The sequence below is a fragment of the Lagenorhynchus albirostris genome, chromosome 14, assembly GCF_949774975.1.
Source record: "Lagenorhynchus albirostris chromosome 14, mLagAlb1.1, whole genome shotgun sequence".
In the NCBI taxonomy this organism is placed as follows: Eukaryota; Metazoa; Chordata; class Mammalia; order Artiodactyla; family Delphinidae; genus Lagenorhynchus; species Lagenorhynchus albirostris.
Genome location: NC_083108.1, coordinates 10,733,315 through 11,021,672, shown reverse-complemented (window position 1 = coordinate 11,021,672; position 288,358 = coordinate 10,733,315). Strand labels below are relative to the sequence as shown.

The following is a 288,358-nucleotide window of genomic DNA, read 5'->3' as shown; positions in this document are numbered from 1 at the left end:
TTTGCACAGAGGAATTTAATTTGCTTTGAGATATAGTTGGTGCAAAAATGAGTCTGAAAAGAAGCGACAAGGTATGTTACAGTTTTGCCAAACTTCGAACTCAAGCAATGAAACAAAAACTAATTACATAGGAGTGAGTAAACTGATAGGGGTTGAGTATAGTTTTTGTTTTCTTTTGAATATTCTTGTTGTTGCTTTAGTGTTCCATTTTCTGGATGTACTAGGAGGCCTCTTTCTTTTTAAGCTACCTATAACCCAAAACAATTTAGTGAATTATTATTTTGTAAGCTAAAATAAAACATTTTAAAATGATTATCTTATGCTCTGTCTGACCCTCCCATCCCAGAATTTGAAAGTCTTATGAAAAAATTTTACTTTTCATGGCAATATAGTTACTTGCATAGATTCAGTAAGAAATTGTTCCCTTATTTATGAGGATGTAATTGGAAAAATTTATTTTGCAATCAAGGACTTGCTTGGAATGTCATATTTAAGAATGATGCTCATTTAGTCAGATATGACCAGAGACTTTTAAGTCAACTGAAGTTGAATTTACAGAGCAGTGCTCACAAAGCCCTATAGGAAAGCTGGACTGGTACCTGGCTTACAGGAATTCCAGCCTTAGAGGTCAGTAAGGAAGTTCACTTCCTGACAGACTTAGGAAACTTAGGATATTTTGGGGACTGAGAATTCAACTAAATGTATAGGTACCACAGGTAAAACCTGGTGGAGAGAGTTCTTGGCTTGGATTCTAGCCTCAGTACAGCTTAGTAAGATGATTTTAAAATCTTTATCTGAGATTCCTTATGAAACTTACAGCAAAACAAACTAAAAAAGGGCCATGTGGTAAATTTACATTCTTCCTGTAGCTGGGTAAATAGTCAGTACAGATCTAATGAGAAGAGCCTTCATTTGTGATTCAGAATAATCTTTCTTTGAAATTATCATAGAATGAGGGGGAAAAAATGTGTTTCCAAAAAGCACTGCATTTTCTGGATCATACAAGGCCATCCATGTCTGAGCTATTTTACCACTACTGTTTACGTACAACACATTTTTGGGTTATTCAATTCTAGAACTCTTCATGGTTTTTGAGCTGTTTTACAACTCAGTAATTTTATGTCTATTCTTTGAATTCTCTTTTGAACTATTTATAATGTTTTCCTACTTCCTTCACGGAATGAGTTAAATAACATCATTTAACAAATGTTCATTTTTATTTATTTATGTATTTATTTTTATTTTTGCGGTGCGCGGGCCTCTTACTGTTGCAGCCTCTCCCGTTACGGAGCACAGGCTCCGGACGCGCAGGCTCAGCAGCCATGGCTCACGGGCCCAGCCGCTCCGCGGCGTGTGGGATCTTCCCGGACCGGGGCGTGAACCCGTGTCCCCTGCATCGGCAGGCGGACTCTCAACCACTGCGCCACCAGGGAAGCCCACAAATGTTCATTTCTATATCTGAGGACAGTCATTTCAGCTTTTTTTGAAAGTTACCTTTAAATATGAATCTTTCTCTAATATTGTGTTATGGTTTTATATTTTCTTCCAGAATTAATAACATGTATATTATTGAATACTGATCTTTTTGTTTTCTTGTTGCTTATTTTCTATGTTTATTTATATTTTGTTTCCTAAATATATGTAAGTCATTTATTGAATAGTCTATGCTCCATATTTCATTATTTCCAAATACCTATACATAGAGTAATCTCTTTCTGGACCTTTTCTTCTGTAGAATTCTATTTCTGTAAATGTGCCCACCACCAGACTGTTTTACTGTGTTTGTGTTACTTTATTTTTTATTCCTATAACTTCAGAGTAGTGTTTATTTCTCTTTCTTAGAATCTTCTTATCTCTACCCATGCAATTGCTCTGCAGATGATCTTTAGAATCTGTTAGTGAAGGCTCATTTAAAAAACTCTATTGAATTTTTACAATGACTGATAAGGAAAGAAACTAAGAGACATTAAAGCTCTTTTGTAGCAGTCTTCAATGAAAAGCTCTAAACAGACAAATTGTATCAAGAAAACAGTAACTTAGATGTTAGGTAAATTAAAACATATATTTTTGAAATTTTAATTGTAATTTATTGTACTGTACGGAATTGAAACGCTTACTATATTGATTATCAATGTGGCAGATCTCATGCTATTTTTTTATATACTTATATGTTCATTATTCTTTAATGCACTCAGTTCAATATAAGGCAAAACTCATTTTTAGAAATTAAGTTTAAATATTTTTGTTTATTATAACAAAATAATAAAAATATTATTATACCCTAAAATGAGATCTGAGGTCACAAAGTGGTACCTTAGTTACCTCACACAGACATGTTCTTGTTATTGTTTGTTTCTAATTTTTGGCCACCAAAAGATTAAAGAAAAGTGACAACTTTTAAAAATAGAGAGCTGTGAGACTTCCCCGGGGGTCCAGTGGTTAAGACTCCATGCTTACAATGCAGGAGGCGCAGGTTCAATCCCTGGTCAGGGAACTAAGATCCTATGTGACCTGCAGCACAGCCTAAATAGATAGATAGATAGATAAATAAATAAATAAAAATAGAGAGCTGTAATATAAAAATATACATTTTAGACTTCTTATTAAAAATGAAAGTATCTTGGGCTTCCCTGGTGGCGCAGTGGTTGAGAGTCCGCCTGCCGATGCAGGGGACACGGGTTCGTGCCCGGGTCCGGGAGGATCCCACATGCCGCGGAGCGGCTGGGCCCGTGAGCCATGGCCGCTGAGCCTGCGTGTCCGGAGCCTGTGCTCCGCAACGGGAGAGGCCACAGCAGTGAGAGGCCCGCGTACCGCAAAAAAAAAAAAAAAAAAAAAAAGTATCTGGCAACACTGGGCCAGCCATACCAACATAAATGTTCAAATAAAAAGTAACAATCACATCTTAGCTAATAAAACTTTATTGGGATTAAACACCTCACGATATAAAGCACTTACTCTTCACTATTCCATTACCTTAGTGCACTAATACAATATGATTGTATTTCCTACTCATATCGAAGAAAAAAGTGGGGCAGGCAGCTGTTGGAGATGCCGATCATTGGAAAGTAATCAATTCCTCATTGAAGTGAGAGGAAGCCTCTGACTCACAAGGCTTCCATCTCTTCAGCTGTGTGGCATGTTAAGGAGTGAATTTGTCATATTTCTTTGCTCCGCCCCATGCTTGCTCTTGAACATTTAGAATTACATGTATTGTAAATAAGAATGGAGCTTTTGTTTCCTGTGTAGATTGCCAGCCACACAGGTAAAATTTTACCCTAAGTTTACTCTTTATAGTTCTAATAGAAGCTAAGAGTCGTATGAACTTTGACCAATCTGCTGTGTTAGAACTGTCAAGTTTTGATATTGTGTAGCTTATTATTCATTTGAACATATATGTGGAACGAAGTAGGTAGAAATTCAAAAACTATAACTCAGACATGCAAAAGAGATTGCTCCCAGCTTCCCTGTGGCAACAACCTCCAAGCAGAGCATACCTGGGGCCTTCCCTCTTTTCACTGTAAAGCTTTCTCACTCCCCTAACTTTGAGTCTCTGCCAAAGGCAAGGGACGATGGCTGACTTTCTTGCTAGAGCAAGGAAATTTCCTCTTGTCTGTTCTCTTTTGGGTCATCTTTGCAGATTTCTATAATACCTCATAGATTTCACTAGTGTGCCTGTGTCATGCAGGGGAGTCCCCTCAGAGCTCCAAACTGAAAATAAGGATCTAGCTCCTTCTGCTTTCCCCTCAATCTGTTTGAAATTCTTAGCATCTCTTACTCCATGACACTGAGTTTCATCTTAAGAACCAGTCAGTACCATAACCTGGATCTTACCTCTCCTGGGTCTCCCCACCTCCTGGTTAAACATTGTTTTCATAGGAGAATTGAAGGAAGGCTGCTTTGATTCATCCTGTGTCCCGCCACCACCTGATTGATTGTGTACATGTGACAGCACTTTATTTTAAGGTTGCTGCAGGAAGCAAGACTTCTAATAAATTTAATTCAAACATTTCCTTCAGCTGGAAAGTTTTTATAGAAAAAAAGAAGGTGACCTGATAATATTTTTCTGATGAAGTATAAGAAAGGAAATGTCCGGTTAAAGGTAATTAGGCTCTTCACAAGACTGCAAGTTAGCTTTCTGGGCAAATCCAACTCAACATAAGGGAACTTGATCCCATGGATTCTTTTAGAAATTGCTCAAACGTTTTCCTTAAAAAAGGTGGTTAGTTCTATCAAATAACTAAGCCTATACTAGGCTTGGTCTATAACTAGCAAGTATAGCCTCTTGGTCTATACTTGCTAGTACAGCAAAAAAACTGTAACAGGGGGTTGTGTGTAGGGATGGAGGAGGTAATGGCACCAAAGTCTGGTCAGGGGGAGTCACAGGTCTAGAGCCTGGGAGGGCTGTGCTGTGGTCTGGACTCCACATCTATAGGCTGGAGGCTGGGCTCTGCAATCACCTCTTCACGTGAGGCCCCAGACTGTACTTCCTAGCTGGATGGTGTAGCAGGTTTGACCCTGCATTAGGCAGGGCCACAGACAAGGCTACACTTTTGTACCAGCCTCCGGCTGCACTTTGTGATTAGTCAGGGCTCCAGATGTGGTCCCACGTTGGGCGGGGCTGCAGGCTTGGCCCCATGCAGTCCTCTGCCTGTGGTCTGCTGTCGGAAGAGGTTGCTGGCTAGTTCCCTTGGTCAGGTGAGGCCACATGCTAAGCTCCACAAATGGGTGAGGTCACTGGCCAGGTCCTTCGCCTGAGAAGGGATGCAGAATGTGAACAGAAATCGGGCGGGGCTGAAGGCTGGTCTCCGCAACCAGGCAGTACCATAGGGTGGGCTGTGAGGCTGCCTGGGTGACTATTCAGTCTCCCCGCTCAAGTCGGGCCAGAAGTTATACTCTACGGTTGGGCAAGGCTACTGGCTAGACTCTGCCTTCTAGGGGCTGTAGGATGCGCTCCAGGGCTGCCCAGGGTCTCTGGCCAGGCTTCCTGGTCAGCTGGGGCTGGAGGTTGTGCTCAGCGGTTGGGTTATCCCTGTCCGGGTGGAAGTGCAGACTGGGCTCCGTGGCAGGTACGGCCCTTTGGCTGGGTGTGCAAAGCTGGCAAAACTGCCAACCCAGCTCCCCGGCCAGATGCGGCCACTGGCTTGGCTCTGCAAATGAGCAGAGTCACCTGCTGGGACCTGTGCTCGCTGCCAGCAGCGTAGGAACAGGATCCACGGGGATTCCTGCACCTGCGGCTGAAAGCCGCGCCCCTCCCCCCATCTCCCCGCTGTTCCGGTCCTGCTTTTTCCGCCAGTGGTCCCCAGAAGGTGAGACCCTAGCGGGTCTCCTGGGAAGCGTCCAGAAACGCTGAGGAAGCTGGGGAGTCACCTTGGATTCTGTTTTGCACCGGAGACCAGGTAGGCAGGGGCACCCTCTAAGGGCAGCGCCGGACCGGCCTCTGGGAGGGGCAATGGCGTCAACCGCTCCTTTCACGCTTCTAACAGTGTTTCTTTTTTTCTTTTTCTTTTTTTTGCGGTACGCGGGCCTCTCACTGTTGTGGCCTCTCCCGTTGCGGAGCACAGGCTCCGGACGCGCAGGCCCAGCGGCCATGGCTCACGGGCCCAGCCGCTCCGCGGCATGTGGGATCTTCCCAGACCGGGGCACAAACCCGTGTCCCCTGCATCGGCAGACGGACTCTCAACCACTGCGCCACCAGGGAAGCCCCCTAACAATGTTTCTTGGTGTTTGTGGTACAAAGAGATGCTTCAGCCTCACCCCCAGGTTCTGGGCATTTCCGAGGGCACCTCCTTTGTGGCTAATTGCTGTCTGGCCTTTCTATGAGGAGGGCTTATGTCGGGAACCACCTATGCTGCCATCTTGCTGAGGTCACGAGCTCAGGTGGCTTTTCCAAAGGTCCTCCCACCATGTTTAATAACTTTTTATAGGAAAAGTATCTTTTTATAGGAAAAAATCTTGAATTTTAACATTTTTAATAATGAGATACTTTCTTCAGAAATTTCATGGCCAAGAGATAATTTGGTCTAGATATCCTTTCTCTCAGTGCAGTATAAGTTAATGACAGTAGTTTCCACAATTCCCCGCTGGTTTATTTTATTCAAATTCAGAAACATATTCTCCAGTGTTTGTTGGTTTTCTTCCTGGAAATGAGCCTCTTGCTCCTAACCGTTTCATTCACTAGGGGTTTACATATTATGTCTGTTTGAAAAACCTCTAGGGTAAGGTTCTTGAACAGGTGAATCTCGAACAGAGTTTGAGACATTACCAAACCTGCTTCTATGACAGTTTGATTTGATTTTCATGAGAGTCTGCAATTGATAATTCAGATTTTTTTTTCAGTCGGCAGACAGGGAAAGGAGGAGTAGTTATATTTAACTAATAGATGTAGTGATACTGATGACTCAGGTAAGGTCAATAAAATATTGAAGAAAGCAGTTGATTTTCTGCAGTTGCAATGCTTTTTGAAAGCTATTTACAAATATTGTGGAATGAATTCAAGCCAACCTACTTCCCATTTTACGTTGTGTCTCACTGCCTGAGCCGTTCACCATCTGTGCCTTGATTTCTCAATTACATGCTCTAGAATTCTATTTTTTACATGTTTCCGTACGAATAAAAAAGGCATTTTTACATCAATAAAAAGGGAGAATTTCTAATTTTCTGGTTAGTTTTATTTAGCAGAATTGGAGAAATAAGTATTCAAAGCAACAATATATGGCCCTTACACATTTATCACAAGTATAAATAGTTAAGTCAATTTCATGATTCACACTGACCCAAACTTATCAGACTCCAAAATCCCTGGAGCTAACTGAAGCAGCCCTCTTCTTAAAGCATGAAACCCATTACAATAATCACAATAAATGGTCACATCCATGAGGATATACATTGCAGTTTTTAATAGTTCTGCTTGTTAGAATTATTCTACTTTGATAATGAGTTGAGTTTTTCCCTCTCAGGAACCCTTCCATACCCTTGATATGTACTGTGCCCACAATTTTGCAAGATAAGTTTTATTACTCTGTTTGCAAATGAGATGCTAAAATTCAGAAATATTGATTTTCTTTTTCAAGCTCACAGAGCTAGTAAACAGCAGAGCTAAAATTCCCCTCCCACTCTGCTTCACTCCATATTTTCTTCACTTTCTTGGTTCTCTGATTGTATTTCCCTGGGTGAATTTCTATGCCTTGAGCTAAGAGTGGCACAAGAGAAATACAGAAGGCACTTATTGGGAAGACAATACCAAGTACGTATTCATAGCTTACCCGTGTAGGGCCTAGTTTGAATAGAGTTATTTCTAGAATTGGCATATGCAGTTCCCTAATATATCTCTCCTGACGACCACTAATAAATCAAAAATTAACCTTGGAGTTTTTCTTCAGATTGGACTGATGAGACAATTAGAATAGAAAGCTGAATGGTTGTTACCTAATGCATATTTCCAGATAATAGAAGCAAAACACAAGTTAAATTACTAGGTGATTTAAAAGGTTATTTTATAGTGTATGGACTTAGCCTTTGATTCATTTTCTGAAGTACAAAGGATGAGATATGATCTTATCTGTTTATCAAACATTTATCAACTTTCATTCGTTACTGCTACCATTCTTAACTGAGTATAAAAGAATAAACTACTGAGGTATGTTAAGTAAATGAGGCTGCCAAATAGATGTCAATAAATAATCTCGATAAGACTTGCAATTTTTAATTAGTTCAATCAGCACTCATGGAGAATATAATTATCACAAAATACTTTCTTCTGAAGAATGTCCCATGTTTAAACATATTTCTGAAAAATACCTTATAGGCCATTTTTATTTAAATGTAGACTTTTCTCCCTCTTAAGAACAATTTCTAAAGCAAAAAAATGTGCATAATATAAATACTTTGAAATGAAGTAAAACTATTCTAACATTCAGTGCACTTTTAAAAACATGTCCTTCAAGGAAAGTTTCTGCCAGACATTACCAAGAGTGTTTTATAAGTTTAGATAATCGTTTCAGTTACAGAGGTAAAATACCTCATAAGTCTCTAATTATATAGTATTTTTCCTATAGCACACATGAGTTGCTAAAGCTTTCATTTGGTGGGTCATGTTGCATACTTCAAAAGTTAAGCAGTCTTTATAATGCCTCCCATACACAGACCAGCTGGGGATGCTATACCCAGAAAACTCTCAAAAGTCAATATGAAACAGTGATTAGATTATCAGCCATCTAATTTAAACTCATAAAATAGGATAATTTCTTCAACTGTTTGTGTATTATAATAACGTCCAATGAGACATTTGTTGACTATTTTCTATGCAGGAGTCATTTCCCCTTTATTGCTATTTAATGTAACAGTCTTCTGAGGTAGGCATTATGATTAGCTCAGTTTTATAGATGAGGGAACTGGCAAACAGAAAGGTTGCCTGACTTAACTATAGTCTCAATGTTACAAAGTAGTGGAACTGAACTTCACAGCCAGGCTGTACTGCTACAGAGCCTGAACAATTACCCACAACATAGACAGCCTGTTGGTTGATTGCCTACATGTCTATTTAACTCATTAAGTGCATACCCTGAATGTTGATCACCTTGTTATATCATCATTTAAGCAGATACCGAATGGTAAATCTCACTATTCTAAATGGGGAAATGCTAATATTGCCAGTAATTGAGTTTTACTCACTTATTAATAGTAATGTTCATAGTAAGACTACAAGTGATTTCAATTACAACTAATGCTAAAATGTCTCTTAGTATTTATTATTTTGTGTCATGAAGATCTTTCAGTACACAACAGATATGATCTTAAAATTGTACCTTTGAAGAAAAATCTATAGCAATATTATTGTCATTGTAAAATTACTAGAATTATGTTGAATTACTTAAGAGCTCACTTCATGGAAGAATACTGATGGCATGGTTATGCATTATTCATGAAGAATTCATATTCCCATAAACTAAATTCCTCATTCTGTGAACTGTATGTATCTTGCCATTTCAGTAATATCATAAAACATACAAGCATAAAAAATTCTCCATCCTTCCCATCCCCATTCAGTGCAAGCGAACTTAGAAATATGGAGAAAATTTAAATCACTCATAAAATTTGCCCATATTTTCTTTACAGGTATGTTTAAAACTTTACGTCTATTTTAGGGAAAAATGTCCCTAAGTTTGGAATCAGATATCCTAGAGATAAAGCTATGTTTTACAACTAAAATCTGAGTAGTTTCACAGGAATTTCCTGACACCTTCAGATAATGAAATAATCTTTTAGATATTTAATAAGAATTAAGGAAAATACTGTGAATGGCAATAGCACTGGTCAGTAGTAGACATATAAGAAGTATGTTCTGAAAGAAAACATAATTTTAATTAGGTATAATCATACTATAGAAATAGAAAATATTCTAGTATAAAGCTTCATGTTTTTACTCATTTGTATAAAACTTTCCTCAATACTTTGATATTGAAAGGTATCATGACAGGCATAGAGGATATCATGACAGGCATAGAGGATATAATTATAAATAATTAGTTGTATTATGAGCACATTTTGGATAAGTATTTGATCTACACGTTTATAAAATCAGTAATATTAATATTCTTAAAAAGGAAAAATATCAAAAAAGCTTAAAGAATGGAGAATAATATAATGGAGACCATTCATATAACCATAATAAAATCTAAATATAAAATTTCTTATTAACACTTGGAATGTTCTTTTCTCTTTGAAAATTATCAATGCATAACATATTATCTTTTCCACTATTTAGTTTATAGATTATTTATAATTTAATAACATGCCTTTTTTTACTTTACATGACAGCTTAAGCATTTTCCATGTCATTGAAGATTCTTCAGAAACATGATTCTTAATGGTAGTTTAAATATAGGAATAAATGAATAGAAAGCAATACTGTGGATTGGAAGACTCAGCATAGTAAATATGTCAGTTTTCCCCTAATAGATATGCTGATTTAATGTAATTTCTATCAAAGTCTTAGCAAGATGTTTTTTTAATATAGACAAAATTATTCTAAAACAGTGTGGAAAGACAGAAGAACTGTAATAGTTTAAGCAGTTTTAAAAAAGAATAATAACATGGACAGAATCAGTCTACTCAGTTTCAAGATTTATTACATAGCTACCATAGTCAAGACGTGGTTTTGGCACAGGTGTAGACACAAAAATCAATAATAAAAAGTAGAATAGAAAATCCAGAAATAGACCTACGCAGATATGCTCAATTGATTTTTGACAAAGGTGCAAAAGCAGTTCAACTGAATAAGACTTTTCAGCAAATGGTGCTGGAACAACTGGACATCCATAGGCAGAAAAAAAGAAGCAGGATGTAAGTCTCACACTTTATACAAAAAGAAATTTAAAATAAATTATGGATTTAAATGTTACCATAAACTATTAAACTTTTAGGAAAAAAAACTTAAGAAAATCCTCCGAATTTAGGGGTAGGCCAAAAATTATTTAGGTTTGACACCAAAAACTATCTTTAGAGGGAAAACTAGGTAAATTAGACTTCACCAAAGTTAAAAAGTTTGCTTTAAAAAATATTCCATGAGGAGATTGAAATGACAAGCTACAGACTAGAAGGGAATTATTCACAAATTACATATCTGACAAGGAACTAGAATCTAGAATATATGGAAAAGTCTCAAAACTTAACAGTAAAGACACAATCTAATTAGGACATGAGCCAAATATATGAAGAGATATTTTACCAGATATGCATATGGCAAATAAGCACATGAAAACACATTCAACACCATTAGCCATTTGGGAAGTGCAAATTAAAAGCACAATGAGATGTCACCACACACTTAACAAAACGGCAAAAAAAAATTGTGACATCAGTTGCCAGTGAAGATGCAGGGAAACTTGGCCATTCATACATTGCTAGTGGGAATGCAATAGAGTATTTATAATTAATAACATGCCTTTTTTACTTAACATGACGCCTCCACCCTGAAAAATAATTTGACAGTTAAAAAAAATAACTAAACGTGTAACTACTACCATATGACCTGGCAGTCCCCTCCTGGACATTTATTCCAAGAACTGAAGGTTTATGTTCACAAAAAAATACCTGTAAATGAATATTTAGAGCAGCTTTATTCATAATAGCCAAAAACTGAAAACAATCCAGTTGTCCTTCAACAGGTAACGTGATTACACAAACTGTGGTACATCCATACAATGGAATACTGCCCTGCAATAAAAATGAATGAATTGTTGGTACACATAAAAAAGTGGATGAATCTCCAGAGAACCACGCTGAGTGAAAAAAAAGACCAATGCCAAAAGGTTACCCACTGTGTGATTCCATTCATATAACGTTCTTGAAGTGACAAAAATTATAAAGATGGAGAAGAGATTAGTGGTTGTCATGTTTGAAAATGGCTGGCAGGAAAGAAGTAGATGTGGCTATCAAAGTTCAGCACTTTTATAGGGACCCCTGTGATCACAGAAATGTTCTATATTTTGACTATCAGTGTTCGTGTCATGGTTGTGATATTGTACTATTGTTTTTCAAGAAGTTACCATTGGGAGACACTGGGTAAATGGTACGGAGGATCTCACTCTTTTTTTCTTACAACTGCATGTGTCTCTACAATTATCTCAAACTAAAATGCTTAATTTAAAAATACTTTTCTATCCTATGGGACTTCGTTGGTGGTCCAGTGGGTAAGACTCTGCGCTCCCAATTCAGGGAGCCTGGGTTCCATTCCTGGTCTGGGAGCTATATCCCACATGCATACTGCAACTAAGAGTTTGCATGCCGCAGCTAAGAAGTCCGCGTGCCACAACTAAACATACCACAATGAAGATCCCACGTGCCGAAACTAATAGCGCAGCCAAAATAAATAAAAAATTAAAAAATAAAAATATTTTTCTATTCTAAGCTGTTTATTTTTGATGAACTTTAGGTTTTGGGGGTTTTGATTAGTATTTTATTTCATTAAGCCTATAAATTAATTTGGGAAGGTTTCCTTTCTTTACAATAATGAGTCCTCCTTTCACAGGTTTTACATATTTCTTCTTCAAGTTATTGTTGGTGACTATTTAATGAGACATTATTTGTAATTAGAATGGTGCCTGGATCATAGTTAACCATCAATAAATTATCAGTTATTATCTCACGTAAAATAAGCACATGGTAATAAATCTGATATAAAAATGTAACAGACTAATAATATAGGATTTTCCTACCAAATAGAAAACATTGAAAAAAAAAACAGCTTTACTGAGCTATGATTGATATGCCGAAAACAGTAGAAGCCTTTGACAGTGACTGGGATGGGCAGAGCTGCGCTTTGGTTTTCACAGCTGCATTTGTTCTTGGTTGCTGGTTCTAAGATAGCATGACTGACGTAGTAGATGACTCATTCACAGGGTAGCTGTGAGTTGAGAAATTTTAATGACAAGAATGCTTGAATGGAAGCGTCTGGTTTGTAGTCTATCATTGCCATTTATTTAGCTGTGTGTCCTTAGACAAATTATTTGGACTTGCTTTATTGTGGTTCCTGATTTGTAAAACAAAAAGTTGGGGTGAATTGATCTTTTGAAATGCCTTGGGTTTTGAAAGACTATAATCCCACGAGAATTGACTTTATGGTTATTTTGCATCCCCAGTGCATTCATCGCCTCGGGTTTATAAACATTCCAGTTTAGCAGTCTCCTTAGCATTACTTGGTTCCCAGTGCAAATCACTGGACTGTAAGACGTTTTCCAAGGATCAATACTTCCAGCAGTCACCTGGGAGGCAGTGTGAGATAGTTTACATGTTCCTTGAGCACAGATTATCTGTCTTGCTCATTCTTTTTTTTTTTTTTTAATTTATTTATTTATTTATTTTGCGGTACATGGGCCTCTCACTGTTGTGGCCTCTCCCATCGCGGAGCACAGGCTCCGGACGCGCAGGATCAGCGGCCATGGCTCACGGGCTCAGCCGCTCCATGACATGTGGGATCTTCCCGGACCGGGGCATGAACCTGTGTCCCCTGCATCGGCAGGTGGACTCTCAACCACTGCACCACCAGGGAAGCCCTGTCTTGCTTATTCTTATGTGTTATAAAGATTTGGTTCTTAATCTCAGAGGCAGAAGAGGGCATTGGCTTTTAGTTTGGCATGAATTTCCCACAACTACCTCATAAATTTATCTTTATTGCAGACTTGAGAAACAAATCTTGGTCTGCCTACTGGAGTGAGCCATACATGTAATTATCAACTAGCAGGTGTGTTGAAATAGACAAAAATATTTTGAGCCACTGCCTAAAGTAGATAATGCAGTATCATTTAGAGACTAGATAATCAAAATGTTATTGAATCAAAGTAAACTACTGCCTTTATATTAAACTTGGTAATTCTCAATATAATTTCATTTGTCCAAAGATTTGCTTTAGTTATAGAATAGAGCTTACTGGAGCATGTTTTTCCTTTCACAGTATTGACTGGAATTAAAAACAAAACTATAAAAATAAAGGATGTCTTTCAGCCTCGTTACTGAAATATATAGGCTACTCACAGTCCATAGTATAATGTAAAGATGTGACGACAAGAGATTCCATATTTTCTGTGATATTTGCTAAGAGCATTCTCACATATTATTTATACCTAATATGTATGACTAATCAATTATTGAGAAATTATTAAACAAGATCCCAACCCATCATTTACTATAGTAACTGCAGCGAACATATTCTTCTCCATTACTCATACTGATTTCTTCTAGAGATGCTGACAAGGGCACCATTTTGTCAAGAATGAATATTATAAAAAATTTTAAAAGCTGAAAGTTCACAACAGTTGATCAAAGAATAGTACAGAACAAAATACTTTTCTACTCAAAAAATATTTAAAAAGCCTTATTGATGCCATTTAAGGTTTCTTAGAATAAAGAAAAACTAGTTTTAAAATTGACTGCCAAATTGCAGAACTTTTAAATAACCAAAAATCTATTCACAGTATTCCTAGTGTGTTTAAACACTGCTTGATACAGTTTAGTGCAGCATGATGTGGGCCGGCTGAAACCAATCCCCAGGGGACATACCTTAGTAGGCTATTTTACCTAGAGCATATCTTCACGACAAAGACTGGAAGACAAAGATTGAGAAAATCGTGCATGTAGTGACGATGTGATAACAAAAAGTAGTGTGTGCTCAATGATTTGAGTTTTATTTTGCAGACAACATTTCAATGTTGTGGTTTGGTCGATTTTTTTTTTTAACCTGGTCTTTTTCTCTCTACCCTACCCTAACCATGGATATATATACCTATTCTCTTTTTGTATTTGAACTATATAGTGACAGTTCTTACACTGAGTCATTAAATCATTGGGAATTTTTGCGGGGAATTGTGTGAAATGGAGATCAAATTTATTTGTTTCCAATTGTTTTAACACCATTTACAGAATAGTCTGTTTTCATCTTTTGTTTTTCAATGCTGTTAAGGCTTATTTGGTATGCTTGGAGGCCCCAAAGCAGTAACTATCAACCATGTCTTCCCCTTAGACTCAGCTGAGAAGCTTTTGAGCTTCATCTCTAAAAAGTCCAAGTTGATTGGTCTGGGGCAAGGCCCCGGTGTTGACGTTTTAATCACCCAGATTATCCAAAGCGTTAGCAGGTGGAGCCCTGCTAGAGGATTAAACTGCTGGAGTCTGAAGCAGGTTCTGTCTTATGCTAATTGTGACATTGGGAGTTACTTCATATCTCTGTGCCTCAGTTTCTTCACCCAGAAAATCAGAGTATTAATAGTTCCTAACACAGAGAGATACTTTAAGAATTGCATGATAAAATGCAGAAGTGATTAGACATAATGAGGAAGGTGGTTGTGAAGAAAAGGATGTAGACGTCCCAGAGGAAGTGACACAGGAGAAAATTTCCCATTAAAATAATTCAGAGATATTTCATGACACTGAAAATGCAGAGAATAAAATGTCGGAAGTTGATCCAAACTTAGAGGAGATTTGCCTCACTTCATATCCTAAGTTACATAATCAGAAGGCTAGCACTGTTCAAACTACTCTTAATAAGTTTTTTACAAGGACATAAAACACTTTAATTCTCAATGTTTCTAATGTTTTTCTTTAAGGTGTACTAAATATATATTATTTTTGTTAATTTCCCTGTACACTGATAACCAACAATAAGAGTATGTTTAATGTTTTCACAAAACATTTCATTGATTATGGGACCAATCATAACTTTTTTCCCCTTAACAATTAAGATCACTTTGTATTTTGAGTATACTATTGGAAATCATTAAAAATATATTTATTCAAATCTTTTTTGAAATTATTCTTCAAATGTGAATAGAAAGAAAGGAAGGAATGAAAGATCATCTTATTTTTTGCAATTATGTCATCTTGTACTGATAATGGTAGCCCTTCTAATTATGAATTAATTTAGAATATTATATAGTACTAGAAATCTTTCTAAGCATTTCTGTTTATATCTAAAAATGCCATTTGGATTTGTTTGTGTGTGTGTGTTTGTATTTAAGATTATATAATCTGACCTACATTCTATTTTTCTTACTGTCACAGAGGGTTTTTTTTTTTTGAGTGATAATTTTTTATCCAGCAACAATTTTTATTGCTTTATTTTAAGCAATAAATATTCTAATATGCCAAACATTTCTCTAAGAGATCTGCTTGTATTATCTAATTGAATCTACATAACAATTCTCTAAAATAGATATAGTTTAGATCCTCCTTTAAAAACAGAGAAAGTCAGCCGTAGAACAGTTAAATAATTTCCCCAAGTTCACACAGCTAGAAAATAGTGGAGCCAGAATTTGAAACAAAATAGTATAATTCCAGAGTCAATATCTTCTTAGTCTAGCTGCCTTCCAAACTTATTATAAATACTAAATATTGAATGCTAAACTCAATTCAGGCAACCTAGTCTATAAATCAACATTTATATTCAACAAAGGTTTTTAATAATGATCAAAGTTATTATTATTATTCTTATTGTAAAAATTCTAAGTCACATGATTTATTTTCCTATAGCTGTCTCTTTGTATTAAAAAACTCATAGTATTCTGATTTCTTTATAGTGTACCATGATTTAGGGTAAACCATTTCTTGATAATTTAGCTAATAGGTAGATGTTGGAGCTGAAAAATGGTCAGAGTTACAGAAATTCTGTTTCTGTTAGTTTCAGCTTCACAACAAAATGAATCAGTTATATATATACATATATTCCCATATCTCTTCCCACTTGCGTCTCCCTCCCTCCCACCCTCCCTATCCCACCCCTCCAGGTGGTCACAAAGCACCGAACTGATCTCCCTGTGCTATGCGGCTGCTTCCCACTAGCTATCTACCTTACGTTTGGTAGTGTATGTATGTCCATGCCTCTTTATCGCTTTGTCACCGTTTACCCTTCCCCCTCCCCATAGCCTCAAGTCCATTCTCTAGTAAGTCTGTGTCTTTATTCCTGTTTCACCCCTAGGTTTTTCATGACATTTTTTTTTTAATTCCATATATATGTGTTAGCATACGGTATTTGTCTCTCTCTTTCATGAAAACTTTTAATTTGCCCAAGTCATGATGCCCTACATAGTAAAAAGAAGCAAATTAGGACACATTATAAAAATAAATTTAAAAAAACACAAAGAGAGAGAGAGAGAGAGGATTCAGTTGAGCTGTAAAAAATACTATGCTTAAAGTACACAGGCCCATTGTATATATGATGATAATCATTATAGCTCAAGGTTATTAAATATTTACCTCCATGATGCTTACATATCTATTCAAAATGTGCAACCCCCAAAGTGAGTTTCTTGCTCCACTTTGTCATAACTGTCCATGAAAAAATATTGCATTTAAGTTTTAAAAATTTTATCTCTATAGAATGTTTAAGCATGCCTTCTGTTCAAGAATGTCTACTAATTTTGACCAGAATATGCATTAGTACTATCGTTAATTATTATCATGTATTTGAATATAGATCAATCAAATAAAATCAAAACCTAAAGTTTTCTATCAAGTTTTTATAGTGAATTAGAATTTACAACATGATTTGAAGCAAAAAAATTAGCAAGATTCTGTAAATAATACCTAAAATGTCATGAGATTTGTGTGACTCTAAAACATTGCAAGACTGGTATTTTATTAATTAATTTATTTATTTTTGCTGTGTTGGGTCTTCGTTTCTGTGCAAGGGCTTTCTCTAGTTGTGGCAAGTGGGGGCCACTCTTCATCGCGGTGTGCGGGCCTCTCACTATCGTGGCCTCTTTTGTTACGGAGCACAGGCTCCAGACGCGCAGGCTCAGTAGTTGTGGCTCACGGGGCTAGTTGCTCCGCGGCATGTGGGATCCTCACAGACCAGGGCTCGAACCCGTGTCCCCTGCATTAGCAGGCAGATTCTCAACCACTGCGCCACCAGGCAAGCCCCAAGACTGGTATTTTAATTTATTTTCGGGTTTCAAGGAAAAGAAAAATAAACCTTTAAATTTAAATGGGGGGGCGGGGCTTTTTTCAGCCATGATAGAATAATAGGAATCAATTTATATTCCTATCTAAAACCACTAAAAATAACACCAAAAAGTCAATGATTTTCATACATTAGGCATCAGACAAGGCAGAAAAGTGGTCCCTGAGAGAAAAGAGACAAATGACTTGTGCCTTATGATTGCCCAGGGCTGCTGCCCACATAGAGGGATGAGGTTGACATGCAGGAAGGGAGCACTGGGGCCAAGTCTGGCAGCCTTCCTGAGTTGAGGAGAGGTACCTTAGAATCTAGTGGGGTCGGAAGGCTGTAATCCACAGAGTAGAATACTAAAGGGAACAGAGAAGCATGGAAAGAAACTTCTTGAAAAGGGCAGAGGGTCCACCTCTAGTTTTCAGCTGACTACTGATCAACAAAGGAGTATATGAGAACTCTTGAGACCAGAAAAGAAAAAACTGAAAGAAGCAGAGGAAACAATTCCAGGAAAAGTTCAAGCCCCCACTGGCCAAAGTGGAAAATCTTATAATCCATAGGGTTTCACAGAGAGTTCTTAGAAAGGTATTGCCTCTATAGGGAATCAAAATAGCCCTGGACTAAAAGTTGCTGTGTTCCCACATGCAAAGCCTAAAAACAAACTGTTTCCAAGCAAATTAGTTTTGCCCCAGCACAAATTCAAGAACATTTATAGGAATATAAAATTATGCAACACTCAAAAAGGCAAAATTTGCAATCTTTAGCATCTAATAAAAAATTTCCTAGCATAGAAGAGAGGCAGAAATATGATATATATAAGCAGAAAAATCAATGATTTAGAAATCACTGAGAAATTACATAGATGATAGAAATAGTAAACAAGGCTTTGAAAACATTTATTATAACTATCATATATGTTCAGGAAGGTACAGAAAAGATAGAGCATGTTAAGTAGAGGTATGAAATATATTTTAAAAGAAAAAAATTAAACCTCTAGAGGTGAAAAATACAAAGTCTAAGATAAAAAAATACACTAAATAAGATTAAGTAGACACTACCAAAAGGTGAAAAAAAATTACTAAACTTGCAAAGAGCATATCCAAATTAAAACACAGAAAAAAACCACATAAATAAAAAGATATAAAACATCAATAAGCTATAGGAAAACTTCAGGAGGGCTACTTATATGTAATTGGAGTCTCTGAAAAGTGGGGTGCAAAATAAAGGAATACTGGATGAAATTTTTCTAAGTCAGGTTAGAGCTACAAGCTGTTGGGAAAGGCAGACATGTGCAGGTTGCTCAGCCCTAGCTTGGCTGCATGAGAGTGTGCCTTGGGCCTGAAATATCTTCTAACATGGAAGTCAGGAGCCCTCATAGCCTGCGCTGGGCATATTGCCTTGTTTGGGAATATCTTTCCCTGTTCCAGGTTTGACATAAACTTCTTTGTTTCGCTTAAATAATGTGTCGTATGGCACCTGGCCAACCCTGCTGCTTTATCTGCTCCTGGTGGGGAAGGAATGGCATCCTTTGCCTACAGCACAAGAGGGGTGCATGCAGACCATCTCCTTGCCTTGGCTGTGGGGCAACACCTGTTGGATGTGGGGGACCAACACTCACTATAGAAGCTGATGTTGCTCTGTCTCTTCTCTATGTGAGTGAGGTGTTGTTGCATCCAGTGCCTGTATGATTTGTGTCTTTCATGGTGAGTCTGCTCCCTGCAAACCAAGCAGTGGGTAGATATCCTGGCACTGCTGCTCCTGGTGGTAGGCAGCAGGAGTTACTTGCTTGACATAACCCAATAGATCTAAGATGCCCAGTAAGCAAAAGGAAGGAAGGAAGGGAGAGAGGAAGGGAGAGAGAAAGAGATGAAGGAGAGAGAAGAAAGGAAGGAAGGGAGAAAGGGAAAGAGAAATAAAGAGAGAAAAAAAAAAGGAAAGTAAGTTACATAATCAACTTAAAATCAGTGATAAAGAGAATATCTTGAAAGTAACTGGATAGAGGTGGGGTGGGGTGGATATTATGTACAGGAGAACAAAAATAAAAGGGACAGCAGACTTCCTGATGGACACAATGTAAGCAAGAAAACAGAGGAGCAACATTAATGTACTGAAAGAGCACATCTTTCAACATAAAAGGTATACCAAGCAAACTTATCTTTTTAAAAAAAGGTAAAATAAAGACTTTATCATATATTAAAAAGCTGAAAAAGTCAGAATTAGTGACATGCTCCACAACAAATGTTAAAGGTGGACCTTTAGGTGTAAGGAAATGTTACCAGAGGTAAAATGCAGTTTGTAAATATATAGAAGTAAGATATATATCACAGTGCAAAAGACTGGGAGAGGGGAAATGGAGGTATACTGTTGTAAGGTTTTATACTATGTGTGATGTGGTATAATATTACTTGAAGGTAGACAACAATAAATTAGAAATATATACTATAAATACCAAAGCAATTGCTCAAAAAAGTATGGAGTAATAGATAATTAGCCAACAGCGGATACAATAAAATCATGAATTACTCAATCAAAAAGAAGGAAGAAAAGAGAACTAAGACAAGTAAATAAATGGAAAATAAATAGCAAGATGGTGAATTTAGACCCATCCCTATCAATAATCATATTAAATGTAAATGGTCAAAATGTATCAATTAAAAATGAGAGATAATAAGATCACACGAAAAACCAAGATCCAACTATATGCTGCCTTGAACACCAACAACAAAAGCCAACAAACAAAAAACCTCAAAAGACTTTAACTGTAAGGATGTGTATAGGTTAAATATAAATATAAAATAACATATTGGGTTAAATAACCCAATATGTTAAGTAACACTAATCAAATGAAATTGGAGTCACTCCATTAGTATCTGTGGTTGACAAACCTTTGAGTTGCCCTGTGATCCTCACCCCCTGATGTTTGCATCCTGTATAATTTCCTCCCCATGAGTGTAGGCAGGACCTGTAACTTGCCTTGGCAAACAGAAAATGTCAGACATGAAGGAATTTTGCAGATGTAAGTAATCATTATGACTTTGAGGTAAGTGAAAGGATGACCTTCCTGGGTGGGTCTGCCTCATCAGTGGAAGTACAAAGCCCTACCTGCAGAGAGAGACTCCCCATGAAGGCTTGATGAAATGAGTGGCCATGCGGGAGAAGTTTGCATGACAAGAAACCGTTGGCAGCCTCCTGGACACAAAGATAGCCTCTAGCTTACACTAAGCAAAATGCCAGAAACTACAGTCATACTGTTGCAGGGAAATAAATTCTGCCAACAACCTGAATGACCTTGGGAGCGGATTCTCTCCTAGTTAAGCCTCCAGATGGAGCCCATTCTAGCCAACACCTTGGACTCTGAACAAAGCAGCCACATAAGCTGTGCCTGGACTGCTGACACAAGGAGACTGAAATAATAAGTGGATGTTGTATTAAGTCACTAAAATTGTGGTCAATTGTTGTGCATGATTAGAAAACTAATACAATATCAGGCAAAGTATATTTCAGAACAAAGATATTATCAGAGACAAAGAAGTTTATTTCATAATAATTAAGTGGTCAATTCAGCAAGAACACATAAAAATCCTAACCATTTAACATCTTAATAACAGAGCTTCAAAATACATTAGGCAAAAACTGATAGAACTGCAAGGAAAAATTAAAAACACATGATTATTGTTAGAGATTTTACCCAAAAGAAATGAAGCATATGTCCATACAAAGACTTGTACGTAAATATTCATAGCAACTTTATTTGTAATAACCAAAAACTGGTAACAATTCCAATGGCCATAAACACATGAATGCATCAGGAAACTGTGGTGTATCTCTACGATGGAATTCCACTCAGTAATAAAGGGGAAGAAACTATCAATTCATGCAGCAACATGGATGATCACAAAGTAATTATCCTGAATGAAAATAAAAGCAGAAAAGTGTATAGTATAGTTCCGTTTTAAAAAAAAAGGACATCTAAAATTCTAGAAAATGCAAAATAATTTGTAGTTACAGAAAGTAGATCAGTAGTTGGTTGGCATGAACTGGAAGTGTGAGGGAGAATGGGAGGGAGAGGCCAAAAAGAGTCATGAGGAACTCTGGGAGGTGATGAGTATGTTCATTACCATAGTTTTGTTGGTAGCTTCATGGGTATATACCTGTTCAGAGCTTATCAAATCATATACTTTAAATATGTGTGGTTTATTTCATATCAGTTACACCTCCATTAATCTATAAAAGCTTAAATTGGGATAAGTTTCATTGTAAAATCAGAGTGTACTTGTAAAGAATTGATTTATACCTTTCTAATAAAATTACTGTAATGTACTTATAACTTGTCCACTATATTGTAGTTTGGGGAAGAAAATTGAAAATAGGAAAAATAAAACCAAAATAAACAATCTAAATAAATTAAATAACAGATAGAATTTTCTGTACAATTAATAGTTCAATAGAGTCCTTTTCTTTTTAACATCTTTATTGGAGTATAACTGCTTTACAATGGTGTGTTAGTTTCTGCTTTATAACAAAGTGATATACATATACATATATCCCCATATCTATTCCATCTTGGGTCTCCCTCCCACCCTCCCTATCCCACCCCTCTAGGTGGTCACAAAGCACCAAGCTGATCTCCCTGCGCTATGCGGCTGCTTCCCACTAGCTATCTATTTTACATTTGGTAGTGTATATATGTCCATGCCACTCTTTCCCTTTGTCCCGTCTTCCCCTTCCCCTTCCCTGTATCCTCAAGTCCATTCTCTAGTAGGTCTGCGTCTTTATTCCCGTCTTGCCCCTAGGTTCTTCATGACCATTTTTTTGGTTTGTTTTTTAGATTCCATATGTATGTGTTAGCATACGGTATTTGTTTTTCTCTTTCTGACTTACTTCACTCTGTATGACAGACTCTAGGTCCATCCACCTCACTACAAATAATTTCATTTCTTTTTATGGCTGAGTAATATTCCATTGTATATATGTGCCACATCTTCTTTATCCATTCATCTGTCGATGGACACTTAGGTTGCTTCCATGTCCTGGCTATTGTAAATAGAGCTGCAATGAACATTGTGGTACATGACTCTTTTTGAATTATGGTTTTCTCAGGGTATATGCCCAGTGGCAGGATTGCTGGGTCATATGGTAGTTCTATTTTTAGTTTTTTGAGGAACCTCCATACTGTTCTCCACAGTGGCTGTATCAATTTACATTCCCACCAACAGTGCAAGAGGATTCCCTTTTCTCCACACCCTCTCCAGCATTTATTGTTTCTAGATTTTTTGATGATGGCCGTTCTGACTGGTGTGAGATGATATCGCATTGTAGTTTTGATTTGCATTTCTCTAATGATTAATGGTGTTGAGCATTCTTTCATGTGTTTGTTGGCAATCTGTATATCTTCTTTGGAGAAATGTCTATCTAGGTCTGATCCTTTTTATTCTACTCTATTTTATGTATTTTATAGCACTTATTACCTTCTTTTATATTACATTATACATTTACTCATTTACCATGTTTATTGCTGTTTTTTTCTCTCTCTCCATATGTCTTGTTCACTGATGTCACTCAACCCCCACAAGCACAAACCAGCCCTTTCATTAAAATTTGTCATATTGAATTGACTCAGCTGTATTATCAGGAGAAACATAGAGCAAATCCTTCCCTGGTTATCAACCATCCTTCTAGGAGAGAGTTTTATATAACACCAAGTGGGACAAAGAACCCTGCATAGAATTTACGAGACAATCTTACACTCTATCTTGTAACTTTGAATCCTTGAACAACTAATAAAATTAAATGAACCTTAGTTTTCTTAAACAGTAAAATGGCTAAGTGAGGTAAAATATGTGAAATAGTTAAAAAGCTAAATTAGATAGAAGTATGTGTAATGCTCACCATAGCCCCTAGAAATGCACTGATAATTAATTAAAATATAGTTTTCTTTCATCCTTTCTATTTTCTTTCAGGTTTTCAATTTCCTTGCCCTGGCTTTAAAGAACAAGTTTTGTTTTTGTTTATTTTTAATGTATATTTATTGCACACTTTGTTGTACCGGTTAGTATTCTGTTATAATGTCATGTATTTAGTGCCTGCAATGATCCTGAACTTTTAGCAGTAGTCTGTTAAGAATAATATATACACCTCAAGAAGCAAATTGGTATTGGTCCAAATGTCATTCATTCTCTCTTACACTTTAGGAGGCAAATTGAACTTTTTCTCTGCTAGAAGACTATGATTGTCATTAATAAGAAAAGATAACTTTAAAAAAATTAATGTAAAGATCTCCAAGTAATCTACATCAGTAAAAACAAACTTGATTTTAGAAATGATTGCTTTTGATAGACAGGCATAATTTGTTTCAATTTATGGATGAAGAAATCAAGGTTACAGGAGCTATCTAGGTACAAAACTCAGTCAATCAATCAATCTGTCAATCAACATGAAAGTCATTCATGTTATTCTTCCCACTTAGTTCACTTTTCTAATACTCAGCAGATGCTAGCCCAAGCCTTGTAATATAACACTGTTATCAAATATTCACGGGAGGACTCTATCTCTCTGCCTTAAACAGAGTGTCTAATATCTTTGACTTCAGTTAACCTATCCATAAGGACTGCTAAAAGTGTTTTCATGTAGAATGCATTGAGATTCAGATGTATGGGAAACATTTAACTTTTATATATATATATATATATATATATATATATATATATATATAAAAACTATTTGAAGCATTTGTGGAAAGGTATCCCACTTGGCTATATAACAAGCTCTTCCTTCTACTCTTTGAAAGTGTAAAATAGAGTAAAGGAATCCATCTTAAAGAGAAGTATGATTGATGACTCTCTCCACCCCTTTTCCATCCAATCTTACCACGAACACTTTAAATAATAGAAGATGAAAGTGTGCGCCATATGAGTTAAAGATGTTTCATATGAGAGAAAAAGGTTATCTTCGATAACTCAGAAATATTCACACGTATTTCTGTCTATATTTCCCAGATCACAAAACTCAGTATTTCTTTTCTGTAATGTTTTCCACTTTGCAATAATTTTTTTTTTCAAAACAAGATAAACCAAGCAAACATCAAAACAAATAGAAAAAAATTTAAAAGGAAATGCATTCAGGATAATATAGCATATATTCTTAAGGATTACTGCTACACTTAACTTAAAACTGAGAAAGAGTAGTATTGTCTCCAAGTACCAGAGAGCAAAACGATGATAATGTGAAGTGGCAAGTGATCAACCTGTGACCCATAAGTAAATTAAAGAATGAGTATGAATTATTTAGTTCCTATTAGGTCCCACCTGAGAGTTCTTTTCTATATCAGTAAATGAAAGAGAAAAGTAAAGATGGAGAGAAAAAAGAAAAGAACATTTTTTAGCACTTACCAAAGGCCAGGCAGTTGGCTATGAGGTTTTATATAATATTTTATTGGATTTAATTTTCTCAGATGGCCCTGGGGGGTATAATTGGATCTATTTTTCTGATGCTTAAATATGAGGCTTGGCTCAGTTGAGTCTTTTTAGACTTTGTCAGGTCTTGACCTTGTTGACATAGCTCGTAAGTGGCAACACATCAATGGATGAGCCGAGAGAAAGATATCTGGTGAATACTATGCAATGGGAGGAAAATGAGGTTATAGTCAGGGATGCCTGATTTATTAACAGCATTCAAAATATGGTTGGTAAGTTGGCTGAAATTTTATATAAGACCTACAATGCTTATTTATGGTGAAAGTCTTTAAAACCCTAAGAGGACAAGTTTTTGCCATAGAGTAATGATTTGAACATTAGCCAAGTCAAGATATATTGGATTTTCAGTTATTAAGGATTTTTGTTTGTTTCCCCATTCAGATTTAGATAAAATTATCTGACACAAAGTTTGGGAAAAGGAAAAATAGGTGATAACAGCTTAGATTCTACCAAAAATGCTGATTGGTACAAGCGGTCTAACAAGATGGGTGTCAAAAGTGCTTGGGGACCAATAAACCCTGCATGGTTGCTTCCCTTAGACAGGTGGCTGCAGAATTCTTACATTATAAATTAAGGAAACAGTTGGAACTCACCTTTAAACGTCAGCGTTCCTGTCAGAGCCCTGACAAGGTGATCTGTGGCCCTGACTGTTTCAGCAACTGTTCAAAGGAACATTTTTAGTATCAGATGCTTAGTTTAAACAAAATACGTTCCACCACCACTGAGTTGAAGCCTGGATTCTATTTCTTCTCTTGTGCCTGGCTTTACAAGTTGAGCATTTGTTTTGACAGAGAGGTTATGTTTTAGTGTAACATATAACTTGTGATTCAAGGCCAAACAATTAAAGGACTAATAACAGTGTAGAAGATACTGTGATTTGAGCCACGATCATTCAAATAGAAGTGCGATTCCTCCTAAGTGTTTCATCTTTGCTTTCATTTTATTAAGGAAATGAAACTTGCTATTACTTTACACATTCGTACATATTTTGTACTTATACATGCCATGAACTTGCCTAGTGGGTAAACAAATCTAGATACAAGTATACTGGATATTTTTGGTAGATCAAGCTCTCTTGGGTTTGACTTTTCATGTGTCTTTAGAAGTTAAAAAAAAAAAGAAAAGCATATTTTAAACTGGCTCTACCCTGGAGAGGCTGTATAACTTTGAAACTTTATTTCCTCATCTGTAAAGTGATGATAACACCTAATGTGTTAAACTAGATTGACATGTGAACCTCACATGTATGGGTATGTATTGAATCCTACTAACTAAATTGCACATCTAGTATAAACATTACCAACTAAAGGGAACAGTGCCTGAGAAGTACATAGCACACTGTCTGGCATCTAGAGGGTACTCAGTATGGCAGCAGTGATGATGATGATGATGATGATAAAGGTGATGGTGATTATTTTTATGATTACGTCAGCAGGCATTTTACTATCTGCTCAGATCAGCACAGGATTGATCTTAGAATCTCATAAAGGTTGTTTAATATAGTTTTAGCTTGATTTTTAACTGAATTGGTTAAATTAGTGGCACGACCTTAAATGAGTTGGACGCTGGGTAGCAGTGACTTAGGAAGTCAGTGGTGAAATGTTTAATGAGTGAACTGTAGCACTAACTGAAACTTGCAACTGGGTACCTGGAGGGAGGGATTGGAGAGCAGTGAGCTCTGAGAGCCAAGCTGGAGAATCAGTCAGGTGAGAAAGGAAAATTACTTCCTTCTGATTAGAAAGAGAGCCATGGGGATTTGTTTTGCTGATGAGCAGACACGTAACATAATAATGGAGATGTCTTTCTTTCTGCTTCTGCCTGGAGAGAGAGAAACAGAGAAAGTCATATAACAAAGAGTGAGGGGAAATAGAGCAGGGACTTTCTAGATGATTAGGAAACCCAGGAAAGCAAAAAGGAGGACCATCTCCCTAATAGACCTAGGAGACTGAAAAAAAGGAAAACTACCAGCAGAAAACTCACTCATAAATTGTTTTACACCCACTTGCCCTGGAATCCCCAAGTTGCTGTTACATAAGTGACCCAAAAGATTGTTTTGGTCTAAAGTTATCTCCCAGATGCAGCTTGGAAGCATGGGAAAAGAAATGGCTTTGGATTCAGGTGGACCTGGGTTTCTGCTGTGGCCAGGTCCTATATTGATAACTTTGTGCAAATTGCTTAACCTCTCTGAAGTCCAGCTTCTTCTTTAGTAAAAGATAGATAGTAATAACATCCTGAAAGTGGTAAGAACAAATAAAAGTACAATTTATGTAAATAGTTTCTTGCAGAAAATACTCAGAAAATGCTAATTATAATCCACCGTCTAAGACCATTTCCTCTTTGTCTCTTCTACTGATGCATCTCTCTCCTTCCTTCCCGCAGGATTCTCTCTTCCTGCTTTGTTCTTAAAAAGCAATGTTTGTCATTCCTAGTCAATATTGGCTTATCTTTCATCTCAGTAATCGAATATATAATGCTGCTTGGCTTCAGAGATTGTTTCCTAAACACCAGATCTACATTAAAAATACTAATGAAATTGCTATCTCTACTTGTATGTCCTGCAGACATAATGGACTGAACATATCCCAAAGTGACAGCATCAGATCACCTCTTAACCTCTTCCTTCTCTTCCAATAATCACTAGCTCTCTTCATGGTTTTATAGCACTATTTATTTTCAAAGCTGTAACCCAGAGGTTGGCTCCTGTATTTATCACTTCCAACTCGGTAAAAAATCGTGTTCTTTCTAATATTTGGAAGCTAGACCTATTGCGAATCCCTTTGTTTAAGTCTGTGTCATCATCACCGAGACTAATCTCTTAAAGAGTCACTTTTCCTCTAAACTCTTCCCTCTCCAACAAGTCACCAAACTTTGTCCTGGGTTTTGTGAAAGTCAAACATTTTATAACCAGGCACAATTAAGCTATACAAAAAAGAAAAAAGAAAACTTAGCAAAAGAATCTGATCAATTAGAGCTAGAAAGATATGGTACATGATTACACTAGGTTGCATTACAACTGGTACTAGGTATTGGTTTTAAGTTCTCATACCTAATCAAGTAAGAAGTATAATGATCTGTAAAGCATTTGTACATAGTGGAATAAATAAAAAACATCAAAATCTTCACTGGAGGCTTCACTCTCAGCTGATGACATTAACTTGTACTTTCCTGGAAAGATTGCTGTCAGGCAATATGAACTCACTCATCTTCCCTAGTTTCTATAATAAACTACTTCGTATATTGACTCAACATCTTTCTCTCTTTTTTTATGCATGAAGTAGTTTCTCCTGTTATTGCTAAAACAAATATGTGGCCTGAGTCATATTGTGGGAAAAGCATGCTCACATATATCAGTGATCCACAATGTGCAAATTATAAATTCAGGTTCTGCCATCCAGGTTATTCCTCTATAAATTATTTCCTTCCACTGGTAAACCTTCAACCTTTTGAATAAACTGCCCCATTTGTAATCCAAAGCATAAATACATAATATATTCTTCCCTAAATGAAAATAAACACAATATAACAAACAAAAACAACAACAAGAAAAGTTCTACTCCTCCCTCATACAACCTCTTTCCCATCGATGTTGAATGTCCTGAAGGAGCGGTCAGCCTGTGGAGCTTGCACTTCCTCAATACTCTCTCCTTTCAGTCTGGCATATATTTCCACAATTTGTTGGAAAACAACTCTTTACAAAACACTATTTGTAATGTCATGACTGGTTTTAATTCCTTAAATCCACTTAGCTTGTATCCATCTTCATCCTACTTAGCTTTTGAGTAGCATTGGGCATTTTAGAGCATTTCTTAAAAATGTTGTAGAGAATCAAACTTCTGCCTTGTGTTTCAAGTTACTCTTTAAGAGTAACATTTATTTTACTTGTAAAATGACTTTTTCACAATGTGGAATGCTAATAGATATGTATATATTATTCTAAGAGAATCTTCAGTATTCATACTTGATTGTTAATTAGAAGTGGATCAGTGAGGTCATAGTGGATTGAGTAATGCACAGCTGGTGAGTAAATTCCTATTTCTGTGATAACCATAGTTTACAGCCTTAACTGAGTCACTGATAGTCTAACAAATGTGGTTTCCTCAAATAACATCCATAGTCTAATGTTATAAGACAAATGTCCTCTATCATACTAAGTGAAGTAAGTCAGACAGAGAAAGACAAATATCATATGATATCTTTTATATGTGGAATCTAAAAAAATCAACTTATTTACAAAACAGAAATAGAGTCACAGATGTAGAAAATAAATTTATGGTTACCAGGGGGGCAAAGGGAGAGGGACTAATTGGGAGATTGGGATTAATACATACACACTGCCATATGTAACAGATAACTAATAAGGACCTACTGTGTAGCACAGGGAACTCTACTCAACACTCTGTAATGACCTATATGGGAAAAGAATCTAAAATAGAGTGGGTATATCTATATGTATAACTGATTCACTTTGCTGTACAGCAGAAACTAACACAACATTGTAAATCAGCTATACTCCAATAAAAAATTTTTTTAGAAAAAGACAAATGTCCTCAAAACTATTAAAATGTTCTTTATTATAAGAAAACTATGTGCCCCTTTAGTAAACAGACTTAGACTGAAATTTGATTTATGATCATAGGTATAAAAGAATCCATAAGGCAATCCCCAAATGGGCAAACTCCCAAATGCTCATTTTAGAGGCAAACATGGAGGGAATGGAGGAAGACCGACAAAGTATTAGTTTATTCCAAAGAAAGAATTTAGGACCATGGAAGACAATGAAAAGGGACACCAACAGAACTTCTTGTTGCCATATTGGATTAGCCTCTGACAAGCCAGATGCCTTCAATGCTTATCTAACAGGATGGCATTTGTGTTATAGACCACGTGGTTTCCTCTTCAATTTCTTTATAAAATGCAGGGTTAAATTATAGTTATTCAGTTCCTTTACTACCTTTATAAACTGAGTATGTATATTCTGTTTAGTGTGTTGGACAAATCTAAATCTAATTTAAACCAATACATATTTTGCTGGTGACTACTTTTGTCATAAGGGAGACACGTGACTAAGTTGACTTAGACTGAAGAGAAGGGTTTTATCATGGGTAGGAGAAATGTTCTTTATCTTAGGCAGGGAGTAAACAGGGAAGTGTTTTGGCCTGGCTTTTGCAGACAGTTATCCGAAGACCACCAAGAGAAAGTAGTCTTAGAATGAGGCTAATGTTGTGGACAGAATAAGAGAGAGAACGATTTTGAGTTCTAGATGACACTATTGAAATGCTCAACCTACCAACCCTGTGTGCTGTTATGTGAGATGATGGACTTAGGTATTTTGAAGACTGAGACATGGTTTCTGCTACTTATAACAGATGATATCTTAATTCAGACATTATTTTAAATCAGCTCCTTATATTCCCTCTTCTGCCCAATAGCTTTATTAAAGCCACTTCATTTCTTTTCATTTTATCTTCTTCCCCAGTAGCCAGGCCTAGAAGTCTTGGAGTAAATCTTGACCAGTTCCCTTCCTGCATCCTGCATATCCTGCTATACAAGGCAACCAAGTGTTGCTTCCCCTTAAACGTCCCTAAAATGATTCCATTCCAAACTACCGACTGTCACTTCGTATTTGATCTTCTGCTCAAGTAGAGATTACAGAAAACCTCCTAGACATGCAACGTATTTTAGGTCTGTCCATCCTTACTGGCATAATATAATGCTGCTCATGTAATACTGCCAGTCTGATCTTTTAATATAATCCCCTATTTACAGGTTCTATTTATTTCCAACCACTCAACTAGGGCAGCGTTAGTGGAAATAGAGCTAATGATGTAATGTTGGAAGTGAGTTAGATGACAGAACTCAAGTTCCATCAGACAAAACAGTTCCTCCTATGGTTGTGACTCTTCCTGAACACTTTTCTCTATTTGTGGCAAATAATGAAGATATTTCAATACTTGTTTTGTGACTACTTGCCTTTCTGGCTATATTGTGGGATTTCTTGAAGGTTTAAACCATGTTCTACCTTTTTCTTTTTTTGCACTACTTATAACAATGGTGACCACATTACATATCAATGGAACAATCTGAATATTGAATAATAATGACAACTAGAAAAAGGCATATGTATCCTTTTTCTATTGCTGAGTAACAAATTGCCACAAATTTAGTAACTTAAACACTGTTTTTATCATTCCATATTTCCTGTTTGTTAAAAGTCTAGCCGATCTGTCTGAATTCTCTGCTAAGGATCTCACTTGGTTAAATCAAAACTTCAGCCAAGGCTGTTGTTCTCATCTGGAGGTCTGGATCCTCTTCTGAGTACAGTGGTTTTTGATAGACTGTGTTTATTTCTCATGCTTTCCATGTGAAGCCCTCCTTCTTCAAGCACATCAAATCTTTCTCTTGCTTCAAATCTCTTCAACTTTCCCTCCTGCTCTAAAGGGCTCATGTGATTACATTGGGCCTACCAGAATATCTGGGATAACCTTCTTATCTTAAATTCAACTGATTAATAACTGTAATTATATTTGTAGAGTCCTTTTTTCAAGTGACATAACATTTTCATAGACACAACACCAGGGAACAAAGTTCATGTGGGCCAAGATTCTGCCAGTCACAGCATGCATAAGGCATATGTTAGTTGAACACAGCAGAGTATAAAATGTATTACGTTATGATTACAGATGTGTAAAAAAATATGGGTAGGCAGAATCAGAAAATTATAAAATATTAAGATTTATATAAATAAATTTTTTCTATGTATAAAATATTCTTTAATCTTTTATAATTTATAGAATAACATAGAAAAAATATAAACACCAACATAAAGTTTAAAGGATTAAAAATGCATCTAAATATTTATTAGTAGCAAGGTTTAAATTTCTGAGTTTATTACATAAGGTTGAAATTTTTCCTTGATTTAGAAAAGCTTATGGGGTTATTTTTCATTTTGTTAGACAACGATAAATAATCTGTCCTGTCACAATTACCCAATAAATCAAATATCTAATTTGTGTAGCTGAGGCAGAAAAAAAAAAAAAGGCGTTATTACAGTGCTAATGGAAGAAATGCAGTCGTATATTAACTCAGCATATGTACCCTGGAAAGAGAATGGGTGATACTGTGATGTGTTCAAAGATGTCTGTGGGTAAGAACAGTTGACTTTCATTCTAATCTTAAGATTATGAAGCAAATGTTTTAATTGATCAAGTACTCACATTAGGGTGAAAGGTATGTTTAACAACTATTGTGTATTAATAGAAATGTTAATTTATTTTTATCAGCCTTTAACTCTAAATTCTTTAACATTTTAATCTTGTTAGCTATTAATATCTAATAGAAGGTATTATGCAAATCCAGAGAATTATCTGAGAGTCTTCAAAATGAAACATATCTTTACAGATGGTGTGAAGTACTGAATTGTTTTCAATGTAGTATAGATTAACAACTGTCTAAACAGAAGCACACTTGAAGGACTGCTTTCATTTTCACTGGTAAATCATGAATTATTTTGAGACATATTAATTTAAATTGGATTACACTCAATAAAAACAGAGCTGTTTCCACATCGTAAATAAATTTTGAAAATACACATGAATAAGCAAACAGCCTTTGGGATGTGTGTGACAGTAGGTGTGTGAACATATTTTTAAAATAACTTATTTTTTTAAATAAATTTAAAGATTTTCTACATTTTTCCTCCCACCTCTCAACATCCAAATACACTTGTGGTTTTGTGTAAAAAAAATGCACACTCCTTCCCGGTGGCTAAGGATGAAAAGACTGCATTGGATCATGATAGATGGGCTTTATTCCCCAAGCTGTTTAGAGCTGTGAAGTGGTTGTGGGAGTTGACAGGGTTGATACTTTGTGATGTAACTGGAGATAATCAAGAGATGTTTTTATACATTATTTACACATGGCTTCTATCAATTCAATGGCACTCAAAAGAGCCTATCCATTTTATAGCAATCTAGTTCTCTGACTCTGCAAGTAAGGTTAAGACAAATGTATTTCTATATAATATAGAAGAAATTGTTTGAAATTTGTATTTTCATTTTTAATATATCATGATTTTAAATATTGTAGAACACTATTTTTATTTTTAATTGTAAAAATAGCATTCCTAGGTGAATCATTTCCTGTTCTAAATAAAATAATTTCTTGCTTTTATTTATTAAATGTTCTTTATCCTTATGCTATTTTACTATAAAATTGATAAAAGAGATAAAAATCATAAAAAAGAAATGTCAACTTTGTATAATTCAGTATTCTTTTTTTAAAAACTGTAAAATTATCTTTACTCAGTTTCTGTCTCTCAACTAAATCTTTTCTTATTTGAAAACTCCAACTGGAAGGTTGGCAACAGGAAAAGCCAACACTCATGCTAAGAAGGTGCTGTTGAGAGCTCATTTGAAGAAACTGTGAGAAAATAAGAGGAAAGCATATGTAGAGTAAAAAAAAATACATGACTACTTTCTTAGGCAGCAATGTGGTTAAATATTGGAATGATCATCTATAATTAAGCAAAATTAAAATCAGGTAATTAGATAAAACAGAAAATAATAATGCAGTGTGTAGATGGGTTAAGTAAACATTTTTACCAAGTAACAGTTATAATTGCCTTTGTCTACACTCTATATGACTATAGCTCTTCTTCAGTTCTTGATCTCTCTCTCCCTTGATATATATGTAGTTTATAAGAGGAGAATAGTTTACTCATTCTTATGAACTTTTTACTTTTCTTTTTCATCTTTATAGATGGATAGATACATAAGTAGATAGATAAATATACACTAAAACCTCCCATCTGCTAGGCGCTGGGAACAGGGAGATCTAAAATCTACTGGCCAAGTTGGAAGAGGGAGTCAAACAAATAAATAAACAATTACATAAATATGAGAAGAGGTGTGAAGTGTAGAGAGTGAAGGAAATACACTAGAAAGCTCGCAGGAAGCACCTAACTGCTTGGAATGGTCTGGGGGTATCAGTGATAAATGTGTTCACTAATATGACCAAGTACATGGATAGGTCAGCAAAATATCAGAAATAAAACATGTGCTTCACTTGGGGAGAGTATGATTTGAAATATCCACAAAAGGCCGTGAGAACGATCTATCAGGTCAAGGGAATACACAGCTTGTTATTAATATTTTTCCTCACAAATAAATATGAGCTGCCCTGTCTTGACCCAGACCATCATTTAGGGTAGTTTAAGTGGTGAAGTAAAATGACCAAAGAAAAAGTGTGTCACCCTCCCAGTTTCCTTGCCCAAATACGTAGATTAAACATAGTTGTATCCTGATGGAAGGCTTGAATCCCACCCCCTTCCCAAATTAGATTGTTAGATTAAGATGGGATTGTATATTTAAATGTCCTTGATTCAAGGAAAACTAGTAATATTCACAAGCTTCAATATATTTATAGGGTTTCAGTTTACACATTAAAATATGAAATCTAAAAATAGATTGTTCGTAAATCCTAGCGTAAATGAAAGACAAGGTCTCTCTGGGCTCTTTTATAATACTCTGGAAATACTAAGTTTACAAGAGCACAGCTAAGAAGCAGGCAGAAGGAGATAAGAATGGTGAAGGCTGCTTATATCCATCGGGGGCCAGGAAGCTACAATAAATAATAAACCGAGGCTTTAATAGTGGAAGTGGACAATTAAACACCAAGTAAATGTAAGCGTAGAGTGATAAGTTCTGGCAAAACGCATGTCAGGTGTCTTGCAACTATATTTCTGGACTGTGACAAGACAATTAATGAGGGTGGCAGGAAAGTCAGCAAATAATGCACTATGATTATCCATCAAGAAGTGCAATGAATATATTGATCAAAGTCTAAATATCTCCTGCGTTAAGGAGGGGCATAATGGAACTATAATTACCAGTATCGGTGGAATCCCAGAACAATTTCTTCAAGGTCAATCATAATATTGAAATGTGAAAATGTTGGGCAAATAGCCCAATTAGAAACATAAGTTTGAGATAAAGGAAGCTGAAAGACAGCTGAGTCAGTAAAAGATAAGAATTTTCCATGCTTAGTACTTGCTAGGGTTCTGATTAGCCAATGTTTTAAACTGAGATTAAAACATAACTAAAGGGGAAAAAAGGTAATGGAATCCTCTCGTTTTTTACAGTGAAGCTGTATATTGTGAGTGTGTGTGTGTTGAGGAGTATACAAAATTACATGTTAAGTCATTTATCCCTCAAACGGGAACAACAACAAAATGATTTACTTGCTCCAACTGAAGACAACATGAAACTACATAAATATTACTTTAAATTTTACTTATCAGGATTTTAAAAAGGAAAAATTGTGATACATGATAAAAATCCACATTATTCCTTGTTTTAAGAATCGCTTTGTACGTCTCTTTGGTGTGTCAGTATTATTGATTAAATTAGATTTGGTGTACTTCAGGATGCCTCAAACCAATTTAGTTTGCTAGCCTTAAGTGTTCTAGCTGACAGATCACTCTTCCTCGCGTCAGTTAAAGGGAATTGCAATGATTTTTTTGAACTCCATAAAAAATGTCATTAAGGATTTCCTCTATGCCAGGCGTGACTATTGCCTTCAACCCTGCTTTGACATTTCATTTATTCAAGGGTGTCCTTGTTGCCTTTCCCTCCTCTAAACTCAGTAATTATGCTGCCATACTATTTAGCCTTAGAGAAAGATTTCCAGAACAATTCAAGATAGTTCAAAACTCAGCAAGCTGTCAATCCATTTGCTCCAACAGCGATAAAGCCATTTATATTGTAGAAGGATTCTACAGCTTTATGCGGCAGTATGAACTCCAAATGATATTTGAACCCAAAATTTAAAATATCCTCTTCTCCGTTTGCAAAAAGTTCTACCTAAGCTGCTTTCAGTGATGTTATCTCTTTAAGTATTCCTGTTAGTATTTATTATAATACCAATTTAAAATGGGCTATATGAATGAGACTTTTAATTCTGCATCAATACTGACAAACTGAACAATAATCAGAAGTATTAAATATGATTTGACATAACCTCAAATATTTCTCTTGCATCTCCAAATACTTTTTTTAAGTTCGTGACCTTAGATAGTACCATTGGCTACTTTCATTCGTTATGTTTAGCTACCAATCAACTCCTTAGCTCCCCTCATTTACTGAATGACTGAATTTCCCTCCACCATTTCTGAATTCCCTCCGGTCATTCCTGATAACTTCAGCATCACAAGTAGCACAGGTCTTTGTGCCGGTTGTTTTACTCTTTTATCCATTCAACACGTTGTTTAGACCCTTTTCCTCCTAACCTCTAACATACATTTTCTCTACCTCCTTCAACTACCTATTCCTGTAGGTTTGGCTTAAATCTTTATATTACCAGGTAGCTTCTTCCTCAAATTGAACATATCACCCCATTTTCCTAACTCATGAACTCAATTATTCCCATGTCAACACTCCAGCACTCCAGAAAAATTTTCTAACCCACTGATACTTCCGTTTTTCCAGAGGAGTTTCAACTGAATGCATCAAATTTTTTTTAAAAAGAAAACATATATAAAAGGAGGGGAACATTAAAAAGCATAGTCTAACATACACAAAAAGATTTTAAAAACTAGTGCACAATAATTCATTTACTAAGGTTAATGATATGTGAAGGACTGGAGAGAAACATGTTTGGGGAGGAAAATGCAAATGAGTCATGTTCTGGCATCCTAGGTTTTATCCAAATGAAGATATCAAGTAACCACTGCATTATATTGCAAATATATGTGTGTGTATAATCTTAATATTATAAAAATGTTTCTCATTTTTAGATTTCACTTCCATTCCATTTCTTCATTCTCCTTCATAGCAACACCCCTCTCAAGCTGCCTGTGTTTGCTGACTCTGCTTCCTTTCTTCCTTAGTCTTTTCAGTCCCCTGTAGGCTGGAGGAGTCTCCATGAGTTCACAGTGACGAGTCTTGTCTAGACAATTTGTAAGCTGCCTGTTCCCAGATCCTGTCTCCATGTCCTGGGGAGTCAAGCCTGTAACAGCACTCCTCCCTGATAACTCTCCTTCTTCCGGGACACACTGTCCTCTCTTGGTTTCTGTACGATGCCCTCTCATGATTTTCCTCCTACCTTAGTTACTGCCCCTTCTAGGTCTGCACGCTAGATGCTTTATTCTTTGTCTCCTAAAGCTGGAATAGTCCAGGGCTCAGATTTTGGCCTCATGCACTGTCTACACACTCTCTCTAGGGGAGATCTCCAAGGGAGATCTTATTTAATCCCCAAACGTTATACACCATCTAAAGGTCATTCACTGTTAAATCAATAGCTTGATCACTGAAATTTCCTGGAATCCAAATGCGTATAGTGCAATAGTTACTTGATAGCTTTATTGAATGTTCTATAAGCAGCCGCAACCTAGCATGCCAAACCATGACTCTCATTTTTTCTCCAGATATTTTTCTATTCAGTCTTTCTCATATTAGTAATCTTAATAAATGTGCTATCTATCTTTCTCTACTTTTATTTCATTAAAATTTCCTAAAATTTTATGTAAACATACACAATATTTCAAAATTTATGTAATTAAATTTTATTAAAATTTATAAAAAATATTATTACCAACAACAGTAACGAAACTGAGACAATCTTGATGCACATCTCTTTTCCTTACACTCAACAGCAAGGTCTGCCAACTTTGTCTCTGAAATATACGTGAACTTTTCCTATTTTTCTGCATCTCCACAGTCACTACCCTAGTCCTATCATTCTACTTGCATGGTTCCCATATAACGTTCCCAGAATGGCCTTCTAATGTACATTAGATCATGTAACTTTACTGTATAAAAGTCTGCATGATCCCTTAGGCATTCAGAATTAAATCCAGTATCTTTAGCATGACTTACAAGCCTTTCATGACTTAGTCTTTGCTTATTACAACTCTCCCTCTCCCCCAGATACAATCCAGCCACCTTGGTCTTTCTGTTCCTTGTTCTAGCCATAGGTTGGATCACTCTGCCTATAGAGATTTCCATGACCAAATATTTCTCAGTACTCCAATGTTAGTGCAGATGCCAATGAAATCAGGTAAATGTTTAGAAAGTGAGTCAAGAGCTACATATGTTAAGGTGATCAGAGGCTACCTCTGTACCACTTCTTAGTTTCATTCGTTTCATAGAACTTGTCACTGCTTGAAATTATCTTACTTAGTAGTTTGATTTTTTTCCCGTCTCTTTCTGCCAACTAGAATTTATGCTTCAGGAGAAGAAAGCCATTGTCAATATCGCTGATTGTTGAAGCCTCATCACCTGGAACATCTCGTCTCAGGATAAGCTCCGTAAGTATTTAACGAATAAACCAAATAAATGAACATAATTGTGAATATTTTCTCATTATAGAATCAAGTTAAAGTTTGGTTCTAGGCCTTTAACATCAATTTATCTTTTTAATGTGTTTTTAATTTGATAAGCCCAATTAGGATTAAATGTATAGATCCAATGATTCCTATCATTTTCTAAAGTCAACAAGGAAATGAGGAAATAAAAAACTGTAGGTGCTAAGTCCAACAAATAGGCCCTTCTCATTCAGCTTTCAGATATGACTCACATTTCCTGAATCTCCTAACAGTTATGTACATTTGTTTTCTGAGAAATGCCCTAAGGCATTCAGTCTCAGCTTCTATTGAAGGCAGTGGCTTTCTACAATTGCTGTCCTCAGCAGCTCTTATTCAAACTTCTGACTCTGCTTGCCTTACCAAAACACCTCTCATTAGCAGCTCTTGGCATCAATCACTCTTAGAGTGCCGAGACAATTCTGTGGCTACTTTATCTTCTTTGTACTCACACTAGTGTCAGGTTCTCATCCTTAGCGTCACAGCCCTTTGGGGTGGACTATTAACCTGCTGTGAGAGCCTTTCCTTTGTATGGTAGGATGTTTTGCAGCATCCCTGGCCTCTTCCCACTAGATGCCAGTAGCTCCCTCCCCAGCTGTGACCACCGAAAATGTTTCCAGATAATGACGAATTTCCTTAGGACCCCAACTGACCCACTCACCCACCATGTTGAGAACCACTGCTCTAGTGGACAACTCACAGAAGGAGACTTTCTAGAAAATAGCTCTTCCCTTGACTTCCATGGACCGATCTCTCTTATTCTCCACCTACCTGTCTGTCTACTTCTTTGTTTTCTAAGAGAAATGATATCCTACAGTTCCTCAAGGTTCAATCCTTTGTTTTTCTCTTTTCATTTTACATGTATCCTAGGAAATCTGGTCACCCATAACTTCAATATTAACTTAAAATCTGTCTTCTCCAGAAAGATCCCAAAAGTCCCAGTATAGGACATATGTCTTTGTTCACACTCTTTTAAGCCTGTTGCTTTCTTTCACAGCACTAATCTCAGATTGTAAGTCTTATGTAATACATTTATAATTATGATACTGTTTTTATTAATGTCTGTCTCCTACATAAGACTATAAGCTCCCTGAGAGCTAGATCAGTTATATATTTTGTATGCCGTGTATGCCAATAAGACTCAAAAACACTAAACCGAGTTCTAGGAACAACTTGGATTTCCCCAGGCTAGACATGAAACCTACTCTTTGAATAGCCATCTTAACTAAGATTATTTCTGACAATTACTGCTTAGTTAGTTTCAGTAAACTCAGTACGTTCCAATTCTGTAGATTCAGTCTTCTCTCACTTGCAAGATTTATCTTGACAGAAAGCATTCAGTACTATCAATAACTTCACTCAGGAAAATGTAGCTACTGTCTGTTAGGTTTAGCCAGGACGTATGAACAATTACTCATTTGTTTCATTTTTGTTCCACAGGATACAGCCCTTTTTATGTACTCTCTCTTTGGGTTTATTATTTTTATTTTAGATTTTCTTCTTGTCTCTATTTTCAGAAACTGGCTTAATTTGGGGTAGTTTCCTTCTTTGGTACCTGAAGCCTTTGTCTGTGCTCTGTTGCCTGTGGACAACACTTCTGGTAGGCTAATGGCCTGGATCATGAGTATGGCTCATACCCTGACAACACACTCGCCTATTGGAAAACATTTCTCTTCTTATGGTTCATGCTTCATGACTTGAACTTTTTACCTTATCTTAGCATAAACTGAAATCAGCACCCCTTGTGAACTTATAAGGTGTAAGCAGTTCTAAAGGTTAGTCCTGAACCTTCCCTAATGCCTTACTACAAAGAAACAGATACCCCCTCAAATATAAGTACAAAATATGACAGTCATTTTTACATATATATTGTCAGAGGTATACCATTACCAAAAAACAGAGATAACAATGGAAATGCAACTTAACTAAGCATCAAAATTATTTTATCCATTCAACAAATGTTAAACGAGTGCTGATGCTTTGGCATTCTTGTAGGCTTTGCAATATATCAATGCACAAAACACACACACAAAAATAAAATTTAAATTAAAAATTCTTGCTCTGAAGGATTGTCTCCATGAGTAACACACAGTGAGGATGTAGTTGAGTGATTTTTTTTCTTTCTGATCTTCAGTATTCTCACTTGTAAAGTGGAGATTAGTTATATCAAATTTGCATGGTTCTTGGAAAGACTAAATTGGACAGGGAGGAAACTGGTGTAGTGCTTGGAATAAGAGGATATCAGTAAATGGTGGTTTTTCATTTATTTATTTATTTTTAGATTATTCCTAAGTTCTCTTCCAAATTTAACACATGAGAATCTGAGCTATGCATTAAACATGGGGAAATCTCATGACCCTAACTCTCTATGTACTATTACCATAAATAAACTTAGGTCAAAATTATGAGAGCCTCCTCAGAATATTTGATATATTTATGATTTATTCAAACCTGACAAAACTGACTACAGTAATAATTGTTTTACAACTACAGGTTTTTAAAGTTTTTGTTTGTGCTTTTGTTTTAAACAGAAAGAATTAAAATTCAGTTGTAGGGATGGCTGCACTTCTGGTACAGTGTAGTAAACGCCTAAAAATGGTCCTCTCACAGTTATGTACGGGTGCCTCCCTGTTAAGTGCCCTCCTAAGGGGACGCTCACCATCAGGATGTTGAAGTACAGGGTCTGCACTTTGAGAGCAGGGGATGCATCCTTACATTTTGCAGCCTCAGGTGCCTTGCCTACCTCACCCACTCTTAATGTTCCTATTCAACGTGGTCACAAGTTTTGGAGAGGAAGAGTAAAACTTTTATTTGCAGATGATTAATTGTGCCTGTAAAAATTCCTAAGAAATTATTAGGAATAATAAATGAATTAGGTAAGGTTGCAGATTGCAAGGGCAAGAAAATAGTAGATTAATTGTACAATAAGCGAATGGAAAAATGTCATAAATACTTACATTGGCCTCACAAAGTATATAATGTGTGATAAAGGTGTGTGGTAGATACACTGAAGACTAAGAGATATCGCTGAAAATTAGTGAAGACAAATAAATGGAAAATATGTCACCTTCATGACTGGATGACCTAATGTTGTCAGGTTAGCAATACTCCCTAAATTCATCTTTAGTTTCAATGAAGCTCAAATCAGAATTGCAGAAGCATATTCAAAAGTTAATAGGGAAATGAAAAGGACCTAGATAGTCAAAACAATTTTTAAAAAGATGAGCAAACTTGTAGAAATTACTACCTGATTTCAAAACTTTCTCAAAAGCTACAAAAATTGGGAGACTGTGTAAGAATAGACAGACCAGTCAATTGTGATTTATAACTTAAAAAAAAAAGAAAACAGAAAAGCAATTAAAAATAGAGAAAAAAACTGTAAGGGCAAATACAAATTAAAAATAAGAGGCTTAATTCTTCCTGTTGAAAATAAGGGAAGAAATTCTTCCTCACTCTCTTTTTTTTAGAGCATGTACTTTAGAAAACTTGTAATTATAACTTCTTTCTCAGTCTCTTTGAAATGTATGTAAATCTTTTCAAAAGCTATATAAGCCTCTCACCTGCTTAGCAACACAGGAATATCTTTCTCAAAGACCTGGGAACCATCTCTTTGAAATGTCATCATCAAAGAAGTTAACACCCCAGTTTCTGGGGGGATGGGGGGAGGGGTGGTAGGAGTCTAACTTGGGGTCTTGCTCCAAAACTGTATCCTGTCATAAAGATAGGAGAAGTGAAAGAATGAAACACGTAAACTACACTTAAAATACTTTCATTAGGTTAGGAATTATGTCTCATACTCAAGTATAAACTGCAAAGTACTGAGTTCTCCTAAGTGTACAACTGAAGAATTTAAACTTCCTTTCAAATCCCACCTGTCTTAACCTCCATCCTTTCAGAAGTAAATTAATTATTGAGTAGAGTATGTGAGGGTCTTTCAGGTGAGAGTGTAAAACCAAGGTCTTTTCTGCCATGTGTGGATATGAAACATCCCCTGGCACTCTTTTACAAAGATAGAGTTAATCCTGGTGTGACCTTGACCAACCTTCTTTTTTCTCTTTCATTGTAGCTGGCTCCAACAGCAGCTCATTGAATTCTGTATCATGCCACCGTCCCTTTCAGAGAGGTAATCATAAGCCTTAAAAAAGATCTAGATATCAATCACAATTAGAAAAATGCATACCCTATACTGGTTTCTTATGCAGCGTTTAATAAAGTGCTACAATGTTATATGTATGGGGCATGCATACATTTAGATTTATATATTACCTATACTGTATGTAATAGATAGATAGATAGATAGATTTTCATTTGAGATGACTAGAGAGGTGAGTAACGCATCAAATACCTGCTTAACCATAAGTCAGATTTATATCTCCCCATACATGGAAATGGTTTCGTAGTTTTATATTTAAGAAAATTAATAATTAGCTATGCAGACTTGATTTCTTCCAATATATAAGATTAATACTTATGATCTAATAGAACGATATCCATATATTGAAGAAATGTTAAGCCCAACCCCATAGAGTAATTGGATATCTTTTGGGAGGGGGGTAGGAAGCTATATCATCTTGATTAGTAAATGATCTATGATCAGCAAATCTGTGATTTTAGACACTAGCCAAATTTAATTTTTTCAAATTAAGAAAAAATATAGGTAGAGCCTATATGCTTAAAACAGAAAAAAATAAATCTCAAAGAGTATGACTGTGGTCCCTGAAAGATGATAATCTAACAAGCTATATGTTGTTTAATGGCCAGTGAATCATAAAGTTTTCAGGAGTTCATCCATTTATTTGTCAAATCATATTAAATTTTTACTTAATTTTATAGACATGGTACTGTGAATAATTACTAATTCTGTCCATGAAAGAGAGAAAATATAACTTTGAAATAAATAACATCATGGAACAATGGTTGTTAGTTAATTTTTATTTGAAACTATCACTAGAAATTGGAAGTTTGCAAATACCTGATTAAGAATAATAAGACTTTTCCATGAAGTTTATCCTTATCAATGTTCATTCTACAATGTTTATTACATGCCTTTTTGGATTACCAAGTTGTTAATTTGGTTATGAAATGTGAGCATCCTCATGACTAATTCCTCCAATATAGATGATAAATTATGGGTTCAGAAGAATTTACCTTTTCTTATTTGAAATATTATTATTCATCACTCTTAATTCCCTTATAATATCCTTATTCTCACTACAATTCTTAAAAGGTGCTCGAAAAAGGCATATAGATGAGCTATAGATTTCCACTGGCAACTTTACAAGAAGTGCACTCAAACTTTATTCTGTTACAATCTCTGTAATTTACATTAAAGAGCAAATCGAAACTATTTTGTGTTAAATAAGTTGTATAATAAATGACATTTGGTCAAAGGCAAGAAACCTCTTGTCTAACCTTTTATGATACGCTGAAGTGTCATATAATTTAGTCTTACACTTTGGGATTAGGTAGAAGAAAGAAAAGTGAGTCGTGGCTATTTGCTTCCTATCCCCTGATGCAGTCGGATAGCTCAGCAAGTTTTCAGGACCTAAATCTATGTTCCAGGCCTATTTTATAAAGAGATCTTATTTGTGCTTCACTAACTAACCTGCTTTACACCAAATTTTTGATATATATTATTGTAAATTTCAGCATGGCTAGAAAGGAATGACTGCACAGCATAATTGCTTGGTGATCCGTTTCAGAAAAGAAAGTCTGGGTGATAAAATCGAAAGCTTATAACCTTGGAACTAACCAATTCTTCTGCCCCAAATATTCTTCCCCCAGATACCCGTGAAGCCTGTTTCCACCGTAAGCTTGTCTTTCCTCAACTGTACAATCTCTGTAAGGCTTTTTCTGACATTTTAATTTAATTTAGACCACATCCCTCATCTTCCTCATAATCTTCTCCCTCCCTGCTTTTCTCTCTAAGCCATTTATCACCTTCTAATTAGCTATACTGCGTCACATTCCCCTCCCCAACAAATGTTTGTACACTTGACCCTGGAGCCACTCCGCCCGTCACACAGTTGAAAATCGGAATACTGCTATCTCTGCCTCAAAACAAAAGAAATGACTCACCCAGGGCACTGTTTGCATAGAATCGGACCAAATTCTAGTTTTATTTTATTCCACATATTGTGATCTCTAGTCAAACACAAACTTTTCCCCACATTTAGTTAATGATCTGTAAAATAAAACTACTGAACAATATGCACATATAAGTGGGCCTGTGAAGTTCAAACCCATGTTGTTCAAGGACCAACTGTAATTTTGGGTGAAAGAGGTAAGTAACAAAAGGCCTCTGTGGCCCCCTTGCCTCTGTGTAGCACACACAATAAATATTTTCCATAGACTTGTCTGATAATATTAATTCTAATAATTTGAATATAAAACGTTTTTTCTTCCGTACATGTAATTTAGAAACGTCATCTCACTACCAAGTTAAGCTAAATAACCATATGAATTTGCCAGGGAACTTGCAGACTACATGCATCCACGTAGGTTGGCTGTCATGAACCACTATGTGCCACGAAGCACGATGGCACAGACGCCAAAGCACTGAGCGTCTCCCATCCTTAAGGTAAGCCCTGGGCCCACACGCACTGTGAAATCACATTTTGAAATGCAATTTGACAAACATCTACTGGGAACCCATAGTTTTACTCTGAAAGATTTGTCTATCTTTTTATGTAATAATTTAGTTGTTACTGTGAAATATTACAAATATTTCTAGATGGGCAAACAAGATCTGATACTGCATTACTAGTTCCATTAAACTACCCCTTCTCCATCCTCTTAAGAGCCACACTAACATAGACATTGACAGATGCATATTTTTACTCTACAATATGTGTTTGCATATTCTCATGCACTGTTTCATATGCTGTAAAGTAAATCTTTACTAGGATATTTATTTTGTAAAATGATGCATTGCAAAAATTAGAAGGTGAAAACTGACTAAGAGATTGGTATATTATTCTTTCCAAAAGTATATTGAAAAAATCATCTCAAAATATCAGGAATAAAGTGTTGCTGAAATGGCAGTTTTGTCTAATTAAGATAATCACTTTTTACTTAATTAGAAATAACCAAGTGCTAATTTGGTTTTCTCTTCATTTACTGAATTATACAAAGCTTTAATTTTCATTTTGTTCACCAACATGTTCAGTGCTACAAGAAATTTCAAACCAAACAATTTTCCAAGTGCTAAATTTATTTTTTCCATTTGTAACTCCCTTAATCTGATTTGGAAGTATGCAGTTTAAAATGTTAAGACTGCAAAACACATACTTCATTTGTTCTTTGGAGCAAGATTGCCAGCTGAAAATGACCACAGACTGAGAAAAGTCTTTTTTTTTTTTGCATACTAATAAGAGTTTATGGTTTCTATTTCTGCAGATGGTAGTCTGTCTTATTTCATAACCATTTTAGAGGTAAAAGAAATCTTTCCAGGTTTCTCTCTAGCACATATTTGTTAGACCTAAAAAAAAACTTAGCTCTATTTCTTACTTATTCACTCTTCACCTCTCTGGTATAAGTGGAACATCTTCCTTGGGTGCCAAAAATGAAATTAATAACTCTACCTCTTACTCTCATAGAAGACAAAAGCTTTATTAAAGCTTCAGAGAAAGAAAACAGTATTAAATATTTCAGTGATTTCATAATTTTCTAGTTAGTGTTTCCAAATGCCTCTTATCAGGAGACTGTTCTGCAAGAGAATCAGGAAGGACTCAAAGGGACAGGGAGTCTGACTGCTGGGATGCTGGGCCACCTTCCCTAACAGAGAACGTGCGATTTCTCTATATGCTTCAGTTTTTATCATTTGGATGAGTTACAGAATTTTGTAGGTCATTATTGGCTGTAAACCATGTCAGAGTGGAAAAGGAATCTATTGGCAGCCTCACAACCTCAGGCAGCTTGGAAAGAGAAAGCTCAACAATATAAAAATGCAATTTAAGAGCAAATAGCTCTCTGACTGCGGAGCCCCACTGGGAAGACTCAAGAGAACAAGAAGGGCACCCATATGTGTTCTTAGTACATGTGGATGTTTTGTTATACAAGTGTTAAGAAGATTTATAATTTGACTCAACTATAAATGCATGTTTTCTAACTAGGGCAGAGATGTTAATAGGTATTTGGGCTCTAGATTAATATCCTGCCATCAAATGGCAAGGTATTTAGGATTGTTGAATTGTATGGGGCCCAAGGTATTTATTGATGTGAAAGCGACAGCTCTTTCTTTCAAATGACCTTTTAAAAATATTGTTTTCTATCATAATGAACTGGAAGAGTTAATAATAAGTGAAAGCGTACGGCAGAATATTACCTGACATACTGATGTACACTTCTCTGAGTGGTCCTACACAGCTTACTAGGGTATTGAGGTCCAGGCCAGCAATTTGCTACCTATGGAGAGTCTTCAGAAAAGCCAAGGCCCCATCCATCAGAGAGCTTCCTGTGGAGCAGGACAGTTTGATGGGTGGCTGGCTGCAGCAGGTGGCCCTGGAGGTCAGGCTGCCCACTACAGGCTGCCACTCTGTTTGCCCCAGAGTAATGTTGCCCCTGAATCTCTTGAGTAGAGCTTAATAGAAACTGATCACAAGGGACAGCAGCCTGGCTACTTTTTGTGAAATGTTTACTCTTGGAACAAGCTTTGAAGTTTCTTGGTGTTTTTTTTTTTTCCTTTTTTTTTTTATGGTGTGTTAGTTTCTGCTTTATAACAAAGTGAATCTGTTATACATATACATATGTTCCCATATCTCTTCCCTCTTGTGTCTCCCTCCCTCCCACCCTCCCTATCCCACCCCTCTAGGTGGTCACAAAGCACCGAGCTGGTCTCCCTGTGCTATGCAGCTGCTTCCCACTAGCTATCTATTTTACGTTTGGTAGTGTATATATGTCCATGCCACTCTCTCACTTCGTCCCAGCCTCCCCTTCCCCCTCCCCGTGTCCTCAAGTCCATGCTCTAGTAGGTCTGTGTCTTTATTCCCGTCTTACCCCTAGGTTCTTCATGACCTTTTTTTTTTTTCTCCTTAGATTCCATATATATGTGTTAGCATACGGTATTCGTTTTTCTCTTTCTAAGTTACTTCACTCTGTATGACAGTCTCTAGGTCCATCCACCTCACTACAAATAACTCAATTTCATATCTTTTTATGGCTGAGTAATACTCCATTGTATATATGTGCCACATCTTCTTTATCCATTCATCTGTTGACAGACACTTAGGTTGCTTCCATGTCCTGGCTGTTGTAAATAGTGCTGCAATGAACATTTTGGTACATGACTCTTTTTGAATTATGGTTTTCTCAGAGTATATGCCCAGTAGTGGGATTAGCATTGAAGTTTTAAGGTAAGATTGAACACCTTGACAAAGACAGAGTGAAACAACATCCAAGTAATACCCTAGGAATGAGAAGAGAGCACGTTCTTCTGTTCTTTTGCTCAAATTCCTAACAAGTTGTTTGGGAAGCATATATTCCTTGTGGCCTATCGTCTTCTAACATCTGAGGAAAAAGTAACTTCTATATATACAACTTGTACAATGTGGGGGGATATAACCATACTGCCAGGTACAGAGTGACAGGGCATAAATAATTCAGAACCTAGTTTCTTTCTTTAGTCTCCTCATAAAGTGCTTTTGGCATGTGATTAATAGATATTGTGTTAAATCTAAGTGGCCAAGTTCCAGGTAAAAACTTAGATGTTAACTCTTATCTTTTTCTTCATATCTAAAACATACACACAGAAAGAAGCAAATGAAGCCTCAAGGCCGTACTGCTCCGGCGTTCAAAAGGACAGAACTCAATGTCCTATAGGGTGCATATGCCCGAATCCCAATTCAGTCATATTCATTACGTTAAGGGCCAGAAGGAGGTAAAACGCTTCTTTCATCTGTAAGTTGTGCTAAGGCCTAGGTAAAATCATGTGTTAAAGCCAAAGTCCCGGCTTTGAATTTAAAAATTTTAAGTACATTTGTATTTCATCTGTGAACATTTTTATTTCGTTTAATTGGAGTCTGATTGCAGTTGCTAAGATTAGACATACTACATCGTTTGTATTCACTGGCATATTACATGAACTGTCAAGTGGTCTCCACATGTGTATTACTTACAGATCTCCACCTTAATCTTTTTTAAGCCCTCTGTCTTACACAAAATCACATACAAGATGTGTTCAGTAAACAATATCAATTTATAATTTAATTGCTCGTCTAGAATTAAAATATTATCCTTATCTATATATTCTGCTTTAGTAGATACCATTGCCGTAAGAAGTAGGAAAGTATAACCTGATAGGGACTATATGTGCTATTTTTTATTCTTTAACATGTCTAAGGACTGAGAGCAGAGATGATGTCCTGCAGATAATTGGTTTTAATTATTATTACATACGTTTCATATTATTATTTTGCATACTGTATTGCATGAAATAGCTGTTATCAAAACTGTTGAACATTCTCTTCAATTAATGGCTGAACTACTACTTTAGGAAGGATGTGAAATATACAAATGATGGGTACTGCTGGGTATTAGTACGAATGCAGACAAATTAAGTTACTAACTTTTTTTTACCTTGGTCCTTTACCATACGTAAGCATGCCTACATAGCTACATAGCTATGTAGGTAGCCTTTCCACTCATTTAGCTTTCTACAATAAATTTTTTTTTTTTTTTTTTGCGGTACACGGGCCTCTCACTGTTGTGGCCTCTCCCGTTGCGGAGCACAGGCTCCGGACGCGCAGGCTCAGCGGCCATGGCTCACGGGCCCAGCCGCTCCGCAGCATGTGGGATCCTCCCGGACCGGGGCACGAACCCGCGTCCCCTGCATTGGCAGGCGGACTCTCAACCACTGCGCCACCAGAGAAGCCCTACAATAAATTTTTTAATCCAAGAGAATCCTTTCTTTGCTTATGACTGTCCTTCTGCTCGCCTCTATTTCTCATACTGAAGTTGCCTTCCGATCTTTGATGATCATTTGGTATTTAATTAATGACTAATAATTAGCTACACAATGTATGTAAATATTACAAACAAAATCTTAATTTATATAAAAACTTCATAAATGGGCACATAGGGGTTCCAGCTTCTGCATGTCGTAGTCAGTGCATTTGCTTTGCTTTCTAGCTGAAGCAGCCCTTGCAAAGGTTTGCTCTGTCACCAGTGTCTTTGGGACAGTACTCTGGCTCCTCTGTTACTGCTACACACCCACACTTCACCTCCCTCTGGGGGGTTTCTGTGTCTTCTGAGGCCCTAGATTGTTGCTGTCCTCACTTGGTGAACTTACCCCAGGGGAAGCAAGAAATGTAGGAGCAACTCTTCTGCCTCCTAAACACCAACACGATTCGGAGCCCGCAACACTGGTACATTCTTAGGAATCCAGAACTTTGAAGCACTCTTGAGCATCTTCTCTGAGATAGAAGGTGAAATATTGCTCCTCGCCTCCCCTCCCCGACAAAGACTGCAGCATTTGGGACTCCTTGATTTCAGAAGTAGCATGGAAATACTGCCTAATCTATTTATTAAGTCACTTGGCAGATGTGATGATTAATTTTATGTGTCAACTTCACTCTCACAAGTGCCCAGATTAAACATTATTTCTGGGTGTGTCTGTGAGGGTGTTTCCAGATGAGTTTAACATTTGAATCAATGGACTCAGTAAAGTAAACCCACCCATGTGGGTGGAGATCCAGTCCATTAAGGGCCTGAACAGAACAAAAGGCAGAGGAAGGAGGAATTCACCCCTTTCTTTCCTGCTTGTATGCTTGAGTTGGGACATCTTATCACATCTTTTCAGCCATCAGACTGGGATTAGCACCACAGGCTCCCCTGGTTCTCAGGCCTTTGGATTCAGACTGAATCGCACCGTCAACCTTTCCTGGACCTCCAGCTTGCAGATGGCAAATCATTGGACGTCTTAGCCTTCATAATCATGTGATCCTTCTCCACATAATAAATTCCCCACATATATGGTTCTGTTTCTCTGAAGAACCTTGACTGATATAGAAGGCAAATCATTTTGAATGTGACCTAGAGAAACAAGGGCCATATAACCAAATCCAAATAATGCTAGAGATACTCTCATTGTTAAGGATGCCGTGTGTCTTTGACAAGCCCCTATAAGAAAATGGCAGAGCAGACAGGTAAGGTTGTGAAGCATGGCCATGTCATTCTGTGTCAAAGAACTGTTCCCCCTTTAACACACATATACCTCTTAGGCTATTGGGCTTTCATAAAAGCTGAGTGCCTGACCATGGGACTCCAGGCAATTATCCATTATGAGCTGTGCATTATCATATTATTAGATCCACCAAGCATAATATCAGGCAAACACACCAGTATTCCATTGTCAAATAGAAATGGTTTATTGAAATGGACCAGGAAAAATTGAGAAAACACATGTAAATTGCATGAGCGGGTGGCTCATGTACCTATCACGCCACGCCCATCATTAGATCTGCTGTACTGATGCTTCTCCCTCAACTCACACCTATGGCCAACTGACAGAAAAGGAAAGAACTTGGATCTGTTTCTCAGGGTGGTTGGTGTGATATGTTGGTGGTGGTCAGCATTGGACCCCTATCCACTTTCATCCTTCTAGGAAGCAGCTAACACTGTGGAGAGAAATCCTCCCAATGGGAAGAGCTGCAAGTAGTACACAGGTTTTTCATTTGATACCAGTGAAGAAATGAATGCACATTGACTCCTGGGCGGTAGCAAATGGGTTGGCCAGTGTTTGGGCGGCAAGAAGAAGCAAGACTGGAAGATGGAGAACAAAGTAGTCTGGGGAAGAACCCTGTGGATGTCCCTATGGAGATGGACGCAAAGTGTATAGAGTTTATGTTAATGACCACCGAAGAGCACCCAACCAAGAGGAGGCTCTCAACTAGCAGGTGGACAAGATGACTTGACCTTGGATGTTAGCCAGTCTCATTCCTTGGCGGTTGACTGCTTGACCCCTGGCCCATAAGGGGTGGCCATGGTGGCAACTCTGCGTGGGTCCAATGACATGGCTTTCACTTCATCAAAGCTGATACAGCTATTGGTAGTCCTGGATGCCTACCTTGGCAGCAGCAGAGAACAAAGCTGATTCCTCAATATGGCATTATTTCTTCATGTGACCATCAGTTATCTGGTGGAAGTCCCATTACATTGAACCCCTGGCCCCTGGAGGAGGCAGCTATTTTTCATTACTAGAATCAGTGTTTGCTCTGGATAGAGATTTGCTTCTCTGTTCAGAGTGCTGGCTCTATGGACTTAATAGTTCTACACATATTGCCCAGACCAAGAAACCTTTTTGTAGCGGATGACAGTGGGACAATGGGACGGGTCTTACATGCATTATTAGCCACACATAGCCAATTTGGAAGCTCAGCTAAAAGTGCCAACTCAAGAAAAATAATTTGTGGATTTGGGACACTATCCTCCATCATGAGGTATATGCACTGACCCAGTGGCTGATATAAAGTACTATATCCCCAATATCTGCAATGTATAGGTACAGGAACCAAAGAGTCAAAGCAGACCTGGCTTCTATCACCAGCACGTTCAGGGATTTCATTGTGGAATTTAAGCTTTTCAGTCCACAATCTTAAACTCTGCCAGTTAGAAGTTGTGGTTCCCAAGGGCAGAAAGCTTCTGTCAGGTTCCACTGAACTGAGAGCTCTGACTGCCATCTGATCACTTCAGTATCCTTTTGCCAAAGTACCAGAAGGCAAGTGAAGGAGTTACAAGACTGGAAGGGATAATCAACTCTGATTATCATAAGCTTCCAGGGAAGCTGCCACACAGGAGTAAAGAGGAGGAAGTCTGGAAACAATTGCACTCACTGGGATGTATTGCGGTGCCCAGTGACGGCTCTAAATAGTTCATTTCAGCAGCTATGCCCCAACAAGGGTAAGCTGCCTAAGGACACAAACCCCTTAGGGGTTCAGATTTGGATCATACAACCAGACAAGCAAACCAGACCAGCTGAAGTGCTGTCCAGGGTGAAGGAAATGGAGTGTTGGTGGTAGAAGAGGGACATGCTGGTTATAGTGATGGACTCAGGAGCAGCTATGTAGCACCTCTTAGTTCTTTTTAAGAGATGGCAACTTGCTAGCACCTGATGGAGTCTACTCTCCGCCTTCATATCCCACCCCAGGAAAAAAGTCATTTTTGATTCCGGGAAAAATCTAGTTATTACAAGATGGTGCAAACCGGTGTGAGTGGCCCACAGAGTGGACAGTGTCAAATTTACAGATTTGTGAAATTCCCTTGATTTGGGTTTGGGGATTTCCTAGAAGGAGTGTGTACTATGTCCGTTCTTCCATTGCCACCACTGCTGCTACGGAAAGCCAGGGGTTACTGGGGCTTGAAACCAGTGGGCAGCTGCTGCTGGTCCCTCAGGGGGCTCACAGGCATGTGCCAGTAAGACCTCAAGTCCTGCCATGCTGTGCAACCCTTGATGGATAAATTCTCTGTCTCCCGCTGCAGATGTTGTTCAGTGATGCAGTAGCTTTAGAGAGCCTCAGTGAAGAGAGCCAGTGAGCCTGAGCAACAGCTCCTTCACATATCCCTCCTCTGCTTTGGGAGTGCACTCCACAACAGTTTTAACACCTGAACTTCTGCCCCAGGTCCTGATTTCTAAGAGCCTTTGGCCATGAAAGTCATTTTCCTCATTCTCACCCTCCTCTCCAAATTTGTTCAAAGACATGCTATATCATCTCCTTTTTGAGATTCTGTACTTGAGATTTTGGATATATTGAAGCAAAGAGGAAGTTTATTTTGAAATACTTGTGTTAGCTCATGAGTTTCCCTGTAAATACAGATGATGGGAATGAAACAGGAAAACACCTTTTCTAGTTTCATTATCCTCAAAATTGTCAATTAATTTTCAGATGTGTCTCTTGCAAATATTGTTCCCCAGTGTGTAGCTTGTTTTCCCCTTCTTCTGTTATTGCTTTTAGTTTTAATGACATCTTCTTTATCAATTATTTCTTTCATGGATGGTATCTTTGATGCTGTGTCTAAAAAGTCATTGCCATACCCAAGATGCCAAACCCATCTAGGTTTTCTCCTATGTTATCTTCTAGAAGTTTTATAGTTTTGCATTTTATTTAGGTCTGTGATCCATTTAGAGTTAATGAAGGGTATAAGGTCTGTGTCTAGATTCATCTTTTCGCATGTGGATGTCCAATTGTTCTAGCGCCACTTTATGAAGAGACTGTTTGCTCCACTGTACTGTCTTTTTTCCTTTTTCAAAGGTCAGTCGACATATTTATGACATATTAGTTGACTGTACTTATGAGGGTCTTTTCCTGGTTCTCTATTCTGTTTCATTGATTTATTTGTCCACTCTCCCATCAACACCACACTGTCTTCATTACTTTAGCTTTATTAGAAGTCTTTAAGTTGAGCAGTGTCAGTCCTCCAATTTGTGTTGCCTATTCCAAAACTTTTGCCTCTTCATATAAACTTTAGAGTCAATTGTCAATATTCACACAATAGTTTTCCAGGATTTTGATTGGCACTGCATTGAATCTATAGATCAAGTTGGGAAGAACTGACATCTTAACAATTTTGAGTCTTCCCTTTTATGAACATGGAATATCTCTTTATTTATTTAGTTTTTCTTTGATTTTGTTCCTCAGAATTTTGTAGTTTTCCTCATATAGATACTGTATGTATTTTGATAGATTTATACCTAATTTTATTTTATGTATTTATTTTTTGAATCAACCATTTTATTTTATGTTTTCTTTTTTAGTTTCTGCTGTACAACAAAGTGAATCAGCTATATGCATATATTTATCCCCATATCCCCTCCCTCTTGAGGCTCCCTCCCACCCTCCCAATCCCACCCCTCTAGGTTGTCACAAAGCATCTGCCGGTACTATGAAGCAGCTTCCCACTAGCTTTCTATTTTACATTTGGTAGTGTATATATGTCAATGCTACTCTCACTTTGTCCCAGCTCCCCCTTCCCCCATGTCCCCAGGTCCGTTCTCTACATCTGCGTCTTTATTCCTGCCCTGCCACTACGTTCATCAGTACCATTTTTTTAGATTCCACATATATGTGTTAGCATACGATATTTGTTTTTCTCTTTCTGACTTACTTCACTCTGCATGACAGTCTCTAAGTCCATCCACCTCGCTACAAATAACTCAATTTCATTCATTTTTATGGCTGAGTAATATTCCATTGTATATATGTGCCACATCTTCTTTATCCATTCATCTATCGTTGGACATGTAGGTTGTTTCCATGTCCTGACTACTGTAAATAGTTCTGCAATGAACATTGTGGTACATGTCTCTTTTTGAATTATGGTTCTCTCAGGGTATATGCCCAGCAGTGGGATTGCTGTATCACATGGTAGTTCTATTTTTAGTTTTTTAAGGAACTTCCATACTGTTCTGCATAGTGGCTGTATCAATTTACATTCCCACCAACAGTGCAGGAGGGTTCCCTTTTCTCCACACCCTCTCCAGCATTTATTGTTTATTTTTTGACCATGGCCATTCTGACCAGTGTGAGGTAATACTTCACTGTGGTTTTGATTTGCATTTCTCTGATGATTAGTGATGTTGAGCATCTTTTCATGTGTTTGTTGGTAATCTGGATGTCTTCTTTGGAGAAATGTCTATTTAGGTCTTCTGCCCATTTTTGGATTGGGTTGTTTGTATTTTTTGATATTGAGCTGCATGAGCTGCTTGTATGTTTTGGAGGTTAATCCTTTGTCAGTTGCTTCATTTGCGAATATTTTCTCCCATTCTGAGGACTGTCTTTTCTTCTTGATTATGGTTTCCTTTGCTGTGCAAAAGCTTTGAAGTTTCATTAGGTCCCATTTGCTTATTTTTGTTTTACTTCGATTTCTCTAGGAGGTGGGTCAAAAAGGATCTTGCTGTGATTTATGTCAAAGAGTGTTCTGCCTATGTTTTCCTCTAAGAGTTTTATAGTGCCTGGCCTGATATTTATGTCTTTAATCCATTTGGAGTTTATTTTTGTATATGGTGTTAAGGAGTGTTTTAATTTCATTCTTTTACATGCAGCTGTCCAGTTTTCCCAGCACCACTTATTGAAGAGGCTGTCTTTTCTCCATTGTATAGTCTTGCCTCCTTTGTCAAAGGTAAAGTTACCATATGTGTGTGGGTTTATCTCTGGGCTTTCTGTCCTGTTCCATTGATCTATATTTCTGTTTCTGTGCCAGTACCATGCTGTCTTGATTAGTGTAGCTTTGTAGTGTACTCTGAAGTCAGGGAGCCTCATTCCTCCAGCTCTGTTTTTCTTTCTCAAGATTGCTTTGGCTATTCGGGGTCTTTTGTGTTTCCATACATATTGTAAAATTTTTTGTTCTAGTTCTGTGAAAAATGCCATTGGTAATTTGATAGGGATTGCATTGAATCTGTAGATTGCTTTGGGTAGTATAGTCATTTTCACAATATTGATTCTTGCAATCCAAGAACATGGTATATCTCTCCATCTGTTTGTATCGTCATTGATATCTTTCATCAGTGTCTTATAGTTTTCTGCATACAGGTCTTTTGCTCCTTAGGTAGGATTATTCCTAGGTATTTTATTCTTTTTGTTGCAGTAATAAATGGGAGTGTTTCCTTAGTTTCTGTTTCTGATTTTTCATTGTTAGTGTATAGGAATGCCAGAGATTTATGTGCATTAACTTTGTATCCTGCTACTTTACCAAATTCATTGATTAGCTCTAGTAGTTTTCTGGTGGTATCTTTAGGATTCTGTATGTATAGTATCATGTCATCTGCAGACAGTGACAGTTTTACTTCTTTTCCAATTTGGATTCCTTTTATTTCTTTTTCTTCTCTGATTGCCATGGCTAAAACTTCCAAAATTGTGTTGAATAGTAGTGGTGACAGTGGGCACCCTGTCTTGTTCCTGATCTTAGGGGAAATGCTTTCAGTTTTTCACCATTGAGAATGATGTTGGCTGTGGGTTTGTCATATATGGCTTTTCTTATGTTGACGTAGTTTCCCTCTATGCCCACTTTCTGGAGAGTTTTTGTGATATATGGGTGTTGAATTTTGTTGAAAGCTTTTTCTGCATCTATTGAGATAATCATATGGTTTTTATCCTTCAATTTGTTAATATGGTGTATCACATTGATTGATTTGCATATATTGAAGAATCCTTGCATTCCTGGGATAAACCCCACTTGATCATGGTGTATGATCCTTTTAATGTGCTGTCAGATTCTTTTTGCTAGTATTTTTTTGAGGATTTTTGCATCTATGTTCATCAGTGATATTGGCCTGTAGTTTTCTTTTTTTGTGACATTTGTCTGGTTTTGGTATTAGGGTGATGGTAGCCTCATGGAATGGTTTTGGGAGTCTTCCTCCCTCTGCTTTATTTTGGAAGAGTTTGAGAAGGATAGGTGTTAGCTCTTCTCTAAATGTTTGATAGAATTCACTTGTGAAGCCATCTGGCCCTGGGTTTTTTTGTTTGTTGGAAGATTTTTTTTTTTTTTTGCAGTATGTGGGCCTCTCACTGTTGTGGCCTCTCCCATTGCGGAGCACAGGCTCCGGACGCGCAGGCTCAGCGGCCATGGCTCACGGGCCCAGCTGCTCCACGGCATGTGGGATCTTCCCAGACCGGGGCACGAACCTGTGTCCCCTGCATTGACAGGCAGACTCTCAAACACTTCGCCACCAGGGAAGTTCTGTTGGAAGATTTTTAATCACAGTTTCAACTTCAGTGCTTGTGATTGTTCTGTTCATATTTTCTATTTCTTCCTGGTTCAGTCTTGGAAGGTTGTACTTTTCTAAGAATTTGTCCATTTCTTCCAGGTTGTCCATTCTATTGGCGTAGAGTTGCTTGTAGTAGTCTCTCAGGGTCCTTTGTATTTCTGTGGTGTCAGTTGTTACTTCTCTTTTTTCATTTCTAACTGATTTGAGTCTTTTCCCTGATGAGTCTGGCTAATGGTTTATCAATTTTGTTTATCTTTTCAAAGAACCAGCTTTTAGTTTTACTGATATTGCTATTGTTTCCTTTATTTCTTTTTCATTTATTTCTGATCTGATCTTTATGATTTCTTTCCTTCTGCTAACTTTGGGGTTTTTTGTTGCTCTTCTTCTTCTTTCTCTAATTGCTTTAGGTGTGAGGTTAGGTTGTTTATTTGAGATGTTTCTTGTTTCTTGAGGTAGGATTGTATTGCTATAAACTTCCCTCTTAGAACTTCTTTTGCTGCATCTCATAGGTTTTGGTTTGTTTTGTTTTCAGTGCCATTTGTTTTGATATTTTTTGATTTGCTCTTGATTTCTTCAGTGATCTCTTGGTTATTTAGTAGCGTATTGTTTAGCCTCCATGTGTTTATATTTTTTTACAGTTTTTTTCCTGTAATTGATATCTAGTCTCATAGTGCTGTTGCCAGAAAAGATGCTTGATAAAATTTCAATTTTCTTAAATTTACCAAGGCTTGATTTGTGACCCAAGATGTGATCTCTCCTGGAGAATGGTCTGTGTGCACTTGAGAAGAAAGTGTATTCTGTTGTTTTTGGATGGAATGTCCTATAAATATCAATTAAGTCCATCTTGTCTAATGTATCATTTAAAGCTTGTGTTTCCTTATTTCTTTTCATTTTGGATGATCTATCCATTGGCGTAAGTGGGGTGTTAAAGTCCCCTACTATTATTGTGTTACTGTCAATTTCCCCTTTTATGGCTTACCTAACTAATTTTAGGGGGTGCTAATGTAAGTGATATTGTGTTTTTAATTTCAAATTCCACTTCTCTGTTGCTAGTATATAAGAAAGTGTTCGACCTCTCTTTTTCGGAAGCGTTTATCTTAGAATGCCTGTAATTATAAACTCTTTCTCCACCCATTTGGCATGTATAACTTTTAAAAGCCTCTTTCCAGTTTCACACCGCAGGGATGTATTTGTCAAGGGCCTGGGAACCATCCCTTTGAAAGGTAACTAATGAGGAAGATAGTGTAGGCGTCTCACTTAAGTGGATACCTTGCTCCAAGGTGTAAAAATACCTCCTGTCATGAAGATGTGGAGTTTACTTTTCCTTTGTGGGTAAAGCCAATTAGTAAACACAGATGGTCTAAGGTCTCTGCTCCCTTACCCCAGCTCTTAAAAGCCCTGTTCCTTCTGTTTTCCTCAAGTCGAGGTCAGACTTATTTGTGGCCTTTGTCCCCTATCTCAGTATCCTTACCTGCTTAGCTTTGTCCAGTGCAATTTTTTGCCTTGAAAGAGATCATACTGTTTGGGGTGAAGGAATCAGGAAAATCTTTCCTGAGAAGGTGACGTATGATCAGAGACATGGATAATGTGAAGGACTGACTGTTATAAAATATCAGGAAACATATTCTGGATGGAAGGGGAAGCAGATATTCTCTGGGGCAGAAATGGACTTGGTATGTTTTAGGAGCAGGATGAATTCAGTGTAGCTAAAACAGACAGAGAGAAGAATAGCAAGTGAGATGCAAAAGATTCATCTTGGTTGTAGAGGCACTCGTGGGTCATTTAAAACATTTAACACCTTGTCTTTATGAGATGAGAAGTCATTTTTACTAAGGGAGTTGCATGCTCTGATCTGTTTGTAAAAGATTATTCTGGATTCTAAGTGGAGAACAGACTCAATGAAAGTCAAGAATGTAAGCATACAGACCATTTAGGAAGTGGTCCAGGCAAGTATCAGATAGTGGAGGCTTGTGCCAGAATACTAGCAGTGGATGTGGAGACGTGGAGTTAGATTCGGCTATAGTTCAAAGGTAATGTAAGAAGACTTGATGAAAGGCAATGTTGGATGAGAAGATGAAAAAAGAACCTAAAATAATGCTTAGTCTTCTAACTCAGGAAGTGGATAAATCATGGGACCAGAGATTTGGGACACAAAGCAGCCTTTTCTGGAGGGAGTAGGGGATCAAGAGGATTGTTGTGAACATAATGGATCTGAGATGCCTGCTCGATATTCACATGGGATGTCTAGTAAAAGGTCTCATCTATGTATCTGTGATCAATTAGCACTCATGACTGGTACGTGAACTTGGTGTCATTGACTCCACGGCTTCCCAACAGTCAGAGGAGGGGCAGGGAGAAAAAGGAGGAGCAGTGAGGTGTGGTTCAAAGAGTTACAGGTAACAAGGGAGACAAATCATGCAAAGAGATTATCTAGATAAAATTATAGGAGTATGTGGTTAATATAGTCACTTTTTTATATGAGTAAGAAGCAGTCAACTCTAACTTCTTTTCTAGAACTCAAATATTTTAAGAGAAAGAAGAAATGTAAAACGTGTTTAAAAAATTTTTTTTTAACTGGAAAGAAAAATAAATGAACTAGTATTAAAAGTCTAACAGTCTGTAGTATTATTTTCACAAAATTAGATGTTGGTGTATTAAAAATTATATAGTAAATAGGGCTTCCCTGGTGGCGCAGTGGTTGAGAGTCCGCCTGCCGATGCAAGGGACATGGGTTCGTGCCCCGGCCCGGGAAGATCCCACGTGCCGCGGAACGGCTGGGCCCGTGAGCCATGGCCGCTGAGCCTGTGCGTCTGGAGCCTGTGCTCCGCAACGGGAGAGGCCACAACAGTGAGAGGCCCGCGTACCGCAAAAAAAAAAAAAAAAAAAAAAAAAATTATGTAGTAAATATTGTATGATAGAATTCACCTCTCCTCTAAGCCAAATGTTTATTTTCTAATCAAGTTTGAGCTTTTATTCCTTAAATGTCCTCATAAACAGAATTGCAGATTTGGGCAATAATAGCTTCTTGAGTCAGTCCACTTAAATTATTTTTAGTATGTGAAGAAAAAGGCTAAATCTTTTCCAGTCAATCAGAAACAGGGTATTTTCTTAATAGATGTCATGTCTCCAATTACTTAACCAGCTTGAAATCTGTACATTCACAATTACATACTCCTGTCAAACAAGACAGATAATTTTGGATTGATCATATTAAGATATATACCTGAGACAATAGTTTGTTCTCTCTTTAGCATATTAATTAACACTACTAATATGTTTGAATATAATGATTTAAAATATTCATTCAAAAAATCTTTATTTTTGAAAACTATTCACCTAAAATATAATCTCCAAGGATGGTGCATTTTGACTATCTTGATTAGCAGTCTTCCTAAGTGTATTATTCCCCACCAGATTCCATTAGGAGAAATAAAGTATGAGAAGTTAAAGATTTCTATGACATTTTAAACACTATTTATACTAATTAAACTGCTGCAGTAAATCTGCTAGCAGAGTGGATCTTAAAAGTACTCATCACAAGAAAAGCATTTTGTAACCGGTGACAGGTGTTAATTAGACATTTCAGTGATCATTTTGCAATACATACAAATACTGAATCATCATTGTACACCTGAAAACTAATATAATGTTATATGTCAGTTAGAGCTCTATAAAAAAATCCCTCAGAAACAATGGGTACTTGCTGCATAGTGTATAATGCACTCCCGCACGTAAGCGTCCTGCCCTGGCCCACCTACTTGACAGAAATCCCGAGCTTTACAGCGTCAGTGCGCTGTCAATATCTTGTCAGGAAAGCCGTAAATACATGTGACAGCTGATAGTGATTATTAACCTGGCATGGAACCAGTAATTAAGCACCGCAGCCTGAGTGGAGGGCGTGCACTGCAAGCTTGCCTCCTCCTGCTTGGTGATCCTTCTGATTCTAGTTCCTTAATCTGGCATTATTTAAGCTCATTATTATTTCCTGTCAGAGCTTAAGATCGAAATCATCACATAGGACACCTCTTTTTACTCTATATACCTACTTTATTCCCAAGCAGATTTGTTGTATTCTTCAGCTCTAATAAAATAAAAAGTAAAACAAAACAAAAAGCACACTTATTCAGGTCTCAACTACCTTTATTACAGTGGTTTGACTAATTCCCTAAATGGATTGGAAACGTAAAGAAAATATGTTCTTCGCTTTTGAGGTCTTCCATGAATTTTAGAGGCTTCCTATTTTCACAGTCAGTGTATATATTTTCTCTTGGCTACTCTGAGATATGTATACAAGGAGGCGATCAGGAGGGACTGAAGGGAGATTCATTAAATGCCTTTTAAGTGCAATGTGTTCTCCCTATTACTTTATTCTCATTGGCCCTTTTAATCCTCACAGCAGTCCTACTTTTACTGTCATTTTAATTTTTAAAAAAAACAAAAAAAACCTGAGGCTCAAAGCATTTATGTTGCTTTGTCAAAATTACAAAGTTTTCCATTTTACAATTCTGTCTCTCAAAGGACTTTTAAAAAAGTTTTCTTTCTCTAGTGGACAGTGAGTGATAAAGCCAGGATTTGCTGGATGAAGAGAAACTGGACACAAATTACTTCACTATAAAGAGTTGATATCAGCTCATCAAAAAGGAAAACTGCCTAAAAGTACAGTAAATGAGTCTTTCTAAATGATCATGATTTATTAACTAATAAATATTGTACTCCTGATTTGTATAACTTATCTATTCTGAAAAGCTATAAAAATTATCACTCATCGACCCAAAAAATATTGATGGAGTGTCTTCTACAGGCCCGACCTGACCTAGGCACTGGGGAAATTGTGAGGTCCCTCCCAGGTGGAGTTGCCACATTTAACACATAAATATACAGGATGCCCAGTTAAATCTGAATTCCAGATAAAGAACATATAATATTTTAGCGTAAGTATGTCTCTTGAAATATTTGGAATATTCTTATACTAAAAAGAAATTATGCATTCTTTATCTGAAGTTCATATTTAACTGGGCATCTTACATTTTATCTGGCAACCCTATCCAAGGACCTAAGGTGCAATTAGGAAAAATAGGAAATAATGGAATAAATGTAAAATCCAAAAGATGAGTTAGAGTTCAGTGTACAAAAGAGGAAGGGAGGGGCTTTCAGGAGGCGATAGGAACAGTGGTACTGCGGCAGGAGGCCCAGAGGCTAGAAGGCACCGAGAGAGTCAGGCAGGTGTGGAGAGAGTGAGAGGGCAGGTTTTAAGAAGGACCTGCTAAGCGGAGCTGGGCTCTGACTGTGAAGGTCAGTGGCAGGCCTGTGGTAGGCAGCCTCTAGAGGGAGCCCAGCGATTCTGGGGGCCTGGTGTTCAAGCCCTTGAGTTATTTCGATTGCTTATAAGGAATCGAATATGCAAAAGTGACAGCGCATCACTTCTGAGGTTAGGTTCAAAACACTGTGACTTCTCTCTCACTGGTTCTTTCTCCCCCTCCTCTCCTCTTCCCTCTGTTCTCTCCTCTCTTCCCCTTTCTTCTTTGCCTAGGAGAGCCAGCCAGTCTGACACTTGAGTTCATTTAGCCCTTGTTACCTGCATACCAGCTCTCTTCTCAGGGAGCTCTGCTCCTGGCTGCTGGGCCCACCACAGAGGTGAGGACATTCCCAGAGCACATCTAATTAGTTTGGAGACACATCACAGTCTTACAACTTACTTCCTATAGATTTGACCTCCCAGTTAGAGGACTGCTTGAACTAATAAAATTAGCTTGCATATACCACCTAAGAGTGTGAAGTAGGCTCTGAGAAGATGCAAACATAATCTATTAGAGAATTTGTATTTTACCACAAATGAGCCATAGAAGTGTTTCTCAACTGTTTTTTTCTTACTACCACTCCTCTTCGTAGTCTTCTGAGATACACCTTTTTCTCTAATGGCCTTACCTCATGAAATTTGGTACCACAATATACTGTACATCTGTTTAGGTAGTGTGCTTTGGGGTCCACACACTATTGTCATATCTAAGTTTTTCACTCCCACAAGAACTGGTTTTTATCCCACTGGAAACATCACTACCACTGAGACTGTATAATATACAGAATGGTAACTCAATCAAAACAAACAGATGAAAAGCAGGAGTCTTTCAGTAAATTACACACTCCTTATGACAGAAAAGCTTCCATTGTATTATACATGTACTTTAAAAATCATTTTGGTGATGTCAAAAGTGAAGTTATAGTTCTTTCAATACTGCTTTAAACTTTCTGATTGTTTTTCCATGATAGGAACCCATGGCTGTGGCCAGGGGACTATCATGATGTGATCGGTGGCTTTGGTCTGCCCAATAGAACCATTTGCTGGGTAAGAAGAGTGAGATTATATTATATGTTTTATGTCAGTTAGGCCCTTACTTGCAGTGAAGGGAAGGGTCAGTCTCACCCGAACTATAAGATTGCTGTAAAGATAGAGGGATGAAATGGGCTTTAGAAACCAAACAACAGTGCCTGATGCAGCAATGTATTCATTATTAATATTTAAGCACGGCAATGGTATATTTACTGTTTCTTTTCACCATTGCCCTGTAGATGCTGCTGAGAAATGAGTGTCTCCTTTGGGTCATACTCTCCTTCCAGAGTCTTTGAGTTTGTTGATCAATGGATTAACCAAGGACATGATACCACAGACCTTCTGCCCTGGGTCATATCCTCACAAAGCCCTCTTGCTGCCTGAGGCCTGAGTCAGCCACCAGCTCAGCTGGTGTCACAGGCAAGCTCTATGGGGAGTAGAAAATCACAATCAGAAATTAACAATGAAAAATTAAAACCTTCTGCCTAGAAGGTGATTTCATACCAGAAAATTGAATCCTTAAATCTGCTAGAAAACTCAAGTTCAGAACAAGCTTATGTACGTTTAAAGCAAACTGCCTGTTCGGAGAAACTCTAGATTATTACCAGGTCACCTCCTTTAAGATAGACACTGCCTATTTTGTATACATTTATTCATTCAACAAATATTTACTGTGTGACTTCTGATTACTAAGAACGCTGTTGAGCACAAAGGATACAAAAAAGGGAATAAACATTGGTCTCTATCAGCTTGCTGACTAAAGGAAGTACAGAGAAGCAAACATCATTTGTGGAACTGTTACACAGAGGAGCAGCTCAGTATCAAGGAGTAGCATCTGTGCCCGGATATCAGGCAAGACGTAACATAGGACGTAACAGTAAAGCTAAGAAATGAAGCCTAACAAAAGTAAACAAGTGGGGCTACATCAAACTAAAAAGCTTCTGCGCAGTAAAAGAAACAGTCAACAAAATGTAAAGACAGGGGCTTCTCTGGTGGCGCAGTGGTTGAGTGTCCGCCTGCCGATGCAGGGGACACGGGTTCGTGCCCCGGTCCGGGAAGATCCCACATGCCGCGGAACGGCTGGGCCCTTGAGCCATGGCAGCTGAGCCTGCGCGTCCGGAGCCTGTGCTCCGCAACGGGAGAGGCCACAACGGTAAGAGGCCCGTGTACCACAAAAAAAAAAAAGTAAAGACAGCCTACAGAATGGAAAAAATATTTGAGAACCACATATCAGATAAAAGGTCAATATCCAAATATACAAGGAACTCACACAACTCAATAGCAAAATAACAAATAACCCAGTTTAAAAATGGGCAAAGGTCCTGAATAAACATTTTTTCAAAGAAGACATACAGATGGCCAACAGTTATATGAAAAGGTGCTCATCACTAATCATCAGGAAATGCAAATCAGGGAATTCCCTGGCGGTCCAGGGTTTAGGACTCACACTTTCACTGCCAAGGGCATGGGTTCAATCCCTGGTCGGAACTAAGATCCCGCAAGCTACACAGAGGGGTCAAAAAAAAAAAAAAAAAGGAAATGCAAATCAAAACCACAAAGGGATATCACTTCACACCTGCTAGGATGGCTATCAACAAAAAGACAAGAGATAAATGCTGGCAAAGATGTGGAGAAAGGGAACCCTGTGTACTATTGGTGAGAATGTAAACTGGTGCAGCCACTATGGAAAACAGCAGGGAGGCGCCTCAAAACAAACAAACAAACAAACACTGCCATATGACCCAGCAATCCCAATTCTGGGTATGTATCCGAAAGGGACAAAATCAGGACTTCAAAGAGATGCCTACTCCTATGTTCACTGCAGCGTTATTCTCAGTAACTGCGTATGGGAACAACTTAAGTGTCCATTTGTGGATGGACGGATAAAGAAAATGTGGGATTCATCCTTAAAAAAAAAGGAAATCCTTCAATTTGCAACAACATGAATGAATTTGGCGAGCATTTTTAAAGTAAAATATGCCAGATAGAATACTGCAAGGTGTAACTTTATGTGGAATCTGTAAAAAACAAAAAATGTTGAACTTACAGGAACAAAGAGTAGAGCTTTGGTTGCAAGGGCCTGGGGGTAGTGGAAATGTGGAGAGGTTGGTAAAAGGGTACAAACTTTCAGTTATAAGATGAATAAGGCCTGAGATCAAATGGTGACTTTAGTTGAAAATACTGTTTTGTATAACTGAAATTTGCTAAGAGAGTAGAACTTCACCTTTCTCAACAAAGCAAAACAAAACACAAAAGTTAATATGTGAGGTAATGGATGTGTTAACTTGATCACGGGAATCTTTTCACAATGTGTGTGTGTGTATATATATATATAATCATCATGTTGTACACTTTAAATATATTACAATTTTATATGTCCATTATATCTTAATAAAGTAAAAGAAAAAAAAAAAAGAAAGTCTGAGTCCACTGGAAAAAGTCATATATGTCCCAAAATATCTCCCATAGAGGTTAGAATCCTCAAATTATCCATTCCTTTAAAGATCTACTCATTTAAATATTGTATGGCATTGAAATACTATCTCAGAAATTAGAAATAAGTGGTTATTACCGTGATTTAAATGAATTGATCACATTAGTTATTCAGTGACATTACAGAGCCCAGGAAAAATAAGGAACAAAGTAACCTAGCAGAGATATCTGGAAAGCAACTGGTCTTGGAAGTTACCCAGAATAAGAGGCCAAGGTAGTCACCAAAATTGGCAACCCAGTGCATCACAGCTGTAGGGAGAACTTAAAGAGACTTTAGACTATTGTAAACACTGCTTCTTTCATTATTTTTCCTTTAACTTCTTCTGATTTTCTGTTCTGTTTAACAGGAAAAAAAGAACTCAGTACTTTGTCTTCTTTGCTAAGAATGCCTTCTACTGCTTTGCTACACTTCTCTCAATTTCCTCTCCCACCAAGCCAGGCTGATGTATGCCTACTTATCTTTTAAGCTCTAAATTAATTTTCTCCCTGCTGTGTAGTCTTCCAACACTCCTAGATATAGGTGCACACAGTTCTTCATTCTCCCACTGTAACATATGAGGTCTTCTATGATAGCACTTTACTTTCATGTTCATTCGTTGAATTCACAAATACTTAGTGACGGTTACTTACTGCAGTAAACATTTTCATGCTGGGCCAGGAGCCTAAGGGAGTGAATAAGACAAAAACTTGATTCCTGTTGTCATGGAACTTACATTTTTAAATGAAACATAGTTTTTCTCTGTTTTCCCTAAGAGCTTGTGAGTTCCATATGAGAAAAAGCCATGAATTATTCAATTTAGTATCTCATAATTTTACTGTAGAGAATAAATTTAAAATATTTTCAGTGATACACAATGAAAAATAGTTTTGTTTGTTTTTTGCATGTTTGCTTGTTTCTTTTAAAAGATAGGCACATTGTCGTCCACAACACAATGTACATTCTGTTACCGAGGAAGGCAATTTATGTCTAAAAAGTATTATTATTTATTTTTTAATATTATTAAATTGAGTACTCAGGGGTGTTAAGTAATTTTTCCAAGGCCACAGAGACCAGAAATTGCGCTGCCAATATTCAAACCCAAACCTATCAGACTCTAAAGCCCAAGTGATTTGACTTCCGCCGCCCACCTCACCCTTAATTATGGGTTCTAACATTTTTATTTATTAAACAAGTTTTTTCGAAATATATATACAGGAAAGTACACAAAACAATAAATTTTAAAAAAGAAAGCAAAGAATGTAATGAGCACTTACATCATGAAATAGAATATGATTTGTGCCTCAGAAACCCCAACTCATAACCTCTCCCAGTAAGTAAGCCACACGTGAAAATAACCATTATCTTGAGTTCTAACCTATAGAATTTTTGCTTGTCTTTCGGATTTTTTTTAATAAATTGAATAATTCGGTATATATGTGTCTTCATCCATTCAACATTGTGAGATTCAAACTTGATGTGAGTATAGCAACTGTTCATTCCTTCTTAGTGCTGTATGGTATTTTGTTGTAATGTAGTATATCCTTCTCTATTCTAATGGTGAACATTTGGTTGAAGTTTTTATTATTATTATTGTTGTTATGAATAGCAGTGTTTGATAAACTATGGAAACAATTCTGATGGGTATTTACCTAGTAAGGGAAATTGCTGCATCAGAGTACAGGACAAAGCATTTTTTAAAGTGATATGAGCGAGAGTAAAACACTGCTGTTTGAGCTTTTCAATTGCTCTTCATTCACATTCCTTCGATCTTGATAGTCAGCCTTCGTCCTTTTGCTGCTGTAGTGGTTATCACATTAGTGGGATCATGTTGTGGTTTTGATTTGTATTTTTTAATGACTTAAAAGTCTGAACAGATCTTTATATATTTATTAACAATATGTATGTTCTATTTTGTAAAGTGGGTACTCAAGATTTTTGCCTATTTTTAAAACTTGGAATTTCTTTGCTGTTCTTATTCATTTGTAGAAGTTCTTTTTGTATTTCAGATACAGGTTCTTTGTCAGATATAAATATTGTAAATCTCCTCCTCCACTCTGTCGCTTCTTCTTCATAATTGTAATGGTATGTCTTTTAATGAACAGAAATTCTTAGTTTCAGTGTAGCCCAATTGATCTATGTTTTCCTTTATTTTACATCAGTTTTTTAAAAAAAATCTTTGCCTGTTCCAAGGTTAAAAAATGTTTGCAATTTTATTTTCTTGAAAAAGTTAATATTTATTGGCCATAGTTGCTTATAATATCATCTTTTGAACTTCTTAAAATCCATAGACTCTTTGCTATTGTCTCTTTTTTATTCCTGCTACTTTTGTTTCTTTTTTCTTGATTAATCTTGCAATAATCTATAAATTTTAGTTCTTTCCCCATAAAAATATTTGGTTTGGCTGATTCTCTTCATTGTGTATTTATTATCTCTTTCATTGATTTCTGTTTTTATCATTATCTGGTTTTATCAGTATGCTTTTCTTTTACTTTCTCTGAGTTTGATGTTCTGTTCTTTTTCGAAGTTCTTGGGACAAATACATAAATCTTTGCTATTCAACTATTCCTTTTGTATGCATTGAACTCTGAATTTCAATACGTGTATTCCTCCATCGTTTTCATTAAAGAAATTTAATCTTCTTTCTTACTGTTGCTCCTTTTAAGAATATACCCTTATTATCTGACTTCTTTTAAGATACTATTTTTGTTGTCAGATTTTGTTTCATTATGATATGAAAATCTAGGGTGGTTTCCTTTTTATGTACCCTATTGGTGTTCAAAGAGTTTCCTGAAGAAACAGAGAGATGTTTCTCATTGGTTTTAGAAAATTATTAACTGTTATCTTTTCAAATATTTATCTGCTTCATTTTTTCTCTCCTACTTTCCTGGGACTCCTGTTATACAACTGTTAGGCTTTTTCACCATTTCATATATTTTTCTGTACTTTCTATATTTTCATTCCTTTGACATTCCATTATTCAGACTGAATATTTTCTACCAGTCTTTCTAATGGTTTACTAATTTTCTCTTCAGTTGATTCCAATGTGCTGTTCAAATTATTTATCTGAATCATAATTTTTTCCATATATATTTTTTTAATTTCTAGACTTTCATCTTAACCTTTTCATAAATTTTAATTAGCTGAAAAAAGTTTCCAAAATCTTATATATTTTCTTGAAGATATGTTTCGTAGTTATTGTGGTAATTGTAATAACCGTCATTTGTTGCTCTGAATCCACTGTTGATTTTCTCTACGTCTGTCTCTTAAAATTCCTGGTAATGTATAATTGAATGCTGATGTATTTATTTCCTATGGCTACTATAAAAAAGTACCACAAAGCGGATGGCCAAAAATAATAAAAATTAATTTTCTCACAGTTCTGAGAGCCAGGAGTCTGAAATCAAGGTGTCTGCCGGGGTATGTCCTCTCTGAAGGCTCTAGGGAAGAATCATTCCTGGTGTCTTCCAGCTTCTGGTGGCTACTGGTGATCCTTGGCATTCCTTGGCTTTTAGCTACTTTACTCCAATCTCTGACTCCATCATCACATTGTTTTCTCCTATGTGTGTGTTTTTCCGTGTGTCCTTTTCTCTTCTTATAAGGACACTCGTCATTGGATATAGGTCCCAATCGAATCTAGTGTGATGTCATTGCAGCTTGATTTCATCTGCAAAGACCGTATTTCCAAAGAAGGTCACGTTCACAGGTACCAGAGTTAGGACTTGATCATTTTAATTTGGGGGTACACAATTCAACCCACTGTAGCTGGATACTACTTATGGAATGTTTTTGAGAATTTGATAATGTTATTTTTCTCTAGAGTGAGTTTAGTCTATTATTTTTTGAGTAGAGCAGAAACTAAGCTCATTTAAGCTTGAGTACAGTTTTTGTAAGATTGTCCTTCTGATTTATCCCACATCTACAGTTTAGAGAACAGAGGTTCCCCACTGAGAGCTGGCATATTCTAGATTCTTTCCATTTTGGCAGATCCTATTTCCAACTTTTGTCTTCCTAGCACTGTAAGACTGATAAAAAACTTTGCTTTTTAGAGGCTTTGAACTTACCTTTTTTATTTCTTGGCCCTATGCAGCTTAAGAAATTGGCATATGCATCCAGCGGAAAACTGGAATGTCAGATTCATTTCTCTATATCTCCATTCTCTCTGGGATTGAACCCTCGAATTTGGGGTTCCTTGTCCTTCCCAAACTCAAAAATTTGTCTCTACAACATTGTGAGTTTGCCAGAAACTCTGATGGCTTGTCTATTCCGATGACTGTAACGTTCTTGATGTGTCTTCAACACTTGACAGTGTTTATTGTTATTATCACAAAGCTAGGTCTCTTCTTTCCCCACTATTGAGAGTGATGTGGGTTCAGCCTTAAATCTCACCTTGTCCTTGGTTTGAGAAAGAGTGTGTTACAAGGAGAGATTCCAGGAAATAGATATGTTTATTCATAACAAAGGTTTTTAGACTGCTCCTCTTTCCTTTTTAATTCTGTTTTTGCTTGTGAAAGTTGTATCCGTCTTTGTGGAAGGTCAGAAATGCTATCAATATACATTTCTTGCATAAATGATGAACTGAAAAATAAACAGGTATTCAAAATAGATTGTCTACCTATGTGAACTCAATTATTTTCCATAATAATGAGGACGATAGTCAACAACAGTACTGCCTTTAGCAAACTTCATCTTGTTAGATTTTGTCTGTGATTTTGGTCCTAAATTCATTGGCTGAGTTCCCATAATATGTTCCTGTACACACCAAATGTCACCTGAGTGACTGTCTACTTGGATATAAGCAAGTAGACCATAAATGATGACATTTGGTCTGTACTCAGAGGAATGATTAATAACTTAGAATATTCAATAAGGAAGAAGAAAATAGAAAAATAGTAACTAATTGTTTTTAATTGTCTTTGGAAATACATTTGGGCACACAGTCAATGCCTGCTGAACTTCTGGTTTAATATTCTACCTGTGCCAGAAGTCCAGTTAGAGCAGTCTGTAATGTTTTCAATTATTATCTTTTGCTTGTGAAATTTGCAATTATTTCCTGAAAATAAAGCATGTAGAAGAAAGCCAAGATAAAAAGTACAAAGCCCATACTTTAATTGTAGACCTAAAAAAGTTTGCAGTTCAGATTTCCAATTTTATTTCAATTTTTTCAGTTATTTGATGCCTAATACTTTAATATATTAATTAATTAGAGATATTGTTACTTTCTCCAAAACAATATGATTTCTAAAGTGTTTACTTAACCTCATTTACATTTCCATTGTATATAATGAATTTTTCTGGCTGGTACTTGGGGAGACCAGAAAAGCTCTGGAATATGAGTTGAGGGTAACTAGAGAGTGGGATGCCCTTGCAGTTACTGATAATGACACGGTGTAAGCTATGATTTGAGGTTGAAGATCATGGAAGGGGAGGAGGTTAGATGTTTGAGAGGTCCCAAGATATTGGAAGGATCATATATGAATTTTTTTACATCACCAAGAATTACCACAGGAGGAGTGCTGTATTAAGGTGGTAAATTTCAGCTATCTCAGTTCACTGAAATTCATTTTCAGTGGAAGATATGGGATTTATCATTATTTTATATTTAAGATGAATAGCATTGCATATAGTATACTCTAAACCTTTAGATTTTTATATATAGACTTATATGTAACCAAAGGAAAGGAAAGAGATCATAATTAACACCATAGCCTGAAGGCATAATGTTTTACCAAATCACCAGCAGATTGTTTATCTCCACTTATTGGAGTTGTGTGAAACTCCACACAATTAGGTAAAAAATTAGGAAATTTAATATTTTAAAAAATCAGTCCAAATAATAATGATTGTAGTAGCTATTACTTGCAAAACTCTGTGTTACATGATTACAATGAACATATGAGGTAAATATTATTGTTATCATTTCATTGTTGAGAAACTGAGGTACAAAATGTTTAAATGGATGTGCAAGGTTAAAGAGTTAGTAAGTGAAAGAACAGGAGTTTTAACTTAGACAGACTGACTCCTGTGATCTTAATCTGACCCTATGACCAAGACAAAGTGCATATTAATAGACTTCATGCAGACTATTATTCTCACAGTGTGCTTTTCTATTTCAAATTTCTTTGGTTGTTCAATTTCATTACATCCTTCCAAATGGTATCTTTTGTTTTTTTGTCCTTAAATGAAATCATTTTATAGGATAATGTTATCAATTATGAAGGTGATGAATTGCTGCATTACTTTTCAAAGAGCTGCTTCAGCAAGCTGTCAAGTATAACATTTCTTCAATAAGCACTGAGGTCACGAATCATCTTGTCTCAGCCCTAACAAGGACTCGTCCTTCGCTAGTGATGCAATTAGTTGTCAGGTGTCATCACACGTTGTTTCCTCATAATTAATTCAATACAAATATCGAGTTGCATGGAAGCTCATTTTAAACAGGATTCCAGGGGTCTTTTGAGCCTTATTCATTGAAGCATAGATGGTGAGCAAAACTGGTTGTGCAGCTGGTACTCCTCAACACATTTAAGTATCTTTCATGAAAAATACTCAATCAGACAGAGGGAATATTATAAAAATCTGTTTAATTAAAACCAAATAAGAAAGGAGGTGGCAAGTTTATTAAGAAGTAGGCATAAAACGTGTAACACCAAATATTGTTATAGACTTTGTATTTGCTCTTTCCTCTGCATGGATTTCTTCCTGGGATTTCCTGCCTCCTTTTCATCATTCAGGTGTAACATTTAGTTCTCATTCTTAGGGAGGTTTTCTTATCACCTTACCTAAAACAGCATTCCTTTCTCTTGTTATTCTCTATCACAAGACTCTGTTTATTTCATTCATTAGGTACTGTTAGGGATGGAATATTTGTGTCCCCCTAAAATTTATGTGTTGAAATCCTAACCCCCAATACAATCACTTTGTGATCATATTAGGAGGATCTAATCACTTTGGAAGGTGATTAGATCATGAGGACAGGGTTCTCATAGACGGGATTAGTGTCCTTAGAAGAAGAGACACCAGGGAGCTCTCTCGTTCTGTCTACTGTGGACCGGGGAGAGGGAACAGGCCCTCATCAGACACTGAATTTGCCATCTCCTTGAACATGGACTCCCCAACCTCCAAAACTGTGAGAAATAAATGTTAAGATGTAGGATTTCAGGGCACCTCAATTTTCCTTCTGCAATACCTCATCTTAAGTACTGTTTGAACTGATAAAAGTCACTAGTCATAATTTGTCACGAATGTCCTGGTTTTCATGCTATATTGTGATTTTTATGTCATCTGTGTCCATATCAGTATTTCATGACACATTAGGAAGAAATTTAAATATTTTTCCAACATGTTTATATGATTCATCCCACTTCATTAATTGGATTATCAAACAATTCAAAAGCCTATGAATTATTTGTATTCAAAATTTATTGCTTCCTTTGTATGAGTTACTGTTATTGGTGTGATCTGAAATCAATTTTCATTACAATTAGCACCTCAGTGTCAGAATTATTTAAATTTATTATTACTTTTGTTTTGCATTTCATTAATTTTAGTCTACATTTTCTCTCAGGTCTTTACTAAATAAATGTAATATTCACATGTACCTTCAATTCAGGAGTTTGCAGTTTCTTTCTTATTTTAATGATACTTTCCCAACAACGTTTTTTAAAATCGTAGGTCTCCCAGCCTGTTTTCCTTCCCATATTACTTCGGTCCATTCCAGTGATATCCCAAATAGGAAAAGTGTTGTGGAGGAATGTCGTAATGGAAGGAGACACCAATCTTAAATAATTTTAGTTAAAGTATATAATTTTTGAAATTAAAAAAATAAATGTATATGACCACATGCATACATCGATAAATGTCCTGAGATAGTGGAAGTAAGAGTCCCTGCAACTTAAGCTCCCTTATTTGCATGGTACGTCCATCTCTGTTCAAAAGTATTAAAGAGAAAAATCACAGGCCCAAAATGGTGTCACTTGCACTAAAGCCAATGATACCAAAACTAGATTTAATACCTAACCTAATTGTAGTTCCAGCCTTCACCAGAAATGCAATCTTCATTAACCAGTCTGGAATTTTCTGGTCAGCACCAATGAGGTAATCTGCCAGAGTGACCCTCTCCTTCCCCACCCAGGGAGAAGAGAAATCTATACAATTAAATGCTTGCAATTCCTTCCCCCCATTTCCCCCATGTCTTGGCCTAAAAATAACCCTTTCTTTTCTTTTTGCTAATAGCTCCCTTGCCCCACCCTTCTTCCTATAAAAACCTTCCATTTTGTACAGCCCCTCAGAGCACCCTGCTAGTTACCAGATTGGACTGCTGCCCGATTCATGAATTGCCTAATGAAACCAATTAGATCTTCAAATTTACTCGGTTGAAATTTGTTTTTTTAACAAAAGTAAAACTAAGAATATCATCTTCTTTAGTGTGTTTGATAGATAGATGTATGCTTTCAATGCTAAACTCCAAGGAAGATAAGAAACACACTTTATTATTATTTTTTAAATCTGTATTTTATGAACAAATTGGAGAGAAACTGTAAGCAGATAGGTTAGGAGGTCCTGGGAGAAAGAGAACCAGGCATGGCTTTCTTGACATAAGAGAACCCGTTTTGCACGAAGCGATTTTGTTCCTGAGCCTGGCCACAATGCTTGCCCTTGAACAGGCCTTGGTAATTGATGATCTTCAGGTAACAAAGGAATGCAGGAACAGAGGAAAGGCAGTGAAGCAATAGTGCAGTGATATAGTCCTAGTTGCTCCTCAAGGGAAATACATAATGTTAATATACCTTTGAGTTCTGTAGGAACTAAGGCCCCCACCCAGTTGGAGGATGGAATGATGATGTTGACCATCCTGACTTCAGTCAACTAAAGCTTGAACTCTGTCGACCTTTGCCTCAATTCTATGATGAATTCTCCTCTGCTCAAGCCCCTTTATGAATATGTATGTACCCTTAGCTTAAAACTTCCCCAGTTTTGCTGTTCGGGGAAACGTTGCTTTGGGAAAGATCCCCAGTGTTCTTACTGAAGTCGAATTGGGCTTCCGTACCCTGACACCAAATTAAATCTCGCAGACAGAGTTTTGGGTGAAGTAGGAAAGAATAGCTTTATTGCTTTGCCGGGCAAAGGGGGCCACAGCGGGCTAGTGCCCTCAAAACTGTGTGTCCCGACCTGGAGGGGGTAGTGAGGCATCTTAGACTGTTCAAGGAGCAGGGCGTGGTCAGCTCATGGACATTGTTCTGATTGGTTGGTGGTGAGGTAATAGGGAGTCAGCATCATCAACCTTCTGGTTTCAACCAGTCTAGGGTCTACGTGCTGGTGGGCAGCAGTCAGTTAACTTCTCCCACCTGGTTGGGGTTTCAGTATCTGCAAAATAGCTCAAAGGTATTGTTGTGTGCATCCCACGAGGGGGAACCTGGACCCTGCCACAAGGCTGCCCTGTTGTTTCTTTTGACTGTTCCTCCCTGGTCTCCACATCCCCTCCCCTCCCTAATTAGCAACTGTTTGAACCTGCCCATTGGAACTCAGGGAGGGTCATGGAGGCTGAATGAAGCCTATTTCCTGTAATCAAGAAATGGGGGACACAGGAAGGCTTTTGTGCCCAGGAGCCCCACAGGGTCCTGCTCGGTTCCATCACTTGCTGCAAGTAATAAATCTTTCCTCCTCCCACACTTTGGCTTGGTTATGTCTATTGGCTCCACAGCCACCAAGAGGTGAACCCAGTTTTCAGGTAACAAAACTATGTAGCTCTTTGAAAGAAATTCTGTTTTCTTAAAATTTGCATTGAAAAGTTGATATATTTTTTAAAAAATGGATACAACTTTAGGAACAATAAGACCAAGTTTAAGAAAAGCTGAGAAAATTTTAGACTCTAAGCCCTTGATAAAGTTTGCTTAATTGATTACTGATTCTAACTGCCTACCATGCAGATGGAATTCAATAAATATTTGTGACTGAGCACAGTAATGAGTAAATGAACTACAACATTTGAAATAATTAAGAATCTAATGACCTAATATTTAATGAGCAGGATGAGCAGACAACATGAATAGAAGGAAGAATATTCTCCTGATTGAGAAAAAATATAATGGAGGAATATAATGTATTCACAGTAATATTAATTTTCATTAAAAATTTTCTTTCACTTAAGGGAGGAATAATGATGCATAAAGTTGTGCTGTTCCAAGAAAAGAGATTCAATGCTGGGGCTAATTAGTGAACAGTACAACTAGTGAGCCATCAAAAGACTAATCAGTGGCCAAAGCAGAGATGAAAGTTACCAGTGTCACTGGTAAATTGAGGACTCTCGGTAGGAAACAGCTCTACATTTTCCCAATTACTATGCTTCCCTTCTACTGAGCTATGTGAACCCATACTCCTTAGTGGTACCTTTCCCAAACTATTTAACTTTTTAGCCGCATCTGTTATTATAGTCCTATTTTTTTGTGTTTGAGGCACAGTCATGTTCATTTTAAACTGGGAGCCACAGAGCTAAGTCAAAGGGCTTCTCTCCAAAGTGCCAGCTTCCGGACTCAAGAGTGTGTGTTGGTGCGTGTGCGCGTGTGGGCCCCTGTGGTGGGAAGGGAGTGGAGAGTTGAGTCTGGATCTCTGATCCCTCTCCTCCCTCTTCTAAGCTCCAGCTCCACTGGCATTGAAAGGAAAGGCAGGAGAGAAAAGGAAAAAAAAGGCAAGTATCTTATCTGTAGGCATAAATGCAGCCTCATTCTGTTGGTTCTCACTGCTTCTCTGGTTAACATAATAGCAGGAGGGAAGGTGGATTAGAATTATTATGTATGTATTTCTTTGCTGAAAGTTCCCGCTCACAGTGGGAGCATGATTCTGTTAGTAGCAGGACTGATTTGCTGTTCTGAGTGTCCATTTGAGATTTGCAGTCTCAACTTTCAAGCCTATCATCTGCATGGTTGAGTGTTTACCTCCAATTGGGAGTTCAGCTGTTCAGTTGCAGGGCAAGTGTTGTCTGTAATCAGGGCTGGAGTTTTCCCAGGAGTAAACAAGAAGAAGGGACAGTAGGAAGAAAATGCAAAGCATCGATGAGGATGCCTGACTGTGGAATCTAAGTTGGGGGAGGAAAAGAGGTGTAAAGATGTTAGGCTCAACAGAGGAAAGTTCTGTTGATGCTGAGAAATTATCAGAATTTGAATACTAAGCATGAAAATTTTGAAGTTTCTATTTTGTGAGTAGTAAGTAAGGTTGAGAATGCTGCTGGGGCCCCAGCATCACCTGGGAGCTTTTTATAAATGTAGAATCTCAGATGAATCAGGATCTTTATTTTAGCAAGTTCTGTAGTTGATTCAAATACACATTAAGGCTGAGAAATACTGGTCTAGAATAGTGGGTCTCAACTCTGGTTGCATAATAAAATGACTGGGGGAGTTCTTAAACTATTCCTGATTCCAAGTGAGAAAGCCTTGGGGTGAGGCCCAGGCATTTATATTTTTTAAAACCAGAATTTGACCCTGACAGTGGTTGGTAAGTAAGGAGTCATCAAGAGACAGAAAGGTTCCAGGCTCATCTACCTGGATTTTCAAGTTACCAGGTTTCCACATTCTGGTCAACTCCAGCCAGTTGTGGCCATGTGGAGATACAGATTGTGAGATCAATTTTTCAAAAGAGGTAAGAAATTTGGTTTTCATAAGAAATATCTATATTTTAAAATCATGGTTAAAATTAAAAAGAAAAAAAACAAAAAAATTAAAAAAAGAAAAAAATAAACTCAGTAGGAATTTCAAAAACAATCGGTTAGATTTTTGACTTGGAAAGAATGGTAGTTTTAAGCCTTCTGCGGTGTCAGCATACCACAGCTGTCTCTCTTTTCCAACTGTTGCGTCACATTAAGTAAGTTTATAGTGACTTAGAGTAGCAGTGAGTAAAAGTGCTGAGGATTTTACAGGGATCAGGATAGTCCCGTAGTCACGTTGGCTTTATCATCTTCTTCACTCTGGAAACACAATGATCAGTAGCCATCAGGGGAAAATGTGGCAGAAAAAGAGAAATCCAGAGAAAAACTCATGCTTCTGTCTTCATTATATAGAAAGCTTCTCTCTGTGGCACAGAAATACTTAAGTCTTTGCGTTGTCTCCTCACCCAGAGTATATGAAAAACCACAGACTTTTTTAGCTGTTTTTGTTTTATTCTTTCCATTCTGCTTTTCATGGATAAAGTCTCCCTTTCTGCTTGACACATTATTTTTTCTTTAGATAAATTAGTAAAACCAATTAAGTTCATATCAAGTACTAGAAACATGGTAACCTTTTTCTTTTATAAAGTGATTTGAATATCTGTTGTAATCCATTATGTGCAAACATTCTCTGTATTAAAATTGTTTCTGTTATCCGTATGCCATGGAGAACCCATAATCTGCCTTATGACTCCTAACTTAAAACTTCTGTTACCCATACACAGAGCAGGGGGGAAAGCTAACTCCTTTTATTTTGCAATAGACCTTGAAGCCTAGAGACCAAAATCATTAGCAACTAAAACCTTGGATCCTCTTTCCTTGAAAGCAGAGAGGTCTCTGTCTTTGAAACTTATGTATGAGCAAAGGGAAACAATTCCATTAATTTTGGGGAGATGGGTACCACAGACCCATTGAGAAGGCTGAATTCTTTCAATGACAGAAATAAAAGAACAAAGGAAAAGAGTAGTCTCTATAGAAACTGAGATTAAATATTCTTATATAATTAACCATTATATATATAAATAGTATATATGTATGTATATCATTTTATATATAAATATTTATTTATATATTTGTTTATGTATATGTATATATATGTTTATGCGCTCCAGGTACATAAAATTGAATTATATACATGATATTAGAGATCAAAGTTAAGTAAAATATGATTATGCACTCGTGTTTAACAGACCAGTGACAACATAAATGTAAACAGAGGAAAGTCCAAATTCCAAAAGAGAATGATCAGTATCATCAAATGCCACAAAGATGTCCAATAAAATGAGGACTTTAAATTATCTAAGAAAAACCACCCTCACCTCTCACCTGGATTATTGCAGTTGTCTCATAACCATTCTACCTGCTTTTAACCTCACCTCTCTTCTCTCTTTTCTCAGTGCTGCATCCAGAGTCATGTTAGAATTAAGCCTGATCGCATGACCCCTCTGGACAAGACCCTCCAAATATTTGACAGAAAAGCCAAAGTCCACATGGTGACCTATTTGATCTGCCTGTGTTCTGCCCCCCACAGCCATCCTCACTCGGAAACTCGCTGAGCCATCTGCTTCTCTCTCCTTGGCGCCCTGGTTCTGGCCACAGAGGCCTTTGTCCAGGTCTCTAGCTGTGCCCCACTCTCAGCCGGGACTTTGCCCTTGATGTTCCCTCTCCCTGGAAGACTCCTCCCCAAGAATCATAGCTCAGCTTCTTCACTCCTCCAGGTGCCACATCCTCACTGAGGCCTTTTCAGGACACTGTCTACAAGTTCTGCAGTGTTCCTCGGTTGACATCTTCTATCCCAATTGCCTGAATCACATTTTCAGTTTAGCCTAGAGCTACTCGATCTGTGTAACAAACTACATATTTTCCTGATGCGCTTTGTGTTTTGTCCGACTCCACCGTGAGAGTAGGGACTCTTATCTCTTGTTCACTGCTCCATCCTCAGCTCCTAACCTGGTGACTGGCATGGTCGGCACTCAGTACGCATTTGTTGTATGAATTGTGAGAGATAGTTTAGGGATCGCATTCTCTGGGGACAAGTTAAAGGTTGTCTGAGGAGTAGTGATGGTCATTTTAGGCTAGAAGTGGACCCTTTAGGTTAGAAATACACCTATTTGTATGATTTCTCTCACCAAGTTCAATGCTCAGGAGTTGACAGTGAAGGACATAAGTTCCTTGACACATGTTAATCAGCATTGCTCAACAGAAATATAATGCAGACCACACATGCAAGCCATATTTGTAATTTAAAAAAAATCTTTCCAGCTTTATTGAGGTATGATAGACAAGTAAAAATTGTATATATTTAAGGAGTACAAAATGATGATTTTACATATAGGTATGTATATATATATATATATATATACACATTGTGAATTGATTATCACAAACAAGGTAATTAATGAGATTTTACATTCTTTTTTTACACTAGGTCAGTGAATTCTGGTGTGTGTATCGCACATACAGCATATTTCAATTCAGATTTGTCATAGTTCATGTGCCAAATAGACCATGTGGCTACTGGTTGCTGTATCAGACAATTGAGAGTGGACAAATGTAGAGTTGGAATGGTTGGTTCTAACTGAAAGATACAATATGGAGGCAACTGAGTATAAAAACAAGACAGTTGTTGAAATGATACAACAGAAAGCCAGTTACATCAGTAGGAGAAAATAGTGGGACAGAAGAGAATTATGAAAGGAGTTCCAAATTATGGCAAAGGATAAATTCAGTGGGATTAAAGCCTAGGAGTTTGTGATCAGAGATTATCTAAAGCATGAGATGGAAATGAAAGTTGTTATGGACCAAAAGTACAATTGAGTAGCAACAGTGGTCCAGGAAAATGAGAGGTGTTGTTGTGAACAGTAAGGTTGTTGCCAAAGTCTTCATTGAATGTGGGTGGAGGCGAGCAGCTTTCAGGTCAATAGATGACAACAGTGGAGTGCAGAAGGTGAACTACTGGAACTCATGACACCCAAAAGAGAAGGCTTTATTTAGGACAGGGTGAAACGATAATCTGTTAGAAGGGTTAATGTGGGTTCTAGAGATGACTAGGAGAATTCATCAATATGTCAGAGGGAGAGTGATGAGAAAGAGGGTAGAGTGTAAAAACAGGGGGAATATTAGGATAGAATAGAAGACAGTCAGCTGGAACAGTCAGGGTATGCCCAAAGTAGAAGAGCAAAGCATACCTGTTGTCAAATCAGAATTTGGGGCTGTTCGATTATATCTCAGTAAGGATATTTCCTGGCTGGCTGTGAAGGAGAGTTTTTCCTCAGATAAGCTGGCACTGTCACACTACTCTAATCTTTTAACATCATACATACGGTTCTTCCCAAGGGCAGAAGTAGTCTTAGGTAATGTCTCTTCGATAGCCAAGATGAACTGTTTACGTCTGAGAGGCTTTATCAAGGCAACTCTCTCCTAGAATTCACAGTATATTTATTATCCTTGATGTCACTTTTCATATTACCTCTTTCAGAAGCTTCTTTAAAGGGATAAAGGAGCCCCCAGCTGAGTCCTGGGTCTCGAAAGAGTTCGTCTGAGACTTTAAAGGAGAATCAATATTTAAAACTCTAAGGCAAGAAAGAAGAAAAGTCAGTATTTGTGTGGGAATATTTTTTTATTTGCCCAAAAAGACTGAACTAATTGCAAAAGTAATCTTAAATTATTCATTCAACTTCGTCATTATTCAATATTCATTCAACAAACATTTGCTGAATTTTAGATAGTTATCAGGCACACTACAATGTTTCACAGTGATGAAAAAGATAAAATCGTTCTCAAAGAGATTCAAATTAAAGCAGGAGACTGACAGTTAACTAGGGAATTAAAATAGAATGTGGAGGGACTGTCAAGGGCCCCCCCTGACTTGTGGGTGGTAGGTTGGTAGAGATAGAACGTTATCTCAGCCAACATATAGCCATCCCCCAAGTAACCAACACTGCAGAGCATTTACTGAGTATGAGAACATAGAAGAGAGCACCATATGACACATCAGTACAGCGCAACTGCCTGATGATCCTTTCCAACATCTGTTTTAATTTTCCCTAAAAATTTCATCTTCCTGTACTAATCATCACAACTTTGCCTCTCAAAAATTTCAGATTCTCTCCTCTCTCATCCACATACCTTCTCAAAATCCAGTCGTGCTTACATTCCTCTCTGCAAGACAATGCTCAGCTAAGAGAAGTAGTTCCCAAACCTGACTCTACAGTAGAATCACCTGGGGAACTTTTGCAATGCTCTCTGACCAATTAAATCATCATCTCTGCAGGCATCAACATGTTTTTTACGGTTCCCCAGGTGCTTCCAATGTTTTGGCAAGGTTGAAAGCCACTGCCTTACAGTGTTCAGCAAACCCAAACCTGGTCTTAATTCAAACCATGTCTTGTGGTCTTGTGCCTCGAGCATGACCTGTATAAAGAGCTTAAAGTCATGGATCCTCCCAAACAATCCAGGTCAAATGCAGTGGTGTTCTGAATGCAAATTAAGACAGAGAATCGTGCGGGTTTGAGACTGAGTGGAATCAAAGCTGATCCTGCAGTTTCTGGTCTGGGCAGCAGTGCAGAAGGTAAGTGCAGCTAATTACATATAATTCGTAATATGTTTGTAATAACTAAGGGTCACTGGAGTACCTAACATGAATGCAACCAGGTTGTTTTAGAAACTTAGGGTTTTTTTTTTAAAATAAGAATGCAATTAACTATATTATTTTTGAAATGAAAGCAATCAGTCCATGTGATGCTAAGGAAGTCTTAACTCCAATGGAGAATGTTTCTAGATGATGGTATTCATATTAAGAGAATATTACACAGGAATATGCTTTATCTGGGGAGAGATTAAGATTAGACTGTGGAATAGACAAGTCATGTTCTTTTTTAAAAGATACTTTTTTTTTTTTTGCATTAAACCCCACATTCTTTGAACCATTGAATCTTCAAATCTCAGTAGTATTCTAAAAGGAATAATGCTTTCCCCCAAGCGTATTCATATGGGAGCTTTAAACAAAAGGAAGAGAAAAGTAACTATTACTTTGTAATTGAGGAGGCCTGAATGAGTTCCACCCTTCAATCAGAGTCCTACCAGCGTTCAGTAGCACAAAACGTGTTCCTCAAACTTCCTCACACTATAATTTTATGTACTTTTCTTTATAATTCCCCAAGATGTCTTAGAATTTCCACCATTTTTACATATCTTTTATGCAATTCTTACCAGTAAAGTTGTAAAATAAAGCCACTCTTATCCTTCTATCCATTTAGGGTTTTTGCACCCAGGGCATAAATATAGTGCTATGAGTTTGATTTTAGCAAACAATGTATGTGTCATACCTTATAATTCTTTCCTGGCTTTGGTTTGACATTAAAATAGGAGAAATGGCATACTCAGAGCTCCGTTACCTTTTATAGCAGACATGCAGTGTTCTCCAAGAAGATGAATGACTGGGTTACATTCTGATTATTAAAGTGAGTGAGGTTTATTACTCTGTTCAACAAAAGTATATTTAATAGCATTTTCATTATATTCAAATCATTTCCAGAGTTACACACTTAAAAAGTAAATGAAGTGTAGTTCTGTAGAGAATTACTCCTGTGTGAATTCAGGCAAAGTAAGAATACTATATTATTCTTAATGGAAAATTCTGAATACGTATTTGAGCTATAAATACATGTAAAGATGAATGATATGTTTTCCAAGGGTATTTTACTGTGAAGTTAAAGGTGATTAAGGCAAAAATGTATTAAGAAGTTTGAAAATGTCTTTTGGAAAATGGGTGGCGTGCTCTTCAGTTTCTGCAGCCTTATCGCGGTCCATCCCTCAAGTCGCTCCATTTGCTCCGCGCAACACCTGCTTTGTGTGTGTCTTGATGTTCACGTGCTGAATGATGGTATTTCCCCTACTTCCCTGGGGAGGCATGAGTCCCTTCTGCTTCCAGGAAGAGCTCTGCATACATGTCTGTGCATAATATTTTCTCTTACTCCTCACCCTTGTTCTTTGGGATTAGGCGAAATCCTTCCACGTAACCGGCCTGAATAAGCCTGGTAATCAGGTAATATAAAGTATTAAGCCTCAATAAAGCTGGGAGAAAAAAATTTAAAAATACAATGTAAATAATAAAAAGAATATAAGGTAATGAGAGAGAAAAGTTGTTTTACTATCTCCACAACATAAATTATGATATTGATCATCCAAAGGTGGGAATGATATGAAAGGGGAGTTAATTTTGTAGATTTAAATAAAGGGATGATCAAAAGTTAAGGGAGATGCAAAAGGGAGGAGATATGGGGATACAGGTGTATGTATAGCTGATTCACTTTGTTATACAGCAGAAACTAACACACCATTGTAAAGCAATTATACTCCAATAAAGATGTTAAAAAAAAGTTAAGCTAAATTAACAAATCATGTATAATTTTCCAATTTTTACAATTTAAAAGTCACCTTTTTTCATAATTAAGTAATAGGTAAAAGGACTAATGAAATAACATTTTACTCGATTACTTAATATCCAGTGGCAGAGTGTGTTGCTCTGTCTTATCCGTCGAGTCCTTCTGCATTGAATTAGGGCAGCACATTTGTAAGTAAATCTCAGTTGATAGACTTATATGGTAACTTCAGTTTTTTTCATGCTGGTTTCTTGCATCAGTCATGTTAACCTGTATTGATTTTTATAATCTGGAAGAAATTAGATCAGGCCACTTAGAAGTGAGGCTGTTGGTCAGAAAACAAACTAACAAAAGAATTGAAAATGTGACCCACAACACTATTATTTAAAACAGCAGTGCCCTCTACCACTAGCTGTTTATAACTGTGAAACCCGCAAGGCTGTAGAAGCTGAGTCTCTTAAGAAAGCTCATTGCATTCTTTAATCTGAAAAGAGACTCTATTATAGAATTGAGCCTGATGTACAAGCTGGTAAACACATATTTGGCCAAGGAAAAATATTTACAGTAAAATAGTACCTGTCAGGATTCAGTATTTAACGAACACATTGAAATTAAGATGTATTTAAAGTTTTCAGTTAAAAATTTAACAAACACATCATCTAAAATAACTTCAGCTTTGTGTTAGTTTTTTCTTTAATTTTTAAACCAATTTTTTTCACTTTTTTTAATTGAGGTATAATTGACCTATAACATTATATTAGTTCCAGGTGTACAAATAATGATTTGCTATTTGTATACATGGTGAAATGATCACCACAATGTCTAGTTGACATGTGTCATCATACATAGTTACAATATTTGTTTTTCTGGTGTGAGAACTTTTAAGGCCTACTCTTTTTTTTTTTTTTTCATGTTTCTCACTTCTCTTTGATCAGGTCTTTATTCAAAATTAGCTGTCCAAAATGATTTGACCTTTACCGAAGAAGCAAATTTAAGTTTATGCCGCAGCCTTCTTTTCCTCTGTGGTGGGTTTCTTTTCTGCAGGCTTCTTTTCAGCTGCTTGTTTCTTGGGGACTTTTTTCCCACCAAAGCCTTCTTTCGCTTCTTCAGCTTCTTAACGCAAACAGCCTCCTTTCCCTTCCTTCCCACCACAGGCTCCTTGCCTGGAATCCCCTTCTCATCTGATTTGGCTTCTAGTGCTGCTGCTGCCCTATCCATCTGGATTTTGTGGTTCTTGGCCTGGCGAAGAATGGTGTTCCGGTGCATGGTCTTTGCATATGGGTTTAGCTTCAACATGATTCTCAGGTTTTTCAGTGGATTCTTCTTCAGGACTCTGCAATGAATCTTCTTGCGTGGTGCTCGCAGGGCTCTTTGGATCTCTGGGCTTTTCAAGATTCTGCTAAGGTCTGTATTGAGCATCTTGTGCATGGGGAGGTTGTAGTTACTCTTGAGGGGAACAGCTTTACGCCAAGTGCCATGCAGCTCCTCTAACTTGCGGAAAAGCACTTTCAGTCCAAATGCAGAAACGTCCCACATGCCCACCAGGAGCAAGGTTCAAAATGTTCAGTTTGCTAATATTAAGCAGAGTAGTTCCAGGGATGTTTCTGAAGGCCTTGATGATACCGTTGTCCTCATTATAGACGATGCAGGGTCCCCTGTGCTGGATACGGCGACGGTTTCTCACTTTGCCTTTGCCAGCTCTCATTCGCTGCGAGCCGTAGACCTTTTCTGATATCATTCCTGGCCTTGAGGTTCTTCTGAAGCAAAACAGCCTCCTTGGTCTTCTTGTAGCCTTCAACTTTATCTTCAACTACCAAAGGAAGTTCAGGAACTTCCTCTATATGATGACCTTTAGACATGGCCAGCGCTGGTAAAGCTGAGGCAGCCAACATATAGCAGATGACATGCCGCTTCTGCATTGTATTCAGTCTGCGGTGCCAATGTCGCCAGGTCTTGGTTGGCGCAAATATGTGGCCCCCACGACACATATTTCCCAAAGCACCCTGGCCAGAACAGTGAGTGCCGCCACCTCAAACCCTGGGAATTCGAGCCACAGGCCTGCCAGTACCCCAAGACTCAGCACTGGTTTGATAACCTGCTAATTCACTAACAGCATAGGGCTGTCTGTTGTTTTTGTGCAAGTTGGTGTGAACAAAGTTCACAATATCTGGTCGAATGGGAGCCTTGAACACAGCAGGCAAAGTGACATTTTTGCCAGCTGACTCCCCCTTTTCAGAGTACACTGATATCAGTGGACGAGCACACACCATGGCGGGAGAGGAGAAGGCCACGCTCCCCTCAACCTGGCAGCTCCCACAGGAAAAGCAAAATCTACTCTTCTAACAACTTCCAAATATGCAATTTGGTGTTATTAATTATAGTCACCATGCTTTACATTATGTCTCCATAATTTTTTAAACCAATTTTAAAAATATAATCTAATGTGCCTGTAAATCATAATTTAGGCTGATTTTTAAAAATGTCTTTATCTTAATATTCTTTGATATTATTTTTAATATTGCTTATTACTCTGTTTATCCTTACAATTTTCTATGCAGCATTTGGGTTGTATATTACTGAACAAAAATGAGCAGTTATAATCTGAAATTAGCAATCATTCTAACCCAATGAAAAATACTGATGAACTTTTGCTTAAGAATAAATATTAGTTTTATAATAAAAATATCAATATAATTTTGATAAGTAGATCTTTTTGGATAACACTATTAACATTTAGATTATGAGATTACAGTCGGCCCTTGAACAACACAATTTTGACCTGTGGGGGTCCACCTATACACAGATTTTTTTCTCAGTAGCAGATACTACAGTCCTACATGATTTGTTTTTTTTTTTTTTTTTTGGTTTTTTTGTTTGTTTTAGATTTGGATTTCTCATATGTGAGAGATCTTGTGGTATTTGTCTTTGTCTGACATTTCACTTAGGATAATGCCCTTTAGTCCACCCATGTTGTCATAAATGACAAGATTTTATTCTTTTCTATGGCTGAATAATATTCCATTGTTTCCATGTGTTGACCATTATAAATAATGCTGCAATGGATGTGGAGGTGCATATATCTTTGCAAGCTTCCTTCAGATAAATACAAAGAAGTGGAATACCTGGATCATATGGTAGTTCTATTTTTAATTTTCTGAGGAACCTCCATACTATTTTCCATAGTGGCTGCAGCAATTTACATTCCCACCAACAGTGCACAAGGGCTCCCTTTTCTCCACATCCTCTCCAACACTTGTTATTTCTTTTTGATAATAGCCATTCTAATAGGTGTGAGGTGGCACCTCACATAAGACCTGAAACCATAAAACTCCTGGATGAAAATATAGATGGTCAGCTCCTGACATAGGTCTTGGCAATAATTTTTTAAATCCAACATCAAAAACAGAAGTAACATAGGCAAAAATCGACAAGTGGGATGACATCAAACCACTTTCATTTCCTCTGCACAGCAAAGGAAACCATTAACAAAATGCAAAGGCAACCTACTGAATGGGAGAAAATATTTTCAAATCATATATCTGATAAGGAGGGGCTAATATCCAAAATACATAAAGAACTCATACAACTCAATAGCAAAACAATCACAAACAATTCAAATAAAAATTGGCAGAAGATCTAAATAGATATTTTTCCCACCCAAAGAAGACATACAGATGGCTAACAGGTACACGAAAAGATGCTCAACATCATTAACCATCAGGGAAATACAAATCACATCCATTTATTTCTAAGGGGAGTGATACTAGCAATTTTCAAGACTTCTTCAGATTCAAATATGCTAAAGTATGAATGTCTCATGTGTTTTCATCACGTTACATTACAAATTTATAACTTATTCTTTTAAGATTAATTAGAAGCAGTAAGGGCTAGTCTTTTTTTTTTTTTTTTTTTTTTTCGGTACGCGGGCCTCTCACTACTGTGGCCTCTCCCGTTGCAGAGCACGGGCTCCGGACGCGCAGGCTCAGCGGCCATGGCTCACGGGCCCAGCCGCTCCTCGGCATGTGGGATCTTCCCGGACCGGGGCACGAATCTGTGTCCCCTGCATCGGCAGGCGGACTCTCAACAACTGCGCCACCAGGGAAGCCCGAGGGCTAGTCTTTTGAGTCCAATTTTAGTGGTTTCATTGAAATATACACTGAGAAAAAAAGATATTTTATTGAGGTTCTTTTAAAAGCTATAGTCACTAAATCCTTTGTATTTTTTATGACAGTAAAATTCTATTCTATATCAAATGAAGCTATATGCAGTTTTTATTGCATATTTAGCAGTAGCTAAAAGAAAAAAGTTAAATTGCTTAAAAGCAATAATTTACCCAAGACCTTGTGAATTTTAGAAAAGGACCACTATTCAAAAGATGTGGCAGCATACTATACAAAGTAAATACAGTTACTAAAATGATTTGGCATGCCACAGTAAGTTCCATTTGAATTTTGAAAATATATTCTTCTGGTTGTCCAGTTGTACATAGAAGCTGAAATCAGTGCTGAATTTTACATCTCCATCCTCCCAATGCCCAGTTTATCCAGTAGAACAATATGGCACTTTTTAAAAGTGCATCAGTGCTCCTAATCCACCAGGGTTTAATACATCATTTGTGCTGTGCAATGCATAATTCCCTGGTGTTGTAAAAAGTTAATGCTGTTACAAAAAAGTCCCCAACACTCATGGGAGGAATTTATGTATGGGTATTCTCTGCTTTTCAAAAGTTCGCTATACACCACTTCACTTTCACAAAAGACCTACATTAGTACATTAGTACCTGTCTTTGATAATCAAAAGAAATCCGAAGAGGATTTTTGTTTTTACAAAACATGGTGAAAAGTGAAACTAGCATTCAGGGTTCGTCTTGTAGCAGCTGATGTACAGGCAGCATGCACCCCAAACCGTGAGAGTGGCACCTGCAATCTCCTTCCCAGGGAACTACACTTAGCATCTTAGCATCGAACCACCATAGCTTCGAACTGCATCTGTGAGCATCTGTGCTGTATCTTGATTTATTTTGTGCCTCCTAGCGAGATATGTCCTTAGGTAATTGCTTCTTTGCTTTATGCCATTTTGGCTTCTAGAAGGCTTCATAGAAATGCTCTACTTTAGGATAGCGGGAAAACCTGTACTTGGGTAATCAAGGTGAATAAGAGTTGTATCATTTTATTGAGCTATGGCTTTTTGGGTTTAATAAGTACAAAACCTAGAAAATAGGGGTCAGTTTTTTATGGTATCTCATCTAATGTTAAAAACCATGTGGAGGACTGGATCTGTATCGCATTTCATGCTGTGCCCCCTGGGAGGATGGGGCCTAATATAGTTTCAGTGGAGTCAGTTGAAACTTTCTGTGGAAAACCTTCAACCTAGTTAAATGATTAACTCTCAAGTAAAAAATAAAGAAAGAAATACATAAAATAAATATTTATGTATATATATCTGAAACATTCTCTGATTAGAAGCCAAGTGAGTCTCACTACTAGTGTAAGTACAAATTAAACTAAAAAATATCTGTTTCTTCCTTTTCCTCTGTTGGCCCCCTAGTCCCTACCCTAACCCTCAGCTTGCATTTTAAGACCTTTCTTCCCTAGCAAAGATCCCACAAACAAGAATTAGTCTGGTGTATTAATTGGTGAAATTAGTCAGGCTCTTTTTCAGTAAACCAGAACATGTTCTCATCCATTCATATCTCCCTATTGTTCAAATTAGTTGCCTTGGAAATTTAAAGCACCTAATATACTCCACAAAGACAATCATAATCTCCACTTCCATCGTGGTTATCAGTGATCAAGATGGGCTTAACGGTTCCTTTATCTTAACTAACTTTCAGACAGGTTTCTTCCTGAGGATAGGCCCCTGACCTCCCTTAGAAAATTTCCTTTAGAACACTTGTGATTGTAAATTCTTCCTCTGCCCCTTTGAGATGGAAATCTTCTCCAACCCAGAAACATTTTGCTCAAAGACCTGGGAGTTACCCCTTTGAAATGTAGTCATCTAAGATAATACGCCTCCTTCCCAGTCTCCTTTGGGGGGCAGCAGCCCAAGTTTGTTAATACGTGACAATTAACAAGCAAAGGTGACCTACTCACGTTGACCAAACCCCCCGCTGAGGTCCTCTAGTGCTTTTCCATAAACTAACTCCGGCAATTAAAAGCCCTTCCTCCTCTCCAGCCGATTGAGTTGTCTCTCTTCTACTACACAAGTCTTGAGCAGGAGACTTGACCTTATTACAATAGTCTTGAATACAGTCTTCCTTGACACTTTTAACAAGTGTTCAGTGCAATTTTGCTTTGCGTCAATTATTTAGTTTTCCTCTCTCTCCCATTTCTGTACCATTTACACATACATCAATCCCTTGTCTTTTGGTCTATCTCAATATTTCTCAAAAAACTTTAATAAGAACCATGATTTGTAGGTTGCCTCTCTTGAAACCAAAATAAATGAATGAATAAAAAATAAATAAAATAAAGGGAAAGGAGAAATGAGGCAGGTTCTCAGTATGATTTTTGCAAAGGATACAGTATATAAATAAGAAGCTCATTAAGTCACGAGTACTAATTTAATACTCTCATAGTCTAAAGGAGAGGTTACAAATTGTATGATAGTAGGCCTGAGGATGGATTTTATTTGACCTGCTCAGTGTACTACAATTCAGGAGATTTCACATAAATTTTCAGGTTTCTAGCATCTTAAACAAATTGTGTAATCTCCCAACCCTAGATATTCATTCCAGCAAGACAGCGGAATCAACTGAGAAAATAGAAAAACAACAGCCTTCATTTAGAGATAACTTACAAAAGATATACCTCAAACTTATTTTTATTCGTTCTTCAAGCTGTTTTGAGCGTGTAATGTATTCATTTCTGCCAAGTGGTTAAAGTAGTAAATGGCTTCCGATGAAATATTTTGAGTTTCTGATTTCCAGGAAATTTGCACTTTATTTTTCTCAGCTTTATGTCAGCAAAACTGATAACCTTTTAGACCACCCAAATTTTATATAGAACTGTAACAAAGGTGATTTTTCTTTTTTTTTTTTACATTTTTCCCATATAATAAATTACATTTACTAGCATAGTTTGGTGTTATATCATTTTATTATTAAATTCTCTTTTTTTTAATACATTTCCATCTCTCTTTTATTATTTTGAGACAAAAGTGACTAAGGTTAATTCTGGGCTTAATACTCATTAAATAAATAGTGAACAATTAATAAACAAGATTGATTATAATTGGTGTGTGTGTGTTGTTTGTGTGTGTATGTGTGTGTGTGCGCTGACCCAAACCAGCATGTTTTTAGCTGGCTTTTTTTTCATTTCACAGAACACTGGCTTCTAGTCAAGGTTCCACTCATCACTAGTTGAATACATTTAGACAAGTCACTTAAGCCCACTCAGACCTGTTTCCTCACAGTAAAATAAAGAGGCTGAAATACACATACTCTAAATTTCCTCAAGTTCTAAAGTAACATAACGTGGGGATTATCACTATGGTGAATGTTCGTGTATCAGGGCAAGCTTGAGTTCCGAAGTGAGGCAGAAACTTGGTTCAGTGGCTGCTGTGCTTCTAATATTTCAGTGTGAAATACGATGTTTACTATAGGTATTTTAATTATAGAATTTTTACTACAGATTTTTTAAATCAGGTTAAAGATGTTTCTTTCTATTCCATACTTCTACGAGTATTTATCATGGATAGAGTCCAGTTTTATTAAATGCATTTTTGCATTGATTAAGATAATATTCTGTTAATGTAGCAAAATATATATTTCCTAATGTCAAATAATTTTTACATATTTTAACTGGGATAAATCCTATATGATTAGGTTTTACAAACATGATTTGCTGGCTTATATTTGTTAATATTCTAATATTTACAGTTTTTATACTTACATTTTTCTTGACTTTGGAATATAATTTTTCTTTTTCCTACTGTCTTTGGTATAAAAGTTATACAAGATTCATAAGGCAAGTTGCAGATACTTGTGTGTATTTGTGTGTGTGTGTATTCATAATCATTGGATAAATGCTTGCAAGATGATTATATGTTATTTTAAGGTCCAAACCACGTGTTTGGCTTGTCAGTAGAATTTAAGTGATTTATCTCACTTACCCAATTTTTCCAATGGTTATAAATATATTCTAGTTTTTTATTAAATTCTGACTCAGTTTGCATAAGCTATAGCATCACCTTTGGAAAACTATTCCCCTGAATTTTTTTTAAATTAAAGTATAGTTGACTTATTATATTACCTTCAGGTATACAACACTGTGATTTGATATTTTTTTAAAGATTATACTCAATATAAAGTTATTATAAAATATTGGCAGTATTTCCTGTGCTGTACATTACATCCTTGTATCTTATTTATTTTATACCTAGTAGTTTGTACCTCTTAATCCACTTCCCGTATCTTGCCACTCCCCACCAGACTTGACCACTCTGGTACCACTAGTTTGTTTTCTGTATCTGTGAGTCTGTTTCCTCCTGTTATATTTGTTCATTTGTTTTATTTTTTAGATTCCACATATAAATGAAAAGATACAGTATTTGTCTTTCTCTATCTGATGTATTTCATTAAGCATAATACCCTTCAGGTCCATCCATGTTGTTGCAAATGGCAAAATTTCTTTCTTTTTTATGGCTGAATAGTATTCCATCGTATATATATACCACATCTTCTTTATCCATTCATCTGTTGATGGGCAGTTACGTTTCTCCCATATCTCGGCTATGTAGAGATCTCATTATTACCATAAGGATTAAAATAATTCAGAGTCACAGTTTTTACCACATTTCCATTTAATTGTCAGTATTTGCAAGTGCAGAAGATGGAGGAATGAGAGAAAACAACAGTGGATTTTCTAAGCTTAATTCACTGGTGACTCCTGCTGAAGCTTTTGCTCTAGATGCCATCTGTTTTCACCAAAGCAAATAAACAGGCTTTGGCATCTGGTATACAGCCAGTGACTTGGTGAATGTTTGTTTGCCCCTCTTGACAAGTATTGAAAACACACTAGAAGTTGTTTGAGGCTTATACCTGGCAAGCCCAGCAGTACACCTCCATTCACTGTGCTGTCACAGGCTTGCATCGATCTATGACTCTGTCCATAGTTTAGTCCAAAAGAAATGGAATTGTTCCCATCACTAAAATAACATGAAGCCAAATCATTCTATTTATTGCTAGATCCTAGAGAACAGAAAATATCATAGGATTAGAGGAGACAAATGAATCCCATGAAAATATTGGGCCTATATTTTCATTTCATGAAAATATAGTTTCTGTGCAAAGAAGAGGGCTGCAATAGTCTGGAATAATCTGGATATTATTTTTACATCATAGAGAAAGATGTGCTATGTGCCACTACCACTTTAAAAGGCACACACCTCTTGTTAGACCTTTTTGGATTTTAGAAGAAACAAACCCTAAAATTAAGGATATTACACATGATATTTAAGTGTAGAATAAAATGCCGTGCTTTAATTTGAACACAGAACAAGAAAAAAGCAAAAGTTCCCATCTGATCCATACTGGAATGTCAGCAGCTTTAACATTTGGGCCTTATCATTGAGTCGATAGGATTGGTTGCTGTGTGTGTCCATGGACAGGGTATTGTATGCACATTTGGTCAGGCACTTATATCTGAACCCTATCAACTGCATGTAGGGTTTTGGCACAAAGCCATACCTTCTTCTCCAAAGAACTGTACTTTTGAGAAACGTTCTTGCTTTTCTACTGAGTCACCCAGGTGATTAAATGCCAAATCATAAAACCCTAGGTGTCTTTACAAGCAAACCTGCTCAGCATCACCTGCTTCTCATTTTCTCTACTTAGATACAGATTTGCCTGTGCTGAGAAGCACTCCATGGTCCTTTAGAAACGGTCTAAACGGCATCAATGATAAGTCAGTCTTAAAGCTAAACAAAGTTGTAGTAGAAATCTCAGCTTGCCTCCTTCTGCCACAATGCTGGATGACAACTGCTTCTACAATCAATCTTGGAATCTCCAGGGGACTTCCCTGTGACCTGTTTACTGAAGTGGGGAATATGTGAACCTGGTTTAGAGAAAACTGTGTCTCATAGCCGGTACCAGCTTCAAGATGACAGTAACAGAATGATTCCCCCGCTCAGTATCAGCCTTGATTAGCACGTTTAGTTACTCACTTTGCCTGGAAAGGGAGATGACCTGAGCGTGAAATGCTGGATGTTCAGCCACTTGGAGCAAGATTAGGTTCCAATAACAAGGGATTTGGGGAAAGAGGAATGTAGACGCACTCAGAAACGTGCTGTTACGTGTGTCCAGTGTGGATGCCCTCCAAAGGTCCCTGGATACAGAGGAAGCACTTGACAATCAGACACACAATGTGGCCCAACCTATGGATGTTGGGTTTCCTCCTCCACAAGCCCATGTAGGGAGTGAAAATTCAAACTTCAAACCTGACAGAGCCAGGACTGTGCTTATCAGTGTCTTGAGGGAAGGTTACTGTATCTTACTGCTTTTGAACATTGACACATGGCTTAGTCAAGCTTTCTTACTTTGCCCCTGGTAGACAGATGTGTGAGTCTTTTCTATGTAGGGTTTATAGCCCTTTCAGGAACCCAGCTTTTTGCAGAGGTTTCAATTTTAACTCCCCATCTCGCAAGCTAGAGACCTCATCCTTTTCTTTTTCCCTGCTTGGGTTTTAAAACCCACTAATCACTTCTGCATTACCTGCCCTTCTCCACCAAAACAGGATTACCTGCCTCTCTCATCAACTTGAGAACCCACCATTCTTGCTCTCACTGACCTCTGCATTGCTGATACCTGTCACTTCCCTTCCTTTCTGGCAGGCATAGCCATGCATTAAAATATCTTTTATCAAAGTAATATTTAGTTAGCCTTTGTAGGTGTTTTACAGAATTGTTTGAATGTTGCCCTGTTCAGCTGTGAGATGACTCGTGTCTTTCCAATACAGCAGACCTTTTTTAACACTCATTTATTTTTTATTACTAAAGTTTGCCTGTGGAATGTACGTAGCTACATATTGATGATGTGTCTAGATTTAAGCTATAGAACATATAATCATTGTGATTTTAATGCAGAATTTAATGTGACTTAATAATAAATTTTAAATTGCCAATTTAAATGTATTTGCAAATCAGGAGTCTATTGTCAAATCTTATGACTATTCAAAAACAAAATACAACATGATTACTTAGTTATAGCATATTTTCCTAAAAATAAAATTGTAGGTACTGATATTTATCTAAAATTTGAAAAGTATTGGTCAGTGCATCTAATCTTGAATAACATAGTTATTCTGGCATATTGCTATTATAAATTATTCCTTATAATTTCTTATAGGAAACATGCAGCTTTATAGACTACACTATAACTGCTGTGTAAAATTTGTACTACTCAAGTATATAAAATAGATGTAAACACACACACATATTAGAAAGACTAAATGAAGGTCCCTTAGAGATTTTTTTCTTAAAATGATGTATCCTGGAATTATCTTGAAAACAAGATTCTTAACACATTAACCATGATCGGGCAGTTTAAAAGAAGAACTAATAGTAAAGGGCAAATATAGTGCCTTTCTTTTCTAACTAAATATTAAGTTAGCTCAACTTCAACGTTGCTTGAGTTGCAACATGCATTATAGAACACAGAGCTAATTGCTTTAGTGTTTCAACCCTCCAAGCAGTGCAGATGTTATGCAAATGTTTTAGTGCTCATTTTCAGAAAGTAAACAATTGTGGTAAATTTTGCAAGGGTATTTTCTTTTTTTGCATTAGCACTAAACTTTCCAAAATTGTTGCCAGCTACAATGTTAGTGCTCAAATAAATTGAAATTTTTGTGGAGTAAAAACCTGTCAGATGTGGACGTATAATGGATTTTTTTTCTAATTGTGAAACACCATTACATTAGAGAGCAACATGGAGTTAAATAGAACTATTAGTATTATGTAGGCTCCCTAATTTGATGAAACATGTTATTGGTATCCACAGACAACAAGAATTTGTCAGGTGTATCTTTAATAAGTATAAAATACAAACAGGTTTATTTCTTCACGTGAAAATTATACTTAGAGAGCATTCAAGATTTTTCATAATCCTGTATTTTGTGTCGACGACAAAGATGAATTTAGAAAAAAATTCCATTACTAATAAATTCTTATAAAGATGATTTTGGAATTCAATAGCAAACTGATTTGTAATCATTTGCAAGTATATCATCCATGTGGCTTAGAAATCTGAATCTTAACAATTTATAAAAATTCCTACAGGAAGGTAGAGTGTAAGTATTTCTTGATTATATGAATTTGAGAGACAGGGTGTTATTTGTTTCCTATTGCTGCTGTAACAAATTATCACAAACTTTAAGGCTTAGATTCATTATTTTAGGGTTCTGCAGTTCAAAAGTTCTCAATTCAAGATGTCAGTAGGTCAGTGTTCCTTTTGGAGGCTGCAGGAGAAACTGTTTCCTTGTGTTTTCCGGTTTCTAGAGGCCATCTGCATTCCTTGGCTCCTAGCCCATTGCTCCATCTTCAAAGCCAGCAGTATAAATCTTCAAATCTCTCTCTCCTTTCTGTCTTTTGCTTCCATTGCCACGTCTCCTTTCCTGCCTTACCCATTTCCCTAAAAGGGTCTTTGTGATTACATTGGGCCCATCCAGATAATCCAGGATAATCTACCCAGCTCAAGAGACTTAATCATGGCTGCAACGTCTCTTTTGCCATGTGCAGTGGGTTGAACAGTAGCCTCCAAAAGATTTGTCTACCTGGAACTTCAGAACGTGACTTTATTTGGAATGAGGATCTTTGTAGGTGTAATTAAAGATCCCAAAATGAGATCATTGTGGATTAGGGTGGGCTCTGCTTCCAATGAGGAGTATCCTTACAAATAACAGAAACGTATTAGACACAGAGAGTGGGAGGGGATGGGGAAGGACTCTCCCTCTGACTCCAGAAGGATTCAACCCCACTAACACCTTGATTCCAGACTCTGACCCCCGTACCTGTAAGAGAACAAATTTCTGTTGTTCACAGTCCCCCAGTTTGTGATAATTGTTTATGGAAGCCCTAGGAAACTAAAATCCCATTTAAGGTAACATAATACAGGATCTGGGGATTATAGAATGTGGACATCTTTCAAGGGGCATTATTCCGTCTACCACAAAGTGCAAATATCCTACCAAATTTGAGAAATTACTCTTACATTCTGGTGAGTTACATGCTTCTGTTTCTGTCTCATCAGCATAGCAGGATGCTTAAAAGCAATGTCTTCACATTTCTCTTTATGGGTGATAATGATGTGATTGATATTCAAACACAAATAGTTTTAAGTAAAGAATGTTATTCCCCATGAAACAGCTTGCTAAAAGGCTGATGAAAAAAGTTTGGTGAGATCATATTAAAAGATACATATCCTAGAATCTTGATATACTGGCTCTATAATTTAGAAATATTTGCTATTCTCTTTGTACTGGTCCTTAACTGCAAGAACAATAAAATTCATAGAAAGTAGTTTATTAACTGGAGTTCTCTGAGCAAGACAAGCCCCAGTACCATCTCCAGGTTTTCCTTATGAGTTTGAATTGATTTAGGCAAAGGTCACACTTAACTATTTCTCCTCCATTTGTTTTCCAGAAGCTAATAGTTGCATCTAAAAGGCCCCAACTTTAATTTGGCGTGAGTTATTACTGAATCTTCCAAATGACTCCACGGTGTTAGATTTTTTGTTCACAATTACACTTTACTAAAGGTCTTAATTATAAGTTTCTGTTAAATCTCAGCATGGATCTTTTCCATATTAGACAACGATATTAATTGATTAGTAGATCAAATAGAATTGATTTGAAATACTATCAATAGCAAAACTGCAGTTGTTATTTTATGTGTTGAATTTGAATAACCCCAAATCAACCATAAAGAAATAGAGACAACCTTTGTGAAAAATGCTTCAACACTGATGTATCCAGTTAGCCAATAGTTCGCTACTGGTGTTCCCAATTTAATCAGACATCTTTTCACAACTACCAATTAAGGCTTTTTGTTGGGTTTTAGAGATAATAACGGAAAGCTGGCTACTCCTCATGTCCCCACTCAAGTCTTCAATTAATAATGACATATATACAAGAAAAATAAAGTAAGCTTTCTCACTGTTTAATGTCGGACAATGCAGGTAATTCAAACTGATAAATATTTTAGTGCGCTTAGGTATAAATATCACAGACAGACATAGCCTGAGAATTAAGCATTTAATACTTGTGACTATAATTTCTTGCTGCCTTGAATTTCTTTTCAGAAGAAACATGAATTATAGAGTTTTCTGTAGATTCTATTTCTAGTTGCCTGTTACAAGAACATACGGGATGTTATGACTAATTGAACTTAACTGAATTACAAGGGACTCACTGTTTCGCAGAATGTTATTATTGGTTGGTCAGGTAGTAATATATAACAAGCAAGAGAATGACAAAAGTATTTTGACAACACCAAATGCTGCCAGAACTTCAGATAATACTTACTTTTTGGAAGAGAGGTCATCTTGAATTGTAGAGAAAAATTATAAAATATTAGAGTACTTTAAACATTAATGAAATAGACAGCATCTACAATGTTACTTTATTTTTCTGTGATTTAGGACAGAAGTTTACCAGAAGTACAGAGCTATTTATACTACTTTAAACCCCTACTGAATATTGCAATGTTTTCCTTAAAAAAAAAATCCCATGAATCGAATACCATGCACATTACTAGACCACCGAACTATCTGCTAATGTTCTTGTATGTTCATAAAAGTACAAACTAGGTATCCACAAGGCACAGTAGTACATAATAATCACTGTTAAATATGTTATTTAATCTGCATTATTATTCTGATACATGATGGCATAATTTTCCTTGATTGAAATAAAGTGTTTCTAATTACATATCAATTTCTTAAAAACACATCTAGATGTATGCATCTTTTAAGCTAATAAAAGTAATCATCAAAAAGGAAGTTGATCCATGCTTACTAATACAATTATTAATAATTTCAAATTAGATATGAATAACAGTACATTTCTTTCCCAAAACACAGGGTAAGAAAAGTGAGTTTACATAGAATTTCTTATTTTACAGACATTATTTTTTGAGACTTCCTTTTGAATATTACAAATCTAGAAAAAGAAGGTAAAATGAAAGAAGCATGGAAGTAAGAGCTTCCATGAGGAAGAGGAAGGAGAAAATAAAGGGAAGATAGAAAGATGAAAGGATATAGAATCACTAGCAAGAAAAGCAGGAAGAAAATGACGATATTCCTGAACCAATAGTGAGTGAAGATTCCATTAAACCCTACAGTACACTCCATTATACAAACAAACGAACAAAACTGAAGCAATCTGATTACTTAGAAAGTGCTCTTTCCCACCCACTTTGCTTTCCATTCTTAGTTCTGTTTCTCCAACTCAGTATTCTCCAACTCAGTTGCCTGGAACTACCAGCATCTGCATTACCTGCAAGTTCTCAACATCCCTGTCCTAAAGCAACTAAATCAGAAACTCTGGGAGCCCGGTCCACAATCTGCTTCTTCTTTCTTTCTTTTTCCTTTTATTTCTTCTTGGCAAACTTTCCAGGAGATTCGCATGTGCACTAAAAACCACTACTCTAATCCAGACCATCATCCTGTCTTCCTCAATCTCTTTATGTTCATCAGTTTCCATCCAAAGAATCCAAATGCCATACAAGGCTAAATGAAATGGAACACAGTAGTAATGTAATGTACCCCCTTAGCTAGAGGTCCAAGACACTAATGAACACATGAAAAAATTAAGGCGTATTCGTTATGTTTGACATTCAACAAATTTTAAGAAAAAAAGGCAAGTGAAATGAAAAATTCTCCCACTGGCAAGTTTTCATAGTTCAGTATTTGCAAAGACAGGAATCCTGGGACTCATTTTCAATCTGTACTCCCTTCACACCAGCTCTATCTAAAGTGCCAGTGGAATTATCTTCCTTAGAGTCAGGTCTAGAAAGGTCAACATTTGGTCCAAATTGTTGGGTTCTTCCTGTTGCTTTCAAAATTAAGTATAAATGATTCGGCACTTTTCTAAATCTCCAGACTTTTCTACCTTCTACCAACTTCTGCAATGTTTCTCTTCTCTAAAATTTCCAGCTCATTACTCCCCACAGGACTCTGCACTGCCATGCCTACAACCTCATTCCTGCTATGTTTACAACCACGTACAATCATATTCCCATTTGAACTTGTAAAACTTCTGTTTATTTTAAGTTCAATTTCATAATCTCCTCTTGCTTAATAAATGTAATCACTTACGTCCTATCTTTATTTTTGCTCCCCTATTTTAGCCATGTCATTCTTTTTGTGTTCTATTTGTTTGCTCACTTACAGTTTCTCTGTATGAATGGTGTTCAACTTTGACCCCAGAGATCCTTCTTGCAACACTTTATATCCAGTTATGTTTTAGAGATAGGTTGTCCCACCTGGATTTCTGTCATTCATCCATTATTGGATGTTCCTAAAAACCTTTTTAATCATACAAATATTGCTTTACTTTCTCTATTAATTTGCTAGGGCTGCTGTAACACAGTACGAGAAACTGAGTGGCTCAAACAGCAGAAATTGATTTTCTCATAATGCTGGAGGCTAGAAGTCCAAGATCAAAGTTATCAGCAGGGCTGGTTCCTTCTGAGGGCTGAAGGGAAGGACCTGTTCCAGGCCCTCTCCTTGGCTTGCAGATGGCTGTATTCTCCCTATGTCTTTACATCGTCTTCCATCTAGACCTGTATGTGTCCAAATTTCCTTTTCTTATAAGGATACCAATCATATTGGATTAGAAACCACCCTAATGACTTCATTTTAACTTAATTACCTCTTTAAAGACCCTATGTCTAAAAAAGTTCACATTCTGAGATACTGAGGGTTAATACTTCAACATATGAATTTGGGAGGGGAGACAGAATTTAATTCATATATTCTTTCCCTTAAATCATGCAGAATGGCATAATGCATAATAACATGTATGAAAAGTGTAACGTAGAGATTAAGACCAATTATTTGGATAGTTTGAGGATGAAAAAGCCTCACTGGTTAAAAGATCATAATAATTAACTCACAAGAACATCATATAGTTTTACTTTTCTTAATAACTTCCCTCTCTTCCAATTTTCTCTATTGGCATGGTTTAAAGCCGCAGGAAATGCATAGAATAACATCAAGTTTACACATTTGTTGTTAAATAAAATGCCTTCTTAAGAGCCACTGCAGACCTTTGGCAACTTATTGCTGAGCTGCTGCACTACAGGCACTGAGAAAAATTCAATCAATTTCTGCTATATTCAATTGCAAGAAAAAAAAAACAAAAACCTAAAATATCATTCCTGAGTAGGCTTGCTTGAAAAGAATCCCATCATATTTTATAGTGTTGTTGTTTGGCATTATTTCCTACAGAGAATTGGTTTGGATAGAAATAATATGAGCTGAATTACGAAGATTTTTCAATGATATTCTTTGTCATCAGTTATTAAATGATCAGCATGATAGCATGTTGTTTATAAAGTACTAAAAACATTAAAAAATACCTAATACCTTTAAATAATTATCCTTTCTCTGGATAGAAGACAAGATGCTATGGCATATTTTAATTACTAAGAGTGAATCACTTTAACAGATTTATGTAGACCATCTCTAACAAATGTTAAAAGAATATAAAACAGTAGTTTACCTTTGTCATTGAGAAATAAGGCAAATGATCAGCCTTAGTATAAATTTATTTTATTACTTTCTATAATACATGATTCAAAACTTTTATCTTATAAAACTTTTCAAAATCATACAAAGTAATAAATTGATTAAAATAATTGATGGAATCATTGAATTTTAGATTTATGGAGAATTAGAGATCATGCAGTCCAAAAAAACATGTTTTTTTTCAAACAAAGAAACCAAGGACTGTTAAGGTTGACTTCCTGTTCAGTAATGGAATAGGTGCCTTAAAAGATAGAAATGAGAATTTTATATAATTCATCATTTCTAAGAGTTTATAGTCTGTGCAAAAAAGAAGATATAAGTATGTTACAAATTAAATAAGCAAATATAATCATGGCAAAATGAGCAGTTACCATAAATAAGTCATCTTAAATAATATGTATTCTATTTGCAAGAACATGAATGGCAGATGTGGGCAAAATTTTTATTGAATAAACCTAAATTTTATTTCTATATTATTTTCCTAATTTGGGGAGGGTAAGACATTGGGGTTAATATATGACAGCATGCTTTTTTATGCTGTCTTGGCTACTAAAGAAGTAAATGGAAAAATGTCAGAGCTTTTTATAGTCTAATCCATCCTTACACTTGAAAGATATCAGATTATATGGATTATCAAAGGTCAGTGTATTGAAAATTCTTAGGATTGGAAGAGATCATCCAGGTCATCTAGTTATTCACCAGCCAGTTGCTGACAAGCTTCTCAGTGGCTGAACTGAAAATAGACCATTTGGGTTTTATTTTTCCTTCTTATATGGATATGGGCTGCAAATAGTTGTTTGAATTTGGGGAAGGTCAAATTAACTTCATCCAAAATGCCTTTCACCTTTGTTTCAGAATTCACTTAGAAACCTCTGAAATAAAATATATAGGAATCCCTTACTATCTTAACTCTTCCAGTTGCCATAACAACTTGTGAAATTTTCCCAAAACTTGATATCTGCTATAACAAATAGCAGACGTTCTTGCAAGAACAAACATTTAAGTTGTGTGAGTCTAAATGAGAGGCTGCATGGTGAGCTACCGTCATATCTCAGCTGTACTTCTGATGGGATTGCGTCTTCTATTTGTGGTTGTGCATTATCATTCTTATAGCTTCCTCTTCTTTTAATATTTATTCGTTTATTTGTTTATTTATTTATTATTTTCGCTCTGCCAGGTCTTAATTGCAGCACACAGAATCCTCGTTGCAGCATGCGGGATCTTTAGTTGTGGCATGCGGACTCTTATTCGCAGCATGCATACGGGATCTAGTTCCCTGACCAGGGATTGAACCTGGGTTCCCTGAGTTGGGAGCGCAGAGTCTTACCCACTGGACCACCAGGGAAGTCGCAGGCTCCTCATTTTTAAGTTAAAAAAAAAAAAGAAAATCTTATGTAAAGTGTAAAATCCTGGGAAGAAAGTAGATGAGCCAGAGAAGCCTAGAAAAACTCATTCAATAGAAGAAAATTTGGTATGGAAGCTTATTGAGAGAAGTATATGCCTAAAAATCATAAGCTGTGCCGTGCATACGGTTTATGAGAATTTTGTTCCTTCTGGATGTTCTCACTAGTATACTTGAGCACTGTGTAATATATTTGAAATACTAGATAAACATTGTTGCAGAAGATTAAAAAGCCATAGGCAGGGTGTTTGCCATTTAGAATCTTGATATAGCAGAAAATGTTGTAGAGTCTTTGAAGAAGTGAAAAAAAAAGATAAAACAAAGAGATTATTGAAGGACTGAGTTTCAAAGCAACTTTGTGATAGTTTGGGAGATTTTAGAGTAGTTCATGACTGTAATTTGAAGGTCGCAGATGAAACAGCTTACGTAGAATATAAGGCTACACCATGCTTTCCTGGTAACATATTAGCTACATTGCAAAGCAAATATTCTCATTTGATAAGACAGGGCTCTTTGGAAATAAATGACTTTTCTGAACATATCAGAAGATGACTAAAAGTACTGGCTCCTTCAAGGCCCAAAGATAGGCTCACCGTATTCTAGAGTAGAAATTGTAAAGATAGAAGTAAAATCTTTGTTGGTGTATCACTCCCCAAACTCCAGGGCCCTTAAAATAACGTTGAGAGTGTACTGCCTGTTATATAGTATTCAAATCATAAAGCGTAAGTGAGAAAGGAGGTTATTTAACACTGGAGAAATGTATAACGCAAGAAGGAAAAATCTTACAGGCAGCACTCTTTGATAATAGGCAACTCCTCAAGAATTTATTGATTTAGGGAGGAGTTACTGATTTATGGAGGTGATAAGGAAGTGAGATTTTTGCCTCCTAATATATGACTATAGAAACGTTTTGGACCGAATTGTCTTTACAACCTTCCCGGAATATTCTAAGCAGTATCTGATTCAGGGTGCTGATTGAGATAATATGGATTCAGTGAGGGATTCACAAAAGAATTTTGGCATCAAGGAGACATGCAGGCTTGAAAGAAGTTTCAGAACAGAGAATGGGAGAAAGTGTTTTTACCATTTTCTTGCTGTTTTTCAAGGTGTTCGGGTACTGTCTGACCACCTCACTCTCAAAGAGTTAAATATATCTTATATCTTCTGGAAAGGCAAGGATTTAGTGAACAGTGAAAATGTTGCAAAAGTGTCAGCATCAAATAATAAAGAACTTACTCCTAATATATTCATTTTGATACTCATCACTAATCAGAGGCAGAGGAAGATGAGTAGCTATGAATACCAGGTGCCAAAAATTTAGTTGAAATTTTAGGTTATGCAAAAAATAAAAAGGAAAAGATCTTGTTAGTGAGCATAATCATAATATGAGCAGATGTATCACATTAAAAAAATAACAAGTTGGTCTTACGCTATTAGGATTCCTGGAGTTATCGTAGTCTTGAGTACATGGGTTTCTCGGATTCGGTAATTGATGAACCTCTAGCCTACACTGTTGCCCTGCCTTGTCACTGGCATGTATCAATACTTTAATCTGCCACTCATACACATACTGCTTCCTTCATCTTTGTCCTCTCATTACCAAACCTCATTTAAACAAAACCTCCATTAATAAGCAGCAGGTTTTCTCAGTGTTATTTGAATTCCTTTTCCGTTATTATCATGATAATTTGATTCTTAATAACATTAGACTTGAATGACTATCCATCACAGTTTATGACTGTTGTCCTTATGTAATTTTAATATCATACCACTTACACTCAAAACTGATAGAGTTTGTATCTTAATTGACATAGTCATTGTAGATATGGTATTTATTTGTTGCAGTTTAGAAAAAAATGGATTTGTGTTTGTTGCTGTGTACAGTATCATGCTATGCAAAAATTAATAACCACCAAAGTCCATTCATTGATAAGTAATTGGGTAATTTGTGTTCTACAACTCCTCTGTGGGGTTTTACATAGGTATTTCACAATGTTTTTAAGATATATGAAGAAATTTGGGGTTTTGTGTAGATTGGAAATGAATTACTGTTTTTCCTATTTAAATGAATTGTATATAGATGCCCACTATCTAAAAATTCATTATCTAGTCCATTTTCAGGAACTGATTAATTATGATAAATGAGGAATACTTGGACTACCATTTGATAAGAAGGTGAATAATAGATTTAAAAAGAAAGAGTACTCATTGATTTTTTATATATTGTGCAGAGCATTACTGAGTTTGTTTTGTTCATAGAAATAAAGTACAATAGGGAGAAAGTCTAATCCTTCTTATCCACGATCTCTGTCTCAGAAGTAAAATTGCTGGTCAGCATCCTTAGATGAAATTGAGGGATGACTCATGTTTATATATAATTGAATTAGAACAGTGTTTGCTTTTATCTGATTTGTGTTGCATGCTATTTTCTCTTTTAATTACAAAACCAGCAAGGGCAAATTTATTAATCTTCTTGAAAAGAAAATTGTTTGCTTTTTAATCTGGCATGGATTAACAAGTCTACTTGTATGTTTAACAGAAAGAAAGAGAGATGATTGTTATAAAAATATAATGGGTTATCAAGATTAGTATTATTAAACTATCATACGCTGACACAGCTTTCACTTAAGTGCACAGAATAAATGAATAGATCTCTTCTATAACTGAGATTCAGCTGGGCTTTTATTTGATCATTCTGTTGCCTGTAATAAACCAGGGCTTATTCAAATAGAGTGAGCTAGCTCTTCTCTTTTTAAAGCTGAATTAGGAAGCATTTTAACTGGGTGAAATCATGGAGATTGCATCTAGGATGCACTGTCTCCATTGGTGGGAAAAAAACTGATGCCAATTGAGGACATAGATGAGGAAGAGCTGGATGACTTTGAAAAATTAGCAGCACTTCTTCTTTTTTCTTTAAAACAGAGACTTGAATTTGTATTATTAAAATATTCACATTTGAAATTGATCACATGAATGTTGTTTTTTTTCAAGTTTCATAGTTATTTTCCTGGAGAAATAATAAAGAGGTGAACTCATCACACTAAACAAGAATATAGGTGATGATTTATAGGGGCCAAGTCTCAAGAAATTATGGCCAATTTGTAATCCAATTTATCATTCACCTCCCTTCATAGTAAGTGGATATATACATACATCCTAGGTATGTATAGCAGGGAATTATCTTTAAAATTAAAAAAATATCCATTATATTACTAAAATGTAGCCTATACCTAGGCTGCATTTTTTTTTTTTCTTTGACAGGAATCACTGATTCACCTCTTGGGACAAATCAAATTCTGGCAGGAAGTGCTACTCATACATGATTACCAATTTGCTAATATTCACCAAATAGTTTTAGTGATCATAACATTTCAAGTTTCCAGTTGAAATTTCTTGGGCAAATAATTCATTATAGAGTACAAATGATGATAACAGATCACCTTTTCCTCTATGTTTCTTTATAACCATTTTTCTTTAACCAATAAACCTATTTGGAAGAAAAGGCAATTTACAAATAAATACCCAATTTTTAAAAGTCATAAGGAAAGTATTAAACCTGTTAATGTAAATTTATAAAACAAAGAAGAGGGAAAATATTAATTTTATGGTGTTCTATACATATGTACAAATTCACTTATTCAATTATTTGTTCAATTATTCATTCGTATTATTTTTCAGTGAATATTTGGTGAGCCCTACCATGTGGTAGCTATTGTGCTACGTACGGTGATACAAACATAAGTATGCTACATGCCTGATGTTTCAGATTTACCAGATTCGGGCAACATAAGTAAATAGGCAGTTTAATATACTGTAATACGTGCTAACATAGAGGTGAACTCAGAGTAGGCGAGTGCCATATCTCTAAGTCGTCAGTTCAACATGGGTCCCACTGGGTTAAAATCAAGATGTCAGCAGGGCTCTGTTTCTTTCTGGGGACTCTTGGTTAGAATCTATTTCCTTGTTCATTCCAGTTGTTAGCAATGAGGTCTCCACTTCCTCCGTGGCTGAACTCATTTCTCTTCTAGAAAGAAGCCACCCACATTCCTTGGCTCATGGCTCTCTCCACTTCAAAGCAAATAATAGAGTCGAATCCTTCTCTCAGCCCATCTCTCCTGCCCTTTCCATTACCACATCTCTCTGACCTACACTCTTGCCTTCCTCTTCCACATTTCAGGACCAGGGTGATTATATTGGGCTCACTTGAGTAACCCAGTATAATCTGCCAATCTTAAAGTCAGCTTACTACCAACTTTAACCATCTGAAACCTTAATTCCCTTTCACCATGTAGCATAACACACTCATAGATTCCAGGGATTAGGTCATGATATTATATTTTTGCAGGGCCATTATTCCACCCTATCACAATATTTCTGTTCATTTTCAGCATATATATTTCTAGACAGATATAAGTATTTACTAATGCTGTAATCTAAAAATTACACATTCTTCTAGGGGTTGACAAATCTTCTTATTTCAAAATAGTCCCTCACAACTTCATTGTAGATTGTTCTCCAATATATGAAGTGATTCTTTTTCATTAATTATTTTGTGTCAAGAATTACTTTTAGTATTTCAAGTTACTTTTCAGAGCTTCTTCAGTTTGTATTGACCTCAAAATAGTATTTATTGTATTATATTTTATAAACATAATACTACGCTGCAACCTATCCATATAACTTTTTATTTTTATGCTTATTATTGGAATAAATTTGTCCTTACAATCTTAATTAATACATGTGTACTTTCTCATCTACTTTATAATGTCAGATTTTTAGGGTTTTTATTTCATTTTATCATTATTTTTCTTTAGTAATTAATTGTTCAACATCATATGAACCCCCTCAAACAGACTGAAAACAATACTTTCTATCCACAGCAACAGTATTCTCTCAATCATATAACTATTTTCTATCTTTCTTAGGTAGATTGTAGAAAACCACCCTAAAGCTATTCTTACTTGGGGAGGAGACATTTTGACAGGGTTTAATCAATGCAGTAATATAACTAAACTATGTTCTCAGAATCCTGACCTTGTGGAGAGGGAATGGTGTGGTTCCTTCCATCTGGAAGCTTGGAGACCTGAGACCTTGCTATTACAATAGTCCAGGTGGAAAGTAAGAAAGGGTCAAATAAGGTTTTCGAGATCAAGGTAGGAGGAGTTAATGACTTCATTTATAATAAATGGGGAAGAAAGGAGTCAAAGAGGATTCTTAGGTTAGTGCCTGATGGTGACTCCTCAGATAATAGTCATACAAAGAGCAGGCTTTTGGGGGTTAGGTAAATTCAGTTTGGGACATACCGAGGTTGTGATACTAATGAGAAATGCAAGTCGAGATTTGGATTTGCGAATCTTTGTACTGATAAATTCAATCCATAAAAGCAATTAAGATTACTCAGGAAGAACAAACAGAGGAAGGAAAAAAACAACAGAGAATCTTGGGGAACAGTAATATTTAAAGTATGAGTGAAAAAAAAGACTATAAGAAAGCATCTGCAGAACAAACGCTCAGGATGGTATGTTATAGTGGAGACAAAAACAAATTCCAATAGAAAGGATCTTCTATTCTATCAAATGTTTCAGATAGGTCAAGTAATTTGAAAATTGAAATGTAACTCTAGGAGTTAGTAAAGCTCAGGAACTATTAGATTTTATAATCCATAGTAGAAGGACTTAGAAAATTTAAGTAACATACCCAAGGTTACACAGCCAATAAATCAGGGAATACAATTTTAGCCAACATTATCTGAATCCTTGATCTTAAATATTATAGTAAACAAATAAACAAAAACACCCACATGAACAAAAGTAAGGCAAAGGAGTGATAAACATTTATTGGTTCTTGTGGTGGAAAGACTTTTCTAAATTTGAAAGCTTTAGGAGGAAACTAAAATAGAGGAAAAAAGATATCTTTTCATAAAAATTGGTAACGTTCACATGTTAAACAATAATAGCAACCTAAGAAGAAACGTAGTAGCTTTCAATGATATATTTATACCTGTAATTTTTAATTTAAAATGTACTAAGCTTCCACCAGCTTTTCTTTAAAACATCTATGATGACTCAGAAACACCAAATCTCACAAGAACACTGAAAACTACAAAACATTACAATAATCTGAGAGGAAGTACAAGACCTACGGGGCTGAATTGAAAAGCACAATTGGCAGCTGACATGAGCTTTGCCAATTGGAGCAGATGGTATGAATATGATTTGGTTCTGTGCCACAGCTTCCCACTGGTAAGAGACCAGAATTTGCGCCAACAGAAAATTTGGAAGCTGCCCACCTACTGCACAGATAGAAGATTTTCAGGGGATCATAGTCTACCTGCTTTCCTGTTGCTATTCTGTCTCAAGTATCTCTTATTATGCATAATGTAAGATTTTAAAGGGGAGAATGAAAACAGAGACACTAAGATTGATCAAATGGTATCCTGTGAGGTGTTGCCCCAATGTGTTAAATTTTGGGGGCAAGATTAGTAGGAGGGCTGCTAGTTGTACCTACTGGGGATTAAATGTTTTTTTCTGAATTCTTTTAGCATAGTGACAGAAAAAGATGTCATCGTTTTTTGAGACCATTGTACCTCAATCAAGTAGAATTATACCACATAAATAGTTCCTAGCCCAGGTAATGGGTCTAGATATTCTATCATCAATCTAACGTATACAAACTGAGAAGCCCAGGTTTGCTTGTTTTTTATCTTCTCTACTAAACAGGGTGATATGTGAGCTTTCTGTTTGGAACACAAACAAATGCTATCAAGTGTCTTATGCTAAAATGGTCTTCCTTACTCCATTGGCTTGAGCCAAGAGCAACTCCACCAAATTGCTGCTTGAATATGAAAATGTAAGGCTTCAGGCCAGAAATTCTTTTCTGATGCTATCTGAGAAGTATACCCGATGGACAGTGAGTGAACACAAGGTAAGCCATAACACCTTTTTTTCTAGAAACACTGAATGTGCCAGACAACTCTTCATTCCAAGATAAGTAAACAGAGTAAAAAATCCACATTAGGCTAAAAAACCCAACAAAGTATAGAACAGTAAATAAGGAGTAAAGTAGCTTTAAGATTCGGAGAAAGACTTTGCCTACAAAGATTGTTTAATTTTCTGAAATCATAAAATCAGTTATCCTCTATGACCACATGGTCTGGTTCTTCTAAGTGTTATGTGCCGTTATTGCCTTAACTCCTGATTTTCATCACTGAGACCTCAAAACCCTGATGTCCTCTTCCTTCTTCCTCTAACCCCTTTTTCCACTGTTGCTTCTTTTCCAGCACAGACTCCAGGGTCTCTTCCTTGACCTTATTCTTGAGAATAAACTCAGCTTTTCTTTCTCACTAGTTGTAGCAACCTGGAATAAGTTCAGAGTTGAATAGACCCAATATCTGCATTTTCTACACTAGATCTGCTGAACCGTTTTACCAAAAAAAACCCATGTAATCACAAAGGGCATAAAAATAAATCATATATATCATATATCTATATTACATATAGATATATCATATATGTGACATTACACATATATGACATGTATGTATGTATTTATTTTCATCCTCCTTTCATATTCTTGCTTCTTCCACACAGTGGTGTGGTTTTGTCATATCTTCTCAACTCTTCAAATTTATCCCAATTTCTCCCTCCCTCTCAGCACAGGACCTTGCTCTACAAGTTAAATAGTGCCTATCATTTGAAAACACATTCCACTTTCTATCACAAAACTTAAAAATCATCAGCAATGTTATTAGAAATTGTTCCTATTGTAGAGGGAAAGGTGTCTTTCCCGTCCAAGTAGTGAGACACAATAGGAGCAGTACCACACCTAAGAGGGGCTGGACATTTTAGGGGATGGCTGTTAGTTGTCATGGGGATGGATGAATGTTACTAGCATCTGCTGGGTGGAAATCAGTGAAACAAGAAGTTCTAAACTGTTCAGGGAAGTCCCCTCATTGAAAATGTCTCCTGCCATGACTTTCAAATATTTCTCTGGAATTCAAATAGGTGAAAACTCTGTTTCAATTATGTGAGTGTGGAACATAGATTTAGGTGTAGCCCATCACTTTTTGCAGGTGTGTAATATACTGAGAGTTCCAGGAGTGTAGCTACTATAAATATCAAGGGAAATTTTAGTTTCTTATAATAAGTATGTTGTATATGAGAAAGTGATAAAGCCTATAGAAAAAAATAATACAAAGTAAGGGGAGTGAGGATTCTAGAGAGAGACTTATCATTTAAATGGGTTGTTAGGATAGGCCTAATTGAGAAAGTGACTTTTGAGCTAGTATTTGAGGAGGTGGTAGATTTAGCCATTTATTAACTAAGGGATGTACAAGAAGGAATAGCTGCTAATAGAAACCTCACACGCATACCCTCTAATATCTAGGTGATGATAGCCATTAATAGCTCTCATTTCTAGTATAGTTAATAGTATAGTATTGGTGTGAAAACAGTGCTTGTCCTGAAAGAATCTTTACATTTAGACCATTCATTACAAGAAATGTGATTTCTCTGCAAACACACAAATGTTCACTCCAAGTACTACAATAAAATATATCATATAATAATGAAAAGTTGAGAATAATCAAAATGTCCATTCAAAAAATGAAATATTATAAAAGAACTACCATTTTAAAGTTAAATGTTGTTTAATAAACTTTAAATAAATAAAATATAAATTTTAGTAACTTTTTCTGTAGTTAAGACTTAGAAGTTGTGGGTTTAATATAAAGAGCAATAAGAAAATATTTCTACATAGGCATTTAAAATTTAATTTATAAAGTACCTATAAAGTATTCCTCTTTTATTTTAACTCATGTTATATAGTTAGATATTTATATTCTATTTATAGTTTTGAATTTAATTTTAAAGTTCCTATAAAGTATTCCTCCTTTATTTTAAATCATGTTATGTAGTTAGATATTTATATTCTATTTATAATTTTGAATTTAATTTTATATATTTTACTTAATTTTATATTATAAGCATAATATATATATGACATTATTATATATCGTTGTACTTTAATTCTTAAGTATGTGAGGACTGGGAATATCTGAAACCAAATGTTTATAGACACACAGTTGAAATTTTCATTAACTAATGGGATTATTTCTATTATAACATTTTTATTAAAAAATAAATAACTACTCATACATTTAAATAACAACATATCTGCAAATTGCAAAAAATTAAGGCTGCAGAATAAATCCCACATTTATAAAGATTGAATTTCAGATTAGATTTTGTTTTCAAGTTGACTGTGGGTGTCTTGAGTGGTGACATAAAGAATGGGAAAAATGCATCCCACTATGAAGGCTTAGAAATAAGAAGTAGGAGTACCATCTGCTTTGGAGAAGATTGCATTTTACCCATCAGTTAAATGTTTGTAAGCACTGCAAAACTTTCTCAAATGATGTCTGTGCTCCTCACAGTGTATGTCATTTATGAAATCAAATATAAATATTCATAAGTGTAATGTGTGGGTATGTACAGTATTGAAATTTTTTTTCTTAACAAGATCTCAAAGTGGAGCATTGTTGAAAGAATAGCAAAATGCAAAAGGAAAAAATATTTGATTGTCTATTATATAATGGCACTAAAAGAGAGGTCACCAATTTAAATATTCTCTTTTATCATTGAAGCAGAATTTTTTTATTAAAAAAGTAAATGAATAAGATAAAATTTTCTTTGAATCTTATTAGGCATTTAGGGAGACTCTACAGTTTGCCTACTAATCTTAAGCAGAGCTGCTTCTTTAAATATAAAAAAGTAGCAAATGTATTTGTGATTGAAATGAAGCTGATTATTTACTCATTCAAATCAAAATTATTTTCTTTCACAACAAAAATACAAAAATGAGAACCTACTGTAAAGCAAAGGGAACTCTACTCAGTGCTCTGCGTTGACCTAAATGGGAAGGAAATCCAAAAAAGAAGGGATATATGTATACATACAGCTGATTCACTTTGCTGTACAGTAGAAGCTAACACAACATTGTAAAGCAACTATACTCCAATAACAATTGTAAAAAAAAGAATGAAAATACACCTTTCTTTTATAGTAAGTGATATTTCTATTAATATTGTCTGTACAGCACCAAACCTCTGAATGAAATGTCTCAAACTCCAGTAGTTTGTCTTCTAATAGAACAAAATATGGACATGACTGATTAAATTGTTCAATTTTCATTTAGATATTTTACGATTACCTAAAATCACTCTTAAGTTATTAAGAGTGCGATATCCCACTGCATATATTATCGTTAAAGTGGAGTTTGAATTTTTTTGTTTCCAAAGTATTTATATTTTCCAGAGTATTCCAACATGAGGTTATTATATTTTACTTGCTAATGTACAATGTACCCACAATGTATATAAGAAATGCTCTTAAAAAATTATTTTTTTTTGCGATAGTGCACCATACTTAATAATACTAAATGTAGGTATGTTCTTCTTGATCATTTTCTTTTAATACTTTACCACTTTACATTTTAGTTACCCATTTTTTTTAGTATTTTTGATTAAACCCATTTCATTATTTATTTAATTTTCTTAATCATTTCATTCACCTAGCAAGTACAGTTCTTTTGGTAAAATCTTTTATAGATGTAAGAATAATTGATGACATATGATCCTGTCATCTCAAAAACTCAAGTGTCTTCCAAATGGAGAGAATCCTTGGAAGGACAATGGAGGCAGTGTCTGAGTAATTGTGTCGTTCAGGCTTGACAGGCTTATGGTGAATTTAATGAGTCCCTTGTGTTCACGTCAACAATAAGAAAGCTGAGTCATTGTATATTTCTACAGGGGTTCATCTGTTTGGACTGAAAAGCAGTTAAACAATGGTTAACGCCAACTCTTTGTCTGACTTACTTCTTAATCATTTTTTTCATGGACTTAACTAGCTATTTGAGCTGTGATAATAGAATTAGTTGTCTAAGTTGACTAAACCCATCAAAGAGTAGGCCTTTTTAACATGAAAATGTATTTTTTTGCTTTTGGTTCCTCTTTATTTTTTAGTTTTATTTTTAATAACAATGGTACATATTTAGATATTGGTAATGACACATTGAGACTGTTTTAAAAGCAGTTTTGATGAATTCTAATTATTTTGGCTATAGTAAATGAATATCAATTTGTAGAAATCACTCTGATGACATGATAAAAACATTTTGAAAAAAAGTTTTTGATAAATTCTAATTATTTTGTATATAATAAATGAATATTTATTGGAGGAAATGGTTTAAATGTATATATTCAGTACTCTGTGACTACAATACACTTGGTTTACAAATAAGAAAATATGCATAAATTCATATTTACATATAGTTTATGAAAGAGTTATGAAAGCTTATGTGAATTATTGAAATTTGATACTTGTTTAAATAAATGTAAGATGATTTCAAAGTGGAGCACAGTATTTGGAAAGGGATTTAGTATAAAATAATGAGATATTTTTATAGACTATTCAAGAAATAAATATCAACATTTTACATTGTAAAAATTTGGTCTAAATATTGTAACTTGATCTAAACAATTCCTATTTACTTCACAGAAAATCTTTTTTGTATTGGTTTCACATGTTCGTTATAAAAGTTTACACCCCTTCAAACATAACCTTCTAAATGAAAAATATTCATTAATAGGAGTGAAGAGAGTTTTATGAATGGATGCTAAAAGAAGGTAGCTTCAAAATTAGATAAAATGTAAACAAATGCCTTGGCTTTTATTCAAGTATATTGTTAAATTTGCTAAATTCCAAGTAATTGATCAAAGTTTTCTTGGTTTTATGGATTCTTCATATGGTCTACAAGTGGCTAAATAAAAAAGGGGGAAATCAATAATTTACTCAATTGGCACTATTTCCTTCTGAAACAAAGGAAACTTTTAATAATTCAGGAACTGGCCCTGATAATCTGCCACATTGTACACAGTCATAATGTAGATCTTAGTTAAAAATGGACAGAAGTCCCACCAAAAGTGGTGGGTTTAGAATGATTTAAACTAGTTAAATGTCTTGAAGATACAGTATTGGAAGATGAATAAGTTCTAGAGATATGCTGTACATCATTGTGCTCATAGCTAACAATAATGTATTGTGCACTTAGAAGTTTTTTCCAGAGGATGGATCTCATGTTAAGTGTTCTTAACACAATTAAATAAACAAATAAACATTTAAAAAATGAAATATAATTATTTAATGAGAATATTCAAGATTGGAATAGATGCAGTGATACAGGCATTCTTTTTCACATCTAGTAAATGTAAAAATGGGTGTAACTTTTGTCTGGATGTACCAATAAAAAATTATATGTCCTGAAGCTTAGTGATTTCAACTCAGTAGTTAAACTACTAGGACGTTATCATGGTAATAAGTGACGTGAAATGATACATGCCCAAGAGTAAATATTACAGAGTTACTTGTGATAACAAAAAACAGAAAGAATCTAATTTCCACAAAGAAAATTGTTACAATGAGCTTGTAGAAGATTTAATGTAATGGGGAAACACAGTACAATATTATTTAAATAATCAAATTAAATATGTGCATTACATTTTTAAAATAAAAGAATAAAAACAAACTACATTTTTAAAAAGCCAGGGAAGGGACTTCCCTGGCCATCCAGTGGTTAAGACCCCAGGCTTCCAATGCGGGGGGCATGGGTTTGATCCCTGGTCGCAGGAACTAAGGTCCCGCATGCAGCATGGCATGGCCAAAAAAAAAAAAAGCCAGGCAAATATTCATTTCTACTAAGTTTTTAAAAAATGATTTGTCCCGGGAATTCCCTGGCAGTCCACAGGCCAAGACTCAGAGCTTTCACTGTTCGGGCCTGTGTTCGATCTCTGGGCAGGGAACTAAACAAAGAAAAACAAGATTTGTCCCAATAGTTCTGTGTTTCAGTTTTTGCTTTTGTAAAACCAGTATTGTATCTCTTCCTTAAAGTAGCACTTGGCATTGGAAAGAAGAAGCTGAGAGAATATGTTGCGATTCAGACAATAAAATGATAGGCATAGATGGGACAAGGATAGTGAGAAATCAGTGTCAGACCCAGGGTGGGTGGAAGTGTAGAAACACCTGGTCAGTGAGAGCAGGGGTGCCAACGTGGAGCTACAGTATCTGGATGGAACTTTTTCCCCCAAAGAGATAGGGAGACACCAAGGCTTTGTCACAGACAGGTGGACACTGTGGTGTGTGCAGAGGAAGTTCAATCAGTGGTTTAAGGGTGAAGGAGGTGGGGCTTGTCCTCCAGAACCAGGACATAATATAAATATATCACTTAAACCAAGGTGCAGTGGGACTGGCTTCATACTGTCCCTTGGTGATTTTCCTGAGCTCTTTGTATCTGTCTTACACAGGGACAGAGTGGGAGGTCAAGCAACTGGGGAGATAAAACTAGAATTGGAGATTATGTTTATCTGTCTTTTTTCTTTCTCTTCTTCTTTTTATTCTCCTTCTTTCTCTGCATCCTTTTTTCTCTCCTTCCTTCTTTCCTCTCTTCCTTCTTTCCTCCTACTTTTATACATTATCTTCAAAACTGGTGTGTTTTACACTTAGAGCACATCTTAATTTGAACTGTCTACCTGTCCCATGCCAAGAGACCTGTGACTAGTGACCTGTGGCTACCATGTCAGTCAGCACTGACGTGTCAGTCTGCTGTACAGTCTGTGTAGCACTTCCTTTCCTCCACTTGACATATCTTGGTCATGTTCCTGAAGAGGATATAAAGCTATGCTTCACGTTTTAAAAGCTCCTCCATAATGTCCCACTGTATGGATGTTACAAATTAGGCATAAACGGCTCTCAGTGCAAAGGGAAAGATTAAGGAAACTTGTCTACATTATAAATTAGATGAAATATTTCTACTTTATAGATGAGGAAATTGAATTTCAGAGAAGTTAAGCAACCAAAATGGAGTCATAGGACACATCTTAACAGATCAATACACAAATCCTTCATGTTTAAATATGTTTTACTTGAGGATTAGGATCGGAACTCCAAACAAATTGAATAATTTTAATCATAATTTAAAAAGGTAAAGAACAGGAAGCTTAATACAATCACCGTCTACATCTCTACTGGTGATTTATGAGCCACTAAGTCATTCTGGTAATTATTAATTTTTTATAAATATTATCGATATTAATATATTTCATATGAAGTACAGTTATTTTCTTTGGAAATTATTCAGATTTAGTTCTGATACATTTGGGTTAATTCATATGCTCAGAATTAAAAAGTGAGAGTTGAAATAAATTATCCATCCGAAGTGCAAATTAAGTTTGAAATGTATGCCGAGAGATACACCAAATGCAGAATGATTAGATAAGCCACGCAGTGCACTCTGCACATTGTCAATGATCAAGCAAGCTGCCGTCTCTGAGGAGAGTGTTGGAATCAGGCCAGAGAGCTGAGTTGGTTTGAGCTGCTTCTACCAAGGTTCCCCAACACAAGACTTATGCCTGCTCTTATGCTTCTGTAGTGAGCTGAGCACCAACATCCAGAGGTGTACGCATGTATCCTCTACTGGATCAAGCTCACTGCTTTATTTGAATAGACAAGTTTCCTTTCACAACTCATTAATATTATTAATAGTATTATTACTTTTTAAAGGTTGAATATCTGTCACTACTTTTGCATATAAAAATTAAAACTTCAAGATTTGGGGGAAGAATGTGCCAAGGTTTTGTAATACCATTTTTGTTCCTTTTTTGAGTATGTGAATGTGTGTGTGCTTACTTTACAAACAGTAAAAAAGGGGAAATCTAATATAATTAGGTGCCTCTTATGCTGCCAGACACCAAGGTAGGATATTAACTGCTGACTGCACACCTTTATTGTTCAATCAGGATTCTTTTATGTACCTCTACAAATGGCAAATATCTAATAAGACTAATCGATTCTAAAAGAATATCAGAAGAGACACCTCCCCACCGACAAAACTCCACATTCATGGAGTTTTATTTTAGTAGAAGCCTTTTGGTGACTGAACCTACCTTTATTGACAAACTTAAAGGAATAACTGAAAGTTTGAAAACTGTGGACTTGGGAAAGATGAAGGAGAAACTCTTTATGGTCACAAAACTCATGAGAGCCTACCTGACTGAAACATTGCCTTAGCCTTGAAAATCCTTTACAATATGGTTTCAGTGTTAAAAACAAAAGGAAAAGGATTTATAGAATAAAAGTGATATCTGACAAGCTCTTAAATTTTTTTCAGTTTATAAATATGTTTTAATGTCAATCATAATACAGCAATAATTGAGCCTCATTAAAATATATATATCAGAAGATTTTAGAATTAAAAGATTATTTTAGTCTAGAGATGGTGTTATCTTCCCTTTTAAATAGTCATCTATTATAATTACTGATTTGAATCTGGAGAAACTAAGGCATAAAATACTCTCCATTCAGAAAGTCAGTGATATAATTATCAGTGGTGTCATAATAGTACAATTTTCTTTTTTATCAATTTAACAAATTGAAAAAATAAGTTAAAGATACCTTTCTCTAAAATGTAAAATTATTATTTGATAATATTTAGATTTTCATGGTGCTTGATAATTCAGTTGACTTGTCTGTGTGTAATAAGGTGATATTGAAAGTGGGTGTGAAATTATGTTTAATAGACAATAAACTGAGAAGAGAACACTTCATGACCAATTCAGTTTTAAGACCTGATTGTATAAAAAATGACAAGGTAATTAGCATTATAGATTTAGTCCACAGTGAGAAATCCTGAATGGCTGATTTTTCTCAAATTAAAGAGCAGCGTTGTAAAAGTTAGATTACAGAAGTTATGAAACACTCCATTCCCAGGAAAAGTATGAAATAAGTAAGATTTTTTAAAATTTTGTACAAGATTTAAAGATAGATGCATGAAGTAATCATAAATCTATGTTACTTTACACATAATTTGTAAAGATATACTTTGTAACAATAACAACATAGAGGAGAGCAGGAGGACAGCTGTATAGGTGCATGGATTCTGTGTGCTATTGAAATTAAGCTGGTATCGATTTGAACTGGACTGTTATAAAACTTTGGGCTGATAAATGTAATTCCATGGAAAGCACAGATAAAATATTTTTTAAATATGCACAAAAGGAAAATAGAAAGGAATCAAAAGATTTACCAAAAAAAAAAAAAAAACCCAACAACAACAAAAAATCAACTAAACACAAAAGAAGGTATTAATACAGGAAATGAGAGCCAGAAAGAAACAAAGAAAGAAAGAAACTGTATGACATACAGAAAACAAAGAGCAACATGGCAGAAGTATTCCTTCCTTATCAGGAATTGCTTTAATAGAAATGGGTTGAACTCTCCAACCAAAAGGCAAGGATTGGTAGAATGGATTTTTTTTTTTTTTTTTTTTTGCGGTACGCGGGCCTCTCACTGTTGTGGCCTCACCCGTTGCAGAGCACATGCTCTGGACGCACAGGCTCAGTGGCCATGGCTCACGAGCCCAGCCGCTCCGCGGCATGTGGGATCTTCCCGGACCGGGGCACGAACCCGTGTCCCCTGCATCGGCAGGCGGACTCTCAACTACTGCGCCACCAGGGAAGTCCGGTAGAATGGATTTTTTAAAAAATGATTCAAATATATGCTATTTACAAGAGGGTTATTTTAAATCCAAAGACACAAATAGATTAAAACTGCAAGGTTGTAAAAACATTATATGCAAATAGTAACTGAAAGAGAGCTGGGGTAGCTATACCAATATCAGACAAAATAGATTGTTAGGGAAAAGGTTACAAGAGACAAAGAAGGATATTATATACTGATAAAAGTGTCAATTCATCAAAAAGATATAAGGATTAAAAACATGTGCACCAGGAAGATTATGGGAAGATGGCAGAGCTGGAAGCACCAGGAAGCTGTCTCCCCACCTAGACACCAATTGCACTGGTAGATTCTGTCTGATGTAACTATTTTGGAGCTCTGGAGTCTATTGAAAGCTTGCAAATTTCCAGGGGAAGTCTTGGAGGGAAAATTGCAGTTAATTTCAGTCAATTTCAACTCTTTGAACAGTTTCAGGTAACCAATCCTCCACCCTTCAGCCCTCTGAGAAGCATCTGTACACATGATCCTGGAGAAGTTTGCACACACTTTGCATGAGCCAGGGTTGGCAAAAAGAATCCAGTCTTCATAATATGGTGGATCTGTGCTCTGGTCAGTGAATGCTGCTTCTATCCACTGAGGCAACAACAAAGAGATGGGTGGCCATTTTTGTAGCACCCACCCCCATTGTTGTTAAGTCCCTCACCTTCCTGCTGAAGTGATTTCCAGGGTATGTAAATGGCCACCACCCATTTTTTGCCCCTTCATGTTTCTCCTTTTTCCTCTTTGGAAACCAGACATTAAAGACTAGGACATTCAAGAACATCTGAATGTACAGGGAAAATCAGAAAGTGATCACACATGCCCAGAGAAAGGCACAGGCTCAAAAAGATCTGAGAAGACCTAGTGTTTATACCTCAGACTGATCCTAGCACAGAGACAACCTGCAATAATCAAACAAGCAAACAGAAACAAATTTGGAAAATAACCAAAAAGCAGCAAACCCTGGGGAAGGGGGAGAATGTGATTTCCAGAGAAATCACATTATTAGATTCAAAAGTACAGTGTTCGACAAAGAATTCCAAACCATGCAAAGAAATGAAAAAATGTGGCCCATTTAAAGAAAAAAAAAAAATCAACAGAAACTGTCCCTGAAAGACTGGATGGCAGATCAACTAGACAAAGACTTTAAAATAACTGTCTTGGGAATTCCCGGCAGTTCAGTGGCACACTTCCACTGCCGGGGGCCCGAGTTCGTTCCCTGGTCAGGAAACTAGGATCCCACAAGCCACGTGGCGTGGCCAAAAAATAAATAAAATAAAATAACTGTCTTAAAGATGCTCAAAGAACTAAAGGAAGGTGCAGAAGAAATCAAGAAAATGTTATATAAAGGGAATGGAAATATCAATAAAGAGATACAAAATCTAAAATAAAAATTCTGGAGCTAAAATACAATAACTGAAATGAAAACTTTACTGGAGGAATTCAAAGGCAGAATTGAGCAGCCAGAAGCAAGAATCAGGGAACTTTAAAATAAGACAATGGAAATTATCAAGTCTGAGGGACAGAAAGAAAAACAATTGAAGAAATGTGAACAGAACTTAAAGGAAATGTGGGGCACCAAACAGCCAACCCACATATACACCGTGGGAGTCCCAGAAGAAGAAGAGAGAAAAGGGCAGAGAGAGTATTTGAAAAAGCAATGGCTGAAAGCTACTCAAATTTGATGACAGACAAAAGATATATATATTCAGGAAGTTAAACATTCAATATAAAATGAATATAAACATACACGAAGCTCAAAGAACTTCAAGTAAAATGAACAAAAAGAGACTCACACCAAGAAACCTTACAATCATATTTTCAAAAGACAAAGACAAAGAATCGTGAATATTGCTAGTGGAAACAAAAACTGTTACAGATGTGGTGGAAAACAGTTTGGTAGTTCCTCAAAAAAGCTGAAGATAAAATTACCATATGACATAGAAATTCCACTACTAAGTATATACCCAAAAGAATTAGAAACAGGGTCTCGAACAGCTATTTGTACAACAATGTTTATTGCACGATTATTCACAGTAGCCAAAAAGTGGAAACAAACTAAGTGACCATTAACAGACAATGAATAAACAAAATGTGGCATGTGCATACCATGGAATATTACTCAACCTTAGAAATGAATGAAAATCTGATACGTGCCACAACATGGATGGATCTTAAAGCAATATACTAGGTGAAATAATCCAGACACAAAAGGACAAATATTACATGAATCCCCTTATATGAAATATGTAGGCAAATTCATAGAGACAGAAAGTAAATTAGAGGTTACCAGGTGTTGAGGGAGGGAAGGATAGGGAATTTTGGTATAAGCGTTACAAAACCTATGTTTGGGTTGTTGTTAAAGTTTTAGAAATAGTGGTGATGTTTGCCCAACATTGCGATTATACTTCATGTTGCAGAGCTGTACACTTAAAATGGTTACAATGGAAAATTTTGTGTTTTATATATATATATATATATATATATACACATATGTATATTGCCCCAATAAAAAATATATATGTAATAAATTTTTTTTTAAAAACCTGCTAATCAGAAATTAGATGCAACAACATTAGAAATCTTTCATGTACAGACATACGTCTACAACAAGAAATCAATACATTATTTCATCTAATGTAATATTTCAAATAATACTGAAAATTATCTTCTATGAAATGCTGACTTCTCTGAATTGTGACTTTTAAAAGCATTAAAAATATAAAGTTGCATACTTGATTAAATAATTTACATTAGATTATGAGCTCCTGAGGACAGGAACCATTTCATATTTTTAAAATTACTGAGGACTTAAGAGTTTTCATTAATGTGTCTTATACATACTGATATTTACCGTAGTATAAATTGATGCAGACATTTTTAAAATATGTATTTATTAACTAATTAAAAAACAATAGAGACTCCTTCATGTTAACAAATACTTTATGTAAAATCATATTTTTGAAAAAAAACTGTGTCATTTTTACATTTTTGCACATGTACTTAATGTCTGGCTTTATAAAAGACACAGAGAGTCTCATTTTGCCTTTGCATCGTACTTGTTAAGGTATGTTGTTTTGTTTGAAGAATATGAAGAAAATCCAGGCTCACACAAATATACAGCCAGAAAGACAAGACTTAGCTAAGCCCTGAGACAGTCTCAGAGACCCCAGGGGACTTCTAGCCACAATTTGAAACAAAAAATCGAGCCACAATTTGGAAACCAAGTTCCCATAAAGACCTCATCATTTATGACAGGTACAGATTCTAGCTAGAATTATTCTCAATATCTGGGACTTAATATGGATGACAAGTTTGTTAGAAAATAATCACAGATATACCTATTTGGGGATAGTACTTCCGTTTTCCCACAAAACCTTGGCTTACCTCTACCCTTACCCTATCATAATCAATGCTACTTACTTTTTTTTCCCCTTGTGACGGTGCCATCCCGTATGGGGCATGGGAAATGTGCTTCTACTACTTAGGACCAAGTCACAAGTTAAGAGTACAATGAGTAACTTTAAAGAATGCATGAACGCTTAACTGAATGAATGTATGAAGGGAAATATTTGAAATTCTACTTAAAAGGGAATACCATGTCTTCTTGTGAGATCTGGAGATAATAGAAGTGTCCATGTTCTGAGAGGATTTGGAAGAATGGCAAGTGAGAAAATTGTATTCATTTACACTGACGAATAATTTGATATCTTTACAGACTTCACACTGTTATCCAAGACAGTTAAAAAGAAAGTCTCTCCCTTTTTTCAGTTTGCTAATGTGGTTGCCGTGGCAGCATTGTTTTTATACGAATCCTAGTATTTAAAATCTAAAATATATATTTTTAAAACCATTAATTTATTTAAAAATAATTTCCTAAAATGGGATAATTATATCAATACTTTTTTTATTATTTTCTTACAGTTTTGTACTGATTGTAAAATTAAGTCTGAGTTCGTGTATGCATGCATACATGTAAAAGACACGAAGAGAAAAATAACATGTGGCCTGCAAAATGCAGATATAAAATCTTTTCCTGCAATTTGTAAAAATTTTACCTTTTCCCAGTTACTGTATCATTTACATTTGTCATTTCTCTCCGTACATTAACGTATAAGCAAGGAAAATGTAACTATCCATGTTTTAAAGGATATGGAAACAGGGGTGAAATGAATTGTCCAATTCACAGAATTAACATGGAGCAAAAACTCTTGGATCTGTACTCCTTTTCACTTCATCACCTTATCTCTCTCCTTTTCCTCTCACCAATCCAATCTTGCTACATAGCTGTGTGTCTCCTCTTCCTTCTGGTTGTTTGGATGGGTGCACAGCTGACTTTGTAGACCTTCTTGTGTGAGGAAATATCTGGTGGTCGCCCTGAAGCTCCTGGCGCGCTGGTGGGTTTGCCCCAACTGCTCAGTGCAGATGGCAGAATCACTGATGGAAGTGATAGCCTCGTGGACAAGTGTCAGCCACAAGGAGAACTTCTGCCCTTGTGTTTCTAGTACCCAGTTCACCTGGGGAAGGAATTCTCTTACTCATGGGAACAGTGGCTGTTTATGAGGTGGCCGCTGGGTGGGGCAAAAGTGCATACTTTGTAAGAGGACACTGACTTAATTGACAAGTAAAATAAGGACAAATTAAAAGTGTTTCCCAAGTTCATTTTTTAAAGCAAATTGGAAGGCTTACATTCAGATTCCCAGTTAAGGTCTAATTTTCATTATCTAGCATACCTCCTCTGTAATGTTTTTATTAATTACATAAAATATCTTTATACATATTAAAGACACACACCCCACACAGTCTAAGGACTAAACACAATCATTACTTTGTATAATAGAAAGTAGAATACCAAGTTATCATTGCCATTTGTAATAAATTGTTTTCTCTGTTAGATCTCATCTGCTAGTTTATTGCATTTTTCTCCTAACTTCTGTTGCTTTGTGATTGTTGGAGTTACATTCATCAAACACCACATTCATATGTAGCAACATAATTGTGGCCATTTAGTATCTACAATCATTTAAAGAGAATGAGGGGGAATTAGCCCTTAGCTGGAGGGAAAGAGTGAGCTTTAGTGTTTAAAAACAGATGAGCCATTTGCTACCTTCAGATTTCTTACAGGATTTGCACCTAGTCTAATTTTTCTTTAGATTGGAGAAAATGTTTGTAACTATGAAGAATTTAAATGAGTACACTATACAAATGTTATATTCAGGTGGAATATGTCCATTTAAGGGATTCAATGCCTGAAAATCCAGTACAATGAAAAGTTTCATCCCCTCAGATTTTTGAGATCTATAGACAATGTGAAAAAAAATTTATTTAAAAAAATAGTTTTACATATAACAGAAGGCTCCCTTTTCCATGTATGTTGTGGAAATAACTGAAAATGATAATACCACAAACATGTTAGCATCAATTTGAAATTAGACTATTTAGTGATGTTCTAGATTTTATTTTGTATGATTTTTGGGGTTTGTTTTTTTGTTTTTTGTTTTTGTCAGAGAGGCAAGACTCTACTCTCTTTTAAATGTGAAGAGGGGTACAGAGATAATTAAAATATTCAGTTTGGAAAAAGAAATCAATGTTGAATGATATTGTTTCTTTTCTTTTACAATTTTCCTTGTCATGTGTTTATTGTCAGAAATATCATTAATATGAAGTATTTCAGAAGAAACTCCCTTTACTTTCTTTTATGGTATAGGGATATTTAGTAACAAGATACGTAGTGAGTAAGCAAGATATTCAACTTTTCCATATACATCTCATTTTGCTTAAGTATGTTATTAGAAGTGTGGGAAAATAGGTGAAAATTGCATTCAGCAATCAGACATGCTGTACTCCACATTTCCACTATTCTATTGCAACAGAATGGATAAAGCAGCATCATTTATGGCCACTAAATAATCTCACAGGATGATTCAGTAACAACTTCATGAGTCAATATGATACAATTCTAAAACAGAAACAAAACGACCCATCCAAACATATCATGGAAATGCTGTGGGTATCAAGACATGGGTAGGGAAAACCAGAAAATAAATGAGGCTTTAGGGAAATAATTATAATCATACAAGTCCCATTTATTGAACTGTGTGCCTGGGTCTGTACTAAGCGATTCATATGTATTAAGTCTAATACCCTTAATTCTGCAATACAGGTTTTTTGTTGTTTTTTTTTTTTTTTAAGCAGGTGAGAAAGCAGCAGAGTGAGGAAATGCTGTTTGCCCAAGATTACCCAGAAATTGAATGACTGAGGGAAGGTTCCAGAGTTCATTTATTATGTCCATGAAATTCAAAATAGGGAAAACATAGATATTTTGTACTTGTTCAATGCCCTTCAGTTTACAAAGTGCCATCGTTCTACCATTTGATTTCTTCAGGAACTCTGGGAGATACGGATACAAATATTATTACCCTGTTCTACACGGGAAGAAATGGAAACTCAAAGTAATAATAATCACATGCCCAATAAAGGACAGAGCGTAAGGTAGAAAACGATTTCAGTGCTCTCTCTATCAAGTCAAACCACCTGGCTTGGAGAACTGATTGAAAGTAGAGAATATATATATATAAGGGAAAAGAAAGATATACATTCTGGAGGCCAATTCAGATGAGGATTCATGGCTTTTTATGTTTATCTTTGTTCTACGGGTTGCTAGAAGAAATGCGCCTGGAGGGGAACCATGGGAAGAAAAAATATTTGAGGAAGTAAAGGCAGCCGATAAGGGCTTTGTGTGCTGGCAGAGTCGGGAAGAACTAAAGCTGCCCACGACTCAGGACGGCACCGTCAGGAGGGAAAGAGTTCCGGGCTTGAAGGCTGCTGCTATAGGTTCCGGGCCAGGCGCTGGCACTAGCAAGCCAAAACTTCTGGAGGGTCCCTGAACTTCTTGGGGACTTATTTCCCCACATGTGAAATGAGAGGGTTGAATTATATATATCTCTCTCTAATGGACTTACCAACTCTAGAAAGTTTTGACCCTAGAATTTAATTATATTTCAAGCTTTATTAGGAAGCTATCACTGATAAGGGAAGAGCCCGGTGGGGAAAGAAGGGAAAAGTCCCAGGCGCCATGCTGTCATGGAACCTATGCCAAACCTTTGTCAGCCTACATAAAGAGGTAAACTGAGGCAAGCTCAAAGTACCGGAAATGAAGGGTATCTGGGAACAGCAGAGAAGTTTCAATTCGGGAAATGCAAAGTGTAGCCAGCAACAGGCGACCGCGCTGAGGGTTTGGGGGTGGGCTGTATTGATGGCAAGGAGTGCAAAGACGGGGGAGTCCAGCCAGAGTCCAAGCAGTAAATCCATTGACTTGAAGATGGGGAGAGATGCTTGGTAGATGTTCATTGGTCAGGCGATAAGCTTTGGTCTGCAAATCAGGCCCTTGTTGGAAATCAGTCTCTCAGATCTTAAGTTCTGTTTACCTGAGGGCAAGTTCGTGAGAGTCCACATTTCAGGTTGTGCAGCCCCATTTTAGATTGAAATGCTTTCACACTCTCAACATCACAGCTGGTAGTGATAGTATTAGGCTGTTACTTTGTTCCTACTTGTCTTCCTCGCAGTTAATTTAGGTTAAAAAAAATATTCTGAGGAAATAGTTCAAAGAAAAAAAAATAGGATGCAAAAGACTCCCCTTGATGTTATAACCCCCAGGACTGCTTTAACGCTAGACTACAGATTTGAAGAAACAAACAGGTAACAGTTGTAAGGTCGGATCTTAACAAACGGCACCGCGAAACAGAGGAAAGCTTCAAGTGAGCTTTATTAGGGAGCGCTCCCGGGCGAGGTTCACTGGTACGAGATAAAGGGGCCAGAGAAGTCGCACCGGGGCGAGGGTTGGGCAAGATTTTATAGGGGAAGAAGGGAAAGGGGTGTGGTGAATCTGGGAGGGCACAGGGTATTCCTTATTTGGTGGTCTTTTCGGGTATCCTGGAGGACCGTTAGTCCCGCCCCTCGAAAGGCGGGAAGGCTGGGCTGGGTTCAAAGTCCCCAGGTCAGTTCCTGGAACTGGGTGGTCGGGAATGTCTCCAGGGCAGTTTCTAGAACTGGGTGGTCCGGAGAATTTCGGTCTGATGCAACCTGTGAATCTGATTGTGTTCCCCTGCCTCGGGCCAGTTGGCCTTACAACAGTATATTCTTTAAGGCAATCAACCGTGCTTCTGAACATGCTGTGCTCCTCGCTGATTTTCTGGTCATGCTAACTTCAGGAGACTCCATCCTCTCCGTTCTAATGCTGACCAGCTCCCTCTCTGCTCTTAAATGTAACAAAAAAGAGAAGACCCTCTGCTTTTGAGACTGACTCAACTGTTCCTCATTTTGTTTCTTTTGAGTGCATCACACAAAGCCAGGGTTAGATTTTCTAGATCCCCCAAAAGAAACAATTCCTCTGTCCTTACAAGATGCGTCTAAATCCGTGATTCTCAGTGTAGGCATTTGGGACATTGGTAGGGGTAATTTGGGCCCACGGCAAGCATTTATGTATTAAAATTTACACTATCTTAACATAAATTGCTTTATTTTATCTCATTTATTTTTCTGTTGGGGCAGTATATTGATATTTTTTAGTCATTGTAAGTGGATAGATGGGCTTATTATCTATGTTTTTTTGAAGTATAGTTGATTTACAACGTTGTGTTAATTTCTGCTGTAGCGCAAAGTGACTCAGTTATACACATATATACATTCTTTCTTATATTCTTTTTCATTATGGTTTATTCCAGGAGACTGGATATAGTTCCCTGTGCTCTACAGTAGGACCTTGTTGTTTATGCATTCTAAATGTAATAGTTTGCATCTACTACCCCAAACTCCCAGTCCATCCCGCCCCCTCCCCCGACCCCCGACACACAACCACAAGTCTGATCTCTATGTCTGTGAGTCTGTTTCTGTTTTGTACATAGGTTCATTTGTGCCATATTTTTTGTGTGTGTGTGGTACACGGGCCTCTCACTGCTGTGCCCTCTCCCTTTGCAGAGCACAGGCTCCGGACGCGCAGGCTCAGTGGCCATGGCTCACGGGCCCAGCCGCTCCGCGGCATGTGGGATCTTCCCGGACCGGGGCACGAACCCGTGTCCCCTGCATCAGCAGGCGGACTCTCAACCACTGCGCCACCAGGGAAGCCCTGTGCCATATTTTAAATTCCACATATAAGTGATATCATGTGGTATTTGTCTTTCTCTTTCTGACATTTCAGTTAGTATGATAATCTCTAGGTCCATCTATGTTGCCACAAATGGCATGATGGGTTTATTATCTATGAACTTCATTTCAGGATATCAAATGATCATTATAAACAGTTTAGTATAAAAGGAATCTTTGAGTCTTACAGAAGTTTGGCGCATTGGCATGAAATAACTCACATTATTGACTAAGGAGGCTCTTTCCAGGTTGGATAAGCGATGCCTCCATTTGCTCCAGTGTTCCTTTAATCCTTGATTACCCAGCTCCCTAATTTCCCAGGATTAGAAGATCATCTGATTTTTTAATTATTCATGGACAGATTGAAATCCCAGGGGCAAAAAATGTCTGAAGTCAGTGTCACTCCCTCTCCAATCCCTATGATAATCTGCTAGCTAGCATTTACTGCAAACAGACATTTTGAAGAGCTAAGTGTTCAAAGGCTACACGTGGTCTATCTCAAGAAGGCTGTACTGATGGTTGGCAGGGAAAGAAGAGACACGTGAACATAAAGCATAAAGTCATAAGCGTTGTAATGCTGTGCTGTGGACTCGCAGGAGAAACAGTTCTTACCAGGGGGTTCAGAGCAAGTTTTATGAAAGAAATAACATTTGAATAGAGACTTAAAGGTCGAATGGGGTTTTGATATAGAAGGAGAGCACAGAGTCTGAGCAAAGTTAATTGGCGTAAAAATGTGGCCAATTTTTTTGGAATAATAAGTAGTCAATATAGGCACCCATCTGTGCTTGAGAACAGAGCTGCCAGGCAGGACATGGCAGAGCGTGGAGAGTCTTGAAAGCCGTGGCTAGGGAGTTTGACGTGTCGCCTTAGACAATAAGGACACCCTACATGTTTTGGGGAGAAGATGCTGGCAACATCTAAGCTAGTTTAGAAAAATGACTGGCAGCAGGAGAAGGGAGAAAAATACAAAGAATAGGGGCAGTGAGACTAATGGGGAGTTTCTTCCCTCATCCTGCAGTGAGATGATGCCGCAGGACTGAAACTGGGCACTGATGTAAGATTGGGAAGGAGGAAGGCAAACAGGAGTGGCGATGCTATTTCCCACGTGGGTGTGATGGGTGAGGGGAATCTAGGAGGAGACGTGACTCCAAGGCTCCTCATAGGGGTGGTGACAATAACAGAGGGAGAGGCCGTCTCTCTGGAAGACTAGATGTTTCGCGAGAGGACAGTGAATTTCGTTTGGAACATGCTGAGTGTCCCCCAAGTAAGGGTTGTATCAACATGAAAAGCAAATACGCACCCGCCCTGCCCATCAGTTCTAGCTTGTCAATATCAGTTGTTTTCACAGCATAGTCCTGGCTGGTCTAAGGAGTCATTCAAAATATAAAGGAGGTTCTATAATGATTTAAAGAAAAAGGTAATTGAATCATAGAGGCATCAATGTTATAGGTAGACTTTATTAGCAAATACAAAGGAAGTTCTTGAACAAATGCTACAACTTAAAAAATGCACCATGTACACTGTCTGCCAATAAAACACCGATGTTTACTTACCGTGTGGCAGGATATGGCATGATATAATACTATGCAGAGAATGAAAGGAAGTTCCTGCCAATAGAGCAGATCCTTATTCGTGTGCACATTCCCTGCATCAATCTTAAGAAGCCACTTGCTCTTATACACTCTGATGATGACGATCTTTTATAACATCTTTCACTAACTGTTAATATTTTCCTTTTCTTGCTGTTGTTTGTCAAAAGTGTTTCAGGTGCCCCTCGCTCAGACGCCAGGCTTGTTTCTAAGTGACAGCCTAATTTTCATATGCTGTAAAAATAAGTGACTGTAATTATTGGGCTTTTATGCGCGATATGACCCTCCATCTCTCCATGTCACAACCACTGGGAAACGTTTCTGCTCAGAGTTCTGGCACTGCTTTGGGTGAGGTTAGTGGAGAAAGAAGGACTTCAGAAGCGGACAGAACACCCCCCCTCTCCCACCCCGTGGCACTTGATGGATTGCATTAAACATCAGAGAAGCCATTTTAAAGAGATGACAATAGCTCTGGGACAGGGCTTGGGAGAACAAAACTAAACAAAACTGATTAACATATCTAGAGAAGTAAAATAATAAGAGAGGTTAGTCAGAAATGGAAGCACGGTAGCAAATAATAAGCTGTTTGGGTAGGCGCGCATGAGTCTGTTTTAGCAGGATGCCTTTACACGTTTAAATCACGTAACTAACAAGCCTCTTTCTGACTTCATACTCACCAAGTAACAGCCTGATTATAGTGTGGCTTCCCACGTGGCATGCCTGCAGGTGGAGCGTCTGGTTGCCTCTCTGATTAGATTGCTCATTATAAATTGATAAGCTGGCCTGCATCATCCTTTTTGGGCTCAGGTAACAGGAGACCCCTCCTGCTCCTGGTATGTTGATAAATCAGCTTTCTAAGCCACCTAGACTTAGAGCCAACCCTTGAACTATGAAGAATATGAGGCGATTTCCCTCTGAAGCTTTTGGGAGACAGATAGGAATGTCTTTAAGACTCCCAACATCTCATTGATTGCAACTTTTCTTAATTAAATGTCAATAATTGCCACTATTGGCAAAGCGAAGGTCAGGATTAGATAAACTGCATGGTAGCATGTTGCACGCAACACTGTCCTAGAGCCAGGGTGAGCGTATAGTTCAGAGTTCAATACCAGATCACATTTGAGAGTGAGACGGAGCACAGAATAGCACAATGGGTGTAGAAGAGGGTCGTTCCGGGAAAACCAGGGTATATGGTTGCTGGGCCAATCTTGAGATTAAACTTGAGATTTACGTTATGATTCTTTTGCGAATCTAACATGAACCTGTATCAAAAGGTACAGTTTTCTCTTTGTCATCTAAGATTGACCCTTCTCAAAACTTCCTGGGACACCTCCCGACGGTTCCTGCACTTGGCATGCCAGAGCACAAGCCGACTTCACTCTTCAGGGTGACCTACAGGCCTGGCAATCTCAGCTATGTTTAGGTTATTCTGTATTTGCTGTGTCTTATGTGAGGAAATCTACTCCCTAAGGAGAGAAAGTGAAGTTCAGGTCTATACAAAATTGTCGAAGTGTTAAAAGTGGTTTTCCAGGGGGGGAGAGGGAATGGGAATCAAAAGGGTGGAGAAACGTTTACTTTTTATTTATAATTTTCTGTACTAATTGGATTTTCTTGTATTCACTTGATTTTTAATGGTAGTCTTTTCAAAAAGTCATTTTAACCTTTCCAAAAGTCTTGTAGACTTGTGCAATTGTACAGTGAAGACTCCTACTGGCAGGCCATAAGCTTCTGAGGAGAGCAGAAACATTAGCTATGTTTGAGTATCAGAGGGGCTTACACAAGGCTCTAGTAGAGAGAAAATGTATATTTTATAAAGTGATATATATGTATAAAATAATATATATAATAAAATATATATAATATCTATTGGGTTGGCCAAAAAGTTCATTAAGGCTTTTCTATAAGGTGTTACAGAAAAACACAAACAAACTTTTGGGCCAACCCAATATGATGCCAGAGTTGCTGCTTCCTACTGTGTTATTTCTACACCGGATTTCTCTTTCCCTCCCGATCATCTTTGGTTGGGGATTATCACTGAGAACAGTCAAACTGAAGTCCCCATGGTAAGCAGGGTGAGATATCTGGGTTCTGACTTCATTGGCTGGAAAAGATTTTTCTGAGCACACTTTATAGATGGAGACAGCTGCTATAAATCATGTGGAATTAAATAGCACATTTTAAATTTCTTAAAATAGAATTAATTAAAGTTAAAACATATACATGTGACTGAATAAATATAGGAAAACAATTTTAAACTCAACAGCAAATTCCTGCTGCTTAAAAATCAGCTCCATGTTTGAGGTTGCTTTCGATCACAATAGCAATGATTCTATAATATATATTATTAAGATCGAATCCAAAGAGAGAAGCTCCAGGATAAGTGACTCCAACAACGTAAATCATAGAGATCACAGCCAAGAAATAAGTTGCGTACACTGCATCTTGGCTTCTAACATAGGTACTACAATTTCCCTGAAATAAAGATTCTTCCAATCTTAGTGACTTTCAACGTAGGCCTAGACCTGTACAGTTTAATGATGGGATTAAAAGAGCACCTCAGTCTAGTAGAAGCAAATTTGAAGGGAAAGGACTTTAAAAAGGAGATACTTAAACAAATTGGGTAAGATGTATTTAAATTGAATGTTATATGTATCTAATACATTTTCAGACATTAAATTTTAAAAGTGAATAAATACACTTATACTGTGCTTCCTTGTAGCTATTTAGAGATTCTGAATTCCTATGAAAGCTTCCTTGTAGCTATTTAGAGATTCTGAATTTCACAGAACGTGTGAAAATAAAAATTGCTGATGCATTAAGGTAGGCAAACTGCGATAATGGAGGGAACTCAAAAGGCAACGGACCAAAAAGATAGAAGTTTATTTGTCTTTCAGATAATGTTTCAGGGAAGATAGGTTCTGAGCAACAAAACCATCCAGTGACAAGGGCCGACAGGGGCTCTGCCATGTTTACCTCTGATAAATGGAATATTTATAAGTGGAATGGAATATTTATAAATGGAAGATTTCCTGCCATATCAGTAAACAGAGGATGTCACAGTCATCAACAATTGCAACCCTCCAGCTTGAGCCGGTGAGCCCTGAGGAAATTCAGGGCTGAAAAGAATACCTACCATCTTAGCAGCCACTCCCTACGGTGAGCCCTGAGGAAACTCAGGTAGTGAAAACACCGGATACTGGCCCCAGATAGCTGAGGTGCATATCAGAGGAATGATTTCAGTGAACCCAGACTCTTGCACCTTCCCATACACAGAAAAGCGCTAAATTCTTCATTTTGCCCCAAATAAAACTTAACTCGCAACTGTTACATTGTGCATTTTTTTTAAGTCAACACCACGCAGCTTCCAAGACGACCCTGGACGTGGTCATTTCAGACCTGGGAAGGGGGAGGGTAGAGGAGAAGAGGCAGGGCTTTCCTCTTAGGTAAGTGAGGTGAAATTCACACACATCAGTCCCACACACATTCCGTCCAGGAGTGCTTGGGACCTTGACCTTTTTCAGCTCAAGGCAGGCTGACAAATGCACACTCTTCAAATGCCCACAAATAAGAGAAAGATCCATATTGATGGGCAGTTGCCAGTCTTGGCTACATAGACATGGCAGATCTTTTTCATCCTTTACCTGTGTTCCTATTATTATTATTGATTCAACAAAGACAAACACAAATTCAGTAATAATTGAGAACTACTTTCAAAGAGCCTCCCTTTGGATGTTCAGTGAAAACTCAAAGTTCTTTAAGAATTGAAGTTAATGCCGTAAAGGTAAAGATCATGTCTTCAACTGGCATAAGCAATAGTTTAGTGAGAAAAAAGAGGAGTTACTATCCTGAACGGAGGGTACATCTCGTCCAGTGGCCAGTGCCAGGAATAAACCTCCCATAACACACTTAATTTCGCAATACTATACCAAGGGGGGCGGATATCTTCCTGACCCATCTGGTGAGCAGCTCCTGCCCTGAAGCATGAGGAGGAATAGCTGGTGCGATTCTGTCCAGCCAGTGTAACTGCACGTGCTACTCTCCCTCATACGAATGTCTAATTATCTCTAGGATCATTTTCTCTCATTCACATCCTGTTGCCTAGAGTTACACAGGTTAAATATGTTGTTCATCCTTGAATGTTATTCTAAAAAGAGAAAGAAGAAGAAGCACTTATGAGTGTTTAATACATCTTTTTCAGGTCACCTGCTTTTTTTGAAACACTGTTCTATTTATAGTTGATATTGCCCCCAGTGGTTTGAGAGGTTCATTAATAAACTACTTTTTTCTTAAGTATATCATTGGCTCCATTTTCCCTATGCCAAACGTCTTTATTGATTTTCTATGACAATTTATAGTCATAAAATAACTTCCTTGCTGCTAATTTCACTGTAAATTTTATTGTATTACCAGACACCCTCTGGACTGGACTCCAGCAGATCAATACACTGAATTTATATTTGTTATGGAGCTATTAGCACTGGTATCAGCAGGGTAATTAACTTCCCAAACAGAGATACCATTCTATCATTCCCTATCTTCATTATTCACAGCATGTATATCTTGAAGAAATATTTCTATTTGCATCTAACCCATCAAAAGAACTGATGGCCAAATTCCAAAAGCCATGTGAATTCTAGACTTTAGGGACATAATTTCTTGGCATAAGATATATTAGGGAAGGAGTGAGTTGAAGAATATATAACTTGCCAATCAGGGAGAGGGCTACACATAGAAACAAAATATAGAGGCCGCATGGAAGAAGAGCTCAGTATTAAATACCACTCAGAATTTAGATCATCCTTTCAGAAACATTAGAGCCAATCCTTATTTAAATGACCGTGGAATTCACTTAAAGGCCAGTGTCCAGGCCAGTGAGTTCTCACTGACAAAACAATTTGCCCCTTGTAATTTAGGAGGTGACTACCTTGTTTGAAAAAATATGCTTTATGTTTTATGACACTGGAAAAATGTGTAGTGTCTTTCATATATTTGTATTTGTTTATTTTTTGTGATGTCTTATATACCAAAGTAGTTTAAATTAATATTTAAACATAATTCATTTACTGACTGAGAGCTATGCTGAAATGCCCAAGGTCGCGAGGCCCCTCCACAAGACCACCAGAGTCGAGAGTCAAAGACAAACGGCAAGGGTCATTTATTGCAGGTTCGAACCTGGACCTCCGCGCACTTGTTGCCGGTGACGCTAAGAGGTCCTGGCGGAGTTTAGTACAGCTCTTTTATAGACCGGTACAAACATAGTCGCCGATTGGTTGACTTTTAAACAAAGACACTAGTCGCCGATTGGTTGACTTTTAAACAGAGACACTAGTCGCCGATTGGTTGACGTTTAAACAAAGACACTAGTCGCCGATTGGTTGACTTTTAAACAGAGACACTAGTCGCCGTCTGATTGGTTGGACGGTTGCGGGGGGGGGGGTCAGCAGGCGTAATTACAGAAGCGAGAGCGGCTGGTTAAGTTTCGGTTTCCTGAGGTTTTGTTTCTTAATTGGAAATACTTAAGGCGGGGCCATGGTCGCAAAAAGAAATAGTGCAAACAGGAGGACTGATACAACCCTAGCAGTGCTGCGGCCTCCACCAGCCCAACGGCAGGGCGTCGGGAGGCTGTGCGCCCAACTTCAGGCAGCGCTCCCAAATGTGGCAAGCCCAGCGCCGCGCCCTGGAATGGTCCTTTTTCGGCCCTTCCCCTCCGGAAAGAACAGAAAAGAAATTCCAGGAAAAGCACAAATTGAATGCAGGGCGTCAACTCAGTCCTATTCTCACCAAAGTAGAACATAGCCCCCTCAATGCTACGCAAAATTCTCTACTAAGTTCTTTGAATATGAACAAGGAATATTACCTGTTCTTGATAACTGCAGTTCTAGTGGGGATAAGAAGAAAAATATTCTGAAGCAAAAATTCCAACATATAAAAATCTCACCACTACCTATGAATGGGAGGTCTGGGATTGAATGTGCCTTAGGGAATAATTATCCTGAACTTTAACCCAATAATACATGTTGGGAATTCAAAAATATGGAATCAACACTAGTAAATTAAGGAATATAATTACATCAAAGAAGAAAAAGAAACTCATCTATTCTTTTTTTTTTTTCCATCTATTCTTAGATAGTGTTTGCCTAATGTTATCTTACTAAACGGACTAGGGATATTTTATTTCTAAAGTAAATATGGGTTCTTTGAAACATGTCCTTTTAAAATGTCTTTGTTTAACCATTTCAAAAGCCCTGTTTAAAAATGATAGCATCTTTTATACCAATTTATGGTGCTTTTTATGTAATTAATTTCTATTATTATTTGAACATATTTTCCTTTACTGCTTTGTTTTTGGAATAAGTCTATCTTATTAGTTTTAAACTGCTCATATAATTCTATGCTTAAATCGGAAGATGATCTATCCAGCTTTGCCTAACCATCACTTTGCTTCAAATCACTTCCTGCTTCAATGGATGTTTTTGCTTTATAAATGTTGTCAGCCTTCCCTGTGTGTCAAGTGCACCTGAGGAGTTTGTTATCTATCTAGGTGACAGTGAGAATTCCTCAAGTGTCAGGAAAACCCAGAAATATAGGGCATTTGATAATTAGGTGTAACTTAATAAATGCGCAAGTACTGTGTTTCCTTATTGTCACTCACATAACTATCTTGTAATTTCTTGTCATTATGGCCTACTTTTCAATATGACCATGTCTTAATATCCAATGTGTCAAATCAAATCCTACAGTTTATTGTGAGCAACCGCAGTTGGTCTGTTTTGAACGTTTCCCTCCCTTCCCAGTGAATGGAAGTTATAGTTATGCCCCGCTGGTGGCTTGAATCACCTCAATTTGCTCTGGCAGTCAGAGGCAGCTGCTCCGTGTGAAAGGCATGAGACCCGCTGAACACCGTGTTAGGAGTGACCTCCAGCTGAATGGAATCGGCTCAGCCTTTTCTGCCCAGCCAGCAGAGTGTGTGCAAACAGATCTGCCCAAGTGCAAAACGGTCCAAGGATGTCAAGCAAGGCTGGGTCTCTTTTCTCTCGTTCACTTTCTTTATTTTCTTCCTTGAAAAATGAAACAGGATAGTGGACAGCCTGGTATAATCTTAGCAACATCTGTTGCCTTTCACAGGGGTCTTAGCCGGGGACAATAAGTTTCAGAAGGAGACTGAGTTCCTGTTGACAGGGGTAATATAAAAGCCCTCAACTGAAAGGAGCGTGGGCATGTTTCCCCCATACACAGTTAAGGCCTTTTGTGCCTTCTGTCAGAACGGGTAGGAAGAAAGGGTTTTCTCCTCTTCTTTCCTGATGACACTGCCAGAAAAAAAAAATCTTTCCCAATTAGTGCTTAATGGACTTAAAGAACTGTGGAAAAGTTATTTCTCTCAATACCTCCATCTCAAGCTCAGTTAATCAGAAATGTGAGAGACTGTATGCTTTGCATTCTTTCACAACGGTTACTTCCCAGCTTCCTTACTTTTATCCTAATTCCAGACAGTTTGGAGAACAATTGTTAGGTTCTTTTTTTTTTTGGTCAAAATGAATATTTCACACTGATTATGTCTTTTCCCATGAGTTTGATCTGTTCATCTGACTCCAATTCCCTAACTTTGGGCTGCAGGAAGCATTAAATTTAGGTAATTTATATAGGAACAGTTACCTGATTTTTGTGCAAGATACTTTTCAGAGCAATTTTGTTCACTCTTTACCATGACATCCTTTCATACACATGAGATACGATGCAGCTGATAATGTGTGTGCCTCCTGACGTCTTCTGTTTCTTAAAACAAACAAGCCAACAGATGAAAATGAATTCCAATATCTAAACTTTTATTGACCTGATATATGTTTTTGGTATCCTTCACACAATTTTGAAAAAATATATAGAAAGAAAAATCTAAAGATTTACATCTGTGTCTATTAAGAGAATGATAGATTTGGGTAGATTTCAATGATTATGATGTATGTTCTCTTTATAAAAAAGAGAGATAAATACTTCTGAAAATATCTGAATTTATACGTTTCTTTAAAAAACATAATGGGTCCTTTGATACTCAAATTCTTGTACCAACACAGTACATTCATGCACGATATATTTAATAATTGTTTAAAATGCTCTTTAAACGTATTAGTTTAAATGGGTATAATGTATTATATTTCCAAATTAAAAATTTTGTGCTTCAAAGCCTGTACAAATATTGCTTTTAGTTTAACTGCATTATTATACTTCCGAATCTGCTCATATATATGCGAGTAAAGATAAAATTACAGTATTGTAGTCATGCCTCCTATGACCCTCATTAATGATTAGCAAGTTTTTCCATTTTTAAGCCAAAAGTAAAAATAACAAAACAAATTCAGTGTAAAAAGTAGAATTTAGGAATACTGTATAAAGATCATGTGTTATAAATATGGAAGCATATGCTGGGCATAATTGAAATAACTATATTTTTCAAAGAAAGGAATCCTTACAAATTGGGTATTAATTAGCATCTAAACCATCCTTTTAGGACAGGGGGAGCTAAAATTACTTGAGTGTTTCATAACTAGTCTTCATGAAATGGGATGATTCATATTTTGCTATTCTTGCTTCTAATAGATTACTATTCTAATAGATTTATCTAAATGCTAAGATCCCATTTAAATCAATATGAGTGCCAAGCATGGAAAACCTTGATAGCATGTGTAAAATGAAAAAAAAAAAAATCAAAAGCCATTTGCCAACTCACGTATAATAAAGTAGATGTGTTCCAGTGGGTGGTATTAAGGTTTCCCAGGTAATATAAGAATGCAGCTGTGCTAGTACTGAGGTTTCCATTCACTTTGAATACACTGTATAGATAACATCCACGCACAAGAATAACAAGATCTAATTATGTCTAACGGTTAAATGGGAAAAAAAATCCTTAGACTTTGAAATCTGCCTACTTGCATATCTTATGCTATGGACTGAATGTTGTGTTTCCCCCCAAATTGATATGTTAAGGCTCTAATCCCCTGTGTGATGATGTTTAGAGGCAGGGCCTTTGGGACATCATTGGATTTGGATGAGGTCTTGGGGTGAAGCCCTCATGATGGGATTGGTATCCAAATAAGGGGATGAAGAGAATAGACCTCTCCCACTTGGCCACAAGGACACTGCAAGAAGCAGTCTGTCTACAGCCAGGAAGAGGGCTCTCACCAGAACCATACCTGCCGGCACCCTGATTTCACACATGGAGTCCCCAGACAACACGTGAGAAATAAGTGTTCGTTGTTTAAGCCACCAAGTCTAGGGTATTTTCTTACAGGAGTGAAAGGAGACTAAGATATCTTACCTTCAGTATTAGGGATTGTAAACTGACACACCTACAAAGGCTCAACAGTTACACTGAGGAGTAAGCTGACTGTGGCGAAATGGAGTGTATATGCCCATCTCAAGGAACAGAGAGGCCTCACATTAGTCATACTTTATAATATGAAATTGTAAGTGTGTCAGATTTTCAGTGTGTAGAAGAGAAGTCAGAGGGAATTCCCAGGTGGTCCAGTGGTTAGGACTCTGTGCTTCCACTGCCGGATGCCTGTGTTCAATCCCTGCTCGGGGAACTAGGAACCCGCAAGCTGTGCGGCGCGGCCAAAAAAGAAAAAGAAAAGAAAAGAAAAAAAATACATGTATATAGATAGAACATTTGTAAAATAAAGAAAAAACAAGAGAAGTCAGAAACAGAGACATGTGTGTATAATCTTCCAATAACAAATACTGGAAGACATGAATAAAAATAATAAACAAACAAACAAAACCACTATATGGGCCCAACTTGTCTGCAGGTTGGATGTAATCAGAGGAGCACTGATTACAGTGCTCTTGGTTAAACAAACTAAAACACCTAAAACTTTGTCTTGCTCTGTTATGTATTCACTCACACATGACACTCAAATTAGTCAAATTTGCAAGGTCGGTTAAGGAGCTGTCTTTCATAAATTTAGAAAGATATATTTTGTCTTAATCTATAGGGGAATATTTAAATGGTTAAAGAATACCTAATAATTTTCTAACAAGTAATAGAGCTATTTTTCTTCATTAACTATGGGTTAAAAACTTATTTAGCTTTTTCACTTTTGGGTGGAACTACTTGATATTTCATACAATAAAGGAACTGAATTATCCATCAATATGGATTCTAACATCAAATTACTTTCTTGCCGTGAGCTATTCATTTGACTTTATAGTTCTCCAAAATATAGGAGTTTTTTCCCCTAAAGCGACAGACTCATTCAATTCTTATTCTTCTAAGAATGAGAATTATGATTTACATTAGTAGTTAAATAAAATTTTAAGGTGTGATGGAAAGCCACGTCTACAGAATTATTTGTGAAAATATATTCAATTTTAATCATTATAAATCCACTAGAGTCCAAGCTATAAAAAAGTCAAATTAAAAATGAGAATGGCTACAACCAAATTCTTTTCTCATGCTTAGAAAAGCTATGAAATATAAACCAAAAAATCCTTCTTGATATTTGACATGCAAAATATCAAATAATTATGTCTACATGTCTAGGGGTTTTGGAATCCTGCATTGGCTGTTGCCCTGTGGACCAGCCAGCATGCTTTCATTACTGGGTTTAGCGTCTTATTCCCCTACCTTGAGTTTGTCATGAGATGATGAACCCATCCCTTTAACCTTCCTGAATTTCAGTTTCATCGTTGAGAAAATGAGGGAATATGCTTAAGTGTCATCAAAGGTGTCTTATGTAGGTCATTTCATGCATAAGGTATGGAGCCCAATTATCCTTCGTGACTGGTGGTAATTCAGTTGCTTACTGAGGCCCATTAACCCTTTCAGACCATGATTCATAACCACAGATTTATTTGGAAGGAAATCTTTAAGTTCCTCACGAGAAGTATAACATTTTCCTGTCCGCATTAAATGTAAAAAGCCCTAACTAAATAAATGTGGCATAATGAGGATTCATTTCCAGCACAATTTTTTCTCACACAAATACACAAATGCGTTAGAAAATATCATGCCTTATTTTGTCCATAAGGTCTGTTTATGTTGGTCCTCATATATGACATCTGTCTCAATCAAGTTAGTTTTCTTATTTACTCTCTTGTAGTGAGAGGCCCTCGTTAATTTGGGGTGTAGAGTGACCATTTTGCCAGATGGGAATGAAGTGAAGGAAAGATGCTGGTTGCCCTTTTTAATCATTCAGACCTAACAGTGAAAAGTGGAATCACTTGTAGTTCAAAAAGATAATGACTACTTGAGATATCACCTTTGGTATCGGAGTAGTTCAAGTTCATACAAAGACTACTGCTCTTCTTAACCACGAGTTTCTAGGGTGGTGGTTCTTCGGTATTTTATTAAGCATGCTTACCTTCCTTTGTAGAAACTGGCTCATTTCATCTAATTTTTCTTTCTAAGGTATATAGTTTCCTCATATTTTCCATTCCTGGATTTGCTTTCTGAATATGAGTTTAGCCTCAGTCACGTACTCCAGAGAGCTGTACTGTTGGTTCCATGCAGCTGCTGGAAGTAGGGTCATTCCTACACGCACATTTTATGTGTGTTAGGAGAGTGCTAAATATAATTTAGTGACACCAGCTATAAAACCTGGAAAACCCAGGGCAAGCCAGCTCTCTGAGTCTGCATGCAGGGAACAATCAGGTTAGTGCACAGGCAGAGAAAGTGTCCCAGCACAAGCTGAACAAGTGAACGCATGCTTAGGGAGCCCTCTTTCTGTCTAGGTGAGCAGAGGATTCTGTATAAGAATCCCATTCTATGTAAACAACAAAAACATTCCCCTATTAAATCCCTTTGCTCCTTGGAGACTGTTTGAGGTTCTCTGAATATTCTCCTGATATTCTGCCGTCTCCTACTGTCTATATCCTAGTCCTGTCCAAGACCCAGGTGAAAGGTCATATTGGCTTATGCTTTTAAGACTCTCCAGTAACAAGTGTCTTCCTTCTTCAAATCCCATACCTCGATGCTTATGGTTTTCTTACTGAGTTTAGCCTCGTCTCTCCCCTTTTTATAGTTCTGTATGTGCCTGGAATATTCCGTGGGGCCTTGGCATTACTTTCCTTTTTAGTTCCTGCAATTTGTGGCATCAAACCCAGCAGACAGCACACACTCAATAAATATTTCTGAAACGAGTTTATTGTGAAAAATCCACTTTTTTTTCCAGAAGATTCTCTGGTTTATTACAGAGTGATAGAGCAACGTTTAGCAGGAATTTGCATTATCGCTTTTCTCTCCAATGGTTTTAGAAGGCTTTTATGGAACAACTATAATTCAAGAGACAGCACAGGCCTAGCTGTATTATTTCTGACAATTTTGATTTGAGCCGCTTTTTAAAAAGTAATTTGTGTTCCAACTATTGTAATTCCAGAGATACAATTGCACATCAGTGGTATCGTACGCTATTTAAATAACTAAGTGTTCCCTTGCTTTGGCGTTTAATACCAAATCCAAGTCAGATGTTTATCTGTTTGTTTGTTTGTCAGAAAGAAAATGCTGAGAAATTTGACATGTAGCAGCAGGAAGCTCTACTTCTTTAAAGTGGTAACCAATGACCCACAATATCTCAGATATCCTGAAGCCCCATGAAGAAGCTTTGAATATCTGGAGGATTCTGGAAAGATAGTCTGGGCAACTTCCTTTGCTTAGAACAGGGGAAAAATGAATCCTTCACTCTTGCTTTCTGACCCCTCCATGGGTCATTTTGTTCCCATTTTCTTTCTGTGGGTATTTTTCTTAATAGTTGGGGTAAGGAGTGTGCTACCTATAATCTAAAGCATAAGATATACAGGTAGGCAGATTTAAAATGTCTAAAGTTGTTTTTCTGTTTAACCAATAGATCTTATTCTTCACTGTGGAAGTTCTCTGTACTGTGTATTTGAAGTGAATGGAAACCTCAGTACTGGTCCATGAGCATCATTGTATCACCTCAGAAATCTGAGTACCACCCACTGGGACGCATCTACCTTATGATATGTGAGTTCGCAAAGGACTTTTGAGGGTTTTTTTCTTTCTCATTTTACTTATGCTTTCAAGGTTTTCCATGCTTGGCACTTTTATTGATTTAAATGAGACCTTAGTCCTGTGTCCTTACTGTGGCTCTGTTGCCCTCCTCCTCAATGGACAACCTTGCATTTTCTAACTTACTGCGTGCTGACCTTGCTCTGTGAATATATTCAGGGCCCTTTAACTAAGTAGCGTACTCTCCAAGGAAGTATTCATTTTTGGACAGACTGCTTGGATAATGAACAAGCAGCCCTTGAGAGCACCTTAAGCAGTAAAATTGTATCATCTCAGACTTTGGATTTGTTCAGTCTAGCAACTGCGAGGGGCACGGTCACCAGTGAGATGCGGTCAAGGGGCGGGGGAGGGGTGATTTCACGATGCTAATCCTAGGCACACATCTTTCTTCTCTCAGTGATCATTTATGCTCTGTTATTAACTGCATTCAAGAAATCTTCAAATCTATTTCTATTTTCCGATTACATGCAAGGGATTTTCACACACTAGTGCCACAACTAGAGTCCAGGCCAATATTTTTCTCACCTGGATTTCTCCAGTAATTTCCTAAACATTTCCTCACCTTCAGTGCGCAAGGCTGCCAGGGTGTTGCTTTCTCATACAGTCATCATCATAATTTCCCTTCGTAAAACTCCTCACGCTCTCGCATTGCTCTCATGGTACAATCCAAACATCTTCTCTTCCCAATCGATACTTTTTGTCATGTTATGTGCTTCTACACCTGATATTCTGTGTCTACCTGATCACAGTGCTCATGGCGGTGCATGGAGATGTATGCACCTTCTTATTTTTGCAATAGGTTGGAAGGTTCCTGAAGATAAGAACTACATCTTCATCTTTGTGTTCTCAAACCCTAGACTAAGGATCACACAGTATGGGTTCATATTTACCAAGTTAGTAAATGACTGTAGAGAGCTAGAAATCTCTCCTACGAAGTCCTTTCTTTTCTACAAAATGGATGTATACTTAATTAGATGAAATAGATTGAAGAATATAGACATACTCAGGAAAATTCTAAGCATTACATAATGAAGATACATTTTTATTATTATCCACATGTTTATATTGGGAGAGACTGTTACAGGAAACTATAAATGATCCGACTTTTTGAGAGCTTGCCTTATGTAACTGCTTGTTACCTTAAGCTACATCTATGTTTTCCTACCCAGGGCTCCCCAGAATTGCTAGAAGTACTCAGATCTCAGTGATTAGCTTTTTTCTGCCCTCAGTTGCCAGATACTCAAGCCACATCTCTGGTTTTAGAGTAAGATCAGGATGGAATGAATATGAATATAATTGAATCAGCAATCTCATCAGAAACTTTGTACTTGCACCAAATCTGCTTTGGGAGATAAAACATGTAGAGAAATACTTTTCCACACCAACAGAAATCATGGCAAATTTCTCTGACCTTTTTTAATTCCTCCTTCTCCAAAATTCAGGTCTGGTACAGGTGATTTTATTGATTTAATCAAGAATGAAAATAAATTGAGAGGATTTTTTTAAGTAGGAAAGAAAGGGGGACATTTACCAAATTTGTGTACAGAATTAAGTGACAGTGAAGAAATGAAACCTTCAACTGAGAGGATCTGTAAAAGATTGTTATATATAAGAATAGAAATAGTAAAACATAAAGTTGAAAATTATATGGCAACATGAAATTTCACAAGCATATGCAGTTATGATTTACATTTGTTTTTTAATTTATTTAATTAATTAATTAGTTAATTAATTAATTTTTAGCTGCATTGGGTCTTCATTGCTGCGTGTGGGCTTTCTCTAGTTGTGGTGTGCGGGCTGGGCTTCTCACTGCAGTGGCTTCTCTTGTTGTGGAGCACAGGCCCTAGGTGCACGGGCTTCAGTAGTTGTGACACGTGGGCTCAGTAGTTGTGGCTGGAGGGCTGTAGAGCGCAGGCTCAGTAGTTGTGGCGCACGGGCTTAGTTGCTCCACTGCATGTGAGATCTTCCTGGACCAGGGCCCGAACCCATGTCCCCTGTATTGGCAGGTAGATTCTTAACCACTGCACCAGCAGGGAAGTCCATGACTTACATTTGTATTTCATGGAATATTAAACATTCAGTAGCATCTTGGGATTTATCTAGTACAGTGACTTTTTATTTGTGTTTCTAAGAAAACAAGGTTCTCTAATCAACCAAAAGTTGTAGGAAAAGGATGCAAGAGGGCTTCCCTGGTGGCACAGTGGTTGGGAGTCCGCCTGCCGATGCAGGGGACACGGGTTGTGCCCTGGTCCGGGAAGATCCCACATGCCGTGGAGTGGCTGGGCCCGTGAGCCATGGCCGCTGAGCCTGCGTGTCCGGAGGCTGTGCTCCTCAATGGGAGAGGCCACAACAGTGAGAAGCCCGCGTACCGCAAAAAAAAAAAAAAAAAAAAAGTATGCAAGAGGAGAAAGGATAGAAAAAAACATGTCTTGTCCTTGAACTTGACCACGGTGTAAACTTGAGGAGCAATTCCTTTATTTGTCATTCCTAATGTTGAGCTTCCTCCTAAAAATAAAATACAAGCACCATCCAGGGACCTAGAAGGCCCTACGAGACTTGTCCCTTGCCCACCACTCCAACATAACCCCTCTTGATTCTCCCCCTTGTGCTGCGTTCTCTGTTTCTCAAATATACCCAACTCTTTCCTTTGCAAACATTTGTCCTTGTTTATTCTGTCCAGGCCATTTTCCTTCGGAGCTTCTCAAGTCCAACTCATTCTCATCAACATGTCTTAGCTTAAGTGCCATTTCCTCAGAGAGAGACCATCCCTGACCTCCCCAAACGAAAGGGTGTCCCTCAGTTACTGTGTGAAGCATCCACTGTTGTTACCCTTGCCTTCTACACTGTACTCTCTAGGTGGAGAAGAACCTCGACCTTCCTCTGTGATGAACAGACCAGAACTAGTATTCTGGTTAACTCACCCCTTCTAGAATCTGTGTCAAGGTTATAGTTTAAGGATATTTTTTAAAAAGGAAGGCAAGTAGCATGGAAGCATCTGGTTCAGGATGGAAGCCCAAACTGGTGATCAATATTTATGCAGAGGCACAAGAAGATAAAAAATTGAGGACAATTTTAGAAACAGTATGACCAAAATATCGTTTTAAAAAAAGGTCTCCAATTTTTTCCCTTTCTTATGTGGTGGCCATTGATTAGAACAAGATAATAAATAAATATGGTACAGTACCTGATTCCTGATCACACACCATCTCTTACAGATGAAAGATCCGGGCAGTCAATGAACTGGTTACAAACAGGTCGGTGGGCTCAGATTTGTGTTAATGCTGGATGGGATACAAACATTCACTTCTGTATTCAACGAATATTTGCTAAGGGTTGAACATGTGCTGTGTGTTAATCATCCTGAATATCAATCTTTGCCTTCCTGAAGCGTTTGGTCCAGAACAATTATAAGGATAGGTCCCATCCCAGAAGCAAATTCATTAGATGAAGGAAGACAGATGTATGTAAGGCCACCAGAAAAATGTAAAGTTCTAGATTGTGTAATATTAGCTGGAATAATTGAGGATTTTCACAGAGAAAATCCTGTCAAAGTCCTCAAAGATGAAGCCAAGGTTTAATGTCTTGCTACCTGGAGAATGATGATGGTGCTGAAAAAGAAATACATACTGGGAAATCCAAGGTGGTACCTATGCGGAGATAGAGGTCTGTTCTAAACGTACCGAGTTTGGGTGATGGCTGACAGTTGAATGGAAATGGACTGTGAAATGGCCATCCAAGCAGACCTGGAGCTGGAGAGGTTTAGGGCTGGAGATATAACTTTTAAAATGAAGCAACTGTAAGTAAATAGCATAGCATGCGTGGTATCTGGAAAGGAATAGAAGCTTTAAAAAGGTTTGCTGTTAGAATTATTAGCATAGAATTCAATTTTAAATACTAACTAGATGAGAGGGAAAATGCAAGCTAAATGGACAGGAGGAGCTGGATTGGGGGGAGGGCAAGTGTGCCCGAGTGAGCAAGAAAGCAGAGGTGCTTACACGGACGAGCCTGTGCCCACATGACCGGTATCTGGAGAATCACTGTTAAGGATGGATGAGAGACGCAGGGCAAGTTCCATTGACAGAATGAGAAAAATGAAAACGAATGCGCTTGGAAATGATCTATTCAACCTTCCTAACCCCTACGACAGAACATCCATCTCGTCATCAGCCTGAATCAAGCACCAGAGCAAAGGAAAACGAAGCGTGCTCAACTCTACTGGCTGTGGCGCGTCCTAAAAAAAAGACCAGAGCCCCTTCCCCACCTCGCAAGGGTCCTCTCTCCCACCCTGCGCGTAAATCACACGCCTCGGAAGTTTTGCATTAGAGAGCCCAGCAGGGGAGGAAATTGTCTGCAAGTAGAGAAAGTAGAACTAGAGCAGTCCGAGGAGATTGAAAGGGCAAAACTATCACGCAAGAAAACTGTAAGTTCTGATTAGTTTTATGACTTTGCCTTCATGCCTCAGGAGCTCAATTGATCACGGCTTCCGCGACAGGTTCGGGGGGGGAGGGGAGGTCGCTGGAAAAAATTCCCAAAACTCGCCTCCAGCTCCTCGCTGCCGATGCAAATACCTCGCCGAGAGATGGACGGGCTGCTGCCCCTCCTACTTTCACCGATCCTCTGGATTTTCCTGCGAAGGACTCGGTCTGCACCGAGCTGTCAGGAGGGCGGCGGAGGAGTGAAGCGCGGGGGTGCGCACGCGAGAGTGCGCGCGCGGCGGCGGAGCGGCTTCCTTGCAGAGAGCCCTCACTCGGGCTCCGGGAGGTGCTGGAGTCTCAGCAGCTCGCGGGTCCTGCCACGCACGGCGCTGTCTGCAGGCGCCCGCCGCCGACCACCCGCTCCTCCTCCGCTCCCGCCCACCTGGCCCGGCCCCGGCGCGCCCTCTCCATCTCTCCTGCGCCCGCCCACTCGCCCTCTCGCCCTCTCTCCGGACGCGCGCGCCCGCTCGCTCCGGACCTGGCGTCTGAGCCTCCCGGGGCCCGGACAGGGACCCCGCATCCTGCGCCCCGCGCCCCGCGCGGAGGGCTGTGATTGGAACAGGCGCCCGAACCGGGCCGCCGCAGCGGGTGCCGAGCGGGCGCCGCGGGTCCGCCCTGTGCGCCCAGCTGCGCGCACTGGGTCCCGAGGCACCCGCGGGCGCCCGGCTGCTGAGCGCGCCTCCTTTCGGATGCCAACGCCCGGGTGGCTGGCGCCGGACGCCGCGGAGAGGGCAGCGAGCCCCCAGGTGAGTTGGGGGTTCGGGGAAGGCGCCGCCGGGCAGAAGCGCGCCCTCGCCGTGCGCCTGGGGAAGCGGGACTCTTCGGCGGGCGGGAGGCGGGCGTGGGGATCCGTGTGGAGTTTCCCTGGCGTCCCCAAGTTACTGCTCGGTGGCCCTGAGCTGCGGCTCCGCCGGGCAGGGCGGGCTGGGGGTGCCTAGGGCGCGGGGCCCGGAAAGCCGGTGCTGATGGACACCAGGTGCAACGCGAGTTGGCGAGTTGAGGGAGAGAGCAGATCGCAGCGTTCTCCAGGTGAAGCGGTGCACGCAATCTGGTCCGCTCTCCTCAAAGAGGAGCACGAGGGACCCTGCTTTGACCTGGGATGGATAGGGGCAAAACTCCGCGCTGGCGGGGCGTCCAGCTTCTGCCGCGGTCTGAGACTGCAAAGGGGTGTGTGCCTGAGCGTGCGGGAGTCCAGCTGACCATCTGCGTAGACTCCGTGTACCTTTCGGAAAGGTGGAGCTCATCTAAGGGTGCTTTGCTTTTTCCTGTAATTAGTATTCTGCTGCTGCCGGGCATCCGCAGGGCTGGCCTCTACTAGGCATCCTGCCTCCCCTCCGCCCGGCTGTACCCAAGGCGTGCGTCGTTCAAAGGGCGCCCTGCTTCTCTGAATGCTTGGTGGACTTCTTCGTGGGCACACCTGGTCCACGGCTGGTTGCGGGTATTCGGCCTCCTAGCGTGGATGCACGAGGAAGGACCTATTGTCTTTATTGGCTTCACGTTTTAGATCGTTAATCTTACGGATTTCTTAGATACAGTTCAGGTGAGTAGAGATTGGCACTGAATTCACCCAGCAGTGGGAAGATGGGAACCTGTGAAGAAACCATCAAGGATTGGGTGTCTCAAGGCTTTGGAGATCTGAAAATTGAACCACGAATATACTTAAAACGCCTTTTACCTTGCAAGAAATATCTTCTCTTTATTGGATCACTTTTTAAGTGAAACATCTTTAAGACTCGCCTTCGTAATTCCTGTAATCAGGCAGGTACTCAGATTAGTTTTCACACAAAAGTAGATAAAACTTTTTGGGAAAAAATAGAAGAAAGTGTAAGTAACATGTGAACATATGGCTTGAGCTATGTGACAAGTATGCATTTAAAAAAATCAGGTTAACAGCACAAAAATGTGTATTTTAAGAGTGTAGGGGCAGTAGTAGCCATTTTTTTTAAAAGGAAAGTTTGCGTTGATACACTGCCAGCGACATCTAAATAGTTTTAAGTGTGTCTTTATAAACACAAGTTGGTAGTGAAGAACTGAGGAAGAAAGTAATTGCATTGGAAACCTTTCAGTAACTCACCAAATTTACTTCTTTCCAGAAGAACTGGTTAGATTTTGTTTACAGAAGCTGTTTTCTTGTTACTATATGTAAAAGGCAATATATTAAGAATCATTTTCTTCATTTTGGGGCTATTTGGGACAGTATGAATTAAAATGCTAAAGAATTGAGGCAGGTAGTCAAACTGGCAACTTTGTGGAAGTCTGGCTTATATCAGTGTTTAATGTGGAGTAGAGTGGCAGAAGCAATTAGGTAGCAACCAGCCTTAATAGTCTTATCTGGTAAAGCTAGCTGTGAAAGCCTGTCTGGAAAGAAAAATCATCATCAGAGCAGACCATCAACCTACTAAAAGTCCTTAAGGTTTGCAGCCTTAATAAAAGGGCATTTGTGCACTTACAACGTGAGATATTGTGATTAAGGGCTGCAGTAGGTCATTAGAATTGTGTTAACAATCAGCTGACAGGCCCACAAGTCTTCTTAAGTCCACTTTTACTGATTTAATAGCACAGAGCTTTTCCCTTTCTTATAAAAGGGTAATTGTAAAGCATCTACATTACTGCAGTTTACCCTTGAATTGACTCTAGTTTTCAGTATCCAGTGAAGGCGAGAGGATGGAGAGCATCCTGAGCCGGCCACTGTTCAGCCTTCCTAGATCTAAAAATCCACCCACTGTGTCTCCTAAGGCGTGATTTCATTATTGGTCTCCCTATCATTCAGCATTTTAGTTTAGTTTAGTTTTGTTTTGTTTAGGGCAAAGCTGATAGAAACTTCTCAGAATGTATACTGATGTGAGGAAGTGAATTTTGTGCCAAGCCCAATGCTTTGTCAGATCTTTTAGAATCTTTTGTAAAGATTCACTGCCATAAATTCACTGCCATAAATTGCTCAGTGTGTGAATTTTTATGCCTCAGTGATTCCCTCCTTCGATTTTATAAGGTTTTGCATTTATTGCCTTAGTAGTTCGTATCACATCATGGTTCTCTCTCACATGCAAAAAGGTTTGTTACTTGATTGGGAGGCTTTAAAGCCTTCTCTTAAATTGGTGGTATCAGAAACTTCTAAAATAACTAAGGCACCTTTGTTAATTGCAAAGGGATAGAGATGGGAGCTTCTCTCCTTAGCAGGAAGGACTCACTTGCTTCTAAATTGGGTGATAAAGGGGAGCTGAGGACAAGGAAGGCGTGTGATCAGCATCCTGTGTGTGACCATCTCCTCAGCCTCTGACAAGCAGAGCAGATCTAGCTGTAACCGGCAGCACTTGAGTGCCTCCTCTGGGAATCTGCTGGTTCTGCAGAAAGATACCCTGCAAACATTTCCCCTTGTTCTGCAAGACTCCTCACTGATAAAATTATCGGTGCAAACGAATATGCAGACATGCGTGTCCTTACATTCATTTCAGATGATACTCTAGATTTTCATTCTGGTAGAATTTCTTTTTGGCTGTTTTACTAAATGTTTACTGAAACGCGATGCCTTTTATTGAAGTCATGTAAATCTTACCTGGCTCAGTGTAAATGCAAGGGTAAATTAAGAGTGAAGATTGATCCTGCTGAGATACGTTGTAAAAGTATGAAGAAACAAGCCCTTTAAATATAATTTTACCATTTAGATATTCTATAAATAGCTCAGAAGGACTGTGCTTTGTCACTTTACTTTTAATTTACATAGGCTTCTTCTAGTTAATTGTAAACTGTTGTTCCTCTTTCTTTTTCATTCCTTTCACCCAGGGCAGAGGTTATTTGTGCTAGTTGAAAATGATTCTGTAATCCACTTAGAGAAGTTTTAATTCCCTGTCTCATAAGCAGATGCAAACTATGGGGCTATGGGATTCATTTCCAGGACCCCTGCCTGAGTATTCAGGCCAGTTAACTGCGGGAGGTTGTGGTCTGTGGCTGTAATGTTATCTGGCCCAGGGAGCTAATGGGTTTGATCACAGTTTCTTTATGTGAAAAGTCACATATCACAGAGGGTCCCCAGCCTCACTAACTAAAATGTAAAGAATTATACCTTTTAAGTACAAAAAAAGAGGGCTGTTTCATCAGCATTAAAATTATCGAAGTTAATGCTAAACTTTTTAAATGGTTTAGAGATGGAACAAATGATAGTATATTTCTGTAGTAAAAGCTGCAGATGGCAATATTAAATCTAGAATGATTCTAATGGGTACATTAGGAACAGAGAATATTAAATCTAGAATGATTCTAATGGGTACATTAGGAACAGAGAAGCATCTCAAAATATAGGATTTATAGCAACAACTAGATTACCGTACAATATGCATTCTTATATCCTAAGATATTTTCCTGAGTTGGTACCCTGTTTCTAAAACAGTCAATGGACTATTATTCAAATTTCACTGGAGGTACTTAACTCCCATAGTGTTACAGAGTAGTAGGAAGTTATTATTATGATTATTGATCGCCAGAGTTGTTTAGAAGGGAAAAGTCACGTTTAAAGTTGGGTACAGCTCACTCTCCATTTTTTGTAACATATAAACATACAATCCTGAGCAAGAGATTCCTTTCCCCCTCTTATGCTTACTCTGTCCTGACCCTTTTGGACGGAACCTGATGGTCTCCTGCTTTGAAAGTTCAAACTCATGGTTATTTCAGAAATTTGAGGAAGATCAAATCTACCTTTCTTGGCTTTTGGAGAAGACGATAAATTCTAAAGGTAATAAATTAGAAAGATCGTCATTATCAGAATGAGAAATATTTAACAAACACCTTAAATGATCTTTGCAATCCTAGTCATGCCCAGTCCTATCAGTAACTAGGTGTGTGACCTTGGGCATTTCAGTAGGATTCTGCAGACTTTGGTTTTGTTAGTCAAGAAAGAAAAGACTGCCTTAGGTTTTTCTAATGCCCATTCCAGTTTTGTGGTCCTTGAGGAATCTTCAAACGTCAGTAGCAGTGGGTTTGGGGGCTTCTTTCTATCTGCCCCCTGCCCGCAACATAAACACTCAGAAGAACCAAGCGATTACTTTTCTTCAGCACTAAAGTGACTGTGCTCTCTCTCTATCCCGTAGACATCATCTCTAGAAGCTCTCTGTTTGTGTGTGACAGTTGCAACTAAAGTGTGGCCATAGCTCTTGAAATGCTCCTTATCCTGGATTCCTTTCTCTCTGTTGTAACCTCATGGCATCTGCTCATTCATGAATGGGAGATTAGAACAGATCATTTTCCCCCTTTGCATTCCCCAAAATGTGTTAAGTGGGTCTGCTTTAAAAATAAGTAAAAATAACAATGAACAAGTATTATCCTTTTTACAGAGCAGACTACTCTAACTTTGTGTATAGAGATAAATCACAGTGAGGACCTCGGTGGTGACAGGTAGCTGCTGTCCTGGGGAAGGTAAGGGCAAATGAAGGTCTTTAATGAAGACATTAAATCAGGAGGCAGCCTCGCTGTTGAATTTAAATAATGCCATTAAATACCCAAGGAGTATCCCCAAAAGAACAGACTGCTTTTGCCAGACTATACAAAAGAACTAGTTTGTAGAAGGTTGTTCTAAAAGCCGTGTGATGTCGTCATAGTGCCCTCTGACCACTGCTGTGAAGTGGTATCATTTCCACTTTTAAACATGAATGTTGTTCACTCTTCGTAAGGATTCCTTAAAAATATGTTGCTTGTCAAAATGTAGTTCAACTTTAAGGCAGACTTGGAAATGACGGTTTCCTCCCAGCAGGCCCACAGCAAGATTTTGTTTTCCATTTTGTTATTGTTAACCACTGCGATTTCTTGTACTACTATGTTTTATAGACCAGCGGGCAAAACGTCTAGGGGAATAACAGTTATGTTCTAGAGATGTATGGCAGTTATCCATTGTGGATTTTTCTGATTCTCATGGAGTGTTTCACTGGCAGTCCTCAAATGTCATTCTTACAATTGTTTTCATAGCAGGTGCAAATTACCGAATTTATTTTGAGACTGTTGTGTTCCACATAATTGTGAACTAGACCCGTTTTTAACCGAGAGGTAGGATGTCTTCGAATCGTCTTTAGATTACCAGTAGGTAATATACTACGTGTTAGCATGGTATGCAGTTAAGTATATTTCAAAATGGTTTCAGAAGACTTGTGTCTGATGCAACTCCAGACTCGCAGAGCTTGAGCATCTGTTCCTTGCCTGTAATTTAGAGAAATTGATGGTATAAAGTCTTTAACTTAGGTAAGCCACTGTTTATTTATATTGGACTGCAAATAACACTTCCAGTTTGACTAAGTGCTGCAAAACCTAAAGTAGTAATATGTTTCCTTTTAATATAATGGATAGTCATATTTTATAGCTCAAATTAATTCTAGAAGGCAGATAGCTCTGTGTGCCTTTTAAAAAAGCAGTTTAGCAAGTATAAATTAGTTGGTAATTAGGCATGTGCTTACGCTACTGTCATGGTTATATATTAATGTGAGTGACTGAACAGGATACATTTTAGGGTACTTGTCATGTTTTTAGCAGGTTGCCTTGAATTTAGATGGAACAGTCTCTGGAAGATGGGCCCTTTTGCTGATTACCAGTTGGTATGCTGATGCATAAAAACACATTGTTATTAAGGGATTTTTAGTCACTGTTTTTCACTCTGAACAAACATTTGATTAAGAGCATGATGGTCACTTGATCTGATTTTTGAAAGTAGCTTCCCAGAGGTGTTAAGTGGAGCAGAAAATCCAAGAAAATTTTATAATAATGAATCCGTTTGGGTAAAATGGTATTAGCTAGTAAGGTTAAGTGAATAATAAACTATCTACTTGGAAGTAATTCTTTGCCACTTAGTTGAACAAAAATAATTGGAACAAAAAGTTAGCATGATACAGTGATTTCAGGTCAACAAATTATGTTGACTTAGTAAATACTGCTCGATTGAGGCTCACCCCTCTCTCTCTTTTTTTTTCCCTTTTTGCTCCAATCTGTTGAAGATTTCCTTTGTGAGGTTCCCTTTTGCATTCTTCCGACTAAGGTGTTTTGTGCTGATCACAGTATTTTTTTTAATGTATATTAACTCTTTTATTTGTCACAACCAATCCCATTACGTATATGTAGTAGTATTATCGCCTGGGTATTTTAATGTCTTTATTGGAGTATAATTGCTTTACAATGGTGTTAGTTTCTGCCGTATAACAAAGTGAATCAGCTACACATATACATATATCCCCTCCCTCTTGCGCCTTGATCACAGTATTACTTTTGGTGATTTTCATGTATTTTTGGTTTGGCAAAAAAACAAAAACCTAACTAATGTTATAAATTTTTAAAGTTATAAATTTTAGCTTTAAAATATCAGAGCAGGAAAAAAAATAGTTTTAAATCTAACCCAGATTTTTTTAGATTTTAGATTAATTACCAGACCCGAAGCGGTCACCGGTGTTCTTTCAAACATCTGTGGTTGGCCTCTGTTTAGTTCTTCTCTCCTCAGATATAACCTATTCCTGTTGTTTTTGTCCTCAAAGTTATAATGGTACCCATTTGTAACTGTCCAGAAGTTGACACAGATCTGTAGAAGTTACTTAACTGTATACCAACACATTATTTTTCTGCGCTGTCTTTTTTTTCTGAGCTGGTAATAGTGACCAGGTAAGCAATTGCGACCTCCAGAGGGCCACTCTCCTAAGCTTTCCCACAGGAGACATGACACATGACACAGCTTGGGCGCAGAGGTCTCTGCTGGCTTCTGATGTGACTTTCCCCTGGTTAACGCCTATATAGGAAACTCAGGTAGGAGAGGAGGCGGAAAAAAGGGAGAAGATGAACAGTGTGGAAGTCTGAGGAGGAAGGGTGCAGGTTTCTGCTTTGGGGCACAGATTCGTGAGGCAATGTTTAACTCATTGCGAAAAAAGTCAACAGTTGTGATTGGTTGGGTGCTTTTTTCATTTATGTGGCAAAAATGTTATTGTGGTGCCTTTAGACATGTTGACATTTGTGTGAAGATGGGAAGCCTATTTGGTGAGGTTACGTGACAGGAAATCTCAAGTTCAAGTCTTGATTATTTCTGTTGATGACCACAAATAACTGAAGGTTTTTCATGACGCTTCAGGGCCTTTCATTTCTTTCATGATATCCGAACCTGGACAGGATGAGCTGGGTTGAACTGCTGTACTGGCCTTTACCTTGAAAACTAGATCTGACCGGAAAGCAAGGCAAGGATTTGGGGGCACCTGACCCTTGACCACACAGCTTCCCCCTGCTGTTATCAGGTGTATATTCCTGGCAGAGTTCGTAGCTACCAAAAATGTTGATGTGCGTCTTATGAAACTCCCTACTCAGACCACACTCGTTCGCGCATGATTTTCTGATTTTACAAGCACACTGCACGAAGGGTATTCTAGAGGCATTTATCTGCCTCATGAAAGAGAATTTCGTCCTCCAGTGTACACAAAGCCAGTTAAAGTATCCTTGTACTCTCTTGTAGACCTCCAAGAAAGTTAAAGGAAATTTGCCTCAAGAGCCTGGCAAATACTTCAAATCCTGCAGAGGAATATAATGGAATTGTTCTCAAAGTGATTGTGACTTATAAACATGGTAGAGTAACCAAGGAGTTTATATATTGACTTATTATATGGTTAAGTTTTCATATTAAAAAAAAGGGTGATTATAATGAAAAGAAACATTCTGTAAATATTTTCTGAATGTCAATTACAATGCCGACTTCTGTTCGAGATACTAGGATCCAGAAATGGGGCAAACATCCCTGTTCATCAAGGTTTATATTAATTCTAACTGCTTTTGAAGGCCCTGATTTAAGTAAGGAGGTACAGAAGTCTCAGGCATCTTTCCTTCGCAGATATTATCATCTCAGTGACTCAAGTAACCCATGGCATTTTCGTTCTTTCTTTTTATTTATTTATTTATTTTATTTATTTTTATTTTTGGCTGTGTTGGGTCTTTGTTGCTGTGCGCGGGCTTTTCTCTAGTTGCGGCGAGCGGGGCCTACTCTTCCTTGCGGTGAGCGGGCTTCTCATTGCGGTGGCTTCTCTTGTTGCGGAGCACGGGCTCTAGGTGCACGGGCTTCAGTAGTTGTGGCACGTGGGCTCAGTAGTTGTGGCTCATGGGCTCTAGAGCGCAGGCTCAGTAGCTGTGGCCCACGGGCTTAGTTGCTCCGCGGCATGTGGGATCTTCCCCGACCAGGGCTTGAACCTGTGTCCCCTGCATTTTCTATCACTCCGTTCTTTTATATGTTCTAGCTAGTTCCGTAACTCCACAATCTTGTATGGAAGAGAAATAATCAGGAGGCAAGAAGAGTAATTTAAAGCATCTCACATTAAAATTCATGCTAAGTTTCATAAATACACAAAATGCTTCTTTTACGTTCCTATGGCTTTCTTTAATCTCTCTACCCTTTAATTATTAACAATGTGTACTTTTTCACAACTGAAAAAGAAAAGGCAACAAAAGCAATTCTATATAATTAAGACCTGTAACCAAAAATCTTTATAAGATAGTTGAGCTCCCACATTTTGCAAATGTGGAACATAAAATCCCGGAGGGATCCAAGATCATTACAGCAAATGATGGAGGGTCTGGTGACCCTATTCCCAGTCCAGATTGTATTTCTTATCAGTGAACATCCTGAGTGAACTCACATAGATTTCTCCAATACTGATACCAATCTTTGATTTATAATAATAACAGAGGACATGGCTTTGGGAAAGAAAATATTGCGTTCTTGTTTTAAGAAAGTTTTTTGTTGCCATCGTTTGTATCCATCTAGATGCTTTGTATTACGATCTGCCTAGTTCTCTGGCACTGATCAGAACTATCAAGAATGTTTTCATTCAGTATTAAGAATTTTTTGAAACATTTTACTATAGATTACATTAAACTGAAAACTAACATCACTTCACAGACTAACTTTAATTTTAACATAACTAGTTTCAAACTTAAAAAGTCACAGACTTCCCTGGTGGTCCAGTGGTTAAGACTCTGCGCTTCCACTGAAGGTGGCACAGGTTTGAGCCCTGGTCGGGGAACTAAGACCCTGCACGCTGCGGGGTGCGGCCCCCCCCAAATTACCATATATATATATAGTATACTATATATATATATATATATGGTGCTTTTAGTTGTGCCCCGTGCCATCCTTAGCTTTTTATGATCTGCTTATTTAGTCCTATGAATTAGATCAAATTATTAACATTTTCATTTTATAAGTGGGAGGCTTGAGGATTCATCTCTGGAACTTCTCAGAATTTAAAAATCTTGTCCCAGATCACGCTAAGACATAAGAGTCTCAGAATTTGAATCTTTGTCTGAGGCATATGCCCGCAGACTTGACCAGTGTTTAATTACAACAACTCCCCAAATCGAGAATTCCCAAAAGTTCATTTGCTATTTAGTTTTTTAGAGGTTGGGTACATTTTCACACTGAAACAACGTTATCAAGTTCCCTTAATCCATAGAGTAGGCTAAATAACATCATTTGGCCATAGCACATTTTAAAACATTTTGTCTTAGGGACCAAAGCATTTATGGCCTTGTTTTTATGAGAAAATTTGTTGTCTCTTGAGGAAGGAGTGTGGTGAAACTGGAAATGTTCTTTGACTGAAGGGGTCTTGTGCTGGTCTCAGTCTGGTCACCACAACCCTAACCTACCCATCCCCCATCCCCAGGAACCTGGTTTGTGAAGGGGACCCCGTGCCCATCCCTGTGCTTCCTCCTAAAGGCCACTCACCACGAGTACCTTGGTCCTGATTCCCAGTCATCACAGACGAATCCCTACACCAGTGCACATTTCCTAGGTTAAGTATCTACTTGACTTCTTTAACTACAGGTAAACTGAGACAGGTAACTTGTCTCTTAGGTGGGTTAGCTAAGACCAACCTACAACGAACTTCCAACCTAACTGAGGGGCCTCCAATGGAATATCAGTCGATGACCCCAAGTTACGTCTTGCTTATAATTCTAAGGGTAGAACAACTTGCCCTTCTAGAGTGATTTCTAAATGGACCAAATTCATTTTTGATCATCAGAGGGGAGATCTGGATTCTAGGAGACGGTGTTCGGTGCACAGACTGCAGTTAATATGCTCCAGTCATAGTTCATCCTTTCTGGGGGTTCTCAGAGCATATCAGTTAGCTTTACGTGGGTTATTCTGGAATGTCCTTTGGAATTTCACAGCTTTACAGAGGTATCTTTAACAGGAATATGTTCATTTGAATAGAACTCAGTACATGCAACCTGTTTCTTCCAGTTGTGTGGACTATTTTAACATGTTTAGTACATTTCACCTTTCTTGTACTATATATGGCATTTTCCATAAGCAATTTGACTGTCAGAAATCATTTCACGAGTAGCAGACATTGCTGTTACAGGAGAGAAGGTAGAAGGATGGAAAAGTTGGCATAAAGATAGTGTATTTTCTGCACGATCGGGAGCTATCGTGTGGCTTCATATTCTTAAAACTATTTTTCTCCTGTTCCTCAAAAAAAAAGTGTTAATCCTTCGCCTTAATTATCCCATTGTTGATTTATTTATAGGTTGTCAAATGAATTCATAAACCAACGTGCAGTGCAGTGATTTAAGTGAACATTGTCATACATTTTCGTTCCTCTGTGTTTTGGGGTGTATTGGGAAGTTGGTTTTGTAAACTGATTGTATATCTCTTGCATAATCAGAATTCTGTAACTGAAATAACTAGACTTTAGGGTAAAAGATTTTCTCTGCTGCTGCTAAGGCACCTCCTGGGTGCATAGAACTATGAATCAGGCTTACGAATAGAGTCTTCTCAGCCCTCTGATGATCAATATAATTCAACCCCATCCATGTTGATGGAGAAAGACCCTACTATGTACAAGCCATGCTGCAAGAGGTTCAATGAATATTTGTAAAGTAGCAAATAACTGCAGTGCAATAGAATAACGGAACATGCTACACAGCACACGTGACAATAAGTTTGAAGGGTAGAAATTGGAAACCACTGAGCTTTTCAGCTGATCACAATCAAATCAGAACACGTCAAAACAGCTGGTGTTCTGTGACTCAGAATCAATCAACCGGTTTTGAAGCACCTCATACCTCTTTATTTCTCTTTACGGTTTCACAGAAGAGGTTTAAGCCAGCATCTGTCCTTTCCATTTGGTTAAACCCCTGCTCTGAGCTGCTTGGCTTTCATATTCTAATACCAGCGAATGAAACTGACTATAATAGAAAAGAAAAATAACCGCCAGCATTAAAATGATTTTTTAACTGATGTGTTGCTCCATTTGTATTAAATCATATGCTCAAAATTAGGATGCACTAGAAGAGCCACGAAATGTTAAGGTTGTATTACGGAATCAGGATAATTCTGCATCAGCAGTATTTATGTCATTTATGAATATGGCAACAGTTTGTGCAATTTTATATCTATGTTTATGATTCATATTTTAATGATGATACAAATAATATATTGGGAAGATCAAGAGTAAGTTAGTAAATGAAAGGAAATTAAGTGTTATTGTGTGTTTCGGTTTCTGACACCCGCTCTTCTCTTTGTTCTGGTAGGTACCTATTACACCATTCTTTGGCGAAGGTTATTCAGCAGTTGTGACCTCTCCCAACCGGACACTCTACAAATTATTATCTCTGGACTCCGAGCTGACACCCTGCCGGAGGCAAGAGCTACTAAGCCAACTGGAACTGTGCCTTTTCTCTTGTCAAGGTTTTTTTCTTACACAGGAAAAAGAAAGAAAAAAAAAGATGAAGTTGGGCAAAGTGGAGTTCTGCCATTTTCTGCAGCTAATAGCTCTTTTCCTGTGTTTTTCTGGGATGAGTCAAGCAGAACTCTCAAGGTCCAGATCAAAGCCCTATTTCCAATCAGGGAGGTCCCGGACCAAGCGCAGCTGGGTGTGGAATCAGTTCTTTGTGCTGGAGGAGTACATGGGTTCAGACCCCCTCTATGTAGGAAAGGTAGGGCGTTTGGCCTTTCGAGGTCACAAATGATTGTTGTGAATGTGTATGGTTGAATGGAGAACTGCTAATTTTTGCTTTGGGGATGGAAAACACGAACTATTGTGAGGTTTTGGGCATTCATGAGCCACACTGAAACTGTAATCCAGGTGTTATTCATCCCGTGTAGCCACAATTTAGGGAGTGATGCTTTATTCCTAGGAACAGGTGAGGATCCTACAGACGCCTAGTTCACCGTGATTGTGGCATGTTAGTAAAGCTGTCATTTCCAAGATGAGAGCAAGAATATTCACTGATAAATGAAGAGCAGTGGGTTCTTCCAGCCAGTTGCTTTTTGAGCTTCTTTCTGGGGGTTACTGGTTGAATAATGCTCATACTAACTTATGCTTATGTATCCTTTTCTGATACTTGCAGTTAAAAATTGCGAAGTGTAATTACTGTGCCTATTGCTTCTAAATCACGAGCAGTTCAAACCTACATTTCTTAGTGGTAGTCTTGTTTTAATGGATTTTTAAAATTTGCTTTTTAAAATTACATTTTGGTTAAAAATGAATGTGAAGAGAAGTCCACGAGAAGTGATATTAGACCAACAGTGGGCAGTTTGGGGTGTATTTATTTGGCGGCCAATTGGTAGCCAGATGGAGATTTTTTTTTCACAGCTTCTTTCTGGTTGTGTATCTGGGCAGGGGCTTCCTTTTGAACTGAAGGGTGCTTCAGGGGGCGTGGCCTTTTCCCCCCGACCATCCTGGTACTGTGTTCCCATTTCTAGTCTGTTGAGGATTTGATTATTTTCATGTCTGTGAAGATTTCCTGAGGGTTTTCAACTTGGTTCTGCGCACTGGTGGAGGGTTTCTAAGTGGAGTGTGTTGGCGAGACATGTGTACATCTGCATGTATGCTTTTCACTGTCAGTTTTATGCATCTATTCCTGATAAAGTGAAGCACAGCAAACTGAGGAATTTTTCCCTGAGTATATTTTCAGCTGTGAATGGTTGAGGAAGAATCTTTGCAATTTATTCCGTGGGTCATCGTTTCATTTGAATAGACCTTAGGTAAGGGTGAAAAATCGATTTTTCTTGATAGGTATCTACATAAGTCAAGGTAATCTTTATTATATATATGCTTGCTTTCCTTCGAAAGCCTCTATCTTGTACACATACTGATACTGTGTTGTAAACAAAAGGATTTGAATACATTCAAGTTTTCTGGGGGTGTGGATTAGGAATTCTTTTAGCCTGGTCGTAGCATTTTTCTGCCCTAAGAAAGGATGTACACAGTTGTTTTTTTGGTGCATGTATATATTTCTTTTCATAGCCGTTCTACTGTTATCAGTAGCACCGCCATTTATACTTTACATGTATTAAATCTCTCCATCTCTCTCGTTTTCTTGTAAATCAAGTGAAAGCAGTAACCTTATGCAATGTTAGTGACTAAGAATCTAGCTCAGAATTTCATTCATATTTAATGAAAATTTGAGAAATTCATCAAACTTTTTTCAGTGGACAGGTCTATAATAATTCAACTACTTCATAAGGATCTGTAGTTATTAGGTGAAATCACGCTTTTGTACAAGTGTCCAATTTTCTAAACACGACTAAAATACTTCCATTAATTTGGTTTTAAATGGAGTTGCTTGGGTGAGGTTGACATTTTGAAATCAGTGTAATTTAAAATTTAAAAAAAACCCTTATTTTAAATTTTGTACCCTTCACCATAACAATTTAAAATGCTTATATCGAAATAATCCCTGTAAGTCAGTTTAAAGTTATGAATGCATGTCTCTAGGTTACTTAAATTCCAAATGCACGTGAAGGTACTGGGCTATGTGCTGTTGTTATTTTTCTAAGAGAAGTTGTGTGGTTCCTTGATTAGGTAGCACATATTCTGTGCCTCCTTTTCAATTAATCAGAGACAGTCGTTTAACAGATTTTATGTGGCAGGAAACAAGTTTGTGCTTATCTCTTGAATGCTGTATATGAGGAGTTCAATACTGTCCTTCACAGTAAAATGTTCAGGATGGAAATAGGTTTTTTTTTTTTTTTTTCCCCCGTACGCGGGCCTCTCACTGTTGTGGCCTCTCCCGTTGCAGAGCACAGGCTCCGGACGCACAGGCTCAGCGGCCATGGCTCACGGGCCCAGCCGCTCTGTGGCATGTGGGATCTTCCCGGACCGGGGCACGAACCTGCGTCCCCTGCATCGGCAGGCAGACTCCCAGCCACTGCGCCACCAGGGAAGCCCAGGATGGAAATAGGTTTTAAAAAACTCTGAATTGATTAAAGTACAGAAAAGGGGCAATAAAATAATGTGAGATGGAAACAGAATTTATAGAGCAGACTAATGAAAGGCTTTAAAAGGAGAGATTTACATTCGCTTGAGAAAAGGTGGCTGAGAACGTGAATCCTTTAGGTTGTTTGAGATGATGAGTCTTTTTTAGGTTGGTGGTCTGAATAGGCAGAGTTATAGGAATAATTTTGACTTCAGTCCAGTTTTGATCACTTGGGTATGTACAATAGATATATCTTCCTTTTTTTACCTTGAGGGAGGTAATGGCTATGACCAGAAGTTTTTACAGGACTGAGAGAACAGAAAATTCTAGATGAAGAGTGGAAGAATGGATAAGCAGATAAGCAAGGGAAGAAAAGAAGGAACCTAATCCTTACTTTTCACAGATGCATATTTAACCTATGCTGGTTAGATGGCTACACTCTGAGTCTTCCTGACAAAACCTAGCTATTTGGGTAATTTGGAAAATATAAATGATGACCGTGGTAAACTTGATGGCTTTATTTAATCACATAATGGGTACATACAGTGTGCGTCAAATTGACTTCAGTTTTATTGCTGACTCAGGCATTTCCTACTAGTTGTATGATTTTGGTTAAGTTGCCTATTACTAAACTGTAGCTTCCTCATCTTTAAAATGGGAGTAATGATGTCTGTAATACGTGTTTTTACTGAGAAATAATGAGATAAAAATATTTGGAACATACGTTAATCTAGACATCATGATATTTATTTCACTACCTTTTAATTATAAATTAACTGGGTTGTGAATAATCTATTGTGTTGTGTCCAGTGTTATATTTGTGATCCTTCAGATGAAAGTAGACATTATTTTAAACTTAATGCAGTTTATTAGAGGAGTGGTCTGTGTTGGATGTGAATGGAAATACAGCTTGTCTTTATATTTGTATAGGATAAGACTATGGCAAAAATATGGTTAGTGGGTAAATGATTCAGTCCTTAAACACAAGGACTTAAATGTCAGAGAAATCATGTCTAAACGGGTTTTTTTTAGCCTTCAGATGTGGAGACCATATTAATGGCTGATGCCCAACAAGTTCAGTTAAATTATTCTACACTTAAATAAAATTTGGTGTTTTAGACATTGAGGATAGAGAGGTCCCAAGATAGCTTATGACCTTATTATTTTAGCCAATTTACCGAGTTTGTTTAACGTGATAACTCAAGACCAAAGTAGAACAGTCTGTTGGAAAGGGCCAGGAGTGCTTCTAGAACCCTCACCAAGAGGCCTCCAGGGCACAGACCTCTGGTCTAGGTTAGGATCTGAGCTTTATCATTAGCATCCCACCGTTTTCTTGTAATAGGAGTTGAAAAACTGCTGAGTCTCAATGTGTTGACATAAGGAAGGTGTCATTAGTCATTACTCTGATAGAGCTCTTTTTTTTGTTTGAGGTGTAATTAACATATTATTTTCAGGTGTACAACACAATGATTTGATATTTGTGTAAATTGAGAAATGATGACCACGATAAGTCTTCATTTACATCTGTCACTACATAGTTACAAATTTTTTTCTTGTGTTGAGAACTTTTAAGATCCACTCTCCTAGCAGCTTTCTCAAATGTGCAGTATGATATATTTAACTAGAGTCACCGTGCTGTATGGAGCTCTGTTTTAAAGAATAATAGTGCACCTTTCCTTAAAAGTATTTCTTAGTTGCTGCCGTACCTGTTTTCTTGTCCCTCCACAGGGGCAATGAAGTGGAGAGGCCATCCTTTTCTCCCTGTGGCTTTGTATCACCCTGACCTGACTCTCGAAGTGCATAGGAAATAGCAGTTTCCAGCCATCTGATTGCATCACACTGTACTTTTGTAGTCCAGTCTTTTCCTCACCTTGGCATTTCTCACTTAATGTCCCCTAACCCTCTGACAAAAAATTTTGTCTACAAAACCACCCAGCCTCAGTTCCAGGTGTTAAGTGTTTTTCATTTCTGCTCCCCATAATGGGCTGCCAGCCGTTTGCTGTGCTCCAGGCCGTCACTTGCACTGAAATGTGTGTTTCCTTCCTCTTCCACAGTCTGCTTCTCTAGCTGTTAACATCACTCTTGCCTTTCCTGCTACTCCCCGTTCTTCCCTCCTCATTCAGGGAGAATTTATGCCTATTGCCCTAGTCGAAATCAAAGACAGAGGAATGCAGTATAGAATTCACTCTGCTCTCAATTTCACCTGGCTTGAAAGTGTTGGTGAGCATCTTTGATGCATTTAATTGCACCTCAGCCATATCTCTCGCCGAGAGATTCTCTGTCTCCTGATCACCAAAGCTTTGTTCAGTGTTCCAGAAAAGAAATTTTCATCTTGAAAGGAGGTTGCATTAAAAGAATTGGGTTACAAATGAGATTCCTTAGCGGGGCTAATTCATATTAGATACACAAAAAGAAAATAATCCCCAATATTAAGTACTTAGGGAAGAGCATTTATATCATGGTAAAATTTACATTTTATAGATTTTGGGGGGGAAAAAAACAGCAAAAGCATCCTCTTAAATATGTAGATTACCTGAAATTGGTTCCAGTCTTAGAGGAAAGCAAATAGTTTGTTCTCCTTGTGTATGCATAGGAAACCCATTTTCATAACATTTTTATAACCAGAGTGAATTGTGAACACCCTTGTTTTTATCTTCTTGTTACTTTGCCGGTAGAAATGTGGAACTCCTGGTGGCTTCAAAAGGAATTTGGACATGGATAAGCTCTGTGGGATGCAAATAAGTTCAGACTCCTAGAAATATTTTTTGCAGCTTATTTTAGCTCTTATAAAACTCCGGTATAACTATCAAGTGGTAAATGCATTTTCTCCACATAAAATCAACAACCCCAAGTCTTTGTATGTTCTTTCAAAACCATAATGAAAATAAAATATATCAGGCTTTGCCACTAAAATGCAGACACCTACCATTAATTCAGTTTAATATAGCTTATTTTCTCTTCAAAGTTATCTTAGGTTAGAAAGGAAGGTTGTAGTTAGCTACCAAGTACTTTACATGTGCTACTACACAACTAAAAGTTGGAGGATAGGGACTTACGGTTATAAACCTAATTATAGTCAAACTAGATAGCCTAGATTGGCTCTATTTTCTGATTGTTTGTCTGTTGACCAAAATCGTTTAAAAATGCTGTCTTTAATGTGTGTGTTTATACACACTTGTTACCCATTTGGTGATGGTAGAAGCAAAAATCATAAAAGAAAAATTAAACTCAGTCTATACCCGTTGTGTTTTTACATTGTATTTATGTTGAGTTTTTAAGTGCAAAGACAAGATACCAACTAAAAGGATAATACGGGGCCTTTCTATAGTAAGTGCACTATAATTTTTTGGTCAGCTTTCTATGCTGTGCTCATTGATACGGAGTCACAGAATCTGCAGCGGTGTCTGTAAGTCACCAAGATAAATGACAGAATTAGATGAGCAGGACAGTCACTGAGCCTTTGCTGGTTTAAGCGTACATAGTTAAGTACTAGAGTGGGAGAAATTTCATCCTAATTATTTTGTCTGATTTACATTGATTATCTGTCATAATGATTGTGATCACTGGAGAGAAACAGTAGTTTGTATAAATGCGCTTAAAATCTTTCGCATGCTGTGCAGCCTATCCTGTGTTTTCTTTCTTCCCCTTCCTTCTCTTCTTCAAGTCCTTATTAAATACCTACTCTGTGTTAGGGACTGTGCTAGATAAAAGAGTTTAAAAAAATAAACTCTCCTCTTTCATAACATTCAGTCTGGTTGCTAAGCCAAGCAGGTAACCAGATGGCAATGGAGAACGGTCAGTCCTGCAGCTGATCTACAGCTGTGGAGGTGGGTAAACCAGAGGCACTAATTCATGGGTCTGTGAACAAACGCTTTCATGAGGATACCTGGAAAACCTCTGTGATTTCATGATCCTTTTATTCAGTCTCCATATCAGAGACAAAAAAAAAAAAAAGGTGGGATTATCTTCTTAGAAACTAGGACAGGGGACTTCTCTGGCGGTCCAGTGTTTTAAGACTCCACCCTTCCACTGCAGGGGGAACTGGGATCCCGCATGCCGTGCAGCGTGGCCAAAAAAGCAAAACAAAACAAAAAACCCCAAAAAAACCCAGTAGGACAGAGTCTTCTAAAACTATTGGGTGCTTTATATAGTGGAAAGCTTTATATAGTGCAAAGATCAGTAAGCAGAAACCCTGGGTTATACTGGCAAGTTCCTCATTATTTTGAGCAATGCTCTAAAACGCAATAAATTACAATCTTCTCACCTGTAAAATAGAGATCACATAGGTAAAATTTTAAAACTATTTTGAAATCATTTCAGACTTACATCTAGGTTGCGACATATCATGCCAGGACCCAGCTTCTCCGAATGCTAGCATTGTACGTGACTGTACCTATTGTTTAAACTAGGAAATTAACATTGGTATAGTACTCTTTACTCATCGAGGGGTTGTACTCAGAATTTTCCAGTTGTTACAGTAAAGTGGCTTTTCTGGCAGAAGCCAATCCAGTATGACGTCTTGCATTTGTCTTGTCTCCTCAAGTCATCTCTTGTCCTTCTTGACTAGTAATTTGGTAGAGTCTCTCACAATCTGGGTTACTTTCATGCTTCTTTCTGTTGTAGACGTGTCAGGTGATGTGTCAGTAGTTTGGGCAAGAATTCCACAGAAGTGGTGGTGCACCTTCCTCACTGCATCTTGTCAGGAGGCACAGGATGTTGCCAGGACTCATTCATACTGATGTTCACTTTGATCACTTGGTCAAGGGGGTATCTGCCATGTTCTTCTGCTGAAAAAACGTCTGAAAGTGTCGAAATCCTGAAGGGAGGTATAAAATTATCTAAGCTGTCGTTACAGATTCGAATAAATATTACCGCTGGTTTGAGGGATGTGTATTGAATGATTCATTAAGGTCCACTGTCCATTTTTAGGATGAGGTTGTGGGTTTGTCTGAAACGTGGATGGAATTTAAATCTAAAATGCTGTCAGGTAATATCCATACTTTTATGTAGTAATTGATCTTGTTTCTCAAAAGCACATCAATTTAGGATGTCTCAGACAAATTGATTTTTTTTTTCTTCTGAACCATGCAAGACTGCTCTCTGTAGTCTAGGATCCCAAGAAGATGTCTACTGATCTATACTTAAATAAGCGCTTTCTCCCCCATTGCTTACAAAATATAAAGAACTGTTTTATACTGTACAGTGTGCCACAAATATTTAACCCTCATGATTATAAATAAAACATTGCTTTGGAAAATAATAGGTACCGTCAGAAGTAGCTCAAGAGAATGCAGTCGAATGTCTTACATTTTAATATATTCATAAGAGAGTTGAAGTCTAAATAATGAATAGTATTCTATTTAATGTTTGAAAGATTTAGTAATGAGAATTTCTCTTAATGATTCTTGGTAGAGCCTATAACATTTCTGATTCACAGTCAGTACTGATTAATCTTCAGAAAAGCCTTGTGATTTAGGAAGGAGGAGTTCTTATATTGGAGATGAGGTAAAAGATACATTTGGAAGTACAATAAGTAGAGGAAGGGGACAGTCATTAGAGATATAATTCAGAAGAGTTAGAAGGCAAATCTGGAAACTAAATTTCTGGAAAAATGTTAGTAAGATGTTTTATGTCTATAAAAATAATTTTTTCTTCAAAGTGTCAGATTTAGTTGCATTATTATCAAGGCCTCTTAACATATGTTTTTGAAACCTTTACCTTTAAAATGGCATATGTTCGGGCTTCCCTGGTGGCGCAGTGGTTGAGAGTCCGCCTGCCGATGCAGGGGACACGGGTTCGTGCCCCGGTCCGGGAGGATCCCACATGCCGCGGAGCGGCTGGGCCCGTGGGCCATGGCCACTGAGCCTGCGCGTCCGGAGCCTGTGCTCCACAAAGGGAGAGGCCACAACAGTGAGAGGCCCGCGTACAGGAAAAAAAAAAAAAATGGCATATGTTCAAGAGAGGATAGATATATTTACAAGGGCTCTCAAATTATTACATACTACTTCCTAAAATTTAATAAATCTGGAAACTGAACATAGTTAGAATAATAGGGCATGATAATGGAGAGATTAAAATGGTATTTAAGCCAGGACACAGAAATATTCGAAATGAACCCTAGAACAGAAATTTCCAGAATAGGGTATGGAAAAATCACAAACTGTTGAGAGTCTAGAAAGAAAATATTTAGGACTTCAATTAAAAATAATCTCATCTTTAAAAAATTCTAGTTTTTGGTATATGAAATATATAATACACTTAAGGAGTTTTCACTGATGAAAGTACACCTTCAAACAAGTGGGAAGACCATTAGCCCATCCCTGAAGGGGTTAACGAGATTAGGAGCATTGGTAGCTGGTTGGCCCTGCACTGCAGTGTAGTACTCTAGTGAGCTGGTGTGGAAAGATGGAGCAAGATAGGCTCAAGCCTCAGCTTAGCTTACTTTTGTACCTCATGGCTTAACATTTCAATATAAGAGAAGGTCTGAACACATTCCAGTAAATAATAGCTAGAGAAAAGGAAATGGTCAGGAAAATACTCATGTTGGCCTCAGCCAGCCTTAGGTCTTCTCAGAACAGAAGCCTGGGGATTATTGTCTCTCCTGTCACCACACCAACAAATAACAGAGTGCCCAGATGATCTGGGGGGAAAAAACCAAGGTAGTATGGGGAGGCCATCTACGTTTCTAGTTAAGCTAGAATCCTTGTCTTCTGTAAGATAAATGCAGAAGAGTAATTTCTCAAGATGGGGCTGTGTTACAGGAATGGTAATTACAAGAACCAAAATGATAAACATCATTCCAGCAAGTTTTGTGTGTAAACAGTGCACAATTATCTGATAAGAATGCTTCCCTTAGGGTTTTTACTTGTCTTCTTCGTTAAAATGCTGACATGTTTTAAGGTATTTAACTGAAAACACACAATCAAGATTTGGACAACACATACATAATGTTCAACAGATGTGAGTTTGAAAGATTTGTGATGATCACTAGTGAAATTAGTCAAACCATACTTAAATTAGATTTTTCTGATTTGTGAGTCATTTAAGGGTCCACACTGAAGCAGAATCTGTGTGGAGAGTGAGAGATTACACATTCTGCACTTGGTTCTTTGAAATGAAGAAGTAAAAGTTGACATTTTCTTTTTCATAATGTATCTGAGAAACTCAGTTCTGTATTTCATACACTCTCTCCTTAACAGTTTGTATAATTTTCTCAGCTGAATCATAACAGCTGAATTGAGGTGGCTAACTCATTTTGCTTATTCAGGAGAAGCAGATACTGGTGAGCTCTAGGCATTGGGATTCAACCTAATTCTATCTAAGAAAAGTGAAGCCATCAACAGTTAAAGATGATTACTGAAGAAACAGGTGAGAAATAATCACGTGACTGTAGCACATGGAGAGAGGTCATTTGTAATGCTAAAATCATACATGGACTATATAAAGAAACAGAGCCATGTCTAAAATAAAAGTGACTTGAATTGTCGAGTAGGTACACAACCTTGGAAAATTGTTTTTTCAAAGATTCGTGTCGAATGATGGGATAGTATTGCAAAGCTTGACGTTGAAAGTAAAAATACAAGCCTTATTACAGAGGATAAGGTATCTTTTTGGTTAATCATTGTAACACCTGCAAATAGACTTCTGGCTATGGCATAACGCTGTGTTCAGTGAATTTGGGAGAGCAGTTGTGGAGTGTAATGATCTGAAACAAGACTGGTTTTTCCCATTGATTAGATCATTTGTTGGAAATGTGAGTACAGTTGATGATGGGGAATATATACAAATGAGTGAGGAGTCAGGGTTAGGGTAAGAGAAAGAAGTGCATTCTGTTTCAGATCCAATTAAGATTTCACAATGGGATTTATGATGAGAAACAAAAGGGAACTAATATTCACATGATTAATATCATGTTTTATATATATATATATTTTTTTCAATGTTACTCTCATCACACTGTCTATGGCTTCTGACTTATGTCTAAGTTTGATTTTTCTGTAAACTCTGGGCACACTGATCAAGTCTAGTTTTCCACAGCCCTCTAGTTTTAACTTTCTGTCCAGAGCTAGAGAATGTGTAGGAGAAATGGAAGCTTTGTGGGGGGAGGAGTTTAAGCTACGTGAGAGGCTTCAACAGTCATGCAGTAGCTCTCTTTATTATTTTTTCAAGCAATGACCTCTCTTGGAATTTAGCAAAAAAAAAAAAAAAAGAAAGAAAAAGTATTTTGTGTAATTTTGGTCACGAGATACACAGTATCACATATGATGCTGAAACTTGGCCTCTGTGCACCAGTGCCAGATAGAATCTCGGAGCCACAGTTTTGGGTGATGTAGAAAATAGCTTTATTGCTTTGCCAGGCAAAGGGGGACACAGTAGGCTAATGCCCTCAAAACTGTGTGTCCCAGTCTGGGGGTGAGGTGAGGTGTTTTATGGTGTTGGGTGTGTGCAGGGCCTTCATTCCTTTAATCTGGCCTCAGGTGGTCTCTTGATGAGCTTCTGTGGTTCTCAAGGTTATCAAACTGTGACATCTCTGGAATGAAGAATGCTTCATCAAGTAGTTAACATCTTGCATTTGTTGGGGGGTTTATTTCTTCAGAAGAGCTCAAAGATATTGTTATGTGTATCCCTTGAGGGGGCTCCAGGACCCTGCCCCAAGGCTGCACTATTGTTTCTTGACTGTTCCTCCCTTGTCTCTGCATCTCCTCCCTTCCCCGATTAGCAACTGTTTGGACCTGTCCTTTGGAGCTCAGGGAAGTCATGGAGGCTGAAGCCTATTTCCTACAAACAAGAAATGGGGGACACAGAAAGCCTTCTGTGCCCAGGAGCCCTACAGGGTCCTGCTCGGTTTCACATATAATGATTTTTTTTTTTTTTCAAATCACATGTCCTTAATACTGAATTCGAAATTTTATATGGGGTTGGCCAAAAAGTTCGTTTAGGTTTTTCCCTAAGATCTAAAGGGAAACCTGAACGAACTTTTTGGCCAACCCCAAATCAAATATTTTCATCAAAAAGAAAAATAATATATTCTTATTTTAACTTGAATTCTTTTTCAGAGTAGATCTGCTTGGAACTTTAAAGCTCATTTGCTCTAGTCTCTTTCTGAATTCAGGAATTCTTTGTACAGTACCCCGATGGTTGATTGATCAGGCAGCCTCAGGTCTGTGTTTTAGTCGGGACAGGAAGTGTGGTGGAAACACACAATTCACAGTCACGTGAGTTGGGTTTGCGTACTGGCCGCCACTCAACAAGGGTGTGACTTCAAGCAGATACCTTCTTTTCTCATGTCATTCACTTATAAAATAGGAACAACAGTAACCTCACAAGGCTGCGGTGAGCGTAAAGAGAAAGATAGGGTAAATATGAAAGCATAAAACAAAGTGTAAAAGGGAGGGAGTGTATTTCCAAAAGTGAGTCAGCTTGGTGAGGAACGGGGTCACGTCCACTCCCAAGCATCGTGCCTGGACCAAGCGTCGTGCCTGGATGTTCAGGACGGATGGCTGTTGATTGCATGGGAAGCACGAAATCGTGGGATGCCATGAGTGGTGGTGTGAGATGATATTAAGCTTTGGGACAACTCTTGCTTTTAGGAACTTGAATTATATTTAGCTGTTAAAATATTTGAAGGCAGCTGCTTGGTAACCCCCTCTCCCCATTTAAACTGAGTGCTTGAAAAGACTAAAGAACTCTTTAACTCAGGTATTTCATTTATGACATGGTTTCCAGAACTCTCCTCAGACTCAGCGATGTTTCTCAACGTCCTGAAATATGATGATCAGGATTAAACCTCGATCATTTATAACCAGTCCAATCAGTTCAAAAGAGAAAAATCATGACTTTTGTTTCCCTTAATGTGAACTGTGCCATTAACACAAGACACGATTGCGTGGCCTGTTATTGTTAATAGCAGTATTATTATCTCTCGAAGAAAACAGTGTAGGAACAAATTAGGGTTTGGACTAAATAGATATGATCATAAAATAACTAGTGAACATGCTAAGAGGAAGCTATAGTAAACTTGAATGTTAACTAGGAAAGCCAAAACCAATTTCTCCAAATATTTTTTTCCTCAGGAAAAAAGTGGTAAATGAGGAGCTTAGTCTCTCTTCTTCCTCAGCACATTCTGAAAGCTTCCTGCACACACTGCTGGTATTTGCTTTCTCTTACTCGTTCCTTCAGGTGTCTCAGCATTCTGCTTTGGTTTTAAAAGTTAAAGTAGCCTTTTCCATAGATTTTTTGTTTATTTTTAAATAGATTGCTTTATTTATTAATATGTCATTCTAAACATTGCATAAATACAGCCTATATAACTAGAGTACCAAACACTGTTCCGGTAAGAAGTTTGAGAGTACATGTAGGGCAATTTTAAGAACTCTGAATACTTTGGCATAGACAGGTCTCCAGGCTGAGAGACAGCCTGTTGCATCAGTAACACATCGGCCAGACTGTGGGCCCTGGACACGGCGTTTTCCACGTTTCTGACTCTGATGCATTCAAGTGAGCGTGATTTCCTCAGGGCTGTACTGGGAGTGTCTGAAGCTACTGCTGTTTCTCAGCCTATTTTGAGGCTACAGCCTAGTCCACTGGAAAGACATGGGGCCCAGGAGACAAGTTTGGATTTTGAATGATAGTTATCCCACCCTGATGACCTGGGGTCACAGACTTTACCATCCCCAGAATTCCTCTGATGGCCCTGGCACTGTTTTAAAGCCTGCCGTAAACCCAACTGAAGGAAATAAATGAAGAGAAAAGGGATCGGGGGAAGGAGATTGGTTATTTTGCCGCTTTCTGGAATGTTCAACACAAAAGATAGCAGCATGATTTCAGTTGGTTGTCTGATAAGAAACGTGTAGAGGATAAAAGAAAATGGGGATTAAACCCCACAGATAAGGGCTTTAGAAAAATAAGAGGGAAGATTTTTGTTTTGTTTTCTCATAGGGACTTGGAAATTATGTGACAGTTTGCATTTTACATGATCACCCTTGGATATATTACCTAGTACAAATGGTAATGCATTGGTAGATTATGGCAGTGCATTGAGAGGGAGTTTAGCCTAGTTAGTTGTGAAATCCTAACTCAGATTCATAAAGCAAGGAGATCCAAATGTGACCCTCACCATCACCACTTACTTGGAAATAACATCCCTCAGTATCTGCAGGGGATTGGTTCCAAGACCCCCTCTGCCCCATCCCAAGGATACTCAAGTCTGAGGATGCTCAGGTCCCTTATATAAAATGGCCTAGTACAGTTGGCCCTCCTTATCTGTGGGTCTCGAAGTTGGCTGAATCCCCAGGAATGCGTAATCTGTGGATTTGGAGGGTTAACTGTACTCAGCTTCTGTCAGCTTCATCTCTGTAGAATGGGTTTAATAATAGGTCTTATGTAATACAGTTGTTAGAACTAAATAACATAACATGTAAAGTACTTCATCTCTGATACATACGAAACATTCATGAAGGGTTAGCTGTTATTGTTAATAGTGATACATGTTTTTACTTTGCTGTCCGTCACTACTTTCTATAATTGACCTGAGTTAGGTGTTTTCCTTTTAAAGCATAGTTTCAAAAGAACCTATAGTCTAAGGAGAAAACAAGTAGAAACCCAAGCAGCATCTCTCACATTGGCACATTTCATGACCACAGACAAGTCTTTTAAATTTCCTTTCCTTGTGTGCTCATCTGTTATGAAGGGACGGTGGTGCCGAATCTCCCATCGCCACAGAGTTGGACTCCGAACCTCCAACAGACAATATCTGTTAAAATACTTTGAGATGTATAAAATACTAAACCTTAAATAACAGTTACTTTTGATGGGAAAAGCAGTTACTAGTTATGTTTATACAATATTAGGTTAGGAACAGAATTTACAACACATATACTCTTTTTTGGTAATTACTGATGAAGTACACTTGGACAGTCTCTTTCTCTTGGTCATTATTGATGAGTAATATTTGATACATACCCTAAAAACACTTTAAGGATTTGGCTACTGTTTTAAATTTTACATATTCAGAATCAAATCAGATTTAAAATTCCATAGGACAGCTTTTCAAACCACAGATTTGAAGAAAGGGCAGGACACACACACACACAGGATTGTTTTATTCTCAAATACTTTCCAAATCTAGAAAGCTAATGACATCTTTGAGACTTTCCCAGGAGGCAAGAGATTCCAATGCCATTAGGATTCTGCTGAAGAAAAATGATGCTTAATGGAGCTAGACAAATGGGATTGCTTGTTAATCTCTCAGTTAATTTTCTTTCTTTCTTTCCCTTTTTTTTCTTTTTTAAAGATTATGCCTGAGGTCAGAACTTCCTTTAGTCTGAAGTTTGGCTCAAACCTCTTGTTAAGGTTTACCCATCCTATATGCCGTAAAGTTCTGAATTCAGAAACTGAGTTTGATTAATTCAGTTTTGTTCCAAATATGGTAGCATTTAAACATCTGTTGAGAATTAATACTGTTTGCCTAACATTTTTGGAGTAGTGGAATTCTGACATTTTGAGGGAAGAAAGGGGATTGAACATCTTGATATAATTTAATATTTGTAGAAACAGGTATTTTTGGTATATATGTGTCATTGGAAAGATAAATAAGGAGAAACCAAATATTTTGCAATTTTGATAGCCTTACTTACACACAGAAGGAGGGACACAGAGGGTACATATTGGGAAATATTGCTAGTCTTCTAGGAATTGTCTTCTCAGAGGAATTCATTCAGGTAGGCAGGTGTTCTACAGTATAATTAAAGAAAAGCCAGAGGGAAAAAGAAGGCCGGAGATGATCTTCCCTTTTTAAAAAAATAAATAAAATGAAAGACAGGATGCTGAAATAAATCATCCAAAGGATGTGTGGTACAAGGGGAGAGGGACTTCCTAAAATGCAGTTCTAAAATATAAAGCTGAAGAAATGCTTCCGTAGCTAAGTATTTCTTCACATATAAAAATAATCAAGTCAGTTGACTGTATCCAAATGAAAGCTGCATGAGTCTAAGGGCAAATTCTATACATTTGAACGTGAAAATCCTCAAGGTTTCCAGATAAAATGAATGCTAAACCCACCCAAAAGCTCATAGGAGGCTTTTTACATGATCTCTACGGTAAGGCTTGCCTTTAGGTGAAAAGAAAAACCCTTCAGCTTGGAGCAAATGTATCCATCTAAATAGAAGTATCTAGCTGAGTGGAGAGAATACATATTCTGGCTTCACAAACCCTTCACTGCAGTTTGATCCCATAACTTGGGGGTAATCTTCCTACTTTATCCCCTACATGATGATGTGAGAATTCTAATAATTCATACCCTGCTCCCACAGACCACCAAAGTATAACTATTATTCAACTTAAAACACGTGTATGAAAATACGGTACATAAGTGTACCATATTCTTATATTAAAAAATAAGTGTACCTAAGAATATTATGAGTGCCCCTTTTGTTGGTAATGTAACAATGTCTGCATAGAGAAACTAAATTCACTCAAATTTCTTTCTGCTTTGATCATCAGCCATTTAGTTATTTTAATCTGTATTTTTCAGGGAGTCAATGACTTTTCCTTTGTATTTACTTCATGCTGGCTGATCTACAACAAAATGCTAAGCTTACCTAAGTGTCTGGCATTATTATTTTTATCAAGAGCTGGTGCCATGTTGATTCCAATGCTCATCACCCTGAACTCATACGGTATCACATGAACATGATGGGCTAAGTTACAAAACCCAAATGGGAGAAAACTGCATAGAGAAACTGGTGTATTCTTTTTCCCGGAGGTACATGCCATCCTTCATATTTCTCTACCATCAGAACTTACACGAATGAGAATGAGTACCGCTTTAAGTTTTGTGCCCTATGCCCCTCACCCTTACGAAGGCTCTTGCTGTCAGGGAAACACAAGGTCAAGGTTAGCACTTGCCTAAAATCGAGAATGCATCCGTCTTTAGATTTTGCATCCTCAGTTGTCTTGCTTCTAGTCTTGGCCTTTCGGCAGAGAAGCCAATAAGAGGATTTTCCTCCCCAAATCTCTGACACTGATTCAGTTGTACTACTTGTGGTCTCCACTTGAGCCACATATGGTCCTCCCCAATACTTTTTGGAAGTCCGTAGAGCTATAAAATATAGATAAGTAACTGCCCAAGATGGAGATAGAATGGGAGGAATTGACAGTCTCTGTAGTGTTTTAGAGGAACATCTGCCAAACTCGAATTTAATTCTGTCTTATGGCTGTACCATTGCCATTTTGTCAGAGAATTGACACTGAATACTCAGAAAGATTTGATGGTGGTGCTTAGTGCCCTTTAGATTGGCCCTGTTCAACCTTTCATTTTATATACATGTACTAAGTTTTATGTCAACCACAGTTAGTAGATGACAAACGTAATTGAGAAGAGAAACTTCAATTTAAATAAGAAATCAGGTTAACAACATTTATATTTTTCTCTAAAATATCATGAATATAATCTGACCATGCATATAAATTTCACGCAAATATATGCAAATGTACATACGATAACTGTTTTTACCTTGAGCATTTTATATTCTTGAATGTGGTTTTTGGTACAAATTTAGAGCTATTTCACTTACGAAAAAATAATTGTGTGTTTACAAGTCAACCTTTTAGGTATTTTAAAAGATGATGTTATCAGAAGGGAATACATAACAGCATATGTGCAATCCAAATCCTTTTCATTTTCACCTTTCCCTTTTCCTTTCCTCTCTTCCCTCTCTCCCTCTTTTCCTTACCATTCCTCTGCCACATTTTAATATCTGTCTGCCACTTAAGAGGGAGAGGTACTATCTTAAATAGGGCAAACGTCCTTGGTCTCTAAGTATCCTATTGGTTGATTTCTACTTGTAGGTAGAAATGAAATATAAGGATAACAAAAGTGTTAAAATGGAGCAAAATTTTCCTTTGGATGGGTGGTTATGTTTCTGCAGTTGATTCTCACTATTTATGGTAATTATATTCTATAAAGTTGCCATGAACACTGAATGAGCAAATACTGAGCCATTGATCCTGGGGAACATTAGAGGTTAGGTTCTTGTGAGCCTCTGGTCACAACAGTTCCATCGACTGATTAACACATAACCTTGTTTTACGTGTGTTTCTGTTCAAAGACACCTTATTTTATATATAACATATAACTTATATGTGATATATATGTGGTTGATCATTAACATTGAACTCACAGCCAACAGCACTATAACTCATGTCCTAACAGAGCTTAGCCAACACACATATTTTTCCCCCTAGGGCACATCAAAGCCTTCTTGTGCCTACGAACACTTCAGCACTACACTTGGGGACCACTTTAAACAGCAAAAGCACCAATAAAAAGCACACAAAAGAGTGGCACTAAATAGACTGCAAAATAAGCACTTATTTACAATATGAGTGCTGAAACAGGAAAGCCAGAGTGTTTAACCTTGGTTAGGAATGGGCAAACCAGGAGACTCGAATTTATTGCTGCTTTGCACATGTCCACAAATGACTACAAACAAATAAATGACAACGAGTAGGTGAATTCATGAATATGGAATCTAGGAATAACAAAGTTAAGCTGTATCTACTTTAGCAAAGAGGATATGTATGAGTCATGTTTTGGACCATAATGCATGGACCCTCTAACATCCAATTATTAGGTAACTAATCCCCCTAAATAAACCAGAGGAAAAGTAAATTGATGTCGGTGAAGATAAATTAACAGTAAGATAATGACAAAGCAAGAACATCAATAGTTGAAAATTCTGAAAAGCTCAAAATGTAGGAGATAATACAGCATCCTTTCTGAAAGCAGAATTTTCAATTCATTGCATGTGCATATATGATATAGGAGGTTGGCAAAAACACTGCACTGTATCATGGCAACCAGATTTCTTGTAGAATGTTGAGTTAGAGTCTATAAATGATAATTGCATCCTAGCTTTAGCTTATGAATACCAAATTTAGTCAGGTACTAGCACTAACTCTAGCACTAACTAAGCCCTTTGTGGTGCAAAGGGTTTCTATGGAAAATGTAGTGGTACAGATGGAAATTCTAACCCACCTCTTCATGGCCCCTCAAGAGGACCTTGGTGGGTTGAAGGAAACATCTTGAGGATCGCTGACTTAGACTTTGCAAAGTGTTCACAATTGTGCAGCGCCACATTTTATCAGGCTCTCTTGGTGGAAATTCTGAGCAGAGACAATTAGGGTGTAGTGATAATGGCTGAAACCGAAGACGGAGTAAGGCACCATGAGTAGAGTGGAGCTTATATCCTAGCGGGGAACCTGGCAAGATCAAATGGATAAAAATAGAGCATGACGGATTCTGACAAATCATCTAGAGAAAAATGCATAAGGGAATGGTATAAAGAGTGTCCATAGCGACGTTGTAATTTGTTTAAAGAGTGGTCAGCTTCACTGGACATAGTGTTTTTACAGAGCCCAAAGGGAGGTGCAGGATGAACCAAGTGGACACCTGGGGAAAGTAAATCCAAGCAGTAGAGGGTGGCTTGATCTGTCTGAGGAACTAGAAAGGGCTGCTGTGGCTGGTTTGGAGTGAGTAGCATGTGAGCGCAGGGAGGAAGGGGGGGGGCTCAGCCCACCTGGCCTCTGTGTAATTGCTTTTAGTAAAGTGTTCTTTGATATAATGACAAAGCAGTTGAAATACATTAAAAGAAAAAATGTCCTCAGAAACATGTCCTCACAACTGTTGGAGAGAGAATGCCCATGACCTCTCCGGATGCTTCAAGTTTAATTGATCGTCCACAAAGAACAACATGACAAGAAGTTCTGGTAGCATCTTTTGACTCCCTCTTATTACTGAACCTTTTTTGTGTTGCCACATTTATTATTCTAGTGTTGCCTTGCTTCATTTATTTAGTATCTTGTTGGACTTAGCATCCTTATAAGCCATCATAAGTCCCTTCTGGAGCAACCTATTCACTAGACAGACAGGCGGAGAAACAGATAATTAGGAAATTGAACTTGTGTTCTTTTATGATGTTTGCAGTAACTACAGTTCAATGAATGGCTTTTGGATTGATCCTCAGTTAACTAGAAGTTGGTTAATTTATTGCAATGATCCACTTACAAAGCAATGCATTTAAACTATGATTTGACCAAATCCAATATGTTGCATCTAACATAATTTTTATACTATTTATTAGAGAACCGTGACATACACAAAACAAGCCTATGTGCCATATTAATATGTCATGTAAAAATATACATATTTGTATTGGATAATTCTCAGACGAAAGGGACAAATATATAGTTATCTATAGAGACAACATGAAAACTGGATCATTTCCTTAAAATATGCGGGTAATCTGGTAGAGATTATATACTGTGTTCAGTGTAATTTAGTAAAAATATGTCTGGCTAAAGTGATCGCATGGAATTCATTGTGTTATTGTTGAGGCAAATTCTGGTCATTTAAGTACTTCATTCTTAAACTCAATGCTTGTAGAAAATACATTAACAATATATTCTTAGCCATTGTTCCAAGACAGCTCTTCCCAATGTAGTAGATGTTATATAATATGTAGGAGAACACCTAAAATCCTTGGAAAGAAACTCAAGTAACAAGACTTAATGGAAAAATGTCTAATAGTGTTTAGGGAACCAAATATATATCATTTTCCTAGGGTCATTGGTTTTAGAGTTCATTGTATATATTATGAAGGGAGTATTTTACTCTGATTTTGATAGTCTAAGAAAAAGCATGACCATTGTGACTGTAAAGTACTTTGATTTAGAAGGAGAGTTATTTTCCACGCAAGGAAATAAAGATTACAAAAAAATTAAACTTTTAAATAGAAGAAATAAAATGTTTGATCATAAAGAGCAAAAGAATTTTTTAAAGTAACATTATAATAAGATACTGAACATTCACTTTAAAATGTGTTATAAATAACTGTAGTGTTCATTGCAGCTACATGATTCTCATGTATTGGCATGTCGAGTCTGGTTCCCTAGGCCCAGAGATATTATCTGACATGAAGTAAATGGTGGTAGTAAATCTGAGTTAATGCTTCCCATTAACATGGTTATAACGTGAATTGGTAATGAGGAGATTTTCACCGTGGCATTTAACACAGATTCAGGCTTGTGTTTCTACAGTGAATGTACCTGACTGTATAATAGGGAGGGATGAGGAAGTATTTTTCAAGCTCAACATTTTGATATGATATATGATGTTTCAGGAGCATACCTAACGTTGAAAAAGGTGATAACCGAAAAAGGTACGTGTTTTGTGGGTCCTAAAGCTTCACAAGAAAAAAATGTAACAGTTGCTTTTGGATGTTTTACAAAATTGTAATTACATTGCTAAGCCAACCATTTCCCCCCAGTCCCTTGGGTCTTAGAAATGGCCTATGCAATTGTGGAGCCTAAAATCTTAAGGTGCATTAGCTTCAGAGTAAACCCACCTCTGCATAGCAAACCAGAAGTCTTTACTGAAAAATGTTTAATTGAATATATTAACATAATGTCTCTGAAGGGATTGGGTTCTTGTTCAAAATCATGTTGTACAAGGATAGCTTTCAGCATTGATAACTCTCTGGGTCAAATAATTTCCTTGGTTTCATGCCCATCAATGAAAACTCATTATTTCTGACAAAAGACTGTTATATTTTAAATGTTTTTATCAAAACAAATTAAGGATAATTATCATTAGCAACATTTATTGACATATGCAGGTTGAAAGTCATGTGTGAAACACTTTGGAAATTTTTACTAAAAAGTATGTATTTTTAATTTTAGTAGAAATTTGATATGTGTGTGTGTATGCATGTTTATATGAATAGAAAGGGCTTTTCTTGCAAAACATTTCATTTAGTTAATGTTTTAAATTCATTGAATTATGCAACATATATTTAGGTGCTCAGTGGTCTAAGGAAGATTACAGAAACTTTGATTTGAGGGAGCTGGTTATTAACTTCTGCGTTGTTTCTGTTGCTGCTGGTGTTATCAAAAGTGGGGTCAGGCTGTTTACTGCTCAAAAGCCAATACTTGAGAGGCGAGGTTGGTGGAAAGGAAAGGTTGCTTTATTCTGGAGGCCAGTACCCAGAGGGGAGAGGGTGGACTCGTGTCCAAAGGCTGATGCTCCTATGACAGTCAGTAGGCAAGAGCTTTTAAAGGGGAGTTTCAGGGGTGTATAGGCGGAGGGAGGGAGCTACATGCAGAAATGGCACAGTCAGCTCTGACAGTCGTCTGGAAATTGGTCATGCAGTGGTCTGATCAGAGTCATCTTGATTGTTTTGAGTATAGTTAATCTTTAGTTCCAGAGTGGATTTGTTTCCATTTCTTTGAGGCCAGGTCTTGGAATTGTTTATGTCGTGGCTGCAGTCTGGTCATCATGTAGTTAACTTCTTCCACCTGGTGGGAGTTTCAGTATGTACAAAATGACTCAAAGGATATGGCCTATGGATAGCCCTTGACTTTACTGAATAACTAAACTATTATTATTTTGTCCTGTTTAACTGCTCTGCTTTGCTTCTGCATTTTTCTCACTTTTCTGATTGAATTTATTCTTTGGCTAAAGTTTTTCTACAAACAAAAGGACGGTGGAGTACATGGGGGGGAAGGACCGTAGGGTCCTGCTCTGTTTCACTGGTAGAGGTCGTTTTGGTATAAGTTCAATGTAATTTAACAAAAATTTACTTAGTATTTGCCATTCATTCCACAAGATATGACAGAAACTTTCTTACAAGCATGAGGATGTAGAGTGGTTATCAAATACAAGTCACACATTTTCAAGAAATCTTAGTCTAAATTTCAGATTGGGACTAAGTGATAAGGGTATAGATAGAAGAAAAACAAAAGTAGAGCTGCTTTAATTTTGATTTCTACACTATAAAAGAGTGGATGGGCTGTCCAGATACATAAAGGCAAGGACAGTAGTGTAAAAAGGCAGAGCTATAATTCCCTGCTTGCGGAATTGGCTCTTCTCTTGGGTGAACTCTTTAAGGGAGGATCTTTGTCTTTCATTTTTGCATTCTCAGCACTGAGCAGATGGTCTGATATAAGTATTTTTAAAATATATTCCACAGATGAATATAGCTGAGAAACTACAGTTTCTGAGTAGACTGAGACTAATAGGACTCTTGCACTCCGTAGATGTAGGGGTGATGTATTTCCTGAATAAGTTGGTGAAACTCAAGGCAAAGGAAGTAACCAGTTAGTGTGAAGAATGGAGAAGCGTAAATCACCGTTACTCTTTAGTGGGATTGATCTTAGTGAAATGAAAGCACTGAAATCTTGCCTTAAAATCTTAAGCAAGAAGAAAGGTAGATATTAGCTCTACAGATTTTTGTTTTTTCAGTATTTTTCCTTACTCTGTCCTTCGTTTGAACACACACAAAACAAGTTTGTATAAATCAGGAATCGATCCAGATTCATCAAGTGAACAACGTATTAAAGTTAAACTGTCCAGACTGTGGCTGGTTTGGTGCAGAGTTGGGTATAAAATGGGCACCTGAAATAATAGGTGGTTATTTCAATGAACATTTATTAAGTACCACTAATGCACATGACTCTCCTCAAAAACCTTCAAGCACAGTGGAATTTTCATTACTTAGAGCTATTTCTGCTGGACTGTATACCAACTTCTACATTATTGGCTCAAGTCATCAAAGAGGTTTAAATACCAAACAGACTTTTTAAAGAATTTTTATTTTACTTATTTTTGGCTGTGTTGGGTGTTTGTTGCTGCGCGTGGGCTTTCTCTAGTTGCGGCGAGCGGGGGCTATTCTTCGTTGGGGTGCGCAGGCTTCTCACTGCAGTGGCTTCTCTTGTTGCAGAGCACGGGCTCTAGGCTCACGGGCTTCAGTAGTTGTGGCTCGTGGGCTCAGTAGTTGTGGCACATGGGCTTAGTTGCTCCACGGCATGTGGGATCTTCCCAGACCAGGGCTCGAACCCGTGTCCCCTGCATTGGCAGGCGGATTCTTAACCACTGCACCACCAGGGAAGCCCTACCAAACAGTTTTAAAACAGGAAAGCACTTGGGGTCATCATCACTGAATTTAAGCTGGCTTTATCAAACTGCTCATCCTGAATAACGCACACACAAAATCTGAAATTAAAAAAGAGAAAGTGGTGGTGGGGTGGGGGAGAGGAAAGGGAAGGAAAGAGAGGGAGGGAGGGAAGGAAGAAGGGAAGCAAGAAGGAAGGAAGAAACGCTATTTGCCACGTTATGTGTAGAGTTCACTTTGGCAGCTGTAAGCCATGCTGGTATGAGCAGGTATATTTAGAGATAATCCGGTTCAGAGCTCATCGGGGCCATCTGCTGCTCTGCTCAACTAGTACAAATGCTCGAGTTTCTAGTGGTTCACAGCTTCCTGGAAGTCATCACTTCACTGACCAGGCAGACCTTTCTCACGATGCCATTTGCTAGACATCTGTGTAATCTAGAGAATAACAGTGCTATTTCTGTGTCCTTAGGGAAGAAGGAGAAGCAGAGTTATACCGGCTTTTCTTAAGATGGAAACCATCCCCGGATGGTTAGTTCATGAGAGTCAAAGTTTTTAATAAGACTCTAGATAGAGCCACCCTATCCAAGTTCAGATTTTCCATGTTGCTAAGAAAATGGGCCTGGTTGAAAACCAAATTTGGGGGTTAAGGAGCTCTAAAAAAGGAGAAATTCGTGGTTCTGTAATGGTCCTATAAGAAGTCACGTCATCATGAATATTTTTCAGGACATGCATTCATTTACTCTTTGATTAAGTATTTACGAAGTACATGGGCTGTATACCCATGGGGCTATGTACTGAGGAAATAAATGCAAAAAACGATTCTTGTCCTTTCTGTAGGTCACAACACAGTGAGGAAACTTAAAGATAAGCTAAGTGTTTTCTGATAGTGGGTTTTATAAATGTGCAGTAGACAAATAAGTGCACTAAAAGAAGCCTGGGGAGATCAGACAAGTCTTTAAAGAGGAGGTAATATTTCAGCTGAGCCTTGAAGGATGAGAAAGCAGTCCCTAAATAAATGGGACAAGAGAAAAAGGTTTCTTGTCCCAAAGGAGTAGCCAATACAAAGGCATGGAGATGTGAGAAAATACAGTTTGTTAAGGGGTCTGTAAGTGATTCAGATGGCCAAAGAATAGGGCAAAAAGGAGAAGAGAGGCAGCCACGGATCGAGAGCCATATCATGAAATTTTAACATACTTGCTAAGGAAGTTTTTGTTTGTCTTTTGGTACTTTGGGGGATGGCTTTGAGCCTATTTGAGCTTCAGAAAGGCTAACTCTGCTTGTGTCACAGGGTTTTAAATTGAAGGGGTCAAGACTTGTGGCAGAAGGTCAGTTCAGTGATGGTTAAGTATTTCAGGTAAGAGGTGGTGGGGACTGAAATAAAGTTGTGGGAAGGAGGATAAAAAAGAAAATGAATAACATTTATTTGGAAGGTGAAGTCATTATGTTTCCAATTAAATGTGGGGTTGAGAAGGTTGGGAGGGATGCAGAAAAGGGAAGAGAGGTTTACTTTTTCACTGCTGTCTCCACAGCATCAGCAAAGGTGCCTTCCACGTAGTAAGTGCTGTACCCTGGATGAGAAATCCAGTGTTTCTGGCTCAGGATGGGAAATAACAGATTAAGATGCAATTTGCCAGTGTTGAATTTGAAGTTGCCTGAGGGATATCCACCTGGAGATGTTCGTTAGTGAATCATTCAAATCCCTAAACATGGAAGGTGGGTGAGAAAAACAACTTACTGAACTTGGTTGATGGTGAAGCACAAGCAGTAGGATTGATGACTCAATGGAGAAGCAGCTGACTTTTGAGCTTAGTCATTAACAGGGCCCTTTGGGAGTGAACGGCAAAAAAAGGTACAATACACTCATTTTTAGCTTCTCTCCCACTTCTCACTGCTCTTTTCCTCTTCACCCAGGTAGTCAGAAATAATTTTTAAAATATTGCTCTAAATGATCTTAGTGCTTTTGTAGAAAAGCCGTTGTTGTGGGCTATTTATGAAAGGTAATTAGCTCAAAATGCAGCCACTAAATTACAAAGCATCATATACTTTAATGCGTCACTGTAGGTATAAGTCATAGTACATTATTTAGAGACATGGAACAGAAAAAAAAACAACTCTTTACAAAAGGGCTTTCAGAAATTAGAAAAAATGTTTGAAGATTTCATTAATTTCTTGCTTTTGAAGCAACAATCCTTATACATTTGTACAATGCTTTAAGGAGGATCTAATCTGTAGACTAGAAAGGACACTTCTGTCTTTTGGTCCCTATGCTTATCTTCTCTGTTTGAAACATAAAACAGGTATGAGTGTATGTATTTGTGTGTATGTGTGTATATATACACACATATGTGTATACATGCTTATGTGTATGTTTCAGTGTTATACTTCTAATCAGTTTGCTCTTGGCATACATATATACATACATATAAGCGAAATAGTTTCATCTGAGACTCTGTATGTGGTGTTCTTAATCAGATAGCACTAACATAATAAACACTGCTCTTTATTTAGTTTTGTAGTTTGTAAGCCACTTTTTTTTTTTTAAATACATTATCTCACTTGTGTCTCACAGAACCTCTTTGAGGTTGGGGGAAACATTATCATTAGTTAACGTCTATATATGAAGAAATTACAGCTGAAAGAACGTTATATACATAGCTAATAAGCAGAGGGACCAAACCTTGGCCCCAAATGTTGTGGTCACAGACACTGTCTATTTAGACTGATGCCAGACATTCCACTGGAATTCTTAGGGGCCATGTTAAGTGATCAAATATATAATAATAATAATTGAATGGTTACTCTAGGATTCTGTCCCAAGACTCTTGTCACTAGTTTTATAATTTGCTTAGAACATGACAGAACTATTGAGAAAACAGATACAACGTGACAAGTTTGGATTCCTTCTGCCCTCATAGTTGTATATGTTCTCCAGTTCTCCTAATCCTTGTCTGTTTCTCTTTGGCCTTTATTTAAATTGATATCTCTGGCTTTTAATTAAATGGCATTTGACTAAATAACCTTTTTCTTAGTATGCTAATTTGTTTATATGGTACTTGGGTACTGAGTTTTGAAAACGACATTAACTGTTTGGTTTGCAGTGGTGTATTAGCTATGTTTCTTAAGTTCTCCTGAGGCTGACATTCTGTGTGTTAAAAAAATGGCTCTTAGAAGCTCTAGCTGCATTCCGCAGAGTACCAGAATGTCTGCTGCGGCCAGTCTTTTCTCAAGAGTGGTGGCAAAACATATGGAAGACATCTTAGAGAACTGGAAAAAAAGAAGCAGAAAAGGGAAAGGCAGGGTGTTCTTGTTCTGTACCGTGGAGGACTGAACTGATGTGCCCCCTGGGGCTCACGAGGAAGTCAATGTCTGTAGAGGACAAATGTAGGAGCCAAATACCTCAACCTGGGAAAAGCTCTGGTGTTATCCCCTCAGCGAAGGTCATAGGTAGAAACAGTAGGCGGTATTTCACCCTAGGGCTGTGTGTCATTTATGTTTTAGTTCTCTCGCCTTATATTAAAAAGCAAACAAACAAATACAATGCAGATGGGAGAATATGTGTTTCTTCTTCCTAAGGTGATAAGTATAGGAATAATACTGTATTCTAGAATAATACATTTTCCAGCTTTTTATCCCCTTACATGGCAGCAGAGTTGCATTGTAATCTTGTAGCTATGAGCCCTCTAGAACTGCAGATGAGAGCATTTTTCACTATTTTCATTGTTAACCAGTTTCCAGAGGCCCTCATCCATGCAGGCTGATTCTGTTTGGCCTGTACCAAAACTCAGCTCTTTACTGATTTCCATAAAAAATTACACCTAGCATTTTGCAACATTAAAAAATATATATCGTTATTACATTTATGTGAAGCCATGGGGAGTGCATTCAGCACTGCACTTAACCAGCCCTCCTCTGAAGCTGTCCTTGGCTATCCCACCTCTGAGACCCTGCTTAAAGGGTTTAATAGTTTTTCCTTTCCCCTTCTTCCATGAATCATCCAGCTTCTGATTCCTCTTTCTCTTTTATTTGTGCTGAGGGATTTAACAATTATCCTTCATGACTTGAGTGTTTGTAAGGAAGGGGTGGGGGTCTCATTTTCCATCCCACAAAGTTTGAGACTTTTTTCCCTTTATCAATATGCATACGTATGAGAAATTACAGCGAATACACTTATTTCCATTTCATTACAAAACAGAAACAGTTTTCACTGCATTAAAAACTTGTATAACAGTCTTGGTACAGTCCGGTCTATAGATTGGCACTCCAAGAATTAGATGAGGGTTTTCGTTAGTGGTGGTAACTATAAATTGCTCACAACAACTCATCACACTGTACTTGTCACCAGAGGAGACTGTCACTCAGTGTGATTGCAATGCAGACTTGATTTTGGAAAAAAAAAAAGATCATCTTAAAAGATGTTCTGGAGAAAATGCATGCCGTGGCAGTGCTAAACAAAATCCTGTCATTTATCGAAGCTGGCGTCATCACGTTTTCTTGAGTAACATATGATGTTCAATGTTTTATGTGCTCTTTTCACTTTTACTTGACTTTCCTTGATTTTCATGTTAGATAAATGCAAAATGGGAATAATTTTGGTATGAAATCTGATGGATTTGTTGTAGAAAGCCTTAGGCAATGTGTCTCGCTTTGCAAAGCCTGTCGCATTCCAGGGCAGAAGGGGGAGTGTAGGAAGACTATGGGAGAATGACAAGTAGGAAATAGGAGATAAGAACCAAAGAACAGCACATTCTAACAATTATAAGATGCATTCCCCCCCTGCCACATTTTACCTTCAGAAATCGGGATGCCTCGTACAAATAGTGACATCTTAAAATGATAACATACAGGTTTCTTTTTCGTTTGTGGTAGAATATATGATTATGGTGCACTTTCCAGTCATTGAGCTCATACCGTTGAAGACCTTGAATGCTAAGCTGATGTTTACTGTGGAAAGCTGTAGAGAGCCATCCATGATCTTGAGCTGGAGAGTGATGCAACTGTTGTATTTCAGTGAGATGCTTGTGACAGTCACCTAACACTGTGTTAGAGGAAGGGAGACGAGTCGAGAGTCTGTGAGTGTTTTGGAACAGTATGATTTGTTTTGCTGTTAAATCATGTGAGAAATAATGAAATCCCGATTCAGGGCAGAGATGGATGGAGGTGGAGACAAAATGACAGGAGGTGGGCTATTGAGGCAGAACATTGGGAATTGACAGCTGTGTAGGGGCAAGGCTCAAAGGACCAGGAGGCATGGGGGCGGGGAGGGACTCAGAAGTTCAGTAGCTATAAGCTGACATTTTGCCTTACTAATGGCTGGGTTTTTCATATCGGGGGAATGCAAGAATCTAAGACCTTTCAGGTCATTCATCTCTTACGGTGGGAGACAGGCTGGGGCAGCGTGGTACGGATGAGACTGGGTAGCATACACTCTGTTGTTGGCAAGATGTAGATTCAAGTCTGACCTTTTTATGTAAGTTTAGGCAGAGCACTTAATCCTGTTAAATAACACTTTCCTCATGTATAAAATTAGGCCGATAATGCCCGCTACAGAAGTTTGTTAGGAGAGTTAAAGGCCCTTTTACCACAGCGTCTGGCACCTAATTACACTCAATAAATATTAGCTCTCACTATTAGCTATTTGAATAAGAGAGCTATAAAACAATATGTGAAGCGGCGTGGCTAAAAGTCAGGATTGCAAATATAAAGCGAAGAAGTGCAAGGGTACAGAAAGGAATAGAGGAGCTACATTCTTTAACAAGAGTGATAGGATTTTGAGTTAGACTGGATCTGATCCGCCAGCAGGAAAATTTTCTGTCATCACTTCATCATGGTTAAAGTGGTCCCTGTTCACATAGTATTGCAATCCAGAATCAGCTAGTGGCAGTGATTACTAATTGTTTTATATTTGACACGTAACCATACATGTTTATTCTGGTATGGACTTTTTTTTTTTTAAACCACAGATAATGTAAAAGAAGGGAGATTCAGCTGGAACTTTTAAATTTATTTTTTGGGGGGTCTGCAGCAAAGGAAGTTTTAGTTAATAGAAGCAAAATAGAAAATACCCGCCCAAAATGATGCCCTCCAGGATTGTTTCCTTGTAGGCTTCTACCAGGAAATCATTAGCATCTCAGCACTGCTGCAAGGAGTTTTGGGTGGTTCAGACTGACATAGAATAGTACATCTAAACCGTGTATCTGTAATGTGATGGGATGAAAAGCAGAGAAAATGTATAATGTTGTAAATCTCAAAGAGAGAGCAATGGGTTTTCTTAGTGTGTATATTTGTAAGCGACGCTAATTGAATTTGTGCCTAAGATATCAGACGTTATAAGTATCATTAATAACATTTTCTTTAAAATAAGTACCCTTATCCTGCCAGATGTGTTTAGGTAGCAGACTATTTTGCAGTACCCTTTAAAGTTACTTTATGTATGCTCTTGACATAGATTTTTAAATCAAAAACTAGTTACTTCTGTTGAATTATTTTAAGCAAATTGTGAGCTGGTGTCAGGAGGAAGAAATTTTCGTCTGTCCTTCTAGGTTCTTCTGGCTGGTCTAAGAATTAAATTGATATGAGGCAGATGAACAGGAGAAAAATCAAAAGTTTAATAACATATATACATGGGCGAGACCCAGGAGAACTGAGACACTTGCCAAAATGGCTGAAACCCTCACCTTAACTACCATCTTCAGTTAAAGACAACAGAGGATGTTGGGGGTAGTGGTTTGGGACCTCAATGGGGGAGGAAGCCTTTTCCATAAAAGCACACGTTTGGTAAACAAGTGTTTACTGGGTCAGGCAGAGACAATGGGGCACAGAGTGGCCTCTGGTCTCCAGGCCCTGCCTAGTTTCGTCACCCCACACCCAGCTGATATCCTTTGCTGATGTCTTTGGTTATAGCTCTATTTGGGTAGCAGACCTTCCATCAAAATTCTTTTAGGCAGTCAGGGAGCAGGTCAGAGTTATTTCCTGAAATTTTTGGGTCTTGTTTTCAGCTCAAAATAATCCACATGCCAGAGACATTTTTTTTTGGGGGGGTGGCAAGTTTTACTCCCCTGCGTTCCTATAGCTTTAGTAACTTTATTACATTTCTTTATAGAAACTTTTATCTTTAGGGCACACTGAAATCCAGACTGTCAGCAGCAGGAAGGCAGGGTGTTGACACCTCTGGTTGCCTTGGGTGCTGAGAAGTCTCAGCAGGGACTTGGCTTTTCTGATTTATTTTTAAATGATGCTGTTCTTGAGAGAAGAGAAAATGTGTCTCAGTTCTTCTTAGGTCACCTGAGCCAAAATATAGCCTTCTTATTTCTTATACCTGCTATATGTTAGATGAGACAATTACATATCCCATGGAAGGTCCTGACATGGGAAACAGGTTTATTTTTCATTTAGGAAGCTTTCGTGTTTATTGCAGTTTTGCCAGAGATTTTTTTAAGGCAAATTACTGCCTAAGCTCTGCAGACATGCTTATTTTCACTTCTTTTTCAAGTTAATAAACCTATTTTCCTCTGCTTTTCAAAATGATATTATCAGTAAAATGGAAGACTATTTCCCTCTCAGCTCCTTCTGTATTCCTTTCTTCCTTTAGGTCTGTAGTCCTTGCATTGGGTATATAATAGCGTGGCCTGGAGAGCTTTTAAACATAAACATAATAATAATAATAAAAGCCTGTGCCCATGGACACATATTCTAACTGAACTATTCTGTAGTAGGTCTGGGCATCGCCCCACTTGGGTGAACAGAAGACACTTGCATGGAGAACTTGAGGGGGTTGTATAAGGAGAAATGCGTTGAGATTTGGCTCCGGGGCTCAGTGAGTTAAGGCCATTTTGCTTCTTCCTCTTTCCAAATGAAAAACCCCACAGAGGATCCTCCCTACCCCTGTGACTGGTTCATTCACAGTGTGAAGTTTGTAAAAATCAAAGCATTTGGGAGCGTGGGAAAAAATAAGCGTGTATCAGTGTGGACTGAAAGAAACAAGCGGCATTCTGCCTGGGGCGACGTCTTTTATGAATTTTGCCGCCCTGAAGCTTCTTCCTCGGTGGTTTCTGCTTCTGGTCTATACGTATACATCTCTCACCAAGTTGTGCAAATGTGCCCCTCACCTTCCTATGCCCCTGCGGGAGGAGCCGTGGTGTGCATGAGGACAGATGTCCTCGGAGAGCCAAGCTCTGCCACTCTTTAGTCATTGAGTTAGTTACCTGCATCCAGGGAACAGACTCCTGTAGGGGATTTATTAGCATGGTTCTCAGAATCAAGACTTGTGAGGGAGGGAGGGAAGTAGGGCTGGGCGGAGGGAGGAGTTGAACTGCAGTGCGGTTGCAACCTAGAAGGGGGCTAACCTTTGCAGATCTGTGGAGCTGGGAAGGCTCTTCAAAGTTGTCCTGGATCAGGGGAGCGGGAGAAGTTTTAAGTCAGCCACTCATCGGCTCTGGGATGCCCCCGAGAAAGAAATAGTACCTTTGGCAAAGTGGCTGTCTTTGTTGTTTTTGCCATTTGCCAACTTTGTAAACGTCCCCGAAGTGAGTGACAGTGTTTAGGAAGAACTTAGCTGAGAAGCATCAGCACCTGGCACTCCCGGTGTTTCGTGGGGTCAGGTAGGAAGTTGACCCGGGTGGCTGCCATGACTTCCCCTAGAGGCCCCCCTTGTCCCACTCACATCCATTTGCTTCAGGTAATCAGTTCAGGGGGCAGCTCCAACACAACATGTTTGACCTCTTTTCTTGGTGGGATTTACAAGAATGTCAGTAGGATGAACTACAGCCCCTGGTGTTGTAGCCCATCTCCAGGTTACAGCCAGCACTCATCATTTTCCTTTCATCACCCAGCCTGCCTCGGGCTGAGGTTCTTTTGCATTTGTCCTTTTAACATCAGAATGGGGCAAGAGGGTATCAGGAGACAGCCAAGTGCCCAAATGCTAAGCCTGTTCTTCCTGCCTCCATGGTGTAATGGAAGCCCGCACTCTCCTGGTGATTAAGGTCAATTACACCTACCAGGATGGCAATGCTTCTCCTTGTGCATTTGTCCCTTGGTGCGGGGAGTCCAGAGACAAGGCAGAGGATACCATGAACTTGGAGGAGTCACCTCGCTCTTGGAATGGAAGCACATGTCTCCAAGCAGGTCAGTAGGAGTGAAGATAACGTGGACATCCCCACTGTAACTCTAGTCCCTGGTCCTGTGTATTCTATCTGCCCCAGGAAGCTGTATGATATTAGAGGAGGCATCTGTCTCCAAATAGTGGGTGTTTTCCTACAGCAAGTGGTAAAGGGCTGAGAGCAGACCGACTCTAGCACTTCCAGCAGTTGAAGTGAGTGTTGCAGCCCTTGGGGTGAAGGGGGGTGGGTTGGGTGACCCACTGTGGATCCCCTAGAGGGGAGTCTCTGGTGTGATAATAACCTCTGAGGTTTGAGATCATAAATATTTTCTTTCCACTCCTGCTTTCTTTGTTTGCTTTATATTTCCAATCTTTTTATAATAAGCATGTGATAGATGAAAATGTTAATTTTTTGAGCAGACACGCATTGTTTCTGTGGGGAAAATATAGTAAACCAACACAGTGTCACGGATTCTGTTGCATATAGTTCTTGCATCATCTTAATGTTCTCTCTGCCTCTCTGCCTCTGACCAGTACTAACTTCATGTAAAATATAAGCAGAGCATTTTGTTTTTCTTCGTTTATCTTTCTGGTCCCGGAGGGATGCCTAGAACCTAAGAGCATCCCTGCATCTTGATAATATGAACTGGTTATGTACAGAAAATGCAGTTTACATTCATAATACCTTGTAATTTTGCATCATCAAAACATACTTCCACCTAATAGTCCACAAATTTGCTTCTCACTCTTCTTAGGTTTCCTGAAACATGAATTTTGTGAAAAATAAAATTGTTTGCCCCCACCCCATGGAAAATTGATATAATTTTAAAATGGTTTAAAATTTAAATATAGCTGTTGTTTAAAGTACCACATCCTATTTGGTGGATACGTAAATTATACACTGTGTACTTTTCTCCCTGTATAATTGGTAGTTAGAGGAGGGACAGTTCCCTTTTAAGTAAAATATATAAATAAATCAAAACACAGAGAAAATGTTGTTCAATAATCTTATATAGAAGAAGTTATAAATACAAATGAATTAAAAGTGATTAACTATTATATTTTCAACCGTGATATTATTGACATAAGCAGGTTTCTGTGAGAGGGGTATTATCTGTTTGACCAAAAATTTTCGATCTGGGATGCTGGTTGAAAATTTTGATTCCTGTTTCCAACTCAAAGAGATTCTGATTCAGTAGACTTAAGATGGAGCCCCTAAATTGGCATTTTTAACCAATGTCCCAGGTAATTCTGATGCAAGAGCCCTACATACTACAAAAAATAACAAGTACATTAGCCAAACAGCAGGTTAACATCAGTGAACTATTCTGCAGTCTTTTAAATTTTTTTAATTAAGCAGATTACAGAAGGTAGATTGTAAAATATATTTATACTATGATGCCTCTTTTAATATATCACATGCAAAAATTATTCTGTATTATAAACTAGTGGATCCTGTGTGTTTCTCACTCTATCCATAGAAAGGAATGTATTCCATCATTCAGTAAAGTTTCTTCCTGGACATCAAGTTCTGCCCTTCATTACTAGACTAATCCTACTAATTACTAGTCTTCTTGTCTCAACTTAAATATCTTTTATTTAAAAAGCACTTCTCTGAACCCCTGACGTTGGTTTGGTTTCCCTGTTATATGATTTCGTAGCCTTCTGTGGGTGCTTTTTTGTGGTCATCAGAATTGCAGTTGTTTGTTCAACCTGGTGCTCTGACAGGTTGCGCCTCCGTAGATGGTCTCATGACCATGGGGACTATTTAGTTCAATGCCTTAGGCTTGCCTCTGCCACCCTGTCCCTTTCTGTCTTCATCCATACACACCTGTACACCTGACCTGTAGGATATACTCCGTACTTATTTTGAATAGATGATTAACAGATGTTGAGTGTCTAGATGAAGACAGAAACAGGCCTGATTCAAACTTTATCTTACCAGGACAATCTAGTTTGGGCACCAAGAGTAATGTCAGTTGTATCCCTGTAGTCCAGGTCATAGCTGAAGTGGTGCTTTCAACCTGGTACTTTTAATACCTGCCAAAGGGATACTTTTAACTTGTAACTTTAAAAAAGATGTCAGAAGGGATTAACTAGACAAACACTAAATACCCAGTGAAGAATATTTGAAACCAAGTTTACCAAATAGATATCACAACTTACAAATACATGTACATAGTTACTGTGAATTTAGAGTTAACGGTCAGCCCTCAAGATCTGACTTGTAAGTTTAAGTGTTGAATGGCCTCGGCACTGTCTGTTCTCTTGGATGAGCTGCTGTTCTCTGTTCCCCATCCTAGTCTGTGTCATCTGTGACGTTCTGTGTTTATCCATATCTTTGTCCACACTGGTCCATCAGGCCACATTGGATGTATATTATCCTTGTATCAGAATTGATGTTAGGGTAGGATATTCTCTTTTTTTTATTAATTTTTATTGGAGTATAGTTGCTTTACAGTGTTGTGTTAGTTTCTGCTGTACAGCACAGTGAATCAGTTATACATATATATATGTGCATCTCCAGTCTTTTTTAGATTCCCATCCCATTTAGACCACCACAGAGTACTGAATAGATCCCTGTGCTATACAGCAGGTTCTCATTATTTATCCATTCAATATATAGTAGTGTATATATGTCAATCCCAATCTCCCAATTCATCCCACCCTCCCTTACCCCCTTGGTAACCATAAGTTTGTTTTCTACATTTGTGACTCTTGCTGCTTTGCAAATAAGTTCATCTGTACCATTTTTCTAGATTCCACATATCAGTGATATTATATGATATTTGTCTTCCTCTTTCTGACTTACTTCACTCTGTATGACGATCTCTGAGTCCATCTATGTCACTGCAGATGGCATTATTTTGTTCCTTTTTATGGCTGAGTAATATTCATTGTATATATGTACCACATCTTCTTTATCCATTCCTCTGTCTATGGACATTTAGGTTGCTTCCATGCCCTGGATATTGTAAATAATGCTGCAATGAACATCAGGGTTCATGCAACCTTTCAAATTTTGGTTTTCTCCAGATCCAGTATATGCCCAGGAGTGGGATTGCTGGGTCGTATGGTAGTTCTATTTTCAGTTTTTTAAGGAACCTCCATACTGTTCTCCATAGTGGCTGTATCAATTTACATTCCCACCAACAATGCAGGAGGGTTCCCTTTTCTCCACACCCTCTTCAGCATTTATTGTTTGTAGATTTTTTTGATGATGACCATTGTGACTGGTGTGAGGTGATACCTCATTGTAGTTTTGATTTGCATTTCTCTAATAATTAGCGATGTTGAACATCTTTTCATGTGTTTGTTGGCCATCCGTATGTCGTCTTTAGAGAAATGTCTATTTAGATTTTCCATGCGTTTTTTGATTGGGTTGTTTGGTTTTTTTTTTGATATTGAGCTGTGTGAGCTATTTATATGTTTTGGAGATTAATCCGTTGTCAGTTGCTTTGTTTGCAAATAGAATATTCTCTTATTAAATCAGATGAGTGTTGAAGTTTTCTCCCCCAGAAGTAGACTTCAAAATTATATTTCCATTGTTTTAACTGTTACTGTTTCTATTTTTGAACGCACAAGGCCATGCAGTGCAGAAGACTTCAGGAAATACTTTGCAACTACATGATGCTATCATCCTCTGCGACATATATGTGAATGCCTTCTCCAGAATGCCATGTGCAAAACATCTGTGCCCATCTTAAGGATGGCCTCTTCAGAATGCCCTGTACCTCCATGGAGGCCAGTGTCTTCTAGTCTTCCCTGATATTAGGACAGGAAAAGAGTTTTAGACTGGTGACTGCCTACAGACATTCAAAAGAGCTTTCACGTAGGGTTTTCTCCACTGACCCAGTTCTTCTCAACTGATCTGTGGTGAAGGACCAAGTTTTATATTGTTGCTGTTTGTGTGCAAGCTTCTTGGTTTTTAAGAGCTCAGGACGTACTTCGTTTTGACCTCCTAATAATTTTGCTGCTGCATTAAAAATGAATTGCTTATATTAAAAAATTAAATCCCCCTTTTTCCATTATTATTATTGGGCTCAAGAGACATTAAATTACTCTGTAAAATGACTGTGAAAGTTGCTAAGCCCTTCTTCTCAGTTTCCATACTCACCTTGACTTAGACTGATAGCACCCAGTCCTGGGACTGCTCTTTCCATAGCAGTGCTCTGGCCTCCTGTGACATATATTTGCAGAAAAAGCAAATTTTTCTTCCTCCTGCGAAGAAAGCTGAAGCTTTCCAGGGGTTTGCTTTCTAACTGCTTCTGGTTTACGACTTGGTGTTTGGAAGGAAGTGAGCGAGGCAGTAGATGGGAGCCGTGAATCGGAGACACGATGTTCTCACGATTAAATTAGCCCACGAGGAGTTTTGATCAGTAATATGACTCCACGCAGATTTTTTAAGTTGGCTGAAAGTTTTGGATGTGGCCTGGAGGCAGCAACCCGAGAGAAGACAAGAGGGGAGGACAAGTGCTGTGGAGCCTTTAGGGAGTTGCACGTAGCTGTGTGGAATGGAAAATGCTTCTCTGAGCTCCTGTCAGTCCCTGGTGAAAAAGACATGGCTCTTCACGTGAAGCTCCGAGTAACCATGCCTTAGACAGAAATGTAGAACTTTTTCAAACAAAAGCAAGATTTCCCCCACTAAGGAAGGGCAGGTACTTTCATTGTACAGCTCTTTGTGGGCTTACATATGGATAGAAAGTGACATTTTACAAAATACTTCCAAATGCATTACTTCATTTTATCCTTACTTCAGGGTTCAAGGCTAGGCGGACATTTAGGATGCTGATCTATAACAAGGGATAAACTGGGATTTAAGTGCGATCAAGGCAGCGAGATAAGCGGAGCGGAGATTCAGCAGCCATACTTCTGGTTGCTTTGCATGGACCTAGCATCTGTACCACCGCTACTCAGTATGTACTAAGACCCCAGAATGAATGTTTATTGCCATTGAGTTAGCGTGAACTTTTCCTGAGGATAAAAATAATCATAGAAGTCCCTCCTTTTTAAAATTTACTATTGGTTAAAAAAAAAAAGAAAAGAAATGAGATTTTCTTGGCAGTTTTAACCTTACCTAAGTACTTCCTGAATTGTTTCCCTTTCCTTTATTATTCTATGTGTAATAATTAATACCTATACTTCTTTTTTTTTTTTTTTTTTAAATACCTATACTTCTTAAACCACACATCTTCCTCAAAGATGCTTCACAACTAAATTGTGTTCCATTACCCTGGACCACAATGATAATTATGAATTAGGAATACTTCAACCAGAAAAAAAAAGTTACTCATAAACACTTGTTTTCATCTGTAATATTTCTTCAACAGCTTGATAATTACATGGTATCCAGTGGCATGTGGAAAATATCTATTAAAAAGCATAATGAGAAAAGAAAACTTGCATGTAATGTGTATATTCAAGCAGTTTTATTTCTGCTAATTATTGTTTAAATCTGCCCTCTATACTTATAATTTTAAACTTGTACAAGTTTAGCAAAAGTAAAATGCATGAGTTCTAACAATCTGTAATATATTTTTAAACTTAAAAAAATCAAGAATCTATAATAAGTAAATCAGTGGTAGAAAATTTACCTGAGAAATCTTTTGCCTAATATTCAGTATAAATCATTCTCAGACGGATTAACATGGTGTTCAAAGGAACACATGCGTATTTTTTGTTTAGCCCTCATTACTCCGTTTCTGTACACAAATGTAGTAGTATAATAATGCATTTTGCATTTTTCTTATTTAAATTGTTCGTTATAGAAAAATTGAATATAACACTATTTCCATCGTATATATTCAGTGAGGATCACAGAGGCTTTCGTGTAGTTTTATATTTTTAGTGTCAAGACTTTCATGATAAACGTTGTCTCTGTCCCAATAGTTTCATCTTATGTCTGTATTCTTTTTTTATGAATAACTATTTAAAAATTTTTTTAACATCTTTATTGGAGTATAATTGCTTTACAAAGTACAATCCTGACATTATAGTAATTTATCTTTACGAATCACATCCTACTGCAATATCTCAAGTAGTTGTCACAATTGTTCAGTGAAGTCCAAGTACAGGCATTTCTATCTCCATTTTATAGAGGAGGGGGGGCTTCCCTGGTGGCGCAGTGGTTGAGAGTCCGCCTGCCAATGCAGGGGACACGGGTTCGTGCCCCGGTCCGGGAAGATCCCACATGCCGCGGAGCGGCTGGGCCCGTGAGCCATGGCCGCTGATCCTGCGCATCCGGAGCCTGTGCTCCGCAACAGGTGAGGCCACAACAGTGAGAGGCCCGCGTACCGCAAAAAATAAAATAAAATAAAGTAAATAAATATAGAGGAGGGGAACTAGGAGAGTAAAGACAAGATCAGCAGTAAGATCAGATAACAGGCAGAGTTGAAGACGTTCATAGAGGGAAGAAAAGTTGGTCAATATATTGAATTGATTTTTTTTTCTCAGTCTTTTTTTTTACCTCAGTCTTTGCTAAATTGAGGAATATTCTCCATTTTCAGACTTTTTAAGCAGATGGATCGCAAGTGCTAGATCAGGTAGTTCATATCAGGCCCTAGATGATTAAATAAATGTAAGAAAATTGTCGGAACTGCAGTGCATTGATCTGTTTTTAGTTTTGCTCTTTACAATCTTAAATGTAAAAAATAAACGGTGGATTAAAAAATTAATCAAGGACATGAGATTCTGCCATGTGAGGACATCCAAGGGTCTATCAAACCCTCCTTAATCACGTGTGTGTGTGTGTGTGTGTGTGTGTGTGTGTGTGTGTGTGTGTGAAGTACTGTATAAGACCTAGGAAAACAGGAATAAGAAAGCATGTCTGTCTCTCCAGGGCTCTGTCTCTTGGGGAACACAAAGGTACCAATGCAGAAGTTACCCTGGGCATAGAAAACAAGGTATCTGAACTCCATCTCGGCGGTTCAGAGGATTGGGGAGGACAAACCAGAGATACAGGATGTTGTTTTGTTTAGTTTGTTTTCTTTTTACTTAGTGCTATTAAAACTTAAAAGGATAGAAATTGAAATAAAACAAGCACTCCTGTTTTACAATGTGGATTAAAAAGTTACTAAATTCACGGCAACAAATTTTTTATTCAGAATGTGGAATATGGTGATAAAAAGAACCCAGCTCTTAAGGAGTTTATACATTAAAGACGGGATTGGGATTGGGTAGGAAAACAACTAAACCAGATTTTCATTATAAAGCAGAATTAAAAGCACTTTGTCATAGAAATTCAAACAACATGCCATGTGGGAAAACTAGGATTGTTAAGGCTTCAGTAAGAGGGAACTTGGATTAAGTAGAGTTGGTTGTCAGTTGGTGGGTAAGATGATGGAGGACGTGTCTGGAAAAGATGCTCTGCTCAGGCAGTGGTAACTAGACCCACGTGCCTGGGACACAGAGGACCCTCTGGGATGTGGTAGGAAAGAGAGACTGGGGAGATGGATGGCACATGGCCACATGGAGCCGAGCGCTTAGGATTTGGAGTTAAACCCAGAGCCCATGGGGAGCAATTATTTGATGAGGGGTGTGACACAATTCAGTGCATGTTTTAGGGAGATCATTTCTGACGTGCACTATAACAGCCTCGATGATGTGAGTTATTAAAAGTGGAAAATAACTGGGGAGCTTTGTGATAGCCCAAGTGAAGGATTTGAAGATTCCAAGTTAGGATGATTGTTCAGAGGGACTGGAGAACGGGTTGATACGTTAGAGGTAACGAGCGCGTATTCCTTCGAGCGGGGGATGATGGAACCATAACAGATGACTAAACAGAATATACTTAGGTGTATGTGAAGTATGCTTTGCATCCTGGCCTGTGTAGGTTATAACTCAGTCCAACAGTTTCATGTTTCTTAGATTGTTACCGTACACGGTGCTGGCATAGTGACACTGGATTCGCGTAATACTTAGATCTCCTCCCTGCTTATTCTTTTGCCTTATCACGAGCTGGACTCAGCTAAGAGGGCTGTGCTCCTTACTGTTTGTGCACATTTGCCAACAACAAAAAACAATTTATATATTTAATGTAAATATTTACTTTGGAGTCACAACAAATATTTCGGAAAGGATTTAGGGACACAGTACAAGTGAGTTTTGTCTGGTGATTAATCAAGATTTTGTTGTTATTGTTTAGATGAATTACAAGATCATGTTTACAAGGATATTGGCAAGTGAAATAGACATAACAACATGAATTCTACTCTGCCCCAAATAGAGTGCAAATCGTTGTTTTTTATTGTGTTTTTCATTTATTACTTATTTGCTCACTTACCATATTGTGGGACCGCAGAATTTTTTTTTCCTGGCCAGAGGTTTTCACTGTGGAGAGTCCTACTCTATTCCATAATCATCACTGTTGTGGCCTCTCCCGTTGCGGAGCACGGGTTCCGGACGTGCAGGCTCAGCGGCCATGGCTCACGGGCCCAGCCGCTCCGCGGCATGTGGGATCTTCCCGGACCGGGGCACGAACCCGTGTCCCCTGCATCGGCAGGCGGACTCTCAACCACTGCACCACCAGGGAAGCCCAGTATGAACCTTTTTTACCTTTAAGTTCTTACGCTGTCAGTAATGGAGAACAACTAGCGATACCGTATAACGTCAGATACGGCATCAGAGCTCAGGCTGGAGATCAGTCAGGATTTCATGTACATTCTGTATTGAAAGGAATGCATCCTCTCTCCCTTACCTGAATACCCCAGGAATACATGGTATCCCCACGCTGTGAAGCCAGCAGTCAGTTGATAGCAATTAGTTTAATGAATCGTAAGAGCTGGTCCTATAAATGGGACCCCCTAGTGATTATTTAGAGAGAGAGCAAACCTTTGATTAAAGACGCAGCCTGTGTATAACTTCTGTATGTTTGTGGTCATCAAGGGTGAGGAGGGGTTGGGCGAATGACTGTGAGAAGTGTGTGTAAGGGGGAATACTTGAGGTATTAGCTGCTGAAAAGCAACTTACTTTCACCTATAATCTGCATTTGTCTCTGGACTCAAGTCTTTGCTCTGTGTTGTTGAGTGTGGTTTATTGCTTTTCTGTAACGTCAGGAAAGGTCCCTTCTGGTGCATCATAAAACGTGTTGATGGAAACCCCTGGAAACACTGAGCATCTTTGAGATTTGGGGAGTGATCAGGTGGGAGTGGTTGTCTGTACCCTTCTGCCCTGAGTTCTCCTTTGTGGCAACTTTAATGTCCTCACCTCACAGGACACAGCTTCTCCCCCAGAGGCAGGATCCCCATTGTGGGGAGTGGAGGATGGGTTTTCCACCAGCCTAATGGTTTTCATTCTTCTAGCTCTGCCATGGAGAGCTGGCAGCATGACCAGCAAAGTACTTTGTCTGCCTCAGTTTCCTCATCTGTTAAAGGGATAATAAAGTCAGTCAGTGTGAGCGTGGAATGAGTTACTATGTAGAGAACATTAGCAGTAGTTCCTGGCACATAGGAGTGCTCAGTAATTCAGACTATAGTAATTCTTAGCTTGCTTCGTCTTAAATTAGAGGGAGATATGTATGTAATAGTCACCCTGAGAATGACTTAAGAAAATTAAATAATTCATTACATTTCAAGAATACAATTTCTCCGTATGCTGGATAATCATGCTAGAGTGTTCCACACTGAACAAAGCTAAAGTAAAACTTGTGCCATTTTGTATCATTTCATCCTAACTGAAAACTACAGAAACTAAAGGATAAATCAGGTATTTAAGTATTCTGAAGCCGAGTATAAACATAGCTGTTACAGTGTGATGGAAGAATCACTTAGAGTTCGTGGTGCAGAAGCAGTATCCTCAACAGCTAAGGATGGAAATGGACTGAGCGTCCACTTGCCTAAGTTTCCCATATCTTATATTTTTTGAACCTTGTCTTTCAAAGAATGCAAACGTAGTTCTGCAGGGCAGTGAACAGCCTTGTTATTTGGTAAATTGGGTATTTGCGTTTGTATTAATTGCAGTCCAGAATCACGGCGGTTATAGAGGATGAAAGATTGTTGAAATTACAGATTGAGCACTGTATTTCTCAGGTTATGAAGTTCAGGGAAATATGTAATTATTTCTGAGTTTCCTCAGGTTCCTCTGTTCAACATAATGTTCTGACATACAGAAGGGACAGTTCCAGATATGAAATGCAAATCAGTAGGGGCTGCCCCTGAGCCGTAGCCGGGGTTAATCATGCAAATCTAATGCTGTTCTTGGTATTTCAAGAAAGGTTTTAGTTGAAGTCTCAGGCACATATTGATTTAAAATTCCTACTTCAGAGAGCAGTGTAATTTTTCTTTTACAGCTTCAAATTTTAAAATATAGAACAGGATTTGGAGATCAATTTAGTGACTGGACATCTATCCATCCTTAATAATCCTGAAAAGTTGTGGGAGTTGAGAGGGAAGGGCACCCTTAAAGGATGTGGCGATTTCTAAGCAGATTAAAGAATATATTAGATCTAAAGTTACAAATGTTCTATAGCAAGTCCCTTTGCTTGGAATACGATCAAATCAACCAATTATGCATGGTTACTGAATGTCTGCTCTGGTCAAAGAAGATGGCTAAAACTGGCAAGGACAGACCAAATCAAAAATAACACTACAACGAGTTCCTAACTTTGGGAATGGTATAAAATTCCTTTGGAAATGAGACTGTTTACAGGAAGAAATGAAATTTCTTGCTCACAAGTGCAAGCTAACACATTCTAATAGCCGTTTCCGTTGTGCACAAAGTGCGTCCGCTTATCTTTCCAAGAACAGTAAAATTTCATATGCTGCTGCCTGACATAAGAATTATGTTGACATATCTCCATATCGCTGACTCGCTTGTAAGTTAATCTCATCTCACATGAATTTTTCACCAGCTTCACTCTGATGTTGATAAAGGAGATGGTTCCATCAAATACATCTTGTCAGGCGAAGGGGCAAGTTCCATTTTCATTATTGATGAGAACACGGGGGATATTCATGCCACCAAGAGGCTTGACCGCGAGGAGCAGGCCTACTACACCCTCCGCGCCCAGGCGCTGGACCGGCTAACCAACAAGCCCGTGGAGCCCGAGTCGGAGTTCGTCATTAAGATTCAGGACATCAATGACAACGAACCTAAATTCCTGGACGGGCCGTACACTGCCGGAGTTCCCGAAATGTCTCCTGTGGGTAAGTAAAGAGCAAGTTGGTCTTGTACCATCTGATTTTAGGAGGTTTGTATTTAAAATTAAATCACCATAAATACTGGGGAAGAAATCACATTAGCATTTGTGTAGACATTGCCATTCAGTGTGAGGGGAATATTTGAGATGTGTTAGTAGCCAGTATCCAAATTCTATTTTTTGACACATTATTTTATTTATACGGAAAATTAGGAAATTCTTCCTTTTACACACCTGTCTCAGTGTCTTCAAGAAATTACATAGGTCTTACAATCCCTTTTCAATTTAATATTTAAAATTAAAAAATGATTCAAATGATGCCTAAGAAGTTTAAAAAAAAAACACAATAAAATTATCAAACCAAAAAAAAAATCATTCTAGACACAGCCCTGTGATGATCTCTTACTTTTCTTTTCCTTTCTCCCCATGTTAAAATAAGAATTCACTATTCTAAGCCATCTCTCTGGGGCCAGGGTATCAGGCAAGGCCAGCAGTGTACCTAGGCTAATATTAGAATCAGCTGGTCTATTTCCTTACAGAGTATGCTTGAACCTGTAAATGTCCATCCACCTGCCACCACTAATCTTTTTGTGATTTCTCCAGAAATTTAAATGCATGAAAATTTATACTGAATTTATAATAATGGTAAAGTGATACTCAGTGTGAGATACATAAAAGAACAATGAAGGCTGTTTTACTCAAAGGCCTTTTGACGTTGCTCCATTACTAGAAAAATGGAAAGTAAATTACCTTTAGCATATACTGTATTTCAAATACTATTAAACTGTCTTTTAAATTCCACTGGTTTAGGTACCTTTGGAATAGTTTTCAGCCAGTATGTAATTTAGGTATGGCTGATCTTACAAAAAAAAAAAAAAAAATGATGGGGCTGGAATAGAGACCAGTTGATTTATACCTTTTATTTCCTGTTTATAGTATTGAAGGGGGAAGTTTATTTAAAATAATAATCGAACTTGTATTTTAACACGTATGTCAACTCAAGTCTTTGATTTGTTTTACTTGATTGATTGATCATTTTACTTTAAATAAAAGTCAGTACGTTCATTCCAGCTTTCCATCCACACATCTGCCATGCTGGGGAGTGGAGTTGCAAAGATGTGTATTACATGTGCCCAATTTAGTGACCCTAAATTTCTGTTCCAGTCAGATTGGAGAGGGAACATTATTTGGGGACCGTGGCTCAAGCTGCTAAAGAAATACAACTGAAAATAAGCCAGAGGAGTCGATGCTTGCGGACAGGAAAAGTTCTGAGCTGCAGTGGCAGCATCTCACTATAATTATCTTCCGTGTAAATATTTCTTTGACCAAACAGGCTTATTCACACTTTCTCAATACTGTCCACTGCTTCAGAGTGCTTCCTGCTGCTCTTGTTTAATGACAAAAACAACAACGATGATGACACCAGCAGCAACAAGATTTGGGAGGTTTTAGAGAAAAGAGAAGGCGCGTTGTCCACTCCAAAGTAGTAATGTTTAGAAAAACAGGAGGTTTTGAGGTGTGTTGAAGCAATTCAGTTCAGTGCCGTAATTCTCCTGGGCATTTTGGGCATTCTTCATGGGCTTGCTAAGGTTTTCCTTTCCTGTGTAGAACCCAGCAGTGCAAATTGGATTACTGTGAGCTTTTTGTTCTAGAGGCTGAATAATGCACTGTAGTTTTGGTTCCAGTGGTACCACTCTGATATCAAACAGCATGATTATTATGTGCATGTGTAAGTTATTTTAGTTATTTGATTCCAACAGGTTCAGAACTTTTTAGAAAATGATTTCTCTGTGTCTTCAGGATTTACTTGACACTAATTGAGGTCACTTGGTTAATATCAAAATTTGAGCTAAGAACAATAAATGTCTACATAAAATGTATCCTATGGACTTATAGTGACAGCTTATCAAAGTGTTTAATTCTAACCAAATAGTTATAATAGCCACTGAATAGTATGGTATGTACAACACAAGTTTTCAGTATTTATTATTCAGGCCTACTTTTTTTTTTTTTTTAATTGAGAACTAACTAAGATTTGAAACACACTCATAAGTCCCTGGGATCTCTTATTTGTTGACAGAAGAGCATAGATAAGCGTGACAATACAAGTGTGTGTGTGTGTGTGTGTGTGTGTGTGCGTGCATGTGTGTTTGTATATGTCTGTGTGCCTGTGCGTGTGTATAAATTATTTAACGAACACTTCAGAAAAAATTATACACAACAAAATTTACTGAAGTATATAGTTCATTATTTTGTTTGTTTCAAGCTGTTTTCTTTTCCAGTGAAGTAGGAAATCGGTACTTAACCATATCACGAGAATAAATATTGCTGTAACGATGGTGCTGTAAAGATGTTCTCTATTTCCTTATAGAGGAAATAGAGAACATCAAAGTCATTGATTCTAACATTTTAAAATAGTCAAAATCTAATTGTTAAAAAGATTTTTAAATATACATCATCCACTGTTTGGTCCTACCAAGCATCCATAGAGCGCAGTCTCCTAAGTCTATCAAATAAAAAAAATAAAACTTCCGAATTTACAAAATGTGTGTGTGTGTGTATACACAACACACACATACATATGCAAATTTTCCACCCAATCTGAAAGAAAATAGAATTGGTAAGGGAAATCATAATCTGGAAAAGAGAATAGACTTGTAATTATAAGATGGGTATTGGTGACTTATTTAAGGCATTTAGAGAGGGAGATCTACATAGGAATATATCTAAAAGAGATGTTAGACTAAAAATGCCATATTTTCAAGAATTTATTAGAAACCAACTTGAACCTTAAAAGAATACAGAAAGGGATTTGTCCCATCCCCATCAGCTGTGTCATAAATGATAAAATAGCATGTGCTTAAATATTTAAACTCAGCAAATGTGAGTAGCTAATATTTTTAAGATGATATTCCAAATGGAAATAAAAAGAACAGATCCCACTAAATGCCTTCCATATGGAATAAATGAATGCATAGTAAAAGGAAGAAGCAATATGACATTCTATCATATGAAATGTAGAAAAACAACCAATGTTGTGATTTTTCAAGTTGCCATGCCTTTTCTCCTTTGGGAGGGTTTGGTTTAAACTTTCATTTCATGCTTTTGTTTTTAAATCAATTAGTGAAAACAAATGAAAAATAAAACTACTACAGGAAGAGACACAGTAGCCACTTAATATCCAGTTAAATGTATCAACTGAATATGCTGAAGTTTATATGAATATGAATATATATTGAATATATATATTCATATGAATATATATTGAATATATATATTCATATGAATATATATTGAATATATATATTCATATGAATATATGAATATGAAGTTTCAGTTTCTGTCTGGCTTTACTTTGCTACAGCAGTGAGGTTGCCTCAGTGATTTGAGTGTCACGATGTTAGTATTTGTCATGCTGCCTTCTAGACAGTGATTGAGACTTATAGAGATTGCTCTTGATGAAAATTTATTACCCAGCCCTGATGGATGAGATACCTAAAATTTGAGTCCCATCCACTTCTGAATATATATCCCTGCCTAACTTGCACCATCAGTCTTATTTTTTTGCCAACATATTTTCATGTCCCTTAAATATTTCTGAAGGATGAATTATCATTTATCATCTTTTGGGGTTTGTCTTAGGCAAAAAATAAAATATGATATCAATTTTTCATGTACCTTAGAATAAGAAAAATGAAAAATGAGAAACAAATCTAGTGTAGAATCTTTAGCGTTTTGTGAGTTCTTATGTTTTGTGGCATTTGGGAGTTTTTAACTCATTGGTTTTGGGATTGGCACGTAGGGACCTCAGTGGTACAAGTGACAGCAACGGATGCCGATGATCCTACATACGGCAACAGCGCCCGAGTGGTCTACAGTATCCTGCAAGGACAGCCATACTTCTCAGTGGAGCCAAAGACAGGTAAAAATTGACATGCAACTCTCTTTGTAAAGTCATCATTTATATCTTGGCATAGAATTAATAATAGTTATTTTTATTCAGTATAGTTGGAATTGATAACAGACACTATTTTTACTGTGGTTCTCTCAATATGTGTACCATGGTAATAAACAGCATATTATTTATAGAGACATTAGCACATTTTAAGAATATTTTATTCCATTTATCAGTATTCCTACCAAAATTAAACAAAATATTAGATATTGAAAAGTGTTTCAGCTGTTACCTCTTGACTATATAAGAAAATGTTCATCATTCATCTCTAAATGTTTTTTGCTTTGTTTTCTTTAATTAATTCACATAGGAATTAACACAGTAAAATTTAAATCTTAAGCAAAATCTCCTTGCCATGCAGTAGAATATGTACTAGGTTCAGCTTGTCCTTCCAGGGGCTAGTTTTTCTCAGGGAAATTAGTTGAAACATAACACTTAGGATGATGATCTGCTAAATCAAAAACTAAATTAAATGACTTTTAATTTCAGAAAAAAAAATTATGAATTGCAAAGCTGCCTGGATACAATATGTGGTTGTTTGGCTAGATATTCTGTTTTGTTTTAAAGATGAAATAGTTTATATACTGTAAGACTATAATTTGGAGCACTATTTTCTTGGTTATAAAATAATATTTTATCTATTCTGCTCCTCTGGCTCTGGGTATAGGGAAGTGTGGGCAGGTGCGAAGATGGGTGGGTGTGAGCCATTGGTTTTCTTCATCACTGTGAAAATCCAAAATTTCTCTATATTTTAATAATTTTGCCTTTATCATGGAGAATAATTCTTCCTCAAATAGCAAGTTTGTGATTTTGAAAATTTGATAGTACTTATGATCCTAAATGAATATTTTAATGCCACTTACCTTGTTTTTCATATTATAAAAAATGGCAATATCAAATCATTCTCAAATCACTGGGGGGGATAAACATTTTAAGTGTCTTTTGAGAATGACAGTTGTGCAAAAACAGACGAGTAAATTCGCTGCGAGCTCATCATTCATTAGAATTTTCATAGAGGCTGTGGCACATTTTTTTTTTTACCAATGTTGTGATAAAGTCTGGAAGCTGCCTAGAAAGTCTGATAGAGGAGAAATAGTTCTGATTCAGCGAGTATTGAAGGAGAAGTAAATGAAAGTATCTGGTTTATGATCTGAATCCTGGGAATGTAGAAGTTGTGCTCGTGGTTGATTTAATGATAGATCTGAGAACCTAAATTCAGACACCCACCCGTTCCCTTCTATATCTACTCTTTGCAGCCTAGAAAGACATTGACAAGTTTCTGACAATTTGCTCACAAATTGTATACCTCCTGCATTATATAACCTGTTCAAAAATAGCATGTACTAATCCCAAGGGTTAAATATTTTGCTGCTACTAATGATTGGCTTGTGATTTTAGCTTTGCTGTAAGATAATAGGTGTTTCATAGGCCCTGTGTAGGTAAGACCTCACCTGTTGAGCAACTGGACAATAGTCTGTGTCATGGCATCACATGATTAGTACTTTAAACTTAATTTTAATTTTCAATCTCAAGGACCGTGTATTACAGGAGGTAAAGTTTCATTTAATTTTGTTTTGGTTAAGAGTTTTTAATGCTGTAATCATGGTAATCATTGGGACTTCTCTTTCTTATAGTCATTTGTGCAGAGGTATTCTAGGAATTGTTGTGTCCTCTCTGCTATCATAATATAGAGAATGCATTCCCCCCCCGCAAAAAAAAAATGGAATTCTATTTTTCTGACAAAAATGGATGGAGAATTTTCAGGCCTTACAAGCATGAAAAGCTGTGTAGACAGTTTGAGGTAGTCTTCCTTAGTTGATGTATGATTCTTACCTATGTAAGAAATAACATTATTTCCCACATCTCCAAATCTAAGGCCTTTTGAGAAGAATGTAAAACTTTTGACAGGAAAAATGCTGAAAATATGTTAAATCAAGATTATATAAAATAGGCCTAGGAAATCACTGTTAAATACATCTCTGAAAGTTTAACTTCTAATTTCTTTTTTAAAAAGGAGTAATATTAATAATAACCATTACTATTTGTTAATCACATATCATTAACTTAGCCTGGCTAAAATCTCTGAGCATGTATTCCATCTGTAGCACACTTACAGGCCACATGACCGGAGGGTAAGTGTATTTTCTACATTAATTTCTCAGTCCACAAAGCCAGGATGTGAGTAGCTGCAAAAAACAATGTTGACAATTCAGCAAGCAAAGAGAATGGCACTAGAAACAAGATAATGTAGCATTAAAAGGACTGCAAAGATATATACACTGCCAAACGTAAGGTAGATAGCTAGTGGGAAGCAGCCGCATAGCACAGGGAGATCAGCTCGGTGCTTTGTGACCACCTAGAGGGGTGGGATAGGGAGGGTGGGAGGGAGGGAGACACAAGAGGGAAGAGATATGGGAACATATGTATATGTATAACTGATTCACTTTGTTATAAAGCAGAAACTAACATACCATTGTAAAGCAATTATACTCCAATAAAGATGTAAAAAAAAAAAAAATTCTCATCACCTATCTTCATAATGTCCCCAAATTCACAGGGAGATTGAGAATTATTCTAATGTGTTTATCTAGTCTGTAACCTACAAGCAAATAGATCCAGTTTGTCAATCTATTTCATATATGGCAGGACTGGCTACATAATTTGCTATTTGAAATGAAAGTGCAGGCTTCTTGTTCTAAAATTAGTAGGATTTCAGACGTCATCAGCAGAGCAGAAACCAAACGTGGGGACAGTGTGTCACTGCACAGACCACAAGGCCATGAAGTTGGCCTTGAAAAATGGTTGGAGTGTCAAATATCACTTGTCATTTAGGAGTTCTTTCTTAAACAGAGAGGTGTGACTCTGTGGTGCCTGCGTTAGAGATTACATGCATCCTTGTTACATCCTAGCTTTAGGTAAGTAATACAGTTGTAACAAAGCCCTCGTCCCTAATACACCCTTCATGCACGTTCCATCCTGTGGCATGGCTCATGGTGTAGAGGACTCTCACTCCTGTCAGGGCTTCCTCAGGACATCCTCTCACAAGAGTCAGGGGATGTAACGACAGTCCCTTCCTCAGCGACTCTTTATTTGATGCCAGCTCTGTAATCCTTTGATGATCCAGAAGCTTCCATCTCTACTATTGTTGGCTCTTCTCCATGTTTTTATGGTTCTGTTATATGCTTCACTTAGAGGTAGAGAAACCAAATAATACAAGTCTTAGACAGAAAGTTTAGAAAAGAATACAAACTTATTGGAAGAGATTCACCTGTACATCTAATGTATCTTGAACCCGACAGCATGAATAGCCCAGCCCTGTGTTACCTGACTGATGTGGTTGCCTAGACTCCTGGGACTAATCCGGAGCTTCAGAATGGACTTCAGAAATGTACACATCTGAATTCTTAAGGAGATTCCATGATAACAGAATATGCTTTAAAAAGCAAAACAAAACATTGATGGTGGGCAGGAGATAAGAAAATCATCTGAAAATTTATTCCCATACCAAAAACTAGACAGTTTTTGCATAATACTAGTGATAAATTGATGTTTCATACACAGTACTTTTTTGTGGACATGGATTATAAATAAATAAAAAGTTCTGGGTTACTGGTCAGATGTACATCTATAGAAAAATGATTATTCAGAAAGCCAAAAATCTGAGCCAGTCTCTTTTCTAAAGAGTTACAGGATATATTCTTCTCATCATAAGTGGCTTAAAATTATTGACTATTAAAATTAAATATTATCCTCTCCCATGAAAACCTCACAGAACTATAAGGTTATGATTAGGCAAGACTGGCCTTTACCACATCAGAGACATAGTAAAAACAGTTTCTGTGTGTGTGTGTGTGTGTGTGTGTCTATATAATATACAGCAAAATGCAGATCAAATCCAACGTATGAGAATTCTTTTCCAAATGTATACAGTTGATACTCAAAAGTAAAAAGCTAGCAAAAGCCATAGAACTAGAAATCTATTATGTTTGAATGTTCTTATTTAAATTCACTTCTCTCCCAGTTATTTCATTCTTGTAAAAAATATGTTTAATAATTGAGGTATTTGGAAATTACCTTTGCCACCTGCATTTCTTTGCAAACTTTGTGATGATTTTTGCTTTGGAGGAGTGTTATATATAGGCTCATTCGTAAAGAGACAATTAGCTGTGTGAGAAATAAGTGAGTAACTTTTACTACCATACTTCTCCCCTGATAATTCTGTTTCCTTTCAAATAACGCTGCTGAGCAAAACCATGAGAAGATGAGGCGGCTGTGTTTTCTTTGCTGATTAGCTGAGATGTTATGGACCTCTCTCCATCATAATACATGTGCAAGGGTACAAACTCACTTACACATGTTGATTTTGGAAGGAAAATGAGAGATGAATAGAAATTAAAAATTGAAACTGAATGAGTAAGAAATTTTGCTAGAACTTCACTAATATTTGATCTATATGAAATGCACCATTAGTTAAATATTCAAGATTGTCAATGCTCAATGTATAAAAAAGTATTACAAGTAAAGATGATTAACATCAAAGAGAAAAGAGAAGGTGGGGGGGAGGGGGAGGGAGAGAGAGAGAGAGAGAGAAAGAGAGAGAGATGTAAGTCCCAGAACTCTTAGACAAAGATTGTTATGCTTGGTAACCGCGTGTCTTACTGAGGTCAGTACTCAATGCCTTATATATTAGAGGTAAGGGAAGTATTGAAGAACAGACATGAAATGTTCATAGAATCATTATGGCTCTAAGAAGAATATTTATGTCTCAGACAATTATCAGTGAACCAAATGGGTATATGACTATGTTTCTTTTGATTGTCATTTTGATGTTTCAGAGATTAACTACAAGCAGTGTGTAGGTAACCGAAAGAGTTCAGTGAAAGGGTTACTTAGACCTTGTATTGCTGTGCTTGTAGCAACAGCGTCCAGTATAGTGTATTAGAATAAGCGATTGTTAAAACAACAGCAATAACAACAAATGGCCTACTCAAAGAAGTATAATTTAAATGCTTAAAATACTGATATATTGTTGGGGTGTGTATGTGTATATATATATATGTGTATGTATTTGATAGCTACTGCTTAGAACTAAGTAACAATAAGGTTGCTTAAGATGGTGTGAGTGTTACTCAGCTTGGAATCTTGAGAACCAGTAACATATTGTTTAAGTTATTCTTAAACTATTGAAAGATTTTCTCATCTCTTCCCCACTCCTAGAATATTTACGGAACTGTAGAATATTGTGAAGAATAGGGAAGGCCTGATATAGTATAATGTGGGCTTGTAACTTATACTTAAGGCTGAAATATAACACACACAGACCATTTTTACATGTGTCCATGGAAGAATCAGCATTTAAACAATTTAAATTGGCAGCTTTTAAAAAACATTTTATAAATTTGGAGGATATAAAAACATTTTTATGCTGAACATGAGGGAAAAAAAACATTTATCCCAACTTGTTTACAATTATTTCTCCCAAAGAATCATCCTTTATCAAACAGCCCAGTTTTGCCCCTGAGAAGTCCGTGATACCAGAGTTCCTGTTCCTCACATCTGAGTCATTGGGGATTTAAATTCTGACTTAAACTCTAAAAGTTAGAATCTGTTTAATAAAATGATTAGACATTTTTCAAACAAAGTCAATAAAAGAATTCTAGGTAGGTAGGTAAGATGTCTTCATTGGAAATGATGGAAGTACAGGAAATGATTAAGTAGGATTCTAGACTCCTGGTATCTAATTAGCAAAGATGGCCTCATATTGCTAGTTTCGAGATCTGTACAGGGCAATATTGAATACATAGGTTTTCATTTGACATAATCTCTATGTGCATATACTAAGTATATTATATTAAGTATATAATGTCATTTTATATATTTACATATAGTGTAAACGAAATTCTATCTCATAAACATACTATTACCTAACCTATTTACGTAATAAATAGTTATTAATATAAAACCACTAATTTAGTGCAGCAATGATTATTGAGTCAAGCTTTCCTACCAAGCAACATGAAGTTCTGAAATCAGTTTTTCATACCTCTGAAGTCTTAAAGGCTATCCATATTAAATGCAATTGGTTCGAAAGAAACAGTACAACACATCAATATTTTTAGTGTCTTGATTTCCATTAACACAGTCATTCTCATCTATAGTACTTTTTCTCAGACCTTTAGATACAGCATAAAGTCATCCAGCAGCATAGTTTGGAATGGTGTTTTGTTTATTAAACATACATAACTCTCATTCCTTTTATTTATGGAATAGTTATTTTGCTGGAAAAGAGGTAGTAGCTGGAAGAGAGTTAGGGACCATAGGTGAAAGGTTTGTGGTGATTTCACATCACTGGGAATTAAGTTGTTGGAGAGGGTGAAAGAGAAAAAGAGAGGTTCATTGTCATATACTTGTACAGGCCACTGCCCATTCTTCTAGAGGAGTATATTTTATTTATTATAAGTTGGTATTTCCTGAACCATACATTTCCATAAAATCTAAAGATAATCCTCTCTCTCCGCTTTTCTGCATTACAGCGTTTTCTGTGTTTGTGATGTTGTATATAATTACTATATCCCTTTGGCCTTTAATATGCATTGCAATTATTAAAAGGAAAAAAACAAAAGGCAACAACTCGAGCTATTTTCTACCTATATCAGTGTTCTTCGCTAGTATAAATGCAGTGATTCATGATGCATTTTACTGGGATTTGAAATTTTACAGGAGTCATCAAGACCGCCCTTCCAAACATGGATAGAGAGGCTAAAGACCAGTATTTGCTTGTTATTCAGGCAAAGGATATGGTTGGTCAAAACGGAGGACTCTCTGGAACCACATCGGTCACCGTGACCCTAACTGATGTCAACGACAACCCGCCTCGCTTTCCTCGAAGTAAGCTGTTCTGTTGCACGTTGCAAGCACATTCGTTTTCCTTGCCAGATTATAAAAATGTCTTTAAAAAGGCGTTTTTCCAGATACTTCTCAAACAAATAATTATCTTAACTACATTCTCCCCCAGTTTTAGCAGAGGCATGACTTTTAATTCAGTAATATGGAATAATAAGGGTATTGAAAATAATTAGAAGTGATTATATCTTTGTATTACTTCTATCTTAAATATAATATGCTTTTTCTTTTGTTCACACTTTGAATACTAGACAGTTATGAAGTTTGTTTATGCATTAATCTTTTTATTCAAAGACATGCTACTCTTTACATTCTGTAAGTTATGAGGTTGTTGCCAATTAGTAACATTCAAATACGCTTCGTGAATTCTCTACGCTAAAAATATTGCTTTATTTTTAAAGATAAAAATAAGAGTCCTGAACTTCACTTTTCATTCCACACTTTTTTTTAACCAGTTCATGTACCTTGAACATTCCTTCTGCTACCTACCACATCTTTTTAATGCAAACGCTCAGCATTTCAAAAGAAATCAGTCCAAAGAACCAGAAAACTGCATTCCCTCAATTTAGTTTCTTTGACCAAAGTGGCTTTTGTTTTAAACAAGAGGAAAAAAATAATTTCTTTAGGTAGAGCTGTCCTGACTGTAAAAAAGCATTTCATCTCACTCTCTTTTAGTTGCCTTTTTTCTGCTTTTTTGTAAATGTGTGTGGTATTTCTTTAGAATACTCAAGAAAATAAGGAAATCATACAAACTACAATGTTTTTAAATGCTTGTCTGATAGAAATAGGGAACTGAGCTCCCTTATGAACAGATCTTAAAGCTAATAATGTTAAACAAGGACACTTTCTCTGCAAATATGAGTGCCACCGTGTTTTCCTTCAAATACTGCTTCTTTAGATGTTTTATTTTACATATTTTTAATATTTATATTGTTGTACAACAGACATTTCAATACCTCCTGGCAAAATAAAGAAAATTACACTAACTTTAACATTAAAAAAAAAAGAACCTATCCTTAATTGTGTCCTTGATGGCTTACAATGGGGAGGAGAGGAGGATTGAAGAATAAACAAAACAAAACAATTAATGCGATTATATTTGGCTGATAATAGAATTAGCTGTTTCTCTTTAACTATAGTGATAAGAATTGACACTTAAAATTTTGTGGTTTCAGTTGTCATGATTTGATAGGATAGAGCATGGATTTTCTAGCTTACTAGGTACTCCCCTACTTATTAAAGTGAAGGAAGCCAAAAATATGTCATTAGATTTTTCATTTTGGCTGAGATTTTTCTCTACCATTTAGTTACTATTCTAACCTTGAAATTTTTGGATTTTCCTAAGGACACTTGTAGATATGTGAAAGGGTCACTCAAAAATAGTAAGTATGTGTTGTAATCATTTTTTAAAATCAGTAACAATTTATAAAATGTAGAAAATTGCAAAAGCAATCATTCTTAGCCTAGAATGTGGTCCCTTCGTATGGATACATTTTCCTTTCTCTGTTTCGAAGAGAATCCTTTCTTTTCTCCTCATAAGAAAGTGCAAATGCACCACTGTTAGCAGCCAGAAGGAAATGGAAAAGGGGGGAGGAAGCAGGAAAAAGTAGATGATTAGAGGAAAACGGTGAAGGGACGTTTCCTAGTTTCAAAGGTGAAGGGGTGTTTCCTAGTTTCAAAGGGATGGTTGACATACTTCATCTGCCTCCCAAACTGGCTTTTTAAAATTTTTATTTATTTATTTATTTATTTTTGAGGAGAGGGGTAGGGGGGAGTTGAGGGATGGTGAAGAGTTTTTACAAAAGAAAGTTTAAAAAAGTTACTATTCTTCTTTGGCTTCTCTTTCCTCCTGTTCAAATAACATTGCCTCTGCTCTTGTACCATTGTGCCCCAAATCAGTTCTACATCCAGCTCACACAAATAATTCTTATCCTTGGTAAATTTATGAGCTAAAAGAAGACTAATATTGACTTTCATCAGCTTCCTTGTCCAGTTTTCTGAAACTTTTGCAGCAAAAGATACTATTATGGAAATTCCAACATTGAGTAATCAGAACTATTTAGGCTTGGTTTTTGCCCATTTGAGGCCTAAGCTATACTATTTTAATTTTTTAATATTTAATATTTGTATTAATTGCATTTTAATTCTTTATAGTCAATACTCAATGTTAAGTGTATTTATAATTATTTGAAATTTATCTTTACTATTAAAAGTAGCATATTTCTCAGCACTAGAAATACCGGAATGGAGGATCTCCTCATGCCTTTCCCCAGGCCATCTGTTTCTGCTCTTACTTATTGATTATTATCTAATTATTTCCATGAAACTTCTTGAGGCTGCATGAAATTTGTCATTTGCCTCTTATTGCTTTGTTATCTTCTTTTTCAAAAAATAAAAACAAATTAAGCAAAGATGGTGCAAAATAGCCGAATAATGAAATTTTTATTGGTTAGTTTGGTGTAAGGTTTTGTTCATTTCTTGTTTTTAATTTCACAGGGTCGTACCAGTATAACGTCCCAGAATCATTGCCAGTGGCTTCCGTCGTGGCCAGAATTAAAGCTGCCGATGCAGATATAGGAGCTAATGCTGAAATGGAATACAAAATTGTGGATGGTGATGGATTCGGGATTTTCAAGATTTCTGTTGACAAAGATTCACAGGAAGGAATCATTACTATACAGAAGGTAATATTTATTTTTGTTTCCTGTGAAGGTACTATCATAGAGATTATTGAGAAAACTTGTCTGCTCTGATGGAAGAACGTGTTAGACACATTGAATGGCTTTATGGGACCATTGTTATTTTAATTTTAGGAAAAAATGCTGCGCATTTATTTTTACGTGTCGGGATTGTAGAGAAAATTGAGTAACGTGTAATTACACTCTATCAGTTCTATTCTCTGAGCAAACCCACAGCTCTTATCTAACCTCTGTAACAGAAAAGCATACTGGCAAATGTGCCGTTTTAAATGACCTGCTTGGTGAGATGAATATTTTTCTTTAATTAATTTTTATTGGCGTATAGTTGCTTTACAATGTTGTGTTAGTTTCTGCTGTACAGCGAAGTGAGTCAGCTATATGTATACATATATCCCCTCTTTTTTGGATTTCCTTCCCATTTAGGTCACCACAGAGCAGAGTTGAGTTCCCTGTGCTAGACAATAGGTTCTCATTAGTTATCTATTTTACACATAGAGTGTATATATGTCAATCCCAATCTCAACTCATCCTCCCCCGAATATTCTTCTTTGTTGACTATTTTAGTAATGAAACCCTAAAATCATCCAAAAGCCTTTGTAAGCAACTAGACAAGCACTCTATATACATGAAAATAATATACATAAACTTGGAACTAGAAACTGAAATGTTATAGACTAGCTACATTATCAGCCATTCCTTTTTAATATTTATATTAACTGAAGTATTTGAAAAATTTATATAAACAGAGCATGGAAAGTTGTGAAGCCTATCATAATCCCTTAAAAAATAAGTGCAAAAGAGATTTTAAAAAATCTTTATAATCCAAAATAAAGACTGTTTGCCACATTAGCTCCCAACACTGGTTAGATATGGGGGAAAGTGAGCTGTTAACTCCCTTTGATCTGTATAGATGTGATCCTTGACAAATGTTAAATTAAAAAAAAAAAAAATCAAAAGGAATTGTTCCAGAATATAGTCTTATTTTCTCAAATGTTTGAAATACTAAAAATTAAAACATATATGAAAATGCCCACACTCAAGATACTGGGATTTTATGCCAGTGTAACAATCCAGGTGTATAACTCTGTAATTAACACTCCTCAATAATTAACACATCAATAAAGAAAGTTATATTTTAGTTGTTATAGGAGAACATATGTTCGATTTCAGGCCAATGGGCAAAACATTTCTGCAATTATTTCCAGTGGACAGCTGCTGTTTTAGCTCAGCTGGTGACAATCTGTCTAAAAAAGTTTTAATAAGTAGGCTAGGCCAACTCTTGGTAAAATGTTTTGTTTTGTTGTCTAAAATAAAAGGAATGCACTAAGGTGCAGTGCTGCTCAAAGATTTCAGAGATTCATCTGAAATCAATCTCATATTCCAGAAGTTTTAAATATATATTGAAATTATTTTATTGAACACATGTATATTTCATATAATGAGACAGCATAAATCATTGAAGAAATATATAAATACAAATATATATGTATTTGATATGAGATATTTGATTCAGTAATAGAAAAAATTTTATACTCAGTTCCTTGATATTATTTCTAGAAGTTTTAGAGAATTGTTTAAAAAAAGCTATAAGAAAACTGGATGAAATGCATTTAATCTCACAGCATAAAACTCATTAAAAAAACTACAAGGTAAAAATTAATGATAACTTACAATGATATAAAAGTCACATAAATAATTATTATTACTGTTCTAGGTAGTGGTTAATATCTGCTAGGATTTATCTTGAGTAATTTAAAGCCTTCTTACTTAATTCTCAAATCTCATGAAGGTATTATTAAGTACAGTGAGCATATGGAATCATTATAGAATGTCCAACAAAAGAAAAAATGGTTAAATAATTTTTGATATTTCCAGATTGTAGAATCTTGTACATCATCAAAATGATGTGGTGACATTGTCTTAGCATATTAACTAATATGGGAAATGATTGTATAAAATATTACATGAAAAAAGCAGTATCCAAAATTTTACAGACCCTCTGTTTCAAATTTTCATTTATATAGAATAAAAATTGTAAGAAAATGTTAAAATGATAACAGTAATTGTTTCTGGATCTTCACTGTTTTTCAGTATATAATATGCATTTGTTATTATAATTACAATGTTACTAGATTCATAAGAATATTATTCAATGACCAAACCAAAATATATTTCATTAACAGCACTGTTTGATCTACTTTTAGTATTGATGAAAACTCTTGTCCAAATGCAGAAATATGTCACAGAGATGTCAGTCACTAGACTGAAATTTAATGTGTTGTTGAAGCTTTCTCAGGTTGTCCTCTGTCTAATGAATTAAGATTCAAAAACATTCCAAATCCTATAAGCATTTAGATTAATGGATTTAAAAAATTTTTGATACTAGAGATTTCTACCCATGCACAGCCAAGTGAGTGATATTTGTACCTAATAAATGCCCAATAATTGGTAATTAAAAATTTATCAATCTGTCATTATATGGGAAGTTAGCTAAATGTTTCAATAATTTCTTATGCTAAATATGAGATCAAAATTGTGTTATTTTCTGTTTAAATTATTGACAACGAAAAATAAGTTTTATTTTCTCCAGTGGCTTCTAATAGATGAATACTGTCTAATGTTTATTGTTTCTCCTCCTCTGTTTTCTTATATAATGTCAGCGATGGCCTTTGGATAATTAAGCACACTCAGTGTACAGGAAAATCTTGAGAGACAATGATGGTGGAAAATTTTACAATTTTACTGTTGTGGCGTAAATAACCAGTAAAATGTTTAATATTTAATGAAGAGAATCTTGTTCACTTTGAACTCTGTAAAGCATAGAACCAAGTCGGATAATATCTACATAGAAATAAGTGGAAATAACACCTCTTAGTTTTCTTCACGCTGAAAATCTTTAGTGTTAGCAAATGTTGCTTCACACTTTCCTCCTACCCTTTCTCCACACACTCCTGCATAAATAATAGATATCGAGGTAATTACGTGGTATACATCAGCCTAATTCTGATTTCCAAAGCTCCCTCTACCCACAGACTCCTTTTTAAAAATTATAGTTTTGCATTTTCTGCTCATATATTCCAATGCCTAACCAACCCAACACAGAGTTCTTACCGATATTGAAATAAACATAAAAAGTGGCTTCTCTAAGAGTTAATTAAAAATAGTGGAAATGATATATTGGGTTGGCCAAAAAGTTTGTTTGGGTTTTTCTGTAACATCTCACGGAAAAACCCAAGTGAACTTTCTGGCCAACCCAATATTTACTTTGCAGTTCAAGCTTTAGTGATCAGTGAATTTTTTTCACTTGAAAAACTTGCTTATGGTATTAGAGGTTAATCTAATTTTTAGATGAAAAAGTACTGTTACTTTGTAATATTTTAATTTTTGAGAAGTTTTTTATTTATTCAAAAATGCAATTCACATTTTATGTGCAGTGACTACACCTAGCACTGTACCTTAGTATTAGTTTTGTATTAATCCAGGGCTTCTCCTGTTTAAAAACCTCAAATAAGGCTCATATTCCAACTCCTTACATGGACATCTAAGAGCTAGTTTTGGACCCCTAGAATTATTTAGACTTATATTTACCAGATACATATCCCACTATTCCTAATTTTATTCAAAGATCTAGAGTAGACACTAAGCCACTTTTAATTCCTAGAAACAACATAAATTTTCTTCTCGGTCTTCAAACGTTCCCTCTTGCAGGACTCACTTATGCTCCGCTCCTGTGCCCACTTACTGTTGCTCTTTTTTTTTTTTTTTTTTTTTTTTTTTGCGGTACGCGGGCCTCTTACTATTGTGGCCTCTCCCGTTGCGGAGCACAGGCTCCGGACGCGCAGGCTCAGCGGCCATGGCTCACAGGCGCAGCCACTCCGCGGCATGTGGGATCTTCCCGGACCGGGGCACGAACCCGTGTTCCCTGCATCGGCAGGCGGACTCTCAACCCCTGCGCCACCAGGGAAGCCCTGTTGCTCATCTTTTAAGACTGGGATATTGCTCCCATTCTTCCTTCTTTAAACCAAATAATTAAACAGGGGAAGTAAAATTGTCTGTACCACAATTTGTTTTTCTTGATCAAGGAAGGGTGTGTGTGCACGCATGTGTTTCCCTTCAATGTTGGGAGCTGGTCTAGTAAAAATGTATTACCATGGTTTTTTCATAAATTTAGCTGTGGTCCCAAAGATTTGGGCAAATATCTAAGTCTCTGTAGAAGTGTCCGAGAGAGCCCAAGCCCCATTTGCCAGCCTACTGGTTGGTCCCACCTAGTCTCTCAAAGATTTGAACATGACCTGAGAAAGGAGTTGCATAGTAGATGGATAACGCTATTCTCCAGGTAGACAGGGGAAGGGAGACTTTCTTATGGAGGTAACCACCTGTGCAGAGCTTTGTCATATGAGATAGCACGTTAAGCTCAGAGAACTAGAAATAGGGCCATTTTACTGGAGCACAGTGTGGGAGGAGGGGATGCTGGCATGAGATGAGGCAATGTAAGTGAATGGGCTCTTTATGCCTCCTTTGCAAGGCCACTGTTACATATATGTACAGTGCTTTGCAAATGAGAGTGGATTACAAATAATAAATATTAAAAGGTATTTTACTTTCAGCTACAATAAAATATGCTATGGAATAGAAAATTATATTTGCTATTTTCTCTTGAACCCTTATTGTTGGGACTGTGATAATTCTAATTCAAAGCATTTCTTTTCAACGCAATGAATTTTAATGATATTTATTTAAACATTTATTTAAAATATTATCACTTTCCTGGCTACAGTCAAGTAGCACACCTTTTTTACTGTTAAGTTTAAAGCCTTAAAGTCTTTTCTGGTTTCTTTTCTTGTCCCTTCTTGATCCATAATAGATCTTGTCTCTTTGTTTTTTTGTTTCGTGTTTTTTCCTACTCTCTTTGGCATTACCCTAAGATTGGTTATCATTGCTTCACTCCCAAACTATTTTCATTGTTCCTGAGCTTTTTAATTTTTAAATCTATCCTTTTTTAAAAGAAATTGCTGTTCAAAACTCAACACTATTTTTATTATTCCAACTAGTTTGAAAAGAAGCTACTTTATACTAAGAGATTAAGACAGAGCGATACAACAAATTGAAAGGAAGTGGTAAAAATCATCAATGAGGTTATAGATTTAGAAAATTCTAAAAATTTATTGAAAAATTATTAGAATTAAGGAGGGCTTTCAGTAATGAGAACTACAGAAGTAAGTTACAAATCAGTAGCTCCGTTATAGCTCATGAGAACATGTGTATGAGCTCTGGTCTTCAATCCAACCGTACGGCTTCAGCCCACTAGAAGTTGTGTGTGGAATATCCATCCCTCTTGTCCGTTTCCCTAAACCTTCCATCTTAAAGCAGTGTGATCTCACAAAGGCAACCTTTATTCCCAAATCCAAGTGCTCTTCCATCATGAAGCCAACAGTATCTTGATTCTCAATTTCAGAAGAGTGTCTTTGTTTACATTTTTTTTTTTAACTAAACTCTCTTTGGAGTGTTTTTCTCAGAATGAAGGAAGTACTTTCTGAAGATTTGCTGATTCCCTCTGTTAAGAACTAACAACTACTTACGACACTCAAGGACAGGATTTTGATTTTCAGTTCTACTTATCAAAATTTCAGTAGATGGGAGTCTATATTCCATTCCAGCTAAAACATTTCCAGAGATCCCTCCGAGTTGAGCAGAGTCTGAGAAAACATATATGAGTCCCATAAATTCAGTATTCTTTTCATGACCAGATAATAGGAGAATCATTTGTGAAATCTAGAATGGATTTCTGAATCTGAGTCACAAGAGCATTCTGATTAAAACTAAGAAGTTCTGAAAGAAGACAAATGAAGCCTTCTTCCATTGTTCTCAGAATATTTTAAAATTTTCACTGAGATAAACTAGAGAATGCTATGGACAGTCCATAAATATGAACCATTTGTTCGTAGGTTTTCCAGGCTCTCCTGACTATAGGAAAACCTTTACAACCAGGCACTGCTAAGATGTTGATGAGCTTTTTGTTAAAGACATAAGTATATTTGTTCTGATGATGTGTGTCTCAGAGTATTACTTCACATTTGGATAATAGAGTTCCTATGTCCATTTAGATAGTCATTTCTATTGGAATTAAGTTATTTTGTACCTGTGAACCATGCTTGATAATCATCTGAACTTATTTTCTCTCTACTCTATGGTATAATAAAACTTTAGTCCGTTGCTTTTTCGTAAACAATGCACTGTCATGGTTATAATGAGATTTATTCCAGTTTGAGCAAATTATTATCATATTTTGAAACATCTACATATGCTATACTTGCATAGGGTGAACTTGGGAGCAGGGAGAGAAGAACAGAAAAACAATCTTTTTCTAAAACATATGCTAGAAAAAGAAAAAGAAGTACAGAATTGTAAAAAGTTATCTTCAGGTATGCTATTCTTGCTCCAATGTCTTATATAGAAATATAAATTCTGCATATGACCAAATATGCAGAATCCACAAGGCTAAAGATTTGTATAGATGTTACCATAGAATTATTTTTTCAGAATTCAATTATCCTTTCTATACATTAAGAATAGACATGCTGGGTTCCCTGGTGGCGCAGTGGTTGAGAGTCCACCTGCCGATGCAGGGGACACGGGTTCGTGCCCCGGTCCAGGAAGGTCCCACATGCCGCGGAGCGGCTGGGCCCATGAGCCATGGCCGCTGAGCCTGCGCATCCGGAGCCTGTGCTCCGCAACGGGAGAGGCCACAATGGTGAGAGGCCCGCGTAACGTAAAAAAAAAAATTCACCAAGCATAAACATAAGTATTATCCCATGTGAGTGAAAACTGTGTCTTTCTTTCTACCTAGAATTCTTTCTGTTTACATTTCCCCATCATAATTTACAATGTAGGAAATTCTATTTTTCCTTTGAGGTATGGCAGTCTTATCTTTAACATACTTCAGTTTTCAATGTAAGACCTCAGTTGGGATTACCTATGGAATTGTGCTTCTCTAAAATACTACATAGAGTTACGGTACAGTAAAAAATGAGCATTTTTCAAAATGCATTTCCTATGAAGGATAAGTACACACCCATTTTCTAGCACGGGGATGACTTGTACGGTGGCTGATATCATACTGTCAAATAACATATTTAAGCTTCTTCAGGCCCATTCTTGCTGTGCTATCTTCATAATCTCCTCATTTTCCATACCCTAAAATAAGGTTGAATGAAGTCAAAACCATCAAATAATAGAGCATTGTTGGGGAGGTATTGATAACATGGCCTCCATTCCCTGTGGGAGAGGAAGGGTTAGAATATGCCACATCCTGTCAAACTTCCACTCAGCTGCACAGATTTCTGAGCTCTGGGTTTGCTGTCTTGTTATTGAGACGCGTCCTTTGTCTGCTGCTTGCGGTAATTCCCAGAATCAAGTATGTATTTCCATATTTCATAAATGCTGTTGATGTGTGGTAGAGGAAAATGAAACCAACAACATTTCCCATTTATTTTTCTTCTTTTCATTACATTTTTTTCTTTCAAAGATGTTGTTTAAGTAATCCTGCCGCTGTGGATGCACATTCCTCAAAATGGAGGAAAGATATGTGTCTCCTTTGTGAAAAAGCATACATTTTGGATTTTCGTTTTAGATTAATACAATAACTCTAATTTAGTGAACATCTGAATTTCAGATTATATTTTCCAATTTGTTCCACCCATTGTTACTGTGTATATATAAGTGGATCCTAACATCGTCTTAATCATCATGCACATGGGTGCATGTGTATAGACTGTTCTCTGTGTATTTCGAGTATAATAAATGAGTATAAATTTACTCGTTTTCGAATAGTCAAGATTAGAGATTAATTTAGGGTCTTAAAAAAATAAGATAGCAACACTCTATGAAGAAAGTTGATCAAAGAGACTAAGACCCTGTTCCTTAGGAGTATTTTCCATTTTCTTTGATTTGGGCAGTTATCAGAGCAATCTTCTCAGAATATGTGTATGTCAAAGACATATTCCAGTGAGCCCTTCATGGTTTTTTGTTTCATTTTGTTTTGTTTCGCTTAGTACACGTCACAGATAATGCACAGTTTTCCTTATTTCTGTCTTTTTCCATGGTGTGTTGTTTCCTAGATTAGTTTCAATAGGTAGGATTCCAAGAAAGAGATATTTAAGAAGTAGATAAGAGAGGATTTAGTGATTACCTAAGGAAAATTGGGGAGAGAATTTAAGAATAAAACTAATGATTCTAGTATGAGTAGCTAGATGAAAAATGTGCTGTTCCTTTAGAATGGGAGTGTGGAGGTGATTAAAATGGTTTGGAATATATTTGCATTACCTGTGATATCTAGGTAACTATTTCTAGAAGGTCATGAATGAGGGTTTATAGCTTAGAGGAGAGATCTAGAGTACAAACTTAGGTTTGGGGGTCATAGCGTATGCATGGCAATTAAACTGAAAGGGACGACTGAGAACATCATAGAGCATGCATATAAAAGGAGGGAAAGAATGCTTTAGACATTACTTGGTGAAACTGACAAATTTAAGTTAGGGCAGAGAAAGATTCAGAAAAGGCAATTTACTGTATTCTTCCAGGATTAAGATATTTTAAGAGAATTTAAAAATAACTGATCAACAAAGCAAATAAAAAATTCATATTTAGATCAATAAAAAGAATTGCATATATTGTCAGTAGAGGGAGGGGATCGATGGATCCTGGAATCTATGTTATATAGTAAAGACAGGACATAACCAATAAGGGAATGATAATAGTCAAAGGCCTGGAGTTCAAGGAAATTTCCACGTCTAGATCTGATCTCTCTGCCACTAGTTCATTTGGTCATTTCAAGTCTGTTTTGGTTCATTTTCCCTGGATATGCAGCTATCACATGTCAGAAAGTGAAGTCACCCACTTTTATTCTCTTCCTCTTTGTGATTGTATCAGCTGCTACCTAACAAGTCATCCCAAAGCTGGTGCTTTAAAACATTATTTCTTTAGGTCCTGATTTCATGGGTCAGCAGTTTGGTGGGGCCTCAGCCGGGTGGTCTTACGAGGGCTCACACACGGGTCAGAGGTCAGCTACTCGTGAGCTTGGTGGATCTGCCTCTGTAGAGGTGGCTGTCTGTCTGCTGGAATGACAAGAGAGGCTGGAAGTGTGCCTTCCAGCAGCCGGCAGCTAACCTGGCTTTGGTCCATGAATGGCAAGAACAAAAGCTCCATGATCTCCTGAAGCTGATTTCCGGAACCGACACAACATCACTTCCACCACATTATATTGATCGAAGCAAGACCAGGTGACCCAGATTCAAGGAGTGATGGGGGGGAAATACATGAAGAGAGAGGAGCTATAAAATATTGTGGATACTGTGAAAGCAGAAAAAAGATTTTGGGTCCCAGCTCTGCTCCAGAGAAACTGAAAAACCTTCAGGTTACATTTACATGAAGTGGCAAAGGTAAGTGTGAATCTCAGATCAGCTGACTTCACTTGAATCTCCTCTCCACTGTCAGCATTACTCACAGAGTAACTGTGTGGATCAAGATTAATTAATAGTTGCCACTATTTTATAAAGGTCCCCAGGAAAACATAAACTAAACTGTCTTTGGGTCATAATCTGGATTCAGCTTCCCTGAAAATGATCGAGATCCTTTCATGGAAGTTCCTGGTCCAGTTAGTAGTGCATGCTGGGAAATATGGACCTCAGCACAGTAAGGGAATCAATCTGAGCTGTACTGTGAACCAGGTTTTTGATGCTAGGCAGGAATATAGTCATTTGCAAGGCTTGTTTTCTACCTTCTGCTTATAGAATCCAAACAGCCTACCTAAATTCACTCTTAGAACTATAACCTGCGCAGGGTAAGGACTATATAAATGTGTATTGTTCATGGGAAATACGTTTAGCCATCTATGGTACTGCCTCTTTGTAGACAAGTGCAATTAGCAATTTGAACTGTGTGTGCATTTAGTTGGTGGTCATAGAATTTTTTTAAAAAATTGTTACAAAATGGAGATGTGTTAGGAGACCTGCTTGAACTGCTTTTTAAAAAATATTCAGTGATCTTTATATCTAGGTTAAAATGTTAACGTAAGTACTCTTGGAGGTCAGAGGGCACTCGTGGAGCTAGATAATGGAAATAATATTTCCTGATATTAGTATCCTTATTTTATTCCTAATAGCTTTAGATAATTTAATGTCTTAGACTTAAACACTTCTGCAGTTACTCATAAACCAGACCCTTTCTCAGGGTCCCAGTTTACCTGTAGAGCACCAGATACTTTCTATGTAGTGGAAGTGATCTTTGCAAAATGTGAATGTTTGTATCAAGCACCTGAGAAGCAGCTGTGTTAAACTATGGGTTTTTTTGAAAGTTAAAATAATGACTCATAAAAATGTACAATGGACATGGAGACGCCCAGTAAGTTTTTACTGCTTATTCTAAATTTGCTTTTACTCATTTTGCTATTTTTCAAATAATTTATTCTTAGATTTTTTTTCTTTTTTCTTTCTTCATTCAGCAGTCAATCTCTGTCCTATCTAAGACAGTTGTTACCTACTTGTAACAACTGGTAACCTACCTCCCTACCTACCTGTGTAAGATTATACATTTGGCTTCTCTCATAGATCTCAAAGCCTAGCACAGTGAGACAGACATGAAAGGGTCAGTCCCTTGTAGAGGACACCCACAGAGCTGGCGAAACTTCCAGAGGTCTTCTCCCCCTTCACACCTGAGCCTCTCTGAGGGCATCAATGTGGACCATTCTATACATAATTATTACTTATATATATATATAACAATTATGTGTGTGTGTGTGTGTATATATATATATATATATAACAATTTAGAACACATCTTTCTCTTCCCTTCTTCCCTATAAAAAAATAACCTGTTGCCCAAATCTGGATATAGGTTTTGTGATTCACACAAATTTCAAGACAGGTAAAAGCTGCATGGTGCTGATAAAATCACTTGTAGCTGTGAAAGCAAAAATGCCACTGGACAGAGTTAACAAGTAAGACAGACCTCAAGGATGTTGCAGTTAGGAGAGAGAGATGAGAATTCAGTGTAAACTCAACGCAGGTGAAACAAAGGCCTGGAGAATTTTTTAAGAGCTGGAGTGTGTGTGTGTGTGTGTGTGTGTGTGTATGTGTGTGTGTGTGTGTGTATGTGTGTGTGTGTGTGTGTAATGGGGGCAGGGGGGTAGGTGACACTGTGTTTGCTTTACCCAAAGGAAAAGTAAATTTTCTTGTATTTTCATGATAGCCGGTAGTTTTGTAACTTGGAACAAGACTCTTGCTGAAGATTGGTTCTAAGAAAAGGTAGGTCAGGGGCCTAGAGTCAGGAAGAAGCCTGTCTACATTTAGTCAAGCTGACAGAGATAATAAGGCCTTCTTGGGCATAACCCAGGAACAGGGGGAAATAAAGGCAGTAGCGCAGTTGTGCATAATAATGGCGTTTTTTGCTTTTGGAAAGTACTTAGGGAACAACTTTAGAATTCTTATTGTATATAAATGTACAAAATTGTTCTTTGCTGAGATACTTTGTCCAAGGTTGTAGATTACGTCTAAGGTTCTGGGTAGTAGATTTATTTGGAATAAATTAATCGTAAAGGGAAAGTTATGATTGTGGGTTCTTTTCCATTGGTACAGTTACATTTAAGCCCATTTACGTAGGAAAAATGATTTATATTGATTTGATCAAGTAGGGAGGATATTGAAAGCAACAGAGTATATGCTTTGATCCCAAAGACAGCTAGAAGCTCCAGAGAAAGAAATGCTTTTAAAGATGATGAATGGTCTCAGTTCTTTTGTACAAAATCAGTATTAAACATAAGACACTATATACATAGTCTCAACGTGCATACACACACACGCACACCCCAGCCCCAATGGTACCATGCCGTGGTTACAGGAACAGAAGGAAGAATTTCCTGAATGATGTAACTTGGATCAGTCCCTGAAACATCAACAACGGCATTGGCCCAAAGTACGAGATCTAAAGGAGGTCGTTGAGCTTAACGAGAGCATGTTTGGCTATAGACCAGAAGGCGAGCTATATGCAGAAAGAAAAATGCAGTGTAATGATTTTATTAAATGAATTCAAGATGATATTTTAACTTAGGTTTTTACTATTGAGGAAGTTAAAAATGGCCGGGGAGAACTGATGAGTCTCCACTGTTTATGATAGTTAATTGTTTTGAATGTAACAGATGAATATTATAAACTGACTTTGCCAAAGATATAGGCCGAGGTGTCATGGGGGGAACAGAAGAGAAAGACATAATCTTTACTTTCCATTTGATTTGCTCATAATCTTGCCGGAAATCATGGCGCTAATAATAGTATAGTAGTAACAGCAAATGCTTATACAGTAATTACTCTGTGTCCATGACTGTTCCAGCTGCTTTAAATTTATAAATAATTTACAGCAACCCTACTTACTTGGTGAGGTAGGCAGATACCTAGATGTGATAATGCCATACACCATGAGTCCCTAATTGCTCTTAGAGTTTGAACAATGCCTGCTTGTTCTGGCAGAAACGGCATGGGTGGTGGACAGATGTGGCTTGGAATTCACGTAGTGTGTCTGCCCCTAAGTACACATAAAATTTTGGGCTTTCACTGGAGCTCTTTGCTATTTAGTTTCAATAATACCAGCCTTCTTCTGTCTTTTAAAATGCACATTAAAGATGTGTGTAAAACTTTTTTTTGGAGTTAGCTCTCTATAAATATAAAGAAGTTTTAGTTTTAGGTGAGGGGATTAGGAGATCACTCATAAAGGAGAAAAGAGCTGGTCTCCAAAAGATTTCAGTAAGAAAAATGGCAGACAAAGTTATATGAGAAGGAGGGAGCAGCAGGTGATACAAACTAGAAGGGACAAAGTATGCTGTTTATAGTGAATAGTTCATTTTAATTGTAGTAAAAAGAAAAGGTGGGAGGAAGAGGGGTGAACCTCTGATCTGGAAAGAGAAGCATATTATTTGGGGCTCCTTAGACCACGGATTGGCAAACAACTGCCTGCCTGTCTCTGGACAGCTCCAGAGCTAAGGAAGGTTTTACATTTTTAAGTGACTGAAAAGAATTTTTAAAAAGGATACGTGGAAGTTCGGTAGAATTCAGCAGACTTCCGTGTCTGTAAACGAAGTGTTACTTGCACACAGCCAAGCTAGTCCATTGACCTGTGGCCGAGGACATGGCCTGCAGCCTAAATATTTACTATCTGGTCTTTACAGGAAAATTTTGCTGACCCCTGTCTTAGTTAATGCTTACTGTTTCAGTCCTAAAGTTCAGCATCCTTTGATGGCAATACATTTCAACAACCCTATTTGATAGCTTAGGAAAGAGTATGTCCAACAAGCTGCTTTCTCTTTCAGCATCTCTGACATAGATGTCACTTGACAGATGAAAAAGCAACTTCTCTGTGGCATCCCTAGTTGGGGTCAAAGTGACCATAATTGGTTTCAGGTTTTTTAATAATCCTACATATTTATTTTCTTGTGAGCTGCAGCTTGAACTGTGTTTTGGTCAAATTTCCAAATATATCTAGTCTCCCATGCTACGTAGTTTCAAGTATTGAATAGAATCTGTTTAGACATTACCTTTCTCTCCTTCCCTTTCCTTCTTCTTTGTCTTTCCCCAGTTATTATTTTAACTTCTTTCGCCGAGTATAACCTTGCTCATTAAATCTAATAGTTACGGAACGGATTGCTTTTGTAGAAATCAATAAGAAAGAGAAACAGGAATTAACATTTTATGGCAAAAGGCTTTTCTTCAATTTTCTTGACAGTCCTATCCGTCACACCACACCCTTCTCTGCAAACTAGTCTGGCTGATTCCGGTTTGCTCTGAAAATCATTTTGTGTAGTACTTCCTTCCGTCTGGAACCTTGATTCCTAGGCTTTCATATGAATTCTTTCATTGCTCGATTTTCAGAATAGCTTTTAGGCAACCAATCATCACGCGTGATCCTGTGTTTCTTTATGACTTGGCAGCATCCAGATGTCTTTACTGCATGTTGCTGCCTTTTAGACACATTAAAAAAAAAACAAGTTGCCATAAAATAATTGCATTCATTTGTGCAGTAAATGTAAATTATTCTTTCATAAGTCAGTCAAACTTTTACTTAAATACAGAAGGACTAGCTGTCCCTTTGTAAACCGGAACGAATATCTTAAAAGTTGTGGTTTTGGACTTCCCTGGCAGCACAGTGGTTGAGAATCAGCCTGCCAATGCAGGGGACACGGGTTTGATCCCTGGCCTGGGAAGATCCCCCATGCCACGGAGCAACTAAACCCATGTACCACAACTACTGAACCTGCGCTCCAGAGCCTGCGAGCCACAACTACTGAGCCTGCGTGCCACAACTACCAAAGCGCACGCGCCTAGAGCCCGTGTTCCGCAACAAGAGAAGCCACCACGATGAGAAGCCTGCGCACTGCACCAAAGAGTAGCCCCCGCTCGCCGCAACTAGAGAAAAGCCTGCGCACAGCAACGAAGACCCAACACAGCCAAAAATAAATTAATTAAATTAAAAAAAAAAGTTGTGGTTTTGAGTCAATTGAAAAGGAGATGGTAAACAGGGTGTTTTTGGTTTTTTTTAGTCTATCTTACATAGACACATAATATATAAAAGTAATATTTCTCTCCTAATTTATCAGTTTTATAAATATTATAAGAACAAACTGAGGGGATTCCCTGGAGGTCCAGTGGTTGGGACTCCACACTTCCACTGACGAGGGCACGGGTTCAGTCCCTGGTTGGGGAACTAAGATCCTGCAAGGTGCATGGCGTGGCCAAAAAATAAAAATAAAAAAGACTACAAGCTGAATAGGTTCATATTCATGCTATGTGTGAGTATGTTTAGAGTGTCTTAAGTAAATGCATTTAGGTAAATAAGAATGTTTGTTTTATTTTTAGCAGAACCCAAATTAAATATCGGATTACATGTATAGGCCCCAGAAAATTATAACGAAGAGGTCAAGTTTCTTAGAAGAGGATTTGCAGCACAATTACTTGAAGAGCCTTTTCAAAATACATATGCTTGTGACTCATCCTGGGTCTGCTGAATCAAAATCTTCTTGGAAGGAGCCAGGAATGTGTTGGAAAGTTCCCCTGAGTGGTTCTGATTCTTACCTTTGGTTGAAGACCATTGGGGTAGAAATATTTTTAGATAATAGACAAAAAAAGGTAGCCTCATAAAAATATCACTGAATTTATTAATAAGGTGCTGTTTATGGCGTTGTGTAGCACGTGCCCCAGGATTTTCATGTGAGACCTCAGATAAGAATTAAAACTTGGTTTTCCCACAGTAATTATATGAAGTTGTTTATAGTCAAGAAAAACAATATACCTGGTTCTTTCTTCCTCTACCTCCCACTTAAGCCATCTGGATTCTCTGGGGCAAAGGTGCAGTTCCGTTTTGAGGCTCTTGAGGCCTGGATAGCTACATTCTAGCTTTTCCTAATTCATTAAGAATTTATTGAGTTCTTTCAATGTACCAAATGCAGAACAGGCAATTCTGGGAATGCTAGTACTGAACAAAACAGTTTGGAGCTTACAATCTATTAGATGAGACAGCTGTTAAGCAGATAAACATTTGAGTAAAGTGCTCTCTGGCCTAGATATTGTGAGCCTGTTTTGAGTATTGGTTTATATATTTTTCATGTATAAAAGAGATGAGCCATGGAATCTCTTCATGTCCTATTTATGTGGAAACACACATAACACACATATAGTATATATTTTTATATTTTATATATGTGTTATATTTTATATAAGTGGTATGTACATTTTGTCGCATATATAGCACACATATGCCCATACACATGATGGATAAATTTACATTACAGTTCTCAGCAGTACATTTTAGCCCATTTTTCTTAATGCTTTTTTATTAAATAACACATAAAAATGACAAGTAAATTATGCTTTATATGTGCTAGTATTTCTACTGGTTTCTTTCTGAAGTTTTTGTTTTTATATCACTAAATGTAACAAATATTTTGGGACAGTTTTTTAGTGGTGAGATTGAGATTGAAAGTCACAACAAGCTGGGACTCTCTGTACCCCTTGAAGAAAGAGAAGCATGTGATTGTCACAGACAAATTCTACCTGTTGGGCATAGAATTCTTTTTTTCACAGATGGTGCTTCTTTAGTACAACATTTAATCACCCTTACAATTTTTTAAGCTACCATATGGTTTGACTTGGGTCACTGTTTTTGAGAAAAGTGTTAGCATGTTAACCCTGTTGAAAAGTTGCAGAATGGTGATTCTAGAATATAACTGTCAACCCTGTAATACAAATAGAGGCAGAGAGAGAGAGAGACAGTGTATACTGATGGCGGAATACTGAAGAGAGAAAACAGTGGGTGCTTCATCAAGAAGAATCAGCTATGTGTTCAGGCTGTATAACCTCGATATGCCACCTCTTCTGCTACAGCTGCATTTGGAACACTTGAAAGTTAAGGATGGTAAAGGGGTCCCCCAAATCAATGAAAATGACCTTGTAAATGAGAAATTCAACGGAAAGTTATATTTTTCTTCCTTTTTAATGTGCAGCCCTGGATACTGCAGTTAAATTACATGCTTCAAGAATACTACCTTGAGGTCCTCTCGGAAAAGATTTTAAAATCATAGCAGTTGTCATTCAAATAATGTTCGTAAGACCTGCACTTGCCCATGCAGTGTACCGTGGCAGAGTGGATTAAGTTAGCTCAAATGTACTTAACCACATTGTCTATGAGCCAGAAAGCAGCAAGGATTCTCATTGGCATTATTATTTGTTACTTTGGAATGCTGACGGTGCATTTTCCTGGCTGAGTCCATACTATGCTTATTGACGTGCATGAATGAAAAGGCTCTGCTTTGCCTTAATTTAATTTTCCTAACAACTTTCTTTATAGGACTTGGATTTTGAAGCCAAAACAAGTTACACGCTACGGATAGAAGCTGCAAACAGAGATGCCGACCCTCGCTTTCTAAGCTTGGGACCGTTCAGCGACACGACGACCGTGAAGATAATTGTGGAAGACGTGGACGAGCCCCCTGTATTTTCGTCACCCCTGTACCCCATGGAGGTGTCGGAAGCTACCCAAGTTGGGAATATCATTGGGACCGTAGCAGCTCACGACCCAGATTCTTCCAACAGCCCTGTGAGGTAAGAGCTCATTGCTCTCCTCTTCTGTAATTTTGCAACAATGTGCCTTTATTCACAACTCATGTCTCTACGTTATGATGCTTTGGGGTCATAGCTAACAAAAACCAGTTTTGTGTACATATTGAGCCATAGCTGCAGAAGTGAAACAACATCAGAACAATGCAACATTTTAGTAATTCGAAAATGTGTCACCTGATTATCCAAGGCCATTATTGTGTGGCAGTATCTTTAGGCACCATTGTCATCCACAAGCAGAGCTGATGTGCCTTTTCAGCCAGTTACCCTGAGCCCTTTCAACACAAACTGTGTTCAGAGAGAAAGTGATGCATGTCCTTCTTGTAGGATAAATGCAGTTGTTAGAAAACTAATTTTATAAACAATTTAAATTAGAGGTTAATTTTTCAACAACCCCTTTTGTATATTGGTCTATATGGATAGTATGTGTTTGTTAGTTTATTAATTCCACTTATAAAAAATAAAATAATACCGTATCTCTATATAAGGACTATTTTAAAATGTCCTTTCAGTACTCCTGTAGAGAGAGAGTAGACACATTGTTATAACCAACTCTGTAGTACTAACAGAATGATGATATGTAGGCGTTTCAAAATATCACACCATTCCAGTTCACACTTTTTACTATAGTTTTACAATCTGAGAGCTACATGCATGTTTTTGTATATGCATGTATTTGTGTGTGTGCATGTGATAAAGCACGTCTTTTTTTTTTTTTTTTTGGCGGTACGCGGGCCTCTCACTGTTGTGGCCTCTCTCCCGTTGCGGAGCGCAGGCTCAGTGGCCATGGCTCACGGGCCCAGCCGCTCCGCGGCATGTGGGATCTTCCCGGACCGGGGCACGAACCCATGTCCCCTGCATCGGCAGGTGGACTCTCAACCACTGTGCCACCAGGGAAGCCCATAAAGCACGTCTTTTTAAGTAAATATTTAATAATATTTAAATGAGTATATAGAACATACCAGAAATTACATTGTATTTCATGTCTTAATTTGGGTTCGTAAATAATATTTTTCAGTGTCATGGTTTGGATTTTGATTACAAAAGCTAACAACAGATTTAACTTTTAGATTTAACTGATATTTAATGATGCTAAGTGCTTTAGAGCTAACTTCTGAACTAAGTCTGGGCATTGCTTACAGAGTATCAAGAAAAATATCTATACATTAGACAATGACTTTTAGTTAAGAAGAGCTCATATTCATTTTTCCTCCTAAAATAATACGCCGATTTAGGCTTATTACTTATATAAATAAATTATTACACACATTTAATAATATAAAATATCATTTTATTATTTACATGTAAATAATAATCATATATATGTGTGTGTATATGTAATTAGTACTCTCCTTTCCTTCTCTTTTGTTTGACAGTAGTATCATAGCCTAGTAAAGAATTGGTATAAACCAATTTTTATTCCATAAATGAAGTCATACTCATTGCTTCTCTGTCTTTACAAGAAATTCAGGCTATATGGAGGCTATCTTACTCTTAATGCAGTGGTCATAAACCATTTCTAAGAATGTAGCCTTCTGTGCACTAGAATATCTGTGGGTCACAGATGTACTCAGATGCAGTAAGCCTTCGCCTCCTCCCTGTAATAGCCCAGGCTTCATTGTCAAACAGCTCCCTGACTTAAGCTCAGCTCCATCTACCGAGTCCTACTGATGTGCACAAATCTGAATTTGGGTTTTGTTATCACATTGCAACTCTAGTGACATACTTGTCTCCTTCCTCCCAAGAACAAGCAACCACAGTACAATCGTAGTCATACATCAGCTACTCAGGGTAGTCTGACTTCTGCTTAAATCACTTAATTTACTGGGGAGAAAGAGAGAATGCTTTCATGAAATTGAGGATCTGGGAAGATAAAGAGACACACTAATATGTATCACAATTCAGTACTTCAGTGAGTGAGAGGATTTAAGAAAATTTTGATTTATGGTATTGATATTTTAATCTTATTTAAAAATTTTTTTCTTTACCCATTTCCTGTGTATTATCCTGTTAAAGCCTTTCAGTGTAAATATCTCACTTTTAATAATATTTTATTTGGAATAAATGCAATGTTATATAATAACTTGGGGAAGGAGAAGGGAGAGTAGGACCAAGTGGGTAGTGACTTGAGTTAGAGGTGAAGTGAGTTCTGTGTCTGCTCCCTGAAGCACAGAGATAGAAAGGGCCAAAGGCTGCATTCTGCTGACCTTGGAGGTGAAGATCTCTGTGACTTCCGTCAATGAAAGAGCAGCTGGCCAACGCTGTATTTTTACCTCATTTTTATTTTCTTAAAACTAATCAAGGTGACCTTGAAAGTTCAGGTTAGTACCTCTTACATCCTTTTCTAATCTCTAAGTTGCACAAATAGGGAGAGATTTTGTTCAGAGTGAAGTGAAATGTTATGTTGTGTGTGTGTGAATATTTCTTCTGCTTTTGTAAAACGAATTTCTTGACTTAGGTTTAATGCTTGTATTCTTGCAACATTTCTTTGCCTTGCACTATTTTTCATAAGGTCAGAACAATCACTCATAGCTTATTTGTTTCTGAAGTTGTCTCTCACATATTTCTCTTTTCCTATCCATTTATGATCTCTTATAAGAGGCCAGCCTCCTCGTTGTGTAGTTTGGTGAGTTGATGGGTACTCCTAGCAGTGACGTTCTCTAGAAGACTTGTTCTCTTCCCAGCACTGCTGTTTTCTGAGTATCCTAGGGGATGTCACTTAGCCTCCTAAGTTTCCATATAACCCAGTAAAAAGGAAAAGCAACACTTAATCCCTGCTTTGTCCCAAGGTTTTTGAAGATTAAGTGAGAAAGGGAAAATAACTGATGCTTTTAAACTGTCAGTCATGACTAAACTATTAGGATGTACTATCATTGTACATCGCTATTATTATAGTTTATTGTTTTCATGGCATTTTTATTTCAAGGTCAATAAAGTCAATGAAGAGAGACATATTTTACAAGCAACTGTATTGGTAATCTGTATTGAACATTGGTTTGTATTCACATATTTTCCAATATGTAGAAAATATTACATAGTCGTTTAATGGACATAAACATGTAGTTGCACTGGGCACTCAAGTAACTATCAAGATGTAAGCCCTCTTAACAGAGGCCAGTGGAGGAGCAGATCACACAGTCTGCCGAGGTCCTAGGAAAAGTGAATCTCCAGGCTGAGACGGAAGCTGAAGACTCTTACAGTTGTGAGCTTTGCGCTTCTGCACCTTTAGGAATATCGTAGTTCTTAGAGGAATGGAAAAGCAGTATTTGTTTAAAATTAGGCCAATAGTATTTGAATTGTAAAAGAGTACGGGAGGGTGGATAATTAGTGTTTGAATTCACTGACATTCTTTGTAGTGTAATACTGAAATCTAGCATATGCCATTTACATTTGGAATATTTTCTGATATATGGGGCAAGAGATTAGAATTCTAGAAAGAAGTACACGTACTTGCCTCCAGCAGGGTAAATTGAGATCTTCTTCCCACATGACCCGCGCCTTGCCTAGTTTTTTTTTTTTTTTTTTTTTTTTTACCTATTCCATTAATGTACCAACCCAAAGCTCTTTGCATCTGCCCTTTCCTTAAAAGAAGATGAGGGCATCTACATTACTGTTGGAACCTTGCCGTTTGGTTCCATTTGACTGTTTAGAAGTATAGTAAAAGTAGATCGAAAGATTAAATGAACCCGGCGCCCAGCGGCTGGCCAGAATATGACACCTTTGTGAACTGGTATGTCTTGTTACAGCTTGCCCGCTATCCAGAGGGCTTACCTGGCCCAGCATTTCATGTACACTTTGCCGTCCTCTTTCCTGATATGAAAATTAGAAGCCAAAGCTGGAAATTAGGTAATACTTGAGATTACGTAGAAAAAAAAGAGAGTTTTTTGAAAGCAAAAGTGGGTAATTGAGGGCCGGCATGTTTCTGGCTTTGTATTTTTTATGCAGTTGCCTACCATTTCATGTAAATTTTGGCCCCAACTACCAAATATCAGGCTCTGTCTATTGAACTTGGAAGGACAGATTGTGTTCTGCTGATTCTCATCATTTTTCTGAAGAATAAAAGCTTTGCTTCTGTGTTTCTCATCAGTAAGATGGTAAAAACTGTAAGCACAGCCTAGTGTTCAGAGAACTATTACTTCTTCATGTCAGCATCCATAGACTGATCAGTGAATCAGCATACATTGATTAAGAACCTGCTTTGTGCACGACACTGGGAAAATACAGGAAAAACAAAGATGAATAAAACATTTCCCCTCACCTCAAGGAACTTACAATCTGGCTGAAGAAATAAGATTCCAAAAGAGTTAAACAATACAAGGGGAAAAAGTGGCAGCTCTGTCAGAGGGTAAATTGTGAGATAAATACTAATCACTCCAAGGTCATTGGACATGAGACTTCATTTGAAGGAATGTATGCATGAGCTGGACTTTGAGGGATGGCAGGATTTGGACAAGCCAGACATAAGGTCTGTTTATGTTTTATGTAGTTATATCCTAAGAGTCTAGTGCTGTATTATGAAATCAGCACATTTATTTCTGTAGGCAGCACAGCGAGCCCAAAGTCCCTGTGCTTAAAACAGCCAATGAATTGAAACATATTATTACAAATAAGATCAGATTTGAAGAAGGGTGATTGAGAAGTAATGGAGATCATTTTCAGCATTTCTAACAATCCAAATACAGAGCTAGCGTTGTATTTATGTTCAAGGATACAAGGATGATAATAATATTCACCTGCAGGCTCTTTTGGCATTCCTGGTATGGTATGTCCTCAGAAAAAAGGGGATAAAATAATATCGGATATTACATTATGTAGTGTGACTAGTCTGAGCACATGTGGGGTGTTTGAATAATTCAGTGTGTACTTTAAGTGGCTTGTATACATGCATGTATTTGTACATATTATTTTAATCTAAATTATGTGAATATCTCACAGAATTAAAGGGAAGGTTGCACAGCCAGTCTTCAGAAAAGAGAGGAGGAAGGTTTCTCTATAAATACGAGCAGCACGAGTGAGCTGACAGTGTCTTCTGAACGTGGCAGTGGATGCACCACTGGCCCCTTTTTTCCTCATGGCTCTGTTTCAGGTTCACATTTCTTGGAAAGTTTTTTTAGTCCTGTCTTAGGACACGTGTCCATCTCTTACCCAGGAAGTTCTGGGCATTTTCATGGTGAGTCCCATCGAGATTGCATTGGGAAGATTGGGAAGATTGAAATCCACAAGGGAAAACTGAGTTGCCATTATCAGAAGAAGGGTGCGAGGCTGCAGAGAGTGGTACCACTAAGTACTGAACTCAGTAGCTGATTTTGAAGTAATTTATTTCTCATTAAAGCCCTATAGGGCAAATGTTAACATTCCGCTGTTATAAATAAACATGACTCTAGTTAGAAAATGTGGTTCTAGGATTTTAGCAAGTTCGGTATCAAAACCTGTACACTGCTTGTAGCAACACACACACACACACATGCACACGTGCATAAATTTCTTAAGTGATTAAGGTTTCAACTCAAATGATTCAGTTATTTCTATTGATCAGATTTGTCGGCGTTTATTACGTTATCTTTTCCATATAGGGAGTAGCATTTGCGTTAATGTAGCCCACTCACCTTCATACTCTATTTGTGATTATCAACATGCATAGCCGTAGCTGGGCGATACGAATACTACCTGTGAATACGGAGAGGGCCATTTTAGTCGATCTTCACAGCTCATTGAACAGCAGCACTTGTAACTACAGGCATTTATTAGAGGATTGATTTTGTTTCAGATGCACAGAACACTGAGGATATTCAGATGTATAAGAGGCGGTCCCAACCCACGTGTTATCTAGCTGGAGGAGAGATCTTAGGCGAAAACTTATTAAAAAAATCCAGTGTTAAATCTGGAAATGAGAAATCATCTTGTAAAATTTTCTCATTTCGCAGATAAAGAAACAGAAGAGTACAAATGGCGAATGAAAAGCCCAAGTTAGTACGGTAGGTCTGATGCAGGATTGTGGCTGTAAATATGGCCCAGTCTGCGGTTCGTGGTGGTGCAGCACAGGGAGCTGGTAGTGAAGTCCATGGGCCCTATGGACTGCAGGCTTTCTTAAAAAGGCTCGATTTCTGAAGTAATTGGGAAGACTTGGCGCCTTACCAAGGCAGAGGATTGTCTTTAAGGAGTTGTAGGACTACAGGAATTGGAAGGAGGAAAAAATAGGAGTAAAGAAGGGCCAACACGAGGAAAGGCACCTCAGTGGAGATACACACCGTATTGTCATTTAATCCATTAATACATCAGTGTAACTGTCTTAGAGTTTTAGATAGAGCAGTGGAAAACAAATGAAAAGAGGCTGAATTCTAGAGTTGTAGGTAGTAGAGACTAAAAGCTCATCTATGTGCGATGTGATATATACTGGAAAGATGGTTCAGACAGACACGGTTCTGAATCCTGGTTCCATCAACAACCAGCTGTGAGACTTTAAAGTCCAATACTGGAATACGGCAATAATGGTACCTGCTTGCCTTAGTTAGAAATTGTGCTTGGCTGGTTGAAACAAAGCTTAACGCTAATGACCTACCAATGAGAAGCCTGGAGCCAGGCAGTCAAAGACTGACAATTTGGCAGGATAATGTCATCAAGGGCTTGGCTTCTTGTGTCAGGCACTCATCACCTCATATTTACAAGATGACTTTTGGGTTGCTGTCCATTGTGTTCATGTCCCACATGAGATAGAGGGGAAGGGGCAAAAATCAAATGCCAGTTGAATTAGCAGCTCTGTCCTGTCCTTGAGGGAGTTTTTCAATGATGCTCAACACAACTTTCTTTTGCCTCTCATTTGTTAAACCTTAGCTATAAGGACACTGCATCTACAGGGAGGCTAGCAAGTGTAGTTTTTCAGCTGGACACATGGTTGCCTCCAACAAAAGCAGGGATCTATTAGTAAGAACTAAGGGCAAGTGGATATTAGGTGTGCAAGTAAAAGTCTCTGTCACACATGACCTTACATAGCTGTTTGAGGATTAGGAAAAAATGTATATGTTTTACATTCTCAGTATATTTAGAGAGAGGGACAGGTTGATGAATCTGCTTTTGGATATTCTGAGCTTTAGTTGAAGATGTTGCCGGTATCTGGAGTAGTTTAGGAAATCTCAGAAAAAGGATTGAGGCTGGTTATTGAGATTTGGAGGTGTCTGCATAATAAATGGAGAGGGCAGAAGCTTTAACTGCTGGTGCTGCAAAAATATGGAAGCGATCTCTTTCATTGGTCACTCCAACATACAGTGAAAGAGGTCAAGTATTTTAGGTTGTAATTTGTAGAAACTAGAGGGATCGTTGTGAGTGTGCACACCACTAACTGCAGCAGAAGTTGCTTTAAAGATAACTTTGGGTCATGATTAGAGAAACACCAGTCCTTTTCTTTCCTGTTCAGCCTCTAATTGATTCAGGCAACTGTATTTCTCTGTCGTTAAGCCAGTAGATCCGGAGCTGCAAAGAGTGTGCTTCTCCCAACTTCTTCAGAACACTTTCTTTCTTTTGGCTCACTCAGCCCTCCCAGATTCTAATTCAGAGACAATTTCCCCCTCTCACTCTAAAAAGTGCCCATATTTTCTTTATTTCTCTTGGTTAAGGATTTTTTTCCCCCCTTCAGGTAACTTTATCATTAGCTAATGTCTCACACATAAATTCTTGCTTTTTGCATGTCCAGAGGGGCTGGTAGAAAATAGGGAACCCCTTTAATACTGGGGGTATCTCAAGTCCTTGTGATTAAGAAATATAATAACCACTGTGACTATTTTCCATGGTTTGTCTACTCCTGGTCCTTGCCCAGGTTTCCGCCTCTTCTCAAGATAATTCCTCAGTCTCTTCCCACACCTGTCCCAGTTTCCTTCATTGAGAATAGCAATTTGTTGGTTTTCTCCTAAATACTTATTATAGATTGCTACCTTTCAAAATATTTTTTTATATACTGTATTTCCTGAGATAGAGCGTCACATGCAGGTCCTCCAGATTAATTGCTGAATGTATGAATGAGTGAAAGGGAGACATAAGAATATCAGAATAATTCACAAAATACCAAATACATATATATGAGGCTATTTAGTGAAAGCTAAGTAAGAGTTATAACTATTTAAAAATATACTGAATTGTGGTAAGCATTTCATGTTGTATGTAAGTCAAATCATCATGCTGTAACCTTAAACTTATATAGTGCTGTATGTCGATTATATCCCAATAAAACTGGAAGAAAAAAATTTAAAAGAAATAAAAAATAAAGATACACTTAAGTTATAAGTGGAAGCTACAGAGTTTATGATTTAGAAATAATTAGTATTTGGATGATAGAAACTTTGGTGTCCATTCTTCTCAAAATGTATAGAAGCATAGGTGATAACTACATCCCCAAAAGATATAGGGGTTTTTCTGAGGTGAACAGAAGTTGGAGATATTTAACATATTAAATGAATTCTCAAGTTTAATCTCCTTTATTCGAATGCTGGGAGTTTTGAGACTATTGATAATAGAGGCAAATGTTTTAGTTATTGACTTTAGCTCAGTGGGGGATTACATGCACTCATTAAGATAGATATATGCCAAGTTCAAGGCCTTTTTGCTTTGTAAGAATCTAAAAGTCTGTTTTTTCTTGAATATACAAACATTACCATAGTAGTTTGAAAAAAATGAACAATTCAGGCTTTTAGTATTGGCTCGATGATGCATGAGTGCATGGGTATTGAGTTACAATCTTCAGGTCAAACATTAATATTAATTATTCTATTACCATTGGATTATATATATCTATATAATATATATTTATACATATAATTAATTATATATGTATAATTGTTGCATACATAGAGAGAAAATATGTTAATACTATGAAATATTGGCGTATAATGTTTTGACTAAAGCAACATTTCAGAGGAGAAAATCCAGGTCTTCTATGTAATTGAAAATTAAAGTCTATTTTTAACATTAAATAAACTTATTTCTTGTTTGCAGGGCTGTTGTGTGGGAAGTAGATTGTAGACAATAAGAATTGAAGTATGTTGATAAGGAGTAAAAAGATGCAAAGTCTAGGCTAAAGTAGGTGGTAGTTTGGAATGATATCTACCGTCAAGTACTATTGACAACTTGGATGCAGGGACAAGAAAGAAAAACAAATCTAGGTTTTTAGTTTGAGTAAGCAGGTGACTGGTAGTGTCATTTGCTCAGGTGGAAACACGTGAGGGAGGAGGAGGTTTGGGCGTTGCTAGGAGACAACATTGGTCTGGGCATGTTACATTTCAGTGCACATTGTGTATTTATGTGGTTCTACTAAGTAATTCAGTACGTAAGTTTGGTTGGCCAAGGAGATTTTATATAAATGTAGGTGTCATCAAAAATATAGAAGTGAGTTAAGCTATAGGACTCTGTAAGTTGCAAGGAAAAGTGTTTTTCCAAAAAGAGAAGGGAATCTGTGGGAAAGGTTTTGGGGGAGTGTGAGTAGTCAGAGGTCTCAAAGGGGAGGGTAAACTAGCCGAGGTGACTGAAAGGAGCAGAGAGTGAGGTAGGAGAACAACAGGGAATACGTGGTATTAATAAAGGCAGAAGGAGAATGTGTTTTGAGGAGTCGTCAGTGGTCAATTGCGGTAAATTTAAATGAGATAGAAAGTAATAAAAGAACAGAAAAGTGAACCATGGATTTGACAATATGGAGGCCAACGATGAACTTGACACAGATGGAAGAAATTTGTTTTTTAAAATAGAAAACACACATGTTTTTGATTCAAATAAAGCTATATAGATGGAAAAGGATCCAAATCCCAGGAAAAACATTCTTGAGGTCAGCAGATAGGGTGGATAGCTCAAGTAGAATGGTTTGATTTTGATTTGAATAAAGACACTTAGCTACAATAAAAGGATGCTAAGTAGAGGGTATGGGGAAACTCAAGATTTATTTTTCCTCTCATATCTCATGTAGCACAGATCCTGGAGGTGAGGGCGAGTACATTTTGTACTGCCTTTGCCATTTTCAAACTATTTAATTTTCTTTTCCCTTTCAAACTCTCAACTCTTTTGTAGAATGCATCACCATACTTTACTCAAAATCTTTCATGTTGCTAGCAACCATCAAATATATAGTAATCACACTGATTTGTTGAGGATTTTAGTACACAGATTATTTTATTTCTCCCCACCGTCACTTTTGGCTTCTCACTTTCTTGGTCGTCTTGGCTTTAGTGATCTGTTTCTCTGCCTCAGTTTTGTCATAGATTCTTATGAACATAGCCTTGGCTTGCTAACTCTCATAGATACACTACTACTGTTGAAAATCGACTTCAGGCATCTCATTCTCTGTCAGCTACTTCCCAGTCCAGCAATTCTGCATCCTGGTAAAGTCCCACCACCGATTGGTGCTACCAGAATCTTCTCGATGTCAATCTGCCTTCCCTTATTTCCTCAGTTCTCTCTTACAAACTTAGAGACCGTGGACCTTCATTATCATCACTCACATGTTGGTACCCTTATCCTCCTAACCCTCCTCTCCTCTCATTGTCCATGACTGGTTAAACCCAACCCTCTCCTTTTTATGCATCTTCGAATACTTAGATGAGAACAAAGCAAGACAGACAAACGGGATGACTGGCTTTACATTAAGTCAATGGACATAAGTCTCAAAGGGGCAATCCACGATGCTCAGCTATTCCATTATATTCTCCCTAGTATATGCATTTTTGTCTCTTCTAAAAAGGAATTTTCTCTCCTCCTCAAACCACCTTCTCCTCTGTGTCTCAGCTGACAACCTTGTCTCCTATGCCATCAGGAAAACAGAAGCCATCAAAAATAACTTGGTCATATTCTCAAATACCTGTTGCTGCACAAAAACAATATTTGTTGATCTGTGGTCAGTTTTTTGGTAACATTTTCCTATGCCTTCTCTCTCCTTTTTAAGTTTCTTGCATCTTGTTATATAGCAGACTAGTAGTAGATGATTCGTAGTTGAACTACTATGGAAACAGAATACTTTCTGAAATTGGGTGTGTTTGTTCATTTGTTCATTTGTGTAATTATGTTTTTAAATGAGAGTCCTTATTTCACCCACCTAGAAAGACAAGGGCATTTGAAGACAGTCATTAATGAGGGAAGGGTGAATTTTGTATATGAATCAAAAAATAGCATAATTGAACAAGAATACGAGTAGAGTGGTAGTTATTTACTAATATTTAGATAGAGATATTTTGAGAAAATCCTTTACATGCCAAAATATTTATGTAACTTGAGGCATTCTACTTTTTAAAAAATTTTATTTTATTTTGGATTATAGTTGATTTACAATGTTGTGTTAGTTTCAGGTGTACAGCAAAGTGATTCAGTTATACATATACATATATCCATTCTTTCTCAGACTCTTTTCCTATATAGGTTATTACAGAATATTGAGTAGAGTTCCCTGTGCTATACAGTAGGTCCTTGTTGATTATATTGTATATGTTAATCCCAAACTACTAATTTATCTCTCCCCCTACATTTCCCCTTTGGTAACCATACGTTTGTTTCCAAAGTCTGTGAGTCTGCTTCTGTTTTGTAAACAAGTTCATTCGTATCACTTTTTTAGATTCCACATATAAGTGATATCATATGATATACATCTTTTTCTGTCTGACTTACTTCACTTAGTATGATAATCTCTAGGTCCATCCATGTTGCTACAAATGGCATTATTTCATTCTTTTTAATGGCTGAGTAATATTTCATTGTATATATGTACCACATCTTCTTTATCCATTCCTGTATTGATGGACATTTAGGCTGCTTCCATGTCTTGGCTATTGTAAATAGTGCTGCTATGCACATTGGGGTGCATGTACCTTTTCGAATTATGGTTTTCTCTGGATACATGCCCAGGAGTGGAATTGTTGGACCATACGATAGTTCTATATTTAGTTTTTTAAGGAGCCTTAATACTGTTCTCCATAATGGTTGTACCAATTTACATTCCCACCAACAGTGTAGGAGGGTTCCCTTTTCTCCACACTGAGGGGTTCTGCTTTGAAACATGTCTGTGGAACCCTGGTCAAGGCCCCTGAGTGAGCAATATAAAAACAGAAAGGTTAAGACCAACCTGGTGTTATTAAAACAAAAGATGTTTCTAAGTATATGTGAATGGGTTAGATGTCTACATACGTTTCATTTTAGAGGGACCTCTAATCGTGACCAGGGCTACTAAATCTGATGAGAATGTTTTTTAGGAGCCACAGTTTGGAGTTTATAATGGCATATTCAAATCCACTGTGAAGATATACTATTGTCTTTATTTTGTACTGTTGGACAGAAAAGCAGAGATTACTGACAAACAGGTTATGAATCAACTGGAACACTGGTGAAGTTTTAAACTAGACATATTTTACGTTAGTATGACAGATTGTGGAGTCAGCAGAATTTGGTGATTGGCTGTGCAATTAATGAAATAAATTCAGCAAATTATAATCAAATATTGAAGTGTTTGGTTTTTTTTTTTAATATTCAATTAGGTATTCAATTGACAGAAACACAGACTTGGAGAGATACTTCAATATTGATGCCAACAGTGGAGTTATTACAACTGCCAAATCTCTGGATCGAGAGACAAATGCTGTTCATAATATCACAGTCCTTGCAATGGAGAGCCGTAAGTTGTAAGGTTTAACGTTAAATTAGGATGGGGAGGACATTGAGAGTGGAGAATGGGTTGACATGAGTTTACAGTTGCGACTTGAATTTTACTAGGTGTTCGTTTGAATTCAGCAAAATTTTGAAATTTTCTAATTTCAAGCTGCGAAATGTTTATATTCTCTAACTTTATTCGCTAATACTTACAAAGTTAGTGAAAAGAGGTTATTACCATAAAATAATGGGCCTGAGTTACCCTCAGAGGGCTTCTGCTTGTTTTGTGGTCATACTTTGTGCTGCATTTATGCTGACATGGGGTTGGTCCCATAGTTTATAAAAAAATAGTAAATTGATCTCTAACCAAGACACCCAGATTTCTACATTTTCATATGGAACTAATTTTGGTCCTTGATAAGAAAAACGTTGAGAGAACAATGCATAATTATACTGTGTGCATGTTATATACATATGTAATAGGTACATAATATACACACATATTCATACAAAAATCGGCTCTAGCATCAAAGAATATTGAAATTCCTGGCTTATTTGTCACTGTGTGTGTGTGTGTGTATGACATTTGTATCAGAGTTTCCATTGCTCCCTTTAAAGTCTACAGTGTTGTGGTTCTAGATTTTATTCAAGTCTTAGTCATTTCCTTATTAGATTGTGCTTTAGAGAGGCAAACATTTTTGGTTGATTCTAATCGTTTTAAATATGAGTTTCCTAAGTAAGATGGGGTTGGAGTAATAGCTTTACTCTGAGCACAAGCAGACCGTGGAGATATTGTGGGTTCAGTTCCGGGCACCACAGTAAAGTGAATATCACAATGAAGGAGTCACACAGATGTTTTGGTTTCTCAGTGCATATGAAAGTTGTGTTTATACTATACTGTAATCGGTTAAGTATATAATAAATAGCATTATGTCTAAAAAAACAATGTTTACACTTTATTTAAAAAAGACTTTATTGCCAAAAAATGCTAACTGTCGTGATCCTTCAGCAAGTTATAGTAGGAACATTAGGAACATCAAAGATCACGATCGCAGATCACCATAACACATATGATAATAATAATAAAGTTTGAAATATTACGAGAACTACCAAAATGTGACAGAGACACAAGGTGAGCAAGTGTTGTTGGAAAAATGGGACCAATTGACTTGCTCGATGAAGGGTTGCCACAAACCTTCAATTTGTAAAACACACAGTATCTGCAAAGCGCATTCAAGTGAAGTGCGATAGAACGAGGTGTGCCTGTAAATGATAAAACGTTTTCCCGTTTATTAGAGAATCCATCTCAGATAGGAAGAGGCTACGTGGCCATCACTATACTTGACATCAATGACAACGCCCCTGAATTTGCCATGGACTATGAAACCACCGTGTGTGAAAATGCCCAGCCAGGCCAGGTGAGAGTCTCCAGAATGCCACGCTCCTCGTTCGCGATTCCGTTGAAGATGCCCCGCGGCGGTTGCCTTTGAAATCCTACCAGCTTTAAGATAAAATCTAATCAGCATGTTTCAGCAAAACTCACGCTTTGATGTGTAGCATAAGCTAATATTAAAGGAACTTTCAAATTCTGTTTAATTGGGATGATGAAAATTCCTCTGGAAGAAAAGGTAAACGTTGTAAAAGCCGTGCTAAACGGTTAAGGGCTTAGGCTTTTTTAAGGAGAAATACAGCATGTTACGGCAGGTTAAGCTCGATTGGGCCGCTTCCCACGTTACACAGCGGGGCTTAGGTACCTTGAAGTTGTAAGAATTAAGTGTGGTGTAATCTTGTGGTTTGGTCTACTCATCCACATTCTCAGTGTCCTGTGATGTTTACTGACATGGTGTAATCAGTTGGTACAGCTTATTTCTGAGGTTCACAAAAGTAAATTCAAATATGAATTTTGAAAAGGACATGATTGATTTTCAGAGCCCTTTTTAGATTGGGTTCATATTAGTACACCTGACACCGCCACCTGCCCCCTCTCCTCCGACAGCTCAGTCGGGAAGATGGTATTTATCATCTGTGTAAAGTTGCTCTGTCCTGCCTCACAAAACAGCCGAACACACCATGCTTTCAAGTTTTACATTCTCTGTTCCTAGGTTATCCAGAAAATCAGTGCTGTCGATAAGGATGAGCCATCCAATGGACACCAGTTTTATTTCAGCTTAACAATGGATGCAACGAATAACCACAACTTCTCACTGAAAGATAACAAAGGTAAGGTATAATTTTTTTCGTCAGAGGAGGCAACAGGTAGAAGCTTTCTAAGCAAGTACTTTTTCTCACTCAGGAATGCTGATAATGTAATTTTTGTTTTCTTCATACCAGCGAGGACATTAATTATAGGGCGGTGAGCCCCTTAAGTAATTTTTATCTATGGATTTGCTGTCATGAAGAAGGAACTGCTACTTAAATCATTTTAGGCCTAAATCCAAAGAAGGGGGGAAGCCAGATCCATCTCTCTCTGTCTTTTCTTCTAGACATTTGCTTCCTTACTTGTATACCAAGCTCTTTATGCAGAGTATCTATGGATGGTTGAGGACCAGCTAAATGCCTTAACAAGGATTATACTACCTAGGCATAACCTGAGAGGTTAGGAAAATAATTGGGCAACACATTTCAACCTAAATCAACTTTGACTTAATATTTCAATGCCAACATCAGTTATCGTTTTATTTTTAACATAAAAATGAAAGTAATCCATGCAAATAACAAATATACTCTTTATGCAAAGAAATATAAAATTACAAAAGAAGAATTCCCTATCCTCCCAAATCCTGTTTCTCTGCTTCAAAGATAAACACTCTTAATCAGTTTTATAAATGTCATTATAGAAACATTATTACAAATACCTATAGGTAGATTCTGGTTTTGCTCAATTATATAAACATATATATATACTTCTAGACATAGAGACAGTATATAGATAATTGTAAAAACTTTCAAAGGAAGCATGAGAACTTGCTATCTATTGTCTAATTTTGAATACATTTCTCTCTCTCTCTCTCTCTCTCTCTCTCTCTGTATAGAGAAAGGATTATACCCCAACAATATAGGAAATGTAATTCTTCAAGTTTGAATGTGTTACTCAGCTTTCAGATAAACAAAATGTAGAAATTTGTTAGTTAAGTCTGGCTTCTCTAAAAATACTTGCTTTCAGGAGATGGACATTATAATGCTTTTGCCTGAAGTCACCACTTATTTTACTGCAGGAAATTCAACTTTGGCCTCAGAAATTCAATCTGAAAATAATACATGTTTCTGATCCCACTCTCTGCTAAATGAGGATACTGTCTTTTTCCTGTAGTAACATAAAAGGAAGCACATTCTCTGTGTGGGTAATCCCAAACCCTCTGACTTAATCATAGTTGGAAAGGACAATTCTCAGCATTTGCATTCATCCAGCACAAATGCAGAGAGGGGAGTTTATGATTTTCCCAAGAAGGGTCTGAACGTTTCCCCCATTTGTTATCATCCAGTACCACCATGATTGTAGGACAGCACAGGAACTAAAATGGCTGGATTTCCAGGACATTGACACAGCCACACAGTTGAAAGATTTCCCCAAGGGCAAGCCTAGAGCTCCCTCATCTGTGGGAATCTTGGAGGAAAACATAAGGAATAGGAAGAAAGAACGTCAGTTCATCCGTTGACTTCCATTTTAGGAAGCACATACAGAACATGATGAATTTTATGATCTCTTTTGTGAACATTATGTTCCTCAACATGGGAACATTGCTGTAAATTTAAAAATCATATACATCAGATATTGGGCATTTTAGCATGTGCTCCTCAACGTGTCGTGTGTGTGTGTGTGTGTGAGATTTGATGTCAGGCATGTTAGGTTACAAATCAACAACTCTGAAAAAACTTTGTGTATCAAATCATAAATATGTATAACATCTGAATGGTTGTAAGGCAAAGACTAGGGGTGTGTCAAGGGTACAGAAACATACTCAAGACAATATGCTTCAACAACTCCATGTGTAGTTTTTCAACGAACACTCTTGAATTCATACATTTTAAAATAAAAGATTTGTTTACATAAAAACCTACCAGCTGGAATCTGAAAACCAAACACTTTTCTTCCTACTACATTTTATAATTCCAGTCTCATGTGCGCTTGCTGTTCTGTGCTGTTCGAGACAGAACAGATTTCAGCTTGCTCTTTCATTAGAGTATTGTTCATTCTTTCATGTCACTGGATAAAGCACACTGGGTAAAACTATGGTCCTGGTGTTCCTTCTTTTCCATTATATTTTCATTAATTGCTCTAAATTTTAAAATCACATAAATTCCATTATTAATTAATTAAGACAAGTTAACTGGACAAATTGTTAGCAGATTAAGAAATCTATTTCTGATATAGAAATCACAGTTGTGTCATACAGACTTACTGATCACTGTTAAGTTTCATAATTACCATAATAGGTTAGATGAAACAGAATATTGAATATATTATAAATTAAACACTAATGACCTATTTTATCACTGACAAAATGTTTATATACATGGTGTTTTGGTAACCCTATGTACCAGTACGGATTTTTAAAAATTACCCAATAATTCCTCTTTTGACTATCTATGCATATTCATTTTAATTAAAACTAGAGTGGCTTATTTTACTTACTTCTATATTGGGCTTGGAACTTGTCCAAGAAAAGATGGATTGGAAATTTCACCTATGCTATCTGATGATGATGCAAAAATACTTAACCTGTTAATTTTTATTATCTTCTTTATAAGCATATGGTTTGAAATGTTAAGATTAGTAAAAAGGTATATGTAATTTTTACAGAGTTGCAGGTAATGTAATAAATGATGTATAAACATTTCCCCATTCAGTTTTACTTTATAACTGTTTCTTTGGATATAACCATATAGCATGACATAAATGTATTAAAATGTATTCACATGAACCAATATTTGGAAATACAGCTCTCTGTCAAAAGAAGCTAAGGAGAGTGACTTAAGTCAGATAAAGTTTTTTTTAATTAATTTATTTTTTTAACGTCTTTATTGGAGTATAATTGCTTTACAATGGTGTGTTAGTTTCTGCTGTATAACAAAGTGCATCAGCTATACATACACATATATCCCCATATCCCCTCCCTCTTGCGTCTCCCTCCCACCCTCCCTATCCCACCCCTCTAGGTGGTCACAAAGCACCGAGCTGATCTCCCTGTGCTATGCGGCTGCTTCCCACTAGCTATCTTTTACGTTTGGTCATGTATATATGTACATGCCACTCTCACTTCGTCCCAGCTTACCCTTCTCCCTCCCTGTGTCCTCAAGTCCACCTCTACATCTGTGTCTTTATTCCTGTCCTGGCTAGGTTCTTTAGAACCATTTTTTTTTTTTTTTTTTTAGATTTCATATATATGTGTTAGCGTACAGTATTTGTTTTTCTCTTTCTGACTTACTTCACTCTGTGTGACAGTCTCTAGGTCCATCCACCTCACCACAAATAACTCAATTTCGTTTCTTTTTATGGCTGAGTAATATTCCATTGTATATATGTGCTAGTGGACACTTAGGTTGCTTCCATGTTCTGGCTATTGTAAATAGTGCTGCAATGAACATTTTGGTACATGACTCTTTTTAAATTCTGTTTTCCTCAGGGTATATGCCCAGTAGTGGGACTGCAGGGTCGTATGGTAGTTCTATTTTTATTTTTTAAGGAACCTCCATACTGTTCTCCATAGTGGCTGTATCAATTTACATTGCCACCAACAGTGCAAGAGGGTTCCCTTTTCTCCACACCCTTCCAGCATTGTTTGTAGATTTTTTGATGATGGCCATTCTCACTGGTGTGAGATGATATCTCATGGTAGTTTTGATTTGCATTTCTCTAATGATTAATGTTGTTGAGCATTCTTTCATGTGTTTGTTGGCAATCTGTATATCTTCTTTGGAGAAATGTCTATTTAGGTCTTCTGCCCATTTTTGGATTGGGTTGTTTTTTTTATATTGAGCTGCATGAGCTGCTTGTATATTCTGGAGATTAATCTTTTGTCAGTTGCTTCGTTTGCAAATATTTTCTGCCATTGTGAGGGTTGTCTTTTCGTCTTCTGTATGGTTTCCTTTGCTGTGCAAAAGCTTTGAAGTTTCATTAGGTCCCATTTGTTTATTTTTATTTTCATTTCCGTTTCTCTAGGAGGTGGGTCAAGAAGGATCTTGCTGTGATTTATGTCATAGAGGGTTCTGCCTGTGTTTTCCTCTAAGAGTTTGATAGTTTCTGGCCTTACATTTAGGTCCTTAAAGTTTGGTGGGACAGAGTCCATCAGAAATCTTGTGTTCCATGCATTTGCTTTCTTTACTCTAGACAACACAGCCTCAATTCTCACCAGGAGAAATGGCTTCCGGAGACAGGAGCAATCGGTTTATTATCTGCCAGTCTTCATCGTGGACAGTGGATCACCTTCACTTAGCAGCACCAACACCCTCACCATCCGTGTCTGTGACTGTGATGCAGATGGGGTAGCCCAGACCTGCAACGCCGAGGCCTACGTCCTCCCTGCTGGCCTCAGCACGGGAGCCCTGATCGCAATACTGGCCTGTGTCCTGACGTTACTGGGTAGGTACTGTTTGCAATGCTTGCTCTGTAAGAGCAGTCACACCACCATAGGTCAGAACTTTTTTCTTTTCCTCTTCATACCTTTTGAGAACATATGCAGATATTCTAATCCATGGTATTTGGGTCACAGAGCAATCTATGATCACTGGCCACACTTTCCAGTGATAACTCAGAAAAATTATCAATTTCATTTTTTTAAAAAGTGAAGATAAATGGCTTATGTTTAAAATTGAATTTTTTCAAGATTTTTAAAACACTATATCTCCCAGCTGTTTGCTTTAGAATTCCGGGAACTGTATTAGAGTAAAGAGAATTTTTTCTATGTTGCTTTGATAATATGCTTATTTTAGAAATAATGGCCTTGGGTGGAATCTATGATATTTAATTCCTTAAGACATGAACACTCTTTATATTAGTCTCTATTCTTGCCTGTGTGTTTGAAATACATAATGAAAAAAGACCAATGAATATGGGGGCTTAAAAAAAAAGAAATGATGGCTTTATATCTTACCTCTCTTAAGATTTAAGATGGGTTTTATAATTATTTGCGAATCTTAAAAGGTTTGAAATTTCAGCAGGGCAAAATTTCCCAAGAAGAATTTACATTTAATTATACTTTTCCATGATTACTTTGTTATGTGGTTAGGTTAGATTTATAACTCATATTAGAATTGCAGTTTTATAAGAGATTATGCAGCATCCTTTTAAAAATTGGGAGGTATCCAACATGGGCATTGGGTAATGGGTTTATTCCTTTACATTCTGTGAGGGCAAAGTGTACCTTCCTACAGCAATGACAGTAAGCATTTAATTTTGCATCTGAGCCTGTACTCTGTGTTTTCTTGGGGTTTAATATAATTTCTAAATTCACTTATATTTTTGTAAATGCAGAATTTAGCAATGGGAGTCATAACTGTATAATGTTTAAAAACAAGATTTATGGAGTTCGATAAAACCTAGCTTTTATGACTGCCTCCAATATGTACTAGCTCTTCACCAGGAAAACATTACTTCTTCTAAGGCTAGCTTCTTAATCTCAAAGGGGAAAAGAATAGAACTAGACGCATAAGCTTGTTGTGAAAATTAAATGAGATAATTCATGTGCCAACCATCTAGTGAACATTGAGTAAAGTTTAAGTGTTATCAATGAAGCAAGTTCTCAACCTATTAACCAAGCTAAGACATACTCACTAATACACTGTGTAAATGATCTCATAAAAATGGAAGCTATTATCTTCTATAACTTCAGCTAGCCAAATAAATCTAGAAGGAAATAAACTTTTTTTCATATAGCTTCACATAGATCGCCAAAACTTCTAGAAATTCCTTAGAAATGGCAAATAATTCCCAATTAAAGTCTAATTAGAGTATAAGGGACTAAGTAAGTTGAAAAATATGGAACCATTGCAAAGTGCTTATTATTTCTCTATCAGGTTTCAAAAAATATTAATAAGAGGTAAGTTGTGTATTTTATAGTAGCTGGATAACCTAGATGAGAAGATAAAGATTTTTCTTTGTGGTGTTTTTCTGTTTGGTTTTTAATTTTATTGGTATATAGTTGTTAGTTTCAGGTGTACAGCAAGGTGAATCTGTTTTATTATATATATATAAAAGAATGGAGATTTTTTTCATTTTTTGATTCTTTTCCCATAAAGGTTATTACAGAATATAGAGTTCCCTGTGCTGCTCTGATCTTTATGTTTTGTTTCCTTCTACTAACTTTAGATTTTGTTTGTTCTTTCTCTAGTTGCTTTAGGTGTAAGGTTAGGTTTGAGATTTTTCTTGTTTCCTGAGGGTAAGATTTTATTGCTATAAACTTCCCTCTTAGTACTGCTTTTGCTGTGTTCCATAAGTTTTAGATCGTCATGTTTTTGTTGTCATTTCTCTCTAGGTATTTTTTTTAATTTCCTGATTTCTTCAGTGATCCATTGGTTGTTTAGTAACATATTGTTTAGCCTCCACATGTTTGTGTTTTTTAGGGTTTTTTTCCTGTAAATTTATAATCTTATAGCATTGTTGTTTGAAAAGATGATTTCAGTTTTCTTAAATTTACTGAGGCTTGATTTGTGGCCCAAGATGTGGTCCATCTTGAGAAGAAAGTGTATGCTGCTTTTCGATGGAATGTCCTATAAATATCAATTAGGTCCATCTGGTCTAATGTGTCATTTAAGGCCTGTGTTTCCTTACTGATTTTCTGTCTGAACAATCTGTCCATTGGTGTAAGTGGTGTATTAAAGTCCCCCACCATTATTGTGTTCCTGTCGGTTTCCCCTTTTATGGCTGTCAGAATTTGCCTTGTATATTGAGGTGCTCCTATGTTGGGTGCATATATATTTACAATTGTTATATCTTCATCTAGGATTGATCCCTTGATCGTTATGTAGTGTCCTTCCTTGTCTCTTGTAAGTCTTTAAAGTCTATTTTGTCTGAGTATTGCTATACCAGCTTTCTTTTGATTTCCATTTGCATGAAATGCCTTTTTCCATACCCTCATTTTCAGTATGTATGTGTTCCTAGATGTGAAGTGGGTCTCTTGTAGACAGCATATATACAGATCTTATTTTTCTATCCATTCAACCAGTCTGTCTTTTGGTTGGAATATTTAATCCATTTACATTTAAGGTAATTCTTGATATGTATGTTCTTATTGCCATGTGTTAATTGTTTTGGAATTGTTTTTTTAGGTCTTTTTTGTTTCATTCTTTTGTTCTCTTTTGTGCTTTGATGACTATCTTTAGCATTGTGTTTGGATTCCTTTTTCTTTTTCGTGTGTATCTTGTTGTTGGTTTGCAGTTCTTACGAGGTTTTGATATAGTTATATATATATGTATATATGTGTGTGTATATATATATATATAGAGAGAGAGAGAGAGAGAGGAGGTTTCAAGTTTCTGGTCTCTTAATTTCAAATGCATTTCCCATTTCCTGTATTTGTACCCTCCTCTTCTCATGGTTGCTGGTCTTGATAACATATTTGTGTGTAGATGATTTCCTACTTTTACTGTACGTTTGCCTTTAGTGGTGAGCTTTCCCATTTGTGATTTTCTTGTTTCTAGTTGTGGCCACATTTTTTTTTTCTTTCCTGCCTAGAGAAGTTCCTTTAGTGTTTGTTGTAAAGCTGGTTTGGTGGTGCTGAATTATCTTAGCTTTTGCTTGTCTGTAAAAATTTTGATTTCTCTGTTGCATCTGAATGAGAGCCTTGCTGGGTATATAGCATTCTTCCTTGTAGGTTTTTCCCTTTCATCACTTTAAATATATCATGCCACTCCCTTCTGGCCTGCAGAGTTTCTGCTGAGAAATCAGCTGATAACCTTATAGGGATTCCTTTGTATGTTGCTTTTCCCTTGCTGCTTTTAATATTTTTTCTTTGTATTTAATTTTTGTCAATTTGATTAATGTGTGTCTTGGCATGTTACTCCTTGGGTTTATCCCATATGGGACTCTCTGTGCTTCCTGAACTTGAGTGTTTCCTTTCTCATATTAGGGAAGTTTTCAGCTATAATCTCTTCAAATATTTTCTCAGGCCCTTTCTCTTCTACTTCTGGGATCTCTATAATGTGAATGTTGGTGTGTTTAATGTTGTTTTAATGTTTTATGTGTTTGTGGTCTCCTTTCCGCAGGCTGCAGGTTTGTATTAATAGTTCCTTTTACTTCTGGTGTCTGCCCCCTGGTGGGTGAGGATGGTCCAGGGACTTGTGCAGACTTCCTAGGGGGAGGGACTGGTACTGGCCCTATGTCCAAAAAGGACATAGGTAGATGATGTGTGGATGACTCCTTTTGAACTTGACTAGCTTATCACAGACAGTTTAGATTATACCTGATTTCAAAGGAGTAAGATAAAATTGTATTACTTAGAATTTAATCATGCACAGCAGTTAACTTTTTTGTTTTTAAAGGGTGTCCCTCTAATGAAGCCTACTTCATTTTAGAAAATACTTTCATCTGTGACTTAGGCATTCCTTGCAATTTATATTTCTTGGTGATTCTAATTCATTTAAAATAATTATGTAGCTGTTACTGAAAGTAAGTGAAATAGTTGTATTAGACTTCATTCTTGCATATGATAGATATGAGTGTGTGTGTACATACATACATACATTTCAGGGTAAAGTCATAGGTTTGGGGGATTTTAAGTAGGACTAGTCTTTTTGTTAAATTTGAGCATTTTCCTTATAGAGACACTAGTTGAGGAACGCCTCTTGCACTTCTAAAAATCAAATGTTTATGTTCCATAGTTTATTCATTTTTTTTAAAGTTTCTACAAGAACAACAAGTCAAAACAGAGCCTGTTGTACTGAAATACAGTTTGGAACCCAATGCTTCTGTCTACAGCTTCCTCTTCCCAGTAAGGATTCTGCCTCTTCCCAGTAAGGATTCTGCCTAGTAATCTGTATGTTCAAATATTAGCATTTCAGTTCAGAAAGAGTATCTTGCCACCTGATTAACTTTTTAGAGCAGATAACCAGGTCCTTTTACTCTTTTGCTTCTGTCTCTTCTGTTATAGGCTCTGGGTTTTTATGACAGGTGCCAGAGCCAGTACTCAGGGGTGCAGATGGGATGCACAGCCTGGTATGAACCTGACTTCTGATGCACAAATGACTCATTTTTTACAACACCTCCTTTCTAGACACTAGGCACCAGTGTTTGTAACTCATTCCTTTTCAGGGTTCCGAACAAATATTGTTAGAAAAAAGCAAGGTGAAGAGGGGAGAAGAATTTGAGGATCAAGTTCAATTTAAGAGTGAAACTGGGGACACATCTGCACTTTAGACGCCTAAAAAAAGCATGCTTCACTACATGCCAAGTTTGTGTTCCACTGATGTGATAAATTAAAGCTACTTGTAACATAGAAGGGGGTGTACTGAAGGTTTCAGAATATTACTGGGAGGCATCACAGAAATCATTTCCAGCCCTTTGCAGAGGAGGAAAAAGAGGTATAATTTAGTGGCTGTTAAGTCATCAGATTCTAGGTCTCCTTTTCTCAATCACTGCTTTTGGATTAAACTAAAAGAAATACACCTTGCAAGTATTTTTTTAAAAGCTGTTCACATGTAGTTCTTTTTTTTTTCCTCAAGATTTAAGTGAAATTGGATTTGTCGGTCTTCACCTGTATTTGTATTCTTCTAAGTTTATGGGTGAATTCTTTTCTGATTTCTCTCTCCCTCTCACTCTTGCTGTCATCCTCTATAATTTATTTGCACCTGAATTCTCTGAGATGATCCAAAAATCAGAACATGAGGTTTCCTTTATTTACACTGAGTACACTTGAACGGGAGATGTTATTTTCATATTCAAAGTGCATGATAAAATTATCAAGCAGATGCCGCAATTATTTTTCATGTAGAAAAATGTCATCAATATATGGCAAGATAGTTTAGTAATCTAAGGCTTGAATAACTATTTTACTCCAACAAAAATTTCATTATGCATTTTCACATAATTTTTTAAAATTTTTTAAATTTATTTTTTTAGCCATGCCTCACAACATATGGGATCTTAGTTCCCTGACCAGGGACCGAACCCATGTCTCCTGCATTGCAAGCATCGAGTCATAACCACTGGACCACCAGGGAAGTCCTGTCATAGTAAAATTTGTAATTGTTGATATACCCAGTTTTTTTCCTACCAGGCTGAAAGCACTTAAAAAATAAAACCCAAAATCTATGAATGACTGACCTTAAATAATTACTTCAGTGGTTTTTCCAGAAATAACTGGAAAGTATTTCAGTTGTTTTGTTTTAATGTATGGTGTCAATGTTAAATATTGCACATCTATTCAGAGAATATTACAGCTAGTTTCTTTCTGTTAGTCTGTACAGAGGAGCTTTTTCCTGTTCACTAAAACTGCCACTGAATTGACTATATATTAAGTTTTGTTCTTTCCCTATTTCAACCTTTAGGTCCAAGTAATTGAAGTCCTATAACATCCCCTCTAGCTCTTCAGACACAGTGGGGATTAATTAGACTGGCCCACCTCCAGGTTTGAGAAGGCATTTGTGGAAACCACTGTCTACTACATGGAATTCAAGCTTTTCCAGTTCCAGTGTGTCCAGGGTAGCCAGCTGGATGTTTAGCTGTCATGCACCTTTTCACTTTTCTTCCCTGATCTACCAAGACCTAAACGGTATTTGCTCTGCTTTTAATTGTGGAGACCATTCATGATTTGGTTCAACAGGAAACTATTTTCCTGGTTTTGTAAGTGATAGTGTTAAAAAAATGTTAAATTGCAGAGAAAATAATGAGGGCAATATGTAAAAGATAAATCCCCATCGTAATCTGTAATGAAAGAACATATTTGACATAGCAGTCCTAGTGGTAATAACAGGCAGACTATAGTTGCTAATTTATTATAGCAGATGTGTTTCTTTTATTCTAAACAATGAATTACACTGAACAAGTTCATACTAAGTGCTTTACAAGTGTTGCCTAATTTAATTCTCATATTTCCTAAGCAGGTATTATTAAGTATTGTTATTGCTATTCCTACTTTTTGTATGAGAGAACTGTGTATTAGCGGAGACATGTACAATGTTATAAGGTGTCAGACCCAGGACCCAAACACAGCCCAGACTGCCTTCTGGATGTCCTTTATAAGGTATTTTTCCCTATGTATTTTCTAATCTGAAAGACCTGTGTGTCTCTGGAAGCACCTGTAGATCTGTGGATCTTTGTTTCACATAGTGACTTTAGGACGTCTTTGGTGAACTCTGAGTGTCTAATTTAAAATGTCCTCCACTTACACAATTCTAAACATGTTCTCTCAAGGTTGGGAGTATGTTAAAGATGAGATTATGCTTCATTACAACCAAAATATACCAGTTGCCTTTGGGCATAAAATATTCATTGTACTTAGGTCAGTTTTTCTGTCTCACATGAGCCTTAAATGAAATCATTCTAACTCACATATTTAATGGAGAGGAATTTTGTGATACTTGTTCTGGGAAAAGGAAGGATCAATTTCAGTTGTGATTAAACTTCTTCCTGTCTTGAGACATGAAAAACAGTATCTCATATATGCATATGTTTTGCAAATCTCTGGTTTGGATCTTAAACGGCAGATCTAGATAGGTACAGTCATTGTTCTGGTGGACTGCTGACATGAGAAATCTGAAATTATCATACACTGAACAATCGTCCTACATTCCTATCTCTTACCTTGATTTAGTGCCTACTTAAGTGTTTTTTAGGTGTAATCAGTCAGCCTTCACTCTTCTGTCTGTTCCATCCTCCATAGCCAATCAGTCCCTAAGTGCTGTTAATTTTACTTTGGTTCTTGAATCTGTCTTTCTCTCCCTTGATGTTGCACCTGATTTTGTCCATGGTCCATCTTTCTGCCCCTGAATTATGGTAATTTCCCCAGTCTCTGTCAGCTCCAATCCAGGACCACAGAGAGAGTAAGCTTTTTAAAAGCAAATGTGATTGCAGCGTGCCCAGCCTAAAATAAGATTTCTGTGTCTTGCCATTGTCTACAGACTAGAGTCACCTTCTCTGTGTCTCGCCATTGTCTACAGACTAGAATCACGTTCTGTCTATGACCTAAATGCTCCCTCCCAGTTCAGCCTTTTCTCTCTCCACTCACAGTGTACTTCAGTTAAATTGCAGAGTTGCACTTTCTCAGACTCATCCTGCTTTGTTTTACCTCTTCTTATATGCTTTGCTCCTTCTTCCTGGAATACCTCTCCCCAGAATCCACAAATAGTAACTCTTTTTTTGTAGTCAAGACTTACTTCCTTTGCTTCTGAGTCCAAGCTGGGTGCTGTTCCTAGGGGCTGCATAACACCTAGTATAAAACAGTCTTAGAGTATCCTTCATGGGCTGATTGGTTTGTCTGTCTATCTCCTCTGGTGGACTCCTGCTTTTGGAGGCAATGACCAAGCATTATTTCATCATTGTATACATAGCATCTCATAAAATGCAGATGTGAAATAGAGAAGGCATATGATACATGCATACTGAATGTATCCATGAATGTTTAGATGTACTCAGTAGTAGAGAAGAACATTACATTTTTGTTATTTATCCATAAGTAGTGGACCTGAATTTTCCCATAACATTCTACAGTTTTAGGCGTTTTGAGATCCAGCCTATTTCTCTAATTTTTCTGGAAAATTGATATGGCACAGGTTAAAAGCATTTAGATTATATTTTCAGATTAATAGCCCTGGAGTTATACATGGGCTCAAGAAAAAAAGATAAGAATATATGATTTTTAGAGTCTAAAGAGAGAAAAATTATTGCAGTTGAGACTAAGGATACTTTAAAATTCAGTTTAAATTTCAGTTAAAAATGCTATATTTGATATCTAATTTATCTCAATCATACACTTGAATTTTATTAATTACAAATCTTTATTCTTTGTGACTACAAATAATAGCGTGGGTTCATAAGTGCACATTCAAAGTTTGGCCCTCTGTTACTGGGGATCTGATTACACAGCACATAAATCCAGACAAAATGATAAGTTGACTTCTCTCATCCTTTAAATCTTTTGCTTAGATGTCATTTCCAGTGACATCCATCTGTGATCACAGCACGAATGCACTAGTACCCCTGTATTTTTCCTATCATTTCACTTTTTAAAACATAATTTCTTTGCTTGAAGCATTTCAGAAGTGTCACATATACTTACATGAAATCCAGATGTTCCTCACAGCCCACAAAGCAAGGCACATTCTGACACCTGCTCACCTCTTGATGGCATCAGGCTATCTGAGCCTTCACTCTCCCAGTAGGAAGAGCCACATGGCCTGTTTTTCCATGAGATTCAAACATGCCCCCATGTCCCTGAAACCTTCTTTCTGCTTCCCTTCACCTGTTGGTCTCATACTATTCTTTACGCCCCAGCTCAGTATTACCTTCAAAGAGGGAATGTCCTCACCCACTGATTAAATTAGGTGTTCCTCATGCCCATGGGTCTTTATCATGAACCTGTGTGTTTCCTTTGTAGCACATATCACAATTAGTGAATGTTTACCTTGCTCAAATATAAAAGCACCTTGAGAGTAATGACCTTAATATCTTTTTAAAACCATTATATTTTCAAGGCCTAGCATAGGGCACCCAGGAGGAAAAATATTTTGGGGAATCAGTGAATAGTACTTATCACACTCTACTGCTTATTTTACTACCTTTGTTACGTATTTTAAGCCCCTCATGAATAGGCCTGGTATCTCTATTATTCATTATTATACCACCCAATAAATGGAAGAGAGTAGATACCAAACACATTAACTAAATTAACTGAGGGTTATCAAAATCACACGTGTATGAATGGTAAAATGTATTTCTTTCTGTGCACCACTTATATGACTCAAATTTTAGCAAGACCACAAAGATAGGAACTGAACTGTGTAAGAAGTTATTACAGAAATTTAGAAAAACAAAAATTTTAACAAAATCACATAGTGCTTACTATATGTAGCACTATTTAAGTACTATACAAATATAAACTCAATCTTTGTAAAGTTACCGTGAGACATTTTCTTTGAAGTAAGTACTATTATTTCCATTTTGGAGGGGAGGAAACAGGCAGGGGGTAGTAGAAGTTATTTAAAAGCTAAGTTTACTTGCCCATTGATGTGGATAATTATAAAAAATTACTGAACTTGTAGTCTGATTGTGCTAGCAAGTTTTCATTTAGGTCAGTTTTCAATTACACCTAATAAATACATAATAATTGTAGTATAATAATTTTCACCATTCAATATGTCATTTGGCAATAAAATCTCCTACTATAAGAGTAGTATACCTTAAGACCATATGCAGTTAAGAGTTTTCTAGTATTCCCAAATCTTTTGTTTGGATCAACTGTCCAAAAGAAATACATCGTGATTCACAAGTGTGAAACACATATGTAATTAAAATTTTTCAAGGAACCTCATTAGCAAAAACTTTTAAAAAAGTGAAATAAATGCTAATAATATATTTAATTTAATGTAGTATAAACTATCGTAATTTTAACATGTATCAATAAAATTATTAATATATTTTAGCAAATTAAGTCTTCAACATCACATGGACATTTTACACTTAGAGCACATCTCAATTCACATTTTAACTAGCAATAGCCACATTTCAAATGCTTGTTCACCGCTTGTGGCTCATGGCTACCATGTTGAATAGTGAAGATTTAGACAAGTATTTTATGACTAATAAGAAATTCTGAATGTTTATAAGTTTCTTGGTGAAGCCTGGCTCATCCTTCAAGTCTTACCTTAGTGTCATCTTGTCTGCATTCTCTGAGCATCCTGGCTGTACCTTCCTATACATATTTTCTTAGTGTATGTTATAATGCTATATAGTTGCATTATATAATAATTTTTTTCTTATATAAAATACTGAACTTAATGGCAAGAGCTATCTGCATATCTCCATAGTAGCTTGCCCGTACTTTGTCAATTTAACAAATATTTATTGAAATCTTAGTATCAGATACTGTTTTTTGTGCTCTAGATATATCTGTGCAGAATAAGATCACTGCCCTTATGGGGCTTACAGTTTTAGAAGGTCTGTGGCTCAGTAAAAATACTGTTGAATTAAATGAAATTCAGGCACTAACCTTTTGGAAGAAGTCTATAAACAATGGGTTAATCTTAAGAAACTGATATTTAACAGGTTTACATATAGTCTTGCAAATGAAAACAAAAACCTTTTACAGATTTTTAAGGATGGGGAAAACTGGCCTGATGGTAGTATACATGACTGAGTGGTTTAAAATGAACCCCAGACTCAGTATTTGAAATATGTTAATACATGAATGGAAGAAGTTGTTCTTTAATATAAGTAGCCTCATTTAGAAGTTGGCAGCATTTTGTGGTGATCAGATTATATCTGCAGAATTCTATTTAGTTCTGGGTAAATAATTCTACCGTTAGCCGCTGGGAAGTGGGTTAGGAAAATAAGACTAAAATACTGCCAAGGTGATTCAGTAAAAAGTATGTTCCAGGCTAACTGTCTGCATATGTATCTGACACACACCACAGTGAAGGTTAGAATAAAGGAGTTCACTAACTTATAGTATCAACTTCTAAATTTTTCTCCATCTTCCGTTCTGTTTCTCTCGGGTTTGGGAGACTGGTGCTCTCCTGGTCTGCGTGCTTTGCACCCATGCATGTCTGTACCTTCTTACAACGAACTGCATGACGACTTGGAACTCTATTTATCTGTGTAAATATAGCCTACACAGTGAGCTACTTGGATGCAGGGAACCTCTCGTTATATTTTGTCAGCGCCCAGCACTTACTTCCTACATACTGGAATGCTTGGAGAATGTTGCATCAGATATTAGGAAACTGAATTCTAAAATCAGAAATTAGGTCAACATTATGCATTCTAACTTCTTTTCTCACATCTACTCTTCCCTACTTCCTTAGTCTAATCAGAATGATTTTTTTCAAAAAATACACCTGATCATATTGTGCCCTCCTTCACGTTAGTTGGCTCGTGGGCTGGCAGGGCCTGGCTGGTGCCTGTGTCTCCTGGCTTCCCTCCTGTTTCTTTCTTTGCTCTCCACCCACACATTGGCCTCACACCTTTGCTCACTGGTTGACTGTGCCGAGAATATTCTTCCATATCACATCTCCACCCTCAGCCTTCAGTTACTCTGCCTTAAGGCCTCCCCTAACCTGTTTCCCCTAATACATAGCCTTAAAAGATCATACTTCCCTCTTCAGGAATAATTATCACTGTTCTACTTTTACATACAGTTCTCTTGTGTGAATATCTGTCCACCCCATTTAATTGTAACTTCCATGAGGAAATGTGTCACGTCTACTGCTATGTGCACCATCATATCACTATACCAAATGCATAAAATGGTTAGCACATCATTGTGAAATAGATATATAAATTCACAAACCAGCACGATTCAAGTACATGTCTAGACTTCAACTAGACCTAAACCTTTCCTTCTGTCTCCACTCAGAAGTATAGTCCAGATGATAGAAAAGATGTATGATAAAACCTCTTAAAATATATAATCTTGTGCTTACTTAGGCAGAAAGTATTCCTTTTAATACAGCAATTATCTCCATAACCTCTGAAGAACAGTTAATACTTGTTCCATGTAAAGGTTAAAATTTATTTTTTATAGCATGCTCAAGCAGTTAGAAATTAATATTCTCCCAAGTCACTGAAATGTTAAATTGTCTAACCTTCTAAAACACTTCACATTTTTCCTCAGCTTCAGGCAGGACTGGAAAATAAGACAAATGCCATAAGATATTAATATGCTTAATGGGCATTGAACCCATGGGCTGACGCACCCCTGGGTTCTCACATTTCACTTTTACTAAACACTATAATTGAGGGTCAAAAGGCAACTGTATTATTGGTGGCGTGAAAATACACTTACAATAGAATGTAATAATTGTGAGATATAGATATCTATGATAAGATCCATTGTAATTATAAGAAGGAAAGAAAATTGAGAACTTGGAAATGTTTTGCATTCTTAGACACTGACTTAAATGAAAAGGGCATCTAATTCTTACATAATTCTTCTCTTCTTCATACCCTCATTACTCTTGTGCCCATTCACTTCTTCCATCCGATTTTTGTACTCAATTGGACATTTGCTCCCCCTCAGTTTTGCCCTCCAATATGTGTAACAGATTTCTCATCTTCATCTACCTCCACCTGCCCACCCATCACGATTCTCTCCCTGCTACCTCTCCATTCCATGTCTTACTCGGTTTGATTTCTTAACGAGAAGTCTTTCTTGGTCCACCTTTCTGTTGCAATCACTTATTTCTGGGAGACTATGTAAAAAGTTTCAGAAACTAAAGTATATAAATCTAAAATTCTTTTATTCAGATTTCCTGATGTGTCTTCCTCCAAGCTAGCAATTGTCACCTGAGTTCTCGGCTTGTATCTTGTATCTTGTACCTTCTGTGGAAGGTCTAAGCCCACAGCGTGATAGAAAGTGCAAAAGCTTTGAAGACAGGAGTACACCTTACCCTGAGTTACTATCAATACACTGACCACAGACAGATTGTTTCACATGTCTGAGACAACCACTGAATGGGAAATTACCTACCCCAGAGAACGGCTGTGAGGGTCACATGATACGTCCTGTGTACAGACCATCATTTTCCACCTTACTGCCTTCTCTCTCTCTCCAGTTTAATCTTTAGTGCACAAGCCCTGATGCATACTTCATACACCTTCTACTTTGCTTGTTACCTAACTTCGTTCATTGTTTTTCCTTGGTCAAAGGAGAAACACAGTGTCTTCACTTGCTGTGTTCACAGAATTTTGAGTTAACATTCTTGGTGGGTCGGAGGATAACAATGAAAACATCTCTGTTGCACACTGGCAAGTGCCTGGCATTCTGTTTACTTCTACCGACATTACTCCCCAATCTCTTTTCCACCCCGTGAGCCCTGAACTTGGCTATAATTGTCACATATGGCTACGTGCAGTTCAAGTTACTTGCCCAAGATCACACAGCTAATATTTGGAAAGACTGGACTTTTAGCCAAGGCCTTCTTGACAGCAAAGTTAAATACCAGAATGTTAGAACAGAAACATATTAATCTTGTAAACATGTCTTTGTTGTAACATTCTAGCATGGAGCTTGAAAACTAAAAGGCTTTAGGGGTGGTAGAAATGCTAATTTTCAGAAGACCAAAAGGGACAGGGTTGGGAGTACACTTAGCAGGGAGGGCAGATGCATGGCAGAATATTTATGGGAACAGACAGGAAATGAATGGTATTTCATTCATTTCAAAAGCATTGGCTTTTGAACTACGTTTCCTACTCTGATGAAGCCAGTTGATAACATTTAAATGTAGTAAATAATATCAAGAAAAGAGAATTAAGCACTTATGTGCCATAGCAACATGAGAAGGTGGCCAGAAAGTTCAGAAATGTATCTCAGTTTCTAAATTGTAGGCTGTGGATAAAGCTTATGGGGGAGCAATAGGCCAGAGTCAAATAGGAAAGGAAATTAAAAAGTGCCCCAGTAAACAATTGATTTCCCACTATTTCCAAAGATCTCCCATAAAAATCTTTGTCAGTCATATTCCTGTTGATGATAGAGAACAAATAGACACATACTTAAGAAAGCATATACTTTTCATTGATAATAAAAATCATTTTGGTTAAATAAATCCTTAGAGTTTTGGTTTTTTTAAAGCAGACTGAGTTGAAGGCTGAAATATGCTTCACCCCTAGTCGTTACATTTAATTACTCTGAATTACCTTGATGTCTTAGTTTGATGTTTTTATTCTCAAATTCTTAATGCCAAAGAAATACCTTAAAAGGTATTTTAAATATAAATATTTCAAAGTCCTTTTTAAAACTATGCTGAGAGTAACGTACCCCAAACCATAATCCACTTAGTGTATATTTTGGGCCTCCTAGACCTTGCAGGAAAAAAAATATTGTGATTAAAAATTATTAAGAAGATAACTTACTTGTAGACAGATCATTAAAGATAATTCACTAACATACATTTTTGAATTCCAAAATTCAAGAATACTTTCTACTTCATTTTAACTTGATTCAGCAGGCCATGAAATCTAATGTGTTCCCACTTTGGCAAGCATTCAGTCACTCATAGTCAGAGCAGAGTAGTCACCTTCTTATTAGTGTAGAGTCACCCAGCTCTATCTGTAGGGAATTGGTTCCAGGAACTCCGATATACCAAACTCCAAGGATGCTCAAGTCCTTTGTATAAAAGTGGCATAGTATTTGCATATAACCTATGCACATCCTCCCCTATGTTTTAAATCATCTCTAGGTTACTTATAATACCCAGTACAATGTAAATGCTATATAAATAGTTGTAAATTCAATATGAATGTTATATAAAATAGTAGCCTATGTAAAGCAAATCCAAGTTTTGCTTTTTGAAACTTCCTGGAATTAAAAAAAGAAAATAGTTTCAGCCCGGGGTTGCTTGAATCTTTGGATGTGGAACCTGCAGATACAGAGGGACAGCTGTCCTTATTAAAAGGCACAAAAGTATATTCAGTTTGTTTAGAGTAGCCAGTGTAGTTGTTCTCTGCTTTCCAGTGCAAACGTGCTTTATCATTTATTAATTTTGATAAAGGAAAGAAAATTCCTAATGTTAAAGGGATGATTGATTTCTTCAATCAGACTTCGGCTACTGCTAAAATCTCACAACCTGTACTCTCTAGGTATAATACATAAAAACCAAGTTCAGTGTTTCATACTGAAAGTGGGACTCTATTATAAAGAAGGTTTTAATGTTTGTATATGGTCTGAACATGCTGGATTTTATTTAACAGCTGAGTTTCATAGACAAGTACTAGGCATTTCTCCAAAGAACCCAGCCAAATGCTATAATCCATTTCCTTCTGAAATTGCAGTTGTTAAATTAGACCCCCAAACATTTATGAATGTCACTTTGCCTTTCCAGCAATTAAGGAGTTCAAAAAAAAAAAATCCCTTGGTGTTTCATGGCTTTGAAATTATTTATCCTCCCCTGGCCCTTCCATTTGCTCTGTCAAATGCTTTGGGGGTTACGTTCAAGAGGGAGACATCAATCCTGAACAGGTGTGGAAAAGGGTTTCTTGATGTATAAAAAGTGTTCTATTTTAAAGGCGCTTTAGCAATTTTAGCACATTTACTGCTGTGAATTCCCATGGAAGTAGGCGGCCCATTCATTTCCCTTTAAAGGGCAGAAAAATCTGAAATCAACATCAGAGGCGTAATTTCGCCAGGGGGAGGGAGCGCGAGTTTACTGAAACTTTCCCTTTGCTGTCTCCTTGTTTCAGTGTTGATCCTCCTGATCGTCACTATGAGAAGAAGGAAAAAAGAGCCCCTTATTTTCGACGAAGAGAGAGATATCAGAGAAAACATCGTTAGATACGATGACGAGGGTGGGGGGGAGGAAGACACAGAAGCCTTTGACATGGCCGCGCTCAGAAACCTCAACGTCCTCAGAGACACCAAGACCCGGAGAGATGTGACTCCAGAAATTCAGTTCTTGAGTCGACCGACTTTTAAAAGCATCCCAGATAATGTCATTTTCCGGGAATTTATTTGGGAAAGACTGAAGGAAGCCGACATTGACCCCTGCGCCCCGCCTTACGATTCCTTGCAGACATACGCCTTCGAAGGAAATGGCTCGGTGGCTGAATCGCTCAGCTCGCTAGATTCCATCAGCTCAAACTCTGATCAGAATTACGACTACCTTAGTGACTGGGGACCGCGTTTTAAACGACTCGCAGACATGTACGGAACTGGCCCGGAGAGTCTGTACTCATAGCCCTGGAACGTTAGTTTGAAATGTACTGAAGAAAAAGTAAAAGCAAAAAACAAAACAAAACACCACTACATACAGAAAACAAGAACTCCACTTGCTAGAGGAAATGGTTGTAAATATCTCTCCATTTTTAACCGTTTAGGGTTCTGCCTTGGTGAAGCATATCTTCATTAGACTTATCCAAGGGACTGCACTGACCACAGACTGAGCATTGGAAGGCTTTTTGATAAAAAGAAATGCTCAGTGGTTTGTGAATAGATAGCAACTCTCAGATACCTGCAAAGGCACCTAACCTCTGTAAGTAGTGCCCTGTGTTGTCAGTGTTGCCAGGGTGTCCTGTACATACCTTCACGGTACTGGCAGGGAGGGGAATAAAACAGGATTGAAAAGTCCTGGAACTTCTTGCATATCAAAACTTGGGACAAATTTAATTTACAGTGATGCTTTCAGCTTGCTAGATTAGAGCATCCAGCAGAATTTTATTGCTGTCAGTTAGCAAATACATTTTATTTAGCAATATAAATATTCTTAGAAAATCCTCCCCAATCCTCCAATACAAGCCAATAAAATTTTGTTTTAAGGCAACATAAACCATTGTTTAGCAAATAAATTCTGAAATGTTCCAAATAAGCAAAAGGTAAATCATTCTTAAAGTTGGCAGTCGTTTTGAGATGCTTGTGTAGGTATGAAGAAAAGTTGCTGTCTATTCGTTGATTTTTTTATTATCTCTTCTGATTTGTACAGGAGACTATGTTTTCTTTTTTATTTGACACATGGTGTTATATTTATTTTGGACCTCCAATCTCCACTCAATTCAGGTCCATCTTCCTGCCTCAGAATATTAAGCTCATCAGAACATGCTGATTTTTCTCCAGTCTGAGCTACATGGAGGAAATGAAGCATGGAAATGGAAAAAAAAAATAGTAGAGCAATTGAGGCCTGTTGCTGTTCACGTCTCAGAGAGGAACACAGCTACAAGGACGTATAAGTTGTTTGTCTGAGCCATTAAAATGTACAAAACATTGAAAGAATTTGTACTATAGAAGGAAGATTTCAGAGAGAATTGAGATTTTCTTTGATGCAAGATTGATTTTTCAAGGTCACAAATTCTGTATGCTCCAAAGACTTTCAAGAATGTTTTCCCCTCACCCTCTATTGCTGTAAAAATATTGAGTAAAGGACAGATTTTTTGAATATATCTTAAACAATGTAATGTTATAAATTTCAAAACCCACCATTAAATTCTGATGCAAATATGTTCCTCAAGAATTAACCAAGCACTGTATACTTTCTATACCTGTTTAGATGTGCCAAAGTGAGGAGAAAAATTAACTGATCACATGTGTTTGAGAAAGAAGAATTCTATGACTAATATTTCTACCTAACATTATTTTCTAGATTAATACTAGTTTAATGTGAATATATTCACATAAGAATGAATTTAGTTTTTTCTTTCTTTTCTCCTTTTAAAAAAGGGTTTATTGTTGGGTTCCTAATAAATCTACAGATAGTGGACGCTGTATAGGAAACTGTGTTTCTAAAAGTGCTTCTTTCTGAAAGACGAACACTGGAACAAGAATATCAATCTTTTGATTACATGAGGAGAAACTGTAGGATTCTGTAAAATTGCAGCCCATCTTTAGAAATGAAGTATGTGAAAGTGGCCTTCAGCTCCATCAAAATAAATAGTTCAATCAGTATGGTTATCTGCAAACAGTCCTTTCATTTGAATAAAGTTTTATAGACATTGTTTCATGACTAGATGCTTCTTGCTGTATTAATATACATATGAAAAATCAATTTTATAATGGTAAATGATACTGTTCATGACTTTTAGTCACATGTGTAAGTTTTTCAAATTAAAAAAGTAAAGCATAGTACACTTACCCAATTTCATAAAATCAGAGTGTGGTGCAGGAATTATATAGGTGTTACATCAGCAAGCTAATGAGAATAGTTTTTTAATAATCCCCTTGTTGTCTGCAAGAAGATAAAATAGTACTTTTAGATTATGATATCAGAACTGCTGATTGTTGCATACATATAAGTTTGAATGTATTTTAGAAAAGGAACATCACATCATTCACCTTGCTTTCTCTCCTTTTAAATATATATTTTATATATATATATATATATTTTTTTTAATTTCGTTTTTGCCAGTAATAGATTGGGGAAAAAAGGTTCAGATTTAAATAAAGATTTGAAATTCTTGCATATATTCAACTGCTATTTTATGTGTGGAAAATAACAATACAATATTGAACTTGATTCAATGGTATTTAAAAGAAATCTTGAGATGGCTGGAAGAATGTCCCTAATAGAGATGGAATTTATATGAAGTACTCTAGCTAAGCTTATTTGTAATGGTGGTGAATTTGTTACTTTAGTTTTCTTTTTCCCTTTTGAAATCTAAGGCTGTATATGTTTATCTGACATGATACTTGAGAGATAGGCTCTGCTGTAAACCCAGAGACTAGAACAGTTGATCAACAAAAATCAATGTTAAAGCTTGTTACAAGGTCCTCCAAAAGCATTTAAATAAATACCTATTATCTAGTCACTAAAGTTCAGTGGTGGACTGGAGCCAGCTCAAACCAACTCCTAAGTACCAATTATGCATATGTCTTTCCACCTCTGCTTCTAGTGATATCATTTCGGTAGGTCAGCCTTGGTGGTAATATTTAGACCACCATGGAAATCACTGAACACTACGTTCCCCCCACCCCGTAGAACTAGTTGTGAAATGTTTACCAACACTTTGCTGCTTACTTATAAAAGGAAACCTGATGGTTGTAAATATACTATGAGTGAATAGAATATCAAATAATGATGACATGGAAGGAATTTACGTCCTATCCTACTACTAAATATAGACTCATGTGGTAGTGATTTCCTGGTATCAGATCCTTGGAGCTACAGGGAGAAAGGGAGGGGACCCACTTCGTTATGGAAAGCAATGGCTTAATAATTCCCAGTGCAGACAACAGTTTGGGAAGTCAGTAAATTTACATATTTTCCATTTGTCCCTATGGGAGCACCACTGGAAACTCAAGGTATACATTAAGTAATGCATTTTTGGACAATTTAATTTCTTAAAAAATATGTGCATTTCACTTGTTACTGTCCAGGTCAAGGAAACAGGCCCAGACCTCTATTCTGGACTGTTATCCTTGCATAATTTTAAGTCAGCATAAAGAATATGAAAACTAAATCTTAAAAGAAAGTGGACTTCTGCAGATCAAGCCTAGATTATAATTCTGAATTCACAAAACAATCTCTATGTTAAAGCGATATTCCAAAGTCAGCTGCACACCAAAATGAGGAAGCAGACAAGAGGAAAAGATGCTATGTGGAGGCCATGAGTAGATCTTTGTACAAGCAATGGCCTACATGAAGCTGGTCAACTTCTTCCCTTGACAGGAAGCACAGCTGAGGCTGACTGCAGTTGCGGTTAGATAACTACTAGACACAGATAAGAAATAATAATGTTTAGGTAATGATAGCTGCCTTTTCACTCTGCCCTCTGAGAATGTTTTAAATTTAACTTCTTGCACAATTACATTTACTACACTGGATGATGAGCAGTCTTTGGCAATTCTCATGTAAATGGTGTAGTTATACAAGGGAGGAGTGGTATTTGTGGTACGGCCCACAGGCCCAAAGAAATTTACATGCAAACAGACTGTTAGCATTATATCCAAATATAAAATCTAGAAGAGCTTAAAATAAAGTTAGATATATTGCAAGAGGCAAAAAGCACCTTGTTTAAATATTTTAAAGACGTTAAGCACTACTTATGAATATTAATCATAATATTTCCCATGTTATTTTGACATCTATTGACTTACAAACTGTTTTAGTTACCCTAATTGTTTCTAAGTCACTATTTGAAGGTTTATTTACAGTTGATCTAATTAAAGTTGATTAAAAGCAAGCTTCAACTTAACTCTTTCTGGTCAGTGATGGCTGGGGGCACATGGAATATATATTACAGTTAATAGATAAGGAAATTCACTTTGTTAGTCTATATAGTTTATTTGATCTTAAATACAGAGTCAGTTATTTTTAAATTATTAATATATATTGCGTGTATATGCCACGGTGTATGCAAATTTGGCAAGAAAAGCTAACGCAGTAATGTTAGCTGACACATCATCGTCATAATCAAAAGAGCAAGAAAGGAGTGAGAGCGTTTACGTTTTGAGTGTAACTGAAATGGTTTCAGAGGAGTGGGATTAGCCCTTAAGAAAAACGGAAGTTATTTGAGGCTGTCATTTGGCAGGCAGTGTAAAGTATAATTCCAGGAGTAATTTTTCAAGCAAAAACAAGACAGCCAGTGTGAGTGATATTCTGACACTTTTTCATTGTTATGCTAACTTGTACAGGCTCAGAATTTAACTGAAAAGAACAGGTGCCTGTGTGTGTGTGACAAGGGGGCACATTGGAAAGTATGTCTGAAGCGACCTTAAAAAAGTAGTCTAATATTATCTTGTTAATTCCAATGTATTATTGTTATTTGGCAAGTGCCTTTTAGGCGATAAGACTAGAAAGTGTGATAAACTGAAGGAAGCAATATTTTCTTTGCTTTAAGAATCTAAATTAGGAAAAGGATTGGGGTGCTAAGGGGAAAGCATTTAGCTGAGCTATGTGCATAACTGCCTCATTTTCTTTTAACATCTTTATTGGAGTATAATTGCTTTCCAGTGTTGTGTTACTTTCTGCTGTATAACAAAGTGAATCAGCTATATGCATATGTATATCCCCATATCCCCTCCCTCCTGCGTCTCCCTCATACCCTCCTTATCCCACCCCTCTAGGTGGTCACAAAGCACCAAGCTGATCTCCCTGTGCCATGCAGCTGCTTCCCACTAGCTATCTATTTTACATTTGGTAATGTATATATGTCAATGCTACTCTCTTACTTCGTTCCATCTTACCCTTACCCCTCCCCATGCCCTCAAGTCCATTCTCTACATCTGCGTCTTTATATCTGGCCTGCCCCTAGGTTCTTCAGAAACATTTTTTTTTTTTAGATTCCATATATGTTAGTATACAGTATTTGTTTTTCTCTGACTTACTTCACTCTGTATGACAGACTCTAGGTCCATCCACCTCACTACAAATAACTCAATTTTGTTTCTTTTTATGGCTGAGTAATAAATATTCCATTGTATATATGTGCCACATCTTTATCCATTCATCTGTCAATGGACATTTAGGTAGCCTCCATGTCCTGGCTATTGTAAATAGAGCTGCAATGAACACTGTGGTACATGACTCTTTTTAAATTCTGGTTTCCTCAGGGCATATGCCCAGTAGTGGGACTGCAGGGTCATATGGTAGTTCTATTTTTAGTTTTTAAGGAACCTCCATACTGTTCTCCATTGTGGCTATAACAATTAACATTCCCACCAACAGACCAAGTGCAAGAAGGTTCCCTTTTCTCCACACCCTCTCCAGAATTTATTGTTTGTAGGTTTTTTGATGATGGCCATTCTGACTGGTGTGAGGTGATACCTCATTGTAGTTTTGACTTGCATTTCTCTAATGATTAGTGATGTTGAGCATCCTTGAATGTGTTTGTTGGCCATCTGTATATCTTCTTTGGAGAAATGTCTATTTAGGTCTTCTGCCCATTTTTGGATTGGGTTTTTTTTTTATATAGAGCTGCATGAGCTGCTTGTATATTCTGGAGATTAATCTTTTGTCAGTTGCTTCGTTTGCAAATATTTTCTGCCATTCTGAGGGTTGTCTTTTCGTCTTCTTTATGGTTTCCTTTGCTGTGCAAAAGCTTTGAAGTTTCATTAGGTCCCATTTGTTTCCTTTTGTTTTTATTTCCATTTCTCTAGGAGGTGGGTCAAAAAGGATCTTGCTGTGACTTATGTCATACAGTGTTCTGCCTGTGTTTTCCTCTAAGAGTTTGATACTGTCTGGCCATACGTTTAGGTCTTTAATCCACTTTGAGTTTATCTTTGTGTGTGGTGTTAGGAAGTGTTCTAATTTCATTCTTTTACATGTACCTGTCCAGTTTTCCCAGCACCACTTACTGAAGAGGCTGTCTTTTCTCCTTTGTATATCCTTGCCTCCTTTATCAAAGATAAGGTGACCATATGTGTGTGGGTTTCTCTCTGGGCTTTCTATCCTGTTCCATTGATCTATATTTCTGTTTTTGTGCCAGTACCATACTGCTGTGATCATTGTAGCTTTGTAGTATAGTCCGAAGTCTGGGAGCCTGATTCCACCAGCTCCGTTTTTCTTCCTCAAGATTGTTTTAGCTATTCGGGGACTTTTGTATTTCCATACAAATTGTGAAATTTTTGGTTCTAGTTCTGTGAAAAACGCCCTTCATAGTTTGATGGGGATTGCATTGAATATGTAGATTGCTTTGGGTAGTAGAGTCATTTTCACAATGTTGATTCTTCCAATCCAAGAACATAGTATATCTCTCCATCTGTTTGTGTTATCTTTAATTTCTTTCATCAGTGTCTTATCGTTTTCTGCATACAGGTCTTTTGTCTCCTTGGGTAGGTTTATTCCTAGGTATTTTATTCTTTTTGTTGCAATGGTAAATGGAAGTGGTTCTTAATTTCTCTTTCAGATTTTTCATCATTAGTGTATAAGAATGCAAGAGAGTTCTGTGCATTAATTTTGTATCCTGCTACTCTACCAAATTCATTGATTAGCTCTAGTAGTTTTTGGTAGCATCTTTAGGATTCTCTATGTATAGCATCATGTCATCTGCAAACAGTGACAATTTTACTTCTTTTCCGATTTGGATTCCTTTTCTTTCTTTTTCATCTCTGACTTCGGCAGCTAAAACTTCCAAAACTATGTTGAATAATACTGGTGAGAGTGGGCAGCCTTGTCTTTTTCCTGATCTTAGAGGAAATGTTTTCAGTTTTTCACCATTGAGAACGATATTGGCTGTGGGTTTGTCATATATGGCTTTTATTATGTTGAGGTAGGTTCCCTCTATGCCTACTTTCTGGAGAGTTTTTATCATAAATGGGTATTGAGTTTTGTCAAAACCTTTTTCTGAATCTATTGAGATGATCATATGGTTTTTATCCTTCAATTTGTTAATACGGTGTATCACATTGATTGATTTGCGTGTATTGAAGAATCCTTGAATTCCTGGGATAAATCCCACTTGATTATGTTGTATGATCCTTTTAATGTGCTGTTGGTTTCTGTTTGCTAGTATTTTGTTGAGGATTTTCGTATCTATGTTCATCAGAGATATTGGCCTGAAGTTTTTTTCTTGTGACATCTTTGTCTGGTTTTGGTATCAGGGTGATGGTGGCCTAGTAGAATGAGTTTGGGAGTATTCCTCCCTCTGCTATATTTTGGAAGAGTTTGAGAAGGATAGGTGTTAGCTCTTCTCTAAATGTTTGATAGAATTCACCTGTGAAGCCATCTGGTCCTGGGCTTTTGTTTGTTGGAAGATTTTTAATCACAATTTCAACTTCAGTGCTTGTGATTGGTCTGTTTATATTTTCTATTTCTTCCTGGTTCAGTCTTGGAAGGTTGTACTTTTCTAAGAATTTGTCCATTTCTTCCAGGTTGTCCAATTTATTGGCATATAGTTTCCTGTAGTGATCTCTCATGATCCTTTTTATTTCTGCAGTGTCAGTTTTTACCTCTCCTTTTTCATTTCTAATTCTGTTGATTTGAGTCTTCTCCCTTTTTTTCTTGATGGGTCTGGCTGGTGGTTTATCAATTTTGTTTATCTTCTCAAAGAACAAGCTTTTAGTTTTCTTTATCTTTGCTACTGTTTCTTTCTTTTTCATTTATTTCTGATCTGATTTTATGATTTATTTCCTTCTGCTAATTTTGGGGTTTTTTGTTCTTCTTTCTCTAATTGCTTTTAGGTGTAAGGTTAGGTTGTTTGAGATATTTCTTGTTTCTTAAGGTAGGGTTGTATTGCTATAAACTTCCCTCTTAGAACTGCTTTTGCTGCATCCCCCAGGTTTTGGGTCATCCTGTTTTCATTGTCATTTGTTTCTAGGTATTTTTTGATTTCCTCTTTGATTTCTTCAGTGATCTCTTGGTTATTTAGTAGTGTATGGTTTAGCCGCCATGTGTTTGTATTTTTTTTTACAGGCTTCCTGTAATTGATATATAGTCTCATAGCATTGCTGTCAGAAATGATACTTGATATGATTTCAGTTTTCTTAAATTTACCAAGGTTTGATTTGTGACCCAAGATATGGTCTATCCTGGAGAATGTTCCATGAGCACTTGAGAAGAAAGTATATTCTGTTGTTTTTGGATGGAATGCCCTATAAATGTCAATTAAGTCCATCTTGTTTAATGTGCCATTTAAAGCTTGTGTTTCCTTATTTATTTTCATTTTGGATGATCTGTCCATTGGTGAAAGTGGGGTGTTAAAGTCCCCTACTATTATTGTGTTACTGTCGATTTCCCCTTTTATGGCTGTTAGCATGTGCCTTATGTATTGAGGTGCTATGTTGGGTGCATAAATATTTACAATTGTTATATATTCTTCTTGGATTGATCCCTTGATCATTACATAGTGTCCTTCTTTGTCTCTTGTAATAGTCTTTATTTTAAAGTCTATTTTATCTGATATGAGAATTGCTACTCCAGCTTTTTTTGATTTCCATTTCCATGGAATATCTTTTTCCATCCCCTCACTTTCAGTCTGTATGTGTCCCTAGGTTTGAAGTGGGTCTCTTGTAGACAGCATATATACGGTCTTGTTTGTGTATCCATTCAGCCAGTCTATGTCTTTTGGTTGGAGCATTTAATCCATTTACATTTTAGGTAATTATCAATATGTATGTTCCTATTACCATTTTCTTAATTGTTTTGGGTTTGTTATTGTAGGTCTTTTCCTTCTCTTGTGTTTCCTGCCTAGAGAAGTTCCTTTAGCAGTTGCTGTGAAGCTGGTTTCGTGGTGCTTTAGTCATACACTGGTTTGGTCGTGCTTTAGAGTTCTCTTTAGTTTTGCTTATCTGTAAAGATTTTAATTTCTCCATGGAATCTGAATGAGTTCCTTGCTGGGTAGAGTAATCTTCATTGTAGATTTTTCCCTTTCATCACTTTAAATATGTCCTGCCACTCCTTTCTGGCTTGCAGAGTTTTTGCTGAAAGAGCAGCTGTTAACCTTATGGGGATTCCCTTATATGTTATTTGTTGTTTTTCCCTTGCTGCTTTTAATATTTTTTCTTTATATTTAATTTTTGACAGTTTGATTAATATGTGTCTCAGTGTGTTTCTCCTTGGATTTATCCTGTGTGGGACTCTCTGTGCTTCCTAGACTTGATTGACTATTTCCTTTCCCATGTTAGGGAAGTTTTCGACTATAATCTCTTCAAATATCTTCTCAGACCCTTTCTTTTTCTCTTCTTCTTCTGGGACCCCTATAATTCGAATGTTGGTGCTTTTAACGTTGTCCCACAGGTTCTGAGATTGTCCTCAGTTCTTTTCATTCTTTATTCTGCTCCCTGGCAGTTATTTCCACCATTTTATCTTCCAACTCACTTATCCGTTCTTCTGCCTCAGTTATTCTGTTATTGATTCCTTCTAGAGTGTTTTTAAATTCAGTTAGTTGTGTTGTTCATCACTGTTTGTTTGCTCTTTAGATCTTCTAGATCCTTGTTAAATGTTTCTTGTATTTTCTCCATTCTGTTTCCAAGATTTTGGATCATCTTTACTATCATTATTCTGAATTCTTTTGCAGGTAGGTTGCCTGTTTTGTCTTCATTTATCTGGTCTTGTAGGTTTTTACCTTGCTCCTTTGTGTGTAACAGATTTTTCTTTTTTTTTTTTTTGAGGGGTGGTGCTGTATTCCTGTCTTACTGGTTGTTTGGTCTGAGACGTCCAGCACTGGAGTTTGCAGGCAGTTGGATGGAGCTGGGTCTTGGTGCTGAGGTGAGGACCTCCAGGAGGCCTCAGTCTGATTAATATTCCCTGGGGTCTGAGGTTCTCTGTTAGTCCAGCAGTTTGGACTCTGAACTCCCACCACAGGAGCTCAGGCCCAACCTCCGGCCTGGGAACCAAGATCCCACGAGCTTCGTGGCATGGTTTTAAAAAAAAAAGGAGGAAAGAAAGAGAAAAAGGAGCAGTACAATATCAAAGAATAAAACACAAAATAAAATGAGAAGATAAAAAAATATATTAGGAAAACTAAAACTATAATTGAAACAAGTGCAACAAGGTAAAATAAAATCACAACAGAAGCAAAAAAAAGGGGGGTGGGGGGTGGGAGGGAGAACAAGCCCAAAGGAGACATCAATAACAAAATATAAAGAATAAGAGAAATAAAAGATTAGGAAAAATAAAAATACAAAAGAATCAACAACAATGAATCAACAAGGTAAAGCAGAACCCCAATCTAAAAGAGGAGAAAAGAAAAAAAAAAAGCAAGCCTTGGCTACGGGGGTGGAGTTTAGGCGGGGTCGAGGCGGAACTTAGGCAGGGGTGAGGTAAGACCCTGAGTGAGGGTGTGTAGGCGGGGTTTAGGCCCAGCACGGTTGGAGGGCATCTCAGAGGGGGTCTCTGAGTGTAGAGGTCAGGCCCTGGGTGGGGGTGTAGGGGCGGGGCTTGGGCTCTGTGCAGCAGGAGGGAGACTCTGAGGGCAGAGGATTAGGCCCCCGGGAGCCCAACAGGCTTCTGGGTGCCTTAGTGGACAGGGAAAGCGCTGGCCCGGTTCCTTTCTGTTCCTTCACGCCCCACCCCTACCGTCTCCCCTGGGGTCTCCCCCGTCCCTGCTGGACCCCTAACCGTGGGTGGGTCCCGCTGGGTGTAGGAACTCCTCCCCTCCCCCAGCCGCCCCTCAGGGGCACCAGTCCCCTCCCACCTCCACTTCTCCCCACTTACTCCCCCCACGCCCCACGTCCTACCCGGTCGCTGGGGGTTCCTCCCGTCCCCTTAGGTGTCTGTGGTCCCACAGCGGTGCCTGGTAGGTGCCCTAGTTGTGAGGAGATGCAAATTCCCCATCCTCCTAGTCCGCCGTCTTGACTCCACCCCCTCTGTTTTTTTAATTGCGCAGATGCCGTCTCATGTTAGCACAGAATATGGAGTGTGAATTACTTATTGTGGAATGTCACCAGACTTTGGCTTTTTGAGTGTCACTGGTGTATGAGGAAGCACCCCTAGTCTGTGGTTATAAAATCTGGGTCAGAAGCCAGTTACAGCACATTTTTGCTGTGCCCTGGATGCCATTCTAATTCCCTGAGCCTTTATATCTTCATGATTAAAATTGAGTTAATTACTATCCTGTCTGTTTCAGAGGCTTGTGAGATGATTAAGTGAAAATGCTGTGTAAACTGTAAAACACTGTAAAAATGTAAGGCTTTATTATGGAAATTATATAATAAGGTTGATTATATTTATTGTTATATGGTAAACATGGATAATTTCTGTTTTGGGAAATATGCATTAAGGGAAAAAGCATGCAATTAGTATTCTAAGTTGGGAAAAGAGACAATTGGTATGATTAATGGAAGCCGCTACTCAAAAACAGTTATTTTATAAGGTCTTTAAAGGTTGGGATCCAAATCAAACTAATTCCGTCATTAATAAGAATTAAGGATATCAGCATGGGCAAGGGAATACAAATCACAATTCTTTCCCACTCACAAGGAAGACTAAGTGGAAGATGAATGATTTCACATGATCCCAGCCTCATTACAGATCACAGATACACAGGAAGAGAGACGGTTATTCAAAGACAACAATGAAACAATGAATGTAGGTTAGGTGATCTTCCAGACATCCAGAAGAAATAAAGCGAGGTTCTAGAGAATTCCATAATTTTCTCAGTCGTGACAGGCATATGTGTAATTAACCATTTATATACTTCAAAGAATTAGAGTACAACATTTACTTAACATGAAAACCATCCTGTACTCTTGTTTTCATGACTCGAAAGCATTTTCAGTATCTTCCAGTAGCTTAGCTTAGCTTTTTATAAGAAGCCATCAGAGATTAAAAAATAATATGCACAACTACTACTGATTTGTCAGTGATAGTCTACTCATAAAATGAATACCTCAACTTTAGCTATTGGTTGTCTGGTCATTCAAAGCACATATGAACAAGCATTATAAATAAATACATTAGTAGCTATGTAACTACTGAGAATGTTGATACAACATACAATCACAAAATTAACTCTTACATTTTCACTGCATTAATTAATGAAATTATGCTGCTAATGGCTTATATTTTTATAAGCAGGAAAAATTATATGATTCACTACCTTACTGCTACATGCTGTATTTTTTTATGAACACTATGTTTTTTGTTTATCCAGATCTGGAGTATGTATATAGCATGTTAAATATGACCAATACTTCAAAAGTAATCAACTTTTTAAAACAGATCAGATAACTGTATAGCAATTGCATTTTACCTGTAATAATTTTAAAGGCAAAAAAAAGGAAAAAGAACTCACTATGTAAGTTTAATATATATTAGACTTCAAATTGCATATATTACATATATTGAGCATTATATATACTGAGCATTATATATACTGAGCATACACTCATGCACATTACACACACACACAATTTGAAGCTAAATGTAAAAGTGAAGCTAATGGCTTTTAACATTTTGTTTTTATTTTTTAAGATAATTATGACTATCAGATCCAACATCTACAATTAAATTATGTAGGCATGTTGAAAAAATACTGCACATTTGTAAAGCTGTTCTCTACCATAGATTTCAGAATTTCTTTCTCAAAATTTAGAGACATGAGAAATTCACTTAAGTAAAATACAATTCAATGAAACTATTAGTGCCTTTTTTTTTTTTTTTTTTTTTTTTTTTTTTGCGGTACGTGGGCCTCTCACTGTTGTGGCCTCTCCCGTTGCGGAGCACAGGCTCCGGACGTGCAGGCTCAGCTGCCATGGCTCACGGGCCTAGCCGCTCTGTGGCATGTGGGATCTTCCCGGACCGGGGCACAAACCCGTGTCCCCTGCATCGACAGGCAGACTCTCAACCACTGTGCCACGAGGGAAGCCCATTAGTGCCTATTTTTGAGGTTCTATTATAATTATGTTAAAAATAATCCATTTTTTCTGCAATGTTTCTGCTTATATGAGTGACTTGAATAAACAGATATAAAAGAGTTTCAAAAAGGCTAATTTGATTGACCACAAAATCGATCCTGAAAATCCAGTTCCACTTAGCCTTGGAAATGAGACATTAAGTACAAACTGGAGGTTTGAATGTATGTCAGAACCTGAAGAGATGGTTTTTGTTCAGCTCAAGCACTCCATTTCAGGCAGGCAATCTCCTAGAGTATTAAGGATTTGAGATTTTTTTTCAGCTGATATAGGAAATAAAGAACTATTTCAGAAGGATGCTGGTATATACGTGTGTACAAAGTGCACAATGAATATGAATCAAGTCAAGAAACCAGGCAGTGGTAAGTGCTCACTTTGTTGCCACGTTTTCTTGATGTGTGCTTTGTTGTGTTAAAAAAGTTAAGAAACGTTGCAGATTAAGTTATTATAGAAGAAAATCAATTCCCAAAATCCTGATAACTCCAAAGACCTGAGAGACCCTACAATGGCTACTTCTATAGTCTTCATTCTCAACTGTGACTGTCAGTGCCAACTTGGCTTCTGACAACTTGGTACAGAAAATGAGTCCTACTGTGATTCAAGTTTGATGTTTTTTTTCTGAGTGACCGATTCTTATGTAAAATTATCTTAATAAAAATGTTCCATAGATATGTCATTTTATGTTTCAGAACAATCCAACACAATATGTGATTTCAAGTTTCTTACAAACCTGTGAATTACCCAAGAAAGGCAATGTTATACCTTTTATTTAATGAAGCAAAATTGAAGCCCTGAATAACTGTAACTTATCCAAAAGGAAACATGTGAAGTAAGTGGTAGAGATGAAAGAGAAAACATTCAAAAAAATGGTGTTCTAGTTTGGAAGGATAAGAAGAGAGTTGAAACTCACTTCACAATCAGACTCTCTCATCTTAATTAGGCTTTAGTTTTGTTACGAAGAGTGTGAGACTTCTTTATTCTTTATATAAAAAAAAGTCCTACTTGGGAAAATGGCATTAAATTATTTGTTTCAAAGTAATGAGAAAACAAATGTCTTTAATCACCAGTAATCTAGCACTTCATCACTATGTTCCACCCCATTGCCTATCATCTCTTTGAGGGGGTTCATTGTTCTAAGAATGGACAATGTCATAGCAATATGGCAGACTAGATCTTCTGAGGGTCACACTGCAGATTCCTATACCTCTACTGCACTGTTGGCTCACAAGACTGTGGACAATTCCAAAAAGCCCTAAACCTTTGCAAAAAGAAAGAAAAAAAAGTTTTTTTAAAGAAAAAGCTAAATACCATGAAGGTGATCTATAAACAAACAGGGACATTGAAGATGGCCTGTGGGCAGCTGTCAACCAGTGCTGGGCCAACATCATTTGAGGCCATGTGTACCCCTAGCTGCTGGATGATTTTCAATCAAATATGAATGATTGATTAAAAATCACTAAACAGAGGAGACAAACCACTGTGAATGAGACAGTTCACAGAAACTCCCAAGAAGTTCATTGTAATTGTAAAGAAAGAAAAGAGGGAATAAAACATGAAAAGAGGATCAAGGATGGGGATATATTTCCAGAAGAACCAACTTGTGCCTTTAGAAATAAATCATGCAATCTTTGAAGCTAAAAAGTCAATGGAGAGAGTATATACTACATTTGACACTGCCAAAGAGAGACTTGGTAAACTAAACAATCTGTTGGAAGAAATTATCTAGGCTGCAGTAGATTTTAGTAATCTACAAAAGCATAAGGGACAAAGGTAACATTTGGACATCTTTACCCATTGTGATCTCTGTTATTCAGAATTCTATTAGAACATTTAACTGCCTTGACTCTCATCTCTGAATTAGGGTTTAACTTTGCTGAAGGCCTCCTATGTTACAATAAGCTGTACCTACTCTACACTACACAGTTTGATTTATTCAGTCAGTGATCCATTTCACAAATATTGTTATAAATGTAGGAAGCCTCAAATCTACTGAAAATAAATTGTGTACATCCATCAAAACTTGTGGCAAATCTATGAAAAGTGAGCAGGACACCTAAGCAATTTGAATTAAAGTCAGATAATTAAATACAGACTCTGTTCTTAATTTCTCTTTTTTCTCTACTGTGTGTGGATGATTCCATCTGTGGTTACTGAAGAGCCAAGTGAAGCCCTACAGTTCTCCTCCGATAGAAAATGGGTTTATTTAGATTGGACAGAAAGATGCAATATAATAGGATATAAGTGGCATAAATCAAGACAGTGGTTATTTCTCTTCCAAGTACTCTCTCCCCATCCCCTTCCCCCCCAGATCATTTCATCCATGTGTTCTACAGCCAGCAGTTGCAGCCAGTCAAGGGTTGGGTCATTCTTTAGCTCTCAGGTGATGTGTCAGTTGCTGAGTCACTAATTCTGACCTGTACCACTTTTAGGGTGTAGACATTTTCCTTGATAAATTCCATGAAGAAAGCTGAGCTGTGCTTTGTCATTTCACAGTTTGGGAGTAAAGGGGATTCTCTCAGCGCTAGTTCAAGGTAAAAAATTGCCAGGTTATTATATTTTTTCTTTTATCAAAAGAGGGCCAGAGGTGAGTATGGTGTTACTAGGACTTGGTCTTTTTTTTTTAAATCTTTATTGAATTTGTTACAATGTTGCTTCTTTTTTTATGTTTTGGGTTTTTGGTCCTGAGGCATATGGGATCTTAGCTCCCCGACCAGGGATCAAACCCTTACCCACTGCATTGGAATGCAAAATCTTAACTACTGGACCGCCAGGGAAGTCCCAGGACTTGGTCTTGTAAACAACAAGGCCAGGGTTTGATGACAGACATATATCCCTTAATCTTTGCACTTGTTTCCCTCACCAGAGGAAATAATAAATGAATAAGACACAGTCTTCTAGTTCCTGATGGGGCAGTAGAATACACATAGGCCTATGATCATGTGGAAGGAGCCAAAAAAAGTCTCCTTTGTATAAGCCTAGAAGAGCTTCATATTCCCGTTCCTTAGTCTGATGCTTAGGCTAATAGCTAGCTGTTTTCTGAAGCTACATATTATTATCACTATTAGGAAGGTGAAACCCAAAGAGTTTCTGTGAATCGCCCAGCGGTCCCAAAGTGTCAAGTGATGGAGCAGGAGCTTAAACGAGGCTAAGGCCACTTATTCTTAACACTTATTATCACTCATTCTTTGAAGCTCCATATTATGATACTATCATTTCACCTGGTAGATATATATGTATTGATCATCACATTGATAGGTGATTATTGCTAATTAAAGCTTACTGATTTTCTTCCAGGTTAATATGTGGTCAGAGGGGAAAAATCCTTCAAAATCCTTCAAAAATCCTTTAGCTCTAATGTGTCTGGGTGAGAAAACATGTGAAATGGGGTTGTAGTCACATTTATGCAGGGAGACCTTCGTTACGTTTTACATAGTATCTCACCTTTGTAACATCACGTTGGTGTATACACACAAACAGGACTGCGCAGGAATTCCTGATAATTTGGGCAGTTGGAAAGCTTAGGTGTAGAGGACTAAAGTGTTACGGATAGCGGCTAGAATGACTTAAAAATGATTATCCAAACTGAACATACTGACTTAAAAACAAATGCCACTACCAGTAATAGGCAAGAGATAGTTTTGTTACAACAACTGCCTCAATACATATTTTGTAATTGAAATCCTCTTGAAGACTATGAATACACAAACAAATAGGAAAAGACGTTTACATTTCCTGAATCTATTCTAGCACCGTTAAGAAGTGGTTCAGTGAGCTGTGACAGGGCGAGAGGCATGGACATATATACACTAACTAACGTAAGGTAGATAGCTAGTGGGAAGCAGCTGCATGGCACAGGGATATCGGCTCGGTACTTTGTGACCGCCTGGAGGGGTGGAATATGGAGGGTGGGAGGGAGGGAGACGCAAGAGGGAAGAGATATGGGAACATATGTATATGTATAACTGATTCACTTTGTTATAAAGCAGAAACTAACACAGCATTGTAAAGCAATTATACCCCAATAAAGATGTAAAAAAAAAAAGGTTCAGAAAATGTTAAAAGTAGAGTATTGGTTAAAATTATTGAAATTAGCCATAATTCATGTTACAATTCCTCCCCCTCTTCAATTCAGCTTCTTTAAATCTAATCATTTATTCATTAGTTTTAGAGGTGCTTATTTAGCGTCTACCCTGGGATAGGTGGTCAGATAACAGTGAGTTAGAGAGACATTATTATTACATGTCTACTAGACAGTTTTCTCTGAATGTGATTCCTGCATTACCTAATTTGTAGTAAGCCATTCTTACTAAGTAATGACATTCTTGTTAAGAAAGTTTATTCCTGCAGACCTTATGATGAACAATTAGAATCAGAATTTCTGGATGTGGGAGCCTTTGCATTTCAGGACATCATATTCTCAAATGTCATCAGTACAAACAGGCACCCCTATCAGATTCTCCACCATGGAGACCAGCGAATCTAATTCTTTATATGTGAATGCTAAAACTTTCCATGGACCCAACTGGTCTCTACATTGGGTAAGGAAGGTTTTACAATTATCAGTGATTTTTAAGCATTTTAAATTGTCTTTTGGAATTTGAATATCAAAATAACTGCTAATAATATGGATTATAAGCTACTGAATACAATAAAATCCATGAGTCCATGCTGCTGTAAATTAATGTGGAATTAAATTAGGGATAAAGAAAAATACTTCCTTGCAATAGAATGACAACCAATAAATAATGACGGGATAATGAAGTTAGGAAGTTATCAATGGATATTAAAACTAGTGTGTAATGTCTGATGATAAATATTTACATACTCTCAAGGTTTATTCCCACAAGATATTTATTAGTTACAAAGGGAAAGTAATAGCTTTATAGTGGAGAAATCTGGGAGACACTGCCTTAATCAGCTAATGATCTGGCCACTAACATTACATCAGAACAAACTCTTATCAAATGCCTCCTGACATGGTGCATTGAGAAGGATATAA

The 288,358-nt window shown here is 37.3% G+C and overlaps 1 protein-coding gene and 1 pseudogene across 4 annotated transcripts; one reads left to right on the top strand and one right to left on the bottom strand.

The window, feature by feature from the left end:
- The first annotated feature begins 81,841 nt into the window (after positions 1–81,841).
- CDH7 (cadherin 7) lies at positions 81,842–272,016 on the top strand. 4 transcript variants are annotated; one of them, XM_060121157.1, is made up of 13 exons: positions 81,842–82,026; positions 143,155–143,291; positions 160,340–160,744; positions 203,898–204,192; positions 207,988–208,107; positions 214,861–215,028; positions 217,540–217,727; positions 234,627–234,880; positions 247,390–247,526; positions 248,798–248,919; positions 249,604–249,721; positions 253,830–254,081; positions 271,135–272,016. In XM_060121157.1, the coding sequence occupies exons 3-13, from the start codon at positions 160,535–160,537 to the stop codon at positions 271,194–271,196; spliced, it is 1,926 nt and encodes a 641-aa protein (XP_059977140.1). In that variant the 5' UTR covers positions 81,842–82,026; positions 143,155–143,291; positions 160,340–160,534; the 3' UTR covers positions 271,197–272,016. The 4 variants fall into 4 exon arrangements, with proteins under 4 accessions (XP_059977140.1, XP_059977139.1, XP_059977141.1 ...); XM_060121156.1 differs by having other exon boundaries at positions 269,826–272,016; XM_060121158.1 differs by lacking the exons at positions 81,842–82,026; positions 143,155–143,291; positions 160,340–160,744 and having other exon boundaries at positions 204,067–204,192; positions 214,929–215,028; positions 269,826–272,016.
- Positions 84,837–86,144, bottom strand: LOC132532366 (large ribosomal subunit protein uL4-like; annotated as a pseudogene).
- Positions 272,017–288,358: the final 16,342 nt, after the last annotated feature.

Coding starts and splice junctions, on each gene's coding strand:
- CDH7 (XM_060121156.1), top strand. CDS start 160,535: ATGAAGTTGGGCAAAGTGGAGTTCTGCCATTTTCTGCAGCTAATAGCT. Junction 217,728..234,626: donor GAATCATTACTATACAGAAG/GTAATATTTATT, acceptor CTTTCTTTATAG/GACTTGGATTTTGAAGCCAA. Junction 234,881..247,389: donor TCTTCCAACAGCCCTGTGAG/GTAAGAGCTCAT, acceptor ATATTCAATTAG/GTATTCAATTGACAGAAACA.